This window comes from Accipiter gentilis, chromosome 32 (assembly GCF_929443795.1).
Source record: "Accipiter gentilis chromosome 32, bAccGen1.1, whole genome shotgun sequence".
Lineage (NCBI taxonomy): Eukaryota > Metazoa > Chordata > Aves > Accipitriformes > Accipitridae > Astur > Astur gentilis.
The window spans coordinates 5,759,832-6,048,189 of record NC_064911.1 but is presented as its reverse complement, the minus strand read 5'-3'; the positions used below and the strand labels follow the sequence as shown (position 1 = coordinate 6,048,189).

Sequence of the window (288,358 nt, the reverse complement as noted above, 5' to 3'; positions counted from 1 at the left end):
ATCTTGTGCATATTACTTGAAATATTCTTTACAACTGTAGCTGTGAAGTATGTCCCAAGCTCACTCCCACCCTCTTGGACTACATACGGCAGCAAAATCTACACACACAGCAGAGGACAGGAAGGGTGCTGCCTAAAAAGTACCAGTAATTTACAACTTTCCTCCACTGAAGAAGAACAGACAGAAAACAGCAACATCCCAGATCCCAGTGACCACGAAAGGCTGCAGTGAGACATCCACAGGGCTGCCGTCCAAGGAGGTCAGCTTTCTCCTTCCATCGCTGGTGGCAATGCAGCAGGGCACAACCATCCGTCAGGGAGAAAAAAGTGCTTATGGTACAAAGTCTGGATGGGAGTCTGACATTCTTGAAAGAGCAATAGTGAGGGGAAGGAAGGAGAAAGAAGGTGTAATTGAGTGGGGAAAGGGATGAGTGATGTCCAATGTGTGGGGTAGCAAACGTTTTCAGGAAGCCAAGGCATACCAGACGTGAGTCACAAAAAGGAAAGAGGGGGAAGAAAAATGTGTTTAACTCAAAGACCACCATTTGTGGAGAGTCTTGCAATAAACCCCAACTGACTATTCTCTCTCCTAGGACAAGCCTTCAGGTTCTGGCACCTCATTCTTGTGATAAATATTCCAGCAAGAGCAGGAAGAGACACAACCTGAATATGGTTTAACAGCAACTTGTAGACAATAAAATAGGAAATGGTGCATACATGAGATATGTTTATTATGGTCTTAGTTTTTGTAACTTTGCAGTCTTCCTTGGATGGCTTATTACTTAGTTGAAACCTATTCCCATACCTCTGTATTATTATTATTATTATTATTATTATTGTTGTTGTTGTTGTTGTTGTTGTTGTTACAGTGATAACAACAAAAACAAGAACAATAAAGTCTTTTTCTCAGCACATGTTTCAGAAGTACCTTCAATTTTTTCTACATTTGGCACAATACAGCAAGTTGCTTACAAGGAACCTCACAACTCCCAGCCAAGTTTTGAAATATATAATCAGTTGCAAATGTTTTGGGGTGGTTGACTGATGAATGCAGTAACTTTACCATTTATCCCATTTTTTACCATTAACAAATCTTAGATATTTTTGGGACAGCAGCACTTTCCCTTTTTTAAGATTAAAAAACCTCAAAAGCTCTTGAAAACTACTGAAATAGCTGTTTAACACATTGATTGGTCTGCTCCTTGTAATAAAAAATACAGTAGCGGTATAACAGTGATGAACTTTTGTAAGAACTAATGTGATTGATAGGATAATTTCTACTATAATAAAACACAGTGTCAAAATATAGTTACCTGCCATTCTTTATACTTCATAAAAACCACTTTCTTTCCTGTATCCTTTTTAGCTTCTTCCCCTCATAATGATACACTTCATCGTCTCAGGAAAAAATCAGCAACTTGCAGAACAGTCCCTACGCTGCCCCTGGGCCAGAAGGCTTTTCATTCATTCACCCTCTTTTCAGGTCCAAACTTGTTTATCATTTAGAGTTGCTCATTTTTTTTTCCTTCAGCATGTCACCTGTGATTTACATGAATAATAAAAACAGTCAGAGGTGCATTGGTGAGGACTTGCATATTTTGGAAGGTATATAAAGCCTTGTATGTCAGGACATAAGCCAAGGTTTAAGTAATAAGGAGCTGTTATTACATCAACAGCTTGAGCTAGGGTATTTTGCAACTCCTTCATGCTGTTGGCCCCTGACCGCTCTCAGGATGGATGTGGACAAGGAGGACCACTGGTCTGCTCTGACATAGAAATTCCACAAGAGATTATTCAGACGGTTACAATTTATTTAGGGGTGTGGGTGTCGGTGTGTGCGTGTGTGTGTGTGTGTTTTCAAGAATTTCTTTCTCAGCTTGCCAATAAGGAGTGAAAACCAAAATGATTTTGAAGAACAAATACATATTGTCACATCAATGACGCTGGTGAGTGTGTTGTGAGACTCATCAGGGAAGGAAACTCCTGGCAGAATACCTGCAGGAATCATTTATCGGGGACCTACCCCTCCAGTTAGTAAAATTATCTCACCTTACTTTGAGGACTGGAAGTCAGAGATTTTTTTCCTCTCTTCATATTTCAACACCAAATACATCTTTCTCATTTTGCAACATTTAAAATACAATTCTACCACGTTGGGATCTGAACATGTTCACAATGCATTAACCTGTATTTCCAGAATTATTAAACACTGCAGTAATAAAGCAAAACAAAACCATCCTTCAGGCATATAATTTTGATTCTCTGTTCCCTCATGTCCCCAGATAATGTCATTTTAATGATGTAAATGATCTAAAATAAAACTATCTGAGCATTTTTTCATTTATATGGCTTTGAAGCTGGCATTGGCACTACACAACCTTAGTCCACAGCATGACATGTGAGCGCACCAGCAGCCTAAAGACCAGGTTCCACTTTTGGTGTTGATGCTGATCTGCTGCAAAAAAAGGGGGAAATCACTGTGCTTCGCTATGTGTCTGTATCTTTCCCATCTTTTGTCTTGTATTTAGACTGCCCACTCTTTGAGGCAAAGTCTGTCTCTTTGAGAAACTACAGATACAGGGTAGAAAGAGGGACCTTGGTCTGTTTGAGTTTTTGCGTACTACCACAATTTAAAAATAGAAAGCATCTATTTCTGAGCCCGGATGAATTTTGCAACAAGTTGCTGTAAACAGATTCCATCATCTTCCTGACTTCTGCTCTTTGGCATTCCCAAATTTTATACCTCAAAATAGAAGTTTGAACTCAGCTAATATGGGCTGTCAAAACTTTATTTATTTCACTGGCACCATGACAGTTCACACCAGCTGAAAATCTGCTTTGCACATTCGAGCTTCCATCCTGGAGATGATGTTCCATAACTTGCATAGCCAAGATAGGATTTTCAAAGTTATGCGTCTCAACCAGGGCAGGGACAAGCCAGAAACAATGTGATTATTCTTACCACGTTCTTTTTCCCTGTAAATGTCCTGAAACTCCATGCTTTTAGCCAACAAATGTTACAGTGACTTTTGTAACTAAATCTCTGAAAGGTGTAGAAGGAAATAGTTTGTTCTTTTAATTTTTAAGTCTAGATTAGTACATGTCTATCTCAGTTTTTTTGCTACTTATTCTTAAAAAAAGGAAAAAAAATATTCTTTACTTGGAGAAAAAAAACCTTCAGAGGCCTCAGGTTCTTCATTCACCATCCCAACCAGAAAAAGCTGCACTTGCTTAGTGATGTAACAGAGAATATACATTAATATAAGTGCTACAGAATGTGTTCAAATTTTGAATATGAAGTACTGAAAGTCTATAGCAAACTCTTGAAGAAATCCCATGACTGCAAGAAATACTGAAATATTTGTTGAGTAAATTAGAACAAGTCAGTGTTAAGTAATTGCAAATTGCTAATAGGCATTCAGGAACTAGGAAAGCTAATAAACTGAATACATTCTTCATCAAGTTTTATTTGGTTGTTTCTAATAAAGAACCAAGATATCAGTACTCCTGTTGGGTACAGCACTGCATGTCTTGTAGCATTAAAAAATCTTTCACCAGCCACACTGCATTGCAAACGTCTAGGAAAAAAAGGGGTTTCGGAAGTTTGGGTGCCTAAATAAATGCAATTCAGGGGCAGTGGTGGGGGAGGGAGAGCTGACAAAAAGCCCATCCCAGGGAGCCCCCTGCAAGAAAATGGCAAATCTGCACATCATCCTAGTCTCTGTGTGCATTCTAAAGGCTGTAGAGAAAATACTTACTGCTGTGCTTTGAGGATATATTATAATAATGGTCTCTCTCCCCACAGACTGAAATATATGTGGACAGAGTTAGCGATAAAGGCTACAGCAATAAGACAAATATGAGAACACTTTTTTGGGTGAGTGCCGCTATTCCAGGATGTCACTGGCATCCTATAGAGTATCTGTTGCTCTGTGTGCTCTCATCTCTGCCTCTTCAGACACTCTTCCTGCTGCGGCATGATTTTAGAGATACTGCCTTTTCCTCTTCCTCCAGCCTTCGCCTGTCTCCCTCAGCCACACCCAGTGACTCTTCCTTCCAGCTGTATCTCCGGAGCCTCCCCATTTCCACCACCACGCACAGCGCTCGGTAGCTGCTTCTGGAGCCTTGCCTTCCCTCCTTCGTCCGCGGCTCAGATCTCCACGGGAGAGCAGCTAAAATGACCATCCATTACTGCAAAATCCCTGGACACCATCTGGGAAACCAAACTTTCCATCTGCTCTCTCATATGGAGAAGATGCTTTGTAGTGGAGATGGTTGAATTTTCTTCAACTGACAAAAACAAAAACCAAGCCCTAAACATTTTTATTAAAACCAGAAGCATGTTCAGGTCCTGGTATTTCACCAAGACACAAAACATATTTCCACAGGAAATTAATTTTTTTCAAAGTTTCCAGCACCCCCCTCCCTTAAATCAGCCCTAAACTTCTTTAGCAGCCACATGAACTCTCTGATAACCTCAATGTGCCGTCACTGTGGAAAAGGCAGATGGAAAAAATTCTGACCGACACAAAGAGGAAAGGATGCCTCTCTACCAGGGGCGTCCAACAGTAATTGTCTGCTTAATCCTCTTCTGTGCCTCTGGAAAGCTCCCGCCTGCTCACCGCAGAGCCACACAGCAGCTCTACAGCCGTCCTGCTTTGCTTGGAGCTACACTACAGAGCGGGTAAAGACAGCAAAGACACCGCGCGTCTCCAAACCATGGCTATCAAGCCCTTGCAATTTTCTCAAGTCAAAATAAATTTTTACCAACGCTTCTCAGGGCGTGCAATGGGATCTTTGCTGAAGCTTTTACGAGCACAGCGAAGTTGGGCTTGCAAAGGAACTAGCAGTCGGGGTGTTATATGTAGCAGTGGTTCTCTACCTCTTTTTACAGCCTAAAACTCACTTGAAAGAGTTGGAAACACTCTGAGCCCCACCGAGCTCAGCTTTTTTCCATTCTCTGCCATCTCCCTCGGTTTCCATTGCCCTGCTTTGCCTCCCTCTTCTGCAAAAGCTGGTTTTCATGCAGGGATAACTCACAGGACCAGCACGGATCTGGGGTCCACCTCTCACCTACAGTTTATCCTGTCTTATTTGTTTGAAACTACAGTCCCTCTTGATAAGGCTATTTTTTTTTTTCATGGCTTAGATCATTATAACTAATGTTTGTAACTTCTATTTGGAAAGTTAGGTGCAGGCTTTGATATTCTTTAAGCATATAAGTTAGACAAAGTTGTTCTATTGAACTGAAAGAGACTTACATTCCTGAAGTCAAGCATATGCACAAGCGTTTTAAGAATTATGGCTTCAACCTAAGTCAATCCTAAACCTTACATGAATTTTGGATATTAAAAAGAAAAATGTTTTAAACCCCAAGTCTCTAAGGAAAGAAATAAATACTTATATATGTCCACTATATTATGAAAACTACTGTACTTGAATAAGACAGTCATGAATGTTTTTTAGATTTAAGAAAATAATTTTGAAATAAAATATATCCATACATACATGATTAATGTGGCTTCTCTGTTCTCTTCTCAAGAATTATTTATATTCCTAGTGAGAGGGGAAAAATTCTTTCCAGCTAAAGAAGCAGCCTCTTTTATGAATAAAAATGAGCTTTTTTTTTGTTGTTTTTACAGAAAAGTGGAAAAAGGGTCTTTCAGTTTGATTTTCTGACATCAAAATAATATGGTGCAACTCTGAATATGATCTTCTCCTCTCTTTGCTTTCTACCATGTCAAATATTCATAACAGACTTCAGCAGCACTTAGAGACTCCAATGAGGCATTTGGTAAAGTACACACAATAAGTAGGTAGTCATGGCCCAAAGAGCCTACAATGAGAAGACAGGGATGGAGATAACACAGACAGAAACAATAAAGTAGCACAATTCAAATAGTAAGCAGCAGTTACCCCGCACCCATTTCCTTGCCATCACAACAGAATGATTTCCCAGCATATACATTTATCATGAAGACTACTACAGATAGCTGTGTTCGGCAAGATCCCAAAGATTCAGGTCAAGAAAACTCTATGAGGCCAGATGCTTAATGAGCAAAGAAAGAAAACTGGATAGAAGTGTAATCCACATGTCAAGTAGCCACATTGCAAAGCAGACATTAGCCAGGGAAGAAATGTTAGAACAAAAGGTTTCTGTAGGATCAGGTTACTAAAAAGCGGAGAGCTCTGGAGACAACCCAGCAATTTGGACAAGTTCCAGAAAGTGAGGAAGGCTACCTCCTGTAGAGTTCTCTCCCTCACCAGCTCAATATATGGTCCACTTCTTCAGACTGTGGAAGTTTTTTCACTTAAAGCAATGTCTTGAGCCATTGGTGATGTCCTCATTCTCTTCTCGGGACACACTGTAATACCTGAAGTTGCTACAGGTCTCTTGTATTTACATACAAAGTTTGCTAAAGGGTCCTGAAGAGCATTTTGGGGCTTGCAGTAATTATTTTTGGCTCTCCAGACCAAGTGTCTATTTTGTGCTTGTTTGTAGCTGTGGGTTCTGTGATCCCAGGGGTCCAGCCCAGGTCCCTTTCCACTAGTCAGTCCTCAGAGCTGTGACCAACAGATCAAAGGCTACTGATCGCTGCAATAGCATGCATCTTCACTTTGCCAAGGAATGGAGGTCAAATAGGAAAGACAAGAATTTGCAAAACTAGACTGGTATAGAACAAACATAGGTATATGAGCCTTCAACCAATGTGAACAGCCCAGAGATGAGAAAACAAGGTCAAACTGGAAATGGCGTAGAGACAGAAAAGGAAGAAGGTAGACGAGTGCAGATTCAAAGGAGAATAACAAGAATGGCAGGAAAAGAAAAACAGTCTTTTTGTTTGCCTACAGATCCAGCTCCCAGCGTGCAACTTCTGACAGCACACAGGCAAGATTATGTTTTGAAACGGCAGTTTGCCGAATGTCTTCTCAGAAGCAGCCTTTTCCCGCTACCTGATCCATGCTGAAGATCTTTGGTGACAAATAAAGTACCGATAGGTTACCAGACACAAGAACACCGTGTATCCAAAAGGTCCATTTGTAAAAGCAGCAGAATGAAACTCTCCAATAAAAATAAACTGTGAAAAACCCCCCTGCCTAAATGCTGCCCAGCGGACACACAGATAAGTTTGGATTGTGTGTTGCCCTCACCAGGCCCCTGCCCCAAGAGCACTAGAGGTTCTCTCTCTCATGACCTCTGTTCCCGGCGGTCTCCCAGCAGCTGAGGGTACAGAGAGCGGTGGTGGCTCCCTGCTGCGGGCAATGCCCCGAGGAGGCTCTTGCTTTCCAGGAGGCTGCCTTGCAGTGGCTGAAACAACACGGATGCTGTCAGGAAAGCCAAAGGAGAGTGGAGAGAGGTGCCCTGATGGTCAAGAATTGAACAAATAATAGTACATTTTTCAGAAACGAAGGTCAGCTATTTGTGGCCTCGCCGTTACCTACTACTCCTTGTTCTCCACCTGCAGAGCCAGAGGTTTAAAAGCAGTTTCAAATCAAATTCATCATGAATTTTTAAAAAAATCACTCTCAGGGTGATACCCAGCTGTCTTATTTGCCAAACCATCTCAGGAAAAGCCTTATAAAGCCCAGTTTGTTCTTAAACCATAAAAAAGAGAGCGAGTTATTTGCTTCAATATTGTAGATGTCAGTACTGATCCCACTCAAGGTAGTAGCAAACTCCCTTTCAATTTAACCTCACTGGGACACTTGGCCACGATTCTTTAGTACAGGTACACAAGTGAGTCAGTCATAAGTTAAGCTGAACAGCGAATCAATTTGTATCATTTTCCATTAGTGAGTAATAGATGGGAAATGTGAAATGTCATTACAGGGCTGGTTAACCATCTGGTAAAAGCTTCTGTATGAACAGTGCAGATGAACTACATTGAAATATTAAGGAAACATCAACTGAAGCTATTTAGCCCCTCCAGAGACCTATAGTTCACGCATGGTGGGCAGGTAATAATGTCCAATTATTCTGGAAACAACTAAACAAGTCACTGTAAAATTATCTCATTTGCACTGGATCCAACGTTAAGTATTTTTTAAAATATTCATCATTCATTCCAGGTAACAAAACAAAACAACTAATCAATCTCTGAGGAACTGCCCATAAATCAAAAAGCCATACTGAGAAGCTGGCAATTTTTCATTATTCCAGGAGTAATATTTTAAAACTGACAAGCTGACAGGGTGGTCCAAGTCTGTGACATTATCACATCTGTGATGAACAACCAAGCTTTACACAATTACAGTAGGAACTGTTGAGAGTTACTCTAACAAGTTATCACAGAACTCGTGGAAAATGAAAGACTTTTTAATTTTTTTTTAAATCTGAACTGAATTTACTTAGCAGACAAGTTATTAAAATCAAGTCTTGGCCAAATTAAAGGCATCTTGTTATTACTACGCAGAGAAAAAGATTTGGTTTTGCAGCGCCTTATGGCGATCAGCCACAGACTTTCACAAAAGACTCATCTGAACAGAAGTGTACATTCAGCCTCTATTTATTTCAGAGCAAGTTGACATGACAAGGTTAAAAATACTTCAGTGAATGGCAAATCAGGTAGCAAATTTGAGACTATCCTGCTTGCAAGTGGTGCACATTGATTGATCACCTGATGGTGGTGATAGCACATAAAAATAAAGTTGTCCATCGCTTTACATCCATGTCTGCTGCTGATGTATTTCAAGACTCTACCAATGTCACCAAACTGCTGAAACAGGTAAAACCAGGGTGGGTAGAGCTTCTGGTGAGTCATGTTGGACGCTCATCTTACCTCTTAAACCACTCCTAACTGCTGCCATAACTTAAGGTACGAGTGAGCAAATCCTGAAAGTCCTTTAAACACACGGCCCAATTCTGCACAGTCAGGGAGTGATTGGTTACATGCACGTGAGGAAGATTTGAAAGAAAGCAGGCAAAGAAAAAGGACAGAGCCTAAAAGCCTGGTTTAGCAGAGCAATGGTATTCAAGCGTATGGGTCCTATGGTAGACATGCAATTTATCACCTTTTTTTTTTTAATTTTTTGTTGTTGTTGTTTTTGTAACTCAGAGCAAACACCAGCTGCATATACAGATGGTTTGGGAGTGGCTTCTGTTTTGGATAGTTCAGTTTAGGAGAAAACTTCATCCAGGCTTGTGCTGCAGCATAGTTTGCTGTTTTGGGACTCGGCACAGCAGAGCGAGGAACTGCAGAAAGGAGGTTTTGAACGGGGACCGTGAGCACATACAGCATCATACACATGCAGGAGCATCCCACACGACAAGCCAGTTCCCAGCGGGCATGCAGTACCTCCATAGAGCAGGTATTAACCAGGGTATAGTAACAATGTGTTTAGGAAACACTCTTTACACTTTCTCGGCAAATGGCTTGACTATAGCTGAGTATGGAATGGGGAGGCCACAAAAATTTTGGGTGATATGAAGTGAAGGATGGAATGTCTGAACTACCTGCTGTTTTACCCAGTGTGCTTAGTTCATAAACCAGGGGATGTCACATGTATAAAAGCTCAAGATGACATCGAGTCAGATGGGCAGAAAGACTTCACTGACTGATGTGTCTGAAAGGTTCTGTACCCAGTGCCATGCTTAGATTTGACTCTTAACTAGCTCAAGTATTTGCTAACAAAAACTGGGGACAGGGCAAGGAGCGTTACTTCTGTTTGCATTCAGATGCACACAAAAAAAACAGCAAAGTGCTGGTTTTGCCTCTCGTCTTTTTATTTTGCCCCAGTTCTTTTTGTGTTGGCAAGTATACCATAAGATACAAGTGCTTACTTCCCTCATTTTTGTCCTCTTTCTTCCCCTGCTTCTCTCTTTTCTCATCCATTAAAAACCAAAGGATTCATATGTTTTTAAAAATTATCTCTCTTAAAATTTTGATGATATAAGAACACCAGAAGTTTTAGAAATCAAATTGCTATATATTCAGATGTGGCCACTTGTATAACACAGCCTCTATTTTTGGACGTTTATCCTCTCTATCCAAGCCTTTAAGCTTTGTTTACATATTCAAATCCTGTTGTGCTTCTCAGGTGCCAGGGGCAAAGCAGAAATCATTAGGTGGTAATATATCATCAATAGTAAAAAGAGACAACTTGCAAATTCACACACTCAGACTTCAGACCTGTTTCCTTCAATCTTCAGCAAATTCTAAGAACAAACACCACAGCACAAGTCTAAGTATTTTAAATACAGCTTTTAAATTGCAAAATGCTCACAAAGGCATATGGTTCCATTGCCAAGAGCTGCGTACTGCTGAATCTGAGGACCTCTCAGAAATAATCTTCAAGCGATTTTTGTTAAACTCTCAAACTGCAAATCTAAGGCTACACCTACCTTAGCAAGCATGCGGCCTGATAAGAGTGAATTTATAGAGTGAAAAAATGGTGTTGAGTATCTGATGTGCAGATGATACATGTTTCAAGGGAATTTATTTTGGGCTAGTTTTAGTCTGGGCCTGTGGATTGAATATGTAGAAATAATTGGAGAGCATTAAGAGCAACACTGGAACACATTGTCTGGTTTCATTTAATCCAAAAGGAAACCCGTTTGTGTACTCAGAGACTGCTCTGTGCTGTGAGCCAAAGCGTGGTAAGTGGCAATGATCAGGAGATCACTAATGTAGCTGACCCTAATTAAGTGTCAGTCTGATCTACCAGGAAGGTTCAAATTCACATTTCCTAAGACAATTATTAGCAAATTTAATTGGAATAGTTATATTTATGGTCCTAAAGAAATCTCAGTGATAACAGAACTTGTCTCAGAATTGCCAAAACTTTCCTGTCCCATTCTACGGATACTTTGATCAAAAATACATTGGAAATTCCAGTGTGTCCTTGCAAAATTCCGGTACATATCAAACCTAATGACTGAGGACTAGGGAGAGAATTTGAGCCAAGTCATGGTTCATAACTTGATTTTGAGCCTGTTCCAGTAACACCACCCTGCCTCACGCCAGTTTGATTTAGAGATAGGCTTTGTGCCCAGCATCTAATTTTGTATATAATTACAGATTTGATGTTTGTAATATGGTCTTTGTAAAAGAAGGAACCCTCTGAGGAACCTTCAAACTACACCAACAGACTGAATAGCCGCTTAGGTTGAGACTCAAATGCTTAAAAAAGAAAGACAGAACTGAAGATAATAGATTAATACAGCTCAAGCACGCTCATGCTCCTTATCTGCTGCAGCACTGGCCCTTGGTCAGTGCAGGAAGCTGTCCTCTATACAGACGTGCATACAATGTTTAGATGTGGAAGTGCTGGACTGAGATTAGGATCACAATAAACCAGGCTTGATTTCAGCATGTAATGTGAGGATTATTGGCTATACCTCAGAGATGTGTTTTCTTTTTGTGACTCCTCCTCCATTGGCATATGAACTGCTGAAAAGCAGGAATTAGACCCTGCTAGTCAGCAGGACTGATTCTGCAGCTACTTTTGCTCCCTTGCTTCTTGCATCCTCAGCAATCTCTAGCCATGCTGCGTAGGCTTGTCCTCAATAACAAACCGATATGACTGGCAAGATTCTGTACAAGATCCCCAGAAAATGGACAAGTAACTATCAATTTTAGACATGGCAATGCAATGATTGCAGCATTACACTTTCACATGTCTCTATATCCCTTTGTGGAAGATTAGTCTGATGAGAAATCTGGCACTACCTTTCAAAATTACTCAATAACCCTTAAGAATAACTCAGACAAGAACTGAATTTTTTCCTCAGAAATTACTCACAGAGGAGACTTCTGCATAATCCTGATCACAAACTATAACCAGATTGGTATCTGTTAAGATAATATAAAGACCATAGAGCTGCAATTCTTAGAACTGAAATTGAGAACAGTGCCAACTTTATTCTCTCATATTTCTGGGTGATACAGCTTGACTGGTTGAGTATTTAACAGGCAGTGCCAACCTCAACAGGCATATTGACTTCTGGGACTGGTAATGTACTTTATTGACTGGGTACTATTCAGAAAGTAAATCAGAAGCTCTTGGTTTTACTTTTCAAGTAACCCGCAAGGAGATTAAATTATTAAAAAAAAAAAAAAGATCTTCGCCTACAGATTTCTTCCTACTTTTGATATCCTGAGGCAACTCCTGTTGACATAAAAGCCATTTTGCTAATAAGTAGCTAATAGTCAGTTTGCTACCTCTTGTGGAGGCAGGAAATCGGTGATTTAGTTACCACATGACTAAATATGTACCACAGTCTGTAAACCTGCGTTGCATTCCAGAACTCATAATTGTCACTATTAGCACACTGTTCAGTTTAGCTGCAAATGATATTCCTCCCTGTTCTTCAAAGTGCCATTTTTTAAGAAATTATGTTCTATAGCAAAGCCAGCATTCAGATTTTCTCATCCAAGCCGATTTTTAAGATTGATGCTCTGCTCCGATTAGGAAAAGAAAATGGATTTTTCTTTAAAATGAAGCATTTTTTATGAAGTCCTTCAGGCTATTGCCAAGACAAAAAAATGGACCTCTTTCACACAAGGTCTTTTAGAGAAAATTGTTGGTGCACTGTACAAGCACAGGGAAACAGGCCATGCAGCTGAGAACAGGTTTTGGACTGAGCCACGTGAGCTGTTTCTCAGCTGCAGGACTTGGGATTGCTCCTAACTTCTGAGTCCAGGGAGCTTCTTGGCTAGGCTTTTACACCACCCAGAATCAGGTGAGTCCAAGCTATACGTCAGCTTGCCCCACACCCCACTTCTAGAAGAAAACCTGGCTATGTCAGCCAAAGGAGAGCTGAGGTGCAGTGCGGCCAGGCCACTGGATTAAGTAGGGTGCCAGGCACTCCACGATGGCACACAGTCTAAACACAATGTGAAAACCATTTTAGGAGTTGTACCTAATAGGAATGTGAGTTGTACCTAATAGGAATGTGATAACTGGGTGGAGAGATGTCCATGTACAACTCTAACTTGTCCCTGAGGAAAAAGAACCTATGGAGAGCAAGCGCAGGCAGGTAAAACCAGAAGAAATATCAAGCAGTATTTACCTCCCAGAGCAGTAAATGTTTGAAGCATACAAGACTGGGCAAAAGGGCTGGGCAAACTAAGTCAGTGAGATGCTTCATGCCAGTAGTCTTCTGAATGAAAAGTCACCTCCTTGTGCCACTCTCCTGGTTTCTGACCATCCGCCTGACAAGCGCCCACTCTCCCAGATGCGATGCAGCTACTGTCTGTGTTCCCCAGCAGCTGCCTCGCAGGAGCCTCTGCAGGACTGCGTGTTGCTGAGGCCCCGGCAGCTGCTTTGCCCCACTCCCTTCTGATGCTGTTTCCAGCCCCCAAACCACAAGGAACCACTTTACACAAACCGCAAGCAAGGAGAAGACTGTACTGCAAAGACAGCGCACCTTATTCTGCAAGAGTAAGGGCAGAAGAAGAGATTGCAGAATCAGAGCGACTTTGGCGCTTCGCAGGTGGAAAAGGACCTCTACCACTCACTCCCTTTGTGGAAATGTTGATGGAAGAGTTTTGCTTTCACAAGGTTTGGTGTTCTTCCTCTCCATCTCTGTTACCCATAAATAAAGAAATGTTCTGGGGAAAAACCTGGGCGAGGTTTTCCTGTACTTCTTTGGAAGACCTCAACCTTTCAAATTTCAAAAGTTTATTCAAAGCATCTGACCAGCTCAACTACTTGACTACTGTCACCCATATGGCTGTGACAATGCAGCATGACCAAAGACAGCTGTGGTCACAGGCCACTAGTGGCATATTATAAAAATCCATTTTTGCAACAAATATATCTGGTAGCAAAACATTTAGAGTTTATTACATATTTGTGGAGAATAAGGGCTTAATCAATACCCCAAAGGAGTTCTACAAAAGGTTAAATACTGTTTATTGGGGAACATGAGCAAGTCCGCAACAAACCAGGGATCTGAAAGCACATAAAAGTTCACACATTAGCTGGTATTATAGAAAAATGGTTTAATTCACCTAACTAGCAGAAGGACATTTTTTCCTTTTGTTTTCTCTGTCACAAGACCCTTTTCTTTTACCTAACTAGAAGTAGCTCACTATTAATAACTTGATAAAATGCAGGTCAGAGGTGACATTAAGAGATCATTTGCAAGTAATGCCTGGAGCTAGTAGAAAAATAAAAAAAGGATTTGGAAGGAGTTTAAAAAATTTTACCTCAATCAACAGACATCTGTGAAGATTATTTGGCTGTTTTAAAGCAACAGAGATGTCTCAGAGTGAATGCAGCCATTTCTATTCCTCATTAACTGATCTGCTACAAACCTCACTGAGCTTGCCTGCTTTATATCTGGATACGGCATTACAAAACTCAAACAAAACCAAAAAAGGCCCTCCCTCCCATTTTTCTGTACACATGTGAGAGATTGCACTTCTTCACCTGGGATTCATGTAAACAAAGATTTTTTTTAAATCTTCTTGAACTAACTGAAGTGGTGGTTGACGAGAGCAGATTAAAATAGGGTGCTGCACAAGGCTTGTCAAACGTGTCCTTTCTAAGTGCAACATGGTCGTTTGAAGGAGCATTTCAGGGAGGGCATAAGGTGAGGTTAGTCATGATTCATCAGCTGTCCATTTTAAAGTAAATGACTTCAAACCGGAGGGTGGAAAACCTGGGGGAAGTAAAGATCTCTTAGCTCCTTACAGGGAGTTAGATCCTGGATGAACATCTGAGAACATGAGTAGGGAGCTTATGGGTGAGATCTGCTCCATTTCTCACTTCTTCCCTGCTGGTGGCATTCAACATATTATATGTCTCTCCCATACACAATTACTTCAGAGATTTTTAAGAGCAGCTGTTTCCATGTGCACGTACCCTCTCCCTTCCCAAATTCCGCAGGCACAGGTGGCACAGTGACAGAGAAAGCACTCAACTGGAGCTCCCTGGCAAGCCTACCAGGTAAGGAGGAATAGCCCTCTGTCCCAGCCATTGTCCTCAGGCAATGGATCCCACTGCAAACCTCTTGGTTTCAGCTGATTCTGATTTTTCTGGGCTATCATTAAGATTCAAAACAAGTAAACTGAGTGTATAATGGGAGCAAACTGCTCTCTTGCAACATCTAATTTCCTCCAGGAGAACCCTTTCTCTAGCAAGTCGTCCAGTCAAAGATGCAGGCCAAATTGTTTCTAACAACGTTTCTTCAAACCCAGAATCCACATTTTTTGTGCTTCAGCCATTACAAGAGGCACTGTCCTCTAGTAGCTTTCCTGAGCAGCTCCATCACTGGCCGACTTGGCACTTCACAGGGCTGTGAAATTCCTCCATTCTCCATTTTAACCTCCATTCTTGGCAATAGCTGGAATTGGTTTTCAGAAGCAGAAAATTTCATTTTGGCAGCAACCCAAGGGCAATTCATGAGAAGTCGGCTGAGCTTGGGGCTCAATGCTATCATCACTTACCAGGGTTTAGTGAGTCCGAGCAGGCAATTTGCCTTGGGTCACAAAAGTATTAGTCCTTTCACACAGTGAAAAATACTACTATGCTTTCTCCCACTTAACTTTGTCCATTCTTGACCTTACTAACAATTATGATTTATTGTTATAATTATTCATAACTAGTCCAATATCTGCTGTTTTGCAGACACTGTATGTCAACATCTGTAGCCTACATAGTTCATAAGATTCCCCTGCTTGAAAATCCTCCCAAAGAAAAATCATGGCACAGCAACATTAGGAACAAGAAATATTATTGTATTGTATTAATTGTACAGCAATATGACTGTGCATTGCTGTGGTTAGTAACACACGTGTACAAAGGGTTTCAAAAAAAATGAGCATATCAGTATTATGATGGGCAGAAGAAGGTTTCTATGCCTCATGGAAGGAACAAGTTTTAATGAGATATGTTAAGGAATTATTCTTTCTTATTGTCCTATATATTTCAGCATACAGTAAACTGTATATTTCTAGAAATAGTTGGTCATATACCTCTGCTGTTTGCTGAAACAGAAAGCTTTTAAATCCAAATTTAGAGACATAAAAAAAAAAAAAAAAAAAAAGACTGTTAGATCATCTGGTCCATCCTCTGCCAACCCAGAACTGTTCCCCAAGTTTGCTAGTGGTTTGTTCGTTGCACTACTCAGTGAGTCAGGCAGTGGGACCTAGTGCATCACCTTGGGGACACTCTTGCACAGTTCAGTAAGACTAGTCAGCTAAGAGATTTTTCCTAGTAATGTTTTATGTAATGATGAGATCAATAGGGTGGATATCTGGCTTACCCTAGTCAGAGCTGCTGCTGGGTTCCCTGCTGCATTTCAGTTTTAATTTACATCCTCTAATCTGCTTTACATTGAACAGCACTGTGCTTCCCTTAAAAAAAAAAATCTCATGCTAACCTTGTACATCCATCACAGAATAAATAAAATAGATAAATGCTCAAATACCTGACCTACTTGTTCAGGCTTTGTGAAGGCTCTGCCAAACTTTGTTGTATATCAAACATCTGAAGGAGGCATTCTCTCTCGCCTCATCGCCTAGAATGGTTTGTCCCAGATTTTTTTCTTAAATACTAAACCCCAGGAATATTAATATTCTTTGCAAGACACAGTGCCTTAAAACAGTATAACAAGTAGATTTTTATAGATCTGCCAAGACTTGATGATGTAGTGGCAGTAGGATTTTTCTTATTTTTTAAAAATAAATCAAGAGTGTAACGTCTGTGATCGAGATAGGCCCAGAACATGGGATCAGGAAAGCTCCAACAGCTGTGAGCACGGACGGAGAGGCTGGGTGACTCCGAACCCACATCTGGATTCAATGTTGGGCCGGTTCCTCTCTTTGGAATGATTTGCACCAAACGCATCAGGCCGAAACATCTATGACCTTTCCAGGGAGGCAAGGATAGGGAGCTTAATGGCTAATGCAAAGATCTGCCTTTTGCAGACTTGGCACTTCCTAAAGGATCTTTACTGGTGACAGCATTCACAAAACAGAGTGAAAATTTATAGCCTCGTGTTCAAGAAGGATATTGGATAAGTCATTTAATAAATGCTTCATGATGATGCGACCTGGCGGTAAACAAGCAAGTTTCCAGTTCTGATACCGCTATCTGCAATGTCCCCAAGGCAATTTAACATTTCAACCCCATTTTCTTTAGGAAGGAGCGCGCTTCTACCAGACTCAACCAGCCAAAGGCATCGCCGAGTCCTTACGCATCCACCCGACGGCTCCGGCTGCGGATTCCTGAAGGCGCGAACGCATCGACAGCCCAAGTTTCTTTCCTTGAAAATCAGAGGAGCTTCGCGGCAGGAGAGCTCAGCCCTGGGGCATCCCCCCGCCGTCGGGGGCGGCCCGGTGCCGGTGCCGGTGCCGGTGCCGGGGAGCGGCGCCCGGGGTCGCTGCCGGTGCGGGCCCGGAGAGGGGCAGGCGGCGGCGGGCTCGACGGCACTTCAACCGGCAGAGCACACTGACATCTAGTGGGTGTTTGGGAAAGTACCGGGTTGACTTCTGAGCTTGCAACAATCAAAAAAAAAAAAAAAAAAGCAAAAAAAAAAAAAAAAGCAGCATTATACAGGCCACTCGTTTTCAACCATCAGGCAGAAGATAGATGTCTGGAAAGGGCTCTTGAAGTCTGCGCTTGGCTTTACTGCTCCCAGCCAGCAATGCATTGCTGTCTGACAAGAGAGAATCCGTCCCCAACTTCACGTGGTTTTGAGGCCAAAAGAAATTCTCATTGCATTTCCCTCCTCGCCAGTTTGCCTTTCAAGCCCCAATGAGCAGAAGTTGCAAGGTATTCCGTATGGGAAGGGAAAGTGTAATTTTCATTTTTTCGAGGAGAGAAAGTGTTTTCTGAGACGGGAATTATTAACCATGTCTACAAGGAACCGTAGCTCCTGAGAGCCTTCCAACGCTTTTTGGGTTGGGAGCTGTTACGTTTACCAGGGTCCAATCCGACAACACAGACCATTTTTGTCTTCTCCCATTGAGAGTACCTATTTAAGAATTAGGGGTTAGAAGAAAAGAAAACCTTTATTCCTCAAGGACATTCATCACTAGACCCATAGTGTTTCCTAAGCACCGATGTGGGATTGACCTTCACCGCAGATTTCTGCAGAAGCAGCTCCCAAAGGGAGAAAAATTGCCCTATACCACCAAATTATTTTGCAGCCTTTCATCCTCCTCCCACTCCATCCCCATCACATCCAGCTCTCAGAAGACCAAGACAAATGGAGGGTCTGGAGAAGAATATTTATACTTGCCCAGGGTGTACTATTTCTGAAACAGCTCTGGCATTAGCACAGAGAAAGATGATCCTCTTCCTTGCCCCAGCTCTATTTTGGCCACAGTTCCCACTTACTTTCCAGGTGCAGCCGACAAGTCCCCTTTTGGGGTCTGAGAGGGAAAAGACAACTGCAAAGGCTGTAGCCAACCCAAGACACCTTCCTGCAAAGGGAAGTAGCTCCCTGTAAAGGAATGTAGCAAGAGAAAGGGACAAAGAACACTAGAGGTAAAATACTTTCAGTTACATACTCCTAATATGACTTTCTTCCTCAGTTTAGCTACGTCCCTCCAAGTTCACAAGACCAGGGGCTCTGGTTTTGGGTTTGAGGGGGGGTGGGCTAGGAAAACGGGTTACCCATTCTGGTCTGACACTGAAGGCTGAACTCCCACTGGAAGCATGCTGCTGTAGGTAAAAAAGGGAGTTAATGATGTATATTAGACTGAAGGGACCCCATATTAGCCAGTCATGCCCAGCTGCACTGCCATCTCCATCTCAGTGACCACCACTCCAAGACTCACGTGCTCCTTGTCTCCAGGAGACTGTAAACAGTCAGCTGAACTTGATGCTCCCATTCCAGCATTGCATCCTCCACCAAACAGTTAGGCACGCACTGTTTTCTGACACCTCTCCTCCCATGACAAATTTAGACAGCTTGGGTCATGTACTACCAGCTGGTTACTGACACAAGACTCCTCCTAAGCAAAGGATCTGCCTGCAGCATTTGTACGTGGGAAGATGTGTTTTCTAATTCCTGCTCTCAAGGTCTCCTTGAGCACTGTCCTCTGGTAGTTATCGGGCTTGTCCTCCGCAGCATCTCCTAGTGATCCATGTCAGACAATATGAGGGAATCCTGGAGGAAATCAGCTGATGCAGAAAGCAGATCAGCTCTTCGCTTAGCATGCAGCAGGACAGCCCTACTGGGTGAGCATGTCACTCGCTGCCCGTGGCTTCCCAGCAGCAGCGGGTATACCGTTTCCCTTCGCCACGCAGTACGGCTCAGCTCTGATCAAGTGTGTGATGGCGTTACCCTTTAGCACTTGTAGCCCACCAGGGATTATCACCACAAGCTTCTGTGCTGGTGTTTCTGAAGCACGTAGAGGCAAGTTGCTGGGATGTCAGAGAGCTGTACAGAGAGCGTAAGTCACTGCGGTGGGAAACAGGCACTTCTTGTCTTTCCTATTAAGTACGCGGATGAGAGGGAATGAATAACAAAGCCTGCTTGTTGTATTTTCCTAAGCAAGGCATGTAAAGCTGATTATTTGTAGAACGAAATACATAAGCTTAACCTATGTATCTGCCAAAACTTTTTTAATCAGCCAGGGTTTTGAAAAATTCCAGCTCCCGCACCAATTGTGTTTATAAGCGTAGTATGTTTATTTAGTACTGTGCCATATGAAGATTCCTCTCCCCCCCCCAAGTTATTAATAAGTGGGAACAAAGTTGGGGCAACATCGTGTTTTTAGAAGGTATGAGACTTCAGGGAGGGGGTGGAGAGTGACTTTAGGATGTTTTATTTTCACCTAAGGAAAACCAGAGTCTATTCTAGCCAGCTATGAACACAGAGGGTTGTTTTAACTGTTTGGTGTTGTTCCTGTTGTTTGTGACTAAATAGCACTAGCAGATGAAATTTTTTTATACCTTACTGATTGCTTCTAAACATCTTCCCTTCCATGACTGCAGAAGTCAACATCAGAAGTTTACACTGAATTTTAAGTCCAGCTGTAAAAGGCTTAGACTTTTTAAAGAAGGAAAAAATAAAGCACACTGTCCTCTACATCAAAATGAAAATCAGGCTAAAGGTGCACAGATGTGCAAAGTTTCATTTTGCAGTAATTGTCACATAGTATTTACATTATTTCTGTACAAACTTCAGGTTTTGGAGAGCATTTTCTTGTTCACCTCACATCATACATTGCTAAAGGGCCATGGAGCCTTCCTAGCTTTTGAATGTGTGCAGACAGTTCTGACTCGCAGAAACCATTTGAAAGGAGCCAGAAAAATGGTTCACACACTTCTTCTGAATACATATTGAACAAATCTTTGCCAAGCACTAACCTAAACAGAGCCAGCCTGTAATAAAGCCCAAGAACTTATTCATTCACAGAGTGCAGAAGCAGGTGCTATGAGTCTGCTACTTCTGTAGTTTTGGTTTGTGCTTCTCCTGTGATAGTTTTTCCTACTCTCATTTAACTGTTAGGGTAAAACTTACCTTTCCAATACACAGTGATGAAGTGAGCTGTAATTAGCAAGGGAACTCAAGAACTGGGGATATTAAATTCACACTCTCGAGCCACAAAAAAACTGCCTACCTTTCTACAGTTATTACAGAAGCCAGTAAAGGGGAAAAGGGACATCTACCTTATTAAGATCCAGTGGCCTACATTTTTGCTTGAGAGAAGTGCTGATGCAGTAACCTGAACCCCATCCCATTATTTTCCTAGCTCTCTGCCAGTGCAGTCTGTTCAACATAACATCTTGCTGGTGCAGATTGCCCAGCTCACTGCTTGCATTCATGCAGCAATGCACCTCAGAGCAGTGGTGGCACAGCGAGACATGCTTCTCCGTTAGGAGAAGTTTCCATTTTTCCTGCCCAGATGAAATTCCAGTCACAGGTGTGGGATGTTTATTTGTGAGAGAGAGCTAGAGGGTAGTAATGTATACTGTATAAAAAGCCAGGCAAAAAGTCTCTTATAAGAAGCAAGCAGGATGAGGGGGGATTTAGATACAGGATGAAAACTGTAAAACTGGCTTTAATATTGCTATTATGCTTCCATGGGAGGGAGAGAATATGTTAACAATTTTATATTAGAGGTAAACACAATACAAAAGTAAGCCTCTGAGAGATCACCAAGCCTCTCCTCCGTACTCAGGCTATATTTCTTTTTTAAGTAATAACTGAACTTCCTTTACAAGTAAAGCCCTCAATGCTTAAAGAAAATCCGTACACAACAGCATCTCAGTTCCTGAGTCGTATACATAATTAAATGATTGAAATAGCAAATGTCATCAATAAGGCTGCATTTGTCTGCTACAATCGTTGTCTGTTAGATCATTGTTCAGTATAAACCTATGACCTGGATGTTACTTCTCCCCTATAGTAACACAGAGCATTTGGGACTGTGTTTGAAATACACACTGAAGGTTTGTTCCCCTGAGGGTTACGCCATCATTTTGCTTATCCACTTCCTCCACAATAATTCTGAATTTATCAGCCAACTTCAACCAGACTTGAGAGAGCAGCAGCTTCTGAGATATTAGGTTCCTAAGCATTTTCTGAAAATAAGCAGCTAGGCAGAGAAAACTGTCCCTATGAATGCTTCCAAGGTAAGAAAGGCAGCAGCAGAACTGCACTTACTAAACAGCACAGAGACACCACAGGGATGCTCACTGCTGCACAGGAAACAAGGTTTTTTTGGCCCACTTCTTACTAAAACACAAATACTTGTGGCTTACCCTGTTACGGGCCAGGTGTCCTCTGTAATGTCAGGGCTGGGACCATCCTGGGAGACAGGGGGTTGTGAGGGGTGCAGAAATCCAGCTTCACAGGAGCCCACCTAGAGCCGTACAAGATATTCAAAGGGAGACGGGTTCTGAACGTAGGTGCCAACTCACACATCAGTTACTCAAAAGACCCTCAGCTTCCTAAGAAAAAAAAATACCACAGGTTGCTACGTACAACACCCTGCCCCCAAATTTCCTTGGACTTAACTTGCTTCATTGCCCCAAAAGAGATGAGCTTTTGGGCAGAGCAGAGAAAAATCTTTTCTGTTTCAGGTTCTTCTGTGAGGAACAAAAAGCAAACATTATCCAGCATAAAAGGACCTGAGAACCAAAACCATACTCACATGAGCTTTCACTCCCGCTACAAAGCAGCTTGGCTACGCTCAGCTAAGGCAGCCACAGCTGGAAGACTGGGGAACTTCAAAACTCCTGCTTTAATCAGAGCCCTTACAAGGAGAAGTAAGTAAACTGTGTAATTTTTCACATGTGCAACACTCTCCGTCTGCTAACCCTCCCTCCCCCAAATACAGAAAGACTAAGTCTCAACCTGCTTCTCCCCACTCTCTTCTGCATTTCAATTCCCAGTGAGGCAGAGCTGGGGACTGTCTTCTCCAGCTTAGCAACTCAAACAGGTCAGGCACCTCTCTTTTCCTGCTTGTGGCCTTGACCTTAAACCTTTGAAGGGTATAAGCTCTGTAACAAAGTTAGTAACACTTGAACTTGATTTCTGGTGTCTCCCATGCTGCACCTAATATTCCTGCAATATTTAACTATTGAAATTCTTGGTGTGGGCTAAAAAAGCCTGCTGCAAAACTTGATGTTTTCTGTTTGGTATCAAATTTTCAAGATTGTGCTAAATTTTGAAGAAGCAGATCATTTATTCTTCACTGTACTTACTTATGTACACACATAAAATCAATATATGTGATTCAAAATGTGTGTGGTTAATGTTATTCACAAAGATAATGCTAATGAAAGTATTTAACTGGCTATCGCTACATACCTGGATAAAGGGTGCAAGAGGAAAAAGACTTGTACCAGTTACGTCTTGCACAGAAGACTTTAATCCCTTTCACTGTTAGTCCCAGAAGAAAGTAAGGGGAAATAAAACTGAAATCACTGTTTGTGTTCACCTCCCAAAATATAACACATCATGAGCCTGAGTCAAAGCTATTATTGCCCACCCCTCCTTTTGCAGGCAGTAGGTGCTGCTGTAAATCCCTGTGGCTGACTGATGAGGTAAAGACAGCTTTTCAACCTTCATTCCATATTGCTTGACTTCTACAGCTTTAAAAATTATGTCAATATTGCCTTTGTACTACAATATTTTTGTAGTTCTCCTTGGCTCTATTCTAAGTTTGCTTAAAGATAAAAGAGGTGATAATTAATTTGTGCAAAAGAAAAGGCAGATCCTTAAATCCTTTCCTGTTGGAAAGCAAACTGAAGTGTGTGCTTAGGAGTGGTGGTAGTTAAGGGGTTTCTCATATTCCTCCTTTTCCCAAGAGGAAGAAGGTGATTTGTAAAAGCCCTTATTATATAGGAGGATCCACTTACAGTGTTTGAAGACATGAATTCAATCCCAGCATTCTTGTAGACATTCTCTTATTAGCACTACTTACAAGCACCATGCTGATAGAATAAGCTGTTTGTAAAGAACTGGCTCGAAGCCTCCATTTGCAAAACTCAACAACCAAAAAAGCATTGCTCTTAGTCATGCAAAACCCAGAATGATGTTAAATATTCTTCTGCTGGAACATTATCCTTTTGCTATCCTTTAAGCCAGACAGAGAGGCAGACCTCATAGCAAATTCCCAGTGCTCTTTCCTATGGCTTGTTTTTGGATGCCATGCAAATGCCAGTCATTGAGAAGTGGAGCTTTCCAAAATTGTTCTGAACAAGAAAATTAGATGCTGAAGGCAATAGTACCTTTCCCATTGGCTTCAGCAAGGATGGACTATATGAAAAAGCTGCTGCTGGAATCTTGCTGGAAACAGTCCCATTCTATTACCCTCTACTGGTGTGTGTCCAGCAGACTTCAGTTTGTGCCATGGTCCTTAGACACGTGCAGTGGTGTGCTGTGCCTATCCCAGCCTTAAGCTTAGCATTTTTTGTTTTGTCAGCAGTGAGGCGTTTCTTATAACTGTAATAATCTTTCCTGGTCGTTGCATTCAAAGTGATGTTCATTATGAAGCAACAGGATTTGCACCTATTTTCACCAGGTGAGATTCTGTCCATCCTCGGAGTGAGTAGCGTTTTTATTGGAGAATTCACCACATGCTGCTGTTTCACTTAGTTTTGGCTTAGTGTACCAGCTCTGCACCGTCTTTAAAGAAAAGCTCTGCAGTTGTTCGTTTTGTGATGTAGTTGTCCTTTGGGAGAGCTCTTTCAAAAAGCAAGGGGTCATGTCTTCTGCCTCAGTCTCTTGAGTTAAGTGTTGGGCAGATCCACACAGACCTAACTTGGTATTTGGGCTGAATATACTACAACAGAATTGCCTGTAATCTATTTGTAACCATTTGTAGTCACAAAATGAAGTTTACAGCTTATACGAAACAAGCTGTAGAAAGAAAATACACAGGTTCTGTGCCACTGGATGCCCTCCTTGTTCCCCTCCCACCACCATCACATCCCCCGAAGAAAGCCAAACTGGTCACAGAGTAACTGCAAGAAAGATACCATGAGTTTCCACCAGCTGGGAACTGAACGTGGGTCAACTGCTTGTAAGGCAGCTCTGCTCACCTCTGGAACATCCATGTACACTCCTTGATGGGAAACTAACCCAGAAGGTCCCAGCTTTTGGTACGTTACTGTACTAGTTTCAGTTCGCTGTTTGTATAGTGAAGTATCAGTCAGAAACAATAAATATGGTAGAAGAAATTTTGTCTGCTCCTCATTGAATTAAAATGAGTTTTTTGAATGGACAGCAAAAGATGAGTTTAGGACAAACGTGGAACATGACAACATGCAGTGTAGGACATGAAGATCAGTTCAGTCAGTCACAGGGCTTACGTTAAAGAGTAAAACTGCTTTCTCGGACTGCAGGGTGGGTCCCTTTGACTATTCACGTAAGTAAGACAAGAAGACTTGACTCTCAAAACAAATAAATTGCTTAGATCCAAACCACTTCTTAGAAGATTCTTGAAAGTTTTTTTGAACAAGTTGTTAAGAAAGGTACAGTGTAAAATCAGAAGACAACAGCTATACAGCAGAAGACATATGCTGGATTTGATCTTTTCTATCACTCCAGTCTTATCTAAGAGAGATTAGCACTTACTATTTCTTCCTTGCCATTTTGCAGGATGGTAAAACCCTGTTTTTCAGGTTCATACAAGGGCCTAATCAAAACACCTTTCTGATAGGGACTCTGGAAACGTATTGTGTTGATTTTGAAGTCTGTCCTTTACATTTTTCTCTACTTATTTGAGCTATGGCAATGGAGATACTTTTGGCTCTGTTGGTTTTCAAGATGTTTCAAATTCAGCGTGTTATATGAGGAAAAGGCCCTGATAGAGAGGCAAAAAGAGACGTATGAGTCATGGGGAACAACTACAAAAAGGAACTGGGGGAGAGGGAGAGCATCTTTGCAGGCCAAATGTGTTTCACACATCTTGAGCTCTTGTCCTCCATTCCCTCTATTGCTGCACTTCTCCCTTCTCCACCTCTCTGCTTCAGCAACTTCATCCTCTTCCCTTGTGTCAAGGGCTCGCTATGTCCTATCACATTCCCTTTTCACTCACATACAGTAGCTTTCATTATTCCTTATCCCAGCACTGTTTGCTTCATATCCGAGTTCTACAATCCTCACCTACAAGGAGCCTTATTTTCTTTTCATCGCTTCTCAATACGAGGAGTTGTGTATCTCTATGTGTTCATCCACAGCTCCTTTAGTCGAATCTCCAGATAATTGAAAAGGAAAAAAAAAAAAAAAAAGCTTGAATTTAAGCAAAACAAGAATAGAGTTTCCTGTGTGTACTGGAGTTTTTATGGAGTATTTGCTGCTTAAATATACAGTGAGAGGCACACTGTGAATATTTCTGCTGAATACTGTGGTATGGACTATTATGGAAAGGATGTAGCTCCTACAGTACTTAACTGTTTTGGAAAAAGTTACCCCCTGTCTTCTGGGTACTTCCACACACAAAAGACTTTTTGTGGTTTTTTTTCTCGGCATGAAGCAGAGAAGCCAAGTAAACTACTGAACCCTCCACAGTGGGGCTGTGAGTCAGCTCCAGGGAGAATCTAGTCAACAACCTGTCACCTTGTCTGAGCTTTAGGAGGATGGGAAAGGTTTCAATTACTTTTTATCTTCTCAGAGAAAGTGCCTATCACCTGGTTTCTGATGCCAAGTACATCACGGGGACATGGGATACCAAGTTCTTGCTTTCAGTTAAACCACATTCCTTTTTGAAGTTGGGCTCAGCAATTGGGAACGCCTCTTCCCTGCGTGTAAGATCTGTGCACTTTAGACTCCCAGACTTCTTGCATGTGTAAAATTTTCAAAAATATCCAAGAGATGTAGGAGCTCAAACCACTGTAATTTAAAAAGATAAAGGCTCCTAAGTCTCTTCTGGTGTTCTGGAAAATGTTAACTGATGTCCCTACTGATCATTGCAAGAGGAAGAAGGAAGAAAGATGGACTGTGAGCCATGCCTGGGCCATTTCAAGATTTTACAGCTGAAAGACAAGATCGTTGAAGCCAGTTGTTTAACTGGACCAGGAGTCCAGAGGGAGTGCAGAGCACTGGTGTGAAGTGCTTTCTTTGGCATGTCTGACTCAGGAGACAAGTCTCATGAACCAGTTACGGGTTCTGAGTGCCTTTTTGTGGTTAACTCCAGTTCGAGAACATATTGCTTGCAATAGTCTAACTTGAAGGCGATGAAAGCATAGTTTGCTCAGCCAAGTTCCACATCCGAATATGAGGGGCACAATTTCCTGGCTAGTTTCAGATGAAATTAGGTGTTCCTGTTGTTATTTTGGTTTCCTGAAACAGAAAGAGCAATGGGAACCTTAGGTCCACATCCATCTTAGCTGCAGGAGGACCAGTCCTTCAGACAGGGATGAAACCACATCTCTTGCAGATCTGTTGGTTTCTCCATTTTTGCTACACCCAGTTGCTTTCTCCCAGTTATTCTCCAGAAGAGAGTTCTTTGTATCTGGTTTTCAACCATCTTCAGACTGCAGACAGCTAGGAAAAATGTTGCCAGGGCATGGGAAAGAGGGGGGATGGAGGCTGCTGGGATAGTGATGGCCCATAACTCATGGGGTCTTGTTCTTCTGGCTCATGGTTTGACACAACCAACAAATGGGATGAGGGTGGTGAGACTCTGAAAAATCTCTCAGCTAAAGGTCTGAGAGAAAATCAAGAGGCATAGGAAATCTTTTGCCTGACTAGTTCTTGTGAGAGCTCTGAAATGGGTTATGCGGTCAGCCCCTGGGGTCAGATTGCCCCATTCTGGAAAAGGCACCTGTTTCTCTGGGCCGAGTCACTCCCACCAGCTCACTTTCTTCTAGTGCCAGAGTAGATCTCTTGCTTGCTGCTGAGGTGCTGCCAGCTCCTGCAGGCTGCATGTCATGGATCCTTGATAATGCAGCACATTTCAGCGGCTTTTCAAGTTGTTGACTGCAAATTGGTTTTGGCAGTTTTTCTCTGAAATGAGCCTTGCGTGGGTTTTGACACTTTTGGAAACAGTCATTGCTCAGACAGTTGAGAGTCGCTGCAAGGCAGTAGTGATGGATTTGAAATCTGGCCTGTTTCTGGCATTTCAGAGTATTTTGTAAGGCCTTTCACTCAGACCATACTAATATACGGGATATCTTATCTCCAGCAACACTGAGCTCTTGTGCTGGAGATTCAAATGATATCCCTTTCTGGGTTCAGATAGACCTGCCATGTTGAAAAGACAGGTAATGTAGAGTAAACACAAGTGAGTAGGTGATTAGTACATATCTGTGTCGTGTGTATTAGAAGAGAATGCAATTTGGAAATGTTAGTTCAAGTATTATTAACTTGGTTATTTTCAATTCTGAGCTCTTGCTGGAAAGATGTTTATTGAATGGGTCATAAGAGTGGTTTTCTTCTCCTTTTTTTTTCATGTCTGTAAAATTTGCAAATGCTGTATTCACCCTTATTTACTTTGCAATTATCCTGCAAGAGCAGTGAGTGCTTGCTCTCTTGGCCACATTTTTCAATTACTGTAATTCTCTTTTGGTAGGCTTCCCAGATAGTGAAAGATGCAGCCGCACAGTCTCAAAATGCAACGGGCAGCCACTGTCACAGTACAAAGCCTTGCTTTCCTCATATTTGCTCACTTTGATGATATTTGAGACCACATCACGGAACCTGTCCTGAAGACTTGCTGCTAGGGTGGGGCCAAGAAGATTTGGGCTTAAATTCATGCCCTCTTCTCTGTCTGGAGAAGTTTCCTCCACAGGAAACAGGAAAATGTGGGAATCTGTTCCAAGCACTCCTCCCAATCTGCTGTCTGACCAAACGTCCCTGTATCCCCAATTCTCCTTTTGTGTGACGTGGGTCATACTGTCTACCTGGTTCTGTAAATCTGTAAATCTGAGATCAAGGAAAAGCTGTAGACAGGTAGCAAGTAAATATTATTGCATTCCCTGGGGTGAACACAGAAAGCCTCCCCTACGGCAAACGTGCCTCAGTTCTCCTTGCGCTGGGGGGAGCAGGCACGTACCCCTGTGTTCACACACCCCGTGTGCCCAGCCTGACTTACGCAGCCTTTCCTTTCCCCCGAAACATTAGCTAGCATCCATTTAGTATGCCATTTTCCACACGGCAGCTATCAAAACCTATTTCTGCTCACCTGACAATATCGGTTTTAAAATGAATGAGCCTGAGGACTTTATATTACCAAACAAACAATAGTAAAAGCTTTTACTGACCTACTGCCACTTGCCCGAGGACCTGGAAGTGAGCTACAAATTGCATGTCACTCAGTGAGCCATTATGGATTCTGCGTGCCCCCTCCTGCGGGTGAGAGGTCTCCCGTGCTGCTGACAGCGACGGACGGATTTGCAGCCGGGTCTCCGGCGTGTGGGAGCTGGGGGTCCCAGCTAGGAGGCAAAACCAAGTCTCGGCTTTCCCCAGGCTTTGCCGAGCTGTTTGCTCCTGGAGAGTCGATGGTAATTTTTCTTATCTGCTCAGAGAGGGAAAGAAAGAAAGGCCCTAGCATAGTGGCTGGACCCAGAGAGTGCCTGATGCCCCCGACTGCCATCAATTTCAGCAGGCACTCAACAGCTTACAAGTGGTGGTGCCTGCTACGATGACACAAGCCTTGCTTAAATTTTGGTCTTTTCATCCTCAAGCACGTGTTCATTTTGTTTAGCTGGTTAAAAACGGTGCCATTTTGTTGATCTATTCTGATTTATACCGGCAGCAAGTATAACACTTTCTGGGTATGAGTCTCTGGGTTTGCGTCCTGAAGGCAGCCGGGGGGTAAGAAATTTGCTTTACTCTCTCGCAGGTGTCCTTCTCTCTGAAGTTCTCTGTGAATGAGCTCCATGGTAATGCAAACCTACTCAAGCAACATCCTTCCTGAGTTTTTGCTTTTAGCATATTTTTAGTGTATTTTTTTCCCAAAACCTGATTTTGGCATCTGGTACTCCCAGGACCAAAGTGGATTGCTCTACAGCTGAAATAGAGAGGTATAATAACAGAGGTTTGAAGATCAGATTTCTTTCATGGTGTGCCCAGAAGCAAGCCTTGCAACCGTAATTATTGTCAGATAATTTTTCATTTTATTGATTTAACTTTTTCCCCATATCACTGATTGTCAGTAAGGACTTTTTTTTTTTCCCCTGGACCATCAGGTGTAAGGAAAAATAACCTGCAGTCTAGTAAAACAGTAATAATTGAATGGTGATACACACAGATGTGGCTGGTGAGATTTCAGGGTTATTTTCTCAGTGGAAGTTACACAATTCCAGAAATCTGAATTTGTCATTTACTTTTTGTTTCAAGAGTTGCACCATTCAGCCTAAGAATACATAGTTTTTACAAACAAGTCTAGTAGAAATAACAAAAGGCTTTTTTAAAACAACATTTGGTAATAAACCCGGACCTCCACTATTTTAAAGATGTATGTAAAGCCTTGGTACCAGCTACTCAAAAATCACTTAGAGACCAGCAACACAGGATCAGATTCTGCTGCTGTTCCTCAGCATGAGTCATTTTTTGCTTCAGCTCAAGTCTTTTGAGGCTAATTTGCAATCAGATAAAACTCAGTGTGAGAAAGAGCAGGAGAGCTGGACCCTGAGTCACCGGGCACTTAGCAAAAATTGAAAAATACCAGAGACACCTGAAATTTTCACTGAAGACTGGTGGTCACCAGCAGATAATTATTATTATACTGGTAACAGTGAGTCTTGGCTTCACTGGCCTTTTACTACTTTGAGTAAACAGTTACTTGCCAGATTATTATTATCTTGGCACTTCATGCAAAAAACCTGTAGTTTTCCATGTTTCTTAAAGCTGAGTATACATTTATTGAATGAAAGCATTTATTAAACATATGGGGACAGATTCTCAACAGGCATTAAATAACTTACCTCCATTTGCCAAAACCTCTTGCTTTTTATGTTTTATTATGCTGAGAACTGTAGGTTGCATAGATGGAAAATGGTGGAAAATGGAAATAGGTGGAAATCCAGTTTCACTATGAAAAGCCAAAGCATTTTATATCTCCTGATATCATGTAGGTCTGAACTCCATGGTTTTGGATTATCCTCACAGTTGCATCTACATTACAAGGTCCTGAGCAGCACAGAGATGTTAAATAGGGAATGACTGTCTAATATGGGAAGAAAGTGGCATACAATGAAACTAGGATACAGCAGGTTCAAAGCATTAAGAAAAAAAAGAGTGCTTTACTGTCTGCCACAGGACACTTGATACTAAACACTTGCATGGGTTCAAAAAGTAATTGGACAAAATAATGAAAGAAAAAGTCACTAAGGTGAAACACTAAGATAACATTTCAGGGTCAAGAAATCTGTGATAGTCAGACTGCAGGGACAGTCTTCTGGAAAAGCAATGCTATATGCTTTTTCTATTATTACTCTCTTTCCTAAACTTCAGCTATTGGCACTGTTGGGACAGACAACAGGAGTGGATGGATCTTTGATCTAACTCAATACAATTTTTTACATTGCTATGCAAAACACATTTTTTGAGTCACAAAATGAGAAAAACTGACACAAAGAGACTGCTGTATATTGGGATACACACTTAAGCTATAAACTGGATCTAAACCGTAATCTAAATCTCCCAAATTAGATGACTTTAGACATAGGATTTGGTGTGATCCCTTCAGCAGACATATTGATGGCACACGGAATTACTAGATGTAGGGGTATCCTGACTGCAGAATTCAGGCTGATTAAAATTAGATGGGATGTTTGCAGTATCTGGTAAAACTTTGTCCATTCCACAGATAATCTCTTTTGATCTTCAGGAGAATGGAGTAAAGCCTGAAGCCCTCCTCAGCTTTCCTTACCCTGGCTCAACTTCCACCGAAACAAGTAGGACTTTTGCCCACATAAAAGCATTCGGACTTTTTCCAGCAATTATAAATATCAGTAAACAGACCATCGTCCTGGCTGAATATAGGGTGCTATTAAGGGTCAAAACTAAGATGTCGCAATGAAAGAGTCCTAACTGTGTGACAGGGGTTCAAAGGCATGAATTAACATGCACTGCTCGTTGCTGGCACACCTTCCTCAGCTCAGGTAGACATCACCAAACAAAAAGAGATGAAGATTGATGTTGCTTAACGCTACCTTGTACAAAAATGATCTGCTAGCCCAATTTATGTCTTTCATTTGTTCCTCTCCAAGTTTTTCACCAGCTGAGGGCAGCTGGCATTCACCCTAGTGATCACATCCTCTGAAAGCTTATTGTTGTCAACAGTGACGAGAGAATAATTTGGCACCACCCAGAATTAAAATCTTGGCTCAGGACTCATTCAGCTGAATGGTAACATCAGTGGGTGCTGAATTCAGGACTGACAGTTTTCTACCTTTGTTTATTTGTCCCATTTATGTAGTGAAAATAGGTAGGTAAGTCAGAAAACATCTTGGGACAGATTCAGATGTTAGTCAGAGCAAGGTCACACAGATGTCACCAAGAGGGCCTGTAGGCTTTTATTACCTCCTTTCTCTTTTGCAATAACTACTTTTAAAAATGATTCACCAGCCGTACAGCCCACTGCACTGCACTGCCCTGCTTTATCTATCAGCATCCAGATGAACTACTGCTACTGGGCTATCCCAGAGGATGATTATCCCATAGCATATATTAAGCCGCAGGAAAAAGAAGGTAACTTTGTGTGTGTGGAAACAGGCTTATATCCATATCCTTAATAAGTCTTTAAAGCAGTTGTGAAAAGCCAGAGATTTCTCATGGAGAATCTGATACGTAACATAAAGAAAACTTGACCCTTTTACAGTACCTTGCATCCTGGGATCGAGCAGCTGCTGCGATCTTCACAGGATGCATGATATTCCAGCGATATGTGGTAGACTGGAGGACAAATAAAACAGAAAGGGTAGGGATTAGATAGTTTACGTCCAAAAAGCATTAAATGGCCCTTGATAACTCCTGGGAACTATTTATTGATTCCTTCTATGCACTGCACATTCCCATTAAGTGATTTCATTTCCTTATTTCTCCTAATCACATCACTTGGTTTAGAAGTCTTTTGCTCTCTGAAACTTGGGGGTACACAGATAAGTTCAATTTCTTAGGTGGCTATACTTCTTATTACATGTGAAAAGTTGGTACAGTAAAAGTAACTCCTTGGAGCCAGCAGGTCTGGAGCTTCTATCATTACAAATCGCCGCATCAAGGAAGCACCAGCAGGTTAATTGCTGGTTTAGCCTCAGTCAGACTAAGATGTGGCTTTTTCCATCTCTGTAAGGGGCACTGATAAAGCCCTTGGGAATTGCGGCTGCCTCTGAAAAGCATATTGCCACCTTGGAAATAGTAGTAAGAGACCAGTAATAATAATACTAATAAGACAGTGATGCTGTAATGGTCAAATTCTTGAGTCATTGTAATAGCTGACACTGCAAACAACCTTTACCATGGAAAAATTTGCTCCACGCTGGGGTACACTGCTTGGAAAAAACACCTTCATTTTGTGGGGTGGGGAGAGAATGGAGAAAGAGAGAGGGGTTGCTGCTTGGTTTTTTTCCTTTAAAAATAAAGGAAGAAGTGGAAGGTCTTCAAATCTTTTAGTTTGGCAAAATGGAAAAAAAGCATTCCTTACTCTAGCTGATGCTCACATGCCATCCCAGGGCCCTCCAGTGCTTTTACGCCCCTTGCCTTAAGGTGCTGCCAATGCCCCAGGCTTCTCACCAGCCAGCCTGACGGCGTGTGGGCTGCAGGAGGTTTCTCTCCCTTCCCTGGGAGCGGGCGAAGAGAAACCTGGGCTGCCTGCCGAAGCCCAGCCGGCTGTGCGGGAGAGTGGGAAGGGCAGCAGTGCTCCCAGGGACGGGACGGGATGGGACGATCCCGGCCACCGCGCGCTCCCCTTGCAGACCCTCCGGCCCGCTCAAGGCAGGGCTTGCCGTGGGCTGCGGCTCACCCGGACAAGCTGCTGGCACGGCTCACCTCTGAGCCAGGGGAAAAAGCCTGGAGCTACGCTGGAGCAAGAAAGAAGTGAAAACAGAGATACAGAACATCGGGTCTGTTTCCGTTGGCTCCGGCTGCTGGGCATGGGATATCAGCAGCCTCTAGTTCCCGAAAGGTCCCTGCTTGGCAGATATTTACAGAGGCATCTGCAGCAGTCGACCGGACGGCACCTAAACGAATGAAAAATAAACCTACAGAATGGTATTTCCCATTCTTTGGAACACAGTAAAAGTGCCTCCTGTTCCTTTCAGCACCTAAACTAGATACATTCATCAGCGCAGGAAAAGACGCTGGCACACGGTTTAGGGAGACACGTATTCAAAGGAAACAAACCTGCATCACCCACTACTTTCCAAATTAAATACCCCTGCCATTGCACACATTTTTGAAAACCAGGCTACCCGCGGTGTGAAGCATTTTCTGCTGTATGATGCCGAGCCCTTTGGAACATCTACGCTTCCACAAAGTTTTGTGCTCTTTGTAGCACAAAGGATTTGCCCTTGTTTAAAAAGATACTGGTTTTCCACTGCATAGTCATACTTGTACAGGTGACTTTCTGAGGTTAACAGATCTGCTCTAAGTGTAGAGCCACGTGTCATTTCAGGTTGGTAATAAAACAGCTTATCACAGACAGGCGTAGAGTGTCCAGGCCCTTCTTGCTGCGAAGGGAAGAGGACGACGTACTATGTGAGAAGCAGGTGCCCACTGGCGCTGCATTGTGCTGTGGTTCATCAGGATTGGACTCAGGGACGCTGCCCTTCCTTCGCTTCCAGATTTCACGTTCAGCTGATGAAGGGTAAAAAGCCATCTCATTGTGGAGGGCCAGCATTAGCCTTCAGACACCACTTAATCCCGTTAAGGGGGGTTTAAATATTGTACAGGTCTGCTAAGCCCCCTCACAAGGGGAGAATTTTCACCTAAAAATACCAGCTAATAAAAGAGCTCCCACCATCTGTTCACCCCCAGAAAACCAGCTAGCAGTGGGCACAGAAACAAATTCTTAACTTGAGGTGCAAAACAATCTGGATACAAACTGAGAACGACCTATGTTTTATTTTAAATGAACACCGTTTCTTTTACTTATTATGCTACTTTATGATTCCATATAGACAGAAAGGATTAATTTCCCACTCATGTTCAGGGAATATGCACACTAGCAGCCATTGGATGCAATTCGTCATCTGTTTAAATCCCACATGCATCGATAGGAAAATTAAATTCAATTTCCTTTCAAGTTTAAACATCTCTAAAGATATTCCCCAATCCAGGAAAGCACTTAAGCAAGTGCTTCACCTTGGGCATGTGAGTGGTTCTAGTGATGTCAAGTGCTTTCAGGAACAGGGCCGTGATCCATAGCAGATGTACACCTGCACCGTAGAACGAACACCCAGCAAATGCAGAAAAGCTAAGGCACCAGGGTACTAGAAACACACTTGATTATTTTTGAGGTCCTGCGATTTTGCTCCTGTCTGTAAGATTTTCAGCTGGAAAAAAAAACCAACAAAAGCAGGGAAATTAGCTACAGAAAGGCAGTGTTTCAAAAGCACATAGTTCTCTCAGTCTCTTGGGGAAAATTTTACACAATCCTAGTTTCAAAATAATGTTAAGGTTGCAAAATTGAGCAATCATAAAAGTCAGGAAATTTAAAAAGTTAGTATGTGTCTTTCAATGTTAGCTCAGCAATAGCAAATATATGTAGTGGGAGAAGTTTAAACTTGCAATTTCTGTGTTAAATATAAACTTTAAAGTTTTCTTGTTGACCATTAATAAGCAACATAAACTATATTGGGTATTTAATGTCTGTAAGAGGCATCTTAATCATAAGAATTTCCAGATATTGGAATTCAGGGGGCTTGGTTTTGAAGTATAAAATGTCACTGTCATGTTGCTGAGTTATTTTGGCTCTTTTCTCACTTACGTGTGAAAGTCATCACTGGGAAAGAAAGGCAATTTCACATGTGTTATAATACAATTCTCACATCAGAATAGTTTCGAAGTTTATGAAAGGCTGTGATTTATATAGTTAGGGAACTGACTTAAGTTTGGGTTGTTGTTTTTTTTTTTTTTTTAAGAAGTAAGAACTTCTGTGGTAAAGAGACCGCAATGCTTCCCCCTTGCTGGCAAGAGAACTAAACCTCCCAAAACAAATGTGCTCTACCTGAATTAATAATATGGAGCTGTTCCGCAAAATGTTTAAAATACAGAATGATCTTTCCAGGCCAGATGTATGACTTGCTCAAATCTACGTGTCGTGGTTTAACTTACCGTGAAAATCTAAATACAGTGTGATGGTAGTGTTTAGATAAGACAGATGTAGAGTGCAGCGCAGGCTTGGTATTGCAGAAACGTTGATCCTTATAAATGAGCTGTATTGCGCTCTGGGATTTTCCTGGCTGACTCTTTCAAAACCCAGGCTAGATTAAATCATCACAGCTGGGGAGAAAATATCAAGAGTTAAATAACTACTTTATGAGAGTTGTAGGAGTGTGAAAGTTCTAAGATGTTAAATAATTACAGCACTCTGAGAGCTACAGGGAAGACGAATGAGCTTGTGGCCAACGGTCTTATTTATTCTGATGTCATCCTGAAAGACAAATGAAAGTGTCAAAGATGTGGGGAGAATTTCACACGTGACCAAAGACGTAGCTATCAAAGCAAATACGGGTCAAAGTGCGTCAGTGAGGAGTCCCACACATACTCAGCTCAAAGGAAAGATGACATTTTGAACTCAGTGCTTCCACTGTTTGTTTACTGCTCCAGTAAGTCACGAGCATCTTGAGCTCCCTGTTAGTCAGCTGTCAGCTTGTTTGTTAGTGGATCTAAACCAGCCTGGGAATACAATATGTCTCCCATTAAGGTATGCAAGTGTGAGGACATAAAGCTTTATGTAAAATCTCCACGAGCATGTCACAAGTCCAAAGTTAAGGCAAATACCTAAGGGAGAAGACGATCTTTGTATCATGTTTGATTCCAATCTATCATCCCCTTAATGAGACAGACCCTGGGGGAGCTGCTTTCTGCTTACACCAACACGAGCAAGTTCAAACCCATTCTCAGATACGTCTTCAGTGCACCCAAATGTTGTGTAAGCAAGAACAGGGACGTTTGGCTGATCTGGGGCTGCCAAATGTCTGTCCAGAAATGCACTCACAGTACTATTGCCAGCTGGCCCCCTGGGGTCTGCCAAACCTGGGCAAGCAGCACTGTATCCGTGTGGACCTCCTAGGCAGCACAGGTGCCTCCAGTCCCTCCTGCTGCCCAGCTCTTCAGGCTAGGGGCAGTCTCTGCAACACACACAGGCATATAGGATGTGCTGCTCAGAGACTGCCCTTATTTCTGTGTGGGAGCCTTCCTGGCGGAAACATGGGAACTAAAAAAGGTAAAGAAATAAAATAAAAAAATGTGAGTGGACTGCAAATGCCCACGCAGCTGTGGGGGGTTGGGATGAAAGCTTATAGGGCCAAGAGCGGGGCAGAAGTGAGAGGCGAAGGGTGCCCTGAGTCCGTGCGCATGGAAATCGTGGGGAGGCGTCCTGCTGACTCCGGGCAGCTTAGCTCGGATCCAACAAATGGCCTTTCCCTTCCCCCTCCTCCCTCTGCTTTGTGGCTGCTGAGTGAAGCATGGCAGCCCAGATCTTATTTCAGGTTTTGTGATGGCGCATATTTTCTCCCTTAGATCTTTCAACGAGAGAGCACCAGCCTCTCCATGTGGGACCGCTAACGGCCCCGGGACTGAGCCCGGAGACGGGGAGGGGGTCGGGGAGGGGAGGGCTGGCTGCACTGCCAGCCATCACCTCTGAAAAGCCATCAGCAACCCTGGGAATAACTGAATAATATAGAGGCTATTGAGAGGATAACTGAAGATGCAGACACCTAGCAGGTTATGCTACCGGCAACTCGATAAATTTGATTTCAGTCTTTAACAATGTAATGGTTCAAATATTCAGAAGGAGTTTCTGAAACTACCTGCATCATAGGATAACGCTGACCAGGAGCAATAAACACGAAGATTTTGCATCAAGTAAGTCAGTGCCAGTCTGAGTAGCACAATCCCTTTCCGAGATCAGTTCGTGTAATGGCTGAAGGGGCAAAGACAGCATAAAGCGCAATACATCACAGAGCCTTGCAACAAAGATGAAATTAAATTAGCCTGACAACTATTTTAAGCGCTATTAAGTAATGTAAATAGCATGAGAGTGGGGAGCAGAAAGGGAAGAGGGAATGAGCCCAGGTGAGACATGGATAATAAAAAAAGTATGATAACTCTCAATAGGTATTTGCAAGGCATACACATCAACGAGGTAATTTGTTTAGGCTGATTCAAGGAAATATGGCTGGGAGAAAGAGTATGAGGATTTGGTTTGGCTCTCAGGGTTTATTTCTAAACTGTGAAGTGTAGAGCAGTCTGCCACAGGAAATGTTAGAAACTCAAAGGCTTGAGTCATTTAAAAACTGACTGGGCAAAATCACCCAAGAATAATCTGGAGGGAAACACTCGTGCAACTGGCAGGCTGTGCAACTACAACGGTGTCCAGTCATAAATAATGATAACTCGGATACAATAGGTAGCCAGCAAGCCGCATGCATGTGAATGGGGGGAGAGAGCTCAAAACCTCTGCCCTCCAAGCTCCCAGGAGCCAAATACTGTGTCAGTGTAAATTGGTGTAGCTCCACTCCCTTCACTGAGTGACGGTGCATGGATTTATGCTAGCTGAGAGCCTGGCCCAAGGGTTTCTGACCTTCAGGCTAAAATAGGTCCATCATCTTGTGGTATTCCAGGGTAATAAATACTCTGATTTAGCTATTAGGCTTTTGTAATCTGACTGGGCAACGATTAATTTACCAGCTCACACTTGCAGACAGGAATCCTCCAGGGCACAGAGCCCCCCGTAAGTTCTGCGTCATTCCAGCTGCAACCCTTTCTGCAGATGTGGTGGCTTTTTAATCTGAGGGCCCGATAAAAGGCCAGCCTACGCACAGACTTCCCCTGGTTCCAGCAGATCATGTTCCAAAAATGGATATGGTTGTTTCCAACACGAGGCTATGGGGAGACTCTCTGATGTTGATTTGGCTACTTTTCTTCTGGAAGTAAAAGCATCCACAAATATACTGGTACACAAACAATTAGAGTTTCTGTTTCCACATCTCTATTATTTTGCACAAACTTGTTTGCGCACCAATACTATGCATAAATACTGAGATAAACTCTTATCTTGCCTTTTCCCTGTATACTAGTTTACAATAAAATGCTATGTTAAGTTTAGAGCAACGGCTTTGTGGTCTCACCGTAAAACATGAGTGTTTCAAACACTGATGAATTTACACTCAGTTGGAATTACTTCCATTTTGCATGTGGAGAAGAAAAGCTGAAATTATCAGAAATGTCACCCAATGTTTAGTGTTTGGCGAGAGGAACCACATACCTGATTTTCGTAGTGCTGAGCTATGCTTCATAGCACATTACCTTGTCCCATCTCCCACTGAATTTCTTAATTGTTATGTTTGTCATGTTTGGTCCCCCCTAAAAATGAAACCTGGCATCTGTGATTTGCCCAACATTCCCCAGAAGCTTTGGGAATAATGTGGATAAAACACCCCCAACAGCAGCCTTGTTAATTTAATTTCCCTGAATACAACCCATTATTCCAGACCAAACGAGGGATGGGCTCTAAAGGAAAGAAGGCTGTTTTATCATGTACATATACAGTACTTCATAATGTTTGTGTATTTGCAGACAGATTCAAATTAAGATTACCCAGACAGGTACTAATAACTGCAGCAGAGTTTCTTCCAAAGCCACAGTCAACATGTGAGAAAAGAGCCCATTATTTCCAGTATGTTAAGCTGACTCATCTAGCAGTGTCCCACAGGCAAACAAACACCTCCTAGATTCAGTAAACCAATTTCAGTGAAAGGATTGACTTTCTGAAAAGAAATGAGGGTTTATAGTGTATATTTGCTACTATGTTCTTTTAAGACATTAATACTACAAATAAAGGGCAGAATTAAGTAGCCACATTGTATGTGGAGTACACTTTATAAATGTACCATTCATCATATACTCCTCTATGTTATACTATATGGAAGAGCCCCTACCACATCGCGGATGTTTATTATCATTCAAAACTAATAACCTTGGCTACATTCAGTAAAAAATGAGATCATGTGAGCCGCAAGGGGTCCAAGCACAAGAGCTTTTGTTCATGTGCCAGCCAAATAGTCATATGCATATATCCCTCTGTCTGAACACATCAATCATTTTATTATAATCACAGTGTAGCTCTCAGATAATTTTGTCCTTTCATTCTTCCATGTCCTTCCATACCACAGATTTTATGGGTGGATATTGAGACCCAGTTATAGAGGTGACAAATGATTTTACATTCCCCAGTTCTTGGAGCTTAAATCTGACTACCATAGAGTAGAGATGAGCATTCGAAGGTTTCTCAAGATAAGCATCCAAACCCCAAGCTGCTTGAAATCACAGGACTCTTTTGAAAGATCTAGTCCTGATAAACAGTTTTGGAAGTATCTACATGTACAAGTTTGGAAATGTCTACGTATACATATGCATATACATATATACAGTTTCTGGTTAGCGTCCCTTCGTTCCTTAACCCTGTTGCCTATTCATGCCATGCAAATTGCTTCATGTTGCAGTCCTCGTTCCTGAGGCCTGGGATCAGGCACTGCTTGAAGCACCTCGTTGAGGAGACCTGCTCCCCACAGCTGCCCCTATCGACCCCAAAAAGCAGGTAGCAGCCCTCGAGGGCAATTCATCCCAGTGGTGATCTAAACCTCTCTGAAGGTACCTACCTCAGCCACTGGCTGTCTGGAGGACTGAGGTGACAAGACTCCAAAATCTGCGGAGGAAAATTATGTGGGATCAAAATATGGACCTGATCCTTTTTTCTTTGTGGGCTTTCTAGTTTTTTTCAGGTCTACTGACTTTCACATAATTTCAGGGTGAAGATGAATCTTTCGGCTCGCACCTCTAGAAAAACCCCAAATAACACATCCCAAAAAGTTAAATAATTCTGTGACAGAAAAAAATTTGGGGTCCACTCAGGAGTATTTCAAAGTGAGATAAATTTAAAGCCAGCAGCAACTGGTGCAGAGATGATGTGCGAGTGGCCTCAGGCAGGAACAAGCCATGGAACGAATGGCAGTACCATTGGCAGCCGCCAACACCCCTAGCCAAGATGGGCAGCCGAAAATCCACACAGGCAGATCACCCTGGCGTTCGTGAGAAAGATCCCGTCCATGCAGAAGGAAACAACGAGGCGGCACAAGGCCAGTTACAACCCAATAGTGCCGCATGGGGAAAGTCCTGGAGGCTTAGTGGTTCTGAGGAGGGGTTAAGGCTCCTCCTGCACATCTGGCGGAGCAGCAGCTGTGCTGCGGTGATCAATGTCAGCGTTTGCCACGAGAACTTGTTTCACAGGGAGGGGGTGGGAGTAGGTGTAGGATCAGGGTTGATTACAATGTGCCTTTCAAACTTTTATTGATTTCCTAATCTCTTCTTTAAAAACATAAAGAGGGGGAAGAAAGAGAAGAATTTTACTGTGAGCCTGGCAGGCCTCATTTCCCCTCAGATCCACCCACCTTCGCCCACATACACGGAGGGATCTCTTATTACTGAGTGCAAAGTGCCAGTCAATTTTTTTCCCCAAAACCATTTCGGAAGGCGTTAGCAATGAAAGGGCCTGGGGAGCCAAAACAGTTGAACTCACAGTGTCGGAGCAGGTAACCTCACTTGCCTGTCTGGCAAACGTACTACCTGAGCATTCCTTAAAGCTCTGATCCAGCTGGCACTTAAACATGGGCCCAACCTTAATAAGTCAGGCTGTGCGAGATTAAGCAAGCATGTAAAATGAGTGTATACTTAAGGCCCTGGCTCGGCCGAGGTCCACAACAGGGAGTACTTCAGGCCTGACTCTCCACTGGTCTGCAGCTGGGAAGGATATCTGCAGCAGACATCACCGCATCGCACCACTTCACACTCTCAGTGCAGACGTTGAAATGGCCAAATTTCCAGTGTTTTTGAGAGAATTGGTGCAGAATTTGAGGAGCTGAAGTGAAAACATAGGTTGGTAAGGGTGCACAGGGAAATACCAAAATTACTGAATGAAAATTCATTGGCAGAACCGTCTGCAGCCCAGGGGACGAGAGGCACCGCAGCCATAGTCTGCACGAGAAGAAGCAATTCACAAGTCTGGAGAAAGGGCTTGGAAAGAGCAGAAACAAAAGGATAAGACCTATATGGGTAGGGAAATAGTAAAACGAGAAACAATGAAAGAGACGGCAGTAAAACGTGCATCTGTCATTTAATCCTGGATAAATACCCAGATTAGTGACATCAGTTTCTGCTGTTTATTTGGAGCTTACTTTGGAGCCATGTCTCCCAAGGCTAATGCAGCTGTGATAAGCCCAGTGGAAAGCACAACCAAGAATTTATCCCAGCTATGGCTGTTCCTGTATAACACAGACACTAGGCAAAACTAAAATTTGTATGTAGAATTTGTCTTTTCAACCCTTGGGCTCATAAAAATAAAGCTGGCATAAGCTGGCAGAGCAAGGAAATTCAAAAGTCTCACATATTGTCTTCACAGATTTTCACATCACTTTACAATCACTTAGTGCTTAGATGGGCTTTGAAGGTCATGAAGGCTAAACATGCACGCTGTCTCTTGATCCAGTTATGGGGCCTTGACACCGGGCTCCATCACCCCGTGTGTTGCAGTAAAGTAAGGATGCTCATCAAGTCAGGTCTGCTGCACGGGTTCAGTTCAGCCGGCTCAAAGCTTCTCACTGGTACAAGCCAAAGTGCACCAAAAGGGAGAAGACAAAATGATTTATCTGAGGTGATGGGCTTGGACAAGAGCCCAGGAGGTTGACGGTGTTGCTGCTGGAGGGAGTGCAAACAGACACCACTGTGGCTAAAAGGGGCTTTCCCTGAAAGAAGCAACTCACATCTCATGTACTCTGCAGTCCCCGAGATGTGGATGTCTGGTTGAGCAAGCTAAAGGCAGAGACAAACCATTGCAGGAGCACGCTCAGTTTGAGAAAGCCGTCTCTACCTTCTCTGGCAGCTCTCCACTGGGCAGTAACGCCACTGCCTCCACTTAGAAGTAAGAAGGCATTTTTACCAACTTTCATATTTTTTTTACCCCAGACAGCTGTCATCTTCTCTGCCTCACAAAGGCTGGCTCTGGTTCACTCACTTTCTAAAAAATATTAACAAACAAAATCCATGCAGGAAAAATGGCTTGGTTTTGCTCTAGCATTTAACTAGGTCAGCCTGCGAGAAACTTCCGACCAACCGCTCACCTGATCCTGCTGCAGTGGTCATGTTCCTCGCCTAACCCGTTAGGAACAAAGCTGTAAGGTGAGACATTTTAACAAGGCCGTTGATGTTCTTGGAGATAAATGTGTTAAGTTACAGCTGGTTTTGCCACTTGCAAGCGGGGAGGGGAAGGCTGGTCCACGGCAGTTAAAGCATTACTGAGCACCAGGGGCAGCTGGCATCTGCTGAGAAAGGCACATGGAAAACATGACGCCAAGAAAGCGGGGCTAATTAAAACCAGTTTCTTAAATTAGAAGGCTCTTAATGGCTAATGTTTAAAAATAACACCTTAATGACATCTAAAAATAGCTGCTGCCAAGCTCTGGAGTATTCTGACCTCCATTAAATTGGGAGTCCATTTCCCGTGACTGGTGGTGTAAATCACATTTACCTTTTATATCCTGCTCTCCCTGGGATTAGCTGCAAAGCCTGATGCCTGACCTTGAAAGCCTATTTGCAAACATGCAAGAGTAACCTAGAGCACTCTTCTGAATGGTGTGCAATATATGGATATAATGTGCAGGCTGAGTAATTGGATAGAGTATAATCTCAGGTTGCACTCATCTGCAGATGTGCGCAGGGAAGAATACTGAGGGAGTGGGGGACTATCAGACCAGACAGAGACCAGGGATGTGAAAGGTGGTGCTGGGGTTAGGGCCTGGGCCTGGGATGCAGGAGACCCAAGCTCCATTTCCAGTTCAGTTGCAGATTTCTTGTGTGACCTGGGTAGGTCCCTCGTCCTTCTGCTGTGCCCCAAAGCCATGTCTAGACCTCCTTGATCCTGGAGGGGTATTACGAGGATAATTTCTCTAAGGTGTGTGGCATGCTTGGATACAACAACCATATGCCTCACAGAAAACAAACAGTAATATAAAAAGGGAAAATACTGCTCAATTCTCCTTATGCTTAATATATGAGGCAAACCCAAACAATGTGGAAGGCAAACATACGTTGAGGACTTCTAGAGATCTTAACCCAAGCATGAGGTGGGAATAGAAATAAAATATCTCCAGTACTGCTGGAGATAACCATTTGCTTACTTTTGCTGTGTTCCTCTGCGCTGTGCTTGGCCCTAACATGTGTCCTGTCCTATTGCAGTACTCTGTCATAGCTGGTACAGCAAGAGAAATCTGCAGCTTGACCTTCTCTGGCAAAATGTAGAGAGATCCTGTGGCACTTACCTGGAACATTGATTTCTGATATAAACCCCTCTGCATTTGTCTCACTATTTGCAAATTAGGCAAATTACATCAACCACCACATAAACCTAGTTATGTTCATTTAAGCATTATGTAAAGAGTATCAGAAAGCCCTAGCAGTAGGAAAATGCCTTCCTAAAACTAGCCACACTAAAGGAAAGCTGGGCTTTGTTTTTTCTCTTCCCTTCCCGTCAGAGGGCTGGGCACTTCTCCGCAGATCCCGTCCAACGTTGCATTCCTCCCCATCCTATGTCTGTGCACAGCAGACATGCTCCAAACAAAAGAAAAGGAACATGTGTAAGTACAAGACTCTCAGCCTGTGTTGCTGTCCTGCCTAGCCCATATAATCCCCGTGCTTTTCAATTTTTTCCTTTCTTTTGGCAAAAGGGTGAAGGCAGATTCTGGGTTGTTTTGCGAAGAAACACCCCATCTTGTTCTTATGTAGAGATCGGTGCGTGCGACAGCGGTCTGGAGACAAGCATCGGCACTGACGCACACCTCAAGCACTCCTGCCTCTTTAGTGAGATAAGGAGAATGTAAACCAGCTTTCACTTTTCTCCCTCTGTGTTATTTTGTTGTTCTAATGGTCTTCATTAGTTTGGCCAGATGGTTTTCCTCCCTTTGCCTGCTAAGGCCCAGTCCTGCAAACACTTATGCTTTCTTCTATGAACATGCGTTCAGCATATGCATGGGTCTTTGCAGAATTGGAGCCTAAATTTGTTTCTGTTTCTGAATTCCAAGTTGGATTTTGATGTAACAGTTATTTTATATATTAAAATATCAGGTTTCTGCCCACACACATAATGCATGATGTATAACAGACCTTGCAAGTCAGCCATTGGAAAAGACCACTTAATCTGCAATTTATACAGAAGGAAGAGTTACTATTCCTTGTTTTTCAGCTAGAATTTATACACGACCAAACTGTGAAGGTGTCACTCCTCAGAAGCTCCATGATGTACATCTGGTTTCACATGCTGTCATTTTGCCCACAAGCTAAAATCATAAGCTGAAACTCCACAGAGGCTAATGAAAATTATTCCCCTTTGAGTTGCTTTATTAAAACGCAACCTCAAGAAATACTGGCAAGTCAGGAAAGCGACTTTAATCCAATACTTGTTATCCTCTTCCACAGGTTTTAAATCACTCTCTTTGCTCCCTACTTTGAGCAAATACACCCTTATTGTTTTCCTAGTCCTGCTATGACCTTCTGGGAATGTTTTCATCGTGTAAAGCAACCTGCAGTTCCCTACTTTGTAAATCTCATTCATTCCAAGTGTTAACACTAGCTAATTCTCTGCTTTAGAAAGGAAATCATGTTTGTTTTTTTGAAGAGTCTGCTGGGAAGAGGAATATTTGCATTGAAAATTTTTTTTTCCATTTCATAAATTGTCTTGAGTTTTCTTCCCAGCGGGCAACAGAAGACTGTTTATATAAGTGAAGAGGGAAGCTTATTTTCCCATTACTTCCACAAAAGTACGATTAACAGCGATAACTATGCTAATTATTACACTAACTGCACTTGGAATGCACCTTACTGGCTGGAGAGGTAATGCATTTGGGTAATAATTAACTCCTTTTTTCCTCAATTACCTTTTATTAGGAGAGCAGAAGGTGTCAAAGTAAAACAGCTGCATATCTTCCAAGAAAAGCTCGTGTTTTCCAAAGGAATTCAAGCGGAGGTGCTTTATTAAGAGAACTAGTCAGGACAAACATTCACATGGCAAACTCGGCTGTTCAGTTACTTGGCTTCTCTCTAAGCCTTCTTGGCCTAATTGGGACATTAATTGCTACTATTCTGCCACACTGGTGGCGAACGGCACACGTAGGCACCAATATTATAACAGCTGTGGCCTATATGAAAGGGCTTTGGATGGAGTGTGTCTGGCACAGCACCGGCGTCTACCAGTGCCAAGTTCACCGCTCCCAGCTGGCGCTGCCCCGTGACCTCCAAGCCGCCCGTGCCATGATGGTAATTTCCTGCGTCCTTTCCGCGCTGGCATGCGTGATTGCTGTCATCGGTATGAAGTGCACGCAGTGTGCCAAGGAGACTTCTGCCAAAGACTCCATCGCGCTCTCTGGGGGGATTGTTTTCATCCTGGCTGGTCTCCTTTGCCTGGTACCTGTTTCTTGGACTACCAACGACATCGTTACAGATTTCTACAACCCCATGCTTCCCAGCGGGATGAAGTACGAGATGGGTCAAGCTCTTTACCTTGGCTTCGTCTCCGCTTCTCTGACGATCCTCGGTGGCGCAGTGCTGTGCACGTCAAGCCAGTGTCGCGGGAACGAGACACCTTACCAGACGCAGCCCAGCAGCGCAAGAAGGACTGCTCCCTCCTATAGACCACCAACTGTCTACAAGGGAAACCATGCTTCTTCCCTGACATCTGCTTCCCATAGTGGCTACAGATTAAATGACTACGTGTGAGTTCCCTGAGATCTGCCTGCAGGACACAGCTGCTTTATAATTTCTGTGCATGGCATAAAACAAAGCTATGATGACTTTTAATTTATAAGGGTTGCGATACAAAGTTTACCATTGTTCATTTCTTCCTTTCCTTTCTTTTCGGAGAAAGAAAGAATGCGAATGCAAAACTACTTGCTGCAAAACCTGGAAAATAAATATAAAGGAGGCTGTGAGGTTCCAGAGACAGCACATACCTGCCTACTTTCAGTTAGACTTTTGCAGGCGGGCAGTTTTGCTAACAGTAATGGTTTGGTTTGTAGTTTCTGCCCCGTGACGAGCACTAAAGTGGAACCGGCCACAACTTGTTGTTTGAACAGTGCTCCGACAAAAGACGCCGTTTTGCCTAAAACGGAGGACTTTGTGGTGAGACACCGTGATTTTCAGCAGTGATTGCTGGCTAAGTTTCTCATTTCCATAATGGATGAATATTTCGTTATGACAAGGTATTAGTTTTGCTTTGACTTAACTTTTTTTTTTTTTTTTTAATAGTCCCTTGAAATATGAATTTCAATAGCATTATGACAGGTGTATTTGACAGTATGTTATAACCAATATTTTAAATTATACTACCACGTTTTGACCTTATCAAAATAAAATTTTAGCACATTTTTGAAACAAGATGATGCACCATAATGGAAACAAACCATCTCAGTGGATCAGAATAGGGTTTTTAAAAATGTCAGTAATAGAACAAAACTAGACATTTGATGTTAAACTGTTATTAAAAAAATAAAAAGAAAAAAATTAAGTATCAGAATTTATAACAGAATGAGCATTTAGCTCTGTAGCAGATTCAGCATTTTGTACAACCTATGCACTATATAGGTCAGAAAAACAATTTCTAGAATCCTATCCCCAAATCCCATGTAATGAAAGGTACTAATTTCTTAGGCTCAGACCTGGTGGTTTTTGCCTGGGGTCCTCACTGAAGGTGCGTTAGGGTTAGTAAGAATATTTCCATCTACTCCAGCAGCATTGGGGAACTTCCACTCGTCCGGGCTTTGGCGCACAAGGCAGCCTGTGTGCCAGCAGAGGTTACACACACAGATCGTAACCATTGCCTGTCAGGAGGAGTGAAAAATCAAGACATTTACTTCTAAAATCCTTGCAAAATGCAATCATTCCACAGTGTGTTCAAACAATTAAAACACAGACTAACGAACAAAGAACCCCAGCCCTCTCCATTTCATGTTACAGTGTAACATCTACTAAAATGGTATAAGTGGTATAAATGGTATAAAACCATTACAAAAAGTAAAAGCACTAGATTCCTGTTAACCTCAGAAAGCTATAGACTCTCCAGAACAACATATGGACCAACATACTGATATTTAATAGGGTTAAAAAAAAATACTTCCAAGAACTGTGAGGCAACTACACTTGCTATACTTCATTTGGCAAAAAGCCTGTTTGCAATTATGTTATCACCTGGTAGCACCTCCAGAGCTGGGATCCTTTCAATATTCCCCTGGTTTCACTCTGAACCTTCCCTTCCATGGCTGATCACTTAGCCATTTTTTTCATGTTGATTTGAATTGTGACAGTGGTTTTGAGCATTGATGCCAGTTGTCATCATCATTGTTTTTAAAGAACGAAGTGGCATTTCTAAGCAATTTGCTGAGACCAACAATAACAAAAAAGGATCTGGGACCAGGCTTCGGTAATTGATCTGTAACAACTGATTATAAACTCATATTTTTTTAACTGTAGCTGTTACATATGATGTGAAAAAGAAATGTACAGAAACTTCACTGACTCTGCAAACATCTTAATAACAGACTCTGAGGTGCAAGGAATGGACAGAAACTGCTTTGACAATGGCTTCTTAGGGAAGATGGAATCCAACCCAACTATTCATAGTCTATTACAGATTTTTCTGGGATGCCTTTTTAGGACAAAAGGTAGCCTAATGAAGGTGGCCAATTACATAGGGGTTTTTTCTGCATTTACATTACAAGAGGTCTAGCCAAGTGATTATGATATCAACTTTGTGGCTTTGGACAGCTATGAATACTGGAACACAAGTCCAAGTGCAGGAAATGGGCTTGTGTCTCATTAGGTAGTATGTTTGCTATATGCTGATAAATTAATTCACTTGCCAGGATGCTTGCGCTGTGGGAATACTTATGTATAGTGCTAGTCTTACTGTACAAATTCCCAGGCAAGCAGGATACGTGACAGTAGTAGGAACGGTTTATAAAGTCCTGGCAAAAATACATGGAAGTGCTCTGATGTCAACAAAGAGAGAGAAATGGTTTCTTTCACAGGGGCTTGTGAATCAGTGGATCTCATTCCGTGCTAAAACTGACATAAATTTCTGCTTCTTTCCTTCTTTTTTTAAGCTGCCATTTGAAACAAAACCCATATCCATTCATCCATTCTAGCACCTTTAGAGGTCTGGCTGCAACTACTCCAGACCGACATACGTGTTGATACCCCGAGCTCGTCCCCTGCTCCCCCACAGACCGGTGGCCAGGCCCTGTTCCCTGCTTGCGTGGAGGCTGCTTTGGCTGTCCTGCACAGGCGGTGCAATGAGGCATTGCTCGGAGACCTTAGCCAAGGAATGAATCCCCACTGCCCTTCCTTTGCTGGTAATCCCTTGGCAAACAGTGGCATCGGTAAGTGACAGAGTGTCAAGGAAAGGGGACCAGTTTCCTGGACCACCGAGGTGCTGTCTATGGGAACGTGCTCTAGGGCTGCCACAGGCCTGATTCTGCCCACCTGCATCTGCTGGGTTTTTGCAAAGTCCCGTGGAGGAAGATTGATTTATTTATTTATTTAAGTACGGACTGCTTTTTGCCTCCAGCTCACTAGAGCTGAAGCACCAGCCTGCCCTCCCGGCGGAGGCACTGCAGGGAGGCGAGGAGGGGATCTAGGGCGGGCAGAAGTTCCTTTTAGCAGTGCAGGCTTTGTTTGTGCGTGTGATTGTGGTTACACCGCATTTTAATCAACTTCAGTGCGACGTTCCTGGAGGAGCAGGGGTGGGAGACTTGGCGGAGAGGCGTAGGTGGAGGATGGGATTTGGCAGCAAGAGGATATTGTGGTTAGCTCTGCGACATCAGGTGAGAGTGAGGACTCTGCTGCAGGATCAGGTAGAGATGGAAGCATCTGAGGTAGGGATGGAGGCTGGCCTCAGAGAGGCTGGCAGCTTCTGAGGCTGCAAGGAGCTCTCTCAAAGATGCATCTAACCAGGACCACCATGGGGAGGATGGGATGAGGTCAAGCATGCTGCTCCCCACTTTGGCAGCCTCCCTCAGGGCTGGTGGACTATCTGTTCTCCAATCACCTTGGATTTTGCCATCTAAAATATGGCAGGCCTTGATATTACTTCACAGAATATGTCAGATGTGTAACTCTGATTCAGGGCATCACAAACAACCAAATACAAACCAAAAGAAATGAAGAGAAGAAAACATTCTAGTGACCTCTAATAGTGCTGCTAGAAAGTGGCTAATAGACCAAAGGAAGAATATGTGCCATTCTGATATTACTGAGCCTGCGGGATTAAAATCATGAGCTCCCTTGCAGAACAGTATCTCACCAACTCCCTTCATCTGCAGGAAAGGGACCTGACCAACAAGTTGTGAGAAGAGACTGGTCTAATGACATGAAGGCTAGATTGGACGTAGGCACAGAGGTAGACTAAGACCTTCCTCAGGTGCAAGGCAGGTGGGTGGAAAAAGCGACCTATCTCTTGGCTTGAAGTACAAGAATACATTAATTTTAGGCCCCGAAGAAACTATTATGTTCAAGCCCTCTATTCCCCACAGCAGAAGTCAGAACACTGGGGGAATACATAATCTATCAGTGAGTTTTAATGCTGCTCAGGCTGGAAGTCATCAGCCAGATCTAAATTTGGTAGATTACAGGTAGGATACAGCAAGAGCACTCGTGTCCCCACAGACCTGAACCACAGGTTTCAACCATGGCTTATGCTGAGCTTCCACCATGATCCATGTGTTGGTGTAGGAATCCACTGCTACTGAAGTGGTGAGATCCCATTTCCCCTGCCCTTGCTGCCCCAGCTCCCAGCCGCCACTTTGCACTTTGGTCCTCTCTGTGGACAGTTTAACTCCTTGAAAAGGCAGAAGACAACTACATCAAAGAATGGGTTCATTTTGACACTGAAGTTAGCTAACCTACCTAGAGAAAAGGTGTGAGGAGAGACACAAAAGGCATGCCTGGGAGGGCAGGAGCAGTGGGAAAGGAGGAGTAAGGATAGGAGTGAGCAAGGATTTCCTCTTTTGCCAGCAGGGAGTCGGTCGGTCAGCAGACGGGCACAGCTGCCCTGAAAACAAGTGCCTGAGGTGCACCGTGATGTTCACTGTCACAAAACCAGACAGAGCTACTGGCAGACAGAAGCTCTCTGGGTCATGAACTAGTTGGTATTTTTCTTCTGGTTTTTTCCAAAATGCCTAGCCCAAGTACTGGAGTGAGGTAACTGATAAACCATAGCAAAACTTAACTCATTTCTTCAAGAAATATGTCTGAGTTAACTAATAAGATGAGGAAATGAACTACATTCAGTAATTAATTAGAAGTTCTGCTATCTAAGGCAAAAATTATCAGACCATTCCTACAATTAGCTGGTAATTAAGGTTTTTCACATCAGTGTATTAAGATTAATAGAAAATCTGTGTCCACCTGTAAATATCTACTGCTAATTTACTGTTTACTTTGCCATATATCCCACAAGATGATTTGTGTAAGAATGATAGGCAAGGGTAAAGTGTTTCATGAAGTCCAGGAGCAGCCTAAAGAAGAGCTGAAAGATTATCCTCTTTTTAATCCCTAGCTGATCTACTAAAACATTTTATCCCTTCCTTGCATGCCTTGCTTTGCTGTGCACCATAAGAGATATGTTCATTTCTGGTTGCTTTCTTAAGAAATTATTCATATAGCTTAGTCCACGTGCTCCAATTATCCATATTTCCTACTCTTACCACTAAACAGGCACCTGGTCATGTTGATTCTCAGTTTAATTCATATCCTTTCCTATTCTTCTGCCCGTGACATCAGAAGACATGTTTGAACCTAGTAAGGCTTGATCCTGACCAAGCATAAATCAGAGGAGCTCAGCTGAAGTCATGTTACCCCTCTTTCTTCACAGTAGGTCTAGAGGAGGTGTCCTTCGCTCAGAAATCTGCCAGTTTGCAAGACAGTTTTCCATAAACTCAAACATCTGAATGGACTTAAAGTGTTCCACAGAGAAGAAAGGCAAGATATACTGACCTCCCTCTTTTTTCCTTTGAAGAAGGTTTCCTGGGGGAAAAGGTTGTTAATTTTATTTTCCGCTGTAAGCATGAGGAAAATACATTCATTTCATTAGCGCACACCTAAAAGATCTTTGGTAAGCAAACTGTTAGGAAGTAGAGTGAATAAAAGGAGTGAATCAATGCGCAGATTTGATCTGTTAAGAGCATATGTATATACTTCATATATGTATGTGTGGATATATAAAATGGTGAAATTCTGGCTCTATTGACTTTAGTGAGGTCAGAATTTCACCCATAAGCTTATTATTATTGTCAATACTTCCAAGTCTATTATAGAGCTTTTAACTAAAAGGCCTCCAGAGCAAAGAGAATCAAAGTCATGGGAGTTTTGCCTCTGTAAGAGAGATGGCAAGGAAAGACTTGCAATGGCCATTTCACAAAGTGTTTCATATTGAGCAGAGTAGTTGTAACCGGTGGTACGTATGAGTTAGTCCTTCCTTCCACTCAAGTCAAGGACAATCAATTTTATTTTTAAAATGTCATAATCACTGGTATTGATCAATGCTCCCTAACGGGGGTGCTCTCGAATCCATACCGGCTTGGGCTATTGCCACTTCCCTAGCAATTCAGGCTCAATTAGGCCACCTTGCTAATGCATGTCAGCTTCATTTAATTGCTCTCAGGCCCACAGCGTGAGAAAAGGGCAAGCTGACAGAGTAATCCCACACTTCCACTTTGCAGTGAGCTGCCTATTTGTTTTATTTGTTCACATTTTAAAGGGCTAAGCACTTGTTATATGGAAAACACAGGAGAGCAAAAGTCAAGAAGTTTTAATAAGCCTTGGAAAACAGAGTTAGAACTCAATTGCTTGTGCAAAGAATGTTTTCAGTACTTTGAAAATAAGGTGGATTTTGTAGCTGATGAGGGTGCTGATGAGTAGCGTTTGTCTCATGGAAAACTCAGTGGAAGCGAACGTCTTCTAACAGCCACATCCTGAGGAAAACAACCTGTTTATTTGTTGGTCGGCTGTAGCAGAAGCAAATTCTAAAGAAAGCTGGTAATGAAGTGGGGATCATAGGGTTATAGTTTCTTCCATAATATTTAACATTAATGTTAATAAATTAGTAACAGGGCAAGAGATGGATGGGAGCAGGCCAGCAAAAGGGAAATAGCCATTAAACACCTAAGATCTCTAATCTGTGAAAGAAGTACATGTGTAGCTCACATTTCCCACAGCAGAGCAGTTGTGAGCTGAAACAAAGAAATCACCTGCGAGTACCAAAGCGCCTAGCTGTAGATAGAAGCTCTTGGGCCTTTGCATGTAGATCTGAAACTAAATACCGGAGGAATTAAAATGCAGCTGTGAGGTAAGTGAGGGAAAAGACCTCCAGGGGGGCTCTCTAGAGCATGGTGCCCCCTTTATAGTTGGGCTATGTGTGCCTGGACACCTTCCCACCTCCTGGCTAAAGGTTAGGTTTGCTGAAGGAATAAAGACCTCAGAGTAAAGCTTGGAAGGTGGAGTAGACTCAGTGGCAAGAGTCCTGGGCTGTCAGCTCCAAAACCTGATGTGTATCTTGGGAATCAGACCTGCATCCGACCATGAAAGGCAGACTAAGGTTGCATTTTATTTTTGTTTCTTTCTAATTTTCTTATTCCAAGCGGTGGATGCTGTTAATCAAATGTCTGCTTCATATTTGAGGGAGGGGAGGCAAGGTGCATCCAACAGATTTTGGGTGCCTTGATTCCCTGGAGCCAGTGGCTCTGCCTAAGTGACAGCGTAGTCTATCTGGAGGGACATATGCTCCAGCTGCAGGCTGGAGTAAGCTGCAGGGTTGAGCCAAGCTGATGTTGTCTTTCTGCTGCCAGCTAGGGGCTTTGGAGAAAGCACTGTCCTCAACATCACACCTGTAAGCCTGTCTCCTGGAAAAGATAAGTGGCACCACCTCATCTCCATAGCTCTGCAGGCTTGCTATATTTATCTGCAGAGCTGTGCCCTGTGCCATGTCTGACAGGACTGTAGTAGGAGAGAATTAAAAAGAAAATATGAAAACAAACTCACTCCAGTACCGGGGATGATGTGGTTTCTTGCCTCAGTCTTTCTGTTTTTCATTGATTTCTTAAGTTTTTTTAATTTCCAAGCCATGACAGGCCTCTCTTGTTCCTGGTTTCCTCTGCTGCAGACTCTCCAGGTTGCTTAGCTTATGAGATTACTTCCCTTCTAGTTTTAAACCTGCTGAGGGCAGTGCACATGACTCAATTTATAGTACAGAAAACTGAAACCACCCAAGACAGGCAGGGAAAAAAAAGATGTGGGCTTCAGTCTGAGATTTTAGCTTAACTGGACTGAAAACATTCCAATACTCCTACAAAGACATACAATTATTGGTGCATGAGGGCTATCAGATGGAAAAAGTGCTTAGAGAGGCCACTTACAAGTGCTCTATGGTTCCTTGCTGTTGTCTTCGAATAAAACATTATCTGATCACTGCACAAGGTAATTGAGTTATCTGATACAGCTAGCCCTCACTTGTATTCCTCTTCTATGAGTTATTTTATTAGAACTATCTTGTATAGCATTTTTTAAGAAGTCAAGAACAGTACTGGTTATTTATTTGTACAATTTAACTGTGATGCTCTTGCTCAGCCAGCCTGGTGATCTGGCAAGAATTTAAGGCTTAATTCTGCAACATTATGGCTGACAGAACTTTGGCCAGAGCCAAATGGAAAATACCAAAACTATTAATTTTTGCTTTTTATGCCCAGTTGTTCTGGTTTTTAATTGCCTAACATATGAATCTGTTGTTTTCATCTGCTTTTTATTCTTGTTTTAACTGCCAACAACCCTGCGCTTTTCAGGATTCTTTTCACAATGAATCTTTAACTAAAAAAGAGCACCCACAAGCATTCAAAAAATTCTCCAAAGCTGTTTTATGGTTTTATTTAAAGTTCCTTTATACGCATGCTTATATATTCATTTATTTGTATGTGTGTATTTTACCAGCTTTAGTTTTCACATTTGAAATGAATGAAGCCTTATTATGTCTAAGGATGCTTTACAAAATTTCCTTAAATTGATCACTATGTACTCTCATATACCAGTTTATGAAATGTATATGCTATGGGTATGGACTACAAGTTATTTCTGTGTTACAGGTTACTAAAGACAGGCCAGGCCTCTTTAGATGTTTAGACGTAGAAAAAGCAAACCCAGACGCTGCACCCCCACACCCCAGATTTTCTTCACTCACACTTGTTCTGAATATGCTTGAGTTTAAAAAGTTACAGTTCACAGCTATTTAAATACAATGAAGCAAAGAGAAACTTCGGGACTCCAGTAACATGATCACTGATGCCTATGGGCCACATGCCAGAAACACCAAGGCCAGTAATGCACAATTTAAACTTAACAACAACTAGTTATTAGCATAGTAGATATACACACGTACCTGGTGAAATCCTCCTGAAATTAGGAGTGGCACTGTAAATGCCATCCACTTGTAAAAACACTCTATTTTACAGTAAGACCAGCACGGTCCGGAGCAGGGAAGAAGTGTCATAGAATTCGTTATGCGTGACCAATTAGCGTAACTGGTGAACCTTTGAAGAGCAGCCATCGGTCGGTACAGGGGGAAATCTGCTCCCATTCAGAGTCAGAAGGTGCCCTGTCCTGGCTGCAATACTCCCGGCGAGAAAGGGTGCTCCCCCTGCACCTCCTCCAGCTGCCGGGGGTACCGCTGGGGGACAACTGCCTCCTGAAGCCAGCCGGCCTCTCCTTGTGCAGGGCTTTGGCAAAGGAGTGGTGTGGTGAGGACTCCGACTCCAATGTACCACTGGAGGAGGGATGCTCATGTATTCTTGCAGAAACCTCACGACCTGACTGGGTGAGATGCTCCGCATATTGGCCAACCTCCACCCTCTGTGAAAGACAGACGTGGCAAAACGTTGAGAATTAGGCCAGCCTGAGCGTATTGGAAAAGCCTCTTCCCAAATGAATGCCATCTTCACCGTGATGCCTGCAAACTACAGTATGTTCTTGGAGGGCCCCGGCAGCACAAGGGAAAGGCACCGTCTGCTCGCTGCGGTGGGACTGCTGCCACTCAAGCCGGAGTCATCTCTACGGTCCTTGCCTCAGTAATGAAACCCAAAGACAATGAGCCTGTTGTTTAGGCTTGCTGGGGTCTTAAAAGGAATCGTTCTAAATGAAAAACAAAAGCTCAGGATGTTTCTGGCAATGTATGTATGGTGCTTTGTATTTTCCTTACAGTAATTGTCAGTGATGTGGTGCACTAGGTTTTGTAATGTGTATTCCTGTTTATCTGAATGATTGGTTTTCAATGCGCATTTGTAACGGCAGGCTTTCTAGGCACCTATACATTGGGTATTACCTTTTTGCAGTACTTTCTCACAAATCCTTCATGTGCGAAATGAGATGTAATGGGTCATTTTGTACCATGGTTGTAAAACCTTCAGGATCTTCTGTAGAAACCTTGCCCCTCAGTATCACAGCCAATGTAAAAGTGATTTGGCATAAAAGCACAGTTATTATAATTTATTGGGTTTCTGTTGGAAGATCATGGATTTATGATTTTTTTCTAAATTTTCTAATGTTTGAATCATTCTCAATTATGTGCACAAGCATAGCAACTATTTGGAAGGTGTTTGTTGTTTTTTTTTTTAATAAAGGAAGATCGAGAAATAAAGGTGAGGCTTTCCTTACAAGAATGTAGAGAGATCATCTTTGTAAAGGAAAAAAACTAGCCAGAAAGAAATCTTACTTAAAATTAAAATGTTTGTTGTTATCAGACAATGAATATCTGGACAAGTCTTCTGATAGGACTAGCAAGGGCAAGTAATCAAATTGATATTAAAATGGAGCATGGTCAGTTAAGGAAAGGCATAACTGGCTATTGCTCCCACAGACAAAGTGAGCTGGACTCAGTAAACCAGAAGACTCCTTCCCATTTTATCTGACAAAGTTTTAAATACAAAACTTGTGGGAATATTAAAAAACCTCTTTTCAAGTAGGGAAGGAAAGGTTTTAGTTTTTCTTAAGGAACAGATAGCGTCAGGAGTGATTCGACAGAAGGGCACGGCCAGTGAGAGGAATCAAAGGCCACACTAAATGAGAAACATGGATTAGGACCTGTAGATGGACATTTGTCTGCCAAAAACCAAAGTCGGGCTGACCATAGAAGAATAATTTTAGGAATGTCCTGGTTTTGGCTGGGATAGAGTTAATTTTCTTTCTAGTAGCTGGTATAGCGTTCTGTTTTCGATTTAGTAGGAGAAGAATGTTGATAACACACTGATGTTTTCCATTGTTGCTAAGTAGTGGTTATACCAAGTCAAGGCTTTTTCAGCTTCTCATGCGCAACCAGCGAGAAGGCTGGGGAGGCACAAGAAGTTGGGAGGGGACACAGCCAGGAGAGCTGACCCAAACTGGCCAAAGGGGTATTCCATACCATGTGATGTCGTGCCCAGTATATAAACTGGGGGGCTTGGCCTGGGGGGTGCAGGTCCTGCTGCTCGGGAACTAACTGGGCATTGGTCGGCAAGTGATGAGCAATTGCATTGTGCATCACTTGTTCTGTATTTTCCAATCATTTGATTATTATTGTAATTTTATTATTGTTATTATTATTATTTTCTTCCTTTCTGTCCTATTAAACTGTTATTATCTCAAGACATGAGTTTTACTTTTTTTTCCTAATTCTCTCACCCATCCCACTGCAGGGGCGGCAGGGGGGAGTGAGCAAGCAGCTGCTTGGTGCTTTGTTACCAGCTGGAGTAAAACCATGACAAGGAAGTACTGGCTAGACTTGTTTCTACACATCACAGTGTGGAGTTCGTTAGATGTTTCTTCTTATTCTAATTGCAACAAATATGAAAGCTGCTAGTTAGTATACAATTTCTGTTCATCACACACTATGCCTAGTAGAAATTAAAGATGGAAGAAGAGAAAAACAATTAAAGCAAAACTCAAAGAATCAAAAACCTCAAAGAAAACACTTAAAAAGTGTTCCAAATTAACTTAAAAAATAAAATCTATGTAAATGGAGAGTCGCTTCCCCCCCAACCGCTACTGAATGCTGTCAATACACCGCTGAAAAGAAAGTGGCTGTACAGTGGGTTTGTGTAGCAAGGTTTTGGTAGCGTAGGGGCTACAGGTGTGGCTTCTGTGAGAAGCTGCTAGAAGTTTCCCCCATGTCTGACAGAGCCAATGGCAGCCAGCTCCAAAACAGACCTGCCACTGGCCAAGGCCGAGCACATCAGCGACAGAGGTAGTGCCTCTGGGAGAACTTATTCAAGAAGGGGAAAAAAACCTGTGCAGAACAGCAGCAGAGAGGAGTGAGAACATGTGAGAGAAACTGCCCTGCAGACCCCCAGGTCAGTGCAGAAGGAGGGGGAGGAGATGCTCCAGGCGCCGGAGCAGAGATTCCCCTGCAGCCCGTGGGGAAGACCCTGGTGAGGCAGGCTGTCCCCCTGCAGCCCGTGTGACCCCACAGGGGACTGCTGGAGCAGTCTGTGCCTGAAGGACTGCACCCCAGGGGAGAGACCCACGTTGGAGAAGTTCGTGGAGAACTGTCCCCTGTGGGAGGGACCCCATGCTGGAGCAGAGGAAGAGTGTGAAGTGGAAGGAGCGGCAGAGACAACGTGTGATGAACTGACCACAACCCCCATTCCCCCTCCCCCCTCCATCACTCGGGCGGAGGAGGTAGAGAATTCGGGAGTCAAGTTGAGCCCAGGAAGAAGGGAGGGGTGGGGGGACGGTGTTTTAAGATTTGGTTTTATTTCTCATTAGCCTACACTGATTTGATTGGCAATAAATTAATTTCCCAAGCTGAGTCTGTTTTGCCCATGATGGTAATTGCTGAGTGATCTCTCCCTGTCCTTATCTCAACCCATGAGCCTTTTGTTATATTTTCTCTCCCCTGTCCAGCTGAGGAGGGAGAGTGATAGAGTGGCTTGGTGGGTACCTGGCATTGGGCCAGGGTCAACCCACTACAGTGGCAAAAAATTTTCACCAGGTTTCTAAGATACCACTGACAAGGTAGAGAAATAGAATGCAACAAGATCTTTGTTGACTGTTCAAAACTGGGAAAATAAAATGAAAAAACTGAAAGAACTAGTCAGAGACATTATTCTAAATATCCTTTACAAAGATGTAGCATCATGATCACACACAAACTATCCAGTCCCCTAATTCCAATCTAAGAGGAGCAGCTCAGATATTTTCTTGTAAACACCACTGACTAGTTGACATCACATTTGCATCTAACTGCCGTAAGTAAGCTGAAATGGTACCGAGCATGTATAGGACCAGACACAAACACAGCATACATTTGCACAGTAAGAAACTCAACAAAGTAAATTGCACAGAAGGGAGTCAAGAGGTATTTGGCAGGTTATTGGTCAAAGACATTGCCACAGTTTTGCTGAGGATTTGGTTTGATCTAGTTAATAACAGAAAAATGGGACCACCTGAGTACAGAGACAAAGAAGAGACAAAAAAGTAGTTGTTGTAACATAACCTCAAGTTCCTTTCCTTTCTTCAAACTGGTGTGATGTAAAATCCAAGTTCTTACAGCAAATCTGTCTTTGTGAAAGAAGCATCACCACTCTTTGCCTCGCTGCAGTCAAGGCTATTTCACAAAAAAGACAACTTTGTAATCTTCTCTATATACAGTTAATCTGAACAGTTGGCTTTCTCCGAGAAGTTTAAAGAACACTGTCATTACAAGCGTGTATAGAAGGGAAGTACTGTAATGATTCATGTAAACCTTTAACCGGATAAACACTTCCCTATTCTCTTTGTAGATGAATTGCTCAAAGGTAGTATTACCAACACTGAACCAATCTCCAAGACAAGAAGAACACTCACTTACATTGGCCATTAATAAAAAAAAATTAAGTTGCTTAAATTTATTCATATTGTTTGAAAGAGGAGGTAGATTTAACAGTCTCAGCTTCCCATCTTTAATATGTATTCTTAAACAGAACACAGAAAATATCCTTATTTCAATATTTTGTTTACAGAATCAATTATACTGTAAAGATCAGATGAAGTTATATCATATTTGGGTTACATGTATACAAAGTTAGATCATGTTAAGTCCCCTCACTCTTGGAAGGAAGTTGAGGAGGAAGAATCTGGAAATCAGGACAGTTTAGTAAAACATTTTCCTTTCACCGAGCACTGTCAGCTCAGTGACCCAGCTTTACAATTGTTAGCATGTCCTATAGTTTTATGGAATTGGTATTTGCTTCCTCTACAATGGGGGAAACCATCACTTTGCAGCTACAGTTATGTAAGTCACCAGCAGCAGAAAAGTGGAAGTGAGGAAAAGGCATTTCCATCCCCAGTAATATCAAAGTGTTCATTTAGTAACTTGAACACATAACAAACACAGTGCTTCTGGATCCGCATTCACACATAACTCTTGGCACTGTTAGCTGACAGATGCCCCAGTAGAAATGACGTTCACTTTATCCATGCAGTGAAGCTCTTCGCAGTTTTCAGGCCATCCAGTCTTTGGAGTCTGGACAGGATCCAGCCAAGGATCCTCATTTGGGATTTCTTGGCACGTTACTGCAATGCAGATCCCGTGTCCAGCAGCACACTCGAAGTGCTGGAGTATGCAGTGCAACCACCGGTCTCTGGACTCCAGCGATGACACCTCAGGTTCCTCCCACAGCTTAAACTCATTGTCTCCCAGAATCCCAAAGCAATTAGGAGTCTTCTCGCTTTTAGTTTGCTACCTCATCGCAGAAGTTACATGGCAGACACAAGCAAGCTGACCCATAAAACCAGAAATGGGCTTTGAACGGGACTTTTGAACATCTCATTGCTTCAAGGGCCAAAATGGGAGAATACTGGTACTTAGAAAAGCTCACGCTTTATGGACACAAGACCTTTCAAACTGGCCCTCTCTTCCCGCAGAGGTCTTTCAGTCTCTAGGCGTACAGCTCAGGCTTTCTCTCAACATGGCCAGTCCTGTAGCAACTTCTGTTGACCCAATCTGCAGCAATGCCTGCTTCTCTTTCCCTAGTCCCATCCAAAGTTTCCTCTATTCCTTCTGCAAGACATTCTGAAGATGTACTTTGGCCACCTGCGTTCTTTGTTTTCTCCATGGTGAGTTCCATCACCTCCTGAGAGGGAGGGAAAACCCAGCTCTTTCAGTTCCAGGCAACATCTTGGCAAGCTGCTTGTCGAAGTTCAGTTGTTATCGTTAACCACCTCCTGTCCGTTGGCTGCTTTGTAAGAAACATGAACACACGTTGACTGAGGTTCACGATATAGACATATACATAGTAACAAACATATTATAAATACTAAATATCAGCTTATACCTTGCACAGTCAGATCTCCCAAACCTTTATGCCTAGACTGTGTCTGAAGTAAACCACTCACTTTGCCTAAATAAGTAACTAAATTTTAACCTTTAGGGTCTATGGGATATTACAGGGTCATCTCATACACTGTTCAGAGATGAAACATGGAGCTCAAGTTTCTGCATCTTTCAGACACTGACTGATGGTATCATTAGCTACAAAACAGAGCACCAAAAACCCCCTATTAATTTTACCACCCAAACTTATAATCAGGTAATGCAAGGGAAATACCAAACATGGGTCGCCAAAGACAAGCACAAGAAAATAGATTTAAAAATTTAGTTTTGCGATTGGTTCCCTCCTGACTTTTCTAGCTCTTCTTTCTGCACGTTCTTTCACTGATGTGGCATGCTGGATCCAACTGCTCATTTCAAAAAGATCTGTGCTGTTTGTACAACTTTTTAACATACTGGCTGCAAATTCATTTCACATACTAATTGTTATTATTTTTGATCCATCTTTAGCAATCAGGCATGACCAGGGTTAATGCTAGTATTTGTTTATTTATGGCTGACACTCAGATATCAAATCGTGAATGTTGAAAATGTATGACCTACATGAAATCATGCGGTTGACTCCATGCTTGCAGGAAGTTGCTACTGCATTTTAAAACATTACCGAAGAGCAGACAATTCTAAGAAAAATATACAATGAAGCTCCACCTTCATTCTGTATCTTTATTCTTCCATTCCCTAGATAATTTGTACTCCTCTTCCCATGCAATTGGTCATTGCTGTTTTGGCATCAGTAACTAGATAATAAATTTTTTAAAGACAAAAACTTCTGGATTTATTGGCTTTTGTGTTGATATTTTATTCCTTGTCAGTGAAGCACCTATTCTACATCCACATCCTAATCACAAACACTGTAACTCTTTTTCCTGTCATCAACAGCAGGCAAGCATTTTGCAGTGTTGGTCAGGTAAAAAAAAGCTTGAAAGAAACAACATTTCAAGTCAGATACTGAGGGTGCTTTTGGTCAGAAAACATTATTCAAAAGATTATGGATTAATCAGTGCTGGTCTTTTCCACTTTGGGAAACAGCACCATGATTTCCTTCTAGCAGAGATTTGCAGCTGACCCCTCTAACTCTTTCTTTTACATTAGTAAACTGCCCAGTTGACAGGTGAGAGAGGGGAAAGAAAATCCTCACTGCCATTAAACTATTAATATGCGACATGCATCTGCCAAAGGCTGGCCTGGCCAGAGGGTTTGGCATTGCCAATGGGTGGCTAATGGAAAAGGATACAGCTGACATTCTGAACTGTTTCATCTGCAGATTCAGTAGATGCGAAATTAATCTGTCTTCTGCAAACTAGCAGTGACCAGTTGAAGATTTACTTCAGTTGCTGAAGAGTGAAACAGATTTTAGCTTTTCTTTAAGAACAAAACTCGGCATAAGCGTATCTATCTGAGGTTTCTGAAGAAAGACTGGATAAAAAATTCTTACGTGCTCTTTACAAATATCCTCTCTTCTGATGGTTCAAGACATCAAAGAGGGCCAAGTTAATAACCGTAACTTTACACCATGGGTAGCCTGCTCTCTCTCTTTATAAATAAAGGTCTGCAAAATGTAGAACATAGCTTAAACTTCTTGATCGTATGTCTTACATTTACTGTCACCACACCCTTATATCTGGATTTGTCTCTGGGCTTTGAAACACTTCTGAGCATCAAGGGACCTAAAATTTTGCCAAACTCGTTCAGCCCATCTCTCTGACAGTTATAACTACTATTATAAGGGAAAAACAAGGAATAAAAAATATTGCTGATTGGGTTCGATAGAGTAGAAACAAATGAGCTCCTGTAGTAAGAACTGAACAGTGATCTTAGTTTAGAAAAGCTCCTAAGAAGCCCCGTTGAACGGGTTGTCACAACTAGCTCCAGTGCCCTACCCAACAAGAAGTTTAGCATCTAAGCCCAGATATTGCATTATATTAATAAATACCTAATGGCTGCTCATTTGTACACAATGTCTGCACTATCAGCATCTAACTCATTACCCCCTGGAAATCCTATGAGATACTTGGAATATGGAAGGTATTATCCTGTCCTGTGCTATCTACAGGGATATTTATGTGGCCTGCATCACTGGCAGTCTCACAAGCACTGATGGCTTTAGCCTCAGAGCACCCTCTGGAGGGATGAAAGGATTGTTATTCCTGCTCTTTTTTTTACAAGTACGGAGCAAAAGGGAGAGTTAGATGAATGTTGGCAAGTTCACTAGAGAGGTTTTAAAAAGTCACCAGCCTGTACAGCACTAACCAGTGACACCCATCCCCAGCCCCTTGCAGTGCAGGATGAAGCAGGTTTGTGACTGAACCCCATCATCCCCCAAATCAGCCTGAGATGCCAGAGCTGGATCAACAGCAGGGGCCAAATGTAGGGCCTCTGGAGCTGAGCACAGACAACTGCTGCCTGGCCGTGGGCTATTCATGGAGAACTATGCTTGAAAGCTGTAGTTCACACCAAGCACCCATGTGCAGCTCAGACACCAGATAGTGGCAGAGCACCACGACACTTATTTCTGAGTAGGGGTAACACACCCTATGGCTGGGACAGAGGCAGGGATGGAATCTGTATCCCAGCTCGATGCCATCTACAGTGGGCATATCTTCCGTGTCCAAAGGAAAGGAATATTTCAGCAGAGGACGAGCTGAATTATCGGCTATATCTGATTTAAACTACAAGATATTCAATGGCAGCCAGCTCCCAACTCATGTTTCATCTGAATGCATGTGGAAAAAGCCACCTACAGCTCCCTGTAGGTTAATCACAGGGTCCCAAAGGATGTAGCCATTAGCTCCTTTCCTATTTAAATGCAGTCTGAATTGGGTATTAACTACCTGCTGTGTTTGGCAGATCTCTTTATTCCTAAAATAAATAACTGTATGAAAAGTCATAAACTCTATATTGGACTTTTTCATTAAAAAAAAAAAATCAAAGTAATGTCAGGATTTTAGCAGCCTCACTAACTGCGGTAAATCTGGCTTCCACAGCTGTTCATGTTGTACTGTGTGCTTCAGCCAAGTGTAGCTGCCGTCCAACATTTCCTTCTTAAGGTATCCCTTACCCAGAGCAAAGCCAAGTGAATTTTGGACAGGACTAGCATACTAGAAATTATGAATGTGCTCTTATTAGAGCAGGTTGCATGTTTTACATTAAATATTCATTCAAATAACAATCCAGCAAAATGTTTGTCAAGATGATAGTTACTTTGGCTAAAAGAACATATTTTTCCTCCAGTCTCCACCAAAACTCGCCCATATTTGTCACATAGAGAATCTAAGGACATTAATGAAGATCTTGCTTAAACTCGGCTGAGCTCCTTCACTGGTGCCAGATCCTGTTCTCCTGTTTTATAGCTGTACCATTTCAGAAATTGCTTGGTTGTCACTAGGGACAATCCTTTTACAGGTTCCACTGCAGCTCATAAAAGGGAAAAAAGAAAAAAAAAAAGAAAAAAGGGGGAAGGTAGCGTTTTCTCCTCCTGCCTGTTAAAAACCTGCCTGTGTTGAGCTGAGACCCACAGAGCACCTCATAAAGTGGTTTGATTTCAGTGTCATGGTTTTCCATGCGGAACCAAGTTTACCTCCACGCATCCCTGCCGCTGTCACCCCACTGTTACCACTACTGGCTCAGTGTGCCTTTCTATCCCCCGTTCTTCAGCACCCAGCTCTTTGTGCTGATATGCTCTCTTGGGCACATCTGCATTCATGGAATAACCTCTCTTTCCCTGGCCACAGGTGTCTTCTGCTTTTTTCCCCAACCCTCCTCTGAAGCCTCTGCCATTAGCCTTTCTACATTGCCCTCATTCATGCTGGGAACTCTAACGACACTTGTGTTTGGCAGTCACTTGGTGGACAGTCCAAAGCTGGCCCCGACCCCGCAGTGGGCTACGCAGGATTGCAGAGGTTACCCATGGCCGGGCAGCTGATGGGGTATGTACCAAGCTTTGCACATTCTTTAACACCGAGAACAAAAATGTATTTATGACACAGCTCATAAAGCAATTGCTCCACGCGGCTTATCAGAAATGATGGACTGTAAAAAAGTCTGTGTCCTCAGTTACAAAGAAAACATCTTTGTTTCATACTTCCTTTCTTCTTTTTGTTAATCTCCCATTGTACGGCTAACGCATGTTTCCAAAGCCTCAGCATCACCCACATGCATGCTACAGCACATTTATCACTACATGGTGTCACAGATCAAGTGGTATTGCTGTTTGCTTTTTTCCCTGAAGTCAGGGGTGTAAAGATGGGCCAAATATGCAATGGGTATCATGTATATAAAGTCAAATCATGAAAGAAAGATTTCCTCTAAAAAGCAGAGAGCTTCAGTACTCTGGTAGAATTACATACCTTATTCTGAATCAAAAACAGAGCTAGCAAGTTGGTTAGCAGTAACAAAGTTAAAGATTAGCAATATTGCCATCATGTGGCTACTATCAGTAAATGCTCAGGCATGATCCTGAATTTATTAAGCACCAGAAGGCAAATTGCATGTGAATTCTGCTGTTAAAACTAAGAGGCAATATTTAAAGTTGCTTGCTACTCTTATAGAATATAATTATCTCTTTGTTACAGTAATTATTTATGTAGCAAGAATGTGTGTACTATAAATAAGGTTATACTACCCTTTCCACCGTGACCCTTATCCTCATGGATTTATAGCTTATATATAAGAACTCACTCCAAAATTAATCTTGAGTTATCCAGCCAGAAACCAAGTAAGTGAAAATCACCTCTTATTGCAGAAAGCAAGGAGGAAGAAAAAAGGACAAGTAGTCTGTTTAGATGCCCTTCGTGTTTGAAATGGCTTGTAAATAAAGTTTTAATGTTCAAACCTCTGAATTACTTTATCTCATTACTGCTACGGCTATTTATTATTTTCAGTAATTTTATTATATTTTCTCTCTCTTTCACCCCCCTCCCACTCCATTCTCTGCACTATCACAACAAGCTCTTCTAAACGGACTAAAAAATGTACAAGGAAAGGAACTTCTACAGCCTACGTCAGAAGAGTTGGATTTTGCTTTGTTAGCTAGATAGAAAAATAAAATTCTTTATCTAACAGCTACCAAAAAGGCAGTCAAATCCTCTCACATGCTAAGATATCTCAGCTCCTGGCAGGAATTAATATAAATAGTGTGACTTAGATTTTTCCTATTTCTGGGAATCTGATGAGTGAAATAGAAACGACAGTGTGTTTACTACCAGCACCTACTCCAGCACCTAATCCACACCAGGCATTTGCAAGGTACTCCAATTTTCTTGGTTGAAGAACACTATCTAGGTACCAAGTGCAATTGTTTTGTACACACAACACTTTCCCACTACAGAGCATTCATCATTCCAAGACGTATATTGCAATAATCAATAACTCATCTTTGTCACTGTACTGTCTGCTCTAATTACACACATTGTATCAAGGCAAAATATTGCAGCAGAAGACTGTTTTGTGTTATTACTGCATATACAAGCAAGAAACACTGATTCAGCTTGTTGCTGGCTGCAGACTCTGCCTTCTTGTAATAGTTGATCATACAGCAGAGATGCAGCGTTTTCATGGGGTCAAAGCTCAAATTTAAAATACTGGAGCACACAGCCAACATATTATCTCTCTTCTACTTGCAGAGTACATCCATACCTTCTTTCCTGCCCTGCTATTTATTTGTAAGTATATCCAGCTGGTGCAACCCTACTGGTGCCAGGAAAAGGCAAAACAAAAACATCCACAAGACTCCTACAGCTCCTGGTATGCAGGAGGCAGCACTCAGTGATTCAGCTCAAACTACCATTTTAAACTAGTTCAATTAAACAGGCTAAGATCACACAGATAGCCATGGCCATTCCTGTTTTAATCTGGCCTATTTCCACTTCCCTTAGCAAACATTTAAGAATTCCTTATTTCAGCTTTGCTGAAATCAAAACAAAAATGCCTGCCCAGCTTATTTATTTACTTTTGCTGGCCAAGTACACAGGAGAAGTTTATACCGAGACAAAATCTGACATTATTTATCATCATTGTTGCGCCTAGGAATCACATCATGCAAGGGAAGAGTCTACAGAAGAATGTCAGAGAAATAAGGCCCTTCAAAATTAAGCTTTCCTGGTTAACGTAACTCATAGCAAGAAAAACATTTTAAATGGAAAATGCTAAAGAAGACATCCATATAGTAGGCAAGTGTGTATATATGCATATGTGTACTTGACGCATAGAATGAACCCAACGTCACTGCAGACAGCCAGTTTTAAATAATTGGAGAGCACAAAGAAACTCCAAAGGCAGAGACTTTGGGGAGTGAAGACAAACACCAATCAGCCCATACATAAAAGATACCAACAGCTCTCCTCCTAAAAGACAAAAACAGGTTCTTCTCCTTTCAAGAACACCAGGATCATGTTTTCACAGCCCCTGGACAAGCCCCGATTTATGACCAGTTTCCAGACAGAAAGAAATCTGTGAACCTTTTTAATTATTCATGCTCTAAGAGGCAAACCCTCTCGGGTTGCAGGCCAAGAGGCCTCAGGGCCATGGCTTTCTGGGGTTTTCAGCTGAGGGAATAAGCAGCCGGATTCTCAGCAATATCACTTGGCTGAAAGTGGCTGTCAGGCTCAAGAAAAACAGCAGCGTACGTTGGTTTGGCACACATGAAAGGGAACCAGCAGGGGAAAAAACTGAACTGCTCCCCGTTCGCACATTCCAGCTCTTCTGCTGGTGTTTGAGCACCTGCAGCCCCAAGCGCTGGGGCAGCCAGGGGCAGGGCAGGCCGCGCCAGCCAGAGGGAGAGCTCAGCAGGTCGCAGAAAAATTATTAGACCGCGTGGAAGACCTTCTCATGCATGGAACGGGGAGGAAGGAGGGCAAAAAGAGCAGTGGCAGAGAAAAGGCCGCTCGGCAAAGGCCCAAGCGGCCAGGTCAGGGCAAGCTCGGCGCCTAGAAGCTGTCGCTCTGCAACAGGCAGCTCTGCCAGCTCCCTGAAGGAACAGCGCTGAGAAAATGGCAGTGCCCCAAAACCCTGAGCGGGAGGAAAAACAGACCTGCTGTGCGGGGCTCTAGGCTAGTCAGGGAGAATGATAATTGGTACCAAATGTGGGGATTTTGCTTCAGAGCTTATGGGCAGCGTAAGTGCTGCCAAGGAAGGGCTGAGAGAGCTCCTGAGCAGGCCTGTCTGGAACAAGGTGGGGACCAGGCAAAAATACCTGGTGAATGTAGTACTGTCTTGCACCTTGAATGCTCTTTGCCTGGTAGACTTTTCTCAGTACCAAAATTCATGTCAGTCTCTCCGTTAAGACTGCCGGGACCTTTAGCTGGTTGCTCCCACAGCCAGAGGTTCTGCTGGATGTGCATGCAACAAATCTTTCATGCTCCTGCAACCTGGGGGTATGTGTCCCCTCCACCCAGGACGCTGGCTAACCAAAGGTCAATTGCCTGGAGAGTCTGCAGTGCCAGCTCCCCTTGGAAGAGCCTTCAGACTTGCCTGACATGCTGCTGCTGAGTGGAGCAGGAGAGGCTGTGCTCTGTTTCACAGCTGGCAGCACACGGGAGACCTCTTGACTGAAGTCAGCCTGTTGTATTTTCCTCCTGAAAGAACTGTTTCTTGGAGAAGTCTATTCTCAAATTTTCTTCTTCACCAGGTGGAAAGGAACCAAAACCAATAACTTTTTAGAAAGAAAAAAAAACCAATAAAAAGATAAAAAGATGATGAGAAATATCTTTAAGTAGATCTAAGTCTGGAGCAGAGGTGAGTTTCTGCTTAGTTTTGGGGAATGCTGTCACCTGCTGGTAGGAGACTGCAAAACTAAGAGTTTTGTGGCAAGAAATCCCCCATTCCAGATGGGTGGGGGTGGGGGTGGATAAGCAATACAACTATAACCCAACCTGGAAAATCAGGTGCTCTTTGGTAAGAAGGATCATCACAGGGCTGAGAGTCCTGCACAGGAACTCCCCATGATACCAAACTCCCTCCCTGCAACCTACCACTAATCAGGCTTTCTGCACTCTCAGCTTCCCATTCGCTTCTTTTTCCCAAATGCCAGTTTCTTCTCCTTTAGTTACCAACCCTCAAATATCTCTCCACATCCCAGCTCAAAAATCCACTCCAATGACTTTTCCTCTCCCAGCCATGTCCATTTCTACATAAACCCTTCCTCTCCTTTTCAACAACTAAGGCCCTTTCCCACCTTTCATGTGGCAAGAGAAAATCAGGAGGTACCACAGGATAGGAGCACTGTCTCATGTCTGCCCGACCATGATTTCCTTTTTGGACTCAGAGTGCACAGGGAGCACTTACAGATTTGGGGCTGCTACGAATGTCTTTCTGCCTGTTGTTCCAAGAGCTTTGTCCTCACCAAGGGGAACACAGAGGGATGAGAGTCCAGCTGGTAGCCTCAACGCCCTACAGGCATTTGTACTTTGTCCAAACAGGGGCTTAAAGTTAGCAGAAGATACTCGATGGTGTTCCTCATCTGTCAGATGAGATTTGAAGTAGCACATCTATATTTGCCCAGACATACTTGTATGTTTGTAAAAATCATTATATGGTCAGAAGCAGAAGGTCGATTCTGTTTGTGAGAGATATTCATTGAACTATGAGCTGAGTTAGAAATGGACTGGTAAAACAACCAGTTTCTATGTAATTCTTCATACTAAAAAGCTGTACCTTCTGTTTGTAGGAGCTTTTGGATACTGGCAAAACAGTACTGCTGAACACATCAGTCTGCAGCCTCTACTTATCATAGAATGGTTTAGGTTGGGAGTGACCTTTAAAGATCATCTAGTCCAACCCTGCCATGAGCTCTTAGTACTTCTGAAAATCTGGCCCTTGTATGCCATGTTTGGGAATGACCTCCCTCCAGTTTTGTAATACTGATTTGTCTACATAAATTCCACAATGAAATTTGCTGTTGCCATGTAGCAATGATCTACAGCCTTTGAACTGCAACAGAAAAATAATTTATAGTAGCATGAAAAAAAGAGCGGTGTGAAAAGTAGATAGGCTTCACGTAGCAAGTCCTGTTATCATGTAACTTGTGATACCATACTTTATCATGCAACTCCAATCTGCTGCTTCTTCATGATCCTGCAACTGATATAGCAGAAAACACACATACAATATAGTTACTTGGTAAGCCTGTTTTCTTTTATAAGAAATGATGCTTATGTAAACATAGAGAATGTGCACACACAGTACAGAGATTCTGTTTTGAATCCATAGGCAAGTATCAACCAAATTTTGACAAAAAGGCAGTGGTTAAATAATTATAAGATGTATTAATACAGGTAGCTGGATAGAAGAAAAATTAAAGCTAACATCAATAGCACATGAGCATGATTTCTAGCTGTCTAAAAATTAACCTTTATTACATACCAGAAAGTCTTTCCAGGAGCAACACAGTCATGAATCCTTCCCCATATAAAAAGTTGCAAGATCTATTTGAAACCCCTAGTGCAATTAGCTATATATCCATCTGAAACAAGGCCTTGCTAGTTCAGTGGCTCACAGAAGTATTTGGTTTTTAAGGTGGTATGTCTGCATATGTTTTTGTTGAGGAGCAAGAGATCCTGATTTTAACTAGCTAGCAGTAACTCAACAATGGAAAAGACCTATCATTGAGCAGCACTAGCCTGACACATGGTGGAAGCAGCAAGAAGTCCCTTTCTAACCAGGAGTAAAAAATGACACGTAAGTAAGGAGTTGTATGACTTCTTGCTCTTGCACACAGAACACATATCATGCATGAGAATTGCTTACATACTGCCCTTACACCTGCCACCCACCATGGCCACTTTCTCCTAGGCTCCAGCAGCTTTGTGTGACTCTGCCCTCATGTTTTTCATTTCCTTTTAATGGGCTGGAAGACAAATAACATGGCAGTGCACCCTTTTAAAACAGATTAGGACAGATAAGACGTTATTGTTATATGGACACACATGATTAAATGCTTTTTGACTTATGGGTGGGGCATGCAAACATTTTTCTCTTTTTTTACCAACTCCCACCGAGCTGTAGGTGCTAGCACTGGTGGTGGCAGCAGCAGGTCCTGGATGTTGGAATACTTTGTGTACTTGTAGCAATCTGTGTATCACCTCTTGGTAACTTGTGGCAACACAAATGAAAGCTGGCTGGAGCCTATACTAATCAGATGGTCCATATGCCTTCCAGATCCCTCCCATTACCTCTTCAAAGAGCTTTCCAACTGAAATGATGCTTAAGACATTCTTGGAAAGTTTCAGGCTGCATGTGGCATTTCAGGTTTATCATTTCACATCTCCCAACAGAGAAATGCTATCATGGTATGGACTTACTTTCCGTAGTCAAGTATAAAATGTAATTCATGAGAAAGCAAACCCTGTCTTCTTAGAAGGAAGCTTGTAGAAACAATAGAAACAATTTATTTTGCGATAACATACATTTGTTATATAGATTCACCTACAGCTTTTATTTAAAAAGAAAAGCGTTTTCTTTCTCCTTGCTGCCGCTAGTAGCATTTTTTCCCCATAGCCCCAGGAGGAGGAATCCTATCAGAAGAGTGACATCCAGCGGTCGTTCTGCACTTTGTTTTTACACAGAAGTCTCATGCTTTGTGCTTCTGTAGCCTGGCTTTTCCAGCCCTTCGCTGAACTTATGAAAAAAGGCACATGGCTTAAGGTAATGAACAAACTGGTTTTCTGACATGGAAAAATTATTACACATACATACAGACACATACTTAAATAAGAAAGTATGCAGAACTGTGACATAAAGATTGCATTTTAAAAGGTCTACTATCAAGCCAGAGAAGTACATTTAAGACATGCAAGAAAACCAATCTGAAAAAGGGAAAGGATCACTTGCCTGTAACTTGAACTCTCCAAGACACATAGTCCACACGGATATTTACACTATCAGATAATGCAGAAGACTTTATTTGTGCAGTAGGCATATTGGATGTGTTCACTCCCAACCTTTCATTATGCTTCATCCACTTAGCAAAATCCATGTGATTCTGAGGAAGATGGAAAGAAATGGTACATAAAGACCACATATATCAGCAAACTCCCATGACTAGTAACTTCTCCATCTTAAGTGTTAAAGCACTTGCTCATTCAAACTATGCCAAACTGGAAGTGGCAGCATTCACAGAATCACAGAACGGGTGAGCTTGGACAGGACCTCTGGAAGTCATCTGACCCAACCCTGCTACTCAACAGTCCCCTCTGTCAGCCTAGAACCTGGGGAAATGACTTGGTGTGACTGTGCCCTTTTTTTGTTTGTTTGTTTTGGTGTTGGTTTTTTTTTTGGTTGTGGTTTTTTTTTTTCCCCCAGCGGATTGGCCTGTGGGACACTGATATACACTAGTACCAAACATGTTGATGGGCGCAGGGCTTGAACACCCCAAATGAAGAGTTCCATGGTTCCCTGAGTTTAACAGTAATTTGCTGCCCATTTACAGAAGTTAATTCGATGAGTTCAGCTCCCTCTTCTTATTGCTGTGAGGTCAAAAGATGTATAGGGCATTTTTCCATAATGCTACCTCATCAAGATAGTACAAGCAGGATAATAGTCCTCAAAGCAGGTAAGATCCTTACAGAATGCACTGAGCAAAATGTGACCTAAGACAGCACCTACACCACATTCACAGCTGGAATATGAACTCAGGGTCCATTTGAAGTATGAACAATTCAGCTGGCCAATTAGAAATAACATTTAAGCCAAAATTGGACTAAAGTGCACCCTTGAAAGAATTATGTCTATGCAATACATCACCTTATGAAGCAGTCAACAAAGAACTGAAACAGCACCAGGCATGTTCTGTCTTGAAGCAGAGTCTAGTGCATGACGGAGAACAAAACATGAACCCACTTTCTATAAACAGTGTAAGAACAGTTTTCAATTTCATAAGTATGAATGTTAGGTGGGAATAGCCCCTTGGAGACTGAAAGAGGAATCACAAAACCCAGGAATCTACAGTTCTGACTGCCACAGTGTTAAAGATAGTAATTTATTATACAAATGATGGTATCCATTTATAGAAAAAGGTTAAAAAACTAGTGCCGTATAAATTTGACAGAGTAGTGTATAAGTAACAGAATCAACAGAGAAGAGAAGTAGGAAGTCATAGTGGCAAGAGACAACTAGAACTAAACAGAAAAAAATCCTATTAGGGAAGACGAAATATCAGATAGAGCATTCTGACAGAGATCATGATGTGAAAATAGTCTCCAAATGGCAGCTATGAAAGCCACATTAACTTTACAGCTCCTATTAGATTGTAAGGCAGAACAAAAATAAGCTGAGGAACCACATAAATGTGGATGTCACCTGAATGGTTAAGGTATGAAATAAAGTTGAATACTCTGGCAATTAATTGCATCTGAAGACTGAAGACCACAGAGACCAGGTATGCCAATAACACTAAAATAATATACCCAACCTACTAGTTTTCGACAGAAAGAGTAGTTTACAGTAAAATACACTGTGTAAACAACAACAACAAAGATTTAAAAATATCTATCAGGATAGCTTTGCAATTAGTATTTAGAAGTGTAAGTTTGAATTTCAAAGGATCCTTTGCAGTGCACAAAACAAAACACTGCAGTACTGTACTAAGTGGGTCACTGTCCCACAGAAAGATGAACTACCAATGTTCTTATAGCTCAAACTGGACAAAACATAAAATAGCAAGTCAGGCAATGCGTGCTAGTTACAGATACCTACTTCAGCTATCAATTCAGATATCTCTATAAACTTTTGGGGAAAAAAGTTTTAGATGTGGCTTTGCGTGGTGATTAAGTCTTTATATTCCTCTCTAGAAGAAAACCCACTTTTGAAGTCTAACAAAGCTCCATCCTCATCTCTGTGATTGAAAGCAAAGATACAGTTAGTTTCCTACAACTCTTTGCTTATTAATTACTGTTGAAATTAAATTGTAGGCAACTTCATTTGCCTGAAACACTGACATAGGTATTTGTTAATATTTCCTCCCTATTAATTTTTATTAATCACTTCTGAAACATTTGTATTTCTGCTTTTCTAAAGTATTAGTCCACTTTCTTAGAAAGTGACAGAAAACAAACGCTAAGTAAATTACACACCTTAAAAACAACCAAATCCAGGGAAGAATGAAAGTCAGAGAGCTTTAATATGAATTGCAGCTTTTCCCTCCTGTGTGTTGTGGAACTTCAAAAGATAGAAAAATAGCCTAAACCATGAGAAAAAATTCTGTTTAAAACTTCTACATGCTATCACCAGCTAGAACGACTATTCAAATTTTAAGAATTATCTTACTTTTTAAAATCAAGTCCATGATGTCAAACAAAATGAAGTGGGTGAACTCAGAATACTGTGGTTGAGCATTCTACTTCTACAGGCCAAGTCTGCACACCATAGCAAATCCAGAGTAGTGATTTTCAAATATTTTGGACTCATTGTTTTCAATTTGCAGGTCTTAGTTCAATTATTAAATGCTAAACACTTAGCGCAAGTATTAAATGCTAAAAAGAAATCAACTTATAGAAGTTTAACATACATTGGATTTATATTTTATTGGCTAAGGGAGTTAAGATTTGGAAAAATGGGTGAAAATTTCTGATGCATATGCTCAAATACTGCCGCGTCAGGAAAATCTCATGTCTGCTTTTTTTTTTTTAAACACAGAAAATAAACAATTGAGAACTTCCTTCTGCTGTTTAATGCTTATAACAGGTCTTCAGATGGGTTCTTCCTTTTGCTTTCGTTTCTTGCAGTTACAAGTTCTGATTTATGTTTCAGTCATATCAGTCATATTGTACGCTGCTGCATTCAGAGCATGTGAACATCAGCTTCCTTTCCACATGTACTGGACAGCATGAATTATTTTGCACACTGCTCAACATATAAGCAAAAATACTTGAATAAAATGTTTTGTTTTTTTTTTTTTTTGTCTTAAACCACATTAAATTATTATGAATGCATTTAAGTCCTTAGAAATTCTATTCTTTTGCCAGACAGGTTACTGGAAGGTACAATACTTAATAAACATCAACTTAGGGACTTTGATGGAGACTTTTAGGTTACTGTATGGCTTTTTAATACCCAGATTTCCCTGATTTCCTTAAGCTGTGGCATTTCTTGAAGAATGCTGTCTTCAAGTAGAAACACACTTAGAAGTCACTTCCCAACTATTTCCTCTTCTGCAAAGCTACATTCCTGAAATCTGTGTCTTCTACTGCCAGTTTCTTTCTTCACAGCACTACGTCAAATACTTTCTTCACAGCACTACGTCAAATATGCATATGGTACTTTAATCAGGAATTGAGGATTTAACATTTGCAAAATAAATGTACTCTCAGATATGGCTGGATTGCCTTCAGACTGTGAAGAGTCTACTAAAAGCTCAGCCTTTATTTGTTTGAATTGCAGCTGACTTGACCTTCAGCAGATGTAGAAAGAGACACTTCCTCAGTTCTAGGTCGTTTCGATGCTGGAGGATTTTGAAGACTGTCATCAGATGGTAACGGCCTCTCTGAAACAGGCAGATAGGAAAATAATTTAGGCTAAGCAAAACCAGATTAAGAAAGTAAATTCATTTGCTGAATTCACAAACAATTCGGCACTCACCAAAAAAAAACCCCAACCCTGGTTGGAGAGAGTCCAGCAACTGAAACAATGATATGCTAAAAGTACAAGGGTCTTAAACTCACCTGTTAAGACCTGGAGGACATTACGTCCAAGGGAATTTACTCTTCTTGGTTTCAGTGTCAGCTAATGCACCCATTACTATAAAAACTGTGGTGACATATTGTCACGTAAGCAGCTGCCCAAGAGCAACCACAGTGAGCACACATTTCATATTGACAAAAGCACCTTTCAAACACACCAAGACAATGAAGAAGCTGTAAAACCTGCAACTAGGTTTAGGTTTGTGCTTGATTGTGCTTGTGTTATAAGCTTATGACAGAACGCTATAATGGAAAGAACTGATTGGCAAAAGACTTTGCTGGCTATTCATAGCCGCAAAAGCTTACCACGTTCCTGTTCTGAGGAAGGAGGTATAGGAACTATATCTGTATATGAAGAGGTTGTCATATCTGGCTTCAGTGGAATCAAGTTTACTCTCCTTTAAAAAAGTAGAAACAGAATCAGTTCAATTGCTTTAAAGCCATCATTTCCACAAATACTTTATTTAAAGATTTACTTCAAATAGAATCAGTTAAATTTAAATCTATTTTAGATGTATTTTACTATGCTTTTTTTCTTCTTGTTATATGTTAAATAGAGCATTTTTTAGAAGTACTTTAAATATCACTAGTGATCTTTTCCACTAGAAAGTACTTTTACATACGTTATATGTGGCACAATGCTTGATATTCACCTTCAGAGCACAGTATCTCGGTCAAAAATTTTAAAATTAAGACTGGCTGCACTTACTATGCCCTAGCCCTGTCCATGTTAACACTTTAGATTCATAAAACACTAGGGAATTCTTTTGCCTGCTGAGGTCCACTAAAAATTACTGTAAATCTATTTTGTTCTGCTAAATCTCTTCTGGACAATACTTAAAAATTAAGCACAAAAGTGGCAGAGGATTGAATCTAAAAAAAAAAAAAAAAAGGTCTTACAAGTACCACAATGCATGCTGCTACAAGACGACACTCATGGCATAATCAGTTGATACGATTAAATATAGTTTCTCTCAAAAATAAAAAGACTAATTAGCTGCAGTCACCCCACCCTCCAGGCTAAAGCCACTTTCAACTACCTACAACCCTTTGACTTGTTAGTTCCAGTAGAGAAGAACACTGGTGTGTAGAAAGCCATCATCTCCAAGATTTTTCTTTGCGGTTGTTGATGAAATCCACAATCCTGCTTTCTTGTTCACCACTTCCTTCCTAGCCATCTACTAATTAAAACATTCCTATGAGAAGTTATAATAACCTCCTTTAATTCTAAAATAGCCTTGTTTTGCTGACAAGGTCTAGATCTCTATTTGCATAGCTGTCTCCTCACTGTCACACACGAGCTCAGGATCTTCTATTGCAGGCTGTTTAACAATCAGTACATGGATTATGGCCAATTTCTAAAAACCTACATCTTCACCCTAGGAAATAACCTCAATCAATGCATTAAGTCCCACATCCATGACTGTGCACACTGAGGGTCTGTCTAGACTTGCACTCTTAAAATATTTCTTGTCAGAAGGGTCTGTAAATAGTTCTTGTCAGCTGAAAGCTTCAGGTACCATCTTTGTACAGAAAATGGGAACTGAAGACAGACACCTGTTGCTGCTATACAGACCAGGCGTAATGGTCAGGTTAACTTTGTTACTGCCTCACATTTCAGACAAAAATATAAGAGCTGTACATTTAAGATTCAGAAGGCATTTTGACCTTTCAGTTGCAGTACCACTGGAACAAAAAGTTCCATGTCAAGACAGCTACTACCAAGACACAGGGCTAGGAATTTATGTCTAAACCTCAACCTTTAAATGTAGCACAAGCACAGCTTGTCTTGGCCTTCGTATTTATGACTGGAAACAGCAATATAAATCTCACCTTGGCGTCTTGCTCCATGCTTGTAAAGTGTTGAGCGTAATCCTCCTGGGCTGGTTTACTTTAGTGCCCTGGCTGGCTGACTGGCTGATTTTCCTCTCGTCTGAAGATGAGACTGGAACATTTTTTACGCTTACAGGTGTGGAAGGCAAGTCCTTACCAACAGCTGTAGGTGTTCTAGGTTGGAGGGTGGGAGTGCTGGGATCGGTGACCCTGCTGGGAGGAGTCCCCTCTGTCAGCTTAGAGCCTGGGGAAATGACTTTGTGCGACTGGCTCTTTTTCACTTTCTTCTCTGTTGCACCAGAAGTCCTGACATTTATCTGTGGCTTCTCCTTCAGTGCTATTCCCAGTTCATCCTTCTCAAAGGTAACAAATGAACAGTATCCATCCATGGAAGAAATAGCAAGAAAGGCTCCATCGCTGGACCTATTTGCAATTTTTTTTTTCCATTAAGAGTAAAGGCCAGAACTTTTCTTCAACCCTCACCCCCCCATCTATAACACATGCTGTACCTGTCCTTTCCTCCTCCCTTACCAAGGTACACATATACAGTTAAATAAAACTGCAGTCAAGTGAAAGACATCCAATTCAAATGAACAAAAGATCTTCAATTCTGGCCTTCGCATTTATCTCTCTGGTTGTCATCTGTGATGACCTGCAATATGCTGCTGCCAGCACCTAAGCTAGCACAAAGCATGGTTCAATTGCAGGTACACAATTTTTCAGCCACAGTTTCTGAAATATGGCTGAAATATGGCTCTCTTCATTCAGACTAGCAGAGCAGTTCAAGCTCTTTGGCTGCATTCCTTGTGCTATGTAGAGGCAATGCTGAGAATCACCGTGGTGCTCACCTGAATGGGCTCTTTGTGCTCATTTCACCAAGTCATGTCTATCTATTACTGATTAAAAGCACTTGATTTTCTATTCTCTTCCAATCCCCTCCTCCTGACACACAATGGTGTTCACAGTGTCTGAACATCAATTATAACTTCTGAAAAAGCAGCCTCCATGTGGTCCTCAGCTTAGGGATACTGGCTAGAAAGGCACGAGAGAAGAAGCACAAGGGTATATCCTGATTGGAAGACTTGGGTTCCATTTTCAGCTCCAGTTCTGACTCCCCACATCACATCAGCTAAATTACTTCATCCCATACACGAAGAACCACCAAGAACTGTGCAGATAAACCAGAATTTGGCCAGGATACAGACACCTGAACTCTGACAGATGACTTCCAAAACCTCCAAATAATTTCATTATTGCCAGTTATACTGCCTGAACAATGAGTACTTTTCATGGGCACCCGCTACATTAGCTTTCACAAAAATTTTCATCTGCTTGTCCCCAGGGTGCTTGCACCTTGTTTCCCAACCAATAAAGAACAATGATTGTCCAGTTTACATGGCAAAAAAGAGGTGGCTTGCTGTTCAGACACTGTGATGACAGTGACCACATGCACATCGTAAACGAAATATAAGAATAAAGCAAGACACAAGAAGTTTTTCAGAACGTCAACGTGTAAAAAGGACATTTCCCCCATCACAACAAATCTTAAGAATGTAACAATTACCTACCATGAAATGTCACTCAGGGTGTGATAATGGATGTTAGAAACATAACCAAAGGGGAAGGACTGCTCAGTATCATAAAAAAGCACAGAATCTCCTGAAGCAACAGCAAACACCAATCGATAGGGCAGATCAAATAGAGCAGGAGATGATTTCTGACTGATTTCATCTAGAATGCAAAGAAATGAACAGATTCAGAATTCTGTCTTGCATTCATTGCAAGGTAATAACTGCACTAGCTTAGTCATGAATCTAAATAAAGATTTCATTATTAATCAGTATCAAGATAATGGCTGAGAAGATAGAACTTGTATAAAATGTAAAGTTTAATGTCAAGCACTAACATTTCTGTTGCCTGAAGTTTGCCCTGTATTGTCTTGCTGAAGAGGGAGAAATTGGCAGAAGCTTTGTCCATCTGGATTGTTATTATTTTGTTTTGTAAAGTTTGTCATGTATTTTCCAGCTGAAATTTTTCAGCATATTTACAGGAACTTTAGTATTAAAGTCGAAAACCCCACACCTGAGGATATAGTGTAAATCAAGGTCATGACAAATTTATACCACCATGTTATATTTTGTATGACTCAGTCAAAACAATGAATTTAGCTCTATTTGTGTTATCTTGGGTTCAGCTCCTAGCTAGTCTTTTCATTGCAACACTAGCTCTTTGTAAGGCCAGATTATTCCAACTTCCACTGGAAGCTGAGTGCTAGCTAGCTGCTTTCAGAAATTTCTAGTATATAGAGCTCCTGTTCAGTTCTATGATGATTATGGAAGCTATGAACTAAGACAGGCCATTAACATTAACATAATGTAAGCTGCTACTCACATCTATAGACTTCTAGACTACCACAGATTTTCACTTCTCTGGGTGTTCTGTGGCAGAACCTAAACATTCTGTTTAGAGGAGCTAGAGACACCAACAGCAGACACTCATCTCCTTACTTTGCAACACACCATTACAATGGATCTAAAGATTATGATGAAAATACAGAACACAACAACAGGTAATCTCTAAATCCTGTAAGGAATACTACAAATCGACCCTCTAAAGACAGGAGCAAAGGTCTGCCTTTTCAGCAGAGTAAGACCAGTCTTGCTAAAATATAAACACTCCTGGACCCACTGGGCTTACACTAAGGCTGGATTTCAATCTCCAGGTAAGTTCTTATGCAACTTCATACAATCCTTTCCCCACCTCAGAACTCCTGTTCTGGCCAGTAACACCAGCACTGCTTCAGGTCTGGCTTCCTTGAATAAACATCAATGGTTGTTGCAAACTATACCCACTCTCTGGTGCTTCTGTGATGTGGGTAGTTGAGACTAACAGAAAATATTTCACTGGGCCACTCCTTCAGTGCTAAGCCAAGTTATTTACTTTTACTCACACAAAATGGTTAAAAGTTAAAGAAAAATATTAAACAGTGTTTCTGTAGCCTAAGAGGCCAAGTAAGAACATTTATCCACCATATCAAAAGCTACTCACAAGGTACTTAAGGTGAATTCGGGGTCTTAGAATCAGGAAACAGCTTCTAAGATGTGGTACAACACTATCTTAATGGAATGTTAAAAGGCTAGGGCATAAAATAGTAAACAGCCACATTGGCCTTTTCACATATTTGCTGTAAAATCATACTCCCTGAAGGATTTACAGTACCTTTATTAAATGCTCGTCTCAACTCAAAGTAGACTGGGCAGCAGCGAACAGCAAGAGTTGCCTTTCCAGGACATGGCAGGTGACCCATGGGCCTTTTATAAAGAATCAGTATTTCAGAAAACAGCATTTTTTAAATTTATTTATTTATTTTTTAAATAAAAATATATTTTGATCTTATTAAACTCTACCTTTTAAGATTGTTTCTGGAGAAAACATATGTGGTGTTTGTTACATTTTCGCCTGATTCAACACAGCCAGCTGCAAAAATAAAGGTTAAAACATTACTCATCAACTCAAAAAGGTACTGAGTACACACTTTATGTCCATAAACATTCTACTTCTCAGGAATTAGGCTTACTTTATGTCCATAAACATTCTACTTCTCAGGAATTAGGCTTGTCAGTTGGGCAAGAGCTGTGCAACCTGAACACAACCTAAAAAGGCATCCCAAATATTTATTTAGTGCCGTTTTTGTTTCTCTTATATACTTCCCCCTCAAAGCCTCTTTTTGATGTTGCCAGACATCTATAAAAGCAGTGCTTATATGGGCAAACTGATCTCCTCCTTGCAATGTTATTTTTACTATGACTGCAGAATGTTCTTAAGAAAGGATACAAACAAAGAGAGACCAGTCAAAAGAAACCACTCATTCTTCTTTACTGTTTTAACAGAGCTGTATTGTTGCAATTTACATGTCTCAGTTCAGAAAATGCCATAAATATAGTTTTTATCACAAGAGAAAGTTGATTTCTGGACTGCTAACAGAAGAGTATTGTGGAGTCTCTATTTTCTTCAATAGGAAGAATGAGGAATGGCAGTTTGAAAGCAACCTTGATGCACATTCAAACTAGAGCATAATAGATACGATGTAAGTTACAGTACACTTCTCACATACCTGGCGTGAGTAAATAGGAGCCATCAGGAGTAAAACTGAGCCTGCGGAAAAATGACTTCATGCTGTCATCATGAAACATCCGATAGCTCCTACCCTGTAACATTGAAAATACAATTGTGTAAAATGCCACGAACATGTCAGCTGGAATTCAAGTGAGAAAAACCATCCAGCTGTACAATCCAACCTGATGGAACTTCTAAAATAAATGGTTTAAAAACCGTGGCTCCTTCAAACTCACTTTCTGCTGTGCTATAAATTCTTCACAGCTAAGAAAAATAGTCCTTGATCCCTCTTCAGCTACTAATCAAAACACTCCAAGAGCAGTCACATTAGACCAGTAATCAAAAACCAGTAATAACCTGGAGAACATCATTTAACAGTCAATGTAAAAGCCTGTTCCTTAGGCATTTGATTTTAACTCTAGTATTAGAGGTTTAAAGAGAACTTCTATAATGGCAAAACACCCTCTCTCAGGGCTGTTCTTTAGTCTCTATAAAACTGTTACAAATGTTTTCACAAAAAAAGAAAGGGAATAGAAAGAATTAAAAAGATTATAGCCAGCTTGGAGGTGTTATTTTACTATCACTTAGAACTGTTTGGGAGAAAAAAGCTTTGTTTTCCCTCTTAGGGTTAGAGAGAATTTCCTACATTTTCCCAAATTCATACTTTTCCTAAAAATCAGACTACCTTTTTGAAAATTTCAGGCTGCTGACTTTAAAATATTATTGCTACATCATATCGAGTAATAAACTTACAGCTACTGAAAGACATGTTTGAAGTTTTTCCTATTAAGAATTCACTATGCATACTATTTTTTCAACACTATTTTTAACATTTACAATCAAAGACATAGTGTTACTACTTTAAACAGCTGAACTTGCAAGAGATCAACAGCAGCAGGCAGTGTTCTTTCTTAAGTCACTTCTGTGATATTCGAGGACACCTGAAGTGGTGTCTATAACATGCAAAGGTGAGACAGGAGACAAAATATCTGATATATGGATTACTTGAATAGAAAATATTTGCTCCTTTGGTTTCATAGAACAACTCATATAAAATTCTCCAGCACATTCTCCAGTACCATTAGTAGCAGAACAATGTACCTCTCCTTCAGCTCCTGATCCGGACAGCAACTTGGTAACGTTGAATGCAACACGCTTGGTTTGCGTGTTGTACACCCGCAGGACCCTACATGGTGGGAGAGCACAGTTAGCCATGAACAACTTCCTTTCACCCCAAGTCTCATACAACACTACAGGACCTCACTTCTCAGTCAGGACTGCCAAATATAAATGAAAAAATCACAGATTAATTATAACTCTGTTCATGAGACACCACCGGGGGTACATGTTTTGATGGCTAAATAACCAATGAGTCACTTGACAATTATTTGACTCAATAAGGTTTGTGAAATACCAGCATATGCATTCATGGAGGAATAAGGGAATTAGTGCACAGTAAACAGCCACGCCATTCCTACCTGTGCTGTAGTAGCCAGTAAGCTCCTGCTGTGGCGGTGTGCTCCCTCCTCAACCTGACCTCTATGTCCTGTAATCCTGCTCAAGTGATAACCACCAGTGGCAGTCATAATGGATGCATGCGGTCGTGATGGCTGTATCCCAGCTCACGGTGGATTCAGGGGAGACACATAACAACAAAATAGCCAAGGGCTAATTTGAACAATGCGCCCACCTAACCACAGTGCGGGTCAATGTCTGACTCAAGCCAAATCTTGAAGAAGCCAACATCTGTAGTCTGTATGCAAATATGACTGAGTCAGTTATGTTACTCCACAACTAGTGGACAGCCCAGGGCCTGTTGAGCATTCCTGCACAGCAGTGGGCTGCACACCAGGATCTCCCCTTGAGTAGGGACCCCTCTCAAGGTTGAGAGTCCTTGCCACAACAGATTCTTAGTAAGTGATTAATAGCATGCTAAACTTCGAACTCTTAGCTAAGTGATATAAAGGATTGATTGTGCACATATAATCCTTTAGAAATAAACAGTTCACCAAGTCTGGGACTAGGAGTGGATCCAGCCGCACTTAGACTCCTCTCTGAGAAGGAGTTTAGAAAGCAAGGGGGTCCATTCTGAACCTCATGACTCAAAAGGAGGGTGGCCCCTGACAGTTTTGTCTGACCCTATCCTTTATGCAGTAAATATCAAGAGAACCTTGCCATCGGATCTTGTTAAACCACTGTCACATTTAGTATCAAACTTTGTTTAATCACTGTTTTATATCAATAAACATATTGCTACTTCTTTATTACGAGTGAAGCGTATCACTCCATCCGTGATACCTGCAGAGTGCAAACTCACCTCAAAGACAATTAGCTACACCTCTATGCCTCAGTTTCCTTTGGAATGAATGAAAGCTGGAGTACGTTTCTGCACAGAACAACGGAATTCCCCTGACTTCATCTCACTAAACCAGCAGGTAGCCTAAGCAAATCCAACTGCTCATCCCACCACCCCCTCCTTTCTGCCAGCTCTGACCTTCACCAAGTTACGTTCATTTGTTAGGCTGGCAGAAAACCAACCTAACAAAAACCAGGCAGCTTTCTGCTGATTTAATGTGCTGAAACAGCTCCACAAAGAATCCTGGACAGAGCTAGGAAAAGAAAACAGAACATGAGGCTGTGGCAGACAGCTTAAGACATTTGTGGAACTACTGGCTCTGTATGTCACACAGTTAAGCTGGTCTCCCAAAAGGGGGAATAGGTCTCCCCACCCCGGGCTGGTGAGTGCCCAGTCCTAGCAACTGGCCTGGCTCCTGTTAGATCCCCACTGAGCCAATGCTATTCACTAACCTTGCAGAAAAGCATCTGAAACCTGAGAGGGTGGGAGATTTCCCCTCTTCAGATTAGTTCATGCTCTCACTTGTGACTTCACTCCAAGAAAAAGTTGTGCATCATTCTATTACTTGTGTTTCACTGCTGTTCATTTTAATAAAAAGCACACAAATATCACATAACCGATTATCAGAAGACAGAGGCTCATAATGGCCTAGTTGCCATTAACTTACCATTTTTCTGAGCCTATTGCAAATCTTAAATCAAAACTACTTTTCCACTGTTACAGCAATTTTCTTTGCAGTGGATGCCAGATGACATACATTTATTAGCCAGCTGCGAACCCCTTCAGAGCAGCACACATGCCCTAAACAGTTTAAGCTCACTCAAAGTTCTGACAAGGGCCAAGTTTATGAAGTGTGTGTTTAGCTTTCCCAATTACATCACTTACAAAACTGTTGGGGATGGAAGGAGCAAGAGGGCAAAAGAAAGATATCAATGGAAAAAACATTTTAACTTATTTCTTAACCTGTTTATATCTTTCTGTAAAACAACAAGGCTGAACTTATTAGCTCATTAACAACCAGAGAACGCAGCACTCTCTTAAGATGTATTTGGTATCTCTAATGACCAATACGATGAAAACTTACTTCCTGAAGAAAAATTTCTACAGAAGTTTATGTAAGCTTATTTGCTTAGAGAGGACACTCAGACTTCAGGAGTCATTTACCACAAGAAAAAGACTAGCTAAAGTATCATTTTACTTTCACATCAACCTTCTTACAGGATGATCTGAATAAAACTAAAAGAAAAGTCACATTTATCCTGTACACTTGCTTTTAATTCATCCTCAAGTAAGAAAGAATACTAAGGCAAAACACTTAGACCAACAGCTCACCTATCACAACTCAGAGTTGCAATGTACTGGCCTAGAGGATCCCAGGTTATTCCTTGGACATAACTCTTGTGTTCATTTAATATTGAAACCTTCTGTCCTGAAATTACAAACAGTTTTCAGATTCTAAATTCAAATGTGTTTTAAAACGTTTCTTCATTTCAGAAATAAAACATGACAAAACATTTCAAAATGTAGAGAAATCATTTTTTAAACATACAAACTGTTAACTTGATGGTACCTGATAAGAATATCAGAAATAGTTGCTATATTTCTAGAATCTTCACAAGTACGGTAAATTGTGACATGCCAGTTTAAGGCTTGTTCCCTACAAATTAACACAGATAAGCAGCTTGGCTTAGGCATTAAACATGCAAGATGAGTATATTTCAAAACAGAAGTATTTCAAAACCTTTGTGATTTAGAAAAAAACTTTTTAGGCAAGTCTAGAATAATGTTCAACAGCTAACTGAATTTGGCTGAATACAGAGCCAGAAATTCCAGCGTTAAAAAATAACTTCCAGCTGGGGGGCTGTATAAACTCATCTACTCTGCTGAGCAAGCACTGAAAAAAATACGCTACACACATGCTGACTGATGCTTACCCAGCAGCTTTCAGAAACAATTCTACAGCAGTGCTAACTCACATTCTTCCACAGCTGAATATCTCAGATCCAAAGCATCGTGATGAAGTAAAGTTGCAGATAATTCTTACAAAATACTGTTTTGGATACTAGTGACAGGTCAGGTTTTTTTCCTATTAGTTAAGTGTTGCTTTGCTGCAAAGAAATACTATAAGCTGACAAGTTTCAAAGACAATAGCTCTTCAAAAAGACTACACAAATAGAGTGGAGGCCATGCTGCATAGTATCAAATGTCCTTCTGGTGCAGTATTCTGTCTCCAACAGTGGCCAGCAACAAATGCCTAAGGAAGAGTGTAAGAACAGAGCAACACATAGCGGTATTTCTACAGGATACCGAGTAAAGCTGCCAACGGTTTGTAACTCAAGGACTTAAGCCTGTGATGCTCTCTTTGTACCAAACAGCCCTATGAATTTTTATTATTAGTTTTCTTCCAGCCATTTTTTAAAAAAACATGCGAGCTTTTAGCCTGGGTATTACTGGAAGCTATCTGTGAAACTCTTTCCTTACATGTACCTGCAACTTCAATCACAAAGCCTACATTTTCCAGTAATGGCTTCTTACTTCCAACTTACTAGTTGTCTCTCTGCCTAGAAGACACAAAATGGCCTCCATGGCATTAATTGCATGCCAAAAGAAAGCAGTGAGAATGGAAGACATTACACGCAAGTAACATATATCAGCTTAAGAGCCATCCAGCTTTTTTTAGTAATAATTCTAATAGATATGTCCCTTTAAAGTCGTTACAAGCACTCTGAGATGCAGGAGACATTCGGTCACAATGCCCCCACAGACACTTATGCTCTAAGCACGCACATTCTTAATTGAACATTCATGTATTTATGGTAAAGACTTTTTGAAAGGAGTATATGTGACAGTTTGGATGGGAGAGACATTAAGCACCCAAAAAGAACACAAAAAACGTCAGCAGCAGAACACTCTTATTTTCACACATGCGTGCTCTGAAAAATTAAGCTGGATTCTACTTTATTTTTCTTAATTAGACACTATATAATAGAAATGTGAGACAAAAGGTTAACTTTAGAGAAAGTTAAGTATTTCCACATTAAATTAAAAGTGAAAGTAATGATTACACTGCTAATAAGAAAACATCAAGCCGTTGTAAAGCAACGTAACTTAGCTGGTTACTGTCTGAACTTCTATAGATGGGCCTTTAATTGGAGAATACAAGCAATCCCACTGCAGTAGGATGAGAATGAACAGAAGTGTTTTGCCTAATGGAGCCTAAAAAAAAAAAGTCACATCTTGTAAAACAGCCTGCATCCTATACTTGCTTCCTCTTTTTTACCTAGGTAGTTAGTTACCTGATACCAGTCAAGTTTTGTTTGTTTGTTTGTTGGGGTGTGGAGTAAGTAATATACAAACTGCTTGTAGGAGTTTGGGGAGAAAAAAGATTGGGTGAAGTTTATTTCCTGAATACTCCAAGGTAAAGACATTACTTCTGTGTAAATTCTGCTGCTTGAGGGTATCTTTATGTGCTGGGCTATCTGCCTCACAATCCCAGAAAACTAGTAATCACAAAAGAAGATGCTTTCAAAAATTCCGGTAAATACCATGAGGCACTTCCACCAGGATTGGGGACACAAGGGATAAACATAGCATTTACCTTTATTGACATCCCACATTATAGCTGTGTTATCTACAGAAGCAGATGCCATGTAATTTCCATCTGAGGTCCAACAAATATCATATACATCTTCTAGGTGGCCTCTAGAAGCCAGAAGAGAAAAAAACAATTATTAATTTAAAAATTTACAGCTACATGTAAACATGAGTTTTATGCATTTTCAGGTTAAAAAAAAAAAATCAGAGGCAAATAAAGTATCACTGAAGTAAAATGAACAGCATGACTTTCAGCTTTTTTGAAAAAAATAATCCATATTCAGAAAGTGGTAGAATATTTTTAAAAAGCACTTTCTACTTCTATTCAAAACAAGCCTGCCTTTTCAACAGGTCTTTTTCACAGACAATGAAAACCCCACATTTGAAGTAATTAATGAATTTGTACCTAGAGATCTGGAAACAAACATTTTAGGATTTGTGCAAACAGAAGACAAAACACTACACCAAAGCAATTAGGAAGTGCTGCTATTGAAGAAAACTTTCCTTCAATTTATGGGTTTCATAAAAGTGGTAAACAAACATGCATATTCAGCAGAACCACATGAAATAGAACATTAAGGTTGATTTAGATATAGTTAAACAAACATTGCAAGATATTCAGAACCACCTGAAAGGGCTTCATCAAAAAATTTTTATTGCTTGTCATTTGAAGTCTTATCATACAGTCTGGTAACTTTAATAATAAATATTTGCAACACCAAGGGGAAGGGGGACTGCATGCATTTGTTTGTTTTAAAAGATTAACTCTAATGTTCCTAAAGGATCATGGTGGTACTTCAAGAATCCCACTAGCACTTTTGAAACTGTTCTCACATAAACCTCAGCAGTTGCAAGGAATGTATCAGTTATGCATAGCAGATTTAAGAATTTACACTTTTTACAAAAAATAAGCAATGATTTTATCAGTATAGACAAGAGACTAAAACTTTTAACAGATACACACAGAAAGCAAGGCAGAGCTATACATACTGCTCACTCAACATGCATTTCCAAGTCCAGAACTGCTAATTTCTTTCAGACTTCATCCAAGAGCGAGAACGCTGTTGTAGTTCAATTGCCAGTGGTGGTCTGATGCCTCAGCCACTATCAGCTAATACTTACTTAGTCTTAGCAGGCACAATGTGCATATTTTATTAATCATCGTACACTTGAAACTAAAGCTGTACGATTCAGTAGATTTTCAACCATTAAAATGAACTACTTGAAAAAGATTGGTTGATCCTCACAGCCATCATCTGGCATGAATCATTTTATCCACTGATGCTTTTTGCCTTAATAGTGACCAAAATTTCCACTATAAAGCTAGCAAATAAAACTTCACATTTACTTTATATATCTCTGTCTAAGCTTTAAGTGACTGCAAATCTCAGGAACAAATTTCAGAGCACATCAGTTATGTCACATAAATGCCAAATCTTCTGCCTTACCCAAACCTGTACGTTGGCAATGTATCAAAAAAAGTTAAATACAATAAAAGGATGAATATTAGAGCAAGCAAATTTTAGAGAGCATTGATGTTCTACATACACTGAACAGAAGACTGTACCAGATGAAAAAAGCCACTGGGGAATCAAAAACACAGAACAGAAAACAAATTCATAACATATTAAGCTACCTTAAAGTTTTAATGACTGTCCAGTTCTCCTTGTTAAGGTGAGCTTCATCTTCATCCTGAAAGACTAATGGTTCCAATTCTTTGCTATCATTCAGCTTCCACAATAAAATAACAGCATCTGTAGAAAAAATCATATGAAGATTCTTTCTGTCTCGCTCACTGTTTTGTTAATGCATGACATTTAGTTCAACATTACAATTATCTTGCATAAGACACATGAAAAGCAGTTCTTACCATCTCCTCCAGATGCTAGGATCTCACCAGTTGGAGAGAAGCGCACAACATTTACTGCTTTGGTATGGCGAGCAAGGTTGGACAAGAATTCCACAATTGCTTTTCCATCTGGCCCTTTTTCTACTTTCCATATCTAGTTACAAAAGCATTACAGACAGTTTTCAGGAACAAGATGTAATATATATGCACCGCTTCATTAATCCACAATTTACTCCTTGGGCAGTCATTCTGAACTTATTATCTGAAACTTTCAGAGCTAAAGCTGCAGTTGCTCCACAAATTTTCCCTCTATGAGCCACAGCTGTGTACTGGGTTTATGTGGCAAGGTTTTGGTAGCTGGGGGAGGCTTCAGGGGTGGCTTCTGTGAGCATACACCAGGAGCTGCCCCATGTTAGACAAAGCCAGTTCCAGCCAGCTCTGAGACTATCCTGCATCTGGCCAAAGCTAAGCCTATCAGTGACGCTGGTGGCACCTCTGTGATAACATATTTAAGAAAGAGTAATAAAAGCTGCACAACAGGAGCTGGGAAAGAGGATTGAGAATACGTGGGAGAAACAACCCTGCAGACCCCCAGGTCAGTGAAGGAGGGGGAGGAGACGCTCCAGGCACTGGAGCAGAGATTCCCCTGCAGCCCGTGGGGAAGACGTTGGTGAGGCAGGCTGTCCCCCTGCAGCCCAGGGAGGTCCACAGTGGAGCAGATCTCCACCTGCAGCCCGTGGAGGACCCCACACCACAGCAGGGGGATGCCCGAAGGAGGCTGTGACCCTGTGGGAAGCCCGCACTGGAGCAGGCTCCTGGCAGGACCTGCAGATCTGTGGAGAGAGGAGCCCACGCTGGAGCAGGTTTTCTGGCAGGACTTGTGACCCCACGGGGGAACCCACGCTGGAGCAGTCAGTGCCTGAAGGACTGCAGCCTGTGGGAGGGACCCACGCTGGAGCAGTTCGTTGAAGAACTGCAGTACCTGGGAAGGACCCACGTTGGAGAAGTTTGTGAAGGACTGTCTCCCGTGGGAGGGACCCCACGTTGGAGCAGAGGAAGTACGTGAGGAGTCCTGCCTCTGAGGAGGAAGGAGCGGCAGAGACAACGTGTGATGAACTGACCGCAACCCTCATTCCCCGTCCCCCTGTGCCGCTCAGGGCGAGGAGATAGAGAATTCGGGAGTGGAGTTCTGCCCGTGAAGAAGGGAGGGGTGAGGGAAGATGTTTTCAGTTTTGTTCTTATTTCTCACTATCCTACTCCATTATTAATTGGCAAGAAATTAAATTAATTTCCCTGAGTTGAGTCTGTTTTGCCCATGACTGTAATTATTAAGTGATCTCCCCATCCTTATCTTGACCCATGAGCTTTTCCATCATATTTTCTCCCTGTCCTGTTGAGAAGGGGGAGTGACAGAGCAGCATGGCGGGCACCTGGTGGCCAGCCATACTCAACCCACCACAAGCTGTAATTATATTGCAGTATTTTTGTAGTCTGGTGAAATATATTACTAAGTATTTCCAATAAATGAAAACAAACCAAAAAAACCAACCAACAACCAAACATATAACATCATTCTCTCTTCAGTCATTGACAACCTCTAGCTTCAAAGGTATTTGACAAGCCTATAAATACAATGATTCAATAGTATGGAATTACAGAATCTTGTTAACAAATCCCTCAAAACAAATTGTAACAGTCTGAAAAAAAAAAGCTGATTACTGCAGAAGAAAAAAAACATTTTAGCTCTCTTTAGAAGTCTGAGCAAATTGAAGAGTTTTGCAGGATACCCCAAAGGTCAATAGATTTAGTGGTTTCAAACAGGTGATTTGAGCAAGAATTATAACAATTCCAGTTCTTCACTGATCATAACCACAGCATTAAGACAGTTGCATGATATGGACACTTCGCCAGCCATGCTGGCTTAGGGAATTCCCAATTCCACTTGTTCTTGATTTTGCAGCTCATAATAATGCCAGTCCTACTGCTCTACTTGTGCACTGGTTCAGCCACGAGAGCAACACTGTTATGTCCCTATATTCTGGGACTAAGGCCACAGACAGCTAAATCCCATTAGGTGTTTCAAATAATCTGTTCTTGAATGCAGCTCAATTCAGGAAAACCAAACCAAACCAACAACCAGGCCTTAATAGGAATATACCAAACAATGAAGCAGCCTGAATTAAGACCTCTGTAACTTCTGCCAGTTTTCCCCCTGTATGCAGTAGTCCTCCTAAAGAAGACATAGCAGCAGTATCTTTTATTTTTCTGGCCCTAAAATATGTACAAGTATGACTTAAATATATATTCAGTAACCTCCATATAGAGCCAAAATCCCTGAAATGCATACACCATCAGGTAAGAAGTCAATTTGCCAGTGAGGAAAGGAAAAGTTTTGGCTGAGGCTACTCGAATAAAACTCTAATTTTGAATGACATTTATCCCATTTACCAGCTCCAAAAGAAAGTGGCATTCTAATCATGCACATATCACAGCAGTTACTATTTGTAATAATTTGCTACTAAACACATTAACATGTATTGGCATATTTCACAAAGTACGGCACTGAGGATCCTGAGAAACAAATCTGGATCCAATCCAGCCATTCCTAATGTAAGTATAAATCTGATCTTTACAACTCGAATTCTCTGCTAAAACAGAGCATTTCCCTATTCAGAAGAAAATGCAGCAGTAATACAAAAGAAAGGCTTTTGTCTGTACCTATTGCACAGGTAGTAAAACCTTATTAGAGTATTTTTTATTTCTTCTTCAAATAAGTGATGGAAGCCTGATAGAACATAAGCAGGCCCAAAAGATAATTAAAATGTAAAATACCATGCAAGGACAGGTAGACAGACAGATACATACACACATAGCAGAGAACCTACATGAATTCTTTGCATTGGAGTTCATTTCTAAGGAGCACAGGGAGGGTCCCCAGTTGGAACCCTTCTTTACTGCAGGATGAGTTTGAGGAACTGTCTCAAATTGAAAGGTTAGCAGTAGAGATTTTAGTAAACAAGCAAAAAAAGTATTTTACAGTAAATCACCAGGCTCAGATACTGAACCAACCTACAGGAACTCAAACATGAAATGAACAGCCCAGCAGTGATAGGTAACCTACTGTTTCACTCTCAGCTTCAAAAAACAGGGGAAGCAAATGTGCCAGGTTTTTTTTGAAGTACTCAAATGGTGACTCAGAAAAACTGACCACTATGTCTACCTTCCATATTGAGAAGCTGTTAAATAAATAAATAAATTCAATTTATTCCTCTGCAAAGGAAATTGTGCCTCAGTTGGCCATTAACTTTAAGCAGTTGACTAACATCCAGGTAAAAAAAAACGTGGTTCACCCAGCGCACTCAATTTCCCGATGCTTCCAACTAGGGCTAAGGCTTTTAGAGAAAGCAAGAGAACATTGAATGATGGGGACAATCCTCAGGTGCATTAAGAATTTATTAGAACAACTGCCTGATTTTGCAAAGGTAAATCCTACAGCCACATCTTTTGGGCTTGTGCTATTCAACATTTTCATAAGCGATTCTCAAAAGGATGGATAACTGACTAACAAAGTTTGCTAGCACCAACACAAAATTACCTAAGAGAGATGCATCTCAAGCTGAATAATAAGGGCTGTAGAAAGATACCATATTACTGAGTCACTACGTACAAAATGACAAATAAAATTCAACTTTCATGAACATAAAGAAATTAAAACCAGTCCTTTCTCACTAACCCACAAGAGTGTGCCGTAAGTTAGCAGTTACTACTCCGGAATATCACCCAACAGTCAATGCAGGTAATTTTCCAAAAATAACAGTTCAACACTCGGCAGCAGAACTCAGGGACAGGACCCAAGGGTAGCAGTCATTCTGCGTATAGCTGTACAGTCTCATACTCTTTCCCTAAACCACCCACCACGGATGTCATGTACCAGCCAATAATCCAGTAGCTCGGACAAGCAAGCCATTTCCTGCTCTGCACATGCTACAAACCCAAACCAAACAGGTTTGAAACTTACACGAACGGCTGTGTCCACGCCTGCTGAGGCCAGTCGATTGATCTTCCCATCAGCTCCATGTTGGAAGTCTAAGCTGTAAACAGGCTCCTTATTATGCCACGCTATTTCACAAGTGATGACCTTCATGTCTGCTAAAGAACACAGAGCAAATACCAGATAAATTCTTGTTCCTTACGACCAAGGCAATCAAAGTTAACGCAGATTTTGCAGGCGCCGCAGACCGATCCCGTAACAATTTCGCCACAGAAACTGACAGGGCGGCTTAAGGAAGACCAGTTCTAAATGCGAGGATCTACTACGGCTACAGCTACTGCCCGGGCACTGCGCGAGAAGGGCAATAAAGCCGTGTCTCCCGGCGGCATTACACGTTGTGACAGAAGCACGGGACGGGGGTTACAACAACCGGGAAGTCCCGGGGGCAGGCACCGCACCTCTCCCCTTTCAGCCCCCGGCTGCCCGGGCCCTGCCCCCAGCCCGGCTCCACCCAGCCCCCGGGGCAACAACTACTTCCGTACCGACCGCGGAGCACCGAGAAGCCAGAACGACGGGAAGAGCACGAAGGCCCCGGCGGGGGAGGAGGAAGGCGGAGGCGCCGCTGGCCGCAGCCGCCCCTCGGGCGGCACCGCAAGCGGCGGCCGCTCCCCGGAGCCCCGGGGGCTTCGAAAACAGCCCCCGGGGGGAAGGGGGGTGGGTGGCGGCTGGCGGTACCCGACGCCTCCAGAGGATCGGCCACGCGAAACCCAGCGCGCTCGCCGGCCACAGCCCCGAAAGGCACCCAGCCTACCTCCCCGACTCCCCGCCGCTTCGTACCACGGAAAGCCCGGCCGCCCGCGGCGGCTCCTCTCCCCGCGGGGCGCCGGTGGTCCCGGCCGCCCGCCCGCCCGCCCTCAACCGCCGCTAACGGCTGGGGGGGGCCCCGCGCGCGAGGCGGGCGCGCCCCCAACCCCTACCTGCGGCGCCGCGCGGCCTGGCCGGGCTCCAGCGCGGGCGCGCGTTTCCCGCCCCAGCCCGCCTCGCACCGCCCCGCGCCTGCGCGCGGCCTCCCCACAACCGCCGCCGCCGTCTCCTGAGGAGAGCCCGGCGGTGCGGCGGCGCCCCCTGCCGGAGGCGGGAACGGGCGATAAGGCCCCGGCGCCGCCACGGACGGGCCCTCCGCGGGCAGCCCTGGCGGACGGCGGACTCGCCCCCCTTCCCCGGCCCGGTTTGCTGCAGGCGGACGGTGTGGGAAGGTGCCCGCGCCGCCAGCACTTGGCCAGCGCTTTTGGCAGCCCTGCCCGCCCCCGCTGCGAAAAGCGAAGAGGGGGGCGGCGGGTGGTTGGGGGAAATCCTAGGGCTCCGCCGTGCTGCCGTTTTGGCTAGGGTTCTTTGCCTGCGTTCTGGATTTGGCCTGCCCTTAGCTTGCTTCCACTTAGAAAACCCCACAAAAACAACAAAACGAAACGAAAACTAAAAAAAGCCCAACGCCCTCCCACTCGGCAAAAGAAAAAAAAAAAAAAAAGGCATTACTGTATTTGAGAAGGTTTTACATTTAGACTGGTCAAAGGGCAACCAATCCCCCAAATTCCCCTTTCTTTCAAAGGCAAACCTTTCCATTCACAATAATAATTAAAAAATTACACCCTTAAACTGGCATCTACTTTTCCTTCTTCCCACACGGCCTATGGCTGTGCCGCTCTCGCCGCCTTCCCGACAGCAACGGGCAAAAGAACCACCGGCCGCGCGGTTAAAGCCAAAATTGTACTCTGAAGACCTCACCGGTTATTACACTGCCTCGCACAGCAGGTGAGAAAGCAGAAGAGAACAAATGAAGAGTTATTGTATTCAGATTAGACTGATTTTTTAAAAAGAAAGAGGACTTCTACAGGGCAATGAGGATTTCCATTGCAAGTAGGACTGGGCTTACAAAGCCAGGACAGTGCAAGTCCTCGTGCTTGATTTCAAATTTCATTTGCGTAGCAGAAAGCATGGAAGTACACTCATACGTTAAAACCAGGAACCTCCTTGAAATGCAGTTAACACATACCCTGGATTCTAACTGCACTGCTTTTTTCCATACCCAGAACATTTCCATACCAGGTGCAACCCCTTCCACAACAACGCCTTGTGATGCCTTGAAATAAAGGCTGGAGTTGAAGGACTCCATCGTATGTTTGTAGACAACGCTTAATTTATGCTTGCTTGAGCGACTTTGAAACTTTCGGTATGTAAGAAAACCTTGAGCTTTGTTAACAGTATGCACACAGAGATAAGAAGCCTTGAGTTCTGCTGAGCTTTGTGATTAAAACCTGCCAGGGCCAGCTAACTAGGAAGAAGAGATGAACCACCTGAGATGACCCGCACTGCGCATGCCTGAAGAGAGAGTTCAATTAGCGGACACCAAGAACATGACCACCAGAGGGTTTCAAAGACCCCAAAAAGACCACCGACCCATTTAATAGCACATGCCCAAAAGGGTGGACACTATGTAAGTAATTTCTGGGAAATAACATGAATATGTACAACCATTCCGGGAAACGTAATCAATATGTATATATTAGAACAATAGAAGTGTTGCTTGTTGTAGGTAACGGTATGCACGCTAGGAGGAACTATCCCCCATGCATCCAGCACTGCAATAAAGAATGCCTGCTTTCTAAAAAAACTCCAAAATTGAGTCTTAGAGAGTTTCTTTGACCGGCCGGCTTTTTCGGTAGCACTTGCACATTGCTGCCTCTTTATTAGTCATCTGTATTAGATGATCAAGTACTGGTCAGGGAAGAACGGTCTGCGCCTCAGCCACAAAAATACCTGGAAGAACTTGAGCCTCTCCTGCTGGGGAACTGATCAGCTATCCTACAGGTAACATTTCAGAAGGAGAGCTGATCCGATCTGATCCAAGAGCTTACTGACACCCAAGGAGGTAGGTGGTCTCACCTCCCTATTACCTTTGCATTCCCGTCACTTCTGCCTTAGTACCCCAAAGACAACAGCTCTCTAACAAGGCCTTGAAAAACAGTTTTGTCCCAAATCCTCTTACAGTAACAGTCTTGTCACTGGGTAAGAGAATTCCCCGTACAAAACCGACCGTCTGAAGAAGCACAGCCAGTCAGCTGGTCTGGGGCTCAGTTAGGATGCCCACCTGCTCTGAGGGCATACTTGGTGTGCCCAAGTCTTCTGCTCAAAAGCAGACTGAGCCAGCTTTCTTGTAAGACCGAACACTTAAAATAAGGCAGAAACATTAGGCATTCTGCATAGTATTTATTTATAAACAAAAACATTGCATTTGATCACATACAAGTTTTGATCCAGCAAACTCAGATTTATATATTGTTTTTTATTTTTTTATTTTTTTACAAAAAATACATTTTAACAAGTAAATAAAAACCATTTCCATTAGTCCACTGTTCTCCAAAGTGTAAATGTACAGGGTAAATTTGCCATTTTTAATATAGACATATGCTATATTTTGCCAGTTGTCTATAAGAAATTCAGCTACAGAGTCTGATGAAACGTAATAAATAATGATTAAGAAATGGAAAACTACACACCAATAAATGGAAAATATAAACTTTTTAAAAGTCATACAAACAGTTATATTACAGCCACCTCTTCAAAAATCAAAACATTCAATTTATCCATTATAAAGTACAACAGTATTGCATTACCCTTATTGGCATATTAGAATAGATAGCATCTTAAAATTGAAATACTGCCCATCAAAAACTGACTGAACTACAACTAAGAGGAGCATAATCTAATTAAATCAGGACAGTAGCAGTGCAAAAGCCAAAAATGTTGGCTTTATAAAAAAAAGATACTTCCAAGGAATGAACATACTGAACGCTATTTCATGATTTTTTTAAATTTTTTTTTAATTTTTTTAAAAGCAAGAACCATTCTTCTTGATCACTGTTTGGATGACAAACACCACCTCAGAGTAAAAGGCGGATTTGCTGTCTTTGACACCTCTCTTCTCATTCCTGATGACTTCAAAAGAAAAACATATAATTGGCTGAGGATACTGTCACCACTGTAACAGTGACTTCTCTCAGTACCATTTCTTCCAGGAACTTTTTACATGAGCATTAGAGCATAGAACTAGTGGCTTAAGAGTCACTATAAAACATTTACGGAAATAAAAAATGGGGTGGGGAAGAGGGACTCCCCTATCTTGCCTATAATAAAAGATGTCTAAACTTTAAGATAGCATAAACGAGTTATATTTGAACATTTTCAGCTTTAGCTCACTCTGTAGTAGTTAATACCACAGATAAGGAAACATGCCTCCTTTTCAAAGTACTTCCATTCAGCTAGTTAAGGATTTAGTAGTCTGACTCATCTGTACTCAGCATGGTTTATTCTGATAGGAAGGTAAGTTTCCGAGAACCGAATCTCGGGACCCTCGCATCTCAGCCTGAAAGACTCCAAGGCAGACTATACGTTTAATACTGCAATGATTTGATTTTTGAGATTATATATATAAGCATTTGTATACATCACAGAACCTCTAATGTCAACCCTGTTCAGCACTGGGCTTCCCTGAAAAAAGGCCTTCAGGTCTCAAAAGGTGGTGTTTGATGCAGAGCAGAGGTTGCCCAGGAATCCTATCTAGCTTTGGATATGACACCCCAGCTTGCTCTCTCCAATGGTCCAGAAGGATGCTTCCCATTCCACCAGCTGCCTTTGACTTCAAAAAAAGTAGGCAAGAGCTCTGTGTGAAATCTGACCATTGAAGCCATGTACTGGTAACATACCTGGACTTGTGCACCAGCACTGCTGTGTTCAAATGGGAGCTATAGGGTAGAACTGAAGATCCCTCTGTGCGCAAATACAGACAAGTTCTTGGATGTAGGGAACAGCAAGCAAGTAGCAAGGCCAGGACAAAAACAGGCATGTGGTTTTCATCACTGAAAAGGCTGAAATATCCTAGCCATATCCCATGGAGTTGTTTATGCTGCAAAACTATGTACAGATAAAGTTCTTTAGTGACATCAAAAAATCCAAAAGGGAGTCAAAGATCACCAGTTTTCAGGATAAAACCCCTTAAAGAATTTTTCTTTTTTTGGTAGTAAACCACAAATATTACCCATATGGCCAAAATTTTCGTCTACTAGTTACATTCTATCCCATTAATGCAACACACAACATTGCCAACAGCAATGAAACAATACTGTAGTATACAACAACACTACTAAGGTTTGTTCTGAGCAGGAAATCAAGGAAGGTTCTTTTTTGCATTTTTAATATATTCTACTACTTAGATTTTAGAAGAGGAAATAATTGCAAGTATTAATGCTTATATAACATCAAAAGTCAACGAAAAAGCTTTTGTAGAAAAGTATTAAGATTCCTAATAATAAAAATATTTGCAAATTTAATTACAAATACATTTTAAAAGCAAAATCCTTAATTAAGTACATCAGGGTTGGTCAATATTGACAGTTTTCCTTTAAGAGGAAGTGAAGGTAATACCCACTGCATCTGTGGGAACATCTAAACGTGTAGAGTATATACACTTATTGATTAAACTATGTCAAATATATAAAGTGAAGAAGCAGTATATACAATTTTGAACCTACATAAAGGTTATAATGGAAGATCAGGTAAGAGTCTGCTAAAATCTTAAGATATTAAGTACTACTGATTTCATGCATTTGTTCTACAACTTGCCCTAAAATTTCGTCTACTACATCAATATCATAATTTACTTGCTGCAAGTCTAGATCAGGCATGATTGTAGCCAGAAGTTGTCCAACATTCACTCGAAGGGAGCGTAGTTTCAGGCTGTGAAGAAATAATTAGATATGATTAGATGTAGATGAAGTTTTAAGTTCAAATACACAGTACTTTATTTAACAAAGCTGGACTAATACCGTATACTGGAAAGGCTCTGTACATCACTTCATAAACCAACAAAAAACCTGATGTAGTTAAAGCTGCATCAAGGTAATTTCAAAATCTACCAGTTTTTCAAAGCTGAGCCTCTCAAGTTTTAATTTTGAAGGTGTATATTCCCTTAGTTTCAAACAAATACTAAGCGCTAAACTGAATTCTGCCTTTTCCAAAACAGATCAGAAATATTTCTGAATGCTTTTATTTAAGTTAGCAAATAAGCACAGGCACAATCCTTTATCCCACACCACCTTTTTATTTCTTGAAACAATATTAAACCACAGTATTTTTATACATTTAGAAGCACAAACTACTACCACCTATGGGAACAAAAGAAGAAAAAAAGAAGAGGAGAAGGCAAGAAAGAGTAGTTTGTCCAAAGGCTTTAAAATATAGAGGAAATAAAGTAAGAGTTACAGTACAGGGAAAATGCTATGCCGCCTCTTTTTGCTTTCTTTCCTGGATCCCCTTGCTCTGTCCTCTTCCTGATCAAATTGCTTCCAAACCACCCATCCCTTCTCTTGAGCATTTCCTTCTACCATCAGTTCCTTTATCATCTCCAGTAGCCAGTCTTCACGGTATCATCATATCCCAACAGGACTTGTGGTAAAAGTTACTTACAAGTCCTGCATATATTTGCTAATTCTTTTAGGAAGCACAAGTCAGATGCTATAAGAAAATGAAATGCTGGGAGATAAAGGGGAGATTTAACCACAGAAAAAATGAGATTGAAAGGTGTCTCTGGAAATCACCCAGTCCATTCTCCCTGCCCCCACCCTTCAAAGCAGGGCTAACTCAGATCAGGTTGCTTAGGACCTTCTTGTGTTTTGAAAATCTCCAAAGATGGAGATTCCACAATCTCCCTGGCTCCCTTTTTCAGGGTTTGACTACCCTAGCTGTGAACACTTTTTTTCTCTAATATTTAAACAGAATTTTCCTTGTTGCAGCTTGTGTCGTCTATTGCCTCTCATCCTATCACTGTGCTCATGAGAAGAGCCTGGCTTCATCTTTTCTACACCCTCTCATTAGGCAGCAGAAGTAAGCAATAGGATTTCAAGGTATTCCACCCTTTGTAAGGCTATATCCCTCAGATTTCCCTTATGTATCAGATGGTCCAGGCCCCCACCTATCTTGGTGGCCCTTCAGTAAACTTGCTCCACTATACCAATGTCATTCATAAACCAGGGAGCCCAAAACATGGACACAATACTCCATGTTTGGTCTCACAATCCCAACAGTAGGCAAGAATCACTTCCCTCAAACTGCTGGCTGAACTTTTGCCAATATAGCCCAGTAGGCACTGGGTTCTACCACCACAAGAGTGCACTGCTGACTTGCATTCAACTTTTAGTCCACCAGCATCACAGGCTGCCTTCTTCTAAGCTGCTTTCCTATGAGTAGTCTCCAGCTTGTTCAACTGCGTGGGGTATTTCCAACACAGGTGAAGAATTTTGCAGTTGCCTTTGTTGAATTTCCAGGAGGTTTCTTTCAGCCCATTTTTCCAATTTGTCAAGGTCCCTCAACAGCAGCCCTACTCTCCAGATTATCAATGGTTCCCTCCAATTTGATGTCATCATGAATTTACTGAGTTAATTTTGCTCCATCATCTAGGCCATTACTGAAGGCATTAACTGTTACTGGCCTCGGTATTGATCCATGAGCTCAGCAGGATGGCCAATTTTATGACTCCCCTCTTAGTCTACCTATTCAAACCTTACCTCACAAACTTTGCTATCATGGTATTATGGCAGTCCACATTGAAAGCTTGCTAAAATGAAGGTCCACACAGCTGTTCATCTCACTGTAAAAGGCAATGAGGCTGCAAAGGCACAATTTGCCCTCAGTAAATCCATGCTGGTTGTTCCTAACCACCTTGACTATCAAGGGGCTGCAGGTGGCTTCCAGGGAGATTTGCTCCATGGTCTTCCCAGGGACTGAGGCTACACTGACCAGCCTGTAGTTCTGCCTGTCCTAAATACGGGCACAATGACCGCTTTTTTTCTAGGTATCAGGAACGTCGACTGCCACAACCTTTTGAGATACTGTTGCAAGGCCAACTCTCCATCAATTGGCCAGCTCCCTCTGATGCATCTCAACTGGTCCCATGGACTTGTTTATGTCAAATTCGCTTAAATGGTCCCTTAATTCAGTCATCTTTTATTACAGGTAATGCTTCACTCCCCAAGATCACTACTTGGCTCAGGGACCTGGGTGGCCAGAGGGCAGACCTTACCAGTAAAAACCAAGGTAAAGAAGATACTGGGTACCTAAGCAATTTGTGTCTCATGCACCTCATATCCAGCTGCTAAGTACCTGCCCCACATTTTTCTTACTTCTCCTACTGCTGCTACTGTGCTTACAGAAGCCCTTCAGGTTGCCCTTCACAGGCCTGGCCAGTTTTAACTCCAACCAAGCTCTGGCTTTCAAATCCATCCTACATGCCCAGGCAGTGTGCCTATATTCCTGATGGGCTGCTCATCCCTGCTTCCATTTGGTATGTGTACTTCTTTTCTGTCTTTGCTATTTCTATTAACCAAGAGCTGCAAGCTCCCTATTTATAACTTTAAACCCTCATTTAGTTCAAAGATACACTCCGGACACAACTTAGTTCCATAGGATTGGTCTGCAGCAAGAAGTTCTTACAAGAAAGGTAAGTTTCAAAACGAGACCCAAACTCTTTTCAGTAGAGTATTATTGATCCAAGAAAGAAAAATAGAATATAAAAGTGAAGTTCATCTACACAGCATAAGCTAATGATCGTCTTCTTTCCTGCCTCCTTTCTCTCTCCTTGTGCTACAAGTTGTATCTAGAAATTATATAGCATTTTTGGTATTTTAAGAAGTGTCAGTATGGCATTCTATTGTGCAATGGCCAACCCTGCTCACACAAATACCCAAATCATAGAAAAAACCAAACAAACCAAAAAAACCCACTTGATAAAAAAAATGTTACTGAGTTAGGAGTCAAAAGAGGCAGTAGAAAAGAATTCCAAGCATCACATTTTATTATATGATAATCAGACATGACCTTCATCAAGATGATTCAGATACAATCAGCCAGTCAAAATCTTACTTGAAATATATTCTAGAAAGAACAAAATTGATACCTTTCTCCATCAGAAAAATTTACAGAGTCTTCTACATTACTTGTTGTAGAATCATTTGCACGTGCTACTGCTTGTGGAATCGAAGCTTTTAACTGTGCGATTTCTGCTTTGAGTTCTTCACATTGACAGGAAATCTGATTTTTTTCCACTTCTAGTAGTTCAATCTGGCAAGTAAATAAAAATAATTTTATATGTGAAATAAAATTGTGGTGGATTAAAATAAAAACAACTTATACAAATTTAAATAATTTAACTTTGCTGACTGCTTTTAATTAACTTTTCAGTGAGATGATAACCTAGACAAACTGGTTTAAAGTAGCCAGCTGTCAGTTGAACCACTGTATGTGTGCTCCCTCTAAACCGGCTCAGTCTCTCTCGTCTTGCAGTCAGAGCCACTCAGAGCCTTGCAGTCTCTCTGAAGTTTTCTTATTTCTGTTCATGGAAGCAAAAACCCAGGAGCTTTTAGGCTAATTTAGTATTTCTTCCCCCTTTTAGGTGGCTTGATTAGTTAGTGGACTGAGCTATACAACACATTTGTGTACTAGAACCGCTATGAAACACCCATTAAAAAAACCCCCACAAATGTAATTGTTAATTTGAAGGATAGATATCACTGTTTTAACAAACATACCTCGCTTTTATATCTGTCTCTCTCAATGCTGCACTTGTCCAGTTGCCTGAAAACATCATCCAGCTGCACAGCAATTTCCTCTACCTCGCTCTTATTTTCACCATCAGCACACTTGCTGCATTCAGTTTTTAAGTTCTGCAGGGTACTGCACTGTTCCTTGAGTTTTGCTATTTCTTCTAAGGCCTGTTCATAAAGAATTGTCACTTCTGCCAACTTTCTTTCATGAACCTTTTCTTCTTCAGATGAAGAAATTGTCTCAGTTGACTGATGGCACATTTCTTTTTTCACATACTTATTATTCATTTCTAAAATCCTCTGTTCCAGTGTTTCTACTTGTTTGGTTAATACTTCACATTTATTTTGGTACATTTCTTTTTCTTTGTTTAATAATTGCAGCCGATTTTTCAGTTCATTTCCAAAATCTACAGATGTCTCAGAAACATCATTAACATTGTGCTGTTTAGTTTCCATCTCTGCCCTGGGAACTTGAATATCGGTGTCATCTTCCACCTCTTCCTTTTTAACAACTATGTTTGGGAGCTCTGTCTGTGTTGATGAGGTCAACTGTTCACTTTTTGGTTCTGAAGTAGCTGCACTGCAAAGTTCCCTGATGTCATAGTTTTCTATCTGCTTCTCCTCTTGATCCAGATTAATACATTCAGTTTTTACTACAGGAACATCAGAATCTGCTGAAGGCTTTGGAGTACTGCTCTCCTCTAAAATAATGACATCTTCATCATCATCATCATCATCATCATGGTTGTTGAATGTTTTGTCATTTAATCGAGGTGTCTTTAAAGACACAGGTGTCATGCAACTAGATGTCTTCCGTTTAAGACTGAGAAGCAAAATATGAAACTGTTTATTGTATTGCTCAAAAAGTGCAAAGTCATTTGTTTCAAACTATGTTTAGTGTTTCTATAAGCACTGTTAAAAACTACCACTCAGTAACTAGAAAGGGACGACGCCTCCCTGCATAGTATTTTAACGTGTGTAGCCAGAGTAAATACCTTTCCTGTAAAAACAAGTGGCTGACATCCACACACTAAATTACCTTCACACATCATTTTAAAACAGACTCAGGCTCAGCATCTGTGGGAACAGCCCCCTGCACCTGTTCCTTAACGAACAGAGGTTAAGGAAAACATACTGCAGTGTGGTTAACACAATACAGTCTTTTCCTAAACAGACAAACCACTAAGCAATTTTCCTTGCAGTGCGCAGTATTTTTTGCTGCATTCACTTTTGTACCTCACAAGGTTTCTAGGTACCTTTAATCAACCTGCTGCTTCCTATAGTCCCGAAAGTGACATATGAATTTTGGCAGCTATCACCTGAAGATGGGACTACACCCAACACCATCATTTTCATTAAAAAGTTATTAATTTTAGAAATAAATAGGAATCTACTTTGTACAGGTTCACTAACCTGTTATCGGAATCAGAATGAGGTGAAGATACTGATCTATTTAAAAGAAGCAGAGGTCTTTTGACAGAAGCATTTGATGTTTCTGGTAAAAGTGATCTCGGAACAGCTTCCTTTCCACTCATGGCTGAGAATGTTTTGAAGTCTTTACTTGAAGACACAGGTGTTTTTAAAAACATTTCATTATTGATCTGTACGGTAATATTCATTAAGAATGAAAAGAAACAGACATTAGTAGATTCTTCAGAATAGGTTTAAGCAGTTCTCCTAAATATCTGCCAACACCTAAAACTCTGACTGACGTTTCTTATGTATGGTACAAGGATCTCCTTGAACCTGGGCTCAGTATTTTGCATTAAGAAAGGCTAAGTTAGCAAAACTTGCACATTGCAAACCCCAGTTTTCTTAACTTAATGATTGCACAACCCCTCCCCCCTCCATCCAAACTCTACTGATGTGTGTGAAGTATTTCCTTCATGTTGGTTTAAGACATGAAACACACTAGAAAGCAGCAACTTCTATATCATAATTACAGACTTCTGGGAGATTTCTCGGAGGACTCTGAATGCTGTACGCCAGCTGCACACTCCTCTCCATGCACAGATTTATTGCTGTTAGAAAGCAACTTTCTGATCTTACAAGTCTTTCTCTAGAAACAGCTATTTTGAAGTACCCTGTAGAATCTCAGGCAAGAGCTTCTCCCAAGCTGCATCTCTGTCTTAAGTCTGACCATCATACACAAAGTATGGGACAGCCATCTCTATTAAAGCCGCTCGTAATTAATTCAGTTTGTCTAAAATGAACAATACTTTACTTTCAGAAAGTACTTTTGTACTTGGATAAAAGTAATGGCAGAAAAATTAATACAATGAAGTATATAGGTTAAAACAGCACATGCAAAATCTCCTCTCCAGAAACAGTGATCTTAGGTTAGCACTTTACTTTGAAAGCAACTTAAGCTAAATCACATTTAGGAAATTCCGAGTTACAATCTAGACATTCTCATCACTCAACCATGTTGATTTGCATTTAATTTAATTTGAATTTGAGTGCCTCCTTGCAAAAGCACAGCTACTACAAGTCTGTCCATGCCCACCCCCTGCCACAGTTTTAAGGGCATCTTTAACTTTCATATCCTCATCACATCTCTCTACAATGAAACCACTTTCAGTAAGTAGCTGTCATTCCATAAAAATAGGTATGAGTGACTGACATCTTTTCTAGTACTATTTTGTGAGAGGGCTTTGTCCCTCTCAAACTCTTTAAGTACTACATAGAAAGCAACGGTGTATTTTCCATCATTGGACAGCAAAGATGGGGGATTTTTGGTTTACTAATAGTGAGCATAACCTGCACAACCGTCAAAACAAAACAGGATGTTGAACCAGTCACTTGGCCACCAGCTAAAGCAAACTCTTAACTCAAAGCCTGGCCTATTTGATCAAACTGCATAGTACTGTTGCCAGCAAGAATAACTCTGCAACCAAAGTCAGTTCCTATCAACTTCAGGAGTTACCTGGTGGCTGTATTCTAGTCGCTTCTTCAGTTTTTCCCTGTCTCTTCGCAGCAGCAAGGAAAAAAAATTAAGAGCTTAGATTCAAAATGTTAATTCATTATTAAACCAAACCAACCTCAAAAACTAAAAGCAAACACAATAGTCCTTATCTCAGCTAGATACAATAAAGTTCTAACGAACATATTCTGGTTTATTGAATGAAAATTTTCTGCATGAACTTAGAAGCTAGTATAGCTTAAAGTTAGCTTCACTTCAAACAAGTTCTCTCTCAGATTAATATTTAAAATTGAAAAAAAACCCCAAACTCCCACTTCTAGAATGCTCACCAGCATTAACTAAAATTATCCAAGTCAGGTTTTTTCCATACACTTTAGCTAAGAATCCTCTCCCTTATTCTTGAATAAATGTATTGAGGTATTCAGCTGCTTCAATGTGGACCTTGAAAACAATAGTTACCTAGACAAGGTCTCCTAACAGCCCTAGTAGCTTGCTGCTCTAACATCCCAAACTGTCCTCATATTGCTTAGTACTAGGAAACAATGCCCCTCTGAGAGCTGTACTTACTTAAACACCAATTGCTACATTGCTCTCCTTAGTAGTTATTAAATGAGAGAGGCCCCTTTTGTTACCACTTTCCTAATTTTGATTTAGGAGGGCAAACGGGCATTAAGTCAAAGAGAGAAATTTGAATATAATGTCAACATGCTAGTAACAGAGAAAAGAACAGTGCTATTCACCTATTGACTGCTACAATCAAGTCTTGATTTCAGGGCACTATTTTCTGACTGGATATATTCCCAGAAGAGTTGTAATTATACCACAGACAAGAGAAAAGGGCATTTAGTTTTCACATTCCTTTTCTAGTGTTGAGACACTTGTAAGAAAGTCTAGTACTCACTTTTTTTTGTAAGTTTTCTCATATGTAGGATGTATTAAGTCATCATCTTCTGGTTCTTCTGGCACATTACAATTCCTGAGTCGAGGAGAAAGAAAAAAAACCAAACCAAAACCCCATGACAAAAAGAGCTTAACATCCATGCTTACAACAGGTGATAAAATAAGAACTAAAAGCAGTATTTAGATATTCATCAAAATCTAATTTTACCGGAATTGTGGGTCAGGGTTCAGTGAGCAGTACCACTTTTCTGGCAAGTGCTCTATTCCATCTGGCAGCTTCCGCCATTTCAGACATGCATCACACTGTACCCATGTCTGATCAGGCTGTTTTCTGTGATGGAAAAAATATCAGAATGTTCACATGAAAAGTTCATTTTCATGACTGAGTGTAAAACAGTAATAAGAGTATGTAAAATTCTTTTATTTCGAAGTGATACTCACTGTATCTCCTCAACTGGCAAAGCTAATGGATATTCTTCATTTTTCTTTGTTTTCATTTCATTCCAGTAATCATTAAGCTTTTCTCCTAATGCTGCTATTGTAAGTCTAAAAAGAAAAGTTTTTAAAAGACCATCTTAAATAATCAAATACTAGCACAGAAAGAATCTTTTTAAACTACAGTGAAAGAACAAACGTATGAACCACTCTAATATTTCTATTGCACAACAGTTAAGCTTTTTGCTTTTAGAAAATCCTATAAACTAGGAATTGTGTGAAGTCAAGCTTGTCAGCAAAGAAATTACTGGAAAGATGAGTTGGAGCACAGTCAAAGACTGAAATCAAGAGTGCTCAATTCAGAAGCACTGTGAATGTACAGTGCAAACCCTGAAGCTACCTCACCAATTCAACCTCAATCATAGAAGAAAAAAGTACAAACCCACCTCTGTCAATCCAGCGTGTGTATTTGTATATGTGTATGTGTATTTGTAGATGTATTTGTGTATGTCAATCCTAGCTGTGTATTTGGCTGATATTTCTGTACATCCATTAACTGCAGGTTCATGGCTACCCTATGCTGATGTACAATACTACATTGAGACTGCAAGCACATGATCACTTTAACGTAGTACAAAGTCTACATGCTTCTAAAAGGAGCAGGCCAGTCTTACCCTAGGTTAATTTTTAGCTGGATTAGTTTCCTGATCGGGGCTCATAGTGCAGCTCAGTGACTACCAGAGCTGGCACACACAGGAGGGAGTGGTGCGGAAGAACAACAAGCCCCACAGGTGAGGTAGAGATAAGACTGCCTCTTGTCAGCATGCTGAATTTATGTCAGAGTAAAGTGGCTGCATAACCAAAGCCTGAAAGTTAGACCCTCCCTGCTTCTCTTATTCCAACACCTACACCACCCTGTCCCTTGAACTAATACAAATGATTGTGCAGTGAACTAATCTGACCTAGAGAGTTTTAATCTAGATCACCTCTGGACCCAAGTCATGAATTTCTGTGCCAAAAAAAGGAAGCACCACAAGGGCAGAAATGAGCAGCAATGCATGGATGGGATCACATCTCTCTTCAGAAGAGGGAAGAAGGGCAGGTCAGCTTACACTGATCATGAAATTACAGCATCAGTTTTATGTTTCTGTTTTGGGCTGGAAAGTTACATTTTAAAAACCTGTACTCTTTGCAGAAAAACCTTTCTAAAAGATCTTTCAAGTGTAGTATCTCTATGCCCACATTACAAGTGTTTTTAAAAAGAAACAAGTAAAAAGCATTCGATGCTCACTGTGCCAGCCTGTGGGAACATAGTGCAAACCTTGGTCAACACCAATGACTATCCTACAGTGTTGCTAATTCCTGACCCTCTGTCAAGGGAACTGTTAGTGCCACCACACCAGTAATGGTTCAGGGAACATCTGCATTGAAAAAACTAACACAAGAGCTATTTTCCAGTTTGACCAATTCCCTGATCTGCTTTACCATGTGTTCTTCTTAACAACTCTGCTAGCACAATGGTAATAGAAACACAGGAACTGCTTAAAGCTGGCAATACCACTACAAAGAGCAGCACAAACTGTTGGTATCGTTTAAAGATACAGACAGATTGAACCGTAGCGGCTGTAGCAGCTATCAGGCTTGCTGCTCCTCCTCCAGAAGGCTGCTGTTTCAACAGCACGAATGACCAGATTTATCTTCCTATAGCTCCTCAGCTGCTGCAATTAACAGCTCTGTTTATTACAGCACTCTGGTGTGGTTTCTGGGTTATCTTTATATGCAGAGCTGCATATAAATCAGCAATTCAGGAAAGGTGGTGTGGACAGCTCAGCTTGCCAGTGGAAGCTGAACCACAACTCATTGAAGGTCAAAACATGCAGCTTGAAGAAGGTAATGACTTCTCCTGCCAAAGTTTACCCCACCTGTGTTTGCAAGTCAATACCTTAAATTTCTAAGTCCACACTGAAAGCAAGTGTTAGGGCACACAGAAGTGCCTGCTCCTTTAAGGGCATATGGTCAAAGAAGCCATAAACAAGAACATACAGAGACAAACCTGACTGTCAAGGGAGGTAGTGATAAGAACAAACCTGGCTGATTACACTAACTGGTAAGGATATAGGGAGTGTGAGAATGTTTATTTCTTCTGTTGGGAGGATAAGGAAAGGGAAGGGGACAAACACAGAGAGTCATAAGACCCGATCAATTAGCGTTAACAAAGACAATAACCAGAAACAAACCTGGTCAGTCACACTAACTGACAGGCTATCAAGAAACTGCAGGCAAACTGCAATTTTGCAACTGATAAGGATGCAAACCTGAGGGTCCAGGATGTTTGGAGGGGGTCGGTGGAACTATGCCAACTGATGAAGCAATGTGCATGGGGAAGGGGGAGCAGGGAGGAACAACGGGAGGGGTAAATAGAAAAGGGTATAAAAGGAGCTGGTTGCATGTAAAACAGGTTTGGTCAGTACAGTTGTCTGGCTGAGCCCTGTGCCTGATCCCCACAGTCTGTCCTATCTTCTTGTATCTTCTTATTTAACATTTTCTTAATGCTCTACATAATCTCATTCTCTAGCCCAAGCGTATGTGTACGGCAAGGACTAAGTGCCAGCTACTGGTGAGAGCTCTGTGTGTTTGAGTGGATTTGGTGCCAACTCCTGGAGTCAAAACTGGGTGTGTGGTGTCAGCTGCAAGTGCAAGTGGGGGTCTCAGCTGCCACCCACTGAGGCAGGAACGGTGTGTCCTCCCAAAAAAAGTGCCTGGGGTGGACCAGCATGAGTGAGGGACTCAGTGCTGGCAGCTAGAGCAGGACTGTGGGTCACAGCCCACATGCCTGGTGCTGGCTGCTGGTGGGGGGACGAGTGGCTGCATCTTCTCCAGTCCCGGCGAGCTGGTGTGCATGTGTATTTGTTAACAAACTCCAAACTTGACTCAGCAGTGAATAGGAGACCACAAGTCCAGGCAGAGCTATCAGGCAGGGAAGGGCTCATGCTGGCATACCCAGGGAGACTTGCAAATATGGAGTGTCTGTGTGAGTGCACACGTTTGCTAGCCAACATCAAACTGTACTAGCCAGTGCATAGGGGACCTGTAAGTAGGTAACAGGGCCTGGGATCCAGGCAGGGGTACAAGGATGACAGAGGGGTCGTGCCAGTACTCAGGGGATCCACAAATGTACATGTGCTTGTGAACCTAGAGTGTCACGTGTGTGCCTTCACTGTGAGCTTCTATCTGTACAAGCCAAAGAGGAGGAAGGGGACTTGGCTGTGTTTTAAGTGAGTCCTATATGTAAGTGCACCTTGTCTGCAGCAGTCTGTGTAACCAGCCATTTCAGTGTCCTCTGTGTGTGTGTGTCTCTGGGACATGTGCTCAGCTTTGCTACTGGTTGAACCTGAAAACAGGAAAGTGGCAGTTGCATCCCTCAGCCTGGGCAGAAACCCTGGATCCCCAGGCTGGGCTCCAGTGGCTGTGCAGGAGGGAGTCCTGGGACAGAGGTGCTGGAGAAGATGGCTGCTCCTAATACCCCTTAACATGAAGCAGCACAGAAAACAGAAAATAGGCTTGTCATCATGAAAGGAAAGAAAGTAATACAGAGCGGAACAATTCTCAGGGTTTGTATTCAGATAATTTTCCCTGGGCAGTTTTTACACCTTAGCCTGAAAACTGCTTAGGGAACTCATCCCCTCTAGCCTTTCCTCCCCCACACGCCCCTTTCCACAATGCCAGCACAACTGATTCAAAGCAAAGCAGTGTGAACAGACTAGGAAATTCACCTGGCTTAAAACCAATTATAATTTCTGAAAATTTTAAGTCAGACTAGGTTCCCAATCTGGTTCACAGTTTAACTATAGGAAATATCACACTAGATACTGACTGATGGAATGGATAGAGATATGTGAAAAAGTGGCAACCCTGAGTTAGAAACAAAAACTGAAACAGTGTCCTAAATCACTGCTGCCTTCAGGATGTCAGGTACTTTAAAGGTCTATCAGGTAGCAGAGGATTTGAGGTCATTCAAGGCCACTCTTAGGAAAGAAATTGAAAAGAAGGGCTTAAAAATATCCAACAACGCTTTTCCAAAAAAAGACCAAACAAAATTTGTTATGAAAAAAAGTTGATAGTGTGGGATTCATGTATCACAATTTTAGTCATGTACCATACAAATATCCACATGTCAGTGAGTTATTCTGCGCTCATTCTACAATGAGCGAGGGGAAGAATTGCAACCAACCACTTTTAGAGCACTTGCTTTAAAATGATGTGTATCATAGGCTAGACTTCAGTGACTGCACAATGAATGCAGTATGACCACTGTATATGTAAACAACCCACCCCTACTGTTCAGAACAGTCATGCAGTTTAATGATGGAACATAAGCTTTTATTCTTACTACTTAGAAAAGAAGCCGCCTTTATTGTCAGGTATGTCACAGTGAACAACACTATTCAATAGACAGTCTACATAAAAATATACATTTACCTGTATTCATTTGTGTAGTCAAAATCTTGTTTATTATGAGTTGGTTTTAGGAAGTTGCATTCAATAATCCCAACTACACCAACACCCATGTTGTTTGCCTGTAAGAAATTAAGATCTATCAAGAAAAACTGTGCTAATACTGCAAGAGTTTGTCAGATGTAATTATAAGCTATATATACACTAGGTAAAAACTCTTCCTCTCAAAAAAAAAACCTCTTGTCACAAACCCCCTAAATAAAAAAAAAAACCTCTGTTTCACCCCTCTTTTTGTCCTGAAAGATATGCCCAGGCCTGTATTTTGTGTATCAAGCTTACTTTCAAAAACAAACATCAAAACAACTGCATACAATTTAATACAATTTTTAACTGCTGTACAAACTAAAAAAGGTGGTTTTATAAAGGATACATTAGTATCCTCGTTTTCATCTGTATTCTTTTTTAGAGTCAGTGTTTGAGTGAAAATGATTTCTAAAGATTTTTAAATATTTTTGAGCTTTAATTTCTTACCTTTAACTGACAGCCAACTCTCTCATAAGCTTTGATGAGTCTGTTTTTATGGTACATCATTATTCCATAATGATCTTTGTTTCTGCAGTTAAATCCAAACGTAATTCTTACTGTTTTAGCCTTTTACCAGATATTAAGGAAAAATCTTGTTAATCTCATGTAACACAAAAAATATAGTTACTCTGAGTGTTCCTTCTAAGTTGGGTCCTGGAACTTTCTTTTTTTATATTGAGATAATTTCTTCAGTATGTATTTACAAAAAAAACCCAAAAACCAAACCAAAAAAAACCCACATTAGTTTAACTGCAACTTACCCAGCAGAATCCAGACAGATTACATATAAAGTCACATCATTAAATTCAGCATGCAATGATGTAAATATTAGCAAAGGATACATTCAGAAATTTTGGCCTATATATATCACGTTCAATGAAGGCAAGGCTTTTCGAAACCAGCTGTGTTTTCACTTTCTGTCCTCGCAGAATGATCTGCATTGTTGGCTTCAGATACAAAATACTGCAATAAGCCTACAAAACATAGAGTAACTGCTGTTACTAAAAAAAGCCCCAAACATCAAGATATGAATATTTTTACAATACACATTATCTTTAGGAAGAGAAACTCAAGTTTTAATTAAATTTTATGAAATGTATTTTTTTCCAACTTGAATCTGGAAAAATAGGTAATGCAAGTGTGCATAATAAGCATACATATATCAGAAATTAAATAAATAGCAACTGAAGGACAACTTTTATGAATACAAGTTAATTGGGTGTCTGAAGATACATTTTTACCACTAAAAGAGCTCTCAAACACACAAGCCTCTCTTTTTTTTATCCCCTACTGACAGCTTAAAAATTATATTACAACCTTTAAAATAACAAAAAAGTGTGTTAACTTTGTTCCAAACAACTGCATATTATCATAGCTTGATAATAGCTATGCAATCTTCTTATAAACCTGTAGATCTATGAATTTTAATTTGCATTTATCATTATATTTACAACTTTTAGTAATTGAAGTGGATATAGGACTTCAGTGAGTCTTAGAATAATTTAAGGTTTTAGTTCAACTGCAATAATACTTTCTAATACCATCCACAAGAGGTGCCCAGAACACCCACTAATTCCCGATGTGCTTTCTTACAAAAAAAAGCCTTCAAAGCTTATGAATCAATAGCGGAGACAATGGTCATATCAATTACCCTACAGAAAAGCCTTGTCCCTGTCTCCCTGCATGTATTCAAACAACAGAGCTGCTTCCCAATTCCTTTACCTCTTTTCGAAACCTAGAAATGACACTGTTTTAAAAGATCCACATGGGGATAGCATCAGTGCTATATGCACGTATACCTGCACTATGATGGACTGTTTACTGTGCTGACAACCACACCCCCCCTACTTAATTTCTGAAGCTACTGATTGCATTTCTTTCTTAATCCTTAGTGGATAATGATGGCTACATTTAACAGCAAAAGTTATGTACAAGACTATATAAATCCCAGTAATTTTCTTCTAAATAAACAGCAAATGTTTACACAAGTTCACAAATACATTCCACCTTCAATTTTCAAAATTAATGTTGACATATTGCCCTAACATTTAAATTCTAACATTTGTCCTTCCCCAGTCAACACTTCTGTAGTATAGTACATTACACTAAAAAAAACCCAAACACCCTCCAGCTTCCAAAAGTAAGCAAACAAATTTTAAAAGATGTTATACATACTCGCAGTGAGTAGTCACTTTCTGGAACAATCTGGTCCAGTCTCTCTTGTTTTTTGTACCCTCTTTTGCCTGTTTCATCTAAGTCTTCTGGAATTCTGATGTCGTATTTATCCTTGTCAAAGTCAAACTCTGTTTTTTCATTTTTATCTCTAAGAAATAAGATTTAAAAAAACCATACTAATTATGGAAAAAAGAAAATCCACCACAAGATAAGATATTGTGGCACATCCAGCGGGTATCACAAGGACGCAAGAGAAAGGGAATTCCTTTGAGTCATGCTGGTTTTCCACATAGATTTGCTAAAATTCACATAAACAAAGTTCACCAGTTCCTTTCTGATATCCAAGGAATACAAGTGAAGTGAAAGCAAGTGAGACATTGATGAATTCTAACTTAAACAGGTCACACTTAAAAATAAAAGCTGTCAGTATCAGTTTTAAATTCTGGATGGACCAAGACACATGCATACGTTCTAAACACAAAATTTCTGAACACTACTGATTGCCTTCCTAAGATTTTTAATGCTGCAAAAATGACACCACAGCTTTCCAACTCGATAATTATCACAATTTCTTATTGGACCACTCACTACATGTATACACTATATTTAGTTGCAGATATATACATTGCAGTATACTGGCAGTACCTTTGCACACAACATTGAGATATAGCATAGTTGGCAGAAATATTCCAGAAATAAAGTCTTTTAATACTGAAACAGCTCCGTTCTTTTTTTTTTTAAAGTAGATTTCATTACAACTTATCAGAAACAACATGAATCCCACCAAAAGTGTTCTTTCCCACAACTTCCCACGAACGCACTCCAAAATTCAGAACATGAAAGTTATCCTGCCCAGTCAGCTGAGTTCACAGTATTTTCTTTTGCTCAAGCAATGACGTGATGCACATTCCTAAAAAAGTTCATATCTAAAACCAAATGAAAGTCTACCTGGGCAATGCAAATTAGTTTCTGAAGTGTAAAGGAGGTCAAGTTTTTCTTATGTAGCAGGTGGCAAGGGGAAACAACCAGAATCAGTAATACATCTGTTACCTCCAGCTTTCTTATACTAAAATCTCCTAAGCTAAGAGTGATTCACGGCTCTAATACTTGCAAGAAATTAATGAAATAAAAAAACCCCAAACTTTTCACCTGCTATAATTGACTGTAACATTTAATCTATACTCATTCAGGTGTGGCTTCCTGCCCCCCCCTTTTCTGATAGGCAACAATAAAGATAAGAAACTGAAAACCAAGCTAATTTCTTGCCAACTCCATAGGACCGAAGCAGTTCAAAATTGTTTCCTATGGATACCTTGTTATTTCAGGTATTTAAAACTACAGTAAGCTAAACACTTAAGAACACAGTACAAGACAATATTCCCAACCAATTAGTGCTGTCACAGTTAAAGACATGCTAAAGCTTTTCTGGACACACCATCAGACAGGTTCCCTGCTAATACGGCAGAAGCAAAGATGTGAAAGAAAGGGAAACAAGATGGGAAGTGATGACACCCATCTGCCACTGCTACAGCAATAGCCGTTTAAATAAAAAAAAAAAAGGCAACAAGCAAGTCAAAGCTAGAAAAGGCTGGAAATCTATACTACCATGAACAATCCCCCAGAGTCAAGTAGATAAATACACACAACCGTATGTATTTACTTGGATTTCTATTTATTTTATGATAAACAGTTAAGAAGTTTAGAAAGGCCTAAATCGCTCTAGAAGGATACTGCTGACTCCAAACTTAAAAAGACAGTAATACTTGCCTGTACATGCAAATATTTTTTGTTTGAATTTTTGCATTTGTAATTTTATAGGTCTGAAATAACAGATTTATAATTTATCTATTTCAATCTTCCTTCTGGAAAAAGCAACAGTATCTTATCTTAAAAGTCCTTTACATTTTCCTTCCTTCTGCTTTATTACTTGAGATATTAGCAACAGTTCTGACGCAACATTACAGCCCTTCAACCATGCAAGTCTGAGCCTAGTTTCCCAGTTACAGCTAACTGTCCACAGTCTTTTGGAATTATTTCACAAAAAACCCCAACCCTTGTACGTTTGCATACACTCAGAGCTAACATAAACTAAATGAGAGATACAAGAGACTGGACTTCATCTTACCTTCTAAGATTCCAAATGATAATTCTTGTTCCTTTTTTCCCTATTATAGCATCTAGCTCTGCCAGTAATTTCTCCTCAGTAGAAAATAAAGAATGTGTTAAGATGGCTTTGAGGCTGTTTTTGGATTCTGTTGGATCACTGATCTGTCGTAAGCATTATGTTAAGGAGAGTAACTCTGAATGAAGTAAGCTTTCAGAAGATAAGGAAACTTCTGCAACAGTACTCACTTCACAGGTTCTCATTCCACATCTCAGAGCTCCAACAAATTTAAAAGCTTTAACAAATTATAGCCTTCCTTGCATCTTACAATTTATTTGGGGTATACATAAGGCTAGCCAAGGAGATTTCCTTTACTGATATTATCATCCAAATTTTGCATGTACCCACAACTTTTCTTCAGAAATTGTTAAAAGGATATGTTCGTTGTTGAATGTCACTATAGGAACCATGACATGTTCTGCTTTTGTGACTTCAAGGAAAGTCTGAGATAACAGGCCCACACTCATGGTTTCTCCATTCTTGGTGAAGACTATTGCATCTTTTCCCAGGCGCATGGACCCTGATTTAAACCCATTTCCATACAGTCCCACTGGAACACGGCCATTCATCACAGATTTCTCACTGAAGCCAAAGCTGAAACATAAGAAAACATTAGAAGAGTGTAAAAGGCCCTATAAAACTTGATACGTGCCAGACTTACCAAATTAGACTTAAACACAATGAGTTTATCTCGTTTTAGAGACCAGGGTCTACTGTACTATTAAACAATGTACAGTTCAGCAAATCCTGAAAGTGAGCCATATAACAGTGCTAAAACCACACTGCAAGAATTCAGGGAAATTTAGTTTCACCTTAAATATGGGAAAGAAATATCATCTCTCTGGAAGTATGCACTAAGCATTCTTACAGGATTCTAATAGTTATCCTGTGGCTTCACAATAAATACTAACAAAAGCCCCTAAAGATTCCCCCCCCCCCCCACTTGCTTGAAAATGTGTGATCTACAAATCTTCCATTAGTAACTACACATTACATTTAAAGTAAAACGCGTAACTGTATATGGAACGTGGAATTTAGCAAGCAAGTTATTAATTATGGTATCCAACAGAAAAAGAGAAATAACAGTTTGAATTCAAGCTTGCTCAAGTTTAAACCCAGAGATTTATCTGCAGGCAGAGCAATCTCATACTAAAAGAGCAACTGAACAGCAACCTCTTTACTAACTGTAGAAACAAAAGTTGCAGAAAGATCACTTGAAACCATATGGAATATTTAAAGATAAATAGACAAACAACATCAACATGATTACCATTCCCTTGAGTTTCCCACAATACCTTCTATTTTCAATACTTCAAAGGGTTTGAACTGAATCTCGCTTTTTCTCTTGCTCGCCAAGTTAAACTAAAGTAATCTTGATTAAAAAAAAATAATAATAAATTAAATTCTCCTTAGCTCCACTCAAGGACACTACAGAGAGTTTACACAGCACAACCACTGCACAGAAAGTTAAATGGGAAGGTTGACAGAAAGGATAAGAGAAAATTATGAGATAAAAATATACTGACAAAGTTGTATGAAAGTTTTGCTAGCATCTGTCTATTCTAGAGTCTCATGTGGATAATTGCTCACCTTCAGAAATGTTAAGTTTATGAACAAAATTAGTCAATTACATATGAGAAAAAGTAGCAAGCTGAGCAATAACAGAACTAGAAGCTGGAATTTTTACAAGAAAAAAATTGCAAAATAAGTTATCCACCTTAGCATTTTGTGTAGCTTCTCTGAGTTCATACCATTTCCATTATCAGTGAACGTCAAGCAAATATTGTTGTTTATCACTGTTTTGTCTATCCATATCTGTTTAGCGCTCACGTCTGGATCATAAGCATTATCTGAAGAGAAAGAAAGCAAACAAGGGTGGGATACTAAAATGCAAAAATTAAACAGTTTAAGTGAGAACATATTTTAAAGTCTTTAATTCCAGTGAAGATGTCAGATAGTAACTCCTCCAAAGCTACTTAAACCCACATGTAGCACACAACAGAGCCTTATCTAGCAGAAATACATATATAATCAATCTGCTGAATGTTAGTCTAGTCTTGCAACACTGCCAAACAGCTATGCGGAACAGCCGTCCCTAACTTTATTATGGTGCTATGCTTGCACATATGTTTATTTGGTGAATATGGCAGCCTAACATAGTTCCCTAATCATGGGCCTATGACGCTGAAAAGACATGCTAAACTAATGGGGCTCTAAAATTGCAGCCATTTTTCAGCTCTGCAGTAGGGTATGTAATACAGTTGCACAATTTTTGTGCTGGCACAGACATAAATTTCTCAGCCAAGTCACTGCATACTACTCAACTTTGACACAGAAGCAAGAAGCCATAATTTTTAATAAAGTAAATGTTATGCTAAAACCCAAATCTCCTAAAACCCAATCTTCTTTATAGTTGACAATATTAAATCAAAACATTACAATGAGATAGCTGCATTAAAACCTGGCAAACCTTGTGTTTTGGGTTTGTGTGGTGTGGTTTTGGTAGCAGGGGAGGGGCCACAGGGATGGCTCCTGTGAGAAGCTGCCAGAAGCTTCCCCGGCTCCAAGTCAGATCTGCCTATGGCCAAGGCTGACCCAAACAGCAACAGCGGTGGTGCCTCTGTGATAATATATTTAAGAAGGGGAAACCTGCAGCGAAGAGTGCAATGTGAGAGAAAGACCCATGCAGATACCAAGGTCAGCGAAGAAGGAGGGGAGGAGGTGTGCCGGAGGAGGCGATGCCCCTGCAGCCCGTGGTGAGATGGCAGGCTGTCCCCCTGCAGCCCACGGAGGGGAGCAGGGGAGCAGATGCCCACCTGCAGCCCGTGGTGGAGTAGCCCACGCTGGAGCAGTTGGGTGCCCCCAAAGGTGGCCGTGACTCCATGGGAAAGTCCACGCTGGAGCAGTCTGCTCCTGAAAGACTGTGGCCCATGGGAAGGTGGAGCCATGCTGGAGAAGTTCATGGAGAACTGTCTCCTGTGGGAGGGACCCCACGCTGGAGCTGGGGAAGAGCGTGAGGAGTCCTGCGCCTGGGGAGGAAGGAGCGGCAGAGACAACGTGTGATGAACTGATGTTTCCTGTCCCGCTGTGCTGCCTGGGGAGAGGAGGTAGAGAAACTGGGAGTGGAGTTGAGCCCAGGATGGAGGGAGGGGTGGGGGAAAGGTGTTTTAAGATTTGGTTTTACTTCTCATTACCCTGTTTTGATTTGATTGGTAACAAATTAAATTGATTTTGGTTTTTTTCCCCAAGTTGAGCCTGTTTTGCCTGTGGCCATAATTGGCAAGTGATCTCTCCCTGTCCTTGTCTCAACCCACAAGCTTTTCTTTCTATTTTATACTCCCCATCCTGCATTGGGGGACGAGTGAGTCAGTGGCCTCATCATGCTTTGTTGCCAGCTAGGCCTAAACCACAACAACTTGCCTGAAAACAACACACAATTTCCCAGCTATTGCAGGTGACAGTAACATAGAGGCAAAAACTTAGGTGGAGATGAGCAGCTCAAATGTGAGAATAGAAAACGAAACCAAGACAAGTTTCTACTTTCATTTCCTGTCTCCTAAGCAGCTGTTGCAATATTTACTTTCTCCCAGCCATGCAAACATCTCTACTGACTGGCTCTCAGGAAGCTAGGTTATTCTCTACAGTGCAGACAATGACACATCATTAATATGCATGGATGCAACAACATCTTACCTGCTGCAGGCCTGCAGGCTTTTTAATTGGGAAATCAGATTTGAAATACTATCACAACTTCAGATAATCAAATCTGAGACACTAAAAAAAGGCAAGCAAAAAACCTGAAGCCAAATTTCCCATATCCCAGATACTGCTGTGAAATATAAAATTTTGACTCCAGAGGCACAGGAGATTTAGGTGAAAAAACTGTTGCTGCTCTGCTACCACATCCATATTAACAGAGCTAAGTGTCACAAATACATATTTTGCTAGTTCAAGTTGTTCAAATCTAAGAAGGTATGACTTTCACAGAAGGGAAGTGCAAAAGCCTTTAGACTAAACTTTCTGTTTACAGGATTTGAAAGAGTTTGCAGCATTGCTACCACAAGTGAAACAGAAACCATGACTCCACAAACGTTTCTTTGCAGCAAAGCTAGTTTAAATCTCATCTGCCCTAACACCACGTTATCGTATTTCTTTCCCCTCCCTTTCCCAGCACTGTGCTACTCATGGAATTTGTGTGTGTGGGGAAAGCACAGGGAAGAGGAGGGGTGGGATGTGATGGCACAGCATCCCTCCACTGCCTGTTTTGCAGGTTCAACTGAGGGCCATAAATAAAGAGCTCAAGCCAACACTGTGGCCTATAAAAAGGAATCAGCTTGGTAGGTTGCTTTCTTTAAGCATGAAGTACAAACTGCATCCACAGTGAAAGTTCATAAAATATATTTCAGCATCAACAGAAGAGGACATTTCAAGTACAATTTAAAGTTTGGAAGTATTCTTTTAAGACCATGATTTGTGGAGGTCTTCTGATTTGCTAGCTCACCAACTCTCTCTAGATGTCCCATTTACCCTCTTCTAAGCATCAGCATTAGTTCACCTAAATTTAATCTGACTGAGGACTAAGGGGAGAAGCCAGCAATATAACCATCAAAAAGTTGACAGGAGAGACTAGAGCTTAAAAGGCAAATTTTAGCATACAGACCATTAATGTTTTATGTAAGTTGGCGTAAACTAAAATTCAGGCCTCCATAATGTAACCCTATTTACATTATTTGATATTTAGCATATGGTATAGCATGTGAAAGACAGATTACAAAACTTATTTAAATCAACGTGATTAACTCGAAGCTTTTACAACCAGTATGTTGCTACTATGCTTTGAAGCTTTGTTAAAGTAACACATATGACAAACCAGAGGCAAAGGAAGAAGACAAGTTTGCATGCCTTGCACAGCACATCTACCATCATTCCAGCCAGGTATGGCATGGGGTGATAAAACAGCCGAAATGACTTAACATATAGTTACCCCTGAAACAGCCAGCCCTTCCTGCAGCCACATGGTTCTGGTTTCCTCCTTTGTGACAGCTCCGGCCTTATCTAGCTGAAAAATTCCTATTTTCTTTTGTTAGGTCAATTTTCTGAATTAGCAACAGCAAAACTGTTGCTCCTATGCACAGGAAGCGAAGGGATGTGTGACCAGGAGAATTGCTCCCTTTGGCAGCAGTGAACTGCTAGATAAGCTTGGCAAATCTTTCCAAACCACACCTTTATTTTGAGGAACCAGTTAAAGAAAGTCTTCTAATCATTCCCTAACTCGGAAAACAAGCAACTCTGAAGATATCCAGTTAACTGCTATTCAGAATCAAAGGCAAGATGAGCAACAGGAGCTAATAAATTGAATGGATACACAAGCCCTAGCTAACAACGGACAACAGAGCCAATAACAAAGAGCAGAAGTCTTAGGACACTGATGGATGGACCATTAAGAGGAACCACTCAAGTATAACCCTGAAGATGTTCAGCCAGAAACTTGGTAACCCAAAAGAAGAAAATTAGGATGCTTCAGGAGTATTGTGACAATGTACAAAAATTACCATTAGATGTTTTGAGGAGGCATCAAAGAAAAGGGAAAGATCAAAGTGGATGGGAGAAGAATGCTATAATGGGTGAGGGGAATAACACAGACTGATTGTGTGCAAGTTGGCTGCTGGTCAGCATGCTTGTATGGTTGGACCCTGTGCCACTCTGTTGTACAAACTCACTAAACACTATTTCTAACTATTTCCTGCGTCAGTGTGCTCTCTATTCTCAGCGTGTGCCTGTATGCATTTGTTCCGCTAGCAAACTTCAAGTGGGACAAGCCAACAAGTTAGAAGAAATGAGCAACTGTTGAGATCCAAGGTCCAAACCAGAAACTGCTAAAAAGCCCAGGACACAGGCTGGTCCTGATGTACCATTCAGACAGCAGATGACCCAGATGCGGCCAAAGAATGCCTGACTGAAAAGTCACTGCACTTGCAACCAACATCACAGCATAATGGGAGGTTTTCCCAAAGCATGCATGGCTTATCCTGAGATCTCACAGCAGCCTGGGGGGGCTGCACCACCACAACAGGTACTGGAAAGACTCACAGATCTTGGCAAAATGCCCAGAACCCTGGGTAAGCACAAGTGATAAGTGAGTGAAAGTATGCATAGGCACCACTACTGAACTTTAGTTACCCAGAAAGCAGGAATAGGATAAGGCCATTTATGCTGTTCACATTTCAAGCACTGCTTGTGTTTATGTAGGTTCTTGCAAAGTTACTGTCCTCCTGTCTGTGCTAACCTGTCCATGGCCAGCTGTGTCTGTGCAGGATGCAAGTGTTCACGTGCATCTGGAACGTGAACTCAGACTTACTACTCTCTGGGCCTGGGAACAGCAAAAAGCAGTATGCTGTGGTGGACTAAAAGAGAATGAATTCACTTGGTCCTACAGTCTTCTATATTTGGCAATCCTTAATAAACTCAGTAAAAAGAAACCAGCAAATCCTACAAGGCCCCTGCAACTGATGTCAGGTAGTGTAGTCCAGGTAATTTATAGTTTAGCATTAAGAGAATTCTATGCGGAAATGCTGCTGAACAGTTGTCTGACAATTTTGCAATCTGATTTTAGCTAAAATGTAGACTAAGTAAAGCCATATGTTGGTTAATGCCTAGGTCATAGTGACACTGCTTGATTTAGAATGACCATTAATCAGTAGCTTCATTGCGTAGGCCTGGTTACTTTGTATAAACAATGCATGCTTTGCCAATGACTATACCCTTGAAGAAGGAACTAAAGACTGATAAAAAAGAAACATGCTGCTCCAGAAGGCACAGAAGGCTGGATGATTGCCAAAGAAGCACGAAGTCGGGGAAAGGTAAAGGCGGCAGGGGGAGATCCTGACCACCGACACAATTCAAAACTGGAAAGACTTGCCACCCCACCCCCACAAGGAACATGCTTGCTAATTTACATAGCAAGCAAGGCTAATTTAAATATAATTAACCAATAGTAGATGAGATGGTGACTACCAACCAATGAACGTAAATTTAGGCAGGTTTTTACTAATCACATAACAGGAGAAATATGTTGTAGTTCTTTGGTGTGGTGTGCTATCTTTGTGGAATTATCATCTAGCACCCATCTTTGCGCAAACATGAAATAAATAAATATTTTGGCTCTGTGCGTAAGATTGGCTTATTGCACACCAGGCATCAAACCCTACTTGTGGGACAACAGTAGTACATATGCCATTAAGAAAGAAAAATGTCAATCTGACTACCAAACCAATATATTGTAATATTCTGAATGGTAACAATAGGATCAACTCCTTCCCCTACCTAAAGGAAAAAAGTTTTACAACAAGAAAAAAGTATTACAGTCAAGTACTCAGGCAAACTATTGATCTACCTACCTATAAGTTCTGCAATCGCACTGAAAGGCCAGGTATGACTGGTCGAGTTGGTATGCAAGAACTTTGGACAAAGCTGAAATAAACCACAAACAATGGCATTAGTTTGTGCTCTTCCATGACACCAAGCCAGAAAACAGTACATTAAATAAAGTAACATTAAATTAAGCTGTTTCGTACAACACTACCAAAAAGCTGTAATTTAATTTACTTTTAGATATTGGCATAGTAGCACCTTTTAAAGGGAACATTAATACAGCTATTAAAGACAAAAGAGCAATACAAAATTCAGCACAGTATCACACTATATTCTGGGCACATGTTATATTGTCATCCTATCAAACTCTCTTTACCTTTATAAAAATATAAGGAACTATTGCTATATACTGATGCTAGAGGTTACAGAAAACATCAAAGCCTTAGTCCAAATCTAGCAACATAAGTACACGCTCTCAAATGTTAAAAAAGTACATCTTAAATCATGAATGTTAAACTTAATCCGAAAAGTGAGCAGCACCTCATATACTCAGTGGCTTACTGTCTGATGTCATTGCTCCTTTTGCCCATATTGATCAAAATCACCTGTCAGATTCTCTCAACTAGTGGTTTGCGCTTTTAGCAATTTCACAGAATCATAGAATGGTTTGGGTTGGAAGGGGCCTTAAAGATCATCTAGTTCCAACCTTCCTGCCATGGGCAGAGACACCTTCCACTAGACCAGGTTGCTCAAAGCCCCATCTAACCTGGCCCTGAACACTGCCAGGGATGGGGCATCCACAACTTCTCTGGGCAACCTGTTCCAGTGCCTTACCACCCTCATAGTGGAGAATTTCTTCCTTATATCTAATCTAAATCTACCCTCTTTCAGTTTAAAACCGTTACACCGTGTCCTATCACTACACTCCCTGATAAAGAGTCCTTTCCATCTCCAGCATTCTTGTAGGCCTCCTTTATGTACTGGAAGGCTGCTATAAGGTCTCCCCAGAGCCTTCTCTTCTCCAGGATAAACAACCTCAAATCTCTCAGCCTGTCCTCATAGGGGAGGTGCTCCAGCCCTCTGACCATCTTAGTGGCCCTCCTCTGGACCCACTCAAGCAGGTCCATGCTCTCTTATGTTGGGGGCCCCAGGCTAAACACAGTACTCCAGGTGGGGTCTCACGAGAGCAGAGTAGAGGAGGACAATCGTCTCCCTCAACCTGCTTGTCATGCTTCTTTTGATGCAGGCCAGGACACAGTTGGCTTGCTAGGCTGTAAGCACACACTGCTGGCTCATATGCAGGTTTTTATATACTAATACCCTCAAGTCCTTCTCAGGGCTGCTCTCAGTCCACTAATTGTTCAGCCTGTATTTGTGCTTGGGATTGCCCCAACCCATATGCAGGACCTTGCACAGGCCCACCTCTCAAGCCTGTCCAGGTCCCTCTGGATGGCATCCCTTCCCTCCAGCGTGTCAACTGCACCACAGAGCTTGGTGTCATCAGCAAACTTCCTGAGGGTACACTCAATCCCACTGCCTATGTCACCATCAAAGATGTTTGTTTTGGGTTTGTGTGGTGTGGTTTTGGTAGCAGGGGAGGGGCCACAGGGATGGCTCCTGTGAGAAGCTGCCAGAAGCTTCCCCGGCTCCAAGTCAGATCTGCCTATGGCCAAGGCTGACCCAAACAGCAACAGCAGTGGTGCCTCTGTGATAAATATATTTAAGAAGGGGAAACCTGCAGCGAAGAGTGCAATGTGAGAGAAAGACCCATGCAGATACCAAGGTCAGCGAAGAAGGAGGGGAGGAGGTGTGCCGGAGGAGGCGAGGCGATGCCCCTGCAGCCCGTGGTGAGATGGCAGGCTGTCCCCCTGTAGCCCACGGAGGGGAGCAGGGGAGCAGATGCCCACCTGCAGCCCATGGTGGAGTAGCCCACGCTGGAGCAGTTGGGTGCCCCCAAAGGTGGCCGTGACTCCATGGGAAAGTCCACGCTGGAGCAGTCTGCTCCTGAAAGACTGCGGCCCATGGGAAGGAGCCATGCTGGAGCAGTTTGTGAAGGACTGCAGTGCACGAGAAAGACCCACACTGGAGAAGTTCATGGAGAACTGTCTCCTGTGGGAGGGACCCCATGCTGGAGCAGGAGAGGAGTGAGGAGTCCTGCCCCTGAAGAGGAAGGAGCGGCAGAGACAAGGTGTGACAAACTGGCCCTAACCCCCGTTCCCTGTCCCCCTGTGCTGCTGGAGGGAGGAGGTAGAGAGAACCAGGAGCAGAGTTGAGCCCAGGATGGAGGAAGGGGTGGGGGGAAGGTGTTTTAAGATTCGGTTTTACTTCTCATTATGCTTGTTTTCATTTGATTGGTAGTAAACTAAATTGATTTTGTTCTTTCCCCAAGTTGAGTCTGGTTTTTTCCCATGACCATAAGTGGTAAGTGATCCCTCCCTGTCCTTGTCTTGACCCACGAGTATTTATTTATGTTTTCTCCTCCTCATTCCACTGGGGCCGGGGGGAAGGAGTGAGCGAGCAACTTCATGGTGCTTTGTTGCTGGCTGGGCTTAAACCACAACAATGTTAAACACCACCGATCCCAAAACCGACCCATGAGGAACACCACTCATCAGTGGTCTCCACTCAGACATTGAGCTGCTGATCGCAACTCTTTGAGTGTGACCATCCAGCCAATCCCTTATCCACCAAGTAGCCCATCACTCAAATGCATGTCTCTCCAAGTTAGAGAAAAAGATGTCGTGTGGAACAGCACCAAATGCTTTGCACAAGTCCAGGTAGATGATGTTTGTTGCTCTTCCCTTATCCACCAACGCTGTAACCCCGTCGTAGAAGGGCACCAAATTTGTCAGGCACAATTTGGCCTTAGTGAAGCCATGTTGGCTGTCACCAATCACCTCCTTATTTTCCACGATCCCTAGCACAGTTTCTGCTCCATGATCTTGCTGGGCAGAGGTGAGACTGACTGGCCTATAGACTCCTAGGTGTTCCTTTTTTCCCTTTTTAAAAATGTGGGTTATGTTTCCCCTTTTCCAATCAGTGGGAAGTCCCCATACTGCCATAACTTCTCAAATGTGATGGAACGTGGCTTAAGCACTTCATCTGTCAGTTCCCTCAGGACCCACGGATGCATCTCATCAGGTCCCATGGACTTGTGCACCTTCAGGTCCCTTAGATGGTCTCAAACCTGATCTTCTCCTACAGTGGGAGGTTCTTCACTCTCCCAGTCCCTGCCCTTGCCTTCTGCATCTTGGGCAATGTGGCTGGAGCACTTGCCAGTGAAGACTGAGGCAAAAAAAGTCATTGAGGACCTCAGCCTTCTCCATGTCCTGGGTAAGCAGGTCTCCTGTTTCCTTCTGGAGAGGGCCCACATTTTCCCTAGTCTTCCTCTAATCACCAACGTACCTATAGAAGCTTTTCTTGTTGACCTTCACATCACTGGCCAGATCTAATTCTATCAGGGCTTTAGCTTTCCTAACCTGTTCCCTGGCTGCTCAGACAATTTCTCTGTATTCCTTCCAGGCCACCTGTCCTTGCTTCCAGCCTCTGTAGGCTTCCTTTTTGTGTTTGAGTTTGTCCAGGAGCTCCTTGTCCATCTGTGCAGGCCTCCTGGTGTTTTTGCCTGACTTCCTCTTTGTTGGGATGCCTTGCTCCTGAGCTTGGAGGGGGCGATCCTTGAATATTAACCAGCTTTCTAGGGCCCCTCTTCCTCCAGGGCTGTATCCCATGGTACATTACCAAGCAGATCCCTGAAGAGGCCAGAGTCTGCTCTCCTGAAATCCAGGGTAGCGAGTTTGCTGTGCACCCTTCTCAATGCCCTAAGGATCTTGAACTCCACCATTTCATGGTCACTGCAGCCAAGGCTGCCCTTGAGCTTCACATTCCCCACCAGCCCGTCCTTGGTGGTGAGAACAAGGTCCAGCATAGCACCCTTCCTCATTGGATCCTCTCTCACTTGGAGGAGGAATTTATCATCGACACATTCCAGGAACCTCCTGGACGGCTTATGCCCTGCTGTGTTGTTCCTCTAACAGGGTGGCTGAAGTCCATCACGAGGGCCAGGACTTGTGAATGTGGAGCTGCTCCTATCTGTCTACAGAGGGCCTCATTAGCTCAGTCTTCCTGGTTTGGGTGGCCTGTAGCAGACCCCCACTGTAATGTCACCTGTTCCTGCCCTCTCTTTAATCCTGACCCATAAGCTCTCGGTCAGCTCTTCATCCATCCCCAGGCAGAGCTCCATGCACTCCAGCTGGTCACTGACATAGAGGGCAACACCCCCTCCTCATCTCCCCTGCCTGTCCTTCCTAAACAGCCTGTACCCCTCCATTCCAACACTCCAGTCATAGAAGCCATCCCACCGTGTCTGCACGATGCCAATGAGATCGCAGCCCTGCAAGCATGCTCACGTCTCTAACTCCTCTTGTTTATTCCCCATAAATATTTGATCCCGTACATTTTAAACTCACTTATGATAAGATGTAACCAGAAGAACGTAGCCACTACTAGGATTAGATGAGAATATGCAAATAAAGTACCTATTTATGGGATGTATCTTATAGGTGTCAGTGACAAGAGTATTCTCAAGTAATTTATGAAAGGCTGGGTTCTTATATATTCGCCTAGATCAAAAGACTAGGAAAACAAGACCTAAATAACCATACAACTTAAGGATTTGTCAGTGCAATGCTTGGAGAAATTTAACTACTGAAACTGATACAGTTGCATTTCCATTACCACTGAGAATATCTGTAATTACACTTTTACAAGGCCTTTAACACAAACCCACTGCACATATATGCTTAAGCCTCATTACCATAGTTATGCTGATGGCATAAAAAGCAGTTATCTATGAACATATAACATTGGAAATAGTCCTTGCACAGTGTAGTTACATCAGAAAACATAATATAATCCACATTATCATATATTTAAAAATATTTTTCTGATTTTATATAGTGTGTGCATATCCATACTTCATAAATTTTACAGAACTACTACACTGACAAGCACTTTTATATAGTTAGTAAAGTGTAAATAAAAGCAAGCAACCACTTCAAGTCTCCAAGCTCATTTATCAGTGAAAAGGAATAATGCTACAAGCAAGTTCTAGAGCCATGAGCCAGGTACCAGAGTGGGAGTAAGGCAGCAGCAGCAGCCCTAGTCCAGATAACATAAATTGCCAAGAAACCTCACCTTGATTCTAAGGTCGTAAGAGCACAGGACACACTTTCAGACTGCAACTTAATCCCTGCATTTCTCCATCAAGCTAGAGTACAAGCATGAACAGACATCACATTCTTCGTTGCCATCTGTGCTTTAAAACTCTAGTTTTAGAAAATCTGGTAAATTGAGTCAGGCTAAGTCACTGTACCCCTTTCAAATTCCTAACAGATAGTTACAATAATTTAGAATCCAAGAAGAAAATTACATCAAGCCCATTAATGGAAACCTCACATATTCCGTGGCACATGCTTAAAAGGATTTCTCAATTTCTTCCTCTGCCATACAGTAACTCAGTGGTTCTTAAGACCTCTGTATCATTCTCTTCACTTCAACATTTACAGTGCTGGCAGCATTTGTTCCTTTGCTTTCTAAGCTTCATGCTCAAAATATACAAGAACAACTGGGGAGGGGGAGAGGAGAGGGTGTTCTGCCTGAAATCCCTCCTTGTCAAAACATAAACACTAACCCTTAAACCCCCCCCCCACCACACAGATGCACATTCAAGCATTCAGCATCTGCTCAACTCACTGCTAAAATATTCCTCTGCTGCTAGCCAGTAAAAAACTCTAACCATACACAAGGTAGATTGGGACCTCTGGAGTTACTGTTGGCATTGTAACCTCAGCAATATGGACTTGGCAAAAAGTCCAGATTATAGTTCTGATAAAGGCATGAACTCACAGTGGTGAACCTCCCCTGATCACCAGACAATGCTGATGAAGGAAAGAATCTCAGTGTCACTAACACTGACATAATTGCAAACAAGTGCCCTTTTTTCCATGAAGCAAAGCATACACGTGCACAGCAAGAAAATCTCTTCACATGTTGCCTGTGTAACACAATGCTTGTCCATCCCTCATTTCACTGCTGTATACTAGTGATTAACTTTGAGAGAAAAAAAAGCAGCTTAAAGAAACAGCATCTTCTATAAACAAACACCAGAATTATGCTGATCTTCTCTGGATTGCTGTTTCAAGTGGTAAAGTTTTGAGAAAGGCTGGAAAGTGGTACACAGAACTGGGAACCTGTGAACAGGTATATGAAAAGTGAAGATATGGGTTGGAACATGGAAACTATAACAAATTGGTTCTTGGCTCTAATATCTTTTCACCCAGCAAAAGGCAAATGAGTATCCCACTGGGTAGTTCATGGGAAAGTCTACCTCAGAGCAGAGAGCACCATTTGCTCATGTAAGGCACTGAAACAAGGGCACACGACAAAACCAGATTAAAAAACAGAGAATAGTGGTTTAATGCCATTACCGTTGTAGCTTGCTTCAGAGCATACCAGCTGTTAGCAACAACACATCATTTCCTGATGAATGCATCAGGAAATATTTAAGCCCATTTTGTCCCCTTATATTTCATTTCATCAAAGGACCACTTTAATTAGCTCCATGAATAACTGAAGTTCAATAAATACAGTAAGAAAGAGTTAGTCCCCTGGTGAACACTCACTTTTGGCTATGTTAGCATGACAGTATGCAGCATGACATGATCCAGTTGTTTTGTTCACTGGGCCTAATATATTTTGTTACTAAGTGGGTTTTGGTTAGCAATTTCACTTTTTCTCCTGAGACAAAGTGCAGCCAAATTCCCTTTGGAGATATAACTAAACCTCCCCCTCCTTCAAACTGCATATACAGTGCATATTATAAAAAGACTAAACTGCACTAAGAAGAGCATCTCCTACAATTATGACCAGCAAATATGTAAGAATAAAGCAGCTTATCTTTCAAAAGTGACATGCAGCTTCAGGAATTTTAGTTTTCCAAGAAAACTGGAACTCTTCCATCCCTTGCAGATCATAAGGCATGCACAAATCGAATTACCACTGAACAATCTGTCTTATCTTACAATAGTATTTCACAACTTCTTGGGGAACAACCCCAATGCCATTTTCCTCCTCTCCCTCCCAGTCACGCTAGTCCAGTTACATGACTGTGTAATGAACCACATCAGGGAGCTGATCCAAATTAAAAAACATTTTTAAAATCTTATTTTTAACCTGGATCACTTCCCTGATCTGTTCATCGTGCAACTGAGCAAAAATTTTACCAGAACAACAGAAGGAGATAAATGCCAGTGTGGGAACGAGTTACCAGGCCTGCTCACGCTGCCTGTGTTGTTTATACATGCTCCTGAAACTAATGGAAATATTTTGGTGAAACCCAAAATATTTTCAAAGAACAGCTGCTGACAGAAGAGACTGTGACCATCAGCTCTCTATTGTTCTCTAGAAAACAGAGCCTTCTGCACTGTAGGACACAACCTATCAAAACACTTTATTAGCTGCTTCACTTCTTTAGTGAAAACCCACAAAAATCCCAGCTTTCACTGCAAATAGGCTGAGTGTAAATTTTCAGTTATGACTACTAACAGACAAAACCAAACAGCATCCTAAAATTAATTCAGAAAGGTACCAATTGCCCCAACTTCAGCTTAGATTTCTCATCTGTATCTGTAAGAGTTCAGCTTGCCAAAGTGATTTCTACTTGAGAACAATTTAAACGCTGCAGACTGACTTGTGATATGCAGTTTTTTTGCAAAGGCTGATTATTAATGCTGATGTATTTTTCCCCTCAAGAAGACTAATAATGCATAAAAAAAAAAAAGGAAGGCCTCCCTCCTCTTTTTTTTTTTTTTTTTTTTAAACCTTGTGTTATCTAAAGAAGAGCACTCCTCTAATAAAATATATCAGACAAACTGTGGATTTCAAACACTTACAAGAATCAGAGACCTGAAATGAAAGTGTAATTCTTAAACTTCCATTCAAGTAGATGACGTTTATAGCTAACCTCTACAATCATGGCAGTTTATACTGAAGTAATTTAAGCAATGCTGAGAATATACTAACATATATTTTTCACTCAAATATTTGATAAGTTACTTACTGTAATGATCCAGCTTCTTTCCACTATTCTATAAGTAAGGTTATGAACCAGGTGTTTGTAACTATGTGTGCAACTTAAAGGCATAGATAGCTGAAGTCAGAAAGGCTTAAAAAACCGTCCTGTTTCATCAGTGATGTATCAACAACTGAAAAAGTAGCTTTAACTTCATTTGTATTAGCACAAATAAGGAAATGACCAATCGCCACAAAGGACAGCACAAGCAATACTGTGACTGAAAAACACAGTACAGTAATGGATTTAACCGCATGTTAAAATGTAATTAGGCCTCTTGCAAAGAGTAGTTAAGATTTTAAGTAACAACCTTCCAATTAGAGGTCACCGAGTTCACAGCTAACTACATCACTACAACAGACTATGAAATTCCGCCCCCTAATAAACAACCCAACCCACCCACGGGCTCTAACTCCCCCTCCCGCACCGCCCGCGCTAACTAACCTAGCTGATTTTGTGCCGAGGCCCAGGACGGAGAGCCCCCCCCCCCCATCCCCCCCGGCCTGCCGCCCACCCCGCCCTGGAGCCGGTGAGTGACGCCGGCCCCCGGGGGCTCCCGCTCTGCGCCCCCGCCGGCGGAGGGGCTCGCCCAGCACGGCCGGCAGGTGCCGGTACCCGCGGCCGCTCTCGTTCAGCGAAGTGACCAGACCACAGCCCGCCGGGGGCTGGGTAAGGACGCCGCCGGGGGCTGGGTTAAGGACGAGAGAGAAGTCCGAGGCAAGGAGGGGGTGCCGGTTTGTCTCAGACGAAGGGCTCCGCAGCTCGCCCTTCCCGACGCTCGGCCGACAACTTTTTACCCCCCCCCCGAGGGGCGAGGCGTCGCTCCCAGCCCGGGCGGACTCCGCTCCCCGCTCTGGCCGAGGGAAAGCGAGGAGCTGTTCAAGCGGCGGCCGCGGCGGCCCAGGCAGCTCCCTCCTCCCCAGAGCACCCTACCCCCAGCCCCGCCGCCCGCCCGTCAGCCGCCGCGGGCCTCGCACAGGCAGCCCCCGCTCCCCTCGGCTGCCAGAGAGCGCCGACCCCGCGCCGCGCACCCGCAGCGGGGGCCGCCGAGGGAGCGAGAGCGCGTCCCCTTCGGAGACCTCCCCCCGCCCGGGCCCCGCGGCGATCCGGGCCACTCACCGCGCTGAGGCGGATGCCGCCCTGTGTTTTCGCCGCCATCTTTTGTGCCGCAGCGAGAACCGGGGTGTGGAGCGCCCGCGCTTCCGCCTGGCCCACTCCCGGGGGGAGGCGGGCCTTGGGGCCCGGGCCACGCCCCCTCGCGGCGTGGGGCGCGGGGGCGGGTGGTGACGGGAAGGCGGTGGCCGCGCGCCGAGGGCAGGCCCCGGGGAGGGGGGTTGCAGAAGATGGAGGGGGGCCGCTAGGCCTCAACGGCCAGCGCGGCTGTCCGTTAAGCGGGCACTCGAGAGGCGTTCAGCGCTCTGGTAGTACTAGCTGCCACGCTGCAGTATTTCCCAGCGTACATGCAGCGGGCATCAATGTTTTCAACATAGGCAGCGTCATCGGACGTTAGCAGCTTCTGGGGTGCAAGGTACGTCACGCAGCGTTACCGAAGACGTGCAGAGAAAGGACGAAATCGGAAAAGCGGCTTTCACAAAGTCATCGAAACCATACTCCTCTGGCCTTAGGTGTTCAAGCTCGGTTGTATTTCCAAATGAAAAGGCAGTACTTCCAGGGCATTTGCCCTGAACATAGAAAAATGTACAGGCCGAAGTTTGGAAAGCTCTGGCGCCCAGAGGGAGGGTTACGCAACGGCAGGCCCTAATTTCGCAGGGAGAGGCGCTCCCCCCACGCGGGGTCGGTGCTTGTCCGACAGCCGACGATGGCCTGACGCTGCAGCGGCAGCAGCTTCCTCCGTCTGCTCCGCACAGTTCTTCCAGACGCGCAAATCCAGAAAACTTGTCCCAGGACCACAGGACTGGGATCCCAGGGTGGAAAGTTCAGGAATGCAAAAGATAGGGACGTAAGAGCTGGAGCAGTAGGGGCGTGTGGGGCAGCCTTTCCCTAGGCAAGCGTAGGGGCTAGCAGAGACTAGCACTGAGCCGCTGCTGCTAGGATCCAAACAGGTCTACAGAGTTCTGTACGCAGCCCTCATCCACTGAAGTTGAATTTGAAAGCTTTTACAGAACCTGATAAAAATTGAAGTTGGTGAGTGAGCACTACAGGTAGTCTGAAAAGTAAGAATTGCATTTGAAAGGGTATTTCAAAATAACATTTAATAGTATGAGAAGAATTGCATTCAAATATAGTATCAAATACACGTAACCATTACTTAATGCTCTATTTCAAATTCTGCTGTTCTGTGGCAGTTACCTTGGTTGCACCTACTATTGTTTTCCTTCAGGAAAATGAAATCCTTTTGAATATTTAAATACATCTCCCTCTGTGTATCATGCATTGAGGCTGTGCTATCTCAAAGCTGAAGTATCCAAGAGAGAAAGCTAAGCTTGGTTATTCTGAAAACAAGCAAAGAACTACACAGCAAAGCAAAAGCATCTTCTCTCCTCTTCTTGATACCGAGTTCTAGGCAAAGGTTTTCAGATTCATCTACAGTTAAGTTATTCTGCTTTGACAGTACCAATTTTAAAGCAGTACAATCCTCCTTCATGTGGATTTAACAGCAGTGGCATAAGAAGTAAAATGACTACAGTCAGTCCCATATAGAAAAGGAATAAAGTTACACTGCTAGAGATACTTTTAGGCCTATGTAACTGTGCCCCTCCAGCATCCAAGTAGGATTTTTTTTTTTTAGTTAGAGCCCTTTCCTCCTTATTCACGTGCTATTTATAATGATACAAGATCTGCTTATATACTAAATTTTAAAGAACTTTTTCTTCTTAAAAATGAGATTCTGCTGCAGTGAAAGGATTCTGCAAATCACAAATATCTGAGGCCATTTAAAGCAGCCATCTGAAGAACCACAGAACAAAGGTAAACGTACATATGAAGGCAGAGGTTAGAAGCAAGTGGTATTTTCATGGAAGGTAAGATCATCTTAGAAGTCAGACAGTTATACAGACCTAAGTCACAGATTCTGTTTTTACAGTTCAACACCACAGCTGAGGAGGATGTGACTGATGTCCGATCCCCCAAACATCTGAAGTACAGGCAGCCAGAATGGGACATTCCCTTTCAAGGGGAAGGATGACAAAACCCTCAATCTGAGTAACTGGTTCACCACCTCCAGTTAGCGAGGAAACTACGTGAAGACACAGGTTTATAGCTTATGGGAGAATGTAAAACACATGGTTTGATGGCAAAAAGTTGTCTTAGATTTTAATAGGCCATTTAACAGCATCACATCAGCATTTTAAGGGAAATACCCACGTACGGAATGCAATCACCAGAAAGCTGAAAGTAAAACTACCAAATCATCCTGAGTATTAGCAATATTCTCTCTAAAAATTATTGAAGATATGTAAGTAATGAACACAATCATTTTTAAAATATTCTGCTTCAATTTTCAAATAATGAAAAGTAATCCTTTTAAATGGGTAACTTTTCAGTTGTGCTCATTCCAATAGCATTAGAGATCATTAATAAATTATATTGATACAAATAATTCACATTCTTAGTGACTACACAATATTACACTTCAGTCTATCACTTAACTGTAAAAATGTAAAGAAGCTATTTAAGTTTAGCATAAGCCTGTTATAGTATTATCTTCATAGACCATTACAGTATTATCATAGTAAAGCATGTTGTTCAGTGTTTCATTATTTTAGTTTATAATCCAAAGATGAAATCTTCATATATCTGTAGGTAAAAAGCACTGCAGAGTAGCCTTTCATGTTTGTTGTGTGAGTTTTGAAAAAGTAAATCGCTGACCTCACAACCTGGTGACATTAAACCACACATTTTGTATGTCCTTTTTTAATTAGCAAAAACAAGAGTGATGAATTCCAGTACCCAGCACATCTACCTCAGTTGTGATGTTCCAAATAACTCAAGTAGCATGTACCAGTCTACAGGTATATCTTACAAAACCAATTTCTCTGGAGGCAAAGGTGTTTTAAAAAAAAAAAAAAGGCAGACAAAGCTTTTCACCATGAAAAATATGATAAACTTCCCCTCCCAGACAAATGAGCATTGCAAAATGAGTCAGATAATCCACTAAGTATGAAAATTCAATGGAGTCCATCTCCTCATTTAAAAAAACTAAGCCTTTTGTTGTACACGTTGCTACGATGGTGCTTATCTGCTGGCCGTCAGAAGTGTCCTTCAGACATGCAGCTGCACTGTTTTGTGGTAGAACTAATCCCTGTCTCCTGGGTAGTGGTAGCAGTGCAGTTCCAAAATAAGCCGCACCTTGAACATTACTGTAGTCATGGCACTGTGATGATCCCCCTACCTCTTTTAACACCTAGGAACAGCCAAATACATTCTTTTGTATATAAAGTGTTCTTTAAAAAAAAAAAATCTTATTTTCATTTTAATTAGGCTGTTAGTGTACAGCAATTTATATTTTTACAGAATTATCTTCATTTAGTTGCATTTCAGAAGCTGCAAAGTGACCTTAGTCACTGAAAGAACAAAATTTTTTAGTTTAAAAAACTGAATTAGAAAATTTTTAGTCAATTAACTAAAATAAAAAACCCTCAAGTAATGTAAATTACAAAATGTTACTGCATAGATTTGTCTTTTATGCATGTTTGTCTTTTATTTAGGAGTCACTAATCCTGGAGAATGCTATTATAGTACAGAGTTGAAATTACAAACATGGTAAGTCTGCAATTATTTGCACAATGCTAAGACTTATAAAATACATCTGTTTGAAATTTAAATGATTTGTTTAGAAGTTTTCGGACAAGTTAAAGGAGAAGTAGAAGTGGGCTTTAACGTCAGGAAATGGCTTATTTGCAAACTGATTGTACACTGACATGCAATATTAGCTTTTTCTTAATTTTACTTTCAGAACACAGTCCCAAAGGCGGCTTAAAATACTTACTTGAGAAGTTACTGGATAAATGGTACAGTTGCTACTTTCACCAAGTCAAAAATATCCTTCCTTTATTTACAAAATCTGTTTAATCCTTCACATTGAAAACAAATAAAAGAATACAGTTACTATGATAAATTACCACTAAACTGTACTTTTCCCCCCCCCACAGGAACTGAAGAATCCTGCTTTTTAACATCAACTCAGAAGCCTGGATTATTGAAGAGCACTCCACAACAGGAAGAAAACCCAAAATGTAGTTTCAAAACTTGGGAAAAAAGAAGAGAAGAATTGCAGTAAAGTCTTCCCTTTTTTCACTATTTATTCACCACGAGCCAAGTGTCCCTTGTGTGGCTTAACTTTCCATATTTTCAAGGAAGTCACATTCAACACTCTCTTCAAGCTGTTGCAAGATCTTTATGCCATTACTGCCAATGTAGTCCATAGAGAAAGATGTAGAAGCATGTGAAGTCTGGGACTCGCTCCTGTTTGTTGTAAATGCGCAACACAGAGTCTTGAAGAAGGGCATAAGCTGCGTGATGCTAGATACAGAACGGAAGTTCAAAAGAGGAAATTTGTGCTTCTTGGAAAGTCCCTCAGTATTGTTTGTTTCCTGTAAGCAAACAAACCGAGATTTACCAAAGGTTTTGCATTAAGACACAATGTCGTTAGGGCTTGTCTGAACCCTGTACTATACACTTTTTTCATACTAAGAGATCCACAGCCTACAACTGTATCACAGAATAAATTGTATAGATGGTATACCAAGTTATGTCTATATTTGGATTTGAGGTTCCATTAAACGGATGTGTCACAAGTTCAGAAGTCTGCAAATTTGGACTAGCCTTCAGAATCAGGTATCAAACAACAGAATACAGAGATATCTCTGAGAAATTCTAATGCCCCTATTTTCTTTCCTGGAAGAATTAATATTAAACCTTAATGGTAATTAAAAATGCTGTTATGGTAAACTTTCTTGACAAAGTACAGCATGTTCTTTTTTATAAATACCGGTCTTGTGTGAGACAAATTGTCTTCACTGGGTGGTTGTGGGAAGATTTAAGGGAACAACCAGAAAACTGTTTATCATTCTCTCACACTCAACAGCAATCTGACCTCTTCAGGATATATATGTGAAAGCAGGCAGATCATTTTTAAATGCCTCATGAATTTTATTAGAATATCTAAAAACCTCTTGCCTACCTTAAAACCTTGTCACTTGTTTAGACAAGCAAGTTAAAGGATTAAAAAAAAAAAGAAAAAAGATTAAAGTGAAGCATTCTTTCTTTACCCCATATTTCATCTTCAGCAGATCCATGATTCTTACAATGTGTGGTCTGCATTCCTGATGATGTTCTACCAGATGAGAAGTCACTGTAGATGACTCTGTGTCCACCTCAGGGACAAATGCCCATTTGTACCTGAAACAAATGGATCATTTGATAAGAAGTCAGGCAGAAAAAAATCCTTATTTGGGTCATACATAGTTTAGTAGAGCACTGATTTGTTTACAGAAAGAGCTGTCATAACTATAATTTTATGCTATTACCAGAGCCAAACTTAATGAACAAGGATGTTACTATCATGTCAGTATTTAAATACAACTGGCCTCAAAAAAATCCCAAGTGTATGCAAAGGGAAAACAAAGAACAGTCTCTGTCTTCCTCTTCTCCCAATTTTTCCAAGTGTTGTGGTTTAACCCCAGTCAGCAACTAAGCACTGTGCACTGCGCTTACTCCCCCCCCCCCCCCCCCCCCCCCCCCCCCCCGTGGGATGGGGAAGAAAATCGGGAAAAGAAGTAAAACTCGTGGGTTAAGAATTGTTTAATAGAATAGAAAAGAAACTAATAATGATAACATTAATAAAATGACAATAGTAATAATAAAAGGATTAGAATATACAAGTGATGCACAACGCAATTGCTCACCACCCATTGATCGATGCCCAGTTAGTCCCCAAGCGGTGATCTCCCCGCCCCCACTTCCCCCAGTTTCTATACTGCGCATGACATCACATGGTATGGAATACCCTGTTGGCCAGTTTGGGTCAGCTGCCCTGGCTGTGTCCCCTCCCAACTTCTTGTACCCCTCCAGCCTTCTCGCTGGCTGGGCATCAGAAGCTGAAAAATCCTTGACTTTAGACTAAACACTACTTAGCAACAACTGAAAACATCAGTGTTATCAACATTCTTCTCATACCTAACTCAAAAACATAGCCCTGTACCAGCTACTAGGAAGACAACTAATTCTATCCCAGCTGAAACCAGGACACGAAGTCAGAGAACCTCCTAACGAGCATGGTGAAATCCTCCTATACTGACAAGTCCAAATTGTTTTCCCAAATACCCCAAATTACATTTGTCTGAGTATCAACATCTGCACTTATAAAAAGAACTGATGGCAAAATTAAGTCTAGAATAAAATAGATCTGGAATTACTTTAAAGAATAAGAATGGTAACAACCTGGAGAATGAGTAAGTAATTAGAGGACTTACATCTGAAACAACTGCATCCTGTCAGGTGGAAATGAAAGTGCTGTGTCCAAAAACTTACAAGCTGATAAGTACAAGGACAGTTCATTCTGTTGTATGTCAGATCCACTGCCATCACCTGAGACTTTCTGTTTGCTTATTTTGCTGTTGCTCCTGTGTTAGTTACAATTAAGAAATGTACCATTAAAACATAAATCCACTAAATGTTTTTCATTCGGCAAAAGAGAAATGTACACATTTACACAAATGACCACTTGCACCTGTGTGCAACAAAAACTATTTTTATTCTGTGTGACCACTGTGATTAATATGAAAGGCTGTTAGAAGAAAAAGTAATCTAAAATATTTAGAAAAAATGGCAACATGTTAAAATATTAAAATGCTGACTTAGCATCTCTTCTATTTTTGTATGCAACTAATAAGTGGTACTTATGTTTTTTGAACGTACCACTATTTTAGCTGCTGAAAAAAAATCCTGAACTATGATTCATCTGTACCAGACATACACAAATGCAATGACAAAAAATCCTGTTGTCTCCTCCCTACCCCAGAGAATTAAATAAATAAATAAATCACTATTTGCCAATACAGAACAAGCACAATTGTTACCAGCTTTCACAACTCCTCTATCAGACAAATGGTTATTCTTACTTTGATGGTTCATCTTCCTCAGTTAAATCTTCTTCCAGCTGTAGAAAAGTCTGAATCTTTAAAGAAATAAATTATTTATGGTGATGCTGAAATGTTCATACGACTTAATCATAAAAAGACACAGACTCTTAGGTTACTCTTAGGACTTGCAACAAATTAACAAATCATGAAAGAGATTACATTAGCAACAACAAAATTAATCAAAAAGGTATTTCCTAATGACAGTTAATTGTTTTCCCAAATTATCAGACTAATGTAAAACTATGAAAATATTTCCTTTTACAAACAGGAGGTGTATTTGGGAGGAAGAAACAGCTGAAATGGAAAATAACACACACTAATCAGTTTCAAATTACTACTTATTACTTACCAATTCAGTTACCATAATTGGCCACAATGAGGTTAGATGCTGAGGAGAAATCCTTAACAAAAGAACTCTGAAGAAGAGAAACATCTGTGCGGCAACTACAGAAGTCTGCCCAACACGGAGGTTCTCAGTCAGTCGTTCTGAAATAAACATAAAAAAAGTAAAAACAAAACAAAACAAAACAAAACAAAAGAGTAGTATCTTCCTGAACATGTGTTGTTTTGGGAAATAAAAATTGTAGAAGGTGGCAAAACAAAATTTATGCTTTATCATCAGTTTTGGCTTGAGTACCTTGCACTCTATTAACAAAACTGTGCTTCAGAAAAAGTCTGAAGACATGGTGGTTTTATATTGGGCAAAACTTTGTCAAAACTGACATTTAAAGAGAACAGTAACAGCCCAAGACTGGCTGGAAGACTGCCACAAAATAATCACGCTTCCAGTCATATTTCCAGACCAAAGGCTTTGGAACCCAGATTCCTGTCTCCCTCTTAATGAGATTATTAATTTGTTAGAATTCAGAGATTCACAGCATCATAAATTTAAAATGGAAGTATGTGTTGGAAAACAGGTGATATTCCTTTCTTACATAATTTATATGTGTTACAGCTGAAAAAAAGAGGCAGGTGAAATTACAAATCTTACCTTGTATTAAGGGAAGATAGAGATGATACTGATCAATCTCTCCACTGAAGACAGCGAAAGCTTGCCGCTTTAACAACATTGCTTTTTGCTCAAAACTTGGGTACAGTTTTAAGGCACTGCTCTGCATATCTATAAGAGACATAAGAAATATCTACCATAGAAAGAATTCTTATGTTTTGGGCTGAAAATAATTCTTACATCCTGAAATCTTTTAAAAAGAAAAACTTTCTTTAAGTCTACTAATTGGAATAATAAATTTGTGTTGATCCAGATCTGCTCACGCTAGCAGGAAAATTTTATGAAAGAAGCACTGCAACTCCAATGAGGCAGTCCAGTATTTTAAACCCCTGTCTCTGCCCTTATGTGTATTAATCTTCCCCTCTTTTCAGTCTCCTAAATCCACAGATGAGTGATCTCAGACTTACTGAGAAAAAAAGGAAGTAGGTTTAAAAACATATATTGTTTAAAAAAAAGTGCATTATGAATTAGTCTCACACTGTAACCCTCAAATATTCTATTAAAAGATCTGAAAAAGAGACTAAAGTTGCTTTTTCTTTTGAAGCTCCATGCAAATTCAAGAGGTTCTATCCCACCCCTTCCCCCACTTTCTTCTATACTCTTCTCAAGCCTGAATTAGAGGTCAAAGCACATTGCACAAAGGTTTGCTGTACTGGTGCACCACATTCCTATAGCTTGATGCCAGTATACAGATACCTGCAAAGTTAGCCAAAGTCTCCTTGCTTTCTGACAGGGAACAGCTGCAAAAGGTCACAATTCAGCAACTTAAAAATATAGTAAAATGTGAATGCAGGAGTCCAACATTATCATTTCTAGAACAAAAATACTTGAGGGGTGTTTTAGACGTGACCAAAATACAGAATTAACTTAGCACAGGTTTTAGCTGTGAATAAAGTTGGCACATACTCAATTATGCAGAGGCATTGTCTGCATCTCATTGATACATTAGTACATTAAAAATGTACCAAATAGCTCAAATGCAAATAGATTTCAAATTCATGTAGAAATAAGTTATCAGTAGCTGATACTTACTCATCAAATCTTTAAACATAGTTTTCTCATGTGTTAGAAGATGGTCAATAATGGATCTCCAACTGAATAAGATATAGAAGGAATTAGATAACCAGGGAAAGCTGTGGTATGGATTCACCTCAGAAAAGATTTTGGTCAAACATTTCATACAAGGAAACAGTTTCCAAACGGTATTCAACATGCAGACTCTTTTCTGGTTTAACACATACTGCATTCTATGTCCTCCAGCTCTACTGTATGCAGTTCCCACTAAGGGGAGTATCAGCATGGAACAAGTTTATTCTTCTGCAGTATAATGAAAACTTCAGTGCTTATAATGCATTTAGAATTAGTTGTTGAGACCCGTTTTTAACATTATTACATTCTATAACAAAGTACTAAACAGGATTTTCTTTCCAATATTAGCCATTCTCCTTTAAAGCCTTCCTTTGCAAATTCAGAATAGAATCTTGGAGTGCTACAATCTCATGTCTTACTGAGTGCATGAAGTGTCCATCTGGAAAAAAGCTGGATCCATAAACAACTCGACAACTTCTTTCTTCCAGGCTCGCTTTGTATAGGCGTATCCACTTAATGAGCTGAGCAACTGAGCACCAGCACGAAAACTAGGAATGTTGTAGGCACTGGGGGAAGAGAACAATAATGATAAACATACATATTTTTTAAAGTTCAGTTTATGTAACCAGAAAATAAACTCCAGAGCTTCTAACCAAATTCCCTCAGTAATAGACTATGTCTACACTAGCTCATAACGTGGATCAGCAGGAGATCAGTAGATCAAAACAGTTTATGCAGAAGCTCCACACATTTCCAGTGTACCTGGTTCAGGGAGATATTTTCAGATTAGATGTATCACAGCACAGCACTGCCTGTCTCCACCACAGATGTGGTTCAAAACTTCTCCAAAACAAAGTTTCCAATAGGCTTTGAATCCTTGTCAGCAGGCCCCTTTAGAAGGTACCACACTAGACTTCATGTGTCACCCAGATAACAAGCATCAGTTCTCATGTCATCACCTGTATAAAAATATCACACATAAGCCCTTTTCTCCTAGTGCTGCCCTGTGCACCATCCCAATGGTGCACCATGGACACCATGCTCTGCAAGGCACAGCAGGGAAGGAGCATGGGGCTCAAGTCAAAACTGGTAGGAACAAGGTGAAGGGACCCTGCATGAACGGATGCTTGTCTTCTGGCACCTCAGTTTCACTGAAGACACAGATGTCAAACAACATCCTGCTACAAATCCTTACTACGGTAACTGCTTTGCCCATGGCTGAACAAAGTTTTCAGGTTGGTGAGGTGGTGCTCAAACTGGCAGGAATGTGAGAAGGGATGCTGTCAAGGTCCTCTGTTGTGAGGTGGCACCATACCTTCACTGAAGTCTTCAGCAGCCCCTGTGTTTTCAAGGGGGAGGCTACTGCATTTTTGTGGAGCCCTGCAACCAAACTACTGCCAAGCTGGGGAGGACAGAGGCATGAAGACAGTCTTGGAGGTTATAGTCCAACTGCTGAGCAGCACATACGAGTAACATGAAAACCATCCAGCACATCTGTGGGCCTGATGGGGGCTCCACATTTTAACCAGTGACCATCTCACTATGGTTATGGCTAAACAGATCACAAGGACTGCTGGCCTTGCCAGGCTGACACTGGAGAACCATCAAGAGACATCTGTAGGCATCTCAGCAACTTCCTCAGGATTCTGATGCTCATGTCTTTTGATCCATCAGTCTCAGATCAAAGGGGATGGTAGTATCTTCCTTGCAAGAAAGTAAAAAGCTGGCTGACTCCTGGCATTCAGATCTTCATTTGCATTGCAGAAGTAGTCATTTATCCTCTGCACCAGTTCCCAAGGACGTCCTGACAGCAGTGGTGTCCATGCCAATTTTAACTATGCTGTTTCCATGCATGGGGCAGAGATGGGATGAGTGTTTGCCTTACAGCCACTGGCTCACAGCAGGCCCAGCACAGCAGAGTGATGACAGCGTTCCAGAAACAGTTTCAGTAGTGGCTGTATGCTAACATACACAGAAAGGGGAGCTTTAAGTAAAGGCCAAAAACCCAGATGGGAGGAACACTACAGTTAAACAAACAGCTGTTACAAAGCTCAAACAAGAAAAGGTTTCAGTTCCTGGGGGAAATACAGCTCATACCTTAGAATGGAAATGGAGGAGAGGACAAACACAACCATGTATATTGCCGTGTGGGCCAACAGGGCCTATACAGAGATAAAATTAACAGAATTTGGCCAATAAGGCCTAACTAGCACAATGCTGATGGGAATGGAGAGGACAGGATAGGGCCTTATAGCTCCTGTGCCTTTTACCACACCTCATCCTTCTAACCTGACTTGCACACACGGATGGGGGCTCTGCTGTCCACCCAGGCATCAGCCATGAGAAGGTCGGCAGCAGGCAGAGCTGCTTCTTCCAGCAAGCGCCCAGCAACCACCACCACCAGGGAAGATAGTTCACTGGTCCTCCTGCTGGGGCTGTCCTTCTCCCACCTCTTCAGAGCCTCCCGCTCCCAGGCTTTTGCCAGGCTGGTATCACATGAGTCATGTCAGTCATGCTCAGCATCCTGCAGATGCCTTTCCACTACAGCCTCTGTCATCTTCCTCCTCTGCAGTGCTGTCCTGGCCACTGGGTGCTCAAAGATAGCCCTGTGGGACGCATACTTCCTCCTGCCCACAGCAGCATGGGAACAAGGTGGAGGGACATGCGCTGCAACTCCCTCTTCAGAGGACTCTGTGGAGGAGAGAAGAGCAAACCCATCAGTCCCCGAGTGCCTGTGAGGATACATGACAGTTTCTTGCCTGTGGCCTTCCTCCTAGCCTCTGGTTTTCTTCAAGGAGTCAAGGTTAAGGCTTTTGAGCACAGAGAGGGCCTCCTGTCAGTGTGCGTTCTCTGTGCTCCATGCCACACTCCTGCCTGCCCAGACCAAGGAATGACCTAGGCCTGTGTGCTTGAGGGGACATACACAACAGTATGGGCTGTCCCTCCAACTGCAATCAATACTCAGAATGCCCCAACACAGAATTTTGCTAGATAAGGTTAGGACATGCCATGGGTTCAGAGCTCTGCGAGCAGCAATGACATGTCAGCAGACATTTTATCCCTACAAACATAGGAGATGCATGGCCCCAGCTGAGTGCCTGCACCAGGCTGTCTGCCATAACCAGGGACAAAGGCAGTAGTTCACCTTGCACCCTGTGGAATCAAAGCCTCGCAGGTGAGACTGCACTAGTGCTGCCCACTGCCAGTGCCTGGGTAAGCATGGGAGAGCCAGTGATATTTTTGGCTTATTCATATGCAAAACAAATTGAGCTTCACCACAAAACTCCACAGCTCCTCAGTTAAGAGACTGCTTCATGTTCTGAATGAACGCTGCTGGCACCAGACCATCAGCCTGCAGGTGCCTGGTGGGGGAAGGAAAGGCACTGGCAGCATGTTCTTATTGCAGAAGCCCAGAGGGGGCTGCGTTATTCCCAGGTGCTGTGCGCACAGCTGACCCCCTACCCAGCCCAAGGGCAGAACCCACAGTTCCTGACAGAGGTGACTGATATGTGGAAAATTTTCTTCACATCTCATGGTCCCAGGGCAACTCCTTCTAAAGACAAAGTAACCCTTGCAGTCAGAGCAATGACTTACACAGCTATGCTACTGCTCTGAACAAAATACCTTAATTTCCACCAAAAATGAAGGCATTAATTAATTCACTCACAAAGTCACCATTAAAATGGGCATGGACACATACTGTACACATACCTGGGTTTTAACCAACAGCTCTCCTGAAGCCAGCTGTGGTGTGGAAAGGAGTCTGTGGATGTAAAACAGTCCATGGAAGTGCTCCTGCCCAGATCATCCTGTAGGGTTCAGGGACAGCATGCACTGCTCTAGATACTACTGCATGGTGACCCTCAGAATTGAGTTGAAATAGGGTGCAGGCTTGGCGGTGAGTGGATACTTGAAGATTTCTTCTAGCTTTCTGCAGTGGGCACGTCTGCTGTGCTGTTCCTTATCTCCAATTGCAGTCCTGATCTTCATGCAGACTATCAACAAACTTTTGACCGCCTCACAGGAAAGACTCAGCAGTGGCATTGTTTCCTTATTGCCCTTCTTCCCCAACAGGCAGAAGAGGTAGGTGTCAGATTGGCAGAAATTGAAAAGCAATGATAGCAAAGGACAATAAAAGCTATAGTGTTCAGCAATGGAGAAAAGCAACAGATCATATAAAGTAGGAAGGGATGACATGTCAGAAGAAACACAGAAGGATAAGGAAGAAGCAGCAGAAAGACAAGTATCAATGTCAGTGAAGAGCTGAGGGCCCACAGTAGACAGCAAGTAGTAGGGCAGGATGACTTGGCTCACAAGCACAGCTTCAGAATGTCCCAAGTTTGACAGCCTTCTACTGGCACATCTGGTATGTATGTGCTAGATCTCCTCATGGCAGCGCAGTCAGGAATTAGCAAGCCCTGTTGGGTCACTTTTGTATAGGAGCTTCTATTAGTTTCCTCCAAAACGGATTTAGTTCATGCACTAAAACTGCTTGGAGTACTGAACCAGCTTTTTATAAATGGAGACAAATCAAGAGATTCAAAACTACACTACTGCTCTAATCAAATTGCTAATGTAAACATAGCCACCAAGTATTATCCTGAATTCTGATCATCCATTACAGGAAAAAGAATGGTCAGGAAAAACACTCTAAAAGCACTAAATCACAATTTAATGCAAAACATGGCAATGTCCCTAATGCTGCACACGCTTGGTATGGCAGGGTTGACAGACTACTCTTAGGTGTCTATGCTGAGAAGGGATTTAGACTTATTAGCATAAACTTACTGGATATGTAAGATAATCCTCCCCAAAGTGAAATTTTGTATTACCCTTCTGTTGAGGATAGCTTATCATTCAAGCTATAAGATCACCAGAAAACTAAGGCACAGAGAACTTAGAACAGCTGACAGGATCAGTGACTCTACAGCTTAGCAACTTTGCAAAATAATTATTACAAAATCTTACCAGCTCAAATACCAATTAGTTATGCTCATTACCTGTGCTGTTCCAGTTGAGGGGCACGTGTGTGTGAACAGAAGGAAGAGGGTGGTGAAAAGTATTCCCAGAGGTTTATTTTAACTAACTGTGCCTCACTCCCTAGGTCTTCCACAGTGAGTGGAGAGAAAAGCTCTCTGGGGTGTGATTCAGGACAGCAATGTCTGAGCACAGGAGCTTTATAGGGCTAAGGCTTGTAAAGGAAGTTGCCCTTCCTTGGGGAAAATTTCACTTGTTAATGAGAATAATGAGACTTTTTTCCTAGAGCAAAAGATCAGCTCTATGGTGTGTGAAGGGGAGAACATAATTAATTATCTGTCCTATACAGGTGGCAACTAAATTAGAGGATTATTTATATGAATTTTTTTTATCTCAGGTCTCCAACCCTTACAATTCCCCTCGACTGTTAAGCACTCCTGAGAAGATGAAAAAGCAAAAGTCTTACACTGTGGTCAAAAAAGTCAGATATAAGAAAAATCACATGTGCAGAGAGAGAAGTCACCTGTGGTTGCGTAGATAAGGAAAGACATAATAAAGCAAACGTGAAATCAATGGCACAGCTTTCTCCTTCTCGTCGCTCCGGTAAACCATGTCCAAAAGAGAAGCAAGAACCTTAAAAATGAAAAGAATGTTTCTTTAAACCTTTACTTGGTATTTCTGACAAAAGGGGAAAGCATGCCATATTTCAGGCTAGAATGCGTGTGCACATGGGATGCCTCAATAAAGATATAAGCTCCCATTTAATCTACCAGGAAAACCTAATGTATTCCTCTGCTCAATAATACCAATAAACAACCACCCCACAGATGGGAGCAGCAACTACAAAACTGTTCCTACTTACTTCTGCAAGGAGAGAAAGAGCTTGGACACTGTATATCGAAGGAGCAGAGGCAGAAATCATCGAAGATGGTGCCACTGATGTATCTAAAAGAGGCAAAATCATTTAGTTTTCCCTTCAGACAAGACATATTTAAATTTTGCTGTTTGCTAACTTTCCTCCCAAACAGCACTGTTATTTGCATATTTGTACTACAGTGAAATGCTTCTGGGAATGTTGCCACAATGACATACCTCATGCCCTATGCTGTTCTGTCACATGTACTGCAGGTACCTGCAATAAGTTTTCCTCTGTATTATACACAATCTGCAGATATTTACTAAACCCGCTTAGGTTGGCATTGTTATTGGAGGATAATGCATATTTTTGGTTTTACTTTTTTGTCTGTATTATTGCCTTCTCATGTGAACTACACACTATCAAACAACTTGTACTCTTCATTGACTTAAGTAGAACAGAAAAAAGCAATGGGAGGTCAGACAAAACCACATTACCATTCACATCTTCAATGTTGAAGTCATCTGGTAAAATCTGAGGCTGAGCTTTCACTTCTAAGTTCCGGCTCAACCAGCTAGTCTGTTCCAGAGAAGAACCAGCAACCGTCCCTACAGCCTCCAAGATTTTTTGGGTCACCTCCTATAACATAACAAGACAAAGTGGCATCAGATGAAAGCTATCATCACTTGGCCAATCCAGTGAAGTCTTCTTTATATGGAACATGTCAGGAGGATCAGAAGTATGCACTTTTATCTCTTAGAAACATACATACTTCTCTGATTTAACTACGTGCTCTCAAGATAACTAATGACTGCTCACTTCAAATAAGAACAGGCAAGAAAATGAGAAGCAGGAAAAACTTTATGTTTATGTTAGCTTATCATGGAGGTTTTAGTCATGATTTTCCATGCAAGCCATTACCATTAACATAGCATCAGTTTGGCATCAGTCCTGACACAATTTACATATTAGTTGTCATGTGTCAAAGATGTGGTCTGAACTGCTCAGTCCCCCAGAAATGGCATATCAATGCCTTCATTGTTTTGAACACTGTTCCTTTTATTCCTTTTATATTTAGAGAACATTAAGTGAGGCAGAGCATTAAGTGAGGCAGGGTTTCATTTTATGGCAATCCATCTGTTCATATTTCAGTCTTTCCATTAGGGGTCAGCAAGACACAGAATCAAACTATGTGCGTAGTCACACTTCACCATGTTTAATTCCCAGTGAAATGAAAAGCTGGTCACTCTAAGGAAACCAAATCCCAAGTATCCAAAGCAAAGCAGAGGTCACTTGTGAAGAGGCTAAAAGATGTTAAGATGGCAAAACTGTCTTTTTATCATCATTGTAATTTTGCTGGCCAGTCTCTAAAGCAGAAGTGGAGACTTAAATTTCTCTGTTGGCACACTAAAGTAACCATAACACTGTCTCACCTCATAGGTAGCATTATGTTGGCTCAGAGCCAAAACCACCCACATGGGTAGTGCTTAAACTGTGCTGGTGAAATCACAATCACAAAAAGTATGGGAAGGGAATCCTGCTGTATTCCACCCCTTCTTTACATAAAAGGTGAGCTGACAGTCATTTATATTGCCAAACACAGCTATGAGCTTCAAGGATAATTATGCTACTAGCTTTCCTAGATACTTTTGAGATTTCAATACTTACACGTATGATATGAACTCATGACATCACACTTGTGTTATGAGTTAAATTCTGAGAAAAATCATAAAGTTACCCAAGGTAAACAGCTTTGAAAAGTCCATAGTTACCACTGCATTTTCATGTATTTTTGACAAAACTTTGTTAGAGACATTTTGTGCATCATGTCTCTCATGTTTGAGTGGACTAAGCCACAACGTGTAGATGCACATTCACACATTCTAAAAGCACAGGTGAATTGAGATACAAAGTACAGATCAGGCCATCTCCACTTTTACTTAGATGTACAGTGCCAGATTTATGAACTAAAAGGTATACATGTATACACTGTACCTGCAAGTCTTTTTGGTCTTTTTTGTTTTCTAGAGTAGGTGTCCTAGTCACAAAGTCATTCAGAGTACTGTGGGAAAATCAATTCACTCTGAGTTAGTAATTGGACAGGTCTACTCAATGCATCTATAAACCTTCCTCTCTCTTACATAGTACCTGAGAAGAAGAAAGTGTCCAGGAGGAGCCAAGTTCAGCTGCACAGACTCTTTGAGAAGGCCTAATAAGGACTGGAAGTTCTCCTGCAAGGCTGTGACAGGCAGTCTGCCAAAAAAACAATATCAAAACACAACCAAGTCTGAAGTTAGAGTTAACAAAAAACCATAAAACACTGGGTAACTTGGTGGCCTAAAAGTTTACATCAAGGTCAGTTAGATCCTGCTCCTTCCTAACTGATCCAACAACATGGTATAAATATCCAGCAGCACAGGCAAAATGCATACAGCGGTAAATGCTAGCAGCACATGCAGCATGCCAGCCAGCACTGTAAGAGCGCTAGGTCTTCAGGGGGAAGAAAAGGAATAAAGTTTAGCTAACGACTCCACTGCATGCCAGCTTACTTTATCTCCACAGCTTATTGCATACAGTATATTGTACAGTCTGATAACATCCCAAGGCTTCCATATCAGAAAAGCCAAGTATGTGAAGAAGAGTTTTGATCAAAGGAATATTTCCATTCAACTGCCTGACCCATTACATGTCCAGCACAGATTGCAGCCATAGCAGTTTTATTGAATTTAGAAGTTCTCTATCCATTCATCTGGCAACGCAAAACAGATAAGGAGAAAGACCATAAGAAATTATACAAGTATCTTGCTAATGGGATGCCTGAAGTATGTTGCTCTGTTAGTATGAAATAAAGCTTTCAGAGTGGTATTATCAACAGATCAATGAAACATAATGTCATAGCCCAGTTATTTTGTGTCTATCTGTTACTAACAATGAAGTGGCAATAACCATTTCCTACATAAAGGTGTTCTGTGACATTGTGACACAAAGATCAAAGTAAAGCAAAAATAGTGATGCTGGCTGTTATCCTAACTAGAGTCAAACAGAAAATTCTCTTTTATAATGACTGAATTACCTTTGAATGAAAGCATAACTGAACTGCAGCACTGGAATATCTACAAGAGAAGATTTCTGAAAAATAAAAGCAAACCTGCAATTATTTGCCATCAGGAAAAAAAAAAAAAAGAAGGTCCAAGCTGTTCAATACTTGTCTTCAATGGTTAACACACCCCTCTTACAAGCCACTTGCACTCCAACAGTGACTGACCAACTATGGTAAAACTATCAATACAGCAGTACGAGGGAATTCAGACCTTTAATGGAAGACCCTAGTTCAGAAGCAGTCACATTACTTCAGAATATCTGCTACAGTTTATTCAGAGCTGTAGGAGCTCCTACAATGGTGTGTGCATGGTAGTAAAACTGGTTTCCTTGAAAACAAATTGGAAGATAGCAGACTCAATGTCAAGTATTTCTAACCATTCAGTTAAGGGTAGAGAGATAGAAATGCATTACTGAGTTGTATAACTGCAGCAGCTTTACAAAAATTGTCATCATCTTTGGCCCTGGAAGACCCCACACCTTTTCATTACCAGCAACTTCTCTAGCAAAATATTCTGAAGAACCTACGCACATTGAGGGATCAAAACACAGAAACCCACATTCTAAAAACATAACTTATTCAGGAGCAAAAGAGAATCACACATTGTAAAAAAAACATCCCAAACTTTCCTTCTAACAATATTTAGAAGACACATTGGAACAGATCCAGAATAGAATATATTAAGAAAATGGAATTGACTTCATGGTTACCTCTTCGCCCTTGATTTGTGATGGTTTCTTGACTACCTCTTTGACTAGATGTAATATAGTGTCAATTTTCAATGTGTTAAGTGCACATATTAAGTCCACAAGAATAAGCTGAGATGCACTAGCCACTGGAAGAATCTGAAAAAACAAACCAAACCAAACCAAAAGACACACCCTTCAGATCACTGTACCAGGCAAAATATGAAGTTGAAAAAACAGCTTTTTGTGTGATTATTCAAATATCAATACTTCTACAAAACATAAATTAGGCAAGTTAAATCAAGCATGCAACAATTTGTCATATACAGATCTTCTCCCAACACCTTCACAAAAACAGTTTCATTATGCTCAAACAAAAGCAGAAAAGAAAGAGGTGTTCTACTCAGAATAAATGCTTAGTTCCAGAGAATACTACAACTCTAACCTTTCTCTGGAAATGGAGCTGATCCAAGGTCTTTAGAATATAACTGGCAAGTTGCAATCCTAAGATTACAATCCAGCATTGAATAAAAAATGGCTATTACTATCAGACTTAAACTGCCACACTGTCTTTTTTATTTCATTACTTATTTAGGTTTAATTGTATTCCTGGTGCTTTGTGGAATTATGCATACATGAGAGCATTTGAGATTTTTCAGTGGCCTGACATTGTCACATGTAAAAAAACCCCAAAGAATCTATAAATAAGCCCAGAGTTTAGAACTGATCATGTAAATGTAACATTTGCCTTTACACTGGAAAACTAAGGGTGCCTTTCTTTAGTTTCACCTTGATTTTACTTTGATTCCTATGAGGTTTCTTGCTATTCCATACTGCTGCAATTGCTGCCATCAACTGGATTCCAAGTTGTGCTGTCAATGGATTCATGAAGTCCAGTATTTTCGTTCTTAATGTCTATAGAGGGGGAAAAAAACCCCTGTGAATGCTAAGCTTTCAAGGCAAAGGCTATCTCAGTCTGTAAAACATTCTTCTTTTTCCCAAGATGTTCAGAAAATACACGACAAAAGGATTTCTTTATATACTTGGCAGTCAGACTAGTTTTGATAATTTATTTATGAGTTAGTGTATCCTTCTTACAGATGGAAGGCACATTTGTTGGAAAACAGATTGCAAAACAGAAAAAATAACTTCTTGTGTTATATTCTCTCTTCTACAGATATTTTTCACTACTATGATTTACCAATATCCACAGAAGAAGGGAAAAGTCTAGTATTTTTATTCCTTCAGGTACATGTTCTACTGCCTGTTGAAGGTGCAGAAAATTCAGAGATGGTTGGCTTTATGGCAGCTATTAACAGAAGCTCACAGAAAAAGCAAAACATTAAACAGACCAGGTAAGGGTGCAGATGGGCAAAAAGAACAGGGAAAAATCTACTTATGTAGGTAGGTACTGTGCAAGTCTGTAGCTCCTAAGAGTTCTTCAAAAAATTTTGTGGCCCAATATCATTCTGGGAATGGCAAAACTATTCCTATGAACTCTATGAAGAATACACTGGTAAGGGATGATAGGGATGATAAGATAGACAGCAGTTTAAAAGAACTCCTACTTTGGTTGCTTTAAAGTAGACTGAAGAAGAGCCTTTAGTTGTTCCAAAGAAGTCAGTTGGTCTTTTTTGAGAGTCTTCCTTCTTTATAACACTCCAAAGAAGGGACATGGTATTAATAATGCGAGGCAATTCTTCCAAAATGGCATTCCTAGCATTTCTCAGGTTTGCAGGTTCAGCTAAACATGTTGACTAGAAAAAACAAAAATATTAATATTAAAATATGTTATATTATGCACCACAGAGTGTGTAAAGGGAACTAGGCCTTAAGCCTCATTGTTTCTAAGACTATTCATATTAGACATATAACTAATGATTAGAGATTGCTTTAGATATGATTAATAGAATGCAGGTGCTTATAAAACAATATGCATAAGCTGCTCATTTGTCCCATGTGTAGCCCTTACCATGGCTGGCTTAAAACCCAGTCAAGCTGAATCAACAGAAGAAGGATCATACATCTTAGACCTAAGACATAGGAGTAAGTGATTAACTTTAGAGCAAGATAAATTAATAGAATAGCCCGAGTGATTTTCAGAAATTCAAAGGTGATCTTTGATGTATAAGAAGATAAGTGATTGTGGTGACTGGAGGCCTTCTGCCTATGACCACTAACTTCAGAAGAATTGGGACACGAGAATTGATGAGATAAGATGATGAATGGTAACAACATGGGAACAGAGATCAACTGGAAAATTACAAAGACTTTGGACTGGGATAATAGGTGGTAAAAAGGTATATAAGACTGAGAAATTTTTGGAAGGTTGCCATTCACTACGGTGGTGGCCCAACTCTGAGTTGTTAACAAAGCAAACCTAGAGAAACCCACGTTTGAAAATCCTTTAACAGCGTGACTCCTCTTATTTTGTAATTAGAAGAATTATAGTCAGCTTTTGTAATAAAACTTTAAAAATAATTCGATCATTCTGTTTCTGAAATATACTGCTGCTGTTAGAGTCTACTGAATTTGCTGTTCAGTATTTTGGCACAGAGATAATTGATTTGTCCAGAAAACTGTTAGGATAATATCCTTATCTAACAAATGTTATAGGAATAAAAATTGTAGAGAACACATCAGCATGTTATCAACTCACAAGAAAATAGAAGACTTTGTTAATGACAGAGCAACTGTAGACAAGCTACACAGGACTAATATTTGTGTGACCAAGACCATCATGAACATCTTCTGCTTAAAATTAGCTTTCCTGCCTTCAAATAAAAAAATTTAGTTCAGTCTCTCTCCCTTACACTTTTTCTTAGTTCACTTCTTTTGGTGTGCTATGAGGCTTCTCTAAGGTTATCTTCTCATACAAGTGCCGCTTTACTACTTATATTCACCTCTGAAAGAAAAAAGGATTCATACTTTGTCGAACTGGTGCCAAGGCATCAAGTGAGTGGTAGGCAATAAGCACTTACCTTTTTAGTTTGGTTAGGGTGATCCAGAAGGCAGAAGTGACCGATGGTTGTCAGACCTTCCAAAAGTGTTAGTGGGTAATCAGGCGTAACATTTTCTCTTTTAGAAGTTACGCTTTGGAGGGGAAAAAAAAAAAGAGGAAAAAAAAAAAAGAAAAGAAAACAAAAAAGGTTAACAGGCCAAGTGGTATTTCCTTGATTAAAAATGCTAGTAGAAATCTGTTTCTGTTCAATGGTTAAAAGAATACTGGAATGACCAGACATGAATATCAAATCAAAGGATTCATAAACTATGCTTGGACAACCCTGTTTCCTTGTCTAGATCTTTAAGAATATTATTCCCCACCTGACCATAAATCTTTCATGTCTAATTATTTTTCCCTAGTCCTTTCACTTACTGCCTATTCTGAACAGTATCACTGTATTTTTCTTCTCCAGGGTGTCTCTCCCCAACTAGTCCTCCAAAAACCTAATTTTTTTCAAAACTTGGAACGTCTTTTTACTTGGATGGCAGGCAGAGGGGGACAGGAAGTATCACAGCTGCTGGTCATTCTTGCAACTACAGTGAGCCCTGCTGGGACAATACAGCCTCCACCACACCTGGGCTCAAGGGACAGATGCCTGCATGTGCAGCAGGGTTTGAGGATCAAACTCTGGGAGCCACAATGCTAAAACATAAATTACTATGCACTACACTCTCTTAAGAGAAGCTTTACAAAGTTTCAGCATAACAAATCCCACACTTCAGACTCTTCTTACCTTGCAGATGTTTTTGCAGATGTCTTCACAGCTTCATTTTCATACTGTTTGACAAGTTCATCCAGGTTTTTACATATCTGTACAACAAATGGTGCCACAGTCCAGCCCAAAGACTTCCCAAAATAGGGCAGGGAACATGTGACTAAGCCTACCCAAGTGGGATGCATCCCATAGCCATACTCTGGTTGCAAACCTCTAACCACAGCAGAGACGAATAATCCCTGTGAAGTTATTGGGTGTGGATAGACGTATTGCATTGCACCAATTGCCTGCTGGAAATTAAGAGCCTGCTGCCATTCCTTAGAGAGGTCTGGCTGATTCTCCTGCTCCTCATGAGTCTGTCCAAGATGGTGCTCCAAGACAATCAATACCTGCAAGAGCTTCAGCAACTCAATCTGGAGTGGGTGTTCGCTCCATATTTGATCATGCCCAAAATTGATTACGCTCTCTTCAAAGAGTTCTTCTTCAGGAACATTATTAACTCTATCTGCCATAAGCAGTTCATACCGTTTCTGACTTGTATACATAGATGCAGACAAAGAAAGAAGAACAAACTCCTGAATTTTGCATCTTCCTAGCAAATTGCGTATGAACTCCACGTTCTTATTCTCTGCTGCCTTTGCCATAGTAGCTAGCTGGGTCATCATTCTAATCAGGACTTCCACACTTTTTACCTGAACATCTCTGTTGCCAAGCACATCTCTGTGCGTAACCTTCAAGTAGCATGGATAATATGAGCGCAGAAAACTGAGACAGAGGTAAGTGAGCAACTCTATTAGAAGAGAATGGGGACACATGGTGGGGGACTGAGTCTGAAGCTTGCCATAAAAACTCTGTCCTACAAGAGCTTCCTGATGGCGAGCTAAGAGATTGTAAATAAGATTCAAATGTGCTGTGGAGCTGGTATCCATGCTTGTACTAGCTACAGCTTCAATAAATTCTTTAGGGTTTGTTTTAAGCACTGCCTCCAGAACAGAAAAAGCATACAATACCCTCTTAGAATCATAGGGCTGCAAATATAGCAGCATGTGTTTGAACAGAGCCTCAATCATCTCCTGCTTTTCCTTCTGCTGCTTGAGCAACCTAGAATGGGTAATTTCCTGGAGCTCCAAGTCCACCTCTTCATCACTTGACAGAGACTCTGATGCTTGAGTCCTCTCAGAGTCAGCACGCACAAGGTTTAGCGCTACACTGGATTTGGAGCTTTCAGGAAGGAATGCATTGAGAGAATTCACATGGTTTGTGGTCTCTTTGCCATTGGTTGCAGCACTGTCATTGTCCTCATTGCTCACTTCTTGCAGCTCCAGGGAAGGAGAAAAAGAGGATGTATTTTCACTGTCACGGCCTGTGCTGGTGTCTGCTGATTCTGTGTGCTCACTGTTATCTTGGTTATCATCTGCTTCATGTGAAGTTACTGGATTACAAGAGCCATCATTTTCAGACTGTTCAATTTTTAACTCCAACTTCTCTGGATCTTTTTCCACTTCTGCCCAAATTGCTTCTCTATCCACAGTAGTAAACTGGCTCAATGGAAGGTTTTCCTCGGAATTGCACTCAGAGATGCCAGACTCTTTCAAAGAGGCCCTTTTCTTGCAAAGCCAATCATGTATATCCTCTGAAAAAAATAATTGGTTTTTTTTTTCCAAAAAGAGTGTATAATCGTCTATTTCACACGACATACTTGATATTAAATAACTCATTGTAAGGAAAAAAAAGGTTAAAAAGTTACTCTGCTCTAGTCTACTATTAATTATAACCAATAGAGCTAAAAAACCCCTGGGTTAAATCAAGAATTATTATTTTTTTTAAGTGGTAGAGCAGTTCTAATCTACTGTAAGCACAAGAGAATAGGATCAAAACATAAAGCACATGCTGTTCCTCTTATGCTATGACTCCCTATATGTGACAATTTTTTTTTTATGCTTTCTGAGCATAAAATGTTTGTTGAGATCAGGAGGGAAATGAGGTAGCAACAGAGGAATTTTTTTAAATTTTTTTTTTTGAAAGAGCTAATGTTTTCCTTGATTACATGCTGTGGAACAAGGAAGGAATATATTAGCTCTGTGTTTGTATAGCATCTAATAAACAGGTCCCTTTGGATGCTATAAATGTCTGCCATCTAACTATTTGCCAATCAAGACAGAAAAACAATTATGCAAGCCAACAGCTAGGTTAACAGTAATGAGACAGACAGGTGACACGGAAGTTTCTTTACACAAAACTACCAGACACTTCTCCACTGTCTTCCTGCTCTGCTCCAGGAAACGACCTTGGCTACTTGGGCCAAATGATGCAGAGTGTCTCATATCCATAGCACTTCCAGGAATCCCAAACCTGAGCAGACTCACAGGACTCCACACTTGGAGCGAACTCTGGCTCCATACCTGTCTCAGTCTTCCTCAGCTGCTCCCCACAGGTCTCTGTCACATTTGTCTGTTCCACATTTGACACATAGATCATATGTGGTTCACAATGGTTCTCATTAAAGGTCTTAAAACGGACATCTTCCAGATGTCAAATTTAGCCTGTCAAGGTAAAGATGCCTTGCCATATTCCTAAATTTGAGTGGCTGGAGGTCATCTTCAATTCCAAACATCTCCCTTTGCTTTTATATCCTAGCTCTGGGGTACCTCAAGACATATGCCACAAGGCCTCAGGTCTACTCTTGAATCAAGATGGATTTTAATTTTTAGATGGACATTTTGATTTTTAGAAGTTGGCAGAATTAGGGCTTTTTTTTTATGTGGTGTGCCCTAAACAGCAAGATGTTCCTCACAACCTGTCTAATTATTTTAACATGAGGCTGAGGGAATTACTAACAATAAATATTCTCAATAAAGAAGCGTGGTATGAGGGTGCATGGTGTGCTGAGGCAAGACTGAGTGGAGGGGGTGAGATTTGCATGTTCATCCTGCCTACTTGAACAGTTCCTGGACTGACATAGTCACCAAACTGCTCCTGGATTTCATTTGGTTGCAGACCTAGTTTTGCTCGAGAAGGGATCCTGTGAACAGTGAACACATGCACTGTGGATCATCTGGGAATGGCAATGAGAAGTGTGGGGCAAGATCCCAGAGCAAAGCAGGGAGCAATCCAAACCAACAGTGTAGGTGCAGCCACCGTAATAGAAATGATCATTAGGCCTTCAACTAGCATGACTTACTCCTGAACTCTGTTTTAGGCATCACTAGAGGTACTTGGATGAGGAGGAATCTGTGGAACTGATACAAGACAACTCAGGGTAATAGGATACCATTGCACTTCAGAGACTACCTTAGGTAGGTGTTCAGGAGTATGCAATGCTACGTTAGCACTTACAGTTTCAGTCCAAGAACAGTTTTACCTGCTGAATTTTTCTGTTTGATGTAGTGGATGGACGTGCGCTGTGTCTTTGGATGAAGCAGCAGCAGCAGGACTGGTTCAAGAATCCGTGCAACATCATTAAGTGAAAGAGCACGGATCAGCCAGCCCTGTGCTGCAGCACCAATTGCGCCATCTGAACAATTGAGACTGTCCAGTACCACAAACAGAGACCTGAGTGGAGAAATCAGAACGAAGAAGTACAATTGAAATCCCTAAAAAAGTTAATGCAAACAACAAAATAGTGGCAGGGAACAGACATAGTGCATGTTCAGGTAAGCACCAGCCAATGGCTCATGTCTGCTAACAATAGCTTGATCATGCACATTTTCCTGAGTTGAGGTCAAGTACACATGCATTTGTAGAAGCAAGGCCATACATACACTCACACTCTAGAAGAGCAGCATATTTTAAAGTTCTTTCACATATTTATTTAGAAAGACTCTTAATGCTTTTGTCTTATTTTATACAAAGGTTATGGTCTCGTAAACAGGAAGTAAAATAAGATAATTTCTTTTTTTTTTTTTGCACAAGTAGCTGGTTCTATTTTCTTTGGAAAAAAATCTAGCCCACTCCAAGATAAAAAATGTCTGCTATACAGAAACTTGTCTGCAAGCTACTCTTCATACATGAAGCTCTTTCTATTTTTATGGAAACTTCCTTCACACAAGAAAATGCACCATGCATGCAGAGTGCTTTGCAAAGTAATAGTGCAAGAAAGTTGAAGATCTTCCTTTTGCTCATTTTTTGTTCTTTCTACAGAGAAATTTTTCCCACCTCAGAAAAAACAACAGAACAAAGCATGATATAGTTAAATACATAAATGTAAGTCTAAGCCAGTGGAAATGGAAAATACCTATCAAAGGACCGATTGTGAGAAGTCACTCTGCTGCCTTGGATCTCTCTGGTCAGATGCCACATGACAGAGAATCTGAACAGTGCTTCCAGCCTTGTCCCCTTTGCAAGGAAACAGGACAGATACAAATTTTTTGCAGCATTTATCTCCAAGTAAAGTTTTAGTGATTTTTAAACCTCTAGCAGAACAACAGTTATTGTGTAGATGACTACTACTAATCCTTCTCGGGTAGTTTGAGAACACTCTTCTATTTTGCAGTAGACTAAACCAAAATGTCACATATCCATGAATGTACAACCCAAACGTAACAGCCACAGTGTTTGTAGGAGCAGAAAAATGTGTCAATACACCAAAAATGTATTTCAGGACTCTTGTGTATAAACATTTTAGTCTTGATTTGATGTTAGGTAGGTTTGAAAGTTAGATGACAAATGGGAAGACATTGGTATATTAGGCAGTGGTTATTATTGGTAACGTTTGAAAACTTTTAAAAGATTTCCAAACTTTTAAGTTTCAGAACTGCAAAAGCAAAGATATGAAAACAATACCGAAGACTGAAGATGGCTGTTTTAAGTTTTAATGTACAAGGCAGTTCTCACAAATATACTGTAAGTTATTAAAGAACTGTTCTGTCATTAAACTAGGCAAGAAAAATAATTAATAACTGGCTCACTTAAAATACAGCTTACTTATTATGAGATCTAAATACTAAGGTGGACACAGGGTCAACATTATGTTGGCATACACTTACAAGTTAATAAAGTCTTTCGTTGGAATATGAAGTTTGCAAAATCGATACAAAATGAAATTATTTTAGAGTTATTGGTGGAGCTGGGTCAGTTTGGAAATACTGACAAAACCTACAAGTTTTTAGATACTACATGATTTGGGCTGAAAGTAAAATAGCTCCAGCATTGACTGATAGAGCTTGTATCCAAGGATTAAATTTAGCCATAGTCCCATGATGAATACATCCCAGGGAACTGTAAAGGTGAGGACAGAGTCTGTTGGACTCTTAGAAGACAGAGGGACCATGGGAGTTAAGTCATTGGGTTGAAGGGAACTGGAGGCAGTCTGGGAAGCACTGGCACAACTCTACAGTGATGAAGGGGCTTCACTGAATACAGGACTTACTTTATCATGATCCAGAAGTGCGTGGCAGATAATGTCTTCGCAGATATTTGCTGATGGTGCCAAGCAGTGCAGCCTGTAGAACAGTTCCACACAGGCAATATGATGCTCCCGTGTCTCTTTGTTCAGCTGATTCCAGAGCACGCAAGCTACTCTCTAGGGAAAACCAACAACAACAACTAATAATATTGATAATAATAATGTGCCATTTCTCTCCTAACTTAAAAGCTTTCCATTGCATAAATACCCTCTATTACTAAAAGGGATTTCCAAATTGTCTTAATTTAGCAAAGAGCAAGAATTCAGGTCATACACTCAGACCTAAAGGAATGCAACTTTCCTACCCTAGTAGGGCAGGTAATTAAAATGTATGTGCACCAGAAGTTAAGAAAAGCATTTCTCCTTCTATTTTCTGGGTCAAAACTTAACAGATTGTATATGTGTCAGGCACAGCAATTGGAAACACAGTAATTAAGAAAATACCTCATACCAACACTATCAGTAAATGGTCAGGAGAAGGAAAGCATCTTTGAAATATATATATACTCAAAACAAGGAGAAGGGAATGTTTTCATTATTATTCACCCACTAACATTTTCTCTTATCTGAAAACTTAGAGTGGTATCAAAGTTCTCTAAAGTATAGCTTTCAAGCTAATGAAACCTTCAAGTCAGAAATCAACTATACCTACCCCCCAAGAATTTGGGCACAAAACGAACTGGCAATTTGAAAATAACCTGCCACTTTTGAACATCCTATTTGGAAGCACACGAAGAAGGATGCAATTGCTTTCAAATGCTTGCGGAAGCAAAAAATGGCAGTGTGTCACTGTAACACAAACATGCTGCCCCCAAACATGCATGCAAATAACATTTGCTTTCCTGCCCCATCCTTAGAGGTTGAGTGTAGTTGGGCAGTAAAAAAGAAAAAGAAAATTGACACCTGGTAGAAATCTGTTTTCTCTGAGATGATCTTTAGAACTCCAGGAGCAATGGGAGGAAGGGTGACCATCTGTAGCTTTCCAAAGAAGGGGTTGTGGCCAGACACTTTGTACCGCTTCATTCTGTCTTCTATCACAAGTGCCAGTGACTGGGAATGGTTGATCACCTCTAGCAGTGTGAAGATGGACACGTTCTGAACATAGCAGTCACTCACACAACAGCATATTGTCATTAAGGACTTCAGCCACAGAGGGAAGCTGGCATCACAACCTCCTCAGAAGATAAGTGAGAAAAAAGTTTTTGAATAATCTCAAGTTCATGGTCATGTTTTCAAGAATTCTTCAATCAAGCTCACAGGACCAAGAGATAAAAATGACCGCCCATATCCAACTGTCATGCTATCATCAAGTCCCTTACTTCAGAAGGGATTTGCTTCAAAGCAAGTTATATTCTTTTCCCTATTTCTCCCAGCAGAAAGCCCTTGCAGGAGCTCAGTAACCCAGTAACTAGTGGATTTCTGCTTTCCAGTTTATGTTTATTCACAACTAGTTTTTACAGCTGCTGTTTTCCAGCTGTCATTGTCATAAAAAACAACAGAGGTCTGCTGATCCAAGGATGCTTTCAGGTAGTGCTGAGGTGTATCATTTCAGAAACCATGAAGCACACAAGGAACTGATATGGCTAATAGCAAGTCAAGCCATCTTTGCCTCTCTGATTATTTGCGAATAATCAGATACAGCTTTATTAAAGCTTGACTGGAGACAGTCTAAAGTATGAGTTCACACTTCTGGCTTCAAAACCAAATGTTTTAACTGCTTTACTACCACACCAAAATGACCACTCTTCCTTCTCCACATCAGACAATTTTTGTATCACATTCATCCCAGACCTTCATTATCAGAGGTTCTTCCCTTTTGGCTTTAAACTTTACTGTATTCTCTAGGGTATACACTTGAAAAGAATTTTGAAAAGAAGCTTCTATAATCCTAGGATGATATTCCAAAGAAACACAATTATGAAAGCAAGCCTTCTAAGTTCAGCTACGTTGCTGATCACATGGAAGGCACTGCAAACATGCAAAAGTGTTCATGTCAAGCAGACAGCTCACCCATGTAGATCATGGGCATATCATCACTTTGCTAAGGAAGACAGCGGTGAGCTGAGGAAGAGAACCCGATTTCCCACCTCTCCACTCATTACAAACCTATCTTGTCAACCAGCCTTCAGGCCAATAACTGCTCCTGCTAAAGCTAATGAACTTGTATTCCCAGAACAAAGAGGCCCTCCAATTATAAAAGATTATTCTTATATGTTAGCTTACATCAGACTCCTTTGACTTCTGAGGGTTAGGGAAAGAGCTGTTTGCTTCTGTTACAGTTTTAAGCTCCAGTTTTCCACCTACACCCATCTTCCCCTAACACATCCTTTTTTTTGGGGGGGAGAGGGGGAGGGATGGACATGGATGGGGGAGGACAGATTTCCTGAAAATCCTGAACCATGCCACAAGGCTCTACAGGCCAGAAGGTCTTTTCATCCCTTCAGCTACAAGTTTTGTAGTGAAAACTTTCAAAAGAACATGATTTTAAAAAGCTTGGTAAAAATCATCCCTCAGCTGCAAGACACAAAACACATGTTGATGCGGGTAAGTCTAATTCACATGTAACTTGCCTTCAGCCCTGCCAAAAGACATTACTACTGGCCCTGGTCACACATCTTGCAAATAGCCAAGCTCACACTGCTACATGCATCCTCAGGTGCTCAAGTTGCCCAGTAAAGGAATCTTTTCTTACCAGGAACCTGAAAAAGAGAGAGATACAACTGTTCCATCTCCTCCTCCGAAAGATAGACTGGGAATGTGGTACAATCCAACAAAAGGTGACAAGCTGCAGCGAAAGCTTCCTTGCAGTCACCTCTAAGGGGTCCCAAGACAAGCATCACTTGTTCCAAGTCCCACTCTTCCTCCTCCTTTTCCTTTTTATTACCAGAGACGCAGTCAGAAGGAAGAGGATTAGAACTCTTGTTCTTGAATGGTGACCCTCGAACTGAGAACAAGTCTGAAAGCATTTGTTTAAACTGAGGTACGGTGATTTGCTTTGCATCCCATGGGCTCTTTTTCTTGCTAGCACTTTCAGGTAATCTGTAGCCATTATCTTTTTTCTCTTTTCCACTCAGATTCATTGCTGAGATGCTTTCATTACTTGTTTCTTGAAATTGCACCCCAAAAACATATTTACTGGAAAACTTCGCAACCAGCTCTTGGATGCAATACAAAGTCTTCTGAATGCTGCCCCCTTTCTTCCAGACATCATCTCTCTCAAGGGTCACAGTTGGCACCCCCAAGTGCTGAGAGAGCTCTGGGGAGGAAGTGCTTAGACCAATGCCACTGTCTTCTGACTTCAGGGGAGGGAATGGAGTCTCATCCTCCTCCTGCAGCACAGACTTAGACTCCAAGGTTATGTCCACATTTTTGTTTTTCACTGGGCTCTAAAACAGAATTGTTAATGTGGTTAATAGGGCACTGTGTAGATAATTTTAAACTATGTAGAACTGTGGCAGGCACTGGGGAGCAGCAATGATGGAAAAAAATTCCTAGTGTTTGCAATTTTCAAATACAGATAACTTTTACAAAATCATGAGACACAGTTATTTGTAAGCAGTTCAATTCAATTGAATTTAAAACCTAACAAATGCTTGTATAATCCTCACACCTTGACTCATCAAACACCAACAGATCCATAGCTACAGATGCTTAGCAAATGGAAATGTTTCCTTAAAATCAATTCACCACTAGAATGGTATTACTTATGTTGGATTATTTCTAGTTAAATGCATATATTTGTTCTACTGCAAAACTTTGGCAGGCTGTGCTTTTGTGAGTGCTTTATGCCATCTATTCCTTGCTCCCTATCACAGTCTCTTGCACACAAATAATACCACATTGTGTTAAACTAAAATATTAATTGAAAGCCTTGCAGACCTAAGCAACTGTAAAGCTGGGCTTGATTTGGCAACTTGAATCTTCAGCAACTGCATGATCCTAAGTGCCTTTTCAAAACCATTAAGATCACATTCTTCTCAAGAGGTAGGATTATAGCCCCACTTACGGACAATACTATACTCCTTCACTGCCACAAATAATTCAAACAAGTCAGAACTGAATACCCAGTAAGAATAACAAGGCATCAGGTAGCTCTGGAAGAGGCCAAAGAAGATAAGTTTCAAAAATCTTTATTGCTTCAGTGATCATCTAGGAGAATTAGCATTTTAAAATAAGTTATGTCACTAACAATTTTAAACATCTATGAGTAGTTGAAAAACACCTACCCCATTTCCACTTCCTGTCTCAATGTCCAAATAGGAAGGGGGCATTTGAACTTTGCTAAGCACCTTAAAACAAGTCTTCAAGGCATGAGTGAGTTCTGGTAAACCTAATACTTCCATATTTTCCAGGAGAGACTGCACCATATAACTGAGCATCTGTGGAAGATACTGAGTCTGTACTTCAGAGTAGAGTTCCTAAAAAAAATAAGCATTGTTTAAAACAGTTATCATGAGTTATTATTCAGCTGCCTAGCAACGCTGATCAATGATTGATAGACTCAGGTCATGGATGGTTAAGCTGTACAAACTTGCTACAGTGCTATTCCTTCTTTCTTCATTCTACATGATGAACATTGTATCATACCCTAAAAATCTTATGATAGTCAGCCTGCTACTAAGATACAAAAAAGTCCCAGGAAGCACAAGGTAAACTTTTTCATTCCTTTCTTAGAATTACCATATTTTAAAATGCAAACAATTCTTATTTTGCTAGGCAATAGCACAGGTAGTCACATATAAGTCAGCACATAAAACTATACTTTGCAGGATAGACCATGCATATACCCATGTATGTCAATTGGCCTACTTTCATTTTAGGTAATCACAATATGAATTATTTGATTTTAAGTCTCTTAAGACTTTGAAGCAGTGAACTGCAGGTTGCCTTACCAAAGGAATCACGTCAAGAAGAAACACCAATAGTGTGCAGAGCTCTGAAATTGTAGGAGGAGCGCTAATATTTTCAAGAGGATATCTCATCTGTGTGGATTTGTTTCTGGATTAAGAGAAACATTATTTTGTAAGATTTTTTCCTGTCAAAATTGTTGTTATAGTAAAAAAGCTTCATCAAAACTAGCACAAAATACTGAACAGCTACGCTTTCTGAAGCAAAATAAAATGAGATAAAATATTCTGTCAAAACTACTAAAACTGTAGCATGTGGGATGATAAAGTGCTTCTAATTTTCAGATTGAATCTTGATACATTATCTTACTACTTAAAGTATAATCTTCTCTCTTATGTTTAGAAAGAGATAAAAAGATAAGAGATTTTAATTTTTCTTCAAAAAACATTTTTTCTTCCAAGGAAGACCTCTCCACCTCCCCTCCCAAGCCTTTTCCTCCTTTAGCTGTCATTTGGAACATAATTTCTTTTGTTCTCAGGTTGCTAGTTTCCGTCTAATTGTTTAACTGTTTGCATTCTTCAATTATTTTAGGATGCAACTTACGTATCCATCTGATTCTAACATGTATTATGTCCCTTCTAGAATTTAAATGCTTCAGTAAACTTTATTATCATACGCAGATAGCTCTTAAATACTATTTTTAAGAGAAGCACTATTGTTTGACAACATAAACACCTGAAACAATCTTCGAAACATTTGGTCATGTAATCCCAAAGAAAATCCGTGCTTAAGGATGTGATCAACAAATTGACTGTTTTGACAATTTCCGAAGCATTTTTGTTCTCTTTGATTGCACTGTGTGAAAGGGGGAAAAAGGAAAAAAAAAAGAAACAGATGTCAGTGAAGATTCTAAGAGCATGCACATTACAGTATCAGCTGATGTGTTCTAAAATCTTTTTCCCCCCTTTCTCTACAAGCTAAAAGACATTTATTGTTTTAAAGCAAGGACTAAGTCATTCTGGAATAGCTAGTTTCAGCATCTTTCTCCCAGATGAAAGAAATCAAGCCTTCAACTTTGAAAATCAAAAGGCTAAGAGTTCTGTCACCAGACTGATTCTTGGTCAATATAACTGGATTTAATCAACACCAATCCTATACAGTGTAATTAATTTTCTTCTCTACTAATCAAAGAGAAATCAAGTGTTTGTGGGGGAAAAAGGGAAATCATAGAAAAATCTTGTCTTCTATACTGAAGGTCACTTTGTTAAAAACCTAACCTTCCTTATATTGGTTAGATTTTAATAAGTTAGCTTAATATAAATGATACAGTTTCACTTCATAGTTGAAAACTTGTAGTTATACCTTGCAAGTATGTTGCCACTTTGATTGTAGCTAAGTTTGAGATCAGAACCAAGTGCATCTCTGCAGTAGGAATAAAAGGCTCTAATAACTTCAAGGAACAGATCCCCAACCACCTGCGGCCCTACAATTGGAAGAAAAAAGAATCCAGTAGTTGCACCAAAGTGATTGCTAGGCGGCTCAGTTACAAACTTGTATAGACTTAAATTAGGGGTAGCTAAACTAAAAAGCCCACAATCAGCCAAGTAGGAAGAAATTGTTATGTGGCTTTTTAAAATGTCAGATTTTCCAGTTAAAATAAAATTAAATATGTAGTTAAATATTTGCCTCTTTTTTTTTTTTTTTTTTTTTTTTTTTTTTAATTCTAGTTAAATACCAGCTGTTCTTCATTTTAGGAACTTTTTAAAGTAATACTTGAAAAGCCATAGCACTGGTTCTACATTATACCTATGTCACTTCCATAAGGCACCTACACTGCAACCATTTGTAAGTGGGCATAATCATAACCATAAACCTGCAGTTCATGTGCCAAAAATAATCACCATGTCTGTATCCATAAGGAAAACAAGCAGATTTCCCAATACACATTTAACATAGTAGCCTTATTTAAATTTTGAGAGACAGAAGCTGGAAAAATAAGCAAATTGAAATGTTCAAATGCATAAATATATCTAAAAAAATGCATATTTATAAACAGTTTTAAGGAAAAAGTATAAGTTAGGTGTGTGCTGACAACTGCACCCAGTTTTCAAGGGTCAGCACTTTTTTGTTTTATCTGAAATTGTCTATAGAGGAGGTGAACAAATAATAAGTACAATACGCTAAACATGGAACAAATAAAAAAAATTAGTGTATAAAACATTCCAACGAGTGCTTCTAAAAAGGAAAAAAAAGTTAAAGTGACTAAGAGTAGCAGGGCAAAGATTCTTATGCTAAATCCACTTCAAAAGAAAGTAAAAATCATATTGGCTTAAGGCTCAAGAAGTTTTATTTTGTGTGCTGACTTGGAACAGAAAGACTAAACTGAATAATGCAGATCAGCTAAATAATCCTTATTGTAGTTCAGATTAACACTGATTGTCAGCCAAATAAAACATACAATAAGGTAGTATCTGTCATCTACTTTCTAAATTAGATTAATCAAGAAATTTATAATGTAACAACCTTAGTTAACTGTCCCTTCTTCAGCATTTTTGTTGGGAAATAAAAATGCTTTATGTAAGAGGCTTTAATCACGATAGATTTTTTTAAAAAACAGCTGAAAACCAGCTAAAACCAGTGGAAGGAAAGTTGAGCACCGCTGTCTTACAAACAGACTAACAACTGCTTCTACTAAGGTAGCATTCGTTTGTTAGACAAGCCATACAGAATCCTCATCTTTCCTGCCAGTGCTTTGATAATTCTTTACCAGGAAATGTGCTTAAAAGGACTTTCCTGACCCATGAAAGAAGATAAGCTTATCAGAATACAGGAGCCTGCAAAACCAACTGCCACTTGAGCATTTAGACTCAGTACATGGTTTTATTCTAAGTCTACAGGCTTGGTCAATGGTAACATCACACGCCCACCCAGGATAATACCTAGAACAATGCTTTGGGATACAGTCAGTCATTAAGACTCTATTAGCTTCTAACAAATACCAGTTAACCAGTCCATAGGCTTCTCATACCTGTCAAATTAACAGAATGTAATTTCAAAGATTTATCTGTACATGGTCCTTATAGAATACTATTAAATCCTAAAAATCTGTCAGTTTACTTTGGCTTCATTTTTTGGTGCAGAAAGAACAACTTGCTCTTTAAAATAAAGGCTGGCAAAGCCTCACCCTTCTGGTGCTGGCAACTTCATGTACACAACAGAATAGACATGTGGCAGTCAGGGAAGAGGAGGAAATTCTTCACAGCTCAGTCATGAACTCTCCAACTATAGCTCCCACAGCAGTGTCAGGCCAGCACAAGCTGGTAGTGGCACTCACAGAGGCACCCCTACCTCTCCACATCCGTAATAGGTTATTTCCAGCTGGGGCACCTGCACGTAAGTGGTACTGCCCACTTTGGCAGCAGTATCACCATAGGGTAGCTGCCTGGGGGACTACAGTGTCTGGAAAAGCAACACAGTCATGAGGGTCTGATGCAAGTGTATAGGAAGGCCTGCAAGCACAGCCAAGCGCTGGAAACAAACCCAGGCAAGAGTAGTACCGGAGGTTTTCTAGATAGAAGCCGCTTTATCAGACAGAACAAAAAGAGGCCTGATAATGTGTTAGAGAATAAGCTCAAAGGAATGAATTGAGCAGAATACTGAGACTAGGGCAGAAGTGGTTCTTTTTAACTGGCCCCTCAGTTCTGGGCATGGAAGAGCATTATCCTCACTAGGATGCTACACAGCGGAGCGCTCTGCAGAAGAGCCAGAGATAACCTGGAGAGAGTGCTTGCTCCAGAGCACCGTTCTGAACCAGATCCAAGGCAAGGAACACAGCCCCCTGCACGCTAATACACAATGCACACACATTCAGAATTAGGAAGAATTGTGCTGGATGTTGTCTTGAGTCCTACTGTCAAAGGCAATGAACACCAAGTTGTAACAGTTGTTCGCAGTCATAACAGAAGTGACAAGCAACCTTACCTATTTCAGGTTTGTCAAGGAGACTGATTAGGATGCGGAAGGGTTTCAAATAAGCTTGATGCTGTTCCTCTGTATCAGACTCTGGGAATTTCTGATGTAAAATTTCAGTCAAACTCTAGTAAAAAGAAGACATCAAAATGTTATATGTAGAAGAGAGATTGCCATTTTATTAAGACCTGAAGTGTTTCTAAATTTGATTTTGTTTAGTAGTGACTGCAATTGAACATCAATTTTCCATACAGGGTAAACAAATCAATGACATTTTCTTATTGTCTGTACTCAAGAGCTGATCTTATTCAGAGAAACATTTTTAAATAATTCAGGTAGCTCATCAAAGATGCTACCCTTTGGTTTCATTAGATTCCATTTGTATTGTAAGCACATACAATATTGGGATAAATACAGCACAGCAAGCATTCAGATAGATGAAAATATAACCACCAAAAGGATGTTACTTTTAGGGACAGAAAGTAAAGCACAAACCAAGTGGCACAGTGAACAATTCTAGACGCAGTTTGTGCTAACATTTAAAAGGATCATAAATATATCTGTATATAATGAACACCAACCTCAACCAAAAGATCTTTAGAATATTTTCCAAAGAAATAAATAGCATGGTCTTCAGAAGTTGAGTCTGGAGCAAAAGTACCACCTTTAATATCAGAGCCTGTAAGATAAACAAAGGCATCAGAAGTACAGAGAAACACTACACACACATAATTTATATTAATATTGAAATTACACTGCATTTTTAACCTTTGTCATTTCAACACTTTGCTTGAAACTAGCTCACATACTGCTCACATCACGGTTTGAGGCATCCTGATGTGCTATACTGAACATGAATCAAAACCAAGGCCAGATCCAGACACGGGGTCAGCAAGGGCAGCCTTCATGCAACTACATGGCTGTAGCTCTTGCCCGGTCACTTTTAGGCTCCTCTCACACTGTTAAAATGAGAAAAATGGGGAGAAGCTATAGCTCTCTTATAGCCCCTCCTCGACAATTAAGACCATATGGGAATTAATAGACTATTACTCCCAGAAGACCAAGGTTAAAATAGCACCCCACTCCTTTCAGTCCACTGAACCACTTCAGAATGAACTGTGGACGGGACCAGAAATAACTCATCAGAGACCCTGTGATTCAGGACAGTGAAATGAATTCACCTCTGAAGAGAAGACCTGTTTGCCAAATGAATGCTTAATTTTATTAAACAGGTACTTAATAAATGGCCACTAAACAACACTCCATTTATCATCATTCATTATCTGCTGAAAAAGTGTATTACATTTTTAAGCACTGATTTTTTTTCTCTTAGGTATTCAGAATATTTAATATCACTGTGTCGTGTACAGTACCTAGCAACCATGCGTATAATCTTCTATTGAGTGACATGTCTCTCCTCAACAACGTCTGTGTAGCTGCTGACAGAATATAGACTAAATCAGTCCTGTGCAATAGAATACTGCTTTCGTTGCAGTCCTAGGATGAAATCCAAAGATACTTTAGCTGTTTATGAACACTGAAACAAGTCAAATTGGTAATGAGGGTTTTTTTTAAACTGGTAATATTAATGTTTTGAAAAAAAAAGGCAACAAACCATCAACAACAAAATACTTTGTATACTAAAAATATCAAGAAAGGGAATCTGACACAATTGTGATCATTTTCATATTTAAGGTACAGAGGTACAGTTAAGTTAAAAATACTAAAGACTTAATTATGTTATGCTTTAAGACTTAAAATTACTTGCTACTTTCAAAATACTGACTATACTACTAGATAAATTAGGAAATGATGGGGAACGGCTCTTCTTTCAAGTAGTATCTTTCGTAGTCTTTAACAGAAGGATCTTAGTTTAGTGCAAACAATTCCAAATGAACTACTTGAAAAAGGAGTCCAATATTTTTTTCCATATGCAGTTTCTCAGGCCTGAATACTTCAAGCACCTTCCAAATATCATGCAATATTCACTGTGAAAGTACATCTTCACTTGAAGCTGTAAGGAGTCTGAGAAGCAGCAGTGTCTCCTCTGCTATTAAAATTGATGAGGGAACAAGAAACTGCAAAATCTGTTCATTGATTCTGAAGGCACAAAATTCAGACATTTGGTAATAATAGATGTAGGAGCTGGATTGGTTTCACAGAAGACACCTTCCCGCACAAGGTGCGCATGTGACAATACCAAAATAGTCCTCTTACCAAAGCTGTATAAAATGGGAAGAAGAAGAGAATCACTTCTAAAGTGTTTCTTTGCACAAGGACATTTGAATCCAATACTGATACACACAAAGACTTTATCTGTAAAAGGAAAAGAAAGTATCATGTGTTTTACTTCATGATAACATTTAAACTACAATCACTGTTAATAATCACAAGAAGGAAAGAAAGCAAACTTGGTTACATGTGAACAATATCTTTTTAAATAAGAGGATAATTACTCAGCCATTTAACTCCTGCCCCCAAAATGAGTTAAAAAACAGTTTTGTGGAATACTGTTAAAAGAATAGTTAATACTTATAAAATACTTGGTTTTGTAACAACACAGAGTGTCACAGCATGACATCACCATGTCATGTGAAGAAGAAGAATGTGAAGCCTCACAAAATGCACGTATTAAAGTACTCTAACTAGCATTACTTATTCCATCACTCAAGTTTAACATAAATTACTACCTACTGAAGATTTCCATTTTACTGAAAAAACAAAAAGACACTAAATTTCAGAATTGTCTTCCAGAACTGCACTTTGAGAAATCCACATTAAACATTGTATATATACTGTATTGCAGAAAAGCTGGTCTTCAACCTTAAATGCAAATTCAGAACAGGTAGAGAAAACACATCACGTTTATCCTCTGATTTGAAACAGCCAGTCTTTTAAGGCTGTATGTAGTACCGATTACCAAAAACTGCAGAAGCTTCAGAAGACTTGCATTCTGCAGGCTAACCAAAATGTGTATGGGAGATTCTCTGCTATATTCCAGGTAAGATGCTTCCATGAAGTAACCACATTAAGCAATTCCAAAATGTGAACATTTCAGTCTCTCTTTCTCTCTCTCCAAAACATTTTTAAAAGCATGTGTCGTGGTTTAACCCCACCTAGCAACTAAGCACCACGCAGCCGCTTGCTCGCTTCTCCTCAGTGGGACGGGGGAGAGAATCAGAAGAGTAAAAGTAAGAAAACTCATGGGCTGAGATAAAGACAGTTTAATAGGGGTAAAGCAAAAGCCGCGTGCGCAAGCAAAGCAAAACAAGGAATCCATTCACCACTTCCAATCAGCAGGCAGGTGTTCAGCCACCTCCAGGAAAGCAGGGCTCCATCACATGTAATGGTTACTTGGGAAGACAAAATGCCACAACTCCGAATGTCACCCCCTTCCTTCTTCTTTCCCCAGCTTTATATGCTGAGTAGGATATCATATGGTCTGGAATATCCCATTGGTCAGTTGGGGTCAGCTGTGTCCCCTCCCAACTTCTTGTGCACCCCCAGCAACCTTGTGGTGTGAGAAGTAGAAGAGGCCTTGACTCTGTGTAAGCACTGCTCACCACAAATCCAAAACATAGCCCATACTAGCTACTATGAAGAAAATTGACTCTATTCCAGGCAAAACCAGCACAGCATGTTGTCCTAATTTAATACAGAGAAGGCACAATCTGCTAGTGTGCTGGTATTATGGTGGATAAGACTGTTCTACGAGTGCAATGAACTTACTGTGAGCTTATAATCAGCGCCAAGCATGTACTTCTGCTGTTTTCCAGACAGCTCTCTGTTGATATGACTGACAACAAAAAGAGAAGCAGGCAGCCTGATGGATGGGCTGACCAGGACACCGCCCCAGAGTGCTCCATAGAACACTTCTTGGCCCATCAACAACGAAAGCTTCACAAGCACAGCATCCGTTCTGTATGGAAATATATTTGACATGAGAAAATAGATTTTTGTTAGTTCAGTTTTATACCATAAAGGAAATTATACACAGAATTAGTATTGTAGTTGACATAATTTATTTAATTTCCTCATCTTTGTATTATCAGGATTGCCCTTTTCATGTGAAGATGGCCGCATCTGATTGTACAAAAACTATAAAAAAACACTCAATCCTTTGTCACTGTGCACACTCACTGAAACAAAACTTCTGTGCATACTTTGGAAACTTATCCAGTAATTATCTGCAAACATTAAGCTCTGACCAAATTACTGCAGTAGCTCTGATTGCAAGATATTTATGGTGAGAGGTGTGCAATGCTGAATTGGAATTAATTTAAGCTGATGCTAGACTCTGAAAGCCAATTTTTCCAGTCTGGGAACTGGAAGATATCTTACATATTTGTACTTACAAATGAGTGGGCTCAATCTGTAAGTCACTGAATGAAGGAAAACTTGATATAAAATAACACGCTGTCAGTTATTGCACATTGGACCAGTACACTGAAATGAGTTTCAGGCAATCATATTGGAGGTCCTATGACTGACTGCTTTGGCAATCCTGTCAGTACTCCAGTATTTTACTATAACGTAGGGGTTAAAACGTCATGTGAGAAATGGAGAAGTGAGAAAAGAGGAAGAAGTCCAGCACAGAAGAAAGATCTCCCCCCCCCCCCCCCCCCAAATCTGATGTTCTTTTGCATTTCTTTATAAAGTAGCCCTCAAGCCATTTTTTCTTTTCCATTTTGCATGCGCACACACACAGAGACACAAACTCATGCATATGTGTGTGTTTAAGAAGGAAATAGTGTCTAGGCTGAAGCATGACCTAAGCTAGTTTCTGCCACTTTGAGGAACAACAGGAGATGTATTAGTGTTAGTCGTCAGTGTTGAAGATTCTGAAAACCTTCAGTGGAAAGTATCTCATGAAGCTGAATTTAAAATTAATCTAATACATCTTCCAACACTATCTTGGCCTATCTTTCTTGCACCAGAATCATTATGATGAGTAGACTAAAGAAAGACTTTCTCATGTAATTTTTATATTTCACAAAATAACATTAAATTAATTTTAGCATAAATCTTTCACAGTGAAATATACAGTCACTTCCTGTCTGTGATCCTGTTTGTTCAAGGCAAAGAGGAAAACAGTGCCATCAAGAATAGGGGAAAAAGGTATAAAACCAGAAGTCGGACCTTGGAAGTTAATCTGCAATTCCCATTAACTCACTACTTCAAATTTAGTCAGTTTCAAAATAAGCTCAGTCTCTCTAAAAAGGCTTCAGATAGACAGAAGATTTAGTTTCAAAGGATTCCCTTTCTTCCCCAAGTCCCCAGGAGCTAGTGCTGTAGGAAAGTAAAAACTATACACCATCATTTACAAGCCTACCTGACAAAAAGCACATACTAAAATTAATGTTTCTGCAGCAGATGTATAAGAGGTATATACTTGTCCATAGATCTAATGTTCTGGAATTGGTAACTGAATGCTACTCACCAAATTGGGAACACATGCAATCTACTCTTAGCCGCTCCAGCAATTGATATGAGCCTTCAATTTAATACTTGTTTTTAAAAAAAGGCATTAGACATAGAATTATTTTGCTTATAAACAGTGATCTATGCAGCCTAGCACATCTCACTCTTTTTTTTTTTTTTTCTTTTTTAAATGTACACACAGCTATTTAAGATTCAAAAAGGGCAGAGAGAACAGCCAACACATCCAGATTGGCAATACAGAGGAAGTACATTAACAATGCAACGTTTGGTGACTCTTTAAGCAAAGAAACATTTGGATGAAACCTACAGTCCTTGCGTTCTTGTGAGATCTTACAAAACAGTTCTGATAACTGAACTAAAACCACTACACAAACGAGTGCTGAGCTGCTCTTCTCAGCACACTTCCTGATCCTGACTTTATCGTACTGAATACCATTGCCATTACTGCCAGGGGCACCCAAGAGTGAGAGAGAAAATTTTTTCCACAATACATTTTATAAGAGTTGCCTCTTGCTCGTGTTTTCAGAACCTGAGGGTAAGTATCTGGTACAGAAATACTGGAAAGAATTCATATGCTCTCTTGTGTTACAATATTTAAATAGAATTTATCGACAGAGCAGTGGTTTGGGGAGTCAGGCTAATTATTGAGGAGTTCAGAGGAGCTTTAAGAAATAGTTTTCATTCCTTTCGCTCAGCACATCCATTTTTAACCCTCCTTTTCCTCTTCTCTCCCGAGATAAAAACAGAAGGGGAAAGGGGTTTTCTACTTTAGCACTATTCATTGCATTTTCCAGGGACTCACCATACTTCCACCCTTAGAAGCTCTTTTATCAAGCCTGCTATATAGAAAGCTGACAGAAATTCCTTGAGAATTCCCTAGGAAAGCAAAATACTGTATATTGCTTTTAAATTAGTATTAGTTCTCACCTGTCATAAATTTCTGATCCTTCTTCCAATCCAGGCAGCAGTCCAATTAGAAAGGCTTGAAGACCAGGCAGGAGGGACTTTTGGAGAGGAAGAAAGTATTTCTCATACAAACCAAGGAGAACAGGCCTCACTGACATTGCTGCATTTGCCAGCAGAGGAAACAAACCAGAGCTTTTTTTTAAAAAAAATAAAAAATAAAAAAATTAGTTAATTAAAATAGACTGTGAAACGCAAATGCTTTTAAAGAAAAGTTTACCTGTACAAGAATAAATCCTTGGCAAGCCATTTTGTCCCAATAATTTTAAAGATTATTTCATAGGTTTCTAATGCCTTTAAATGTACTCCACTAGGTAGTGCTGGATGCAAACACTGAGATAATCTTTTACTGATTATCAGCCTTCTTGGCAATAGAGAATACTTCAAGTTACTCTGAAGAGCCTGTGGAAGAAAGGAGATGAGAAGAAATAGCTATAATATAAACCATGACGTATATGATGGCTGCATGACAAAGGTTTCCTACTAGCACTCTAAGAAGAAATAAATGCATTTAAGAGTTTTCTTTCATAAATGCATTTTGTTAACACTGAAACAGCAGAATTCTGCAACTGAGTTTTCATATGGAATCAGTCATGAACAATCTAGAAAAGTCTGGTCTTATTTTGCTTAGAGGGTGGAAAAGGAAATCAAAGGACAGGACAGGGACAGGGTACCTTTATCCTATCTCCAGTGGAAGTAGGGAAGTGACAAGAAGAGCATCTTAGCTTTTAAGTACAGGGAATAAAGTAAGAATTAAATAACTATCTTTCCTCATAAATTTTAATTTCACATATAGCTGAAACATAAACAAAAAACCTTCCAACCAAAGCAGACATGATTAAATGGGACAATAACATCTTAGAGAAGTTATTTGTAATTCTGTGTGGCTACAGTCAGTAAGCTTTATTAACTACACCCACTACATTGACATATAAGTAAAAGATCTTCAAGACAGGAAATAGTTAAATAAGCATTGCAGTGTCCTGGTATCGGCTAGGACAGTTAATTTTCTTCCTAGTAGCTGGTACAGTGCTGTATTTTGGATTTAGTATGAGAATAATATTGATAACACACTGATGTTTTAGTTGTTGCTAAGTAGCACTTATCCAAAGTTAAGGATTTTTCAGCTTCCCATGCTCTGCCAGCAAGCAGGTGCACAAGAAGCTGGGAGGGAGCATGGGCAGGACAGCTGAGCCGAACTAGCCAAAGGGATATTCCATACCATAGGATGTCATGCCCAGTATATGAACTGGGGGGAGTTGACTGCTCAGCCATAAGTCAGCGGGTGGTGAGCAATTGCATTGTGCATCACTTGTCTTTTCTGGGGTTTTATTTCTCTCTCTCTTTGTTATCTCTCTTTTCATTACTACTACTACCATTATTAATATTTTATTTTATTGCAATTATTAAACTGTTCTTAACACACGAGTTCTACTTTTTTTCCCAATTCTCCTCCCCATCCCACCACAGCGGGGGGAAGAACGAGACAGCAGCTGAGTGGTGCTTAGCTGTTGGCTGGGGTTAAACCACGACATGCCGACAAGACAGTTCTCTGGAAAAAAGAAACTGTAGCACCTTTCTTTGGAAAGATTACTTTTCCTTGACTCTCCCAAAGGTTAAATCATGGTCTTATCCTATGTAATTGTTTTAAACTTGAGGTTCTTCTATCCTGCCTGAAAAAGGGTTTTGAAAAAAGCAGCAGACAAGTGAACTAACCTTTTATTGCTCATTTCCAAGAAAAAAAACAAAACAGTTCAGCAATGATCAGGGCATTCACTTGAATGCTGAATACTCTCATCAGCAGTAAGAGGAAGAGATAAAACCCATCATCTTTCAAAGGTGTGTGCAACTTATCGTTTAAGACTGCAGTTGGTGGGCATGAGAAGCTAGAGTCTGTAAGACTACTATTGCATTATTTCTCCCATTTGCTGCCCTGCCTAAACTAAGAGACCAGCTGTTAGTAAATAAAACTTACTCAGGAAGAAAAAGGCTGACAGTTTGTAACAACTGTAAATAGAAAGGTCACACCATTCTTAAATGCACACAGTACAGATGCCGTTTAAAGCCAAATAATTTCCTTCCTTCCCTCCCTCACTATGAGCAGGAGATCTGCATTTTAATAGGTACTAAAGACTAGAATCCAAGAATACAGCAATATTTCACATATGAAACTAAAACAGGTTATATTCATGGAGTTATCATTTATATCTTTTTATACCTTTTATATTTGAAACATTTACTCATATATTACATGAGTAATCTTATTTCAATGTTAAAGATTGAAATCCTTAATACGTGTAATAAATTTGAAGACTGCTTCAAAGCCGGACTTTGAAACATTCTGTTTATATTGGTTGGTATGTTTGTATATTTGCCCACGCCTTCTGTATATATGAAACAAAGTAATTACAAAAAAATATGCAAGTGGTAAACATTTTTCCCCTCAATCTTAAAATTGAACATATAATATCTTAATATTCTATCAGTTAAAATTTAAGTATCAACTAGGTAGAAAATGAAAACATTCACTGTTTATTACACAGGAAATCTGATCCATTACAGGAATAATGCCATCTCATAAAAAAAAGTCTTGTTTGCCTTATTTCATTTCCAAAGGATGTAAATCTCCACCAGCAAATAAGAACTCTCCTTCCCCAAACATCAGGGACAATGAAGCAAAACATGTAGTCAGAAGAAGAAAAAATACTCCAGGCATCTTAGGAGTTGAATGGTGGATATGCAGGGATAACTCAGTGTGAAGTATTTCTCCTGGGTAACTCTGAAACCTTCACATGTCCAGATTTCAGCAGGTGAGACTAACTTAGAACAAGACTACATTTATGTACATGTGCCAACTATACTCCTTCACCTAAAGAATCAGAAGACATCTCTGTACAGGAAGCAAGATTTGAAGACATTTATTATGATCCTCATACATAAGCTGAGGAGAGTTTCTGCCCATCACATCAGAACAATTTGGAGATGAAAATCCCTTCTCAAAAGCATGTAGTCTTTTTTTCTGACTTGGGTTGAAGAAATACACAATTGGACACAAGCTACAATTCTTCTCAAAAGTGTGTGTTCCTGGTTAACATTTGTCTCTGATCTTTCAGCAGATGCAAGGGATTTTAAAACACACTGCAATATATTAGAAGACTGCGGTTGCATCAAGAGTCATTCCAGCAGAGGTGGGCTGGCTGCCACTTTGCTGAAAGGTTCAGATTCTTAACAGCTTCCCCAGAATTGCAGTGCTCAAAGAACTTTAAAAGGGTTGAAAGACTTTAATTAGCAGACAGATCTAAAACTGTTCATTTAAATAAGAGTGACATGATAATATACGTTATTTCCAAATGCCAGTTTGTTTCTGTGAGCCAACAGGCAAAGCTAAGAAGCTTGATTTTTAAATATCCTGAGCTCCCACAACTGAAAAAAAGAATGTGTTGTCTGAAAGATCTAGGACTGCTGAAATGCCATTATAATTTCAGCTGTTACAGGTAGTTAAATGTTGTGGTAGCAAGCCTGGTATCATTAGCACTGTATGCAGATAAAGATCCCATCCCAAACCACTGCTTCCACATTCAGAATCCAACACTAATGACTGCAGGTGGATAACTCTGCTCACAAGTTTCGACATCTATTATTCACCCATTCTTTTGATTCTTGTGAGCTTAATTTGGCTGTGTTCAGTTACATATGGGCTGAAGCCCACCCATGATCTACTTCTCCTCGTCTCCAACTGCTTTCCACATGAGCAGTTATGGTGGCAGAAGTGTAAAATGTCACTGGAACTCCTAGCAAGGGTTGGCTTGAGAAGCCTGAACTGCCAGCAAGCACTCCATGCTTAATATATCATCCCAAGGTTTGGTTTTCACAAATCAGTGAGAAATCAACAATCCCAGAAAACCACCACTGGCTTTTAAAATAAAGACTTTAATCAGTAAATCAGGAAAAAATGAGACATGAAAAGTAATGACTTGTGCCCATGCACATGCCCAGTTTTCAACATTTTACAGGTTCTTTTTCTTTATAACTGACTAGAGAACACATTACACACACTGAACATTTTCTAATGCATAAGCATGCTCAGAATTTTTTTGAATGTGGGCTATGAAGGGTAAAAAGGGAAGACTATTCTTTGCAGCAGTGTATACATGTGCCTCAAAACAAAACACAGATACACGCACACACACACAGAGGAATATTCTTTTCCATGGTTACTGGTTTAAGTCATTCTGCACTGCTTTATAGCACCACTAGATGTCAGTTAGATCAATTTTCATAGACATGAAAAAAACAAGCAAATTAAGTAAATATTTTTATTTACATAACTAGAATTCCAGAAAAATGCTGCATGTACATCAATTTATAAGATTATCTTCAACTAGGAGATACTATAACTCTTATTTTAGACCACAGTGGTTGGGAAGAGAGGGGCAGGAGAGCCTGTGATTCCATTTTCCATTGCTTCATTTTCCAAGTAAGAAAAATTCTAACCAGAGCTCCAACTTCCATAAAAATAGCGGCACAAAGTTCAAAGGTGGTTGTGAAGAAACTGTAAACTAGGAGCTGGAGTTATATTAAAAAAGGGTGGAAAAAAAAAGTATAAAATATCCCTAGTCCTGCACATTGCATTTGCGCATCGGGTGTGGTGAAGTTCCATAAAGCAATTAGGAGGCAAAGATATAAGGCTTTCCTTCAACAGAAGGCAAGTGGTGCTTGTGTTTGTAATTCAGCTAACAGTTGTTATAAAGCCATAGCAGTCAGAGTTCTTATATGAAGCAACTGGTGTAATTAAAGGCTATGCTCATTAATTCCATATTTCAGAATCCTTTTCTCCTCTCCCCTCAAGAGCAGACATACTGTAACATTAAGTGTTATTACTGAAACAAACAATAGTTGTGCAGCTACAATGACTTTTGTGCTCTTTCCCCTTCCCCTCCAAACGGAGCAAGTGTTTGGTTGAGATCATATTCACCTTTAAGTTTTTGAAGCAAGAAAAGCCTACAGAAACAAAAAGTAACATACTTATTTTCTACTGAAAGTCAAATTAAAAAAAATTACTTCGAAATTGCAAACTAAAGACTAAAAATTAGCATTGTAAGAACTTATAATCTGTGCATTTACACAGTTATGTCCAAGGATTAAAAGCAGTTTGAAAGCCTCTTTTAGAGCAAACATTGCTGTCATTACTGAGCAAGTCCATCACACTGTAAGCATTAAATAAATCCTTCTAGAACAACTGATTTTTCAAAGTTTATAATGTTTTGTTTTCATGGTGAACAATAATTACAAATGAACATCTTGCTCAGAAAAGGGATGCTGCTTGCCAGCCAGCCTCAGTGGCTACCGTCACTAGTAAAACTTCTGTGCAAGTTCCATACTACCAATATCCAAATGCTGTTGAAAAACTGTTGACAGAGGTATTTCTGCAAATATGCATGGGAAAATCCTGTCCATTATTCTTGTCAAACAGATGCAAGTTGGGGTTTTTTTGGTATGTTGGTTGGGGTTTTTTTTTGTTTTGTTTTGTTGTTTTGTTGGTTTTTTTTATGTATATGGATTAAATGAACAAACAGGGGAGTTTAAATATTCACTTGCCAAAAACCCAGTGAGATTTATTGAGTCAGTAAATTTCAGAGACTTTTTTGAAAACCTCCTTTCATAGTTTCCTCACAACAGCAGGCTGTGGAATCCAATATTTACTACTGCTCAGTTCATAATTTTGCAAACTCTGCCACTCATCTACTGCTTGCCTGCACCCAGAGTTAAAACTTCTAGAAAATACATGCCTATTATCTGGATTAAAAACCCTAATGCAATCTATGCACTTGGATTTTCCTAAATTCATAATATTTTTAGCCTCTTAATTGGCTGAAGTTCCCCCTACATTAATACTTTTATATGTATTTTATATCATATACGTATCTGTTTAGACAGTGACAAGCATTTTGGATATGAAAATGATGTTGAAAGCACCTATTTCACTGACAAGCCCACATATGCTGAACCACCACCTATTTCTAGGTTTAAAAAGACAACACCCTTCCCCCCCAAGCATTTTTTTCTATCAAAGTATTAAAGTGATTTTGCGGAGTTGTATCCTTTTAAAACATTGGAACAAGCTGGCAAAATCTGCAATAGCACAATCATGTTTTAGCACTAAGACAATTGAAAAAGGATTACTGTATTCTGGATGCAGCAATCTGTACCAAACATCTGAAAACCTTAGTCATGAAACATTGCTTTCCAAACAGTGAACATATGCAGATTTGCAAAAACAGTAAAAACATGGTTCAAAGCTGTATCCATGAACAGTACTGAGATGAGAATAATCCTGTTTCTTGAAGCATAGAGAGAGCAGCCGAGGCTGCAACTACTAAATGACTGGTTTATAGTAACTAGAGCCTGAACAGAAGCAAAGCACAGAGAGATTTACAAGTGGGATATGAGTAAGTTTTAGGGCAAATCTGAAGCCCCTCTTTAAAACATTAACACCCATATTTACTGCCTGTTTAATCCACCTGTTTGCATCCATTTATATTCTTCTATAAGTATTTACAAACATTACTTTCCACTGTTTTTCCTTCACCATGATGATGCATAACACCCAATTCTATACACATTAAAATCCCCAAATCTTTCCCTTACAAACTCAGGGTGCAGCATAATTAGCAAATTCCACCAACTCTAGCTTTTGTCAGAAAATGCAGTTTCTCTCCATCCTTCACTCACGCTCACACTTGGTACTTGCAGTTCTGTTCAGAACACTGCAGGGAAGATTCATCTTACCTAGCCTTAGAAACCTAGGCCAGCTAAAAAACATGGGCAAAACTGTAGTAATTCACCTCAGGCTCCCTATAATACCAGTGAGGAACATACGCAATTTTAGGACAGCAGTCATCTGACCTACTTTAAATAGTAAGAGATGAGTCACAACAACAACAAAAAAAAACCAAAACCCCTATTCCTCTCCCTGCCTAAAAGTGATTCAAGGTGAAGCTGTCCACACCAAAGTCATCTGAAGTTAGATAAGGCTCATCTCCCTTAAGTGACAAAAAATAATCTTTCTAGATCTACAAACTGACCCGTTTGGCTGACCATTCAGATTAAAGTCAACCAGTTTCTCTGTTGCTCAGCTGGTTTGACAAGTCACTGTGAAACATCAGTTAGAACCATAGAAGCAACAGAGAAACCGTGAAAAACAACCTTCAGTTTAACCTTGGTAGCTAAGTAGTAATAGAAAAAAGTAGCAGAGCTGTCTTTTTACCAGGAGTAACAGCAGCAAGAGCTCCAAGATCACTTGTTCCAGCCAAGGTCAAAGGGATCTGGATCAGCTCCCTCCGTTCTTTTTCCCTCATCTTTAAGAAGGAAGAGCCTGTGCTGCTTCCTCCAGACCTTTTATTGAAAGGGTAAGTGCCACTGAGTTTCTACAGAAATAAAAGTGTGAGTGTGTGTGTGTGTGTTAACTTGTGGGACTCAAAAGTGCAAAGTATTGTTGAAGCCTGCCTAAAGGAGAAAAAGCCTCAGAAAATATTACACCTATATAAGTGAGAACACCCACAATTAAAGTCAACAATACAAAGATCCTTAAGAAACATGTGCCTAAGAGAGATCTTCCATGCTACTCTAGAAGCATGAAAAGTACTTCTGAAACTCCCTGACTTACTCATCCTCTTTTGTCTCTCCCCTTGTCATTATTTTCACATTTGTTTAATAATAAGCATCACTGCACACCAGTTACTGACACCCAGGTTCCTGAATATAACCATGTGCAGTGTTTAAAAACATTTTAATCATTGAGATACTGCTGACCATCTCCATCCTACCTATTCTCTCCCTGCTCAATTCATTCACCCTCAAAATTGACTGTAGAAGATATGCTCTTATGTTAGAAACACCTCCGCCTCCTCCCAACACTAACAGAACTCAACAACAATATTTATGTTTTAGGATGTTAAGCGAACAAGTAATCATAGAAGTTAAGAGAATAGCTATTGACATCTTATTTCACAACCTTCCTTTTGGTGGCACATTCCCCTGACATATCATCCTTATTTTCAGATAACAGACAGAAGCAGATGAACACAGGGGATGATTTGCTCTACCAATTCTTAAGCTCCTAAACTGATTACATCCATAAAATACCACAGCAGATGGACTGATGTAACAGCTGAAAGCTTTTTGCTTGGTTTCTACTATGCTGCTATATATTTTGGCAATTCTGTGCCTGAATAAGGGTTTCAGATAGGTATTAGTTAATCAGTTCAGTGTGTTCATCTAGGTCAAGATAAAAGATCAAAGCCTACTTCTTGCCACAGGTAAGAAATCTCTCACTCTAATTATTTATACTTTCTCTTTTGAGAGAAGCATTCTGAAGGTCTCTAGCTCTCCTTATTGACTCAACAGGAATCAGGATGACACAGTGAAGGCAGAAATGTGTAACTCCTATTGCCAGAGCAATATCCAAATTCCTCTGAAGATGAAAGAACATGGCTGCCCTTAAAAACCCTCAGTTTGGCAAACGTTGTCCCAGTTTTCTAGACGGGTAAGAAGGAAGACCCTGGTAATTACAGGCCTGTCAGTCTCACTTCAGCACCTGGTAAAATTATGGAGAAGGTTATTCTGGCAGTTATTGAAAAACACTTGAGAGACAACACAACCATTGGTCATAGCCAGCACAGGTTCACAAGGGGAAAGTCCTGCTTAACCAACTTAATTGCCTTTTATGACAAGGTCACCCATCTAGTTGACCAAGGGAAGCCAGTTAATGTGTTTTTGGGGGGTTTTAGCAAAGCTTTTGATACTGTCTCTCACAGTATACTTCTAGACAAACTGTCCAGCACGCAGCTAGACAAGTCTGTAATAGGTTGGCTGAGCAATTGGCTGATGGGTCGGGCTCCAAGGGTTACAGTAAACTGGGTTACATTAGGCTGGCAGCCAGTCAGCAGTGGGGTTCCCCAGGGCTCAATTTTAGGGCCAGTGCTCTTTAATGCTTTTATAAATGATCTGGATGCAGGAATCGAGCGCACATTAAGTAAGCTTGCTGACGATACTAAACTAGGAGGAGCTGTGGATTCCCTCAAGGGTAGAGAGGCCTTACAGAGAGATCTGGATTGACTAGAGAACTGGGCAATTGCCAACTGTATGAAATTTAGTAAGACCAAGTGCCGGATTCTCCACCTGGAATGGGGTAATCCTGGTTATACGTACAAACCGGGGGACGAGAGGCTGGAGAGCAACCCTGAGGAAAGAGATCCAGGGGTTTGGGTTCATGGCAAGTTGAATCTGAGTCAACAGTGTGCCCTGGCAGCCAAAAGGGCCAAACGTGTCTCAGGATGCATCAAGCATAGCACAGCTGGCTGGTCGATGGAGGGGATTGTCCCACTCTACACTACATTAGTGTGGCCCCACCTCGAGTACTGTGTGCAATTTTGAGTGCCTTGATGTAAGAAGTACATCAACCTATCAGACTGTGCCCAGAGGAGGGTGACCAAGATGGTAAAAAGTCTTGAGGGAAAGACTTACAAGGAGCAGCTGAAGTCACTTGGTTTGTTCAGCTTGGAGAAGAGAAGGTTGAGGGGTGCCCTCATGGCAGTCTACAACTTCCTCAAGGGGGGCAGCAGAGGGGGAGGTGTTGATCTCCTCTCTCTGGTGACCAGCGATAGGACACGAGGGAATGGAATGAAGCTGCTTCAGGGGAAGTTCAGATTGGACATTAGGAAAAGGTTCTTCACTGAGAGGGTGGTTGGTTACCGCAACAGGCTCCCCAGGGAAGTGGTCACCGCACCAAGCCTGCCAGAGTTCAAGGAGCATCTGGATGACGCTCTTAGTCATATGGTTTAGTTTTAGGTAGTCCTGTGAGGAGCAGGGAGTTGGTACTTGATGATTCTTATGGGTCCCTTCCAACTTGAGATATTCTACGATTCTGTAATTCTATGGATTCTCCTCCCCTTTGAAATCTCTGTAGTATTAAGGTTTAGCAACGACAGCAAAAGCATGCAAGGCATCTATCAGGTAACAACAGACGTTTCATTGTGAATTCTGCAGGAGTTGCCTCCTCCCCCTCCCATTTCCTTAATGACTGTAACTACTCTTGCCCCATGTATACTCAGGAAGAGAGACCAAAGGGGACACAAACAACATACACCTTGTTTCTTGGGTAGGAGGAGAGGACACACTTCCTAGGTGTTTTCCCATAAAAGTCTTTTTCTTTCTTCCTATATTCAGCCGTATTTTCCATGGTAATACAAAAGACACCACCAGCAGCAAATCAATTATTTCCCCAAATAGAAGGGAAGGGCATGGTCAAGTAAATGTGATCTTTAAATATAAACTTTGACTCAGAATATATACTAAAACTTGTGACCTCCTGTTCTATATAAAGACTTTTTTAGCTGCTCTGGAGTGAGTAACCAGCATCCTGAGGGTTTCTTCAATGCAAAACCTAAATTATCTTAGGTGTATAAAGGCAACAAATACCATTTGAAGGAAATGTCTGTTGGTTTTACCAGAATTTCTCACACTTATATGAAAGATACCGATATAGCTGCTTTTATTACACTTCTCTTATAAACTAATATTTTTCTTGAGTGAATTTTCAATTTTGCTAAGTACTGTAAGTTACAGAAAAGTTAATAACAATACAAAGATAATAAACAGATGAAAAAAATATTCCTGTGACACTATACCTTATTGAGTTTGCCAAGTGAAGATATAAGATCTGCCCATTCACTTGACGATTCAAAGTTTCTCAAAGCTTTCTCAATCGCTGAAGAATAATTTCTGTATCTGTAATCACCAAGTAACTCCTGCTCTTCTGGATCCATTTTTGGTTCTCATAGCAAGGTGGAATTTCCTGGTAAACTAAAACATGCATACAGTTACAAAAAGAAAACCCGCATTTAAGTTCTGGCAAACCTAAAGAACTGTAAGATAATAATAAATATGTAGAAGCACTGACAGATCACAATAAACAGGTCATCTGCTCAAGTTTCAACATAAAGTTAAAAATAATTTAACAGGCATGACTCCAGCTCCCCACTGCCTGTTTTAGAAGTTTTGCAGTCACATTTTCCTATTTATGAAATGTGTTTTTTCCTTCCATGCACGTGGATCTCTCACACAATAACAAAAAAAAAGGAATATAAAGTCTCACTGTAAACAGTCAAAGTGCTGACAAGGAGTTAGGGAGAAGTAAATAGTTTTCATAATTTATCATCTGTGTAGTGTTTTGAAAGGTTACCTGAAGCAGTGGAATGTGAAATATTTCATATCAAAATACAACTTTCCAGAGGAATCCTGTTAAAGGGCCTCTCAGCCTCCAGCAGAAGGGGCTCTCAGAACTCTATATCTCAACTTGTAAGCAGCAGATGCTGAAGTACTAGACTAAGTTGCTGTGCCAAAGCATCAAGGCATGCATTCTAATCTTCCTTTATTTCAGCAAAAAGTATCCGTATATTTTTACAGAGGAAAATTAAGTATCCAGGCCTGATTTTCTCATATTCTGCAACACATTTAGATTAAAAAAACTAAACCCCACCTGTTTTAGAACAATGGGAAACAAGTGTGGTTGGATTTTACATACTGAAAAATCACACCTTCAATCCTATGCTAGCTATGACACTAGTTCTCCTGTTAGCTAATATAAAAATATTGTTCTAGAGAGATGCTTAGGTTTAAGAATGCCAGGTTTAGGTCAATCCGTGCTACACCACCGATACAGAAAAGAAAGCACAGTCCTACAACAAAACATTTTATAATGTTCTGCAAGACATCTGCAGTCAGTTTCCTACTGTTAGGACATAAAAATAAACCTAAGTAGTCCTCTATATTCTTTTAAGCAGGTCATCTCTCACAGCACTAAAAAACCCAAATACAATCAATAATTGTTTATCGTCCTTTAATAAACAATAATAACTACATCAGTATAAGATTTTTGGTAGCAAACTCTCAGAAAATGCTGGATGCACCCAAAAAAGAGAAAAGATTTTAAATGCAGGTTTAAGCCACCTTTGCAATCCTCTGAGAGTAGGATTCAGCCATTGCCAATACAACCACTCTATGTCATCCAACCTAGATCCACCTCTATGGAGAAAAAAAAAAAAAAAGATTCTCACACAACGTCATCACAGCCATGGTTGGTTGGTTTTATTTGTTTTGCTACAGTAAAGGTTTAATTTTCTGTTTTCACCAGGTTGTATGCAGTGCTTCTCACAGCAGAGAAAGTTAAAAAACCCCACTGCCTTGCAGGGTATAACATTCATCTGGGATACAGTTATCCTTGCTCCAACAAGGATTTAAAAATTTTTTTCCCTCATCTTACATTAGTCGTTGGGCTATTGGATTGTATTCATACTCCCTAGAACAAAGCATGAGCTAGGAAGTATCCTAGCAGCTCTGTGCCAAGTCAAGAGTGCTGCCACTTTCATAAATAAGAGATTTGCCCAGAACATTTAGAATCAGGCAGCCGTTTTGCTGACAGAACACATCAAATTTCTTCATTTGTAAATGCAATATACCCACATGAATCCACTTAGAGAAGAGGAATCAATCAAATTACCAACAGCACTTAAAGATGTTCTAAATATTCTATGAAAATCATGTCTTAAAGCATTCTCGTAGCATTAAAACCTGGTCTATTTAAGTAAAATCTAATTAGGTTCTGAGAGTAAAATAGAACACACTACTCAACAACAAAAAAAACCTCCAACAAACTAATAAAACTTCAATTGGGGGGAAAATTGTCTTATTCAGTCCTTAAGACGCTTTCTTTGGACTTTGCTGTGAAAAGACAGGTGAATAGTGTATTCCCACACAGAAAAGCAGCGATGGACTTCACGGTTTAGCGTGCATTGATGTTCACCTAGCTAGGTTGCTACGTGTCGGCAAGGTTTGAAAAACCCCAATAATCTAAATATGGCACATAGATTGTACTTGTGCTTACATACAAAGGCGGGAGGACTAAAAAAAAAAAAAAAAAAAACCGAAACCAAACCAAAAGCCGCTCGCCAGTGACCTTCAGGCACGTCTTCCGAATCCCGGGTCACAAACTCCCTCGGTCAAAGGAGACGTTAACTGTTACTCATCCACTTTCGGCATCGTCTTAAGACAGGTTAACGAGCCGGCCGCTTCGCCGCTGAGCCCAACGGACGGCACGCTGCCTCGCCGGGCTGCGGGGCCTCTGCGGGCAAACCCCCCCCACACCCCCGCTCCCCGCCGTCGGCTGCCGATCGCTCCACAGCCCGGCTACGGCTTGGCAGGGCCCCCGGGTCGGGTCGGGGGGGCACGCAGCCCCGCACCAGGCCCGGCCGCGGCGGGAACGGGGCCCCTCTCAGGGGCACGCACACCCCCCCCCCCGGACACCCCCCTCCGGGCTTCCCTCCAGCCTCACCTGCCAGGCAGGGACCGCCGAGGCCGTGCCGGCTGCGGCAGCGGCGCTGACAGGGCGGGCTCTCCCTCCGCCGGCCGCGCTGCCCTCACGGCCGGGCCACCCCCAGGTGCCCGCGCGTCCCCCGCCCCTCCCCTCCCCTCCCCTCCCCAAACACGCGCCCGCCGAGCCCGGCCGCGGCGGCACTCTCCTCCCCGCCACCCCCCGTACCTGCGGAGAGCCCCGCAGAGCTCCCGGGTCGGCGGCGGCGACGACGTGTCCCAGCCCGGCGCGGGAAGAGGAGGGGGGGGGGGAGCACCCCGCAGTCTCTATGGCAACGGGAGGGAGGAAAAAAAAAAACAAAACAAGCAAAAAAACCCAACCCAACAACCCAAACCACAACCCCTCCCGCCCGGTGAGGGCCGCGCCGCAGTCGGCCGCTGGGGCGATACCACTGAACGCGGCGCTGGGGAGGGGGAAGCCCGTAGCCCCGTGCAGGAGGGCTCCGGCTGTCCCCGCCCAGCGGCGGCCGCTCTCGTCTTTACCCGCCGCCAAGCCGCCAGGGGAGGCTGCCGCTGTCGGTGAGCGCTCCAGCCAGGAGCGGGCCACACGCGCCCCCCCGCGGGAAATGGTACACCCCGCCGGCCGGGCCGGAGCGCCGAGCGCCCCCTGGCGGCGCGGGCCGAGGTGCGCCGCCGCTAGTGGGGACCGGGGCCGGGCGGCTCCGCGCTCCCCGCCAGCCCGGGGCCGTTCCCGTTCCCGTTCCCGTTCCCGTTCCCCGCCGGCATCCCGCCCGGCCGTGGAGCTGCAGGAGAAGCGTCGGGGCGGCGCCCTGCCGGCGGGCCACGCCCGGGCTGCTCCCTTCGCTTCGTGCCATCGGCCTCGGCCGGTCTGGAAACAAGGCGGCGGCTGCGCGGAGCCGCAACCTCGCGTGTCCGTGTCCGTCCCCCACGCTGGGGCGTCGCACCGGCGGTCGCAGGTATGGGCGTCCCTGCGCGGAGCTGGGCAGCCGGGGCTGCGACCTCCTCCTCCTCCTCCAGAAAAACGCAAGTTTCAGCATCTCCATTGCGGTGAAGCCAGTAAAGGCACGTTTCACAGTTTTGCCTCTGTTCCGGCTGGTTTTAGGCTTGAAGCGCTTTTGACAAATTTTGTAGACACGGCTTTCAGGGGGATTCAGCTGCCACATTGATAGCAGGGCTCAAGTGCAATATAAGAAGCCCTCTGTTCTTTACAAAGGCTTGAAAAAAACTCAATGTGCTAGATTTTTAGTATTCTTACGGCAAAAAAAGAAACTAGCAAAATACCCATGGAAAGTAAAATACGTGATCGTGCCAGACAAGGATTTATACACCGTGGAAACATGTTTAACTTCAGCTTCTTTTCTCTTTTGTTTTCTTTTTTTCCGTTTCCTCTTTCTCTTAACATGCAGGCAGAACATAATCCTGGTAGTTCAAAGTAGCTGGAAAAATCAAGGAAAATCCACCTGTTCAGTTATTCAAGATGAGATAACAGAAAATGCTAAGATTTTGATGGATAGTGTCTCAGCAACGATCTCCAGTAAGTTTTATGTTAATATACTCTTTTATTTTCCTGTGACTACCTGCCTTTCCCCTTCCTAGCTAGATTTTAGTAATATAATTTGATATGTTGTTCTTCTAGCAAATAAAAGCTATGGTTACTGGCAGCTAATAAGACTGCTTTATGCATGTGGTGGAAGGACAGAAGCAAGATGGGAAGGCAGGAAGGCTTCCACATGTGCTTTTCACTCCCCAGTTGTGTACATCTCCAAAAGCTGGACCAGGTGCCAAAAAGCACTGCTGGCCTAGCTTCAGCACGTGTTACCTCACCATAAAATCTGAGCAGTTGTTCACAAGCTTTCATACAGCCCACGTGGCTCATGCACATTCCATCCGTTTGGGAAGTCAGCACTTGCCTGCAGCACTGAGGTCAGCGTGGATGCCTGAAAGGCTGGGTAACCTCAGAGAAACGTGTAACACGTGGGAAATTTGTGTGACAAAATATTAAAAAGTTTTGCAGTGATTTACAGCTTTATTACAGACCTGTCATAATTTTAAAAGACAAATCTTCAGAAATGGGGTGGTATTAGAGCACACAGTCAATCAGGTTCTAAATTCAGATAGGGCTCTCTCCTAATAATGACCTGACCTGATCATTTGAATGTAACATTTTTCCTTAGATATACCTGACAGTAGGTATATCCAGTACCATGGGCATCAACATAGCCTAACTTTCTAAACTGCAAAGCCACCAATGTAAGTTTCAATTTCTAAATTTTAGGTTTTTGTAACTTTCAAAGGTAGTGTAGCTTAGTTCTTGGAAATAAAGGTCAGTTCTTCAAATACATGCCCTACAAAACAAACAACTCGTATTTTTGATGGTGTCCTTAACATAGAACACATATGTCCTAAAATATAGTATGTTTCTTAGGATATTTTAAATTAGTTTCTGAGGGTTTGCTATCTTTCTAGAAGTTCTTTTTCTCACAGATCTGTGTTCTTTGACTGCACCAGTTGTATATTGGTGCCCAACTACTTTCATTTCATTCTGATTTCCACCTACCTTTTGAATCAATTTGCCATTTCTAACATGAGACTGAGGTCTTCCAGAATTTCAAAGAACCAGGCAGTCAGGTGGAGGAGACAGATTCTCCTGGGCTCCTGCAGAGGGAATGGCTGCAGTATCAGGTCAGCTGCCAGCACCTGACAGAGAGGCCATGGAAGCACTCAGCCAGCTGGGAAGCTTTGATCAGAACATGCACCAAACCCAGCCAACCTCCGGATCAATTCACTTCATCTGCTTGGGTGCTTAACAAATCTATGTAAAAAATAACTCCAAAGGCTATTTTGTATCAGAGGTTTTGCTAATTCAAAGCATGCCTATCATACTAACTATTCAGGACTTTTTTCAGGAAAGGCCATAAATCTGTTTGTTATACGCACCATGGCAGCACTGCCCATGCTAAATCCTGGCCCTTGGGATGGGATCAAGTAATAGATTTACTGATGTAATCACTTCTGGAGACAGCCAGGCTGCATTTCAATCTAATGAACGTTCACATTAACTTCCACGTGACATCGACATAAATGTTTGATTTGTACTGGAAAAGTCACTCCAATCGTATATCACTTATCAGATTTTTTTATTTCTTTTTAGAAATATCCCTCGCAATTTAAAATATGAAATTTCTACCACAAAACTTTAGAATTTCTATTATTTACTGAGGGAAGTTTAGCAAGTTGCTTGCTTTCAGTATTTTATCTCCCTAGCAGAGTCTAAAACAATACATTCACAAATAAAACACCACCGGAGCCACTACTGCCGTATGTTCTCTAAATACCGTATAACTCCAATCAAGCAAAACTGACAATGCTCATCCGATCAGGGTGTCTGAGTATATGGGTATGTATCTGAAGAGAGATGGGGTAGGATTTTAAGACTGCTGAGTTACCACAACTCTAGATCAGTAGCAGGGTCCAAAGACAAGACAACAATCCAAACTGGGAAATGTGAAGTTGGGTATTGTTCATTCAGATGTAAGTCCTATGAATAGCTAACCTAGTGAAGTGATCTATAGATGATGAAAACTGGCCTCCAAGACCAGAACTTTGTCCAGCTAACAGTTTCCTTTACTGTCAGTTCCAAAATGAAGTAAAGTCTTTGCAGTACAAAAATTGAAAAATTTCCACTGTAAAACACCATTATTGTTCCTTCTCTTTTTTCATTATTTGAGATTAAAAAGCTAAGGACATTCCTATACTAATGTAAGACTGGAGTTTCAATTATATTCTGCATTTAAGTGTTTTAAGTAATACTGAGTGGCACATATAATCTAAATTTTCTTGCCATGTTTTTAGGCTGAGAGGAATGCCACAACATTCAAAGTTAGGACGCTGCCTACATGTTAGGTCATACTACTGTAAAAGATGAGTTCAATTAAAATTATCTAGGGACATAAATAAATTCTCAGAGTTTTTGTCATCTTCATTATTTATATAGGAAAACACTTAAATGGAAAATTTAAGGAAACAATGCATTCAGCTAAGGATCTCCTCTTCATTTTTTTAGGTAAATTGACCTCAAACTCTCTAGGAATGTCTACAGTGCAGTTTTGAAAACCAGATGCACTGCACTACACAGCATTGGAACCATAAGGGATACAAACACCTGGCCCACATGATAGTTGTCAGCATTGCAGGCGATCCAGATAGAAATGACCTGGTTGTAATCCCCTTTAGATTCCAGAAGGTTTAGAGGAGACCAGTCTCCTTACTGATTGTCACCATACCTTTAGATCACTGGCTTTCCAAAGCTAAGCTCTGCCGAACAGCCGGCCTACTACAGCCTTTGAAAATGACGGCTGCATTGTTAACCAGCACACTTGCACGTCTGTAGCTTCTTCTCAGAAAGTCCCAGAGGCCCAGCACACTGTTTACATCCAGCTGATGTGGCAGCAGGTACACCTTCCACTCCCAGAGTTTTGCCACTGCTGCCTGACTGTGCCACTGCTGCATAAGCTACAGCATCCCCACGAAACTGCCTCCACTGAGCTCTCACAATTGTGAATCCAATTCCTTTATTGCCCCATGTCACCACAGCTACTGCATTGCCATACGTTTTCTTTGGCTAATAAACTCCAAAGTAAAAATGGTAGTGACATGCTGTAATAAGAAAAACAGTAAATCAAGCGTAAAAGTTTTATACAGTAGAACAGATCATTACTATTTCATCCCTTTCCTAACCCTTAAACTTTAAACAATAACCACTCAGCAAGTATGCCAGAATCTGAAAGCAACAAAACACTTCAGACACAATGGACATAGAAGAGAAGCAGGGAGGCAGCCTAAAAAAAGAAGAAAAAAAAATTTTGGTTGAACAATGCAAGCTCTGTCTCAAGATCCAACCTGCCACACACGCTGTACAGTCTGTCCTCTGAGTCTGCTCTCAGCAAACAGCCCTCCCCTTGTCAGTCTGCCCCATCCAGTCCCAGCTCTCTTCCCAGGACACGGTCCTCCTACCAGTGTCACAGGGGTACGTGCTTCTCCTGCATGAGCTCCTTCCTGACTCTGGTCCTGTGAACAGCCAATATTTTCTGCCTCTTGTTTCCACCTCCTACAGCTGAGGTTGTATCCACACAGCTGGTTCTCCTTCCTTGAGTACTGCACCACAGCTGCAAAGGTTGTGAAAAGATCTGTCCTCTGTTCTTCTTTCTGTTCCTACCAGAAGAAACTGTCTGTATTATAATCAATTTCACCATGAGAAATGACATTTCTGAAGATGACTACTTAGCCATCATCTTCCACTTTGCTTCCTTACCCTGAAACAGGGTAAGTAGGTTTGACAAAGAACAAGCACCGTGAAAGGCTTCAATATAAGAATTTGAAATACATCTTTTGTAAAACTTTCCAACTTATAATGTCTTGAATGTGAAAAAAACCCCAACAAACATAGCTCCTGAGTTAGACTTAAGAATGAGCTTTATAGAGCGTAGAGGATACCTAGAAACTAATTTGTATTTAACAATGGATACTATCCAGCCAGTGTAAACGTACCTAGGACTCCTACAGTCTGGTCTTTGCACAAACCACAGGAAAGCTGGGTCAAGATTTGTTTGGAAAGTTTGTACCTGCCAACCAGAAGGGCACACAACTTTTGAAACTTAATGACTCAAACAGCATTTCAAGTATGAAGAACTAGGTATGATTCTCCACTGTTGGATTACATCTCTTAAAATTGTGCACAAATTACTACTAAATCAGAACAGCCATGTTTTATTTTGCCGAGATACCATTAACACAACTAGAAGAGCATATACAAACTGTGGTTCTTTCTGTTGCACGTCAGAACGATAGTCAAGTTACTGTATTAACTGGATGGCTTTTGGAGCTATCATACTGTAGGCAGTCTGTTGGTAGTATATAAAATGCATTAAATACTTTACACAGGGATTTTGTAATTGATCTGTTGCCCTTTTCAAGGCCTCAGATTATTTTTCTTCATTGAGAATATTTGGGGCAGCATTCATCCTTCTCTTCAATGAGCTCTGGGGCATGACTTAAACAATAAAAACATAAAAACTTCATAAAAACAATAGCTACTGTATCCTTAAAAGACCAACTAATAATCACGCCTTTGTTCTCTGCTGATAAGTGATTACTAAAACCACACATATTATTTATGTTCAATGTCTTCCACTCCTAGACTTCCCTGAACACAAACTGTACCAGGGGAAGCCAACGTAAAACCCAGTCAGCTAAGCCACTTTGGCATTGTCTTGCTGACTCCTGATTAAGAATTAACATGCCCATTACCGATTTGTCATTACTAATGACAGGTTTATAGGCAATTGTTTCCAGCTCCTTCCGAGTCTCACACCAAGAGGAAGAGGGCAGCAACCTCCTCCCCGCAGAGCACAGTGCTGTGCGCATGGAGCAGGGCCCTGGCACCCCTGCCATGGCTTTTCTGCTGGCTGGCAGGACATGGTAGAGAAAGAGCTGCACAGTTCTACCCTGGGGGTGACCAAACCCCACCTCACTCCAGCTCCTTGCACCCGGGGGCTGTCCCAGATGCCCTGTCCTACCCCCAGCTTGCCTCTGCTGCCACCCGGCTCCACCTTAATGCTTGAAGTGTCATGGCAACCTTTCAAGATGAAGCATTTGAAATGCAATAACCAACATTTAAAATGAGCAAACCAATTTGGTGCTTTCCATGTCACTGCTTCCTCTACTTGTGATTTTGCTTAGATGATTTGTTTTGGTTACCATGATAATTATGTATTTCAGTCCTATCCTGTAATAGTACAGTAGCATTTACAGTTCATATTCTCTACTACACAGAGAGCACTTAATCCAGGTTTTTAGTAAGGAAACTTCTGTCTGTGCAATAAATGAACTGGAAGTCCCAAGGAGTAGTTTGCTATATCAGTTCTGTAGTTTATTTTCTCTTTATATAGTCCAAATGTCACACATTCCAGCGACAAACTTAGCTGCAGAAAATGAAAGTGTATTTCCAAACATTATAAATTTTTAGTATCAGAATAAGCCAGTTGGATGAATACAAATCAGTAAGTAATCATTTATTGACATACATATTAATAAAGCCAACTGATTAAAGTACTATTAATGGGATGTCACTGCTATTTTTATTTTCACCTAATTCCATTTTGTACTGATAATAAGGAATCTCTATAGAGCAGTGATTCTGTTCCAGTCTTATTAGCCTCCCTCCTAACTGGTCAGACTGTAGCTCTCAGAAGACCTCCCTCCCTCTTTAAGAAACCCTGGACAACCTCAAGAAACAACTATGGTCCCTAGAAAGATCTATTGTGCAGAGAAAACATAAGGCATCTGCTCCCTCATCCCAATTCCATGTCAGAGATCTGTCACGGGGGAGTGGGAGAATGGCTAGCAATGATTTAATTAAGAGTAAATTCTGGTAAACAAGGTCAGGCACCTCTGCCTTAGGGCAACACCAAATTAGCCTGTAACATCTGGGCTGGAACACCCACAAATCAGATTTTAGGCTACAGAATCAATGCTGTGAGCAGGCTAATAGAGACTGTTGGGAAGTGTACCCTAGTATAGACTTAATCCCACAGGAGTACCCTAACTGTAACCCTTATTGTAATGATAAAGGACCCTGCTGCTGCTGTGGACAGGATGGGACTGCTCTGGCTAAATGCTGTACCAGGGCACAGGATAATCCAGTCATACTACCGCTTGCATGGGTCCACATACATAAGCTCACCAGGTTCGAACAGTTTTATTACTAAGAAACTGGCCATGAGGACCATCAGCGTCAGAAGGCAAAAGAGCCAAATAAACTGGGGTCTCAGCCCCTTCATCTGGTGATTTAGTGGCTTTAGGACCTGCCATGTCTGTTCTCACCCACCCAGGACAGCAGGCATTGAGAAGGATGTGGTCACCTTTTCTCTTCTCATTTAACATCCGGGCTTGAATCCTGGACAAGACTGTGACGCCAATTTTGGATACTCCATAGGCAGTATTTGGCCAACCCTCTTTCTCATGCACACTTTTCTTGGTATCTTCCACAAATTTGGTCATGAGTTCCACTAACTCATCCTCAGTGATTGTCTCGCTGCGAAACTTTTGCTGTAGTTCTCGGCTGCAGCCTCCCAGAGCTGAGCTACTTACCATACTAGAGACATTCACGACTCTACCTGGTAAAAAAGAATAAAGACTGATTACTTTTACACCCACTAAACAAGCCCAGACGCTGACGTGGGCTTTCTCTACAGTTATGTATTCACCACTTAGTTGAACATCTGTAAAATACTTTGTGTGGGCTATTTTGCCGAGCTTCTGGAAGATCGCAGTTAACTCAATGTCAAGTGTTTCTAGTGAATGCCATTACAAAGGGTATTTAAAGTATGACCCTGCAAAAGCTCTCTATCAAACTTGAGGCATTCATCCAAGAAATAGCCTGTTACAATCTGTAGGCATACTCATAGAAATAAGTGGCTCTCTCGGTAATGGCAGTCAGACTTGACTCTTGAAGTTCCGGTCAAAAACGTTCTCACTTCTGCAACAGCTTGAGTAAAGTGCTGTGAAAATGTACCTCAAAAGCCAGAATAGAGAATTCAAAAAAGCAATCTAGTTCTTAATGCAGTGAGACCATCAGCTTGTTTACAGAACACCTGAAGATTTACAAAGCTGTAGTAAGCTATTTATCTTCAGCACTTTAGTACAGAGGAATGAGTCAGCTGAATCAGTAATTCACTTATCTTCCCCAAAATTATGTTGCGCTGTTTCCCTCCTTCTTCCTAATTCACAGCCATTCAGGCAATGAACTAGGGAATGAATGAACATCAGGACTTAGATCTCAAAAGCCACTGAAATTAATCCTTTCTGTTAATGACTTTATTAACATATTTGTTCTTCACCCTTAGTACAAGAGGACTAAATTGCAATTTTGGCACTGTTTGCTCTCTCCCCTACCAGCCCCCAAAATTCATTTACTCTATCCTTTCCCTTCTGTGTGGGCACTAACAGTTCCCAACTTCTCTCTCATCTACTCGACTTCTTTTCTCTTAAAAACCTAGATGTGTTTAAATGTTGGCATAGACAACATTTCATTCATAGCAGCAAGCACTTATCCAAATATCCATGAAGATATCTACTGATCACAATTCTTTTCAAGACTTGTATTTAAAAAAAACCCTTAGATTTGCTGTGGGTATTGGATGCAAATACCCTCCTTTCAAATCATCTGTGATATGTCAATAGTATTCCAGGGCACTTTCAACACCGTCAGGTTTTGAAAACAGGAGCATTCTGTGCAAGAGAGTCATCTAGCGAGTACAGATTATTTGCATGTTCCTAACACCTCTTTATTATCGATGCATCTATCTTCTTTGACCCTGGTCCATTCTAGTTACCATTTTTGGTAAAATGTTTTCTTCCAGTTCCTCCTAATATCACCAAATCACAGTAACTTGATGTACATCTTCAAGTGCCATTTATAACTACACCACTAGACACTTGCAAACACAGCAAAGGCTGCGATCTAGATAGAGACAGACCAACAGCCTATTGAGAAGGTTTCTTCAGCAGTAGCAAGAACAGGCATGTCACATCAAACTCAGCTGAAACACTATTTTTAGGTACTTATCCTAGTTTTATCATCAAAATGTCCTTTCTGAAGCAAGAACAATTTATGTAGGCAGATATCATGGACAGAACATGGGTAAGTTCTTTAAGTCTTCTTGAGGGCACCAAGAGAATTCTACTTCAATCCGTAAGAGAAGAATGCAACCAGCTTGGAAGTAGATTTAAATATACACAGCAGAGACATTTTGGGGGTCTAGAAAGGACATCTGTTCTCTGACATACAGTACAGCAAGATACACTCCTCTTGCTATGAGGCAGTGTATGTCTGAGACTGGACAGGATTTTCCCATTTAATGACGACCAAAATTTACATAAAACTATTTCTCTACTTATTATGTTACACTTACCATAAGGCTTCACAAGAGGCAACAATTCTGTGCAAACATTTCTGGTTCCAAAAAAGTTTGTCTTCAGCGTAACCTCTGCTTGGACCGCAAATGGAGTTGTGTCATGAACTTTTCATAAGAGGTGGTAGCAAGAGAGGAGGAAAAAAAAAATAATTAAAAAAATCAGAACTTTACTACTGTTTGAAGGGAAGTTACCAAACTACCAAAACCCAAAAGTCTATCTTCGTTCCTTTTTTTTTTTTTCCCAATAATTAGGAAACAGGCATATGATCAATTAAAATATATAAGAAAAAAAAGCAACAATATTAACACTCACATTCTTACTAATGAACAGACCTAGCTCTGCAATATTATATTAATAATGAGCCAATTATGTTTTCACCTCTTCTTAGTTGAAGGTTTTAACTTTGCCCCAGGAAAGCCAGTTGTATCGCTCTGTAGTCATTTGCCAACCCAGAGGCCGTTTGTTGTTCTGCTTTTTATATGGAAGAGAGAAGGAAAGACTGCTCTCACAGATGTGCTGCCCAACATGCTCACTGACCTGCCTGTACCTACTCACACCTAGTGCTCAGTCTGCACTGCCACTACCACATGCAAGTAAACTTTGATGTGCCCTCTCAAATGCATAGCACAGTACTTTGCCACCATCCTGACATACCAGGGGAGGGGGCAGAGGGGAAATCAGAAGGGAAGATCCTGAATCTAGGATGCTGCCACTGAAGATGCACAAGTTAGACTACCAGCCCGGTACTATCATCCAACAACAGGGCAGACAACTGCTTCTGTATCCTGACTCTTACATTGTCATGTCTTGGGTTCTTAGCTGGGGCTTGAAGTCAGAGTAGTGCTGAACTGCATCAAACACTGTAAAAGATTCTATGAAGAATGCAGGGCTAAGATTTGGTGCAGTCTGAAAAAAACAAAAAAAACCCCAACCAACCCCCAAAACTGATAAATACTTGTGTCGTAAATCACCCCCTGAACTGACAGATCTGTGCTAACACAAGCAAAAGAGTGGGAATTAGCAGCTAGGAAAAGGAGCTGACTTAGGTAAGCAGACGCAGACCACAGAACTGCACTGTAAGGGTATGATTTCATCAGACAGAATTGACACCTTGCCACCAACAAAAGTGGGGTAGGATGTGCCATCAGCTGACAATTTTTCTCAGCAATAAGCCACATGCTATGCATCCTCCACTTTCTCTTCTGCTCAGGCTCTATCTCTGCAGTGATGAAGGCCACCTACAAAGATTAGGCAGCTTTTCACTTGTCTCCATAGCCCAGACCTATGTAAACTCAAAAGAGAAGAAGTAACAGGTCATTTAGTATTTAATATTGTTGTGTTTTTACTGGAGAACACAGCTTTAATGACTCATTTATACTCTCAAGCAATGGGCACCAATGGCATCAAGTTTTGCAAATCTTGCATTTAGATCCGAGACATAAAGCCAGATCATGACCTACTGCAAGAGTTGTGACAGTGGGAGAAGAAAAGAAACTAAAAACCTATGCAACTCCGAACTCCAGCTTCCATACCCACCTTGCAAATGAGAAGCTTCCCTACACTCCAAAACCCACTCATTTGTCTAAGATATATCACTTGTAACATCTGATAATACACACTCCCTTGATTTAACAAACATTACTAGAATGACTGTTATCACAGAAGCTCATCCAGAAGGCAACCCACAGGTACATAATAATTTTATACAGGAACAGTTTTTGCTGGACTAAGGACTTTGCTGGACTATCTGTAGTGTGGTACCAAAACAGAACAATAAATTGAATTTAATGGCAAATCTAATCTTTGACAGACAGCAATAACACATAATACTACAATAAAGAAAGGAAAGCATAAATTCTAGGATGGTACCAGAAACCTGTCAAGGCAAGAAGAAAGCTTGGGTAGAAATGCCAATCTCAGAAGCAAGAATTAAAACCAAAATATGAGATAATCATCATACCAAGTTCTTACACAGGTGTTAAACCCTCTAGCCTCTGTGCTAGATACTTACACAACAAGAGTTACAACTGGCTCCTTTATCACACTTCTTAATTGTATGACCTACTGCTGACTCATAGCAAGCTGTCAGCTTGAAGAAAGTCTAGGCTAAACATCTAGAAGCAACTTCTGAATAGAAAAATCTATGATGTAATAAAGGAAGTAACAGAAACTCCACTGCTTATGCTATTTCACTTATCTGTTCAGTGGCTCCACGATAATAAATCTAAGCTCTTTCACAGATGAGCTCTAGCAAATCTGCCTGCAGCAATTTGAAGAAGTTTTATTTCACCTGTCCAGGTATCCACCTTGATGCAGGCTACAGCTGCTGCACAGTTGGCAACAGGAAACACACACCGCACTTCAATTGCTGTAGTTGCAGCCCAGTCTTGCTAAAACTCATTGTCACTAGTAGTTTGAGCTAAGGCCCCGATTATGAATTGAAGAAATACTGGTCTGAGCATCTGCAGGCTTTATAACTGATAAGCATGGACAGAGACACAATCTTTTAACTGTTGCTGCAAGGTTTCAACACCTCTCTATCTTGAGCACATCCTGAAGCTCAGACAATTATATTAAGAGTTGCCCCTCTTAAGCTGATCTTGAACACAAGCAATCTTCCTGCAAAGTACCATGCAAAATATACAGTGGCTGGACTTCAGAACATCACTGCTGCACTCCTACTTCATGAGAAGTTCCATCTTCAGCAGCAGGTGCAGTTTGATCCGTACTACCTGACAGGCCTCCTTAACTCATGCTGTGAGCAGATGAGCTCAAACAGTTAAATGTCCTAACTGGAGATCAGGCAAAGAGACTAAAAAAAAAAAACAACCCACAAACAAACCAAAACCCCAAACACCAGAAAACATGGAAAGAACAAGTTTGTACTGGAAGAGAAATGAACTAGTAGTCATGCTTGTGAAATGCTCTATCTGGAGCTAACATGATTCTCAACTTGTTTTTATAAACACTTACAAGGATAATGCACTTGTCTACTTTACAACTGCTGTGTCTTCCTCACTTTCCCTGCCTTCCTGCCCACTAGAACATGAACGGGTTAAATTCTTGCTCAGCACAGCAAAATTTAAGATAACTGTTTGATAGGTAACTGAATGGCCTCAGAAAGTTAAAAATAAATAAAGATGACAAAATCACCCAGGGCCAAAGCTTCTTTTTTATCAACTGGAATCAGATAATGATTGAGCAGATAATGCATAGAACAAAGCATGAGGCTTGCAGAAGAGAGAAAACACAGATCCCTAAGGAACATGGCTGATATTCACACAGATGATGGGCTCCCATGGGCCTAGTGATACTCATGGGCACTGAGGCAATAAACCCAATTCTGCTCACATGCACTGGGTGCCTAAAGCATTTTCATGCTCTGTATGTGATTCTAATACAATACCCCAGGGAAGCATTTCTATGTGCACAGTTAGCCTCAGAGGAAGAGTCATTTCATATTGCCCTCTCATCATGCTTAAGAAGGTAGGCAGCTTGCCCAGCCAAAAAACCAGCATGCCGTTGGCACAGAAGTCCCGTATAAGAAGCTTTGTAAAATCCCTGATGTATCTACTATCCTTCTCCATGTAGCTTTGTAGCATATAGGTCTATCCCAGACAGTCTGCTTCCTACCTTTGAAAGCGATCCCTGCGTTGTTAACCAGCACATTCAGCCCTCCATATTTCTCCTTTAGGAAGTCACGGAGAGCTCTGATGCTCTGCAGATCATCAATATCCAGCTGATGGAAGAGTGCATGCAGCCCTTCCTCCTGGAGCTTTGCCACTGCTTCCTGGCCACGGCCAGGGTCTCGGGCTGTCAGATAAACATCCCCCGGGAACTGCTTGCATAAAGCCCGCACAATTGCGAATCCGATCCCTTTGTTGGACCCGGTCACCACAGCCACTGGCACGTTGGACATTGTCCTCTCTGAATGTATGCCAAAGTGACAGTAACTGCGAACAGCAAAAAAGAAAATGTCACACTCAGATGGACAAAGATGGCTATCTAAAAATGGATTAAAGTGTTTTTTTCTTTAATGTCCTATTCTGAATTCCACTTTGAATTACATAAAACTACATTAGAGTGCACGCTAACTGTAACTTAACTTAAGTAGCATGATGTATTTGCAGAGAAATACATGTTTGGTGTTGATGTTTTGAAGAAAGCCCAACCACTCATTGGGTTAAAAAAAAAAAGAAAAAGAAATACAGTCAATGAGTAATCTTGAGTACCAAATTAACTTTCAATAGGGAGTAAGCTCTTCTGCACATACATTTTACAGGAACACCATTTCCTTCTTTTGAGGATATTCAACTGGTTCAGTTCAAGCACTGATACAGTCAAAGCTGGAACACTCAGGCTCAAAAAAAAGGAGAGGAGTGGCTTGATCTTCAAGTCTCAGGCAGGAGAACCTCCGTTTTTAGAGGGAAACAGTGGATCATAGATTGACTACAGACAGTGTTTCTTCTGTTTAACACACTAGTCAGCTCTAGATACAAAGCCTGCTTGCTGTTCTTTTCGCAGACATAGCACATTTAAAGAAGATGCATTTTCCCCATAAAAGCAAGTCTAAAACTCTGGTTTTGTTCACTTTTGACTTAACTGCCACCTCCCTGCCAAATGAGCTTGTAACTAACCACAAGCAGACGCCTGCCTAGCGAGGATGAAATCCTAACCAGCTCCCAAAAGCCTGCCCAGGTACTGACTGACTTCACCAGGCCCAGGAGCTCCCTCCCGGTTCACCATCGAGGTCCCACCTCGCTGCAAACCAGCGCATTTCACTCACTACCACCTCCCCTGAAACAGTTTTTCTTCCTAACGGGAACGCAAAGGCAAATCCCCGAGCCACGGTGAAGCCTGACTCCTCAGGGGACCCCCCTGCTCCCCGCAGGACTATCCCGGCCGCTGACGGACGGCCGTTACACGCCCCCGCCGCGCCCCGCGAAGGGGCCGAACGCAACGAGGAGCTGCGGGGCAGGTCCGGAGGGGCAGCCGGCACTCCCTCACCCACCTCCAGCACTGCGTGCCTTGCCCCTCACTCCTCAGCTCTGCGCGGCGATGAGGAGAGGACGAGCTGGCCGCCAGCCACAGACCCGCACACCGCGCGGGGAAGGCGAACCCACCTAAGATGGCGGCGGGGGAGCCCCGCCTCCCGCGGCGGGCGAGGGCGGTGCGGGCGTGTGGGGGCCGGCGGCGGGCAGCGGTGGGGTGGCGGTCCCTGAGTCCTCTCCGGCAGGTGGGCCGGCAGCGGGCAGCCTGTCTGCCTTTGCCTTCTCCCTCGTCGTGATTTCAGCTGGGAAGGGAGCCGGAGTCGCTGTTGGATCGCCCAGGGGAGATGGGGGTTCTCGTTCCACTCTGCAGTCTTCACTGCCTTAAAATACGCGGGGGCATAGACGGTCCCAAGCGGTGTTCGCTTCGCTCGGGCGATTCGGGGTTTTGTCTATCAGAGCGGGAAGGCGGGGGAGGCCTAGTGTGCGGCGGGGAAGCGCCGGGGCCTCTGGAGCGGTTTCTCTGTCGCTCAGGCGCAGGCACCGTCTGCCTCCTGTCACTAACAGGCAGGAGGGCTTGTGCCGAGCTGGAAGGGGAGGAGGTGGCGTTGAAACAACCTCCTCAGTGCTGGGGGACAGGGTGGTGGGCGTCCTCAAGCGTGCTGGCAGCTGGGGAAGGTTGTGCCTTGGCGGGAGTAAGCTGTGTGCCCGTGTCCCCGGCTTTCTGCCAGCCCCGCTTTGATGGGCCCTCGTTTCAGGCAAAACCTGCGCTTCTGAGGTTGAGTTAAAGGCGGTATTGGCAAGGGCAAATGAAATACACATTTCAAGAACGGATTGAAGTGTAAAGAGTAAGGTTGGTGCAGTTCACCTATCACGCACACTGGAGGTTTTGAGCTGAGGCGTAGCGTCACGGTGCTGCACGGGACTGGGGTTTTTGGTGGTGTTGTGTGGGTAAGATTGTCTTCTGAAACTGCAGAGGCTGTTTATGCCAATTAATTTTCTATAATTGTAATACATTTGCTGTTTGAAAACTTTTAGTTCTGTGCACATAAACACCAGTGTCTCATTTCCTGTGCAGGATTATGGCCGTGCCTTGGCCAAGATAATGTTTGGAGATAAAGGCTTCCTGTTTTCCCTCATGCCTATCGCCCACCCTCGTTTAGAGGTTTGCTTGTAGTGCACTTTCTAAACTTTAAAGAGGCAGCTTATTAAACGGGCAGTGCTCTGATTTCTCTTATTGAGATAAAAGAAACATGCAGTATTTGAAAAGGACTTTAAATATTTTTAAGTAATTTTTTTTTTTTTTTAATTCAGGTTGTCTAATTAAGGCAAAATCTGTTGCTTAATATGAAGAAAAGCAGAGGTCGGACAGGTCGAAAGAGAAGAAGAAAACACTTGCAGAGTTTTATGGATGGAGGTACTGTCCATGGAAGTACACCTAAATAATAAAATAACCCACTGTTTATCAAGGTGCTGTTTTATGGTATATATTTGTCAAACACCTTTGTGCTTTGAAAATAACATTCATAAATGTTAGCCTTTTCTATGCAAATATTCTAGCATTAGTTTACAGTCCCAGGCAGAGCATGGTGAATATTGTGAGCTCTCTTTTCTGGCTAATGGCAAGTACTATATTATTCTTAAATTCCTTCATCCTTGAATATGCTGACTAACTCCTACAGTTCTGAGAGCTCCTTGTGCCCAGGGGCCCAGAACTTAGTAATTAGTTCGAGGAGAGCCTTTCTTGCTATTCTATTATGCTATACTCAAAAGTCAAAAATACAGTTTTTCTGGCTATACAGTAAAATTTTTCAATTTCCTTTCTTTTCCAATGGAGTGCTGTTTTATAGCATTAATCCCCTCTTTTTTATTTTTAGTCAGCTGGAGTCACAAGCTGGAATACATTAAACTTAAGAAGTGGCTGAAAGACAGAGGATTTGAAGACAGTAATTTAAGGCCAGCAGAGTTCTGGGGTAATGTTTCAATTATTTATTGGTGGTACAAATTTCTGATTCTTCTAAAAATGTTAGATTCCTGCTTTTGGTTTGAATCACGCACCTGGCTGGCGTCAGGAAAAAACCCAGTTACCGTTAGTCTTTTAAGGACTTATAGGAAATGCACTTGAATGTCATTTAACATAAAAAAGTAGCTATGGAGGCCTGAAGTAGCGTAAACTGTTTCTTATATAAAGATGATCTTGGGTAAAACTCTTGTATGAGAATACTCTGGTATGCTGCAAAACATGCACACCTATGCTGAATTCCTTGTAGAAATAGAGATTTTAAGTGTTAATACCACAGTTTTAAAGAACAAAGTAATATATCTTTAAGTGTTTCCAGTATTGGAACCTAACCTTGTTATCATTTCTTCATCTTTTTTTTTTTGCCCACGAAAGTTCAGGAGATCTAGTGTTACAGATAAGTAAATGATTTTAGAGCTGGGATTCACATAGCATTGTTTACAGTAAAGGTATATACTTGTATTTTTTCTCTTTAAGTAGATTATGTTTCAAAAACTTTTGCAATATTAAAGAGAGAGTAGAGAGAATAGGATGAATGAGAGAAAAATATTGTGAATAGAAATTGTAAAGTTTAGTTAAAACTCTGAAACCAAGAACAGCAGCCAGTGATGAAAGATGTGTTTAAAGTTGGGAAAAGAAGTTGCGTAATTGCTAGAACTGGACAGCAAGTCTTGCAGGCGAAGGACTTTCATAGGGTCCTGAAAAGTAAGAAGAGAATCAGAGAACAAAGAAATGAGGTATATACCTGGAACAATCCATAACTGGCTTTTATGATTTGTAAGAGATAATGTATGTTCTTTTAGAGCTTTTCCTTGCTGGCCTGTTAATTCATTGCAGCTTATCATAGTCTCCTGTATTTTACATGTATACATGTACTTAAGCATCCTCTTTGTTCCTGCTTCAGGTACAGGAAGAGGACTGATGACCACAAAAGCTCTTCAGGTTAGTAATGTTGATTCTAATGCAAGTGCTCCTCAGGTTCTTTTGAGATGTAATGACTTTTGCAACAAGCAAAGCTCAAAATTCCAGATAAGGTCTTCATAGTCCCTGTTGTGAATCTAACTTCTGGCCTAATACCAGAATTTGCAGTGTTGGCATATCTGTAAAATGATGTCCTATGTACCCTGAGAGCTTGTTGGATGAAGATATTCCTGTGGTCATTTACAGAGATTTACTATGTAGTCTTGTGTTTCAGTTTAAGGCAATCAGTGGCTAACTGAAACCAGAAGGAGCAGGCTCCTTCCCTCCTGTATGCCTTCTCTGTCAGCCACTGGCTCCCACAGCTTCCTTTGCGCTGGCTGTAGCAGTCTTCCCCACTTGTGTGATAACTTGCATCAGGAAGCTAAACTAATAGAAAACTCTGTCTTCAAAAAAATCATTAGCTTTGATAGGTTTGCTCCTTGAAATCTCCCACCTTGGTCCGACCAGTGCTGGTACAAAGGGAGGAATGGCATATCAGGGAGAGGAATGGAGGAAAGGGTTGGGGCTTTAAGCAGCATTTGGCCATAATGTGAAGCCGCAGCTTTAGCCTCGCTTTGACGGCCTTCTTCTTTGTTGGTAGACCAGCTAATAGAAACCTAATTTCTCAGACATTCCCAGCAGAAAAGGGGAATGATAGAAAAAATACCTTGCCCTTCAGCTGTTGGCACAGAAAGACTGAACTCTGACTGAAAAATGCCTTTCTGAAAATAGGCTTGTTGGAGAAGTTTCCTAACTGGTATGAGAATAGTATATCAAATAATGGAGAATCAGATCCAGAACCTTTTGCAAAATAGAGAGTATAGCAAGAAGTAGGAAGGAGATGCAGTGGAAAAGTCATATGTAGAGAACAGTGTATGTTCTCATGCTGGCTTATGGTTAGAGCCAGCAATTGAAGCCAGAGGCTTAGGTTATCCACAGTGCTGGGATTCTGTAGTAAGTGAAATGAAAGCTAGTCTCAACTGGTCTTGAGCAAGATAGGAAAGAGCAGAGGAATGGGAAAGAGAAAGTATTTACTTGATTCATGTCCTCTCCCTACAAACATGGACACATATGGCTCAAACCGGGCATGAAAGCTAATTTACACACACAGCAGCTTGGCAAACAAGGTCAGGATAGGCATGACCTAAAATATCCCTACCCCATACTGCTATGTTGATAGAAGTTCATCTGTTTCTGAGCTCTAATCTAAATATATATCTCAGTACAAAGAAAGTGAGTAGCTGGGCACCAGACTTTCTGTGAACAACTAACTTTCTGCAGTTGACAGTTCCTACTGACTGCAATCATCCTCCTTCCCTGGACTGGGACTGTCTTAAAACCATGTCAGTTTCCATCAAGTTCAACATCACATCTGTTTGCTTACTGACATTAGTGTTCTCTGAGGAATGTCTCTCTCTTCAGAAATCGCATAGGAGATGAGTCATCTACACTTGATCTTTACTATTCTTTGTGTGTGATGGTTTTTTTTTCCTCCCTCAAAGGCAGGGGATCTGATTATTTCATTGCCGGAGAAATGCTTACTCACCACGGGCACTGTCCTTAGTAGCTGCTTGGGAGAGTACATTATGAAGTAAGTGAAAAGTGACACTTTATGGGCAAGCTGGCCTTTACTGTGGGTTGCTCATTAGTAGATTAATCATCTTAAATGGTGATAGGGCTTTAAACTGCATACCCTAACTTGTATGAGTATTTCTTGTGGACTTTCGTGCGTGTGGAATGCTGAGATAAGTAAGGTATGGACATGGAGCATCCCCTTTTAGCTAGGCTGAGTTGGAGGGATGGTGCAGGCTTGAACTTGACCTGTCTCGAGAGCCAGCTAGGACCTAAATGCCAGTTATGAATGGTTTCTTGGGAATTTGTGATTATGCTTCAGTAGGAGAAGGAGGATGAAATGGGATTGCAAAGCAGTCACATGAACATAGCCTTTTAGAAAATTCAGAACAAAGACCTATGCTGGACATTGAGTAGTTGTTATATATCCCAAAAAACCCCCAACTCCCCAAAAGAAAAAAAACAACCCAAGAGGTGAGCCTGAAATTGTTACTACAAACCAGCTTTTATAGCCCCTTTGAAATCATCAAAAGGACTTGGAGATGAACTACAAAAAAAGTTTAAAATAGAAGCTATTTATAACATTTAAAAGAACTAGAAGAGAGATAAAATACTGTTGCATCAATTTCCTATCTCACCTCTGTGTATCTGCTGTGTTGGTATTTTTATTTTATTTTCTAATAGATGGAAGCCTCCTGTATCTCCTTTGATAGCACTATGCACATTTTTAATAGCAGAGAAGCATGCTGGTGAGAAATCTCTGTGGAAGCCATATCTTGATGTTTTACCCAAGACATACACTTGCCCTGTTTGCTTGGAGCACGATGTAGTAAGCCTTCTTCCTGAACCTTTAAGAAAGAAGGCTCAGGAGCAGAGAACGACAGTCCAGGAATTGTACGTGTCTTCCAAGGCTTTTTTCTCTTCCCTGCAGCCTTTGTTTGCTGAAAACACAGGAACTATTTTTAACTACAGTGCTCTAGAGTGGGCTTGGTGCACTATTAATACAAGGACAATATACATGAAACATTCACAGAGGGAATGTTTTTCTCTTGAGCCAGATGTTTATGCATTGGCGCCATATTTAGATTTGCTAAACCACAGTCCAAATGTTCAGGTAAGGAACTAAAAATAGATCACTTCATTTCTTTATTTGTAAATGCACTATCTCAATACAGCATGCATTTGTGTGATGGATTAAAAGTGTCTGGAGGTCAGTGAGAGATCTCATAGTAGGAAAAATGTCTACTGAGGACATGTGCAGGCTGAGTACTCATGGTTCATATATACGCTGGAGCTTGTTATTCAGCCCAAGGCAGTTGAATAAAGATGATTCAAATGTTTATGTAGCAAAGCAAAGTTACAGGGAGAGCCCAGAATGGCTGGGTGAGATTTGCATGCAGGGTAGCTACTGGGAAGAGCCACTTGTAAATGTAGCCCTACTCTGCTCTCCTGAAAGACTCAGCTCCTGAAACAAATCTCAAGTTACGTGGTCCCTGTGTTACTTCACCTCTGGCTGAAGCTTCTGAGCAGCCTTAGGAAAGTGTATAAAGCAGTTCCACTTTATGTCAGGGACTGTGTGCCAACTCATTGTTGGGACAGCACAGAAGTAGTCAACTCTGCATGAAGCCATCTTTATTTGTGGATTTGGGGCCTCTGTAATAAGTCTGCACAAGTGGGTGGCACATCCTCCAGACTAAGGTTTTGATGTTTGTTCTTCATACTAACGGGTTGCCTTTTCAGACATCTGTAACACTATCTGTTTTCTTTCAGTGTTAGAGAAGTGTTCGATACCGTTAGATTTTAATATTCTGATTCCTTTTTCACTCTGTCTTCCTGCGAAGAGTAAAAACTTTTATTTTTAACTTCTTGAAGGTAAAGGCTGCATTTAATGAGCAGACAAGAAGCTATGAAATTCGGACAAATTCACAGTGCAAAAAATATGAAGAAGTATTTATCTGCTACGGGCCTCATGATAATCAGCGACTGTTACTAGAGTATGGATTTGTTGTCATGGATAACCCTCACAGCACTGTTTATGTCTCATCAGGTTGGATTTATAGATTGTCTTGACATTGAAAGGCACAATAGTAGAGAACAGAGCATATGAGCGTGTTAATACTGTCTATCTTCAACAGGAGATGTTGGTAAAAAAGGATAAGTAAGGGATTATAAGGATACAATCCTGGAGATTGCTGATAGCTTTTGAGAAGTAGATACATTTTTGATTATGTTGAAGTTCACCAAAATGTAGCAGGTTTTGATCTTTGTCTTGTAGCTACTTGAAAAATATGGCTGAAATGTCATTTCAGAATTGAGAATTGTGGTTTCTTCTACATACCATTTATTTAAATATCTAAAATGTGTTTTTATGCAGATATTCTCCTCAAATATTTTCCACCACTGGACAAGCAGAGAAATACAAAACTTTCCATTCTAAAGGATCATGATTTCTTAGAGTAGGTATCTGAAGTTATTTTGTTTCCCTGTGAGCTTTTCTTTTCAGTTTTTCTGGGAGTAAAATTTTGCTTTTAGTATCAAAATCCAGCATAAAATAATTATTCATTTTTTTATCAAACGGATTTGCTTGCTGTCTGTGAGAGAATGTGGAACTGGTAAACATCAATATCAAAGCCTGAGATAGGTTTCAAGGTACAGCCCGTCTGGATAGCAGCAAAGTACAGGGCGTCAAGGAGTCCTCTAGTTTCAAAGAGCAGATCTTGCCTTGTTGGCACTTGTCAGGAAGAAAGCTATCACACTGTAACAGATCACCTATACTTTCTGCATCTGATCACTTCTGACATTTAGAAACCTAACCTTTGGATGGGATGGACCTTCTTGGAGACTCCTCACAGCCCTCAAGTTGTTAAGTCTCGGAGCAGATGAATTGTAAGTTTCAGTACTCTGAATATTTAGACAATGTGCATGTGCCATTTTCTTTTATTTACTCTTTGCTGGCTGTGTGTGAGATTCTGGGACAATTGTTTTGGATCTCCTGTGTCTATCTTATTGACTCCAGGTGAGAAGTGAAAAGAAGAAAGGCAGAGAACACCATATAATGTAAAGTCATTGCCCATTTGCTGCTTTGGTCTTTTGCTTTCTTGTATTAAATACTAGACACACCTCATTGTTTTCCCTTTCTATTTCGAGAACCAGATATTATTTTAAGGTTCAGACTCCAGACCTTTTTCCTGTTGGTTTGATGGGACTTTAAATGCTATTGACCTTCCTTGATTTCTTTGAAGCATGTGTTCCACAGGCTGCTTCTGAAATTTCATCTCCAGTGACTGTCAGCGCAGGTTTGATCATTTGTTCCAAATGGCAAATCTGCCTCAAACAGCATTAATAGAAAATGGTTACCTGGGCTTTGCTTGTAATAATAAATAAATAAAAAAATTTTCTCTTGTTCAAAGCTGTTCATGCTTTGAAGATTCATTGCTGACTGCAGTAAGTTGATTATAAGAACTAAAAATAAATCCCCATGATACTGGTTTCAAGCCCCGTGACGGGAAGTTTAGCAGAAGCCATGCTAATAAGTTCTGAGTGAATAGCTTCTACTCTTCGCTGATGCTGCTGGAGTTGGTGACAGCATGGCAGAGCAGTAAAGACCAGAGACATTGATCTAAGTGCAGACTGTGGCTTTGGCTGAAGGGGTAGGGGTGGAGGATTGAAACCGCTGCTCCAGACCGTTAAATGTCTGTTCTCTTTTGCTTGCCTTATCAGTCTCATATCTGAATGCTGTGTGCCTTTTTCACGTATGCTAACCTTACTTGCCTTACACCAGCGATGTTATTCTTAGCATAACCATATGTTTATCATTCAACTGGGGAATATCGCAAATGATTGTGTGTTGTTCAAACATTTTGGTTCTAGTACTTGCTGGAGGAGAACGCTGCTTGGTGATGTAATTTCAGCCAGGAACGAACAGCAGACTCTGAATATAACAGCAAAAATATGCCATTTTTTAATACAGGAGACACAGCATGTCCTTCTCCAGGTAATTTAACTGGAAGAGCAAGGTAGCCCAGATTCCTTTCTCTCCTAGCATAAATGTACAGCAGTGTAATTTTCTGGGATGAGAACGGAGTGATGGAAGGAATTGACTACACTGGGGTGGCATAGAATTTGTTTCCAGGGTGACTGACACCACTGAACTGCTCAGCAGAATTTGTGGCTGCAAAGAAAGGAACTATCTTACAAAGCTTATACAAAGCCCTGTAAGCAAGTGAAAAGTATTTAACCTTTCTCTGCCTATAGTATTAATGTATTTGTTAAGGTTACCTCTTAAAAGAAAATGCAGACTTGTATAAGGTGGGCACGTAAGATGTTGCAGACCTGCTATGAGTGTGTTGTGGCAGAAAGTGAAGGCTGTGTTCATTAAAGCCAGTCAAGCCAGATGAACTACCCATGTCAGCCAGTCTCCTGTGAGGGAGGTCTGTGCCATTAGGAAAACAATCTCTCCTTCTTGTCTGAATTTTGGCAAACAAATGTGTGCTTAATGTCAACTTGGATAGCTATCATGGAAAAGGGTTATTAAAGCCAAACTGTTTCAGAGGAAACATATATATGCACAGAGTATGAGGTGAATCTGGTCTTGAGCAACATCTTGACGATAGTATGGACTTAGGAGCCTGATATCAGGTAAACATTTCCGTTCGTCTCCTTGTTTTTGATCTGCTTCTTATCCATGGGATGATTTTTTTCCTTTTTCTCCCCTTTTTTCACACCCCCCTCCCCTTTTTTTTTCTTTTACTATTATAGTTTCTTTTGTGGAAGATTAAATAAAATACTGTTTTGACATAATTCATGGAGTCCCTACCACAGATAAGCTTTCCACAAATTTTATGTTCATGTCCTATATTAAATAATTAAATAATTAAATTTTTAGTAATTTCATCCCATTTGTATAAATTTCAGATCTCCCAGTTGAAAAGGAGCAAAGAGAACCTCAAAAAACACCTGGCTTTGGTAGAAGCACTACGCTTGGAAGATCTGAAGATACTACAAAAATCAGCTGAGATTCTTTGCAACTTGAATATGGAAAAAACTTGACCCATCTGGAGCTGTGATAGCTGTGGCTGATTGGAGCTCATTTGCCATGGATGTGCCTTGCTCAACTGTTTTAATGGACCTAAGCAGCAAAGAATAATGTAAAGAGTCATCAGAATATGCCTAGTTTTGCCTGTCACACAGGACCCAGAGTCTTATTTTGTTCTTTGCTGATCTTCAGTAATACAAAAGGTTAGCCTAAATGGTTGGGGGAGCACAGATGGCTTTCATCACATCTCATTTGAAGTCATGACTGCTGTGAGCAAAACAGCTTCTGGGGTAATTTGAGCAGCCCCAGGATTGTGGGCTCCAGCAGTCCTAGACTTTACAGCTGCCTGTGTGGCTAAAGCAGCAATCATAGGGTCAAGCAGGTACTCCTCAGCATGTATTTGAGCTCTGGCCCTTGACAGAGAGGAAGAAGACAGAGTCACTTATATTTGCTCAGTCCCAATCCTTTACTTTTTCACTGAGATATGTACATAGTCCCCAGGACTTGGTGGTTCACACATTGCCTGTTCATTGCTGGAGTAATAGATGCAGACTAGAGCACAGATCAGCTCTATTGACCAACTCCAAATCATTCTCTTCGCAGTCTCAGCCCAAGTGTTTCTTGAACGTATGGAAGTGTGAGTTTCCTTCCTTTGCTTTCAAAGCTCCCTCCAGACTTACTAGTTCGTGTTCTGACTCCTGCTGGGAATGAGGACTGAAAGGATGTATTACTTTGAACTCTGTTTCTTGTTTGGAAGACCACCCAGGCAATTGATTCTGTTTCTATTCAGTTCTGGTGATCACATTGAGAAATGTTGCTATCCTGTCTACAAGGGGATAGTCTCATGAGCTGCCTTTCAGTATTAGTTCTACTTAAGTAGGGAGCTTGAGCTCCCTATGTTGTTTAGAGAAGAGAGAGACTTCTTCAAAGGGCATTTCAGGGCAGGACCCTTATTTAAGCTGTATAAACTTCATTTATATTTGTGATTGTGTTGTGATTGTTTTCCATTTTGTGGGGAATCACATTTGATAGAATTTTTCATTACTATTTTTAGCATTTTTTAAGAACTGTGTTTTTAACAAGTGTTTATTTTTGTAAATATATTGCTTCATTTTCTACAAGACTTCTCTATTTTTGAAATAAATTGTATAAAGCAGTAAAGGCATTCTAGCTAATGATATAATTTAAGGAAAAAATGCAACAAGTGAAAAGTGTTAAGTGTTGAAGCTCAAATGCACTTTCAGACTTTCTTTGGTACCCTGTGAACAAGAATGTTATTGTGTAAACTTGCTTAGATTTGAGGATTCCAGAGTTTTTCCCTACTTTTTTTTCTGCCTCAGTCTATTTGGGACAGGAAATATCTTGATACCTGAAGCTCCGAGAAGGGCCCTTCCTTACCTAGAAGGTTATGTTGGTTTAGGTTCAAAAGGCTGGGGGAACTGAGAAGTGTAACTGTTTGCTCTTACTCAGTTTCCAAACCCAGAAGTTCTTGGTTTTGAGGTACCCTCTTCAAAACCTGTTCCTAGGATTAGGAAATTCTGAAAATAAGCTTTTTTTCTGCCTTGTTTACCCTAATGCACTGAGACTCTTATGTATTCTCAGGCTTTCTGTATTGTTCATATGGAGATGCTGACAGCATGTGGTTACTTTACATTGCAGAGCAGAAGGCAGGGTGAATGGATTGGGAGAGCAACTGAAGTGCTTTCTGGAGCTAGAAGCACATTTATTACGTCCTTTGGACCAAGTTACTTTCATATTTGCCTAACTGTGGGTTTTAACCCCTGCAACTCACTTCGCACTGTATTTTATACTCTGGTCAGTCCCATTCTGAAGTACCTCCTGGCATGAGATGACTCTGGATTTGGGAATGCAATCTCTAATAATCTCTCCGAGGGTATTTCTCATCAGCTCGCATGAGGGTCCTTCTGTACCACTGAACCTGGCTACAGCAGAGAGATAAATGGGGCTGAGACCCTGACCCTGTGATTGTTGCCCATTCATTTTGATTAGGCCTGCACAAAGGTCTACAGAAGTCATGGATTACATGAGGAGGGTGGATCGTGACTGAGCATTCACGGTGCAAGAAGTAGGGGCTTTCAAAGGAAGCTTGAAGAATTCAGGTTCAAAACTAGCAATGTGGTAACAAATCCATTGATATTACTAAGGAATATGGATACAAAAGTTGACACGGGTGCAGAGCCCATACACGTGGAAGACAGAACTGTTGGCAGTTACCAGCCAGACAAACAACTTTGGTCTTAGGTAGTTCCCTGATCTCAAAATACTTGAAGGTTGGGAAGGTATCGATGGCAAGTATTGTATATGCTTGACCTGTGCTTGCTCTTTTAAGGTGTTGGTGGATAACTGTAGGAAACAGGGTACTGGGCTAGAGGGATCCTTGCTTTGAATATGTCCTGCAATTTTGATGATTACAGTTGAACTGTTTGACCTCTTACTTTCTTTTAATAAAAACTTTTTCATTCTCTAAGAGCAGATGTGTTTCTCATTTTATAATTTTATAATGAGATGGTACCAGACTTAAAGAAGATAAGGATGTTTGGTTGTTGGGGTTTTTTTATTTTGCTTTTTTCTGGAGATGGCTATTTAAAGAACAACTTCTGTATGATGTGTCTTGCAAGATGGATACTAGTTTGACAGAAGTTTATTTGCTTCAGTATTGCGCTGTAGACTACACATTTGTACCAGGTGGTTTGAATATGGGCTCTGCTTCTGTAACTCCTACATGCCCTCCCAGGAGAGCAGGAGGGGGATCTGGCAGTGCAGGAGAGTAGGCAGTATGAATTGCTTGTCTGTCTCTTGCATGTAAGCACAGCAGGAAGCCCCCAGCTTTACCTTAAGCACTGTAGCAAGTGTTCTGAATAGAGCCATGTGTGCTTTATGTCAAAGGCAAAATCCTGCCTGAATAAACTATGGAAGTGGAACCGGTGCTTTTGTAACACACATCAATAGGAATGGATTTTTAACAGGAATAAACCAGTGTAACACAGGTCATGATCCAGCATTTATGTGTATATATATGCCTAGTCAGCAAAAGCTTAAATTCTTTTTTGAATCAAACCTAGACTATCTGCAAGACAGGGCATATTAAGCTGGGCTAAGAGCTAGGGTGCCTGAGGAAGTAACTGCACTGGGAGTGCTCTCCAGCTGTTATAGAACACTAAATTAAGTTTTCAAAGAGTGAAGATGCTTACTGTCAGCCTGTACTTTAACTAGAGCCCCTGTGAGCCGCAAACATCTTAATCGCTTAGCTTTAGTGATACGCTGTTAACATTTGACTCTGGCTGTCTGTTAGTCTAAGAAGGGATTTAGCTATGATCTTAGTGTGGAAAGATATACTTTATTTCCTTCTTTGTATAAATTTCCTTTCAGATCGTACCAGCAAATCTCAGCAATAGTAGAAATAAAACCCAGCTTTTACCATTAGCAATACAAACCTGGCATAGACACGGCAGCGAGCTAGATTCTCTTTCAGCTTGTGCAGTGTTAAGAGAGCTCAAGTAGGAATGCATTCTGTGACTGCAGTGAAGACGCTGGGTTTGGGTAGGTGCAATGAGAGAAGCTTTATTTCTTGTGATAAGCGCATGAGGCAGAAATAGCACAGTTTTTTGGTTTTTGGGGTTTTTTTTGAGGGGGGAGTTGATTTAGTGCAGTCTGTAGTCGCTGAAAAATGATAAACATGAAACCTCATGACAGTATCTTTCTTGTGTCAATTTATGTTTATACAGTATGGATTTTCTTTGATCTTCTACAGAGAGTGGCTTCTAGTTTACAGTGTTCTTCAGCTGTAATGTGTGGAGATCATCCATCATTGGTAAGTGCCTTTAGATCTGTCTGTTTCAGGACAAGATAAGGGAGATCAACTCTCATACCCTGATAATTAAAGCTTTTAGGTACATTATGAAAACATTTCAAAGATGACATTCCCAAAGAAAGAGCTTTTAAAAATGATGTGTCCCAGGATATGTAGCCCCTCCCCACCTAGAAGGTAAAGAATACCCCTTTAAAAGTGCCAAACTTCAGCATGATTTGAGGTGTGTGTTTGCGCTCAGTGTATCTATGACTACAGTGATGAAGATAATGAACTCTAGGACAGAGGGAAATTGTCCCAACAGAACTTTATGGGTTTCTTTACACAATAAATATGAAGTAATGTTGTTAAAAGATTGACAAGTTTTCCCTCACTTTGAACCAGCAGTTGGATCTGAAGCATGTGAAATTCATTATTTTTATCATTTCAGTACAAAAACAGGGAAAACACAGCTCGGTGGCTGAATTCAACTAGAAGAACTTCATTTTGTCCCTATCTAACAAAGCTTAGGTGGCATCAGTCTGCTGCAGGTCGGAGTGGAAAGAAAAAACTTACATTTCCAGTTCATTCCACTGAATATTTTAGTGGATATCTATAATTCCAGAATTAAGTTTTAGAAAGGACTGCAATGTGCTGTATTCAGTGGAAAATCAAAGATACTCAATGATCCCCGAACTAAATTGTGTAAAACTAGTGTAAAACTAATGCAATCTCTGTGTTGTCCACTAGATGATGCAACTGTACTACAGAGAAATAAGAAATTACAGTATAACCACATGCAATTATGATACTATTTACTGTATTATATTTTTAGTAGTAAAAAGTGTTGTCTTCAATGATACACCATGGTTGGTATTAGACAAACAGTTGAGAAGGTAGTTTTCTTCCTGCTGGTTTCAAGTGAAACTTGAAGCTTTGTAATCTTTTATCTTTTCTCAGTTTTATTGTATTTTAACTTTGTTGGATTTGCTCCTTTCTCAGGTTGAATAATATTGTTCTTCCCTGAAACTGTCACCCGAGACATAACTAATAGTTCAAATCATCTTTGTTACATTAACTTGACCCTAATGGTTTAGCTAGTGGGGTTGCAATGGAGAAGTGTCTGCTCGTGTTTTTTCTTCAGAGATTAGGGCCCAGATGAATCTTTTGCACAGATCTCTTTCAATAATGTCCTTTGATGTGGCTGATGATTGAACTCTGATTGAAACATTTCCTCTTTCTAGGGTGATTTTGTGGACCCTCCCTTGTGCTAGTTCTCTGGTGTCTAATAGTAATAAGTTGATGTTTGACCCTTTTCCTTCACTGGGGATTTCTGCACTGCTCATTTTCATGACTTGTGTCTGCTTATTACTTTTGATGCGTGCTTGTTGCCTTGCTCATTTTCCCAGGGGCTTCTGAAACAGCCAGTGTGTGTGTCTACTCTGCATGTCCTTAGAGCCCCTTCAGATTATCCCAGTTGCCCTACAGCTAAAAAGAGGAGGAGTGGAGGGATCTGCTGCTTGGAGAGCTACTGTTTTCTCCTGAAGCCCTCTCTCCTGTTCCTTAGCTCTTTCTCTGTGCCTCCAGTGCTGGACCACACTGCAAAATGCCAATCTTGAGAGCGCTGAAGGGGACTGGGCTCTAGTACCACCCTGTGCATGGCAGGAGGCAGGTATTTGCAGTGCACTTTTAATGCAAGAATGTTTTTCCTCTTTACACACACCTGTACTTGTTCCAAGTCTAGCAGGGCCAGCTGTGTCCAGTGTTTTACCTCTCCATGAAGATGCCAGAGTTGGGCTGGAGAAATTGTTAAATGAGCACTGTATCCCTTGCAGATATATCCAAGGGGCACTGGATGTGCTATTTTAGTAGCTCCCTCCTGCTGGGGCTGCTGTGGAAGGAGTTGGCAGTGGCAGTTTGGCTCTTTTGACCCTTGGCAGGCAATGATGACTATGGAGAGGACAGAGGGACAGTCTCAGCATGAAGCTGGTGCCATGTCTGTCTGTACCACCCTGCCTGGGCTGGCATCCAGAGCCTGTATCTCCATCCCTAAGAAGCCAGGCCTCTTTGCAGCAAGAAAGTGCCAGTGAATTTGTGTATCCTTCCCACAAGATGAACTTTGCATGGACAGAGATGCTTGGTGTGGGTGGGCCGGCCTGTAGAGGATGTTGGCGAGAGATCAGAAGGGACCATGCCATCCCAAGATGACTCATGCTCCTCTGAACTGTTTCTGATGAGTGCTTAGATGCTGGGCTATCCAGCCCCTGGCTCAGGATGGGGAAAACACTGTGTAGCTCATGGGAGACACCTAAAGGCCTGCTAGGAGTGCAGTGTGGGGTGGGCTGCGGAGGTAGAAGGGGAGGGGTGGGCAAGGACAGGAGGGGCCGAGCGGTCCCACTGGAGATGGAATGTTTTGTACGCTAATAAAGAGCACACACATCTCTTTGGCTTTTCTCTGCCTGTAAGTTCATATAGATCACTGGACAGTCCTGCTACCCCATCAGAAATGGTGTAGTGGACAGGGTGGCCATTTCTGTGCAGGGTGAGAAGGAGGTGGGAAGGTGAGAGGGGTAAACATACAGTCTGGACAGTAACCCTTAGAAAATTTTATAGCGTTAGGCAAGTAAGTGTGTGTGTGTGTGTGCGCGCGCGCGCGCCATGCTGTGGCTAGCCATGCTGTGGCTATCATAGCTTCATGACAGCATGAGAGCAGGGCTATTCAGTTTACTTGGCTGTGTAACCCTGGTTTGGCATTTTTTCTGCAGTATGAGAGCAGGTGCCCTAGGCTGAAGGGCAGAGGAGAAAGAATGCTGTTTGTGCCAGAGCTGCAGTGACAGGGGGAGCCTTTTGGTTGTGCTGGTCCATCTGGGTGTCTCGCTGCTCCATGCTGTCACGTGCAGATGGAGATGGGTGTGGATCCCTCAGTGTTTCCAAGTGGGAAATCTCTCATGTCAGGCTGCTGGTACGGCAGTGTAGTCGGCCTCTCTATCATGGAGAGACATGTAATGTCTCCCACCATCACTCACTAGCGGGGTTACCCTGCTGTATGGAATAGGACTTGGAGAATGTGAGCTGCTCTGGCTGGGATGCCCTTGGGTGTGGAGCTGTCTAGTGAGGTAGGGAGCATGTACTGGAGGAAACAGAAAGCAACGAGCAGTCCCCAGATTTCCTCTGGGGTTGCATATGGGGTGCTGTCATGATGACTCCTTTGAATATGCTCCAAAGCTAAGATGGTGTGGATGGTCAGAGAGCTGGGCATTTCAGCATACAGCCAACAGCATTCACAAAGACAGCATAGGTGTGGTGTTTGAGACTGCTCTTTAATGTCAAATTTGATAGAAATTGGCTAACGTGTTCAGAAAATATGTGAGAGTGGAAGGGGAGAGTAGCACATTGACATATATAGAGATTTGTTTTCTCATGCATCCAGGCTAAAATCATGATAGAAAGTCAGATATTTTGAGCCCAACTTTGAGCTTAACTGTGTTGGAGACAGTGGCATTGATGGGTGCTTGTACTCCACCAAAGAAGTCCCTGCCTATGGGACTGGCCATTCCCTTTCTAGATACAGGTGGAGAACCATGTATGCTTGGCACAGGCCCTGAGAAGCACAGCAGATCTGTCTGGTCTGCACCTCAGGAGACTTAACATTGTCTCTGTCCCTGGCTGCTTCCAGCAAAAACTGTGAAAAATCAGTTCATCCCATGTCTATTTTATGCTGAGTTAATTCCACTTGGCTTGAACGGAGTTACACCTTGCCTTTGATATCTGGCCTCAGGGCTTCATTAGGCATAGTTGTAGTCCAAAGCTTGCTGACAGAAATCGGTTTATGTGGGTTCAAATTTTATTTTATTTTATTTTATTTATTTATTTTTTTTTTCAAGAAAAGAACAAAATGTGTTGCAATTACCGGGGAGTTACTACAGCCTGGTAGGAGGATCAGAGAGCATGACTCCTCTTCCAGCCTACCCTTTGCACTGGAAGCACCAGGGTGTAGGCTGGACTCCTGCACTTGGGGAAAGCTGAGTGGGAGTGAGAGAGAGCAAGAGCTCAAATTCCCCTCTGTGCAGTGTGGCTGGACAGGGTAAGAGGTGGCTAGGTGCGGTACTGCTCGGTCTCTCAGCAGACATATACCCCAGCCTTGGCTCTCTTGAAGTGCATTACACTTGAGTTGTGTCTGGGATAGCATCCTGCAGTGTGGGTGGAAGTCTCACGGTCACAGGGTTTGCACCACTTCAGTCTACTCACTCTGGAGGTAGCTCTTAATCTCCCCCAGTGCAAGCACAGAGGCAAAGCCATAGAGGAACAGCACCTGGCACAGCTGAAGTGCCGCGGTTAAGCTGCCATACGCCTGACTTTTTACTGAAAGGGCTTGTTCAGATGGAAAAAGCAGAATTTGGTTCTTACTCTGGGACTTCCAGAAGGCAGAGAGCTCCTTTGCCACAGCAGTGACTGGAGTGTGCCTGACCAGTCAGATCTATACAGTTGAGCAGCGCAGGAAAGGGTTTTTATGTCCCATGAGATGTGCACATGCTGGTCTTAATGTATGTGTGCCAGGCAACTGATTGCCCCCATGCACAGTCTAATACGTGTCACCTGTACATGCTCTGGCCACCTGGGCCTTATAAATAAAGCCACATGTGCACAACAAAGCCACCACGTTCATGCTTGTGGGGCTTGTTGGCAAGTGAGTCCCTGGTTTGTGCTTCCCTGAGAATAATCGGGGAGCCTGAGGCAGGAGTTCTTTCCTGAAGTCTGAAGGAATATCCCTGCTGAAGTTTTGAGCTGTAACATCAAAAGTAGGTGGAAACTCATATCACAGCATTGATTATTTTTATTAACGTATTTTTTAAAATTCTTGGGAGAATCACCTGATAAAGATAAACACTCCCCCTCACCTTAAAAAAAAAAAAAAAAAAAAAAAAGGCAGCACTGGAAAAAAAATGGGTTAAGCATTCCTAATTTCAAAATAAAATGTTTTTGTTAGAGAAAACGTGCAGAGAATTGTGAAACAAAGAAACCCCAGACCATTGCAAAATGAAACGGCACAAAAAATGTTCTTAATGTACCCACGTTCTCTGGAGTTTCCCCCCTGCTTTCCCCACTGGTTCAAGATGAAAGTAAGATTTGAATCTAAGTCAATAACAATATGCAACTGTTGAATGTCAAGTAGGGGGGAAAATGTGAGCATTACTTGGATAATTCAGAAAACAGCTGCTGCAGCTATGCAGCGTTGTACTAGTTAGAAAAAGATGCTGCTTCCCTTGGGAGGAAGAGGCAAATTTCTGGTAACTTGGAGTCCTGGGGGCAACAGGCAAGACAGTTTGATGCTTTGTGAGCCCAGGCCAGGCAGAGATCAGGGTGGGGATATCTCTGAGGGTTTGGGCTTTGGGGTCTCTGTGCCACAGTTCCTGCCTCCTAAATGCTTGCCTGTCTCTGTTGGAGTAAAGTTAGAGATGATGCAGTGAGCAGATACTGTGGTACAAGGACCTGAGACACCCTTGACAGTCTTAGGTAGTAAATGTAGAGCTAAATGGACCACAATCCTGTGTTTAAAAGGAGAAAAGGTCAAAAGAGGACTAATAGTCAGTTATTTAAATAATTCTTTAAACACCTCTTCCAGACATATAGCTTGAGCTGTTTTTACCTGTCTCGAAGCTCTCCATGACTGACAAATATTTTAAAAATTACAGTATATGCTGGTTGTTACTGGTTTCAGGTTGCAGCTTATATGTAAATCAAGTGCTGCTGACAGAAAGCCCCACTGTATGCCCTCTTTGCACTCTGACCACTTCAATACTAGAGAATCATTCTCTCCATTAGTGCACTTATATTATGAAGAATGATGTGGAACAGAGGTACTAGCAAGTCTTCCTTTGTTTATAGCTAGAAAATATCTGACTGCTTAAAAGAACATGAAAACGAGTTTTGTCTTCCTTTCCTATTACTGTCAAACAAACTTCACCTCTGCGCTCAACATCACATGGAATTTGTCACTGGCAGGAAGCGTAAACCCTACCTTGTGAATATATAACTTACAGTCACTTCAGAGGGAGAAAAAAAATCCTTTCATCATGTTCAGTTTTCTTCACTGTTTTATTTCACTTAAAACATCACTCACTACCAAATGGTATTTGTCAGTAGTAATTGGCAAATGCTGGAGGCGGTTTTCAAGGCTGTCTGAATGGAAAATCTCAAAGCAGTTGTCTGCACTAAAAGAAAATATTACATTTGATCTTTTTATGATTCTTGCAGACATGATGTACGTCTGCATTCCTTAGCTTCAAGAATTCTTGGTGTTTGGGTTTCTTTTCCTTTAAATGACAGGAAGTAACACTTCACTCTTATTTTGCAGTATTGTCTGAGAATTAACCACAACATAATGGTAATGTACATTTTTTTATGCTTTACAGAGATTCGTTTTTATTAGCCATTTATTGTGGTTTTGCTTGTTGGCAAGATTCAGATCTTCTGAATGATAACTGTGGCTATTGCATTTCATCTGCGTTTGTATTTAGACATGTATTTCTTCTGATGTCTTCTTTCTAAATAATGTCTCCCTTGAAGATTGCCTTGCAATAAATCAGCTTTCCCCTAATGCAATTGTGCAAATGTATTATTGCTCTTGTCACCTCTGCCCCTGTGCTTTTTGGTCATCAAGACAAAGGATAGACAGCATGTTACATTAACACTGTGGTTCAAGTCTGCAGAACGAGGATGTTCCTAGTGCCAAGTAAAGCCCAATACCAGGGAGTGGAGGACACAAGAGCAGGTGAATAGTAGCTCTCAGAGCCGCTAACAGCCTCAAACGCTGCTTAAAAATGCCACTGCTGGGCTCCTCAGCATTTTAAAACCTAACAGTATGTAAAGTGTAACTGATTCCCATCTTTTAATAATTTTAACTTTGATTTTATAGTTAACAAAATGCCCATTGAGGGGTTCTTTTACCTTCAGTGTTGGTGATGGCTAATTCTGCAGCATGCTAACAGCCTCGTAGCACAGATCAGGAGTGCAAAATGTCCCTCTGCCCCGGACGTGAGCTTCTTGTTACTGGCTGCAGACCTCGCATCTGGAAAAGTCACTAATGCCCTCACCCAGCAATTCCCAAGCGTCTGAAATCCCAAGGTGATGCCGGAGCTCCCTCAGCCCTGGTGCAAAGCCCTGAAGGCAGCAGTTCCTTACAGCAAACAAGACCTCTTCCAGCCACCTGAAACACAGCAATGACTTGGTGGTACCACGGTGTTCCCAACAAAAAAAGAAAAAAAAGAAACAAGTGAGCATGTGGCTTTCCGTGGGATGCTGCTCCAGTGGAGGATGGCTGCCTGGCTCCTTTCTGCTGCTCCCGGCCCTGTGAGCGAAACCCCTTTGTGCCCACAAAGGGCACATCCCCACGGGGATGACTTCTCCCTTCCTCCTGCAACAAGGCACCACTGGGCTGGCCTCTGCCGTCAAGGTCTGCATGACAGGCAAGGCTCTTTTCTTCTGCCATCTCTTGCTGGCTGCTGGACCAGAGAAAATTAGCACCGCTTGGTGCTAATTTTCTTTCTAGAAAAGGCAAAATTGCTGAAATCTTCTTCAGAGAGCACCTTTACTGTCGCCTAAGGGCCTGACATCTGCCTCTCCCTGCCATCACAAGGCTGGCCTGAAAATGTCAAGATTACATGAAAAAAACCTGTGCTGATTTTTGGTAGTGTGTTACTAGCCCTCTGGTTTCCAGCTGTACTAAACTCAAATTTTCTTTACAATAATCAGAAGCAAAGAATGACTTTTCCATGCAAGCTAGAAGCTTGCTTCCATAAATGGAGGCTTTGAGCTCTGCAACAAGCAGAGGCTGTGGGCAGCTCTGAAGTGTAGCATCTTGGTTATCTCACCAGAAATGAATGAAATACTAAAATCCTGGCTATCTCCTGCAAGAAAACTATGCTGTGTGGCTTGGTTTGCTACAGTTAAACAAAATGCTGCCATTCATATAGATGATGCTCTGAGAAACTGTGCTTATAGTGAGATGGGTGTTTATGTACAATATATACACAAACACACATGCATATACCTACAATTTCCTTTTAAATGTCAGCACACCCTTCAAAACATAGTGCAATCCCATGGGAGAGAATCACGGCTTATTTGCAAACAATGCTGTGTTTGTTTTATTTTGTATCAGAAATGAATTAAGTTACTTTCCCTCCATGAAGGACTGCGGGTTTTGCACTGGGTCATCGCGGGACTGTTGGCCAGGGGAGGTCAGATAAGGCTTGTGTGGTTGCAACCAGAGACTTGGTAAGCTAAATTCGGTGTTTGGAGGCCGATGGGGGACCCTTTTGGGGTGCCTGTGGGGTATGCAGTGGGCTGCAAGTGGACAGAGTCAGCTCAGAGGTGGGGAGAGGGGAGCGGAGGTGCTAACCACGGTCATGGCTGCCCCTCAAAGCCCTAGAAAGGCTGCTGGGGGCTCGGGGGGGTGGAGGGCTACCACCCTCCAGCCCGCACCCCTCCACCCCCTCCCCCTGCGCTGCAGCACAGAGCCCAGCCATTGCCCCTGCGCCGGGGGGCACTGGGCTACTGGGAACGGCAGATGCGGACCCATAGGAAATGGAGGTCTGTTAATTTTGCTGCCTGCGGAATAACTTGGGTTTCCTGCAGCGTATTACTTGGCGTTTTCTCTCTCTCTTTCATCTGCGATGGGAGCTCTCTCTCTCTCGTGTGTAGGGATGGGGTCCTGTTCCTGTTGAGCAGAATTCAATAGGAAATACCAGGTTTTTTTGCAGCTTGTGACTTAAGCTATTCAGCCACGTCTGCTGCAGCTCTGACGATTGTCACTTTTCTACAGTTCCCAAATTAATGCCACATCAGAGATTCCTAAGCCAATAGCACAATTAGTTAACAAAACTATGCAAGATCATGAGCAAAATTAAAGACAAGCTGCGACAGTCTTCTATCCCCAAAAGTTTTGTGGGCCTTGTTTAATTATTTTCCTCAGGCAGTTACTGTTGTCTTCTTGCAAATCTTGTGTGAGAGTATTCAGGAATGTTTTGCTTTATTTTTGTCACCAATCAGCAGAACAATAAATGCACAAAGAACCCTTTGTTTTTCTCCTCTCTGTTGACACATGGAGCCGAGGACTTGGTGATGTGCGTGAGAAATGATCAGTCTCATACAAAAAAGTGCCAGTCAAATGTTTTCACCAGAAGGAGAGGGTGTGATGCCAGACCCAGCAGAATAGCTCGGCCTTACTTCACTTAAGTTCTTACTTCATGCGCAATGCATGCAGGGCTGCGTGGTCAGTGAAAAGGTGTGAGGAACCACAGAGGCCCATGGAGACGTTAAAGCATCCTTCAGATGTAGAAGGGCGCAGCAGTGATGGATCCAAATAAGGACTCTGGGTCTAAAACCTGGAGGTTTTGGGGTGTTTCAAGTCTAGATTCCGTAGTCTGGATCCATCTCTAGATGATGACTTGGGAACTGCCTTGTGCCAATGAACCTGGCAGTGCTGAAAGGTGTACCCTAGTGTGTCAGAGATGGGGGGGGGGGGGGGGGATGGAGAAAGAAAGAAAGAAAGGGAGAAAGGGAAAGAGAGAAAGAAAGAAAAGAAAGAAAAAGAATCACTGTGCTGAAAACATAGGCGACAGAGGAGTGCAGACTGGTTCTCCATGCTGAGAAAGATACAGATGTGACTGCGAGGCATATAGGGAAGAGAAGAGTGTATGCAATAATTACGAGTGTTTCAGCAGCATTAGTCTTGGTTTTCACATGAATGATCACTTCTGAGTATGTGATGCACTTTTTCACAGCAGAAGCGTTCTGCAGAAATGATGGGCTGCTTTTGAGTAGCGCAATATCAGTTTGCTATGTAGCTTTCCCCAGGTGCCAGCCGATGGGGTATGTTTTTAAACAGCTTTTTAAATAAAACCTGTCACCTGGGCTGTGATTAATTGATTTGTTATATTTGAAAGCACATTGAAGTTCCAACCAAGATCAAGGCTTCTTTGATTTGAGGCAGTCATTAGAAGTTGTTTTTTTCTTCAAGTTAGTTGCTCTGATTTGTACATAATGTTTTAGAGCTTAGAAATTCTACAAATGTATATTTTTACTTGCTTTAATAATTCTTAATATGTTTTAATAGCTAAAATATAATTTTTATAATTAAGTATGTGTAATTCTAAGATTATTTTAGGGTCCACTTCCAAATGTTCATCTCCCTATCACAATGCATACAACTGAACTCAGATTGAAATATTTTATTGATGGAATTAATTCATCTTAGTGCCCCTCCCAGACAATATATGTCCATGCTCTGCAGTATAACTTCTGTGTTCAAGAGCCATGCAGATCTGCAGAAAGCCATCAGGAACAAACAAAGTGGAGGTAGGGTGTGCTACCTCCTTTCCTAGAACAGTTTGTTTACAGTCGGAATGAGCAAAGAGCATTTGTATCTGCCAAAAGTGCACTGTTTCTGACCTTTTAAGGTTAAATAAACGAATCAGAGTCTTTCTTGCGGAATTCATGCCAACTAGAACTGGCTGGCAGTTCAAACTATTTGGGGTTAAATTCAGTTCTATGCAAAATAGCTGTTCTTCCACTTACTTTCTAACACGAGCTATTTGAATAGGAACTAAGAGATGCGCAGGCCGTATTTCAGCCCTTTCTTCAGGAACAGATTCACTCCGTTGCACATTTGTTCTTCAGCTGAGACTCTCTGAAGTCAATGGGATATTTAAATTGGGGATTTGACTGCCTTCAGGATACTGGTGTCACCTTGTGACTGTTGGGTTGTGGTATATGAAAATACTGCTTCAGTCCTCAGCAGCAGTCAAAAAGGCAAATAGGCTATTAGAGATTGCTGGGAAAGGGACAGGGAATGAACAGAGCATTATTTGGCCTTTCTATAACTCATGAGTGCACCTCCTTTTAGATAGGAATAATATAGCATAGCATAGCATAGCATAGTATAGTAAGTGTAGTATAATGCAATATAGTATAAATAATATAGTACATGCTTCTTTGGTTATCCCTTCTTGCATACAGCAAAAGTAGCAAAGGTAAAGAGAAGAGCAGGGAGTCTATAACTCATGAGTGTACCTCCTTTTAGATAGGAATAATATAGCATAGCATAGCATAGTATAGTATAGTAAGTGTAGTATAATGCAATATAGTATAAATAATATAGTACATGCTTCTTTGGTTATCCCTTCTTGCATACAGCAAAAGTAGCAAAGGTAAAGAGAAGAGCAGGGACTGAAATGTTCCATGCAGAAAGCAAGTTTAAACATACCAATTTTCATAAGTTTGGGAAAACAGACAAATGGGATAGGAAAGGGTTATGATAGGAGACTATAAAATCTTGAATAACATGGGGTAGGCAGATAGGGAAAGATTAAATATTCTTTCTCAAAACACAAGCAGTAGGGGGTGCCTAGTGGGATTATAAAGCAAAAAACAAAAGGGAAAAGTTTTTCACAGTAGTGCGTAATTGGTTTATTGAGCTTATTGCCACAAGATGTCCTGGAGGCCAAAAAGAGAAATGGTTTCCAAAAGGGTCGAGACAAGGACAGAACTGATGGTCTCGATGCAGACTAGAACAAGGCCATCATGCTTGTTCTCTGTCTTATGCTTTTCCCTTGAGCATCTGTCCTGGCTGCTGTCAGAGACTTGACATTGGGACAAATTATCTTAGTTCCCATACAGAATTTTCATTTCTTTCTATGTTTTTATGTTCAGAAACCGCCAGATGGTAGGCTCACCAATGTACATTTTGCTGCTCACACGCTTCTAGTTCTATAACCACAAAAGGTGCATTACATGTCCGTAAGCCACAAATTGGGCACAGGAGGCAATTTCTACTTCCTGAATGGATAACTTGTGTGCTAAACTCTTATCCAAAGCAGCTGAAAATGTGATCACGCCATTATATTTTTCAGTAATGCAGCTCACAATAGAGCTAGCTCATCACAGCTAATTTCTGAAAGAGGTCTGTGGGGTTGGACTAGCACAGTGCTCGAGGAGCACTCTGATTGAGAGCAGTAAAATAGCTTGTTTCTGATTTTGCAGAGTATTAACTTGAGAGAGAACTCCGACTAACAAACCAAATTATTCATGGCAGAATGAAAGGAAATTATAATACAGCTTCTCAGAAAAACAGACTAATACTGTGGTACTGCAATAAATTTGAGAAAGTTGAAACAAAAGAAGGAATTGGCACTGATCTGCAGTTGTTTCCAGATGAGCAAAAATGCAGTGCAGAGCTCACACGTTAGCAGGTGATAGAGTTGCAGTTTGGAAACTTGTGGTGTCTACCCCTTTATCTAGGCAACTGTGCTTATTAAAATGTACAAGCCTCCTGTGTCTGCTCTAAGCTGTCTAACTTTGTGACTTAAGAACAGACTTACTTAAGATTTGCTCAACATTTTTATTATTTAAGTCTTAAGGAGCCTTGCTTTGGCAAATCCTTTCTGGGTTACAAATTTTATTTAGTAGGATAAGCTTTTATTTTTTTCCCCTACTTTTATTTAGTAGGAAAAGCACTGGCACTGTAACAGTGTCCTACTCTTTCTTAAACTGCACCTCATTTAAAATCCTGTAATGTTTAAAAGAGAAATATGACCTGTTTAGTGGATTTTGGTGGCATTTCAGGACCTTAGGATCCTAAAAGTCCATCTCAAAACAAAATGGTGTTTTATTTCTACTTTATAATTCTCCTCCAGATGTATTGAGACCTAAATGCAAGTTTTTAAAAATCATATTAGTAACCTTGGCTTGGTGTGTCTCTTACTCAAATTTTCATTTCTTAATTTAAAATTATTTAAAATAGTGAATACTAACAAATAGTTGGATTAAGATTCTTGGTGTGTATGGCTTGGATTTGGTGCTTCATCACTTAGCTGCAGACAAGCATATTTTTAAGAAGCTCTTGTAAGACTTTCAGGAAATATATATGAGATTTAAATGTCAGGTCTCAAGGGAGCTGAGAACTATGCGCAATTGTTTTTAGGTTTGGACTTGCGTGATTCCACTAATGACGTGAATGATGGTTTTTGCCTTTTTCTGCTCTTTCCAGGATGCCTTTGCAATGAGATGCTTCTCTGAAATAAGATTCTCCTGTTTGTGTAGTCCATGCATTATTTTAAGAAGAAATCAAATGAACAATTATGGGAATAAAACATTGGAGTGCTAGTGAACAGGGAACAGCAATCAGAAAAGCTGACTTCTAGGTCTACCACTAGGTACTCTTTACCTGTCTTTTGTCTGGCTACCTGCCTGTGAGAGCTAGAGCAAAACCAATACAGGAGCCTTTGTTGTTTTGGCTGTAGGGAGAGCAGACGTTCACTCTCTGCCTCCAGCAATCTCTGCATGGGATTCCCTCACTCTTGTTCATATTTGTTGTTCATTTGGAGGAGGAATAAAAGCACTTGCTACACCTCTTCTGGGGTAGTGATTACTCTGTGGAGTATTCAGCAGTGAGGTATGAATCACAACATTACACAGTGCTGTTTGCTTTCATAAAATATACATGATGCAAGAGGGGTCACATCAGATATTTGCTTATCTTTTGGCTTGTTTGAAGACCAAACCACAGCCATGTTGGGATAAAACAACTGAGGTTAGATAGTGCTAGTAGTATGCTGTTAACTCCTCTCCCAGCTTACCACGAAAACCTCAGCGCTGATATACTTTTGCAATGTGTACAGACCAGCAGAGTAATTAAAAAAAGTAGCTTACTGTAACATCGCAGCTGGCTCTCACTGAGTGGCGTAAGGGAACTGCAAGCCTGTGCTGGGAGACAGCAAGAAGTGTAAAGCCCGTGCCTTTCCTAGCATGGTCACACTCCCAGGGGGACACATCTGTTTGGAAAAGCACAACAGCCAGGGTTTTCAAAGGTGTGTAAGGCGTGCCCAAAGAAAATCAATGTGTGTCAAGTGCCTGATTGCCTTAGGCACCTTTGAGAGTCCAAAGCAAAGGTGATCTCACAGCTTACCCTTCCAACATAGGTACGGAGCCAAAGAAATGTCTTAAAGACAAGAACATTACAGCTTTTTCACTGTAATAATATTTTTTTTATTACACTTCTGACTGATTTACAGAGGACTGTATCAAGGAAACAAGACATGAGATATGTGTTACGACAGCTCCTGCAAACATACCTGAGCTGATGCAGTGCTGGCTCCAGTGCACCCAGGCGTGTCGGGAAGCAGCCGGCAGCACCGGTCTGAGAAGTTGGTCAGTTCTCAGATGATTAGAGGGATTAATGATCTCAATGATTCACATGGATTCCTGCTTAGCCGTCCAGTTAATCAGAACAGGATTTAGCTATCTGAAAGTTATCTTGGTTATGCCTACAACAAGGCATAGACACATTTTTTTGACTGCGGTATCAATTAGTTGTCCTGACATGAGCTGCTGCCTTTTGGTCAGCGCTGCCTTGTGCAAGCTGTGCAGGGTTAAAGTCTTACCAGATGAGGATGTTTGCATTTCATTCCTGTGTTGCACACACCTAGAGGTCTGCATGAATCACAAAACAACCACCTCCATGTCTCTTGCATTGCCAGGGCGTCTTCACTCTATGACATGTTTTAATGTGAAGTCTGTAGGATTTAGGCACTCTCTAGGTTCACCTGGCAGCTGAGCACTGCTCAGTCCGCAGTGTTAGTCCACAATGCAGTTATATATTTCAGTCGGATGCTAACGCGGCAAATTTCTGGGCGAAACTTTATAACTCAATGGAACAAATGCCATTTTACTGTGTCCTGACTTTGTACTGCTAAATGGTGGGAGACAGACCCTTGTCTAGCAATAGAGAGTTACAGTGCAGTTCCATTTGTCTTACTTCTGTTTACACACAGAATATTTTGAACCTGTTAGTCTCCTGAGCCAATTGCCTCTTATGCCACATGCAGAATGCAAGAGCAATGGGACAGAGGCATGCAACAGGCCCTAACGTGTGTGGTGTGGCTCTTAACCAGTTTTCTTAGCATCTGCAAGGGCTCTGTTGCCATTTTCTGTAGATCTCATTCTTTCTGGGACGAGAAGGTGCTGTGCTTTTCAGAGTGTCATTGGGAGTAGCACTGACCTTGGGACCTTAAAATGTGAACTTCTCCAGCCTGAGCTAAAAAAAAAATAAACCTAACTCTTGAAGTAATAGCAGCCAGTCATGTGGCCCACCCACTGCTTAATGCTGCCGGAGCAGCACACTGAACATGAGCGTCTGGATGAGGAAAAGCCACTCTGGCAAGCGCGTCTCTTCCCGTGTTGAGGTTTCCATCTGTTTTCACTCGTTCTGAAGGGATGTGGGAAACATGCGTCTTGAATATTTGAAGATAATTGCACACTTCCGCTCTGAAGAGCAAACAATTCCTTGATGATAAGATCTTTGATGACACGTCGTGGTTTTCTGCTTGTGTCCTGTGCTGTCAGGCGCTGCACGTGGAAGAGCTGCTGTCCGGGTTGATAACATGCTCACTGGATATGAGGTGCCAAAAGCCTCCTCCTTCCCAATGCAGCGGTGGAGAGCTGTACATCCCAGTGCTGAGGAAAATGACAGCAGGTTACAGGGAAGACGATCAGGACCAAGGGTGAGTTGATACGCTGAGACATTAGCTGTATTTTGGCAACAGTGCTATTCACTTAAAAGGGCAGTGCACAGTGCACTTTTTTTTTTTTAATTGTAATGCTAAATGTGGAATTTACCACACCACTTTCCAAATCAAACAAACCCTCCTTTTTGCATCATATGAATTTTCTGTACCTGCTGCTACAATATAGAACATGACAAAGAATTAGCTCAAACAGATCATGGGGCAAATAAGTGGCAGGGTTAAAGAAAGATAGCTGCTGTTCTGCTGAAGCTTTCTTTGAGCTGGGCGTACCACTATAAGCCAGATTTTTTATAATTTTACTCACTTTGAACATTAGACTTCTACCCCACAAATAATTCTCCTGGAATATGTGAAATCATAGAATCAGAGAATGGTTTGGGTTGGAAGGGGCCTTAAAGATCATCTAGTTCCAACCCTCCTGCCATGGGCAGGGACACCTTCCAGTAGACCAGGCTGCTCAAAGTCCCATCCAACCTGGCCCTGAACACTTCCAGGGATGGAGCGTCCACAACTTCTCTGGGCAACCTGTTCCAGTGCCTTACCACCCTGATAGTGAAGAATTTCTTCCTTATATCTAATCTATATCTACCCTATTTCAGTTTAAAGCCATTACCCCTTGTCCTATCACTACAGGCCCTTGTAAAAAGTCCCTCTCCAGCTTTCTTGTAGGCCCCCTTTAGGTACTGGAGGCTTCTATAAGGTCTCCTTGGAGCCTTCTCTTCTCCAGGCTGAACCCCAACTTTGTCAATCTGTCTTCAGAGGAGAGGTGTTCCATCCCTCTGATCGTCTTCGTAGCCCTCCTCTGGACTTGCTCCAACAGGTCCTTGTCCTTCTCATGTTGGGGTCCCAGAGATGAACACAGTACTCCGGGTGAGGTCTCACAAGAGCAGAGGGGGACAATCACCTCCCTGGACCTGCTGGTCACGCTGCTTTTGATGCAGCCCAGGATACGGTTGGCCTTCTGGGCTGCAAGTGCACATTGCCAAGTCATATTGAGCTTCTTGTCAGCCAACACCCCCAAGTCCTTCTCATCAGGGCTGCTCTCAATCCATTTTCCGCCCAGCCCATATTTGTGCTGGGGATTGCCCTGACCCTTGCACTTGGCCTTATATATAGATCTTCATGAGGATCACACAGGCCCACCTCTCAGGCCTATCAAGGTCCCTCCGGATGGCATCCCTATGGTCTTCCACATCTTCTCCCAGGATAATCTCACTTGTAAACACAATGTTAACCTTCGTTCTGATGAGTCTGATGTACACCTCTCTAATCCAGGTCATCACCTTCTGTCCAAACAAAAATCTTGCTGCTCCTTGGCAATCTCCTTATGGGTGTCCAGCTCTCAGCTCAACAACAGCATGACTGTAAGTGTAAAATAGCATCATTTTGCCTGTCATTCAGTTTATAATTTGCATATTGATATGGGGCCAATTTCTTGTTCAATTCAAAGAGCAGAAAAATAAAAACAAAAAGCCCCCAATAAAAAACAAAGAACCCCAAAGATATTCAGGAACAACTTCGGTAGTTTACCCTAGCTTTAATAGGTCTTCACCTGTTAACTGCAAGCTAGATTACACACAGGATGAGATGCCTGTGTCTGCTGAGCCACCTCATCACTCCTTTGCCTTGCTGCTTACACATAATTGTACTTTTTTCCTTGTGTTTCTTGCCTGCATATGTCTTGTTTTGTACATCAGCTGTAAATGTTTTGGAGCATGGGAGGATTTTGTGTGCTAGGGTTGTACAGTACTGAGCACGTTTGGGTCCTAGTCCAAGAGAAAGTCTTGAGAACACTTAAAATCCACATGAAATCCATAAAGAGCACTGTGGAGTATTGCCTATAAACAACGGTACAGGGTCAGAGCCTGGTCATTTTTAACTTGCTGATCTTTTGCAATTATGTAAAAAAAATGGCCTTCTGTCCTTAATTCACTTCTCATTTATGTAAAAAATAACTACTTAGATTGAAGGACTGGGTCTTCTGTGCAGACACACTGCTGCTATGAAGCACTCTGAGGTTTCTTGGCATTGCAGGCACCCGGTGACACAGCCTGTGTCTGAAAATGTTCAACTGCTTCAATCTACAGTGTAAGCACTATATGTCTGTGAAATTTTTCTGGAAAACCATTTAAAAACTAGTCTTTCAGGTTGGTTTTCAACCTGGAGCATTTTTCCTCTGTTCCAAGGCACAACTGCAGGAAAAGGGCCACTTAATGCTTTTGCTGGTCGTTGTAGTTTACAAGAGATTCACTTTGTAATATATCACTACCATTTTGTTATTCAGAAGGCAGATGGCAAAGACAAGCTTGTACTTCTTTACAAAGCAGATGACCACGTCAAATGTACGTATAGCATCACAGCTCAGGCCTCAGCCCACACTCTGGACAGCCAAAACTGTTGTAAGAGGCACCAACCTTTGAATCCTATACGATTTATAGTAAATTGGGCTTGGATATTGACTGGTCAATATGTGCCCTTGCTCTGGGCCATCACTGAGCTTCTTTACGTGCCTGGTACCTTTCCTGGGCAGTGTGACTCTGTTATCTAGCTACTGAGCTGCTGGAGCATGTAGTTTAGGCTGTCCAAACATCTTCTATTAAGATGCATTCTGCAACTGAGGCAGGTCAGATATTCCATCTGAATCCTCCTGGGTTCAAGTGACAATAAACGTAAGGAATAGCTAGCCTCATTAAAAAATTTCTTGACGCATTCACTGTTGAAAAGCAGAAGAGAAAGAGACCCAAGAAAAATAATGAAACCCTGTATGCAGTTCTGCAAATTCTCCTTTGATCACTTCCATGATGGTTTAATTTGAGTCTCTTTCTGCACAGCTGCCTTGCTCTCTCCCTTATCCTCTCCTAGCAGGGAACAGTCCTGTTTCCTGTCAGCTGTGGCCGCTGTCTCCATCCACATACTTTGCATGATTTCCAGGTTTCTTTTCTCCTTCACTCTTATGCTTGTATTAAAAGTTGTTTTAAGTCACTGTGGCTTAAAATCTTGGCTCTTCTGCTGGACTGAGGCATCCAGCATTGCTGGCCCTTGACTCCTCTGCCACTCTTTTCTGGATTTAGGTTAGGTATTACGTCCCTGTTATGAAATGTATGTTGTAAAGTCACACTGAAGATGACTTTTAAAAAGAGGCTGTCATGGCTTTCTGTAATAAGGGTGGCACCCATAACCTGTTGCAATCATTTCCTTAATTCTTCACATCTGGGCATAGCATAACCACGTTGGCTTATCAGAGAGCTGACCTCAAGGCCACAGGAAGATGTGGTCAGAGAAAACTTACTGGAAGTTTAATGTTGCTGTTTGGACTATTTCTCACATTCATTCAACATTTAGGAAAACCCCCTAGATCACAATCCACTGCTGTGAATTTCAAAATGCAGCTTCTGCCTGGGCACATAAAAGAGTTCAAAGGAAGGGAGTCCCCTCTTGTGGTTGGGGTACACGATCTCTTTCTGGAAGCCCTGAGTTTCAGGCAGAGGAAGAAACCAGCCAGGTTTATTTTCAGTGTTGGGAATGAGTTGTGGTAGCTCAGGAACAAAAGCTGGAAACACAAAAGATAGGACGGCTGCCCGCCCGCTTCGTAAACTCAGCGCAGGTGGCTGAAAATAATACCTGAGCAAATATCACCAGTCACTTCTGAAACTTTCATTGTATGAACATTTGCTGTAGGTGGTTCACACATCTATTGGCATTTGCTTGGCAAACAACCTGCTTTGGAACAAAAGAAAAAGGCTTCCAAGGAACAATTACGCATTAATTAACCTTACAGATAATGTTATCAGTGTTACTTTTTCTGCCATTATGAACTGTAATGCTGTTCTCCATTTGAATCTTAACATTGACACTGCTTTACTAACTTCAGCGTTTAAAGGTGGTGAATTTTTTGGCCTGTACGTTTTGGAGAACCCTTAATAGCTTCCCCTTGTCCGCTTGTCCCCAGGACTGCATTTTGCAAGGGGGGAAGGGTCCAGTTGATCAGGTAACAAACTGTGCAGTGTCCGTTCTGCTTCCTGATTCTCCTCCATGGATGTGGGCAACATTTTAATATTTGCGAGTCTCAGTTTTCCTCTGTAAAATGGGAAAATTCCATTGTCCTATCCTCTGAGGACTGTAGAATTACCCATAGAAAGATATATATATATTGTGGATGCATATTTCTTCCTGTAGGTAGGTTTTATTCAAAGAGAGAATTCACACTTTTGCAAGCTCCGTTTTAAATAAGAATTCATTAATGTTAAGTGAAGCCCTCTACATGGTGACCTGGGGAAAGCTTTCTGTAACTGAAGAATCTGGCCTTCAGACTCACCATTGATAGGGTGGGTGTTTGGAGAAGGAATTGTCAATTGCATTTTTTCATAAAGAAAGGGGCCACAGCCTATTTTTTAGATCGTTCTGGCTTTCCCTGTTCATGTTGAGCCTTGAGTGATCAGGTCTGGAGTTTTGGTGTGGGCCTAACGTATTAATCAGCTCAGAATGTTTAATTAAGATTTTCAGGAATAAAATTGTTTGCAGCTTGATTTTGAGAAGCCCACCAGCAATTTCTTATAGCCCTCATAGTTCAGCAAAAAAGAATCTTGACCCCTGAATAAGTCTTATTAGGACAAATAAAGAATAGGAGGATAATTTGAAATATGCCATTTAATTATTTTTGGTAAAGATATGGCAGATGCTTCAGAACATTTTAAAATGATACGCATTTCCTTGTACCGCCCTTTGAGGTATTGCATTTTTGGGCCTGCCTGAAGTGATGAAGATCCCTGTAGGATCAAACCTCCAAGTCCCGCTCCCTCCTTGCCTCCTACACCAGAGGGAAGGTGCCGTCCCTTGGTTTGGGTGCCTGCGGCTGTAATACCCCAGGGTCTGAAGAGGCAGGTGTCTTCCTCCTTCTGTGCCCGCAGCTGCAGCCCTCCAGTCCCCATCACACCAGGGCTGTATCTGCCCCTCGCTTGACTACTATGGCCGGCAAGATTAGGAGAAGACAGAGCCAAGGCTCCTTGGTGCCCACGTCATAAGTAATGAAAAGGCAAACCTTTCCCTCCTGTTCCGACTAGCGCTGCATAGTGATATTCCCAGAAGATGATGTTCTGCCTTTAAAATAACTTTGTTATGCATCTGCCAAATAGCCAGAGCTTAATGCTCACAGATGTGAAAAGCAAGGGTTTTTTAATAGGAGAAATACAGCCCCTCTGGGGATAATTTCATCTCCGTCGGCTGAAACATTGCCTGCGCCAGTGTTTAGAGATGCTCTCGCTCCCTTTTTTAGATGAAGAAAAACTGGCTCCTCAGACCCCTTCCCCCAAGGCTTTCTGAAAGCACTTGGGACCACAAGGCTCTTCTCCTCTAACTGATAAATATTTTAAGGTTTGAGCTTCCTTTCGAAAACACATTCGTAGAAACAAAGCTAGAGCTCCAAACACAGTGGAACTAATTTCTGAGGTGAGCTTCCCACTTTGCTTCAATGCTTGGTGCTCTGGGCTGAGTGTGAGCCCAAAATGGTGGGCATGGCCCATGACACTGGCCCGCAGCTCCAGCCTGCGGAGAGTGTCAGCACAGCAGGGAACGTGGGTGTTCCGACACATCGGGTCTATACTTGCACAGGTGTGATGTGGGCAGCAACAGCAGCCCCAAGAACTTCAGTATCTCCATGGCTTTCTAGGAAGGTGTTGACCACCATTACACTCATTAGTGGAATAAAACCCCAACAGCATAGGAAGAAACAGTTCTAGCTCCCCAGAATTGTGATTTTCAAAAATTTTGTTGTTAAAAATATACTGGGTGGCTTTAATTTATCGGTTAATTAGAGGTCAGATGTTTGTACTTAGCATTTATATTTATCTTGGCTGGTAAAGCCCTAGAACACGACAGTTTCTCTTTTAGCCTGTGTCTCTGTGACTACTGGAAATGCTCACCCCGGTAAACCTCTTCCATAAAAGAAACCTTCTAGGAGTCCTCAGGAGGGAAGCAGTGATTTTCAAGACAGTTGCTAGTGGATGTTCCCTTTGGAGGCCAAATGTGTATAGCCTTTGCTGCACCATCAGCTTTTCCTAGAAAATCACATGCTAATAGTTGTGATCAAATAAATTTTTCAGTGGAAATCATTACCTGACCTCACTGTTATGTTTTTTCTGATGCTTTTGCTCTTGTTGGCTGGTCCGCAGAAGCCAGCTGTGTAAAAAGGGCTGTGTTTGCCACAGTCATCCTGAAGTCATCACGGCAAACCTGGGCCTGGGGCCATGCATTGCTTCAGCAGAGGAAATCGGACCTCAGCTCTGCAGACCCCACGGATCCTTCCTTCCCAAGCCCCCCCCTCCAAAGCTGGTTTCCTTCGGCTGTAGGTGGGGTTTGTGCCGCTGCATTGTTCCCAAAGACCCGAGCCCTATTTACCCAGCTGGTGTCAGTTCAGAGCGCTGTTTGGATTGCTCTGTAGAAAGATTTGCCTGAAAGGTTTGCATATTCCAAGAAACCACAATGATTAAGTACACATGAAAGAAAGCATTATGATGAATAATCAGGACGTAATCAATGATACCCTTTTTGCATTATAAATGATGACGCTTATACTCAACAGCTTTTAGGCAGAGCGTGGGTGTGACAGTTTGAAAAACAGTGTATAGCATGACATGAGACCTGTCAACTCTTAAATGAAGTAATTAATGACCTGCTAAGCATGCAGATTTTAAATGTCAGTTATTTTTTTGAAATATCTCGAGTAAAAAATTATTTGCAATTTATCATTCTTATTAGTAAAATCTCAGAATAAGAATACACAAATGCAATGAGAAATAACATTAACTATTATGACAAAAATGCTTTATGCTTTTACCACTGAAAATATAAAATCAGACCTCCCTCTGAGATTCCTTTCACTCAACATCCTCTTCAGTGTATCACTTTAGAGGTAGATAGCTTTATTTTTGTATACGCAGACTGGCTATGTTTTAGGATATCGTCCTCAAGGCTAGAACCAGCTGCTTAAAACTGAGGCTCAAAAGAAAACCATGGATTAATTTATTCTGCCAAATGTCTGATCTTAATCCTGTAGCATCTGAATTTGTGTAACCCTTCTTCCAGGATTTGACTGGTATCAACAAAAGGACAGGTTTCAATTTTAAAGGAAGTTTGTAAGGCATCAGTTTTCAGGTGTTTGTCAAGTCTTGCAGGGAACCAAGACATAGCTCTACCAATGTCTCCTTGCTCTGCTCCTGGCTGCACCTTGTTCTGCTAGCTGTGGCTCACTAACCGTTGCAGCTCTGTAATTTTTTTATCATTTTATTTTTTGGCAAGAATGCATACAAGGTGCAAAATGGACAAATTTCTTCTCCACAGAAGACCTTTAAATATCTTCTCCTACTTCATGGATTAAACAGGGTTTTTAGCAAAACTCCACATTATGGGCTATGGTGCTTGTAGCCTGTGTTGGAAGCTGATGGTGTGGGAACTACTCACTCCAGACATGCTCAGGGGCAGTTTGTCAACTCAAACTTCCCTCTGTTGATACAATCCACTTTCTGCTGTGTGTCTCCTTTTAACAGAAATCCCTCTGAACATAAACCAAATGTCTCTAAAGCTTGTCTCTCGGTCCCTATTCTCCTCCAGAAGTTAACTAAGTCTTCCTCCTTTTCAGACATTGTTCCTTTCTGCCATGCTTTGGAGATTGCTGTGGGGGATGTTGGATAGATGGTGGGGAGTTGTGGGTGTCACCTCAGCCTCTACATTTACATTTGGCCTAAAATGATCATGTAAACCATTTTGCAGAATTTATTAGCATTAGCTGTCTCAAGTCTGGCTGTTTACAACATGCCCTATTCTTATGAGACACTTCTCTGCAAACTTCATTGCCCATTTTGTTTGAGTTCTTGTTCAGGTGGCTGTTCTGGCTGTATCACTTGATAATAATGGATGCTGCATCTGGTGTATGCATGTCCCTTTCCTGGGAAGCCTGTACAATAAAGAGATCTCAGAGACTCATCATTGCATAAGCAGTGCGCGCCATTGCCTGGGTAGGTGTAATACAAAGTCCTCATCCAATCCTGATTTACTCTGCCTGGGGATATGACTATTGACCTTGAATGAATTCTTCCATTCCCTAAACCAGCTACTCCTTAGACATTGTTTCATTGAGCATTACTGTTCTCCTTTCTCTCTCTGATTTTTTTATTCATATACTCTCCTTCACAACTTTCAAGCTTTATTTGTTTAATCGTTTCTTGCCTTTCTTTGATCTTCCATAATATTTTGGTCTTCATTATTCAGCCTACCCTTATCCATGGATTCTCAATGCTTTCTTTGCTCTTTTTGCCTTTCGTCTGCCAGCTTTCCGTCCATTCTTTAAGCTCCTTGGCAGTTTTCCCTCACTTTCCCGTGGTAGCATGGACTTTGGCTTCTTCAGGGTCTCTTTGCTTCGGTAGCCAGACCCCTTGCTGCTGTACACCCCCCTGCAGAGGGTGTCCTCCCCCTGCAGGGGACTGCACGTCTCTACCAGCGTGCGGACAAGCATGGTGCCTGCCTTGCCAACACCATTGGAAAGAGAGCCAGGGGGAAGCTGCAAGCTTGCAGCACCTGAGAAGGGAGCGAGGATGCAGGGGGACCTAGAGAGTCTGAAATGAGCCATGAGGGCACATGGGGGGCCAAGTACAGCTCCCAGATGGAAGGGCAGCGCTGGTGAGTTGAGGAAAACTAACACCGTGTTGATAATACCAAATGCACCGGGGAAGCCGGGTGATTTCCTTGAACAGGGGAACACGCATGAGCTGTTCCAGGGTTCGTGCACAGCTGTTTTCCCTTAGTGGTAGCCCAGAAAAAACGCACACTGAGCGATGTGCGTGCCCCATGCTTGAAGGTCAGTGGTGTCCCAGTGTGTCCACAGGGCACTGCCTCCTCCCAGATGGTTTGAAGGGAGGCTGTGAGGCTGAGGTGTCCAAGGGCTGGCACAGGGGTAGCTGATCTTCCCACAAACTCATGGGGACACCTTGGCGGGGTGGCACGGGCTGCCCGCAGGCAGGGCTGGGGCTCCAGAGAGGGTCCCCTTGGTCTGGGTTGATGTCAGAGCAAAGGGTGTGGGTTGTCCCCCAGAAGAGGACATACAGGTTGTGTCCTGAAGTATGAGGACCAGGCTGGGATCAGATCATATCTCTGCCATGAAGTACTGTTCTTGGTTGCTGCACTACTCACATCAGTGACCATAGCCAGTATCTTCTGTGTCTGAATATACAGCTAAACTCTGATCTTGCCCCCCCCCCCCCCCCAAAAAAAACCCAAAACCAAAGAAATAAGCTAGATAACAAGTGAACTGTAACTTTTCTTGTAAATTTAGAAGGCTTCTGATGGCTGAAATAAACACGTGGAATACTTCCAAATTGGAGTTAATGTATCAGTGGCAGCATACACAGAGACTTCCATTGTCTCCCTCAAACAACACTACGCATTTGTGTTTTGGTACAGCAAATCTTACCTTTTATATGGTTTTGAATCCTGAATGTTTAAAATAAACAAGGCACAGAAAAGGTACACTTCAATCTCTCTAATGACAGCTGGAATATAGAGTGAAGCTCAAGAGATTATATTTTAACAAAGACAATTTCCTAAGTGCTATCTTAAGATTGTGTCTAACCTATGCATGCATGATGAAATCTCATTTAGATGCTTTAATAAATGAAAGGAAAGAAAAAACGTGCTGATATGTGTTTGGAGCACTTTGTGCCAGCAATCATAATCACTGAGAACTAACTTTAATCCTGATTTAAGAAACAAAATGTCCAATTTTGTTTAGGTGTCTGTCTTGTAACGTTCATGAGATGAATAACAGCAGCTTTGCCAGCTCATTGTAGTAAGATTTCCATAAAGATTAACACCCACATCTTGCAATGCTAGATAGGTATTTTCTTCTCAGGGAAGAAGAAATGATGTAGGTGTGCTTCTTTAGCCTTCTTCCATAAGTACTGTCTGGGGGGCAGAGCTGCCTTGATCCGTCAGGAGAGAGTGCTAACAGGGTGCCTCTGACTCTGAGCTTTTATTATGAGCAAGGCAGTTAGATTATTAATTTGACTCATACAGAAGAAAAGGACATCAGCAATAAAATAAAACACAAAAAATACAAAAGCAGTGGTGTCATAGTAAAGACATAATTTGATAAATATATTTCAGGGGGTTGGTGTTGGCTGCTCATTGTGGAAATATATGTATCTTCAACTATGCCAATATGCATTATTAATGCAGTCTAAATTCCTGTCAGATACAGACTGATCCAAAGCTCCACTGAGATGAACAAGAGCCTTCCTACAAATTTCAGCAGGCCTTATATTAGAATCCATATATCTGCACACAAATAGGCGGGTGTGCGCCTTATACAGCAGAGAAAAAAACCCCTAATTTCTTTGGGTGTTGGAAGACAGGTTATGTCATACAGTGTGTGAGCCAGAAGGCTTTTAGCTCCAGCTAGCGCATTATGATCAGTTCCTCAAGTTTATAACTCTATATGTTATTAAGTGTTGTCTTTTATCTATTTTCATTGTTATTGCCCAGCAATTTCCATTCCTGTGTCAGTATATGTGGTAAGCTGGTGGATACATCTAACCTAACTTTTTCTTTTTTTTATTCCTTTTTTTGTTACTTCACCTGTTACTTTTACTTCAGTTTATAAATCTTCTTGCAATTGCAATTTGGAAAATAATCCTCCACAGGGAGCATACTATATTGTTCAAAATAAAAACAATTTTCTCCTATAATGCCGGTGGAGTAATTTTACTTCAACATAGTCTACAAATGCTTTTCATTGCACTGCATATTCAGATAAACTCACTCTGTGCAGCATAACCTGTACCTCTTAAGTTAGATCCAAGCTTCCCACTGATTTCAGCCATGTCCAGTCATGAAAGACCAAATAGATTGTTGTCTTATTGCTTTGAGTGGGCTTTGACTGAAGCCCAAAGTCACTCTCCTGTCCCCCTTTTCAGACGTATGATCTGTTTTCCAGTGTCTTGCAAATAATACAGTTTCTTTACTGTGAGGCAAGATAAAATGTACTTCAGGTCTTCCTTTTGATAACTATGGTAGTACTGACTAATTAACATCTGGGAAAGTCAGGGTACTTCTTTCGAAAGCTTCTACGTTTCTGGCGTCATTGTGTGCAGGTATTGGCAAGAGTGTCTGCATTGATATTAATATCACATTGCCCTCATCAAGAGGCAGTGATTGAGACTTCATTTTATTTAGTACTTTCCAAAATCACAGCCTTGAGCTTTTTGTTGAACACAGTTGTGCTGTGTTTCTTTGCCCTGTAGTCAACATAATTATCTCTGGTTTTTTCTCAGCCATGCAGGTTCACATTTGTTTTCTCATGTTAAACCATAGACAAGTCAACAGTAAAGTCCTCTTCATGATCCTGGTTCTCTCTGAAGCTGACAGGGTCATGCTCATTGGGATATATACTTCATATTTCCTTAGAATGGTTAAGAGCCAAGCATCGAGATCCGAATGAAAATCCCGGGTACGTGCTTGAAATATTACTTTGAGTTCAGTGGAGCTTCATTATTTTTTTCTTGCTCAATGTTTGCAAATTAAAAAATGACAGCAAACCCTTCTGAGAATGTGACTTAGCAATTGGAGAATTCAGTGGGAATTCTGTATTGTGCTATGCTGTGCTAGCCTAGCTTAGCTTGATACTTCCCCACATAATTTTCCATGTATTTAATTGCAGAACTATGCTGTTTTGACTCATTCTGGTCTCTTTTGCAGAGTGCTGCTCTGTGGCAATGATTAGGCTCTGTACTGACCAAAGAATCCTGTACTAGTTTCTGTGTCCAGCCTGATCTCTAAGCAACAGATTGAGCTGGAAGCTCGCAAGGTCCTTCCAAACTGAGTTGTTCAAGGAGGTTCTTTTCTTTTCCCCCAGCAGTATTGCAGCAGAACATGCTTGACAGCATAATTAGCTGTAAAATGTGGCAACATTAACAAGCAAATCTTTATCCTGTTGTAGGCTAAAAAGACTTAGCAGCAGTCTAGGCTGTCTGATCAATTGTTCCAAAAATGGCTGAACTTTGAGGAAGAACCAGTGATTTTTGCACAATGGAGTGCCCTTGCTCTTTGGTGAGGAAAGAATGAAATGAAATATATCTTTCATTGTAAACCTTGTCAATGACATGTGAAACTGTAACCACAGTGGTGTAATAACTGGAACATCATGGGCTGAGTCTCTGCTGAGCTCCTTTAGAGCCTATTTAGAGCCTGTCAGTCCCCAATGACAGTACCAAGAGGATTCGAGAGAGACTAGCTTTCTAACTTTGTCACCTAGCTGAGGTCTAACTCTTTGCTACAATGCTCAGAGCAATGTTCCCTGAAAAATAATGCTCTGGAGCGGCTCCCAAATGTTGGTGAGAATATCCTGTTATCCCCTTTTTGGACTCAAGCATTTGGGAAGTAGTTTGGGCCCCACCAGGTGTTTTCCATTAGAAACTGAGGCTTGAATCAATGTCTTATGTCTTTGGATTAAGCATCTTTGCAGCAGATTCAAGACTTTTCTCACAGTGCTTGCCTTAAAAATGCACTCTCTCAACTTTTTCTCTGCACCATGCTGCCACAGCTCCTGTGTTTGGTGCTTCCTTGCTGCCTTCTTTGTTAGCTTTTCTGATTTTTTCTGCTATTGCTTCCTTGAAATTCCTAACAATTCCTAACAGAAGAAAAGCCAGGCCCATTGATCAGTAGCCTAACGTCTCCTTTTTCTGTATTAAAACCAAATACCTTTAAGCCAGATGTTGTCTACTCAGGACTAGCTCTATGCCGATGCTTTGATCAAAAGTGGGTGCTCTCACTCTTTTAGTCGCCTGGTTCCATAAAAAAGCTTAATAGATTCTTTACATACCTCTCATCAAACCTGGGCTTTAATTACACTTATCATGATTTAATCGAGAACACCATTTTTTTTGCGTGTCATGGATTTAAAACAGAGTAGGTTTTCTCTTGCACTAATTGCTGCTTCTAACATACAAATTGTTGGTGAGCCACTTCATACCGATATTTCCTACACACCAAATCCTGAGCCTGTTTTTGCAGACATGCCAGGACTGTGGTAGTCTGTGCTGCTGTCAGTGTAAAAGTTGTTGTGTAAGACCTCTTGCACCACCAACACTGTCTGGAGAAGGCTGTGCAATACAGCTCTGCTGTGCAAAGGGAAATATAGTTACCTGAGAGGCTTCGATAGAAAGTCAGTACTCCAGAAGAAAGAATACCGCTATGTTCTTGCCCTCTTAAGTTGCACAGTTTTGTTGTCCTAGGAGGGAGCAAATATTCTTCAGAGGGCTGCTGAGGTGATGCAACTGTACACTGGCTGGTGTGGTGGTGGGGTGGGAGCTCTGTGCAGGGCAATGGGAGTGACTATCCATGAAGATTGGTTTTGATTTCTAGACTGGACGTGAATTGCTTTTGATGCCCAGTCTGTTGATGTTGTGAGCTCCATTTTGGTGTTTCACTTCAAAGTGTGTCGTTTGAAACATTTTTTTTTTCTCTCGTTTAGGTGAATTACGAATTAGATGTGTATGAGCATTGGTTAAAAAAAGATTATCACAATGACATTATAGCAGTGGATTTTCTAGAATGATTCAGTTTTCTAAAACAATTCTGTTTTGTATCTGCTGTAAGCAGCGATAACCCTAGTGTGGAAAACAACACAACACCCTTGAAAACCAAATGAGGCCTCTTCTGAAGATGACAGTTGAGTCTATTTTTTTATGATGTCTTTTAAGGCTGCTAAATTGTTGTCTAATCCTTACCTCAGGGCTAAAAGCCTTTCAAGAGAACAAACACATGTAATATCAAAAAGGAAAGGTCTGTACTGCACACTCTCGAAAGCAGCTTGTGTGCAGATAACTCCTCAGAGGTTGCATTCAGATGAGCAAATGTGACAGAAGTGCATTCAGTAATAACAATATCCTCAATCAAAGGCATCGACTGCACTCATATGCACTAAGCCTGACTTCTGAAGTCTTTGAAAGAATGAAAATTGGCACATGTGGACACGGCACGGCATTTGCAAGGAGGTTTGTGAATATCCTCATGTTATCAGAAAAGGATCTGTCTGGGAGAATTTGAGATGTTTCACCTTCCTGCCTCCCAGAATTACAATAATTAACTCGTTTTTTCTTTTCTATGTGGCTGGATTATACCATTTTGTGGCAGATATATTAATTAAATAGGTAGATTAAGAGAGATATTTTATCTCTCTCTCTATAACATAGATCTCAGATACTTCTTTAACCTGAATTCTTCATTTTTAAATTATTTTTCGGAACCTGTTTTTTTATAGTGAACTACTCAGGGATATTTTTCTGCTCTCCAAAACTGGAGTTTCATCTGTTCTGGCAGACTACTCAGCCTTTGGTTTTGAGTAATTTGTGGGCAGAATCACAACAGAAATGCCTGAGAATAACTTCTTTCACATATTTAGAAATTTATGGAGATTGGGGGATCTTGGAACCCTCATTAGATATGCAAAGATGTGCAGAAGAAACTTTCAGGGCTCTCTTTCAAGGCTGGACATCAAGGGTGTGATATCAACTGGGATATCCAAGCAAAGAGTGTACGTGAAAGGACCTATATAGATGTGAAAAGGCACTGGAAATGATGGGGACGGCCTCTGGTTCAGATCAGTGAGCTGTCAAAGCCCGGTGGTCCCACAGCGACCACTCCTCCAGATCTCCATCGAGGGCCTTCCACCCACCGCTGTGGAGGATGGCCCCGTGTAGGGTTGGTGGGCACTTCTGCAAGTGTTTTGAGTCAATCAGAGGCTTGGCCGTCGTCGCCAGGACAGCAGTCCTGTGCTGGCCCTGCCAAAGTCTGCTCCTCGTGAAGCAGGTGGAGGTCCATGACAAGCTGTGAGATGGGACTCCCGCTGCGACGTGAGGGGCTGGGTGTGCAAAAGGTGACCCGGTCTCTCGATCAGGGATCACAGGCAGAAATGTGAGTTGTCCCTCTAGGATCAGGCGAGCAGACTCCAAACTTGAAGTTGTACCTGATTTGACCAAGCATGGTGTGTAGTTGGACTCCTGCATCCCCTCACTGCCTCTTAGCGATGGGTTCCTGGTGCAGGCGCTCTTGACTGTGGATGCAAATTCACTTTCTAATATATCCTGCAGCGTTCAGTGGAGAGTTGCTGTCCTGGTGAGCATTTTTGTCAGTAAAATTATTTATGAGAACATGTGTTCAAAAGGTCATAGGAAATTCATTTAAATAGTCAAATGAATTTTCATGGGAACTTCCTATTTCATTCACCCAGAATTAAAAAGATCAATAATTATTCAATGAGTTGCCCCATGTGTCTGGGAAGGAAAAGCTACCCATGAAATAGCTGATAATCAGATTCCGTGTTCACCTTTTGAAACACATATAGCACACAGCATTTGGGAAAATCAGCACTTCACCCATTGTGGATGGAGAGTAGTGTGCATCTTTGGAACAGACCCTAAATACTTTCCTTGTCTGTCTCTTGCCAAGACAATGCCTGACTGTAAGGATATCCAGTGCTCTGGCGTAAGGTGGCTTTGACCTTAACTCAGCTGCAGAACACTGACAAACTGACCTGAGGCCACTTTACAAGGTTTCATTTTTCTCCCAGACTGTCATTTTCTACACCTAGATAAAGAAAGAGATGGCACGAATGAAAAGATATATTTCTAGCAACAAAGCTGTGGAGAAGCTCACGTAGCAGAAGTTATTTTGGGTAGCAATGTATGGGGTGCTTAGTTCTTGAGGGGGATCTTGCCTGTGGCTGAGCAGGCTGTTTTGGTTGGTTTTGGAAGCTTGGGGCTGGACTGCAGGTGACCCATGGAGGGGAGGACAGCTAGTGAGAAGATCTCTCCTGTACCCTGCTGGGGTAGCAATCTTGTGATGTCAGGCAAGTTACTATTGCGTGTTTTGATTTTCCTTTCCAAAGAGCAATAAAAAATACCACGGTCAAAACATTGTGGACTCTTTTGCTGGCTTTCTGCAGCTACACCATTTGGGTGTCCTATCTTCAAGCTTCTCCTGAAGGGGGTTCAAAAAATTTCTTTTAAAACAGCACTTTCCTTTCTCTCCTTTGCCTTGCCTTGCCTTTCCTTTCAGGTAAGAGCGTGAAAGGACCTGTACTGCTGGCCCACCCCCTGCTGCTTTGTCTGCTTCCCCTGCCACCAGTGGGCTGCCAGGCTTTGGAGGGTGCAGACCTGCATGGTTTGGATCATTAGACATTTATTCTTACCTGATGATATCAGGACCACCTGAGCTTTTAGTGCTGTTAGTGCTACGCCTATGCAACTCCTGTGTCTATTTGCCACACAGACAGATAAGTCCCACGTGAGTGATGGACAGAAAGGCGGCTCTGCTCCATCTGGCTGACGATGTGAGACTCATTCATATCATTCCCCTCCTAAATAAATGTAAAACTCTTCCAAAGTAGGCTACTACCGGGAGCCTTACCATTCTTATACTGTGGAGAAATCAGTCTTTTAGTGTCTTTGCATAGAAACATGACTGAGAAACGAATTACCATGCAGGTAAGAAGCAGAAACTCACCGAAGGCCAGTAAAAGAAAGCAACATGAGTGGAGCATTAGCCACGCTAGGAAACAGCTTTGCTCAGCACGGTTGAATTGAACCCCCACTTCTAATTTTTTTCATACAGAAAAGGAAAAAACCCTCAAGGCCCTCATTGTGTGCCCCTCTGCCTGTCCGTCCTTTTGAGTCACTCGACTCCATATGTTCTTCCTGCCCTGCATCTCGGGATTGATTTGGCAGGAAAAAATTGCAGTGGAAAAGCCAGCAGACAAGCTGCGCTCATTTAGTTGCGGTTTCTAAGCACAGGTAAGAAGCAGTTGTCCCTGGGGGTGTTGGCACCTGACACGGAGATCTGGGAAGAGGCTTAGAAATTTCTATCACCCAGAAGAAGCTTTGGCTTTGTGGGGCAAAGCAGTGTCAGGAGCCTTTTACGTATCTCAGGGGCTGAACTGTATCTGTGGTCAGCCCTCCAGCATCCAGGAGTGCAAAGGGGCAGCCGAGCTGGGAGGGAAGAATTTGGCACGCACTGGGAGGAGATATTCCCAGTCTGACTCCCTGTGGCTTCCTCCTGTGATTTTAGTTCAGTCTGCCCCAGAGGACTCGCTGCCTGTGTTTGGATTCCTTCTGGGAGAGCCATCCTCAAAAGGTTATTGTCATCTGAAATCTGCTAATTCATCCAGAACAAGGCATTGCTATTCTGAGCTGAGAGTTGTATACATGGTGTGGTATCCAAGAAGGGGTATTTTGCTTTAAATTGGCATCCTATCTTAGTTGGGGTTAATTTTGGAAAGTTGACAAGCTCTTAGGTTTGTGGGTGTGTAACAAATTCAGAATTAGCCCCCAGAGATTTATATCTGAAATTGCTGACGTACACAGTCACAAATTTGCCACTTTTGTCTTTTTGCTGGTAATTTGTTTACCCAAGGAATTGCACATTTTTCCCCACGGGTCTTTGATAAAGTTAAAATGGGAAACAGCTGGTCAGTGGAACTGGTTAAAAAAAGCAGAAGAAAGTTTTCTGTCTTCATTTACTTTTTCCATCAAATAAAAGCAATATCTAAAAAGTAAAAAAAAAAAAAGAATAAAGAAAAAAAAAAAAAAGAGTTCTGCTGCTTACATATAACTCCAGCACCCATACACACAGTCAGGGTAGCCACCATCTGTTAAACATATTGCTTAAAACATCTCATTACCTATGCTTTAATAGGTTATATATTAAATTCTGAACCCCTAAATAAAGATACAGCATAGTTTTCAGTCCACAATATGGAGATCTCAATGGTTTTACACCAGCACTGCTGCTTAAAAGCAGGGTATGATGTGCAGATTTTTTTATTAATACAGCAACAATTTCCAATAATTTCATGTTCCTTTTTTGACCCATTCAGTTGTGTGGGATTTGAGAAACATTTTTTTAGGGAGAGAGAGTTTAAATCTAGCGCATTTTATGCAAGAATGAATTGATTTTTAGCTAGGAAAAAAGCTTGATGAAGCGATATCATAAAATCAGTGGTTTAGCTTACCCTCAGTCTCAGACTTAAGTGTGCTTGTGTAGGAGTTCATTCCTAGTATTTTCCTGCATTAGCCTGATCTGGTCACTAGATGTTGCTAGGTATCTATGTTAGTAGTCGTTTGGCTGCTTTAACTATAGGGCTTTATAGGTGTAAGAGAACATTACTATCCATAACAACTTAAAGAGTGATTTTGCTCAGTTTATCAATGTTATCAATAAAAAAAGATCCCACTTTCCTCATTTCATGACAAAGCTGTGTCCTTCCGTATTAATGGACTCTACTGAGCAAAACGGATTTCCCCATCGCCCAAAACTTGAATTTCATTTTTAACGCTTCAGATATTTTGGAAAATGTTATTTTCCGTGTTGAAGCAAGGATGTAGGCAAACAGCCTGTGTTGCTTAGGACCTGAGCGTGGCCCATGAGGAGCAACGGGCATGACCGTACTGTGGCTCTGCAATGTGACCAGGGGACTTCTCGCCTTCCCCCTCGGCTGCTAGGGAGTCAGTTATTCCTCCCGAGACCTTTCCCCTCAGTAGCTTCCCAAGTAAAATATGTTTAATATTCCCAATATGTGACTGCTTCCCAGTACTGCTGGATAAAAGCGGTTATGCTTAAATATATATAAACTAGATGTACTGAACAGTGTCTTTAATTGCCACTGTTTTAGAAAAGGGATTTTGCAAGAATATCGTGGTTGCTTGGGTATGTGGAGGATTTGGGGCTAATGGGTTAGGGTCACATAAGGAAGATAGGTTAGCTATCATCTTTCATCTGATTAGTCCTTAGGCAAGGCAAAAGTGTGGTCGCTGTTCTCTACCTTGGAATCACCAGACACCTGTGGAGATAATATTCAGCTACTCCCTGAACAAATGTGCTCCTTAAATCTTAGACAAAGCTTGAGATCTTAGTCAAAGTTTAAGCAAAGCTAGTCTCTCAGTTGGTAACTCCCATACTATTGGACTTATATATGACAAACATTTTCTTTTTAACTGGAGACGTGCCCTTTTCTTGAAATATTTCCCATATCAACAGCTTGTATTCGTGTGACAGGTCTTGAAATCAGTGGAGTACTTCAGTGAATAATAATTAATCAACAGAGCTGTGCAAAAGTAAAATTTATTTCACCCAAAATATTGAATTCTTAACTTTAAACTTAATTTTGAATTGGAGATGAAGACATTGCAATTTCAGGAAAAATTACAGAACAATCTGAAAAAAATGGGAGGTGTAGAGTATGGCATTTACGTAAGTAATTTTGGATTAAGCATAGAAACAAAGACTTACTAGTTAAAATGCCTATAAGCTTTGCTTAAATGTACTTGAATGTTTTGTGTCAAAACTAGTTGTATTTTTCATAATGTGTATATTCACTGTGGGTGGAAATCCTCCAGCCAAACTTTGGCTGTCTCAAGGTTCAGGGCTTAATCTAAGCCAGGAGTTCAGCCTCCCCAGCTCTAGCAAACGTGATTCATCCCATCCTAGGAGAGGTGCCTAAGATGGGGAGGATGAATTCACCTGGGCACATGCCTGTCTCTATTGACTACAGAGAAAGCCCAAAAGGCTGGCTCACTAAATGTCTAACTCCTGAAAGGCTGAAATTAGTTGAAGTGAGGCTGAGTCTCTCTATAAAAAAATGCCAAAGCATGGCAGCTAGTGTTTTTCTTTCATTCTTACATGTTCTCATGTTGAAAATATTGAAACAAAATGTTTTGCTCTTTTTTGTTGAGTATATTTCCTAAACCAAGAAATACCTGAGTGGCCATTTGATCTCAGGTGTCAGGAAAAGGAGAAAAGAAAAAGAATAAACATCCCCAGGGCAAATCGTGATAGGCAGCAGGGAACTTGAATAAAGATGGAAAAGAGAAGGACTCAGAGGAAACCTTGAGAAGAAACAGAAAATACCCAGAATTAATCTGAAAACTTTGAATGAAATGCATTTTCAATTAAATTGTATCTGTCTGATGAAAAAGAGGTTCTCTACTTTTCTCAAAACTACCTACATCAGAAAGAGCTTGATGAATTGGGCTATTGGAATCTTTTAATTTATCACTGTTCTTTACCTTAGAAATATCATTTGTCTCTTCTTTCTTGCACTAGGAAGACAGTTTATTTGAATCAGTCTGAAAGGCAAGAAAAATCTGAAAACACATTCTTCTCATTTTTTTTCTTTTTTAAAGTCCATGATGTACAGAAGTACTGAAGACCAGGAGACTAGGAAAAAGTATGTATTATAGGGCTGGTAATCGCAGCAGCAGTAGGACTGGTAGTCCCAGCGTTCAAACACCAGTATGATTTCCTTCACAGGATTTGATAATGCGCATTCACATTGCTCTCCTTTTCTAAGAGGACTGTAAGTAAATGTGCTTTGCATCCTTCCTGGGAATCTCAGTCTATCTCTTGTAATTAAGTCTGAGACCATATTCAGCAAAAGAGCCCCTAAAAATAAGTACTTTGCCACAGGATTTAATCCGGGGGCAACCGTTTCTTTTCCATTGCTGGGAGAAACGCATTTGACTTTTAGCCTGTAATCTCTGGGCATCTGTGGGCTTCTGGTCTTTATTTAAGAGGTCTGCTGAAGATAACAGAATCCATCAAGCACAAACAACTGAAAAACATTTGCCTATGAAGTTTGTGTACTAGTGAGCAAAGTAAGGAGACATTTTCTCTCTTATTTCATTTTTCCCCAAGCCAATAAAGAGCCTTATTATGTATTTTTTACAGTTCTTATATACATTAGTCATCAGTAGGGTGTATACTGTTTTGCAAAGATGATGTTGCTCTTTTACAGGTGACGTGACTGAAGCACGGAGAGTCATACCGTGACTTACTAAATGCTGCCAAAGTCATTCTGCACCTCATGTATGCATAACTGCCTCTGTTCAAAGACAGTACTGGTTCAAAACAGGCACAACTCGCTAACCTGAGCTCCCCCTCCGGGTTTCGGAGCCCAGAGCGCCTTGGCGAGGACCAGGGGGGGAGGCAGTGTAAGCACAGGGGCTGACCGCTGTTGGGGACGAGGACGCCGGCCAGCAGCCTGGCCCAGGGTCACGCCAGCCGCTGGACCACGGGGTGCTGTGGTGCAGGTGGAGGGGGCATGCTGGGGAGCCAAGCTTCTCCTTCCCGCTCCAACGCCAGCAGATTTCTAGTCTCTCCTCTGCTGAGGCTCCCCATGCCCCTGGTCACTGCGCCTGGTGCTCCCTCTCTGGCTCCACCCGACCCTTTCCAAGACGGACAGGAGGATGGGGAATTCAAGGTGATGCCCGGGGGAAATGTCAAAATTTTCCACTTTGCTCTCTCTGCCTGTCCTAATGCTTGGCTGCCCAGTCCCTGTCCCCTGCCTGCATTTCCAGACCTCGCATTTCCCTGCCTCTGAGTGCGGGGAAGAATTGCTCAGCAGCTGGTGCAGATGGTGCTGCTGGGAGGCCCGTGCAATCACCGGTGCCTCTTTGTAGAGGCTCACCATTTCCTACAGTACAGCTAACAGGTTGTCTGCTCTTCCTTTCAAGGGTATGCTTCCCCAAATTGCTGACCATAATATTTTTTCCTTGGCCTCCTGCCTCTTTGATGCACCCACCTTTGCGAAGCTGCTTTTCTGCAGTAAGTATGCTGTGCGTAGCTATGCGCACGTGTTATTTATACTGCTCCTTTTTAAAAAAAAAAAAATTCAAAGAAGGAAAAAGAAAGAAGAGAACTTCTAGTTGTAACTAAATTTTGCATGTATGGAGAGAAGTCTACAGATTCAAATGTGTTAAGTATCCACACAGTTAACAACATGTCACTTCGTGAGAGAATTTTCATAATTAATGAACTGGTTCAATTTGCTCTGCTGCTTGACTTTGATTAATACATTTTTGAGTGTTCCCACTGGGACTCTGTCCAGTTTGTTTAGTAAGCTCTTATGTCTATATCCAGTTCATGTGTATGGATCAAAGTGTTGGCACCAAATACTGGCAATATTAGGCTGTGGTACAGCCTTTCTGACTCCACTTAAAAAGAAGATAGCAATATATCTTAAATCAAGTTCTTTGTGGCTCATTTAAAAAAAAAAAAAAAAAGGAAAGAAATTTCACACTGCATTGTGTGGAAATGCTGTGATTTAAAAGTTCATCTCACACAAGCTTTGCCAATTAAAGAGGTATTTATCAATCCAAACAGTAATTGTGCAGACCCAAACCAGCAATTTGTTCAATATTAAGCACTGAGCTGCAAAACTTCCATAATTAACAAACCTAACGAACGCCACCCTTCTTTGCCCAGGTGCTGCGATGGTGTTGCACGCTTACGTCACACTTAATGCTTTGCCCCCCCCCCCCGAATTCTCTGTACAGCACGAGGATGTGCACCAGGTTTTAAAAAGGGGTCGAAGCCCGGACTGATTCAAGGCGCGAGGAGGGTGGGCTCCACGGTGCAGGTTGCCCAGGGCAGGGGCTGCGGCAGCGGGGCAGGGGGCCGCCTGCAGGGGTGAACCGGAGAGGGTGGTAGGAGGGGGTGGCTGACCCCCGACACTCCCAGGGCCCCGTCCAGGGATGCCCCTTCCCTCTGCAACTGTCCCCTGGCCACCGCTGGGCAGCTTCCAGCCAGCTGGGGCCAAGGGGCTCTTGTTTCATGAGACCATGTCTGTCTGAACAGAATGGTCCGATGAGGGGGAGGGAACTGATGGCTTTGGGGCATTAATTCACTCCTTGGTGAATTGGTCTGGTAGCGAATAACCTGTTTCTGTCAGGAGCAATATTTAGCATCAGTATGATCCCAACAGAATGCAAAGGGGGCACAAGTTGCAGGTATGAAAGTTTCCGTTTTAGCGAAAGCTCCGTTGTTCACCAGGAAGAAATCGCTTCCTTTGGTTTTCATCTTAAAGGAGATTGCTAAATATCATTTGCCTCCAAAATTTCATGGGGCATATTCGGCGCTTGCTGTAGGTGTATAAATATCACTGTGCCCGATTAGCATTAGTGAGTATGTTGGCGGAAGGGGAGGTTTTGCCATGTAGTGCAGAGGGCCGTCACCAGTCTGTTTGTTAACTCGGGGCTATCCTAGCCTTATTTTGAAGGCTGACATGTGGTGCTGAAGTACTTCTCTGGCTCTGTTTCCCAGGGTAAATGCCATCCCCAGAGAGCTGGAGGCATGAAGAGGATCAATGGCGGTGTCAGAAAGCCCCGAGAGAAATCCTTTGTAGTAAGAAAATATGAGAAGGCTCAAAACAAGTTTTCAGTGAATGCTGTGCATATATATCCACATCAGCTCAGGACTCCCAGCTCTGTGCCCTTGGCTCATGGCACTGCGCTTCCAAATGACGGCAGTTGGAAAAGCATATCTTAAGCCTATAGGGTTTAAATTAATTAGAGAAATTCCCCTGAGCTCAATCTCCACTTTCCCTGGGGGTGACGGGGACCAGGCAGTTAATCACCAGCAGTAACAAACTGTCATGCCTGCTGCCCTGGTTTTGTTCAGATGTTATAAGGCTGAATGATGTTGGATAATGAACAATGGGAGAGAAGCTGATGGAAACACAGAAAACACTGGCAGATTTAAGTGTACATTGTTTAGCTACTAGTAGGAGAACAGCCTCAGAAAAAATGTATTCTTTTTAACTTTTCCCATGGGCTTTCTGCTCCCATAATACTCCAGTGGGTTTTCTAGCTGTTTATTCCAACTCTGTGAAGATGCCAAAGCAGTGTTTGTATCTTGCAGCTCCATCGGCAGCATTTGTCTTACAATTTATGTCTTGTCATTTAAGCACTTGCAAGCAGCCTTTGGCCCAGCAAAAAGAATGCATGCAACATGCTGCACATAACAAATAAACTCTGCAAATAACTTGCAAGGATGGGTCCTTGTTCATTCAGTGCTTTTAGTCATGTGGTTAATTTCATTACATACGTTACAGGTGACTTTCCAGCAACTTATGTGTTGGGTAATGGCTGTTTTCCTCTACCATATACTGAAAGAACTGTAAAACCAAACCAGTCATTAAACTAAGCATGCTGTCTAGCATGGCATGCACACAGATTTGTCTACTAATAGCTTACGCATTTGAGGGACTCCCTCCTTTTTAAACCCTTGCCTGTAAGTACTTTCTCTTCTGAAAGAACTGGAGCAACTCTGATAATGTAAGAGTGACATACAGCTCCATATTTTCAAAACCAGTGTAGAATATAAAGAAGCCCATTTTGCCTGTGTTGATATTTTAACCTTCTTTTATATGGAGTATATAAAAGTATTGAAACAAAGTGCAGAAAAAGTGCTTTCTCTTTTTCAGTTTATTTGATTTATCTGTTTGGCAGATGCTTTTCAGGGGTCCATTTTACTCTTTGCACTGACTGTTGATCAGCCAGTTGGTTTCTCTTCTTCTCTGTCTAACTTACAGTAGTAATGATACAGGATGTTTAAAAAATGAGAAAAACAAAACCGAGAAAAACGTAGTGCTGACAAGAGGACTCAGAATCAGGTGTGAGAGGCAAAAGAAGTTAAAAGCATGACTTCTTTTTAACTAACTGGCTAGATTTCAAATGCATATTCTGCCTTTAGCAAATCCTTACAATAGCGCATGGGCTGGCAAAGACTGGCTGCCAATCCAGCAGCAGAGCCAGGGCTGGTAATAGCGGCTGCCATTTCTTGGTTGTTACTTTTCTTCTCCAACTACTGTAGCATAGCATCTTACAACATCGTTTGGTCTGGTTGCAGCAGAAACTGTACTTCGGGGAGGATGCTACATTTTTGTTTGTCTGTTTATTAGTATACTGTCTCCCCAGAAGATTTTTTCAGCATTTTGGCCAATGACAACCCAATTTGGCAGTGGAGAAATTTCAGGAGGTGGGGACAGTTTGCTCCTTGGCCTTATGCTTTAGCTCATTAAAAAAACATAAATAAACCCAAAGACTGCTGGGCTGCTGTTGAGTATATAGGAGCTACTGCTTACTTGATGACCTTTGGGATACATGTGTGGCCCCTGAGGGAGAACAGGGGCTGTGAGGAGCCCAATTCAGGGGCTGTAGCATGTGTCCTTCATGAGGTCCTTGTTAAGTGCGTGAAAATTTGATGGTTCCACATTCCAGGTCTTGTCTCACCATAAATCAGTTATGGTTGCTTTACTTTGATTCTTTTGTGGCATTTACCATAAATCCTACACCCTTTATATCCCCTCATTCAAGGCACACCAAAGGTCCAGCTCCACTCACAGTGTGGTCAGTGGCCAGCCCCCTTTCCAACGTGGATCAGTGCCGAATCCATCCGGGCACATGTATATGCTATAATAATGCTGTACTGGGTCAGGTTTCTTTCTGTATTTTTTTACATCAGGATACATTCACATCTGCCTTTTGTCCTCCTGTGAATTGAAATGTTGAGAGAAGCTTCTAGCTGGGAAAACAGTTTGCAAACTTGCTGCCTTCCAAAAAAATATGATGCTGGTTTCAGTGTTATTGTCACTCCTATTTAGGCTCTTCGTCCAACAGAAAACATGGGGGGTCAGTGGAGATAAGGTTTTAAAAGGGGGAAATACCAAAACATTTAAGAGAAGAGGAAAATTGGCATCATTGACTGGAAAAGCCAATGAAGTCCTGGAAAGAAAATTAACAAGGCTGCTGTCTCTTCTGATACAAGAAGCAAGGAGGGAGGAGGGGAGGGCAAATTAAACGTGCAGATGGAGGATTTACCATCAACAAAAACATCCCGGTGCAGTGCGGGGTGAAGCTGTAGGTCTCACTGTCACAGAGAAGTGGTGACAACAGGAATTTGCTGTGTTCAGACAAACGGGATGCCCAGGCACCACCTCCATCCCAGTCCCCAGATGAGATCCTTCTCACCTATAGGAAGAAACACTTGCTGGGTTAGTCAAAAAGGGGTTCTTCCTTGTCTAAGGCAGGAGCAGTTAAAATTCTTCTTTGTGCACCTCTGCATTTGGGCTCCAGTTGTGAAGCATCCTAAATAATTTAAATGATTGAGCCTTTTTTGTAATTAATTCAAGTGTTCACGTAGTGTCATTGCTTACATCATAATATATTACTGTAATGCTTAAGCATCTTTGTTATGCACCCCAATGGATTCAGCAATGTGAAAAGAGGAAAAAAGATAGTCCTTACCCGCCAAAAGCACAGTTTCCAGTTCAATCTAATAAGGGTCTTACTACTTCAGGGAAAGCAGTGTGTTAACTTAGAAAGTGCTGTGCTATCTTTTCTGGTTGCAGAAGCATGTGCGGAAAAAATAGTGCTTGATCAAAACAGGATCTGTCACTGTCATCTGCTAATGAAACACTGCAATTGTCATTCTGTGTTTCCAAGAATAAAGGAGAGGGACTGGTGCTATTTCCCTGCTTCTTACAGAACACAAAGGTCAGTGACATGCAGAAAATGGCATTTCATTAACTAGACATTTGTATTATAAACATTATTCCCAGACAGGCAGGAAAGTCCCAAAAATCTGAGTCACTGGTGTTTGAATAGCTGTTTTGTAAGGCCAAGTGCAGACCTTTATAAATAAAGCATTGATGAAATAAACAGTCACTTTGTATCAAAAAGGGAAAGTTTTCTATACACACATGCAGTTTACATAAAACAGTGCCATGATTTAGAAGCTTTTTTAGAAAAATGTGTAATCCTATCAGGAGATTTATTCTGTCTAACCAGCATCTTAACTGGTTGCTAGTCGAAGATGTGTATTTTTTACTGAGCGTATATCTGCCTCAGCTCATGCTTGTGCCTAATTTATAACTTCTTAATCTTCCTTCCTCTTGATCTTAGTTATGATCATGACCCTTAAGCGAGCATTTTGAGATACCGCAATGATTCAACATGTGTCCACTGTATGAGAAGAAAGGTAGATGAATCTCAGGTCTTTAAAACCTGAAGCCGGATTTTGTTGCTTGGAAAGTCACACCGCCCTGTGCAAGTTATTGCCTATACAAGGCTTCCCTGAAGACACTTTTTATTGAACACTAGGATAATGTTACTCAAAAGCTCAGCAGATGCAAACAAGGGACTGTCAGATGTGTGTCCTGCCCCACCAGAGTAAGTGTAGGCTGCAGGAGTGGGAAGGCAGATCTAGCTGCTGTCGCAACCTGCTCAGCTGCTGGCCTGCTGAGGTTCCTTAAGTTGGGCTCCTTCAGCAGCTCTGCTCAGCTTCCTCCTCCTTCGCTGCTCTTCCTCTTGCTGTGGATGCAAGCAGAACCTCTGGCCATGCATTTGCACGGCACCTGCTGCCTTATTGCTGAAGGTGTCCCTGAGCGTGGCTTACTCCAAAGAAGAAAACGAAAAAAAGTTTATTTTGCCTTGGTTTTCACAGTGCCTTCATTTTCCCTTGTGCCTATGCCCTGATGAAATTGGCCTGATTCTCTGCTGCCTTGCACAGGACTCTCCTTATGGTTATGGAAAAGGAGCACCAAGAGAACTTTGGTGTCAACAGCATTTTGCTCTAGACAGATGTGTTGTAGCAGTAGTAGGGATTTCTACCTTCCTCTGCAAGATGTATTGGCAAAAATTTCCTAATATTTCCTTGAGAGTAGGAGAATGCTTCTCCCATTGAAATCACCAGGACCCTGAACTCATGAGTCCAATCCTGCTCTCATCTGAGACTGAGAAAAGGATCAGAGGGAAGAGCAGCAGTGTTGGGAATGAAAGCTCTTTGCAACTGCAAAACAGCTGACAGCAGCAGATGAAAATCTGTTCAGAGGCAAAAGAACATTAGGTTATAAAAGCTGGATTTAATGTTGGATGGCTTAAAGTAAACTGCATTTCACCATTATTTTATATTTCTTTCCTTTCATTCATGTACCCAAGGAGAGTAGATGACAAGGGTACTGCAAGAACAATTAGATTCTCTGCTAGATCAAATAGGAAGAGTAATTCCTGCAGGGAAACCAAGAGTAGTATGTGCACATATGATTCCTGTACTGGGACTTCAAATATCAGGGTTTCCTACCCACCTGCCAGGGCAACGTCAGGAGACTTAGGGGAAGCATCCTGAGAATAATAAAGATGTTCTGTTTTCTCTGTCATGGGCGGGTATCTCTTCTTTCCTGTTCTTTGGTTTCTTTAATTATTCTTTTATGATAGCAGATGTTTTGCTTTGGTATATAAAGCTAAAGCATGTAAAAAGTTATTGGAGTAATGCAGAGATATAAACAGATACTTGCCTGTCAATCTACCTATCTTTCTTTCTTACATGTTTATACTATTTAGGAACAAAACAAATAACACCAGACCCACAAGTGGCTGCTAAAAAGACATTTTCCCAACACTGCTAATGGGAAAGTGTGCTATGGGATGTGGTAACAACCCAAATAATAACAAAACAAGAATAGCCTATTTGCATGGATTTCATTTGCTTGCCTTTTGCTTGATTGGGCAATTTGGGGCCGAGATTTTAGGCACAACTTCAATCAGTTAAGAATAAAAATAAAAACTCCTATCCAGAGGGCATGAGCAATTAAAGACAACTGTGGGAAACATCATTTGCAGAAGAACATTTCCTTTCTTTATAAAGTGTGCTCGAGATGTGAAAGGGCACCATGTGAAAAGACAAAAGAGTCATGACTAGAGATTCCTCCTCCGGGTCAATACCCTCCCTGGGCTCCCCAGGGCTCCCTCCTGTTTTCCTTGGTACTCTCGGGTACTGGCCCCCATCATGACGTGGCTTGGCTGTATCAGCAGGTACCCAGAAGCAAAGGAGCTGGTGGAGATAGTCTTCGGCTACATTTGCAGCTTCCTAGCTTGCAGGTACCTGGCAGGAGCTTGAGCGCTGCAAAGATCTGCATTTCAGGGCATTTCCCCCATATCACAAAGCAGTTTTGACAAGATGATGCCCCATCCATCTGTCTGTCTTTCTGGGAGAAGGCGGCACCGGTAATCACATCCTTCCCTCCCTAAGTGGGGAGACCTGTCCTTGCTGCTGGGGACATGGCGCCCGCTGCTGAGCCCTGCGTCAGCTCCCCTTGCAGGGGGCTGCCTCCTTTCCTGAAGGCAGGAGACTTGGACATAGCCTGGGGAGACACCAGCTACTCCTTGTGCCTCCTCCGAGCCTTTGGGAAGCTTTCACTCCTCTCTGCTTTTACCCCTGAGACCTGCCCTTGCGCATACTGTATGTCAGGGAAGAGATTCATTTTTTTCTGAAGTGCCGAGAGTTGAAGGAGCGCTGCAAAACACTGTGTGGTCAGAAGAGGAACAAAGCCAAAGATACTCCAAACATCCAGAGAGAGCCTGGGGAGGGAAATACAGGAATGTGGAAATCCTGCCTGCAGCTCCCTGAAAACAGGCTGAAGGGGAGAGCTGATGCAGGGGGTTAAGCAAATGTACTCTTGTTCAAAGAAGGAGGCAGAAAGTGGGTGTCAGAAAGCTGTGCAGCCCCTGAGGCTGATGCCCCGTTGCAGAGAGTGGTGTTTGGCACACAAGCATCCTGCAGTTTTGCAGTGCGGCGGTTCCAGGTTGTGGCTCTATTCACTAGGGTGGTTGGCAGGTTTCTGTGCTGTTTCGATGGGAGACTGGCAAAATATTGCCTCCGCTGCTGATCTCACTGTCCAGGGTGCCTTGCTGCGCGCAGGTGAGTTATTACACATCTTTTTTTCTCAGGTCAAAGCCTGAGAGTGCTGCATTTCATCCCTTACCTTGCAACATTTGCACACCATATGAGTGGATGAACATATGCTTTTAAGGAGTTACATTTATCTCAGAGTGGCCTAATGCTGTGTTCTAAAGACTTTTGATGGATGTAAGAAGGTGAGCTTTCATAACATGTCTAGAAAGAAAATGAGTTAAATAGCACAGTGTGAAAAGGCACCAATGGTGGCAACCTTGTGAACACCCACAAGAGTGTAGATAAGCTGTGAATCACTATGGAGTGAGGAACTCCCTTCATCCCACGTGAAATAAACCTCTGCGTTCTTGATGCAAAGACTATAAACATCTCCTATCCGTGCTTGCCGCTAGAGGTTCAGCTTGACTGCTTTTCCGTAGGCATCCAGGACACACATGCCTGGTACATGCTTTGCTGGCGTCAACTTCAGCCCTGCAGGAGGGGATGGGAGGGTGCCCAAAACTTCTCTTGCCCCTCATGTCTGCTCATGTCTTGCCCCTGGGATGTTTACTGGGATTTCCACTTTCTAAAACAAGCACTGGGCAACAATCCCCCTGTTATTTATGCACTCTTTGTACTTTCTGGTGCTTAGGCTAAAGGTGGGATGGAGCTTTTGCAGCTACTGCTGTCATGTGAGATGGTACCCACAATTCTGGCAGGTTCTATAGTAATAAGGAGGTGGCTAAAGCTGGACCCTCTGAGCTCTGCTGTGTAGACTGCTCAGCACAGTGAGCAACCACTACGAGTACTGAAGCCCTGCTTCCCGGGAAGTGGCCAGACATCGCCTGCTGATGGAAAGTAGAGAATGAAATCTTTTGTTTTCTTTTGCTTTCACGTATGACCTTTGCTTTCGCTTTATTAAACTGTCCTTATCTCGACCCACGAGCCTTTTGTAATATTTTCTTTCCCCTGTCCAGTTGAGGAGGGGGAGTGACAGAGCGGCTTTGGTGGGCACCTGGCGTCCAGCCACGGTCAACCTACCACAAGCTCTTTGTGAAGATGGAGGCTTTTACCATAAATTGTGATTTATGGTTTTTTGTGGGCTGGTCTGAGACTTCAGGACAAACCCCTACAAGAACTGAGAATGATCCCAGGCTTCGCTATCTTTAATTCCAATTATCTCTAATTCGCCTTCTCCAACTTAAATCTAAGGTGTGCTGTTATTAAGAACAATTTAACCCAAATAAAGTGGGTACAACTTTTCTGTGTAGAGTTGGTAGGAGCAAGAACAAACTACACGTCAGATGTTAGACATGACACAAAATGCTTTACATGTTCTACTACCTTGCTACAATGGATGATACAAATACATACATAGAATAAAGACAAATATGTCCACTACAGGATCAAAGCTACTGGACTTTGGGCAGGCATTTGCAATTAAATGAAAGAATTAAAATGATAACAAATATGAATTTTCAAGTTAGTGTTTAGAAACATGGGAAAAGATGAAGATGTTCTGCATTTAATATTAACGTGAGATTGTGAAAAGTATCCTTATTTGATTAGCTAAACTTATAAAGACTGTGTAATGAGGAATTGTTGCTTAAGTTCTATTTTCTGGCTTGCTTTCTCAAGGACAGTTGCTGGCTCCATGTCATCTGTCCACCCATACTGGTTTTGGTTAAACCACAACACAGCCTTAAAACTGGACAAATTTCACCTAAATTCATGGAGGAAGTTGACCTCTCAAACAGATGATGTTCTGTAGGTATCTGTGAAAATTTAAGGCTGAGTAGGAGAGAGAGGTCTGCATTAATGCCCCACTGAGAGGAGGGCCACAACACAAACTCCACTGTTACATGCTTTGTTTGGATTACCAGATACCCACTCAGCACAGCTCAGGCTATGTTCCCTTCCATGTTGTTGTCAACCAGTAATTTCATCCTAGGGAGAGCAGATGAATCTAAGGTCTACTGGCATGGAGGAAAGTTGCAGATAGAATCACGAACTCATGGAAAGGTTTGGGTTGGAAGGGGCCTTAAAGATCATCTAGTTCCAACCCCCCCTGCCATGGGCAGGGACACCTTCCACTAGACCAGGTTGCTCAAAGCCCCATCCAACCTGGCCCTGAACACTACCAGGGATGGAGCGTCCACAACTTCTCTGGGCAACCTGTTCCAGTGCCTTACCAGCCTCACAGTGAAGAATTTCTTCCTTATATCTAATCTAAATCTACCCTATTTCAGTTTAAAGCCATTACCCCTTGTCCTATCACTACAGGCCCTTGTAAAAAGTCCCTCTCCAGCTTTCTTGTAGGCCCCCTTTAGGTACTGGAAGGCTTCTATAAGGTCTCCTTGGAGCCTTCTCTTCTCCAGGCTGAACCACCCCAACTTTGTCAATCTGTCTTCAGAGGAGAGGTGTTCCATCCCTCTGATCGTCTTCGTAGCCCTCCTCTGGACTTGCTCCAACAGGTCCTTGTCCTTCTCATGTTGGGGTCTGTGAGGGACTGTGCTAAATTGCTGACTCACATTGCTGCTGCCTCAATGTCCTGCTGTTGTATGGGAGAATGTGCTGACTCACGGTGATGCTATCTCAATGTCCTGCTGTTGTATGGGAGAATGTGAGGAACTGTGCTGAGTTGCTGACTCACGATGATGTTACCTCAATGTCCTGCTATTGTATGGGAGAGTACGCACAAAGATGTCCCCGAAGAAACCACCACACCCGCACCTGCCAAGCTGTGCTTGCCCGATAGGGTAATGAGTTCTGTGGAAATGGGTGGACTTTTCCGAAAAATTGTGGGGACTGGGACAATAAGAAAACTGCGTACTCCCCTCTCACAGACGGAAGACCTGAGCCTGGAAAACATCTGAGGGACTGTGACACCTGGCTCTGAAGGAGAGACACCTGACTGGCAGCAGAGGAACCCGACCCTCCATCACCGGCATCGGAACCGACTCAGCGGGATGTGGCTGGCTTCATGGTGGTGGTAACTAGTCTTGCTACCTCTCTTCCATTCTCTTACTTAGGTCTGCCTCTTTTTCTCCTTCCTCCCTCTGTTCTATCGCAGTTATTGGTTATTGTAGGAAATAAAAGTTGTAAGGTTGTACAGCATCTGACCTCGTTTGTGTCTTAATCTCGCTCTTGGGATCATTTAACAAACCTCCCCGATATTGGATCGGGACAGGGTCCCAGACATGAACGCAGTACTCCAGGTGAGGTCTCACAAGAGTGGAGTAGAGAGGGAGAATCACCTCCCTGGGCCTGCTGGTCACGCTTCTTTTGATGCAGCCCAGGATACAGTTGGCCTTTTGGGCTGCGAGTGCACATTGCCGAGTCATGTTGAGCTTCTTGTCAACCGACAGCCCCAAGCCCTTCTTGTCAGGGCTGCTCTCAATCCATTTTCCACCCAGCCCGTATTTGTGCTGACCCATGTGCAGGAGCTTGCACTTGGCTTTGTAGATCTTCATGAGGTTCACACGGTCCCACCTCTCAGGCCTGTCAAGGTCCCTCTGAATGGCACTCCTTCCCTCCAGTGTGTTAACAGCACCACACAGCTTGGTGTCATCAGCAAACTTTGGCTGAGGGTGCGCTCAATCCCACTGTCCATGTTGCCGACAAAGATGTTAAACAGCGCCAGTCCCAGTGCGGACACCTGAGGAACGCCACTCGTCACTGCTCTCCACTTGGGCATCAAGCTGTTGACCTCAAATCTTTGAGTGCGGCCACTCAGCCAATTTCTTATCCCCACTGAGTGGTCCATCCACCAAAACCATGTCTCTCCAATTTAGGGACAAGGATGTCGTGCAGGACAGTGTCAAATGCTTTGCACAGTTCTAGGTAGATGACATCTGTTGGTCCCCCTTTATCCACCAAATGCTGTAACCCCATTAATAGAAGGCCACCAAATTTGTCAGGCATGATTTGGTTTTAGTGAAGCTATGTTGGCTGTCACCAATCACCTCCTTATTTTCCATGTGCCTTAGCATAGTTTCCTGGAGGATCTGCTCCATGATCTTGCCTGGCACAGAGGTGAGACTGACTGGCCTGTAGTTATGTTTCCCCTTTTCCAGTCAGTGGCAGCTTCCCTGGACTGCCACAACTTCCCAAATATGATGGCTAGTGGCTTAGCCACTTCAGCTGCCAGTTCCCTCAGGACCAACGTGTGCATCTCATCAGGTCCCATGGACTTGTGCACCTTCAGGTTCCTTAGATAGTCTCAAACCTGATCTTCTCCTACAGTGGGCAGTTCTTCATTCTCCCAGTCCCTGCCTTTGCCTTCTGCATCTTAGGCGGTGTGGCAGAAGGAGTAAAGTCAAGTAAGAGAGCGAATGTAATGAGAAATTGAGGGGAGCTGTAGGGATGGAGGGCACACATCTATAAAAACCCATGCTTTATTAGTTCCTCTGCTCAAAGTATGGCTTTTAAAATGAAATGGTAAGACTCCAGACCTTGCATTTGAGATGTTCAAAGGACCCCAAAGGAACTGAGTCTTGTAAACTCACTGAAATTCATTGAGTTTGTGAACTTTTCAGGATCTTCTACCAGTCCCAGTCAACAAAAGTGCTGCTGGGCTAGCAGTGAAGGGACTTGCTGAAGACATTACTACAGACTATCCTTTGGGTAGCATTTTAGTAGATGACTTCTCAAACTTAGTGAGGTCAAAAAAAAATCAGAAAGTGAAAACTCTGGGAGATCAAATATGATTAAATAAGCCATGATTCAGCCCCCATTAAGGCATCAGAAAGACTCCCAATATTTTCCTAGAAGATAGCTAACCTGGACAGGCAAAAAAATTTATAGCAGCTCTTCTGCAATTTTTTTCTGATATTACTGATTCTAGTCATGTGTGAGCTTTGCTCATCATTATGAGCCACTTCGAAAAGGAGAGGAGAGTAATCCCTGATATGAATAGCTATGAAAAAACATAAAAAAATGTTAGTGAGCCAGAATTTCGGGATGTGCAAATCATGAAAGCTTTATTGTAGTCAACAGATCTTCATTCTTTCCACCTCCTTTCAAGGGATTTATATAGCTGAAAAGCAGACACAGCAGCATGCAGAACTTTCTGGCCTATCTCTGAAATATTTAGCTTGCCCTAGAGTTGTCTGACACCAGAGATGTCAAGAGCTGCCAAGTCTGGAATTTGGATTATGTTAAATCCTGTATTGTTCCCCTTGCGTGGTGGTGTGATTGCTACATGCTCCTCTTTCTTTTACGCACCAACAAACTGTAAATCAGCCTTCACAGAAATGGTGAGTTTAGCTGTAGCCCTGAATTGGACAAATTATGCTTCTGCTCAAGCTGTTGCACTCACTTTCAAAAACCCATGCAGCTTTGCCTCTGTCCGTGCTTCCTATCTGATTTACCATATTCTCCCAGCACGAAGTGGTGTGATGCCACTACCACCACCACCACCTGCTCTTTCTGCCTGACCATCTTCTACAAGGTTGTCCATAAAACTCCCATATGTTCCTATGGCACCTTACTTTCTCTGTGTTCAAATCTGTCCGAGACGTCTACTACTGCTCCCGTTAGTGATTCATTGCTCATTTTTTTTTCTCCCTTATTTTTCTGGTTGTTTTGATGCTTATGTGGTAATCTACACTGGAGAAAGGGTCACTGGAAAAACATAGAAAACATACTTCTGCTTCTTAAGGGCAGAGTACAAAGTGAAATACTGGAGATGAAAAATAACCTAGAAGAATACATTCTAAAAAATTAAGTTCAGATTCTCAAACTGAGTTTGTGTTGATGTTTCTCCAGAGAGAACTGTTGGTAGAAACTTGGCCTGCTTGCATGTAATTTTAGAGCATGATCTACTGATGTTTATCATCTGCTAAGATGATTCTGTAATTCTGAGACTTACTAACCACTACTTAATGATGTTAGTTGTTTGGTTAAGGTAAGGAAAAGTCAGGATCCTGCAAAGGGAGAGATAGTATGAATTGACAGAAAGACTCCTGGTGTCCCTAGTGCACGGATTTTCTACTCAGATATGACATGAAAAAAAGCAGGCTGTTTGTAAAATGGGTCAGCAGTATTCCTTACACAATGCAATGCTGGTGTTAACATATTTCACAGGCTGTTGTTTCTTAATTTCCTCAAGGTATTGCCACTAGGAAATCTCTGTTAAAAAACTAGAGGCTTCTCTGTATTTATCAAGGTACTATTCAGTCTAAGTTGTTAGCTTCTAAAGGCTAACGACTTTTCAAAACCATCAGAATGAGCTGAATTTCTTTTCTTTTCTCTTCTTTTCTTTACTGGGCATTGAAGTTCATTAGGTTTCAGTGACCACCACAGACAAAACATTATTTATTAATTCAATAGTTACTTTAATGTGTCTCAAAAATCTCATTATAATTCATATGTCATGCTATGATAGTTTTTATCTCATTTAAAACAAACACAAAGACTGCAAAACATTTTAAAATTGTTATGCTGCTCTTGTTTTTCCTGGAAAATAAAATATTTTGAAGAAAGTCTCAAATAACAGTATTAGGGATGGCCATTTTCTCTGTAATGGAAAAGATACAGTTTCTAGCACTGCTCACTCCTTGTATCCCTATCTTAATATGCATTTGATGTGTATTATAGGTTAGAGACTGTAATTAGATGGCCTTGGCCCCAGTTGCATGATATAAGTTTAGAAAATGTTGAGTATTTATACTCCTAATAAAGTCCTAGATAGGTCTGTCAATGTGAGCACTTGAAAATTAGAACACCTAAAAATAGTTTGTCATTTTACAAAATGAAGCTATATGATCAGTGGGAAGAACAACCTAGTTATGCATTATAGTCTGAAAACGGTGTGGTTTTATGTCACCAGATACTGTTATATGTTGATTGAACTGAGATTTTGTTTTGAAAAATAATTGTTGTTACTACTTCATAGCATTTCCAGGTTTATGCAAGCAGTAATTTCATACTGAAGGGGATCAGCAAAAGTGTTTTCATATGATATTTCTTGGGGTCTAGCACAATTTTCTTAAAGCAAATATGTAAAGACAGAGAAACGTTTGTACCGTATCCATCCCCAGGGCCCAATGTTCTAAAGAGAGAGAGAGAGAGAGAGAGAGATTTCATGGTAAACTTACTCTGTGAATTCCCACCCCTATATATGTTAAACTTTTCAGTCATTTGTGCAATATGGGGAAGCCTGAGATACAAGCCCATGAAAAAAACTTAGTGGGTGTAGTATTTAGAGTTGCCTTTACAAAAAGCACTATTTTTGACAATGGCGGTATTGCAGGCATGGTGAGAGAGGGAGGAATAAAGTGATCTTCCAGTATTTTCACCCATCCGTTGTTTTGCTCCAAAATTGTTGCCATGTGTGGGAGAATAAAGGTAGAGAGACATCTGTATCCTGAATATTTAGATGAATACATTAGTGACGTGATCCATGACAAGAATTGCTTTCAGCTATAAGTAACCTTTAAAAAGGAAACCTAGCTATTAATTTAGATCAATGCTCTTCATTGCTTGTAAAGCATTTGAGTAGATTGCCTCTTGTTTCTGCAAATTCAAGGTTTCCAGCCCAGTTTGGGTCAGAACACACTGATCTACCATTTTTGTATCAAATTCATTGCTAGCTAAGATACAGATGAAATGGCTAACCACCTGTCCAGCAAACTAAAAGTTCTGTATCATCAAATTTGGAATAAGACTGACTAAGCTGGTAGAGATAAATTATTTGCTTTAGTAAAAAGGTGGAAAATTATGGGCTATAATGTGAAAATATGGGCAAAATAGGTGTTTGGGTTGAAATAATTTACCCCAAAGGGGATTAAACATATGGAATAATTTAGCAGAGAAAATAATTTCACAAGTGTAAATCAGTTTAAGGTGTTGCTTTGATTTGTTTCTGAAACAAAGTAAACATTAAAAAGCATAGCAATAGACTAAGGAAGCTGAATTAAGGTATTCAGAGCACGGCATCTCTGGAGGGCATTTTTTTATGCCAGCCTGGGCACAACTGTTTTGCATTTTCAACCATATATGTACAGTACACATTCACCTTATGCAAAATGATAAATCTTTACAGAAGACTACTGGCTTAATTATTCTGTGAACAAACGTTACCTAAATTGTGTGGCTGGTTAGCTAAGCTAGGTCGAGTCATATCACTCTAAGGCTGTGAAGTCAATGGTCCAGCTTTCAGAAATTAATTCTCCTGCTACTTGAAATGAACTGTATTTTGATAAACGAGCCTCCTTTTATTGTTACATACATCTGAAAGATGCTTTCTGTAAACTTTCAGGTGAGCAAACTGGAAAGATCAAACAGCTACTGCCTGTGTCAATGTGAGTTTGAATGTGCAAATAATGCTAAAAAATACTTTTCCCTCTTAAAAGCTTGACCCAAAATGTTTTGATTTATTTGATTTTCTGTCCAAATCAACAGGTTTGTTTCCCGTTGGCTTCAAGAAGCTTTGAGTAGGGCCTTTGCATGCTCAGTTTTCATTTCCTGACTTGCCTGAAGGTGCTTGTTGTAACATGCTGCTCCGTTTCTGCATGTAGTGGTGCTGATGATCAGAAAGCGAAGCCTTCCCTGATATTGTTGATCCTACCCCCTTCCTGTGACCCTTCTGTACAGGAGCGTTGCAGAGGGAGCACTTGTGGATGATGTTCTACCACTTCAGTACAAATCATGTAAAGGATGGAGGACACTCAGCTAAATGTGGCCAGGGCAGGTTAAAATACCACTGCGGGCAAGACGAGCTGAGTGCCAAATTGAAGTCACTGCCTCCTTTTTCATTAAGTTGAGCTGCTAATTTTAGTGGTCAGAACCAAATTTATTGTGCGAATTAGGGAAGTGTCTCCTAACCACCAAACTATGTTTTTCTACATTAAATTGTAGTTAAGTAAGAATTTTATACACCATGTCGCCTAAAGTGTTCTACTAAAATATATTGTACTGTAATGATCTATGTGCTGTGAGTTGTAGATAAACAGATAGATGTGGATATGTGTGATATATGTTAAACCCAGAGCTTGTTTTTGGAAGAATTTCTGAAATGCTAAATTGCACAGAGCAAACTTACAGTGGTGCTTCTTGTCACCCTTTTCACATACAGTAAAGGAGTGTACATCCTTTGCAGGTGTGTTGCTACTTGTTTACTTTTGCATTATTGAGAAAAGGCTCCCTGAACTTTGTTCACTTTGTTAATGTTGGAAACAGAAAAGATAAAAATTGTCTTTATGAGTGAAACTGATGCATTACAGATGACTGCGCTTCAGGTGCAGGCTACTTGATTTATTCAGAGGTTTGCTGTGTGATCTTACTGAGATTGGCTCAGTGGGAAGCACTTTGCCAAATCTCTTGATATTAAATCTGTTGGAACTGCTACATTCATGCCTTGGAGAAGCAGTGACAGTCTGAAACTGCACATCTTGCTATCTGGGGAAGAGCAAGAAATGCCAGGTCTGCAGTGGCCTGCACCATGTGTCTTGGACCTTGGCAACAGATGGGCAAAAGGTATTGGCAGAGCTTATTTTGTCAGACCCGAGTTCATCATTGGCAATGCCCTGTTCTGGGGTATTAGATGCTGAATAAACATCTAAGAAGGATATAAAAAGGACAGCCCCTTCCCTATGGGAGTTGATGCAATACCCAGAAGTAGAGCAAGAGTCAAAGCAACAAAGATATTTATAAATAGGAAAATGCCAGCTTCCCAAATGGTCTATCACCACATTTAAGCACCTTTAAAAATGAACCATGTCTATTAGCTTAAGACGACTGAATAATACTTTGTCTTCTGCATAGCTCCGCTTCTTTAAAAGACACTTTATCTCCCAACTATCTGTTGCTGGAGTGTAGAAGGACAGGATGATTCCATTCTAAAGATTGTTGTGATAAATTGCCTGGAATCCTTCAGGCTTTCCAATGTTTTTGCTTTCCCTCCCCAAGAAAAAAATTATTTAAATGCAGATAATGGTCTCTTTCTTTTCTTTTTCTGCCAGTCATAATGCAGCACCCTATGTTCTTCTCTTGCATGCAAACAACCAAAATCTCAGTATTTCTATTATTGCAGTATCATTAGAGATTGCTGTCTTCAGGGCTCGTGCAGTGTGCTCTATGCTACACAAAATGTAAAGAAGGCTGTGCCTCTCTATAAAACTGTTTGTTACGTTGATCTCATAATTCTGTGAGATTTTTGAAAGAAGTCAGCTTCCATTCAAACGTACAAATAAGGTTCAGGTTTGTGGAACTGCTCTGAACCCAACAGCACTTAGGAAAACATTCAGCTGAAGGTTTTCTTCTCCCAAAACAGTTCCTTACACAACACATTAATATTACTCATCACTAGAGTCCTGGCCTTTTATTTTATTACCTAAGTAAAAGCTGAACGCTTTTGTAATCTGGCTCAAACTCTAACTAGTGAGAGCTGCTTTCTTCCACTCAGATGGTTTTGGATATCACTTTTTCTAATACCTTTTTCCACAGCTTTCTGTCAGAGAAAGGCATTTTCCTAGGCCACCCATGTGTAGAAGGAGGTGGGTTGTGTTGCACAGAGGAGGTTTTTTTAGGCTTTCTTCCCAGCCACTTGCCACGAGTGTTTGTACAAGTCACTTCTGAGCTGCCTGGATATCGATGGGGAGGACCGAAAGGCTCAGAAGGAAGGTGTACTCCATTTAGCCGCTTACAGCTTTGGAAGAGTGCATGTGAGGGTACGTTCATTCCGCTGCTGGCTGTCCTCCACAGAATTGGCTTTTCCCTCACTCCCTTGTCACACGCACCTTGCCCGCGTGGTGAAGCAGGAAACACTTGGCTCCGAACATCTCGTGTGTGGTGCCTTTATCGAGCTGAGCGTTTGTCAGACTTGTACTTCCCGCTAACCTCCCTCTTGCAGACTTCCAGATTTCAAATAAATTTTTTAAGGGCTGAAGTGGAAAGAGAGACTCATCAAAAACAATGGGAAGATCTTTTGGTTTCAGTGAGTCCAGGATTTTTGCGCAACACCAAAACTGAGAAGCTGTCGAAGAAGGGGTCTTGTGTGAACAGGAAAAATATGGGGGTGAGTGTGAAGCTGTAAGCGCCAGCTGTAAGTCGTGCTTCAGTTTTGAAGATGATGAACGACCTTTCAATTTTTAATTTAAGAATATTAATTACTATTCTCCTAGGAGGTACATTCTAAACCATTCAACATCATCCTCAGGCTGCAGCTTTTCATTGCTTTACTATGGCAGTGCGAAAGCATCTTGAAATTGGTAAGAACGGCTGTGACAGATTGCTTGTTCCTGCCTTGCCCTGACTGAGGCGGAGCTCGGGCAGAGCGTGCTCCCAGCCATCAGGGCAGGCGGGAGGGCGAGGAGATGTATGGTGGGTGTCAGAAATGTGATCTGAATACTCTGCACTGTGGCCCTCCTCTGTTTTCTGTGGCTCAGGGAAGAAGATAAGTTATTAGACCCCGAAGCAGCAGTGAAAGTGCCTGCGAGCCAGCCTGCGGCATGGACCAGCCCTTCGTGTCACCTGAGCGGAGCCTGCGGCCGAGTCGGATCTGACTCAGGGATGTTATTCCTGCAGGTGAACAGATTAACTCGGTCACAAATGTCAGGGCATGGAGTCACCAGCCAAGTCACTCCCAGCCTGGATGAATCGGTGCCAACAGCTACAAGGCACCACCTGACAGTTTATTTTCTTACAGTTCTCCTTGGGAGTGTGGCTCAGGTCAGCTTGTTTGGCAAACGCTTTTGCCTCTATTTCTTTGTTATTGACAGCATATACTTACAAAAGGGAGCATGGTATGCTAATCAATTTTGATGGCGTTTACAACCAGTGGGTTGGGATGAGGTAGCTGGACAGCTTTTTTAGTTTTCTTGATGATACAGACCATTTCATGCTCAGACAATAATGCTGCGTTTCCTCAGCCTGACACAGTTCCAGCTGGCTGGAAGCTCCTCGGCTACAACACAACATACCGCACGCAACGTGGCTTTTACTCTTTTCACTTAAGTGTGAAGGATAGCACCTGACAAATATTAAAACAAAATAAAGAACATATGAATGCCTGCCTTTATTCCTCTCTGCTTGTCTGCACTTCCTCGCTGCTCATAGTAATACATTTTGCTCACAATTATACTGATGTAATGCCAAGGTAACTCATGAGACACCACCACAAGCATCACTTTGCTTCCTATTTGGGTTGGTGAGAGGATACGGAATACATTTTTTCCTTTATTATTATGGCAAGTGGAGAAAATTCCAGTTTATAAATACATAAAAAGCTTATTAATATATATACCCCCCCTACTTTAGAATGCCTATTGCAAATAGCTGGCATTGTGTTGCTGAACTTAAACACTAACAGAGTTGCACTATTTTCAGTGTGGTTGTAAGAGGGAAGTAGACAAAATAGCACTTGTATCACCAACCTTATTCAGTGAATTCTCTCCTAGGCTGCTCATCTATGAAAATCAGAAATACCTCCATCTTAGTTCATGGAGTGACTTTTGTGAAACACAGACGGTTCACCTGAAAAAAAAAAAAAAAAAAAAAAAAAGACCCTAGTTCCTGAGTTTACAATCTGTTATTATGTGCACAGCAGAAAATATTTTTTAAAAATCCTGGTTATTTCCAAATATCTGACTTCTCAGAGGAGTAAAAATGCAATCAAAGTATTTCCTTTCAAAGATCCATCACTTTATGATTAGTCAAGGGTTTTTTGTAACATGAATTTCCTTTTCAGAAATGTTTTCTATTATATTTGTTTATTATTTTGTATTAGAAATCCAATAAAATTCCTCTTTCATCAGGATGGAAAAGTTGGTGATGCTCATTTAAAAATAGATATATATATCTATCTCATGGTATGCATGGCTACTATAGGAAATGTTTAAATATTTCTTGGGTTAGCTTTAGCCCTACCTGTGCTAAAAGAGATCAGGATTTGACCTCAGCAATTATGACTATCCTTTTCAGAATGTCCTTTGGTTCCCTTTCCTTCAAATATAAAAGCCTTCTTACGATATGTACAATGTCACAGATTTTATCAGCCTACAAGATCCCGGGCACATCTGGATGCACAACTTGGACCATCTTGTGATTTAAGATCTTTGTCATTTTCCCTCATCTTATGCATTTTACTGTATGTTCTTGTGCTGGTACACTTTCTCCAATACATTTTACAGACTTTTAAAATAAATGTTATTGCCCCAATTGCAGAATTCAGAAACATTCCAGTGTTTATGAAATGGTTTTGTCCAGATTAAAAGACAGAGATTTATTTTCTTTTACTTCAATTGATTATGGTTACTTTAACATGTAAAGAGTGTCACCATCTTCCTGCTTCTTTTTCCAATCACTCTTGAAAATCAGTTCAAGCCATATTGCAATATGAATATTCCGTGCCAAACTGAGGACCGGCACCCCCAGCAGACATGCCCTGCTCTTTGGACTCGCTGGGCAGCTGGAATGACTGTCTTGCTGCAGCACAGCCTCCTGCAGCGGCTGCTCCCTCGCTGATCCACGAGCCCCGCATGGGAGTTTTGTGGTGAGTCTCATTTTTAGCATCACTCGCCCGCTGCCCACCCTCAAGACCGCAGTGCTTGGGCAGGGACGGCCACATGGGAACATGCTCTGAAGTCCAACTTTGTTGCCAGTAGGACAGCGCTGTTGCTAAGGGGGTGGTTTTTGGGTGGGAGGTGGAGGGTGGTGGATATACCATCCACAACACCGGTGACTGAGGCATATTGTCCTTCCATGTAGCAAACGAAGCAATGATACCAATATGTAATGAGTCTGGGTTTGCTTCATGGTGGGTCATTACACAGGCAGCCAGTATCTGACCTTTCTTTCAGTACATACTGGCAAAAGAGTATTTTTTTTCCTCTAGTTTGGTCTTATAAAAGAGAGGCCAGGCAGCCACGGGGCTGTGGCTTATCATGTACAGAAAATGAAAAATATTAATGGGAAATGAGAAGAAATCCTTGAAAGCAGAAGTACTGAATGTTTTTGTCCTTGGCTATGAGCAAAGTGGCAGTATAGACCCCTCAAAAAGCATTCAAAATATTGAAGCTCCTTTGGGAAGCTCCTCGGCTGCAGAACAAAAGAGCTAGGGGCTGTGTATCAGGCTCTTGAAGAGCACTGTGAGCTGTCACAGAGAAAGCAAGTTTCTAGAGACATCTACCTCTGGGGGCACTGGAGGGGCTGGAGATGCACCGTCCTGCCTGGCGAGCCCTGGCCTGGTGGGGCTAATGGTGCAAAGTCATGGAGAACCATGACTACCCCAGGTGGCCGTCAGCAGCGGAGGGGACCCGGGGTGCCTGCATGGACCCTGCAGGCTCTTGCGGTATTGCCGCTCCGCGGTGCATCCTCCAGCCTCCCCACTTCTCCTGGCATCGGCATGCTCACTTTGGCATATTGCATTCCTGTTCAAAAGGAAAGGCTCACCCACTTGCTGGTTCCCCGAAAATGCTTTCACGTGGTGCGTCCCTCACCACCTCTCCCCACGTGGCTTTGATTCTGGCTGGCAGGCGCGCTCGTGGCAGGGCTGTGACTGCTGAGGAGGGCTGAATGTGTAGCTTTGGCTGAGGGGCTGGGAAGCATGATGTGCAGATGGTCCCAGATTTATTTAAACTGGCTCTAGCTCCTCATGTCACAGGGTGAGAGCGCTGAGGGCTGGCCGCAGTGCCGAGGAGTGCCGAGTGGGTTGCAGCCCTGCCAAAGGAGGAGCCAGTGCTACTGGGAATGACAGCTGCTCTGGGACAGAAGAGAAAATTGTAGGCAGTGGAGAAGCACCATCAGGGCTCTCTCGGAAATTCAGGACACTGGAGGGAAGGGGAAAAAAAAAAAAAAAAAGATTGAATAAACCTTTCCCCTTGCAAACGTGTTGTTACTGTTGGCAAAACATAAGGGTTGCAACATTTTAGCTGCTTCTGCTAAGACATGAGCCGTGTGCACTCTTCTAAGAACACCTTAAAATACAGGCTGACTTTGGCAGTAACGACGTGCTTGTAAATAAAGAGGTCTACTTTTGAGAAATGTTATCCCTAACTGGAAGCATTTGAACAGAGCCCCCGAGGCTATTTTTCTTTCCACTATATACAGAATAAAGATTCACAAGCAGGTCAATATGCTTTTTGCTTTTTGAGTTAGAGTGTTTCTCATTAACTGGGTGTAGCTGAAATCACTGTCCTGCAATTCAGTGCCACTTTCCAGCAGGGATCTTTGACAAGATGTGCATATATTGCAAAAGTGCACACTGAGCAACAGGGACCTGCTTCAGAGCTGGCTTAAATGACAGAATAAATTAAGTATGCAAGACAGCATAAGTAGGTTTTGTGTACAAGATGCAATTTGTCAGCTGTGCTGGTATAAGGAGAGGACTGCAGCAAGAAAAGAGGTAGTAGAGATTTGCCACTGCCTTGGATGGCTTGATTTGAGAAGCAGTGGCTGCCTTTATATTTTAATACATGTTTTGTCTCATAACAGCACTGCTGAACACTGAAACCCTAAGCTGTGAACCTCAGCCTGTTGGCAAAATGTCATGGCTACTGCTGGACCGCGTTCTCATGTCTTACGCAAAGTCATGAGAAAGAAGACGAAAAAAACCACTTTCTAGGCTAGGTTGCCAGCAGACCCAAAGACAAAAGCCGCTTTAACTCCAGGCCAAAAGCTTGGGAGCGACTATCTGAAACTTTGTGAGATAGACACCATTGGTTTAGAGTCTTTAAGCTGCACATCCCAAGTAAACCACAACAAAAGCTTAAAGAGGAAAGGTCAGACCTGTGAAGTGCTATTTGTTTTCACTGAAACTTCATCTCCCACTTATCCCCAGCCTAACCAGCAGCGGAATCAATTACCACTTGTCAGACTGAAACCTGACCCCAGAAATGAAAGAAGGACATGACCTCCGGGGGGAAAAGAAACCACGAATGAACCACTTTCTCCTGCAGTGAAGGGTTAACAGGCCTGATCCTCTTCTTTCCCCCTTTAAGAAAAGATCAATACCACTGTTCTCTACATTTACTCTTCCTTTCATCGGGGATGGCCAGTAGGACAGTGAGGTTATTGAGATTAGGTTTCATAAATTACTCCATTTAATAATTGAAGACAAAGAGGTTCCATACATTTTAATAGCATTTAGCGTAACTGTTCAAATTTGTAGGACTCATAATAGATCAATTTCAGCTGTCATTACCACTTGAGGTAATGGTGCTTTCACTTACCAAGCTTCTGTTAAGTATAGGATCAGCTTGTCAAAAAGTGGTCAGGTTTAAGGCAATATCCCCCACCCTCCCATTTCACACAAGCCTAGAATGGCATTCCCAAAAGGGGTGTCTATGACACACTGGGAACACTACTGTTAGTTTAGCTCACCTGCAGGGTCTGTGGCAGCTGAGAAGTCTGTCATTTCAGTGTATAAAATGATGTAAGAGCATTACTGCTGATATCCGGGACCAGCCTGGACTATTCCTCAGTTAGAGCATCAGAAGTGAGTCTAGGCAGGAGAGGAAGAGTACCTTCTTATGTTTCCATTTCTGAATGCAAAAAATACAAACCACACAGGGAGCTGAAAAACCCCCTCTCTTCTTGGAAGGGAAAGGGGTCACTTTGAGCAGTAGGGGTTAGGTAGCTTGTGGTCAACAGCACAAGCTAACACCGGTCTCACAGGATTAAAGACACTGCTTTTTTTAAAGCGTATTCCTCCCCACCTCCCGTCAAAACCACCTTCTTTATTTGAGCACTCTGCCATTTGGGTTTTGTTAGCATCCACATTGCATACAAAATGATCTAATTTCAACTATGTTTCTGTGTCTTGACTTTGCAGATACCCCCCTGGGAGGCATCTATGGACATCTTAGCTTTACATTCGTTGTGTGTTGGTGTTGGTCTTGACTTTAATGTGTCTGTACTCTTTGCTACACTATATTTTCCTTGAGTTACGCTATTTCTGCCACAGAAGATACACATTTTTGTGTGGTCAGCTTTATTTCCACAGCCCTGGCTCCTTCCAAGGTGCTCAGGGTCTCTCGTCATACTCTCTGCTAATTTTCCCTAGGAAAAGAGTTACCTACACAGACAGTAGTAACCTCTCTACAAAAGAGAAGAAGCAGATATTGCACTTGTGGTATGTATTGGGTGCTGAACACAGCCCACAGAGCAGTCTAAAGGAAGAGGGTCTCCCAAAGGCGGTGTTGAATGCACACAAACATGCACTGTATTTTTTAAGGGCTGCTTCCAGGACCCTGCTGACACATCAAGCATAAAGAACTGCTTGGCATGAGCCATTTCTCAAGCAATTTCTCCTCCTGTGTGTCATAGGAAATGCTACCAATTTAAATGTCACCAATATGAAAATATATATATATATAAAAATATATATATTTTTATGCTTCTATATGTAAGAAAAGGGAACTTCAATGTTTTCTGTACTTTGGTATTTCATTATCTATTTTTTTCCTGTAATGGTCAGCCAGAGAAAGTACTTTTCTGAATTTTTTTTGCCCTGCACTTCCCCAAATAATGCAGTTTTCCTTGCTGCCTCTGCCTCAGGAAAGAAGAAATTTCATAAGGACATTAATAGTGGAAACATCATCAAATCAAACCAAGTAAATAGAAATTAATTCTCTGCTCCCACTCCCTTCCCCCATTCACTGAAAAGCAAACCAACCAGGCTGTATTCTGAAAGAGACAGGAAATGAAGGCAAGGAGGGACAATTCAGAAGATAAAAGACATTTTATTGATCTTTACAGAAAAATGTCTTCTGCGGTCCTGATTTTGCAATCTGATGCTAAACTGGTGATAAGATTATTTAGAAAAGCCTTTGTGCACAGTGCTATGGAGGGGAACCTCTCTGGTTCCCTATTAAATCAGCAGACTGTGCCAAACATGAACAAACAAATGTGACGAGGTGGCCCACAGGGTCTCAAGACTCTGGCTGAAGAATATGTGGGATGTGATCTGGCACGGATCAGGTCAGGAAGGAGAAAACCCATGAAGTGTGTGAAACCAGAGATGTGAGCATCTTACATTCTCGTGGCCTTCATCTTTCTAGTCTGCATTTGTGAGAGAGGTTGTGTGTCCCAGCAGCCTTTACCCTGGCTATGATTTCTTGAAGAGAATGGATTAACCCCACAACCTGGAATTTCTTATGGACTCACGGAGAAGTGCTACGTACAGCGTAATTAATCAAGCACAGCAAAAAAGTATTGCTTTCCACCTGAACCTGTCATGGCTTCTAATTAAAATCATGAGGGCAAAGTCACTTTGGAGGGATTGAAATGCTTAACATTTGTCAGCTACACCCTGCTAAATGTATTAATTTACAAAATACATCCGTAAATGGATCTGTGAGAGGAGAGTCTATGAAATACAAAAATAAAGCTTTTGGGGGAAATATTTTAGAACTTTTGGACTTTAAAAACCAGCAACTGTTTTAAAAAAGGAAATGTCTGAAAATTCTACAAAAACATGTTTTTCTAAATAGCTGACATTTTTGGCATAAAAAGATAAAGACACAAGAAAAGTCTCAGACTTAATACCTACTTGGCTGGACAGTTGATTTTGTGATGGATGGATCCTTCAACAGGGCTCTTTAGGCCCTGAGCTTCCCTCCTCCAAGACTCCTCCTGTATCCAGGGTTGGATGTGCTTCTCTCTTTTTTTTGGGTCTCCAGAGTGTTGGCTCTACTTCCTCTTGCTCTTTGCTCAGCTTTACAAGGCTAAGCCCCTTCTGGGCTTCTGTCAACCCTTTCTTCCCTGTCGAAACGTCAAGCCCCTCGGGTGGCATGGGTACCTCTCCATTACCTGTGGTTCAGATGGAGAAGGCTGTGGAGAGGCCATATCTGAGGCACTCTGCAATTTCCCCCACTCTCACATCTGCTTTTGGCCCATGGATGGCTCCTGGGCTGCCTGCCAGCTGGATCCGGGATGTTGGCAATGGGGTGCTGATGTGGCCTTGACGGGAGCCTGACCTGGAGCCTGTCCTTAGGATGCCCTTGCCAAGGTACTTCAGACAGAGAAAAAAATGACAGGGGAGTTACTGCCACTCACACAACCATTCCTTTTCCACGGATGCTATCACCACTTCTCAGCAGGGCCAACAGGCGGACCATCACTTTCCATTTTCTATCCAGCTCTCATGTTCATTTTCAGCAGTACCTCTTCCCTAGCTTTTCCCCTGGACACTCCAGATACCAGACTTTATCATCTGTCCAAAGCTGTTGCTTTGATTTACGAAATACCTACAAACTGATGAAGATTTTTCTTAAAGCTATCCATTGCTTACAGATTTTTTGCCCAATAATTTCTTCTTAGCTTGTAGGTTGTTCAAAAGCAATCTCATGAAAATAGGAGTTGGACTTCATGATCCTTATGGGTCCTTTCCAACTCAAGAATTCTATGATGCTATCGGGGCATCTACCCTAGAGCCTAGTATGCTTTCTTTTCACGTTAAAAGCCTATTAGTATCCCGCTCTTCATTGACCAAGCAAGAGTGGAGTCATGTTGGTCTTGCGTAAGGATTTGAAATTTGTTCTAAAGAATGTTCTGTGTTATTCTTTCCGAACTGTTGTGTTTGGGAAATATTTGCCTGCCTATGAAGATCCCTGCTAGAATATTTATCGGCAGTGAATCCAAAACCTGCGTGAGCAGAACTGGAGTATGGACTTCATATTCATGAAGAATTCTTTTGCCAGCATTTGTCCTGTTCTACTTTTGTCTTGTCACATGTCTGGGTAATCAAGTGACTGCCCAGTCATGATTACTAATCCTGATTTGTTTCATCTCAGGCAGATGGAGGCACAGGGACTGCAGTTCAGGAAAGCTCTTAAGCATGTGGTTTTCTTTGTCCCTGTTGCAAAATAAGACCAATTTCCTGAGCAGGATGTAGGGAATAGTGGAGCTGCTCACAGATCTCTCCATTGCCTATGAAAGAGGAAGCATTTCTGCCATCCTCTGCAGATACTCAGATGCCTAAATTAAGCTTAGATCTGCCATTTGGATGGGGAACAGAGGATGCAAAAGGATCAATGTGATTTTTGTTAGGTAATCCTTTGCTCTGTGCTTTGTTGCCACTCAGGTTTGACAAGGAGGGATAATTCAGCTCATCAGCCACTGCCTTTTCCATGTCCTCATTAGATATGTTAGGGATAGACCAATCCCTGGTGCCAGGGCCAAGTTAAGTGGATTCGCTGTGTTCATACTGCTGAGGGCTGACCGTCCTTTGACAGCAGCTTTGGCTTTGAGAGAGCTTGCTAGGTTGGTTCAAAGGAAAGCCAAAGAATGAGGTAATATTTAAAGTAGTGTGGGCTAGCATAGCCCTGTCGCTCTAGCTCCCTCCCAGGCTCTCTCTTGCTCTATGGTGTAGACACATGTGAACCCCTTGCTAAGGAGAGCCTCTGGACAATATCACATGCCTAGAATTAGGCTCTGGCTTTGTTTAAAAGAGCACTCGTGCTGAAGATGAGGGATTGACAGCAATATGCATTGCATGAATAGCTGTGCAGCGTAGTCAATAATTATCAGCTAATCCTTGGTGATATGAACAGTCTGTATGTCTGCAAAGCTGTTTTCCTTCTATTTGGTGAAGCATTCTAGCTGAGAAAAGAGTGCCACCAATGTACAGTGTGCAAAAGTAGTGACCGTGAGATGCAAACACTTCCAAAATGTAATTTTGTAATCCTGATCAGAAACAGGAAAGATTTTAATTTTCCTGGAAATTAATATTTTACAAATGGAGTGAAGAATCTTTACATCTGCAGAACTACAAACTTTCTGGGGGTGCATGATGAGTCATGAGTTTAAGAGCAAGCTCTTCCTGCACTCACGAGGATTAACTTTGTGAAAATAATCTTGGCTACCTGTGGATTCAGCCTATGTTATAGCTGTTATGGGAATGACAGTAAAAGAAGTGAATTTGTATTGCTTGTCTTCAAGGTGCATGCAGAACTCATATGGCAAGAGGCTGTTCTCATGCCAGAGGTGTTAGGTTTGGCTCCACAGCTCGTATGTGGCAAACTGCCAGTTTTGTGAGGTCCCGGCTGGGAGGCCGAAAGATATCCCACTGCTTAGTCCTATTCACAGGCTGTTTATTGGATTTGGCTGGGAAATATTCAACTAGATTAGCTGAATGAAGCAAAACCCCTCAGTGCCTTAAGTCTATTGCTGAATTCAAGTGGTGTTGGGAAAGCACCAGCTGACCATAGCGCTGACGGTTTTTGTTGTGTTTTCTTATTATCAGATGTATATTTATAGAAAATTGCCAGTTATATAAGTAATATAGAATATATTTTAGATGATAAACAGTAGTTCTACTAGAACTTAATTCGTGCAGCTAATGTTAAAAGTTCGAATTGAAATTATGTCTGACTAAAAACCTCACCAGAGGGATGATTTTAAATTAGTCTTCCCCTTTCATCTTCCATCACAATTTAAATTTCCACACTGATTATTGTAATCAATTCATATGCATTGCTTTATTCCTCTGAAATCATGTGGTTCTTTAGTATAAAAGATGAGATGATGTGATGGAGGTGACATCTTGGCCTTTTGATCCCTATTATCATTTAGATAACAGGTTTTGTTCATGGCTTCACATATTATGCAGATGACTGAGCTCTGAAACTGAAAGGGTTGATTCTCAAAATATGAACCTCAATTTTATTTGCAAAGTATGGGTTTTTTCCCCTTTGATATGGTCTTCGTCCTTGTGGGTTAGGAACTAGGCTTATTAGTAGGAAGACACTGTAGCGAGTGGGTAGGATTTGGGTAGGGTAGGTTTTAAACCTCTTGTGGGGGTCCACAATGTAGACATGCATAAATTAGTAACTCCCATGAGGGTCCCTTTGTAGTCAGTGAAGAGAAAGGTGCCCTGTCAGGTTGCTGTTCCTCTTGCTTTCACAATGATGCCTAAAATAGATGAATTGTAAGGTAAGATGAACTGTGCCTTAAAAACATAGAGTTTCATTGAGTGTAAAGGCAGTCTGGACATGAGCCTCAATGAATCCCACCCGCGCTCTCCGTTACTGTGCAAGACTAAGTCATTAGTGGGAATCATTTGCATCATTGTCAAAATGCCTGCTACACCGTAAGAGCAAAGGAATGTGCCTAATAGCCTCTCTGCATGGAATTATTTCTGGAAATACTGTCTAAGAAGTAATGATACCATCACACTTGCACTTCGGTATCACTCAATATTTGTGTCCTATTTTTACCATATAAATGAATTAATCCTCACAGCCTCCTGCTTTTACCTCCCCTTTAGAGATGGTGAAACTGGAGCAGGGGCACGTCAGAAACCTGAGATGCTGAGCTTCCTCCGATTTCAAGGGAAAGGATGTCCCAGAGTGACTCAATCAGTGTTTCGAATGCTCCAGCATAATTTCTGGCAATCTGTCTGTGGTAATACTTGGGATGATACAAAATGCACCCTTCTCCATTTGGAAGAAGGTGATGAAACCACATCCTCAGGCTTAAACTAGAAGCACATATATTTGTGCATATTATCTCATTTCCTCTCTGCAATTTTTGAGGCTATGCGTGGAGGTCATTGCCTAGTCAGCAAGCACTAGTTTCATCCTTGAAGGTGGTGCTGTTCCTGAACTCATTTGTCCTAAAAGAGACCATGAATTCCTACCACCCTTTATTCCAGTCCCCTGGGAATACCCAGCACCTTGCAAGAGCAAACATCTGAAGAACATTTTCGATGGTAACTGGCTTTTTTGAAGGCTATTTCCATGTGTCAGAACTGTGCTGGAAACTGATGAGCTGTATTTGGCTGTACTGAAATTCTCCACAAGAGAATGTACCACTGCCTACAAGGATCTTGAGAATGGGTTTGAATCCTTGAACAGTCTGAATTTATACTATGATAGTAAAACAGTGCTGAGAAGTCCATTTGATATCAATATACCTAGATAGACTTAATATCAATTATAGTATGGCTTAGATTTTTTTTTTCCTGAACAATGCACAATCTAACCAGACAAGCAATACCATATGAGCATTGAGTTGCATGGGTTTTTTTGGTCAAAGTCATATTTGCAAAAAGATGCTGAATTAAATCCACTAAAACTATGTGTACACCCATGTCATAGGATTACAAGGCTTTCTGACAAAAAGTCCCTAATGCCATTTTTGATGGTGAAACTTCTTGTAACCTTCATCTTGAAATAATTTTTCACTTCAAAGCTTGTCTAGGGTTAATTTAAAAGAGGGAAAATACCAAATGCAACTGAAAACTCCTACAACAAAATGCATTTGATTTTTCTGATTTTCTTTTTCAGGAAGAAAGTGGTGTTTTAAAAATTTCAGGGAAAACCTAAGCATGAGGTTCTTGTTTCTTTCTTGGCTTCACAGGTTGCTTCTGAGTTAAAAGTCAATTATTTATACAGCTCTTATCACTCCCATTTTATGGATGGGGAAATGAAAGAGAGAAGAAATGACTTGTCTTAATCACATGGGAAGTCTGCGGCCGTTCTGGGTAGGGAGCCTTGAATCCCACGTCCCAGTGTAACAGTTCAAAGCTTCAACCACAAAATAAACAAAACAGTCAAGTTCTTTTTATAGCTGGAAACCATCGCTGACATATGTCGAAAGACCCATGTAGAGTCTCACACTTTGAGCATATAAAAGTGATACTGCTTCTCAGCCAGATGGCAGTCTCTTGCCCTGGGTTAGAAATACCAAATTTAACGCAAAATGTGTTTTATGTAGTTTGCTCATGATCAGGACCTCAGATCGCTTGAAACTAAGGATTTCTCCTTAGAGAAAGCCAGGGGTGGTACTCTCCTTCCATGCAGGCTCATTACTGCAGCAAGAAGCATATCCCAGCGCTAACAGGGGCGCTGCCCAAAACTTCAGCTGATCTGTGATAACGGGAGGTGGTGGTCGTCTCCAATGGCCAAGGTCTTCTTTCCAGGTCTGTGATGGGAGCAGCGCCCATGCAGGCTCTGAGTGCCCCCAGCACATACCATCACCTTGTCAGGAAGTGACATCAGGGCTGAATGACAGGGCGTCAATCCTATGCATTATTTAGTGCGTGATATTGTTGTGGGGAGGGACTGCACACTGAAGAAGATATTTTCTGAAGGAAAATAAAGGAAGGCAGAACAGCTGATTAGTTACTATTATCAGACACTAATGGGTGTCGTGTTGATAAGATGGTAACCAGATAGCATGTAGAAAGGTTTTTAGTGCTAAGTACTCCATTGCCTTTGTGTGATGTCTCATTACTGCACTTGGATCCCCTCCTCTATAAATTTTTAATGACCTCACCGTTTTTCATGTAACTCTCGCTCCTTGCTTTGCTCTCCTTTTCATCCTGTCCGGGTCCGAAGCTGAAGTGGAAACATATTATATGATTAGGTATAGACACTCCAGTTTATTGTCTTCCAGCACATGCCCCTCTTGAGAAGATGGGAAAGAGAAAAGATTTCCAAAACTCAGCTTCAAATGTCCATTGCATTACACTGACAGTAAAGGAGTTTTTTTAAGTCTGTTCTGTGGTGGTGAACAATTCCTTCCTAAAGCTATGGGATAAATACAGCACAATTATGGAGTAATATTGTTGCAAAGGGGCCCCAAAGTCTTCTTCGCTGAGATAGAGGGTATAAGGCATGTTCTCACTCTTCTGCACTCCCTCTGATGCTGGGGATGCTTTGCAAGGAGCAAAGTGTAACCTGCAGGTCACTTGCAGGAGGAAGGCAGCAGGTGAAGGGAGGAGAGGCACAGAAAGGCCAGTCTCCTCCTGGCCACGGTGGCAAGGCTCAGAGAGGTCATAAGATCCAAAAGTGCAAATCACAGCACTTTTGGTCTTGCTCTAGTCCGAGACAAGGGCTGAACTAGCCCAATAAGCTGGAGAGAAGGGGGAGTTTGCACCATTTCCTCATTGCCCTTTGCCAGCACCAGCTCTGGGGAAGAGGCAAAATTCCTTACTTGGATGACCCAAGTAAGGAGTTAGCATCTCCTAAAAACAGAGAAGCGGATATATTTTTAATATATTTTCAGAGGATGGTGGTTAGACAAATGTGTGCTAATTAGTCAGAGGAACAGCAGACAGTGCCAAGTAGTAAGTGTCAGAATACTCTCTTGGTTGAGGTACATTGGAACTGGGTAAACTATATGGTCTTATTTAGCTCCAGTGACACAATGGATGGGGACCCAGATCTTTGTCATGGGAAGAAGGACGGAGTGGCTGAAAAAGTACCTTGAGTTTTTCAGATGATGTGTTGTGCTTTCTTTTGATTTTGTTTATAAACTAGGACGTCTTGGAGAGAGCCTCCTTTGGGCCCTCCATCCGATACCAGCTGGAGGAAAACCCTTTGGCTTTTGGCTGGTTTTGGCTGTGTTCCTGCCCCCCACATGGAATTCCTTAGCCCAAGGGTCGGGCTTGGCAAACGCAGCCTCGAGTCATGAAACCCACAGCTGGGTGCAGAGCAGCTTCTCCCTGGTGTTTCTCCAGTGAGTAAGACCCATCTGGAATTTCTGAAGGAGTTTCTGCTATCTCAGGCTTGCACCGTCTGCTGAGGAAGGAGTTTTTCTTGTGGTATTATCATAACATATTTTCCACGGATCCATCATCAGCACCGTTGATTCCTCTATAGATAATGCATGTCTCAGAATAAAGTTCCTCAGGGCTGCTACCCGGGCTTTCCTCTTTGAAAGGGTCTT

General features: G+C 41.7%; 8 protein-coding genes and 2 long non-coding RNA genes across 31 annotated transcripts; 5 read left to right on the top strand and 5 right to left on the bottom strand.

Moving 5' to 3' along the window:
- The first annotated feature begins 45,633 nt into the window (after positions 1-45,633).
- On the top strand, positions 45,634-46,344 carry CLDN14 (claudin 14). Its single transcript, XM_049835037.1, has one exon. It carries the CDS (start codon positions 45,634-45,636, stop codon positions 46,342-46,344), a length of 711 nt encoding a protein of 236 aa, XP_049690994.1.
- A 22,131-nt stretch (positions 46,345-68,475) lies between these two features.
- LOC126053150 (uncharacterized) lies at positions 68,476-75,212 on the bottom strand. The gene is made up of 3 exons (XR_007510280.1): positions 74,071-75,212; positions 72,743-72,804; positions 68,476-71,981 (listed from the first exon to the last, which is right to left on the bottom strand). It is a non-coding gene; the product is annotated as an uncharacterized LOC126053150 (long non-coding RNA).
- Positions 75,213-75,215: 3 nt separating this feature from the next.
- CHAF1B (chromatin assembly factor 1 subunit B) lies at positions 75,216-94,468 on the bottom strand. Of its 3 annotated transcripts, none has more exons than XM_049834940.1 (14): positions 94,392-94,468; positions 93,442-93,572; positions 89,445-89,577; positions 89,211-89,328; positions 87,579-87,682; positions 85,313-85,409; positions 82,726-82,810; positions 81,623-81,716; positions 80,916-80,985; positions 80,728-80,819; positions 79,077-79,239; positions 77,509-77,931; positions 75,982-76,073; positions 75,216-75,479 (listed from the first exon to the last, which is right to left on the bottom strand). In XM_049834940.1, exons 2-14 carry the CDS (start codon positions 93,565-93,567, stop codon positions 75,358-75,360), a joined length of 1,719 nt encoding a protein of 572 aa, XP_049690897.1. In that variant the 5' UTR covers positions 93,568-93,572; positions 94,392-94,468; the 3' UTR covers positions 75,216-75,357. The 3 variants fall into 3 exon arrangements, with proteins under 3 accessions (XP_049690897.1, XP_049690899.1, XP_049690900.1); XM_049834942.1 differs by having other exon boundaries at positions 93,442-93,569; positions 94,392-94,444; XM_049834943.1 differs by lacking the exon at positions 94,392-94,468 and adding an exon at positions 94,252-94,268 and having other exon boundaries at positions 93,442-93,569.
- On the top strand, positions 93,724-94,800 carry LOC126053088 (translation initiation factor IF-2-like). Its single transcript, XM_049834736.1, has one exon. It carries the CDS (start codon positions 93,724-93,726, stop codon positions 94,798-94,800), a length of 1,077 nt encoding a protein of 358 aa, XP_049690693.1.
- A 1,865-nt stretch (positions 94,801-96,665) lies between these two features.
- Positions 96,666-132,916, bottom strand: MORC3 (MORC family CW-type zinc finger 3). Of its 4 annotated transcripts, XM_049834766.1 has the most exons (18): positions 132,819-132,916; positions 123,598-123,670; positions 117,918-118,050; positions 116,582-116,794; positions 116,162-116,311; positions 114,037-114,184; positions 112,704-112,835; positions 112,309-112,428; positions 111,802-111,899; positions 107,329-107,433; positions 107,096-107,218; positions 106,889-106,963; positions 105,991-106,033; positions 104,478-104,665; positions 103,050-103,887; positions 102,419-102,582; positions 99,129-99,204; positions 96,666-98,382 (listed from the first exon to the last, which is right to left on the bottom strand). In XM_049834766.1, the coding sequence occupies exons 1-18, from the start codon at positions 132,855-132,857 to the stop codon at positions 98,347-98,349; spliced, it is 2,754 nt and encodes a 917-aa protein (XP_049690723.1). In that variant the 5' UTR covers positions 132,858-132,916; the 3' UTR covers positions 96,666-98,346. The 4 variants fall into 4 exon arrangements, with proteins under 4 accessions (XP_049690723.1, XP_049690721.1, XP_049690725.1 ...); XM_049834764.1 differs by having other exon boundaries at positions 96,666-99,204; XM_049834768.1 differs by lacking the exon at positions 123,598-123,670 and having other exon boundaries at positions 96,666-99,204; positions 117,952-118,050; positions 132,819-132,895.
- Positions 132,917-132,990: 74 nt separating this feature from the next.
- Positions 132,991-136,922, top strand: LOC126053303 (uncharacterized). 2 transcript variants are annotated; one of them, XR_007510326.1, is made up of 4 exons: positions 132,991-135,670; positions 136,367-136,421; positions 136,615-136,669; positions 136,811-136,900. It is a non-coding gene; the product is annotated as an uncharacterized LOC126053303 (long non-coding RNA). The 2 variants fall into 2 exon arrangements; XR_007510325.1 differs by lacking the exon at positions 136,615-136,669 and having other exon boundaries at positions 136,811-136,922.
- Positions 135,664-189,727, bottom strand: DOP1B (DOP1 leucine zipper like protein B). Of its 11 annotated transcripts, XM_049835341.1 has the most exons (38): positions 189,461-189,727; positions 187,873-187,947; positions 186,552-186,726; positions 176,084-176,265; positions 175,828-175,998; positions 173,188-173,377; positions 171,676-171,774; positions 170,832-170,955; positions 170,040-170,137; positions 169,471-169,585; positions 166,852-166,972; positions 166,225-166,344; positions 165,534-165,639; positions 164,868-165,059; positions 163,334-164,027; positions 161,545-161,816; positions 160,606-160,758; positions 159,472-159,572; positions 158,599-158,789; positions 155,256-156,870; positions 154,500-154,611; positions 153,087-153,275; positions 152,308-152,433; positions 151,543-151,677; positions 150,806-150,861; positions 149,881-149,985; positions 149,728-149,794; positions 148,230-148,371; positions 147,739-147,821; positions 147,400-147,509; positions 142,319-142,465; positions 141,843-141,904; positions 140,793-140,921; positions 140,151-140,287; positions 139,781-139,836; positions 139,133-139,282; positions 137,930-138,059; positions 135,664-137,251 (listed from the first exon to the last, which is right to left on the bottom strand). In XM_049835341.1, exons 3-38 carry the CDS (start codon positions 186,687-186,689, stop codon positions 136,994-136,996), a joined length of 6,876 nt encoding a protein of 2,291 aa, XP_049691298.1. In that variant the 5' UTR covers positions 186,690-186,726; positions 187,873-187,947; positions 189,461-189,727; the 3' UTR covers positions 135,664-136,993. The 11 variants fall into 11 exon arrangements, 6 of the variants coding, with proteins under 6 accessions (XP_049691298.1, XP_049691297.1, XP_049691301.1 ...); XM_049835340.1 differs by lacking the exon at positions 187,873-187,947; XM_049835344.1 differs by lacking the exon at positions 187,873-187,947 and having other exon boundaries at positions 161,545-161,813.
- LOC126053087 (translation initiation factor IF-2-like) lies at positions 188,691-192,062 on the top strand. The gene is made up of 3 exons (XM_049834735.1): positions 188,691-188,702; positions 189,718-190,208; positions 190,659-192,062. The coding sequence occupies exons 1-3, from the start codon at positions 188,691-188,693 to the stop codon at positions 190,846-190,848; spliced, it is 693 nt and encodes a 230-aa protein (XP_049690692.1). The 3' UTR covers positions 190,849-192,062.
- Positions 192,063-196,155: 4,093 nt separating this feature from the next.
- Positions 196,156-204,585, bottom strand: CBR1 (carbonyl reductase 1). 2 transcript variants are annotated; one of them, XM_049835338.1, is made up of 4 exons: positions 204,351-204,585; positions 202,861-203,180; positions 199,224-199,331; positions 196,156-197,426 (listed from the first exon to the last, which is right to left on the bottom strand). In XM_049835338.1, the coding sequence occupies exons 2-4, from the start codon at positions 203,144-203,146 to the stop codon at positions 196,990-196,992; spliced, it is 831 nt and encodes a 276-aa protein (XP_049691295.1). In that variant the 5' UTR covers positions 203,147-203,180; positions 204,351-204,585; the 3' UTR covers positions 196,156-196,989. The 2 variants fall into 2 exon arrangements, with proteins under 2 accessions (XP_049691295.1, XP_049691296.1); XM_049835339.1 differs by lacking the exon at positions 204,351-204,585 and adding an exon at positions 204,239-204,344.
- SETD4 (SET domain containing 4) lies at positions 204,393-216,290 on the top strand. Of its 5 annotated transcripts, none has more exons than XM_049835334.1 (11): positions 204,393-204,463; positions 205,530-205,632; positions 206,093-206,188; positions 207,140-207,177; positions 208,698-208,786; positions 209,452-209,881; positions 210,640-210,814; positions 211,142-211,223; positions 211,573-211,653; positions 212,638-212,761; positions 213,682-216,290. In XM_049835334.1, the coding sequence occupies exons 2-11, from the start codon at positions 205,563-205,565 to the stop codon at positions 213,814-213,816; spliced, it is 1,320 nt and encodes a 439-aa protein (XP_049691291.1). In that variant the 5' UTR covers positions 204,393-204,463; positions 205,530-205,562; the 3' UTR covers positions 213,817-216,290. The 5 variants fall into 5 exon arrangements, with proteins under 5 accessions (XP_049691291.1, XP_049691293.1, XP_049691292.1 ...); XM_049835336.1 differs by lacking the exon at positions 204,393-204,463 and adding an exon at positions 204,557-205,063; XM_049835335.1 differs by lacking the exon at positions 204,393-204,463 and adding an exon at positions 204,557-205,380.
- The last annotated feature ends 72,068 nt before the right edge of the window (positions 216,291-288,358 follow it).

Excerpts from the sequence above, each read along its gene's own strand:
- DOP1B (XM_049835341.1), bottom strand. The coding sequence starts at position 186,689 with ATGGATCCAGAAGAGCAGGAGTTACTTGGTGATTACAGATACAGAAAT. Across the intron at positions 171,775-173,187 it reads GCGCTGATTATAAGCTCACA|ATAAAGTCTTTGTGTGTATC; the intron begins GTAAGTTCATTG and ends TTCCTTTTACAG. Across the intron at positions 139,283-139,780 it reads GAGGAAGATGAACCATCAAA|GAGCAACAGCAAAATAAGCA; the intron begins GTAAGAATAACC and ends TAACTAACACAG.
- CLDN14 (XM_049835037.1), top strand. The coding sequence starts at position 45,634 with ATGGCAAACTCGGCTGTTCAGTTACTTGGCTTCTCTCTAAGCCTTCTT.
- CBR1 (XM_049835338.1), bottom strand. The coding sequence starts at position 203,146 with ATGTCCAACGTGCCAGTGGCTGTGGTGACCGGGTCCAACAAAGGGATC. Across the intron at positions 199,332-202,860 it reads CGCAGGGATCGCTTTCAAAG|TTCATGACACAACTCCATTT; the intron begins GTAGGAAGCAGA and ends TCTTATGAAAAG. Across the intron at positions 197,427-199,223 it reads GCCTCTTGTGAAGCCTTATG|GTAGAGTCGTGAATGTCTCT; the intron begins GTAAGTGTAACA and ends CTTTTTTACCAG.
- LOC126053088 (XM_049834736.1), top strand. The coding sequence starts at position 93,724 with ATGCGAGGATCTACTACGGCTACAGCTACTGCCCGGGCACTGCGCGAG.
- SETD4 (XM_049835334.1), top strand. The coding sequence starts at position 205,563 with ATGAAGAAAAGCAGAGGTCGGACAGGTCGAAAGAGAAGAAGAAAACAC. Across the intron at positions 211,654-212,637 it reads AGTCTCGGAGCAGATGAATT|TACTTGCTGGAGGAGAACGC; the intron begins GTAAGTTTCAGT and ends TTTTGGTTCTAG. Across the intron at positions 212,762-213,681 it reads CACAGCATGTCCTTCTCCAG|ATCTCCCAGTTGAAAAGGAG; the intron begins GTAATTTAACTG and ends TATAAATTTCAG.
- LOC126053087 (XM_049834735.1), top strand. Across the intron at positions 190,209-190,658 it reads CGTCGCACCGGCGGTCGCAG|GCAGAACATAATCCTGGTAG; the intron begins GTATGGGCGTCC and ends CTTAACATGCAG.
- MORC3 (XM_049834764.1), bottom strand. The coding sequence starts at position 132,857 with ATGGCGGCGAAAACACAGGGCGGCATCCGCCTCAGCGCG. Across the intron at positions 107,434-111,801 it reads GACTACACAAATGAATACAG|ACTTACAATAGCAGCATTAG; the intron begins GTAAATGTATAT and ends TTTTCTTTTTAG. Across the intron at positions 106,034-106,888 it reads GAGAAAACTTACAAAAAAAA|AGACAGGGAAAAACTGAAGA; the intron begins GTGAGTACTAGA and ends GCTGCTGCGAAG.
- CHAF1B (XM_049834940.1), bottom strand. The coding sequence starts at position 93,567 with ATGAAGGTCATCACTTGTGAAATAGCGTGGCATAATAAGGAGCCTGTT. Across the intron at positions 81,717-82,725 it reads GATCAGGAGCTGAAGGAGAG|GGTAGGAGCTATCGGATGTT; the intron begins GTACATTGTTCT and ends TCAATGTTACAG. Across the intron at positions 80,986-81,622 it reads CTCCTATTTACTCACGCCAG|CTGGCTGTGTTGAATCAGGC; the intron begins GTATGTGAGAAG and ends TTATTTTTGCAG.